This window comes from Scyliorhinus torazame, chromosome 24 (genome assembly GCF_047496885.1).
Source record: "Scyliorhinus torazame isolate Kashiwa2021f chromosome 24, sScyTor2.1, whole genome shotgun sequence".
Lineage (NCBI taxonomy): Eukaryota > Metazoa > Chordata > Chondrichthyes > Carcharhiniformes > Scyliorhinidae > Scyliorhinus > Scyliorhinus torazame.
Window position 1 is genome coordinate 50128139 of NC_092730.1, and position 288358 is coordinate 50416496.

Sequence of the window (288358 nt, forward strand, 5' to 3'; positions counted from 1 at the left end):
CTTGTGGGTTGAGGTGGCCGAGTGGTTAAGGCGATGGACTGCTAATCCATTGTGCTTTCTACGCATGCGTTCGAATTCCAGCTTCGTCGGTTTTTCATCCGCTATTTGCTCGCAAGTGGGACTAATTTTTCCAAGATTGATCTGCAGTAACTGATGTGACAATCCAGTCCAAGTTGTCAGGCCAGATTGCAGCGAGTTGTGTTGGAAAAGCGAGAATTCGAAATTCAGTCTTGTTCTGATTGAGATGAATTGATCGGGTAGTGAGAGAGGAACCACTTTGATTTGATTTATTGTCCCATGAAAAGTATTTTTCTGCTACCAAGGGAACATACACATTACATAGGTAGTAGACAGAAAAAGTATAATCGACAGAGTACATTGACAAATCGTACATGGACAAAGAGTGATTGGTTGCAGTGCGGAACAAGGGGCCAAACAAAGCAAACCCATGAGCAAGAGCAGCATAGGGCGTCGTGAATAGTGTTCTTACAGGGAACAGATCAGTCCGAGGGAGAGTTGTTGAGGAGTCTAGTAGCTGTGGGGAAGAAGCTGTTCCTATGTCTGGATGTGCGGGTCTTCAGACTTCTGTACCTTCTGCCTGATGGAATAATCAGTAAAAAGGTAAAACCTGGGTGGGAGGGTCTCTGATAAGTTGTCTGCTGTCCTGCGGCAGCGGGAGTTGTAGACAGAATCACTGTGCGGGTGGCAAGCTTGTGTGATACGTTGGGCTGATGTCACCACACTGCAGTTTCTTGCGACCTTGGGCCGAGCAGTTGAGATCCCAAGCTTTGATGCAGCCCGATAGGATGCTCTCTGTGGTACATCTGTAGACGTTTGTGAGAGTTGATGCAGACATGACGAATTTCCTCTCCTTCCGTAGGAGGTAGAGACGATGCTGGGCTTTCTAGACTGTTGCATCAACATGAGTGGACCAGGACAGACTGTTGGTGATGGTGACCCCCAGAAATGTAATGCTATCCACCATCTCCACTTCGCAGCCATTGATGCAGATGGGTGTGTGTGTTGTGCAACGCTTCCTGGCGTCGATGATCAGTTCCTTGATCTTTCCGACATTTTGAGACAGGCTGTTTTAGGTCCACTATGCAACCAAGTAATTTATCTACCTTCTGTATCTGATTTGTCATTGCTTGCGATCTGACCCACCACAGTCGTATCATCCACAAACTTATAGATTGAGTTGGAGCTAAATCCTGCCACACAGGATATGCCTCCATATTCAGCGGGTCCGGCCATGACAAGACTGAAGAATGATCACTTGTCTATCCAATCAGTGAGGTTTGCCTCACTGTGAGACACGATTAGCAGAGAGAACACCAGATAAATTAAATTCAGATCACACGGTTATACTAGAACTGAATCATGAAAAGCCCGCCTTCTCACAATTCCCGTTCGAGCCTCCCGGCGCCAGAATGTGGTGACTCGGGCTTTTCACAGTAACTTCATTGAAGCCAACTTGTGACAATAACATATTATTATTATTATTGCTCCTCGCCTGAGGTATGGTGATCCTCAGGCCAATCATCACCACCAGTCAGATCTCACCCTCAAAGGGGAAAGCAGCCTATGGTCATCAGGGACTAGAGCGAATAAATTTACTTTAGAACTGGATCAATGTGTGATATTTCCAGGCTGTGACGTCACTCAGACTGACCAAATGATTGACAGCCGGAAAATGAACGACCATTGAGGAGTTACTGGTACCTGAGGCTTGGTTGGAATGTTGGTTTTAAAGGTTCATCATGAAATCCAAAGATAAAAACCAGGGAAAGTGGACATGAGGGTTCTCATGAAATCATTAAAATGTGAAAGGAGGCCATTGTGCCCATCGACTCGGCACCGACCCTCTGACAGAGACCCTATGTCCCCATCACATCCATGTAACACCGCCCAACCTTCTGAACACCAAGGGGCAATTTAGCATGTACACTCCACCTAACCAGCACACATTTGGACTGTGCGAGGAAATCGCAGCACCCGGAGGAATCCCACACAGGCACGGAGAGAAAGTGCAAACTCCACACAGTCAGCGATCAAAGGCTGGAATTGAACCCGGATCGCTGGAGCTGTGAGGTAGCCACTGTGACAACGTGCCACCGTATGATATTATAACACGCCATATCATATCAGATCAATCATGGTCTCATTGCAATACGGAGCATATTCGATGGGCTGAATGGCCTACTTCTGCTCCTACGTCTTGTACCATGACATTGTGCTATATTCTGCTTTTTGTCTCTAAAACCCTTGTTAAAACAACGTTTAGCGAGTTGGTCACACCACAGGTGAAAGGTACTGAAGGAGATAGAAAATGGGTGACCAAAAGACCAAGCAAGAGTAGGAAGGCAGTGCAGGTGTCCCCTGCGGTCATCTCCCTGCAAAACAGATATACCGCTTTGGATACTGTTGAGGGAGATGGCTCACCAGGGGAAGGCAGCGGCAGCCAGGTTCATGGCACCGTGGCTGTCTCAGCTGCGCAGCCGGGCAGGAAGAAGAATGGCAGGGCTATAGTGATCGGGGACTCAATCGTAAGGGGAATAGACAGGCGGTTCTGCGGACACAATCGAGACTCCAGGATGGTATGTTGCCTCCCTGGTGCAAGGGCAAAGGATGTCTCGGAGTGCCTGCAGGACATCCTGGAGGGGGAGGGGGGGGGGGGGGGGGGGTGAACAGCCAGCAGTCGTGGTGCACATAGGCACCAATGATATAGGTAAAAAACGGAACGAGGTCCTACAAGCTGAATTCAGGGAGTTAGAAAGTAAACTAAAAAGTACGACCTCAAAGGTAGTAATCTCAGGATTGCTACCAGTGCCACGAGCTGGTCAGAGTAGCAATGTGAGGATAGATAGGATGAATGCGTGGCTCGAGAGATGGTGCAAGAGAGAATGTACGGCCACACTTGGAATACTGTGTGCAGTTCTGGTCACCCTATTATAGAAAGGATATTATTAAACTAGAAAGAGTGCAGAAAAGATTTACTCGGATGTTAACGGGACTTGATGGTTCGAGTTATAAGGAAAGGCTGGATAGACTGGGACTTTTTTCCCTGGAGCGTAGGAGGCTTAGGGGTGATCTTATAGAGGTCTATAAAATAATGAGGGGCATAGATAAGGTAGATAGTCAACATCTTTTCTCAAAGGTAGGGGAGTCTAAAACGAGAGGGCAGAGGTTTAAGGTGAAAGGGGAGAGATTCAGAAGGGCCCAGGGGGGCAATTTCTTCACTCAGGGGGTAGTGAGTGTCTGGAATGTGCTGCCAGAGGTAGTAGTAGAGGCGGGTGCAATTGTGTCCTTTAAAAAGCATTTAGATAGTTTCATGGGTAAGATGGGTATAGAGGGTTATGGGCCAAGTGCGGGCAACTGGGACTAGCTTAATGGTAAAAACTGGGCGGTTGAGCCGAAGGGCCTGTTTCCATGCTGTAAACTTCTATGATTCTATTCTATGATTCAAATTCCTGGGGTATGGTGGGGCAGGCAATAAACAAAGAAATAACTGATGCATGTAGAAAAGGTACAGCAGTTATTATGGGGGATTTTAATCTACATGTCGATTGGTTTAACTAGGTCGGTCAAGGCAGCCTTGAGGAGGAGTTTATAGAATGTATCCGCGGCAGTTTCCTAGAACAGTATGTAATGGAACCTACTAGGGAACAAGTGGTCCTAGATCTGGTCCTGTGTAATGAGACAGGATTTATTCAGGAACTTAGTTCGGGATCATCGCGGAAGGAGCGATCACAATATGGTGGAATTTAAAATACAGATGGAGGGTGAGAAAGTAAAATCAAACATCAGTGTTTTGTGCTTATAGAAAGGAGGTTACAATGGGATGAGAGAAGAACTAGCTAAGTTCTTCAAATACTTTATGGTGAAACCGTTGAGGAACAGTGGACAACCCTACAAGCGATTTTTCACAGTGCTCGGCAAAGGTATATACCAACAAAAAGGAAGGACGGCAGAAAGAGGGAAAATCGACCGTGGATATCTAAGGAAATAAGGGAGAGTATCAAATTGAAGGAAAAAGCATACAGAGTAGCAAAGATTAGTGGGAGACTAGAGGACTGGGAAATCTTTAGGGGGCTACTAAAGCTACTAAAGCTACTAAAAAAGCTATAAGGAACAGTAAGATAGATTATGGGAGTAAACTTGCTCAGAATATAAAAACAGACATTAAAAGTTTCTACAAATATATAAAACAAAAAAGAGTGACTAAGGTCCTTTCGAGGATGAGAAGGGAGATTTAATAATGGGAGATGAGGAAATGTCTGAGGAACTGAACAGATTTTTTGGGTCGGTCTTCACAGTGGAAGACCCAAGTAACATGCCAGTGACTGATGGAAATTAGGCTATGACAGGTAAGGACCTTGAGAGGATTGTTATCACCAAGAAGGTAGCGATGGGCAAGCTAATGGGGCTAAGGGTGACAAGTCTCCTGGCCCTGATGGAGTGCTAAAAGTAATGGCTAGGGAAATTGCAAATGCACTAGTGTTAATTTACTAAAATTCACTAGACTCTGGGGTGGTCCCGGCGTATTGGAGATTAGCAAACGTGACACCACTGTTTTAAAAAGGAGGTAGGCAGAAAACGGGTAATTATAGGACAGTGAGCTTAACTTTGGGAGTATGGAAGATGCTGGAATCTATCATCAAGGAAGAAATAGCGAGGCACCTGGATGGAATTGTCCCATTGGGCAGACGCAGCATGGCTTCATAAAGGGCAGGTCGTGCCTAACTAATTGAGTGGAATTTTCTCAGGACATTACCAGTGCGGTAGATAATGGGGAGCCAATGGATGTGGTATATCTGGATTTCTAGAAAGCCTTTGACAAGGTGCCAAACAAAAGGTTGTTGTATAAGATAAAGATGCATGGCATTAAGGGGAAAGTAGTAGCATGGATAGAGGATTGGTTAATTAATAGAAAGCAAAGAGTGGGGATTAATGGGTGTTTCTCTGGTTGGCAATCAGTAGCTAGTGGTGTCCCTCAGGGATCAGTGTTGGGCCCACAATTGTTCACAATTTACATGGATGATTTAGAGTTGGGGACCAAGGGCAATGTGTCCAAGTTTACAGACGACACTAAGACGAGTGGTAAAGCAAAAAGTGCAGAGGGTACTGGAAGTCTGCAGAGGGATTTGGATAGGCTAAGTGAATGGGCAAGGGTCTGGCAGATGGAATACAATGTTGACAAATGTGAGATTATCAATTTTGTTAGGAATAACAGCAAAAGGGATTATTATTTAAATGATAAAATATTAAAACATGCTGCTGTGCAGAGAGACCTGGGTGTGCTAGTGCATGAGTCGCAAAAAGTTGATTTACAGGTGCAACAGGTGATTAAGAAGGCAAATGGAATTTTGTCCTTCATTGCTAGAGGGATGGAATTTTAGACTCGGAGGTTATGCTGCAATTGTATAAGGTGTTAGTGAGGCCACACCTGGAGTATTGTGTTCAGTTTTTGTCTCCTTACTTGAGAAAGGACGTACTGGCACTGGAGGGTATGCAGAGGAGATTCACTAGGTTAGTTCCAGAGCTGAAGGGGTTGGATTACAATGAGAGGTTGAGTAGACTGGGACTGTACTCGTTGGAATTTAGAAGGATGAGGGGGTATCTTATAGTAACATATAAAATTATGAAGGGAATAGATAGGATAGATGCGTGCAGGTTGTTTCCACTGGTGGGTGAAAGCAGAATTAGGGGGCATAGCCTCAAAATAAGGGGAAGTAGATTTTGGACTGAGTTTAGGAGGAACCTCTTCACCCAAAGGATTGTGAACCTATGCAATTCCTTTCCCAGTGAAGCAGTAGAGGCTCCTTCATTAGATGTTTTTAAGATAAAGATAGCATTTTGAAGAATAAAGGGATTAAGGGTTATGGTGTTCGGGTCGGAAAGTGGAGCTAAGTCCACAAAAGATCAGCCATGATCTCATTGAATGGTGGAGCAGGCTCGAGGGGCCAGATGGCCTACTCCTGCTCCTAGTTCTTATGATCTTATCTGGACCGTAGACACCGAGTGCCGACTGCGTCTGGTTATGTGGCGGAGAGAAGGTGATTGTGGAATACATGTCGTACCCATCAAACTCTGCTACTCACCTGACTGAGATTTGTTCTGTATCTGTAAATCACAGGTAGTGTTCGCGAGTGGAGGGAACACTCTGCACCTCAGTCTCTGGAACAGGTTCTGAGAGCAGGATTCCTTCAATATGAGTCAATGTCTGGGACTGTATGTGAGGGTGGGATTCAGTTTCTATCAGACATTGGTATTGAATGTCAGTGTTGAAATCTTTCTGTATTGATCAATCACAATTATTGTTTGGGAAAAGTGAGATTAATACGTAACATCAGCACGGCTGTAACAGACAGAGAAAGACACAAAGAAAAGCAGAAAGAGACCATCAGGACACACACACAGTGACACACAGAAAAGGTGCAGTGCAAACCAGCAAGATACTGAGATGGAAAAACTGGTTATTGAGGAAAATGTGTTTTCTGCTGCACACAGAGAGTCCCTGTTTATAAATGCATATCCTGCTGTGTAATCGTGCTGTCTGCTGTGTAACTGACCTCTCTGCTGTGTAACTGCACACTCTGCTGTGTAACTGTGCTCTCTGCTGTGTAACCGAGCTCTCTGCTGTGTAACTGAGCTCGCTGCTGTGGAACTGTGCTCTCTGCTGTGTAACTCAGCTCTCTGCTGTGCAACTGTGCTCTCTGCTGTGTAACTGTGCTCTCTGTTGTATAACTGTGCTCTCTGCTGTGTAACCGTGCTCTCTGCTGTGTAACTGAGCTCGCTGCTGTGTAACTGTGCTCTCTGCTGTGTAACCGTGCTCGCTGCGGTGTAACCGTGCTCTCTTGTTTTAATAAACAAGTTTAGGGAGTTTAATAAACAAGTTTAGGGAGTTAGGCTGGAAGTTAAAAGCCAGGACAGACAGAGTTGTCATCTCTGGTTTGTTGCCGGTGCCACGTGATAGCGAGGCTAGGAATAGGGAGAGAGTGCAGTTGAACACGTGGCTGCAGGAATGGTGTAGGAGGGAGGGCTTCAGGTATTTGGATAATTGGAGCGCGTTCTGGGGAAGGTGGGACCTGTACAAGCAGGACGGGTTGCATCTGAACCAGAGGGGCACCAATATCCTGGGAGGGAGGTTTTCTAGTACTCTTCGGGAGGGTTTAAACTAATTTGGCAGGGGAATGGGAACCGGATTTGTAGTCCAGCAACTAAGGTAGCCGATATTCAGGACGCGAAAGCGTGTAATGAGGCAGTGGGGAAGGGAACACTGACAAAGGAGAGTACTTGCAGGCACGGAGAGGGGTTGAAGTGTGTATACTTCAACGCAAGAAGCATCAGGAATAAGGTGGGTGAACTTAAGGCATGGATCGGTACTTGGGACTACGATGTGGTGGCCATCACGGAAACTTGGATAGAAGAGGGGCAGAAATGGTTGTTGGAGGTCCCTGGTTATAGATGTTTCAATAAGATTAGGGAGGGTGGTAAAAGAGGTGGGGGGGTGGCATTATTAATTAGAGATAGTATAACAGCTGCAGAAAGGCAGTTCGAGGAGTATCAGCCTACTGAGGTAGTATGGGTTGAAGTCAGAAATAGGAAAGGAGCAGTCACCTTGTTAGGAGTTTTCTATAGGCCCCCCAATAGTAGCAGAGATGTGGAGGAACAGATTGGGAAACAGATTTTGGAAAGGTGCAGAAGTCATAGGGTAGTAGTCATGGGCGACTTTAACTTCCCAAATATTGAGTGGAAACTCTTTAGATCAAATAGTTTGGATGGGGTGGTGTTTGTGCAGTGTGTCCAGGAAGCTTTTCTAACGCAGTATGTAGATTGTCCGACCAGAGGAGGGGCAATATTGGATTTAGTACTGGGTAATGAGCCAGGGCAAGTGATAGATTTGTTAGTGGGGGAGCATTTTGGAGATAGTGACCACAATTCTGTGACTTTCACTTTAGTAATGGAGAGGGATAGGTACGTGCAACAGGGCAAGGTTTACAATTGGGGGAAGGGTAAATACGATGTTGTCAGACAAGAATTGAAGTGCATAAGTTGGGAACATAGGCTGGCAGGGAAGGACACAAATGAAATGTGGAACTTGTTCAAGGAACAGGTGCTACGTGTCCTTGATATGTATGTCCCTGTCAGGCAGGGAAGAGATGGTCGAGTGAGGGAACCATGGTTGACAAGAGAGGTTGAATGTCTTGTTAAGAGGAAAAAGGTGACTTATGTAAGGCTGAGGAAACAAGGTTCAGACAGGGCATTGGAGGGATACAAGATAGCCAGGAGGGAACTGAAGAAAGGGATTAGGAGAGCTAAGAGAGGGCATGAACAATCTTTGGCGGGTAGGATCAAGGAAAACCCCAAGGCCTTTTACACATATGTGAGAAATATGAGAATGACTAGAGCGAGGGTAGGTCCGATCAAGGACAGTAGCGGGAGATTGTGTATTGAGTCTGAAGAGATAGGAGAGGTCTTGAACGAGTACTTTTCTTCTGTATTTACAAATGAGAGGGGCGATATTGTTGGAGAGGACAGTGTGAAACAGATTGGTAAGCTCGAGGAAATACTTGTTAGGAAGGAAGATGTGTTGGGCATTTTGAAAAACTTGAGGATAGACAAGTCCCCCGGGCCTGACGGGATATATCCAAGGATTCTATGGGAAGCAAGAGATGAAATTGCAGAGCCGTTGGCAATGATCTTTTCGTCCTCACTGTCAACAGGGGTGGTACCAGGGGATTGGAGAGTGGCGAATGTCGTGCCCCTGTTCAAAAAAGGGACTAGGGATAACCCTGGGAATTACAGGCCAGTTAGTCTTACTTCGGTGGTAGGCAAAGTAATGGAAAGGGTACTGAAGGATAGGATTTCTGAGCATCTGGAAAGACACTGCTTGATTAGGGATAGTCAGCACGGATTTGTGAGGGGTAGGTCTTGCCTTACAAATCTTATTGAATTCTTTGAGGAGGTGACCAAGCATGTGGATGAAGGTAAAGCAGTGGATGTAGTGTACATGGATTTTAGTAAGGCATTTGATAAAGTTCCCCATGGTAGGCTTATGCAGAAAGTAAGGAGGCATGGGATAGTGGGAAATTTGGCCAGTTGGATAACGAACTGGCTAACCGATAGAAGTCAGAGAGTGGTGGTGGATGGCAAATATTCAGCCTGGATCCCAGTTACCAGTGGCGTACCGCAGGGATCAGTTCTGGGTCCTCTGCTGTTTGGGATTTTCATTAATGACTTGGATGAGGGAGTTGAAGGGTGGGTCAGTAAATTTGCAGATGATACGAAGATTGGTGGAGTTGTGGATAGTAAGGAGGGCTGTTGTCGGCTGCAAAGAGACATAGATAGGATGCAGAGCTGGGCTGAGAAGTGGCAGATGGAGTTTAACCCTGAAAAGTGTGAGGTTGTCCATTTTGGAAGGACAAATATGAATGCGGAATACAGGGTTCACGGTAGAGTTCTTGGCAATGTGGAGGAGCAGAGAGATCTTGGGGTCTATGTTCATACATCTTTGAAAGTTGCCACTCAAGTGGATAGAGCTGTGAAGAAGGCCTATGGTGTGCTCGCGTTCATTAACAGAGGGATTGAATTTAAGAGCCGTGAGGTGATGATGCAGCTGTACAAAACTTTGGTAAGGCCACATTTGGAGTACTGTGTACAGTTCTGGTCGCCTCATTTTAGGAAGGATGTGGAAGCTTTGGAAAAGGTGCAAAGAAGATTTACCAGGATGTTGCCTGGAATGGAGAGTAGGTCTTACGAGGAAAGGTTGAGGGTGCTAGGCCTTTTCTCATTAGAACGGAGAAGGATGAGGGGCGACTTGATAGAGGTTTATAAGATGATCAGGGGAATAGATAGAGTAGACAGTCAGAGACTTTTTCCCCGGGTGGAACAAACCATTACAAGGGGACATAAATTTAAGGTGAAAGGTGGAAGATATAGGAGGGATATCAGAGGTAGGTTCTTTACCCAGAGAGTAGTGGGGGCATGGAATGCACTGCCTGTGGAAGTAGTTGAGTCGGAAACATTAGGGACCTTCAAGCAGCTATTGGATAGGTACATGGATTACGGTTAAATGATATAGTGTAGATTTATTTGTTCTCAAGGGCAGCACGGTAGCATTGTGGATAGCACAATTGCTTCACAGCTCCAGGGTCCCAGGTTCGATTCCGGCTTGGGTCACTGATTGTGCGGAGTCTGCACGTCCTCCCCGTGTCTGCGTGGGTTTCCTCTGGGTGCTCCGGTTTCCTCCCACAATCCAAAGATGTGCAGGTTAGGTGAATTGGCCAATGATAAATTGCCCTTAATGTCCAAATTGCCCTTGGTGTTGGGTGAAGGTGTTGAGTTTGGGTAGGGTGCTCTTTCCAAGAGCCGGTGCAGACTCAAAGGGCCGAATGGCCTCCTTCTGCACTGTAAATTCAATGATAATCTATGTTTAATCTAGGACAAAGGTTCGGCACAACATCGTGGGCCGAAGGGCCTGTTCTGTGCTGTATTTTCTATGTTCTATGTTCTATGTTCTCTGCTGTGTAACTGAGCTCTCTTCTGTGTAACTGAGCTATCTGATGTGTAACCGTGCTCTCTGCTGTGTAACTGTGCTCTCTGCTGTGTAACTGTTCTCTCTGTTGGAACCGTGACTCTGCCGGTGACAGATCTTCACTGTGGCTGTGTCAAATCATTACCTATGGTGCAAATGTGTTTCCGGTTGTGGAAATATGGTCCCTCTGAAGCAGAACCTTTCTGCGCCGTTCCTGAGACGAAATTTCAATTCCAGATTTATTAAGTCTTGCCACCAAGGGGTAGTTCAGACTTCTATATTCCCAGTCCAGCGATATAACCTTGTGTTCCTGTTGTCAAAACAGTTCGTTCAACATCAATATTTTCAGATAATAATACAGACGCGCCCAACGTGGGGATCGAACCCACGACGTGGGATTAAGAATGCAGTGCTGTACCGGCTGAGCTAGCCGGGCTGGTGCGGCAGTATCCATTAAACCTCTTTCTGTAGAGAGTAGCTGCGGTGCTCATTCGGAGGGTCAGTGCTGACACGTTGGGCCGAATGGCCTCCTTCTGAGCTGGTGATTGTACGATTCTATGACACAAGGATGTTGATGCGGTGGAGTCCTTCTGCCATACTGCCCACTCCTGACACCATGTAGAAATGCTGGTCTCTCAGTGACTGGCGACCAAGGAGTTGTAATAAAAAATAACTGATTTAATAATTGAGCAGCTCCTCCTGGCTTGTGCTCTGACCGCGATCCGGGGAGAACTGCCGGAATCCCGACACGTGATCATGTTAGTTGCGTCATCAGGTCATCATATATAGATTACATAGAACATACAGTGCAGAAGGAGGCCATTCGGCCCATCGAGTCTGCACCGACCCACATTAATCCCTCACTTCCACCTTATCCCCGCAACCCAATAACCCCTCCCAACCTTTATGGACACTACGGGTAATTTAGCATGGCCAATCCACCTAACCTGCACGTCTTTGGACTGTGGGAGGAAACCGGAGCACCCGGAGGAAACCCACGCGGACACGGGGAGAACGTGCAAACTCCGCACAGACAGTGACCCAGCGGGGAATCGAACCTGGGACCCTGGCGCTGTGAAGCCACAGTGATAATCACTTGTGCTACCGTGCTGCCCTAACGGTCATGTGACCGTTCGGCCTGCACAGGTCCCCCTCTGTAATTTCTAGCTGTCATTATTTACATTTTCTTCCAGACTGTAAAGTGTGGTCCGGTTCCATTTGAATTTCTAATATATTTCCAATGTAACTGATGTTGTTCCACAATCTATTTAATCGGTGGAATTGTGCGTTTAGGGAGCTGAGGTTTTCGAGTCTCTCAAGGCTTCTCTCCAAATCCAATGGTCATTTTCCACGAAGATTCAACCCCTCCTCACATAAACCCCGGGGCCCTGTTGATCGTTTGAATGCAATAACTTCCTGGAGTGATTCCAGGCTGGTTTTAGAATGTATTCTATCGACCAAATTACTAATGAATGGTACCTTGGACGCAGCTGCGATGGCCGAGTGGTAACGGTGTTGGGCTTGAAGTCTGCTGTGTAACTCAGCTCTCTGCTGTGCAACTGTGCTCTCTGCTGTGCAACTGTGCTCTCTGTTGTATAACTGTGCTCTCTGCTGTGTAACCGTGCTCTCTGCTGTGTAACTGTGCTCTCTGCTGTGTAACCGTGCTCGCTGCGGTGTTACCCCGCGCTGGTTCGAGCCCCGCTCGCAGCGACTGTGGTTCGAAATGTTTGTTCAACTCCTCGCACAAGCGGCTGACTCGGGAATGAATCGGAATTCCGATTGGTTGTAAATAAACGGTTTGAACATTAATCGAGTTCAATCAGAGATTTAACATTTTGGGGGGAAACTGAACGAAATATAAAGATGGAAATGTGGTTTGGTTTCATTCAGCTGAATGTATTTCTGGGGAAAAAGATCGTGGCAGAAATGGAACATATTTTATCTCTCTATCTGTTTCTTTGTTTCTTTCTCTCTCCCTCACTCACTGTTTTTGTGCTTCTCCGGGGACTGATTGGATACACAGTGAAACTCAGCCCCATCTCACCCAACTCTTTTGGACGAATACGTCCTGGTGATGGACGGTCCTGAATCAGTGGATCGAGAGAGAACGAGGTGACTGCAGTCTGACTCTTACTCTGAAAACCAGTTAGTGCGCCCTTGTACAAAGTGGATGTGTCTGAGAACAGGAGGAAAGCAGATCATGGGTCTGTCATTGATTTTATTGAGCCAGACCTAGAAAAGTGAAGCAGACTTTTAACCAGTCAGCGCCTGTCTGTGAGCTTGGAAGGAATTACGGCTGATATTGAGACAGTTCAGAGTGAATTGTTACAGCAAATCGAATCTTCAAGAGGTGTTGGTATATTGTTTTCAGAGAGAATGTCATAGTTTCTTAAATGATCAGTTGCGCTTGCTTTTGTTTTGTTCAGTAATTTGGGGAATCTATTTGGGGCGGGTGCAGTTGGTCAATAGCTGTGCCTCTTGCTTGTGCGATTGGGCCGAAGTCGGGTGGTCTTTCCGTGGGTCGGTATCGACTCGATGGGCCGAATGGCCTCCTTCCGCACTGGACCAATTCTACGATTACTGAAATAGGGTGAAAACGGCAGCATCAGGACACAAGAACAAGTTACGGTCTCAGGCCAGAGTAAGTGTCCAAAGTAATGACACACACAACATTAGAAATTAATGAGATAAATACATTTATTGTGGACTGGTGCCATCTCCTGGCAGAACGGGAGCCGTGCGACACGGACACTCTCATTCAGGAGCATTTTACATTGGAGTGAAATAACTTACGCTCAGTATGAATGTGTTCCAAAACAGTTTATCAAGCTAATCTAAAGTACCAATTGGATTCTGGTTCTGTCATTGAGCGATGGTGGTATAGTGATGAGAATAGTTGCCTTCCAAGCAGTTGACCCGGGTTCGATTCCCGGCCATCGCAATAAAAAGCTGGTTGTATATTTTTGCGCCACTTCGTGAGTTTCAAACCGAGAAAGGGAAACAGTTCCGAACTCAGAATTTAGGCCCTTGGATAATGAGGAGGGAAGAGGTCTCATGCACTTGCAAAGAAAGGTGCTGATAGAAAGAGAAGTGATATTGGCGGCGGAGCAGCGGTCGCGGAGGGGATTGTCCCTTCAGTCTGGTGAATGGGGAGAGCAGGGGAGGGTGTTTTTGAAGATGTCATAAATGGTCCCTGGAATACTGAGACTGACGGGATGCAAGGTGAGAACAAGCGGCACCAAATCAGTTCAGCTCGACTTACACAGGACACAACAATGTCAGTAACGGAAAGATCTTTTGGGATAAGAGCAAGAGTTTTGCAACATTGTTCACTTTTATTTCCATTTCCCACCTTAGCCGCTTTTCCTACAAATGTTGGCAGCGGTTGGATTTCCACCCGCATCCTCGAAGAGACTGAAACCTAAACCCATCTCCTCAGACCGCTCGGCCTCGCTATCCTAAAGGTTCATTGTTTCTGATACTGATGACTGGTGATTGGCATCTTGCTGTTTATCAGCTGAGTCCAGGATTTCACATTGTGAGAGAAGGAAATGATCCAATCACAGAGCTGGAACGCTGCTTCTAGTTTTCTCCCCACAAATACTATTTAATTCTGAGCATTTCCAGCATTTCCTGTGTTTATTATTTATTATTTCCAGCATTTGAAGTAATTTGCTTTGTGATTTGTGAACTTTCTGAGCTGAGTTCAGGGGACTCGGTTTCCAAAATTATCTAAAAGTTATTTGACGGGATGTGGGTGTCGCTGAATCCGTCAACAATTATTGTCCAAAATGTATTACCCTTGAGAATTTGGCGGTGACGTGAATCTTGAGCCGCTGCAAGTCCATGTGGTGTATGTACACACACAGTGCTGTTAGGGAGGGAGTTCCGGGATTGTGAGCCGGCCACAGAAAGGGTGATATATTTCCCAGGATGGTGTGTGTCTCGGAGTGGAACTTGCAGGTGGTCGCTGTTTCTCTGTATCTGCTCCCCTTGTGTTTCCAGGTGAGAGATCCCGCGGGTTTGGATGGAGCCTCACGGAGGAAAAGTCAATGTCAGGGGTGGGATTCGAACCCACGCCTTCAGAAAAGTCTGCGACCTGAACACTCGGCCACACTGGGAAAAACATTGGGTAACAGCAAATTCCTGCCGATGCTGGAATCTGAAACGAAAGAGAAAATGGTGGAAAATCTCAGCAAGTCGAGCAGCATCTGTAGGGAGAGAAAAGAGCTAACGTTTCGAGACCAATGACTCGGCTTTGACAAAGAGTCATTGGACTCGAAACGTTCGGTCTTTTCTCTCCCTACAGATGCTTCCGGACCTACTGAGATTTTCCAGCTTTTTCACTTCCGGCCATCCTGACACACTGATGTGATCAAACGGTTAATTGGGGATTGGGCCAAGGGCCGCAGCCGACTCGATGAGCCTCCTCTTGCACTGGAGGGGCTCTGTGATAACTTAAACATGGTGAAAGCGGCAGCATCCGGACACAAGGACAAGGTAAGGTCTCAGTCCAGAGTAAGTGTCCTATGTGATGACACACAGAACATCAGAATTAAATTGGTGAAATACATTTATGGTGGACTGGTGCCATCTGGTGGCTGAACGGGAGCAGTGCGACACGGATACATTCATTCAGGAGCATTTTAAATTGGAGGGAAATAAGCTACGCAGAGCAGGATTTTTTCACGGAACACTTTATAAACTAATGTGAAGTACCAAAATGACTCAGATTTCTTCCGTGAGCGATGGTGGTATAGTGGTGAGCATAGCTGCCTTCCAAGCAGTTGACCCAGGTTCGATTTCCGGCCATCGCAGTAGTAATTTGGAAGTGAACTTTTGCGCGACTTCGTCAGTTTCAAACAGAGAAAGAGAATCAGTTTCTAACTCAGAATTTAGGCGCAATTAGGGAGTGGAGTGAAATAAGTAACTTTCTCATCATTTTTAATATGGTTTCAATATGGACAGTGTTCCACTAATCACCCACAAGCCGTCAAACAACAGCTAAAAGCCGCAGCTTTTTCACTTCACCCTCATGAAGTGGACCAAACAGAGACACAACAGACACGTTACAGACGAGGATGGGATTTGAAGCCACGTGTACAGAGCACAATGGATTATTGTGCATCACCTTAACCACGTGGTACAGCTGCTTTACTTCATGGCCCTTTAGTATCCCTCAATCTGACTTCTTTGCGTTTCTTTCGCACAGTTGCTGATGTACAGGACACTGTCAAAGTGTAAATAAATAAAAATAATCTCTGAGTTAATTTGCGCTTGCGGCGCAACGGGAGCGCGCCTGACTCCAGATCAGAAGGTTGCGTTGAAATCACGTCAGGCGCACGGAATTTTTCTGCAGCTGGTTCCAGGAATTTTTCTCTGTGTGGGAATGTTCTCGAAATGACTCCATTCAAAAGCACGATGCAAATAATATATTTTATATTTACCCGCTTGAGCAAATTTGTCAAATATCAGGAGATTCAAAGTCGTCCTGTTAATGCAGAATGACAGTGAGTTCAGTAAGAAATGTTTACAAACAACAGCAATTCCTTTCTGCTCACTACACAGTTATAGTGATCTGTATTAAACAGCAGGAGCGGGAACCGCAGTCCGCAGTCTTCACCTTAATGGTGACTCTGAATTTCAGTTTGGGGGTTTCAGAGAGAGCGGATGTTATTGTGGAAACTGAAGTCACTTTTCCTGTGAATGGAGCCGGATAAAGAGCCCTGGCCAGCCTGAGAGTCCCCGAGCCTCCATGAATCTTCACAGCTCACACAGTGAAGGGCTTTTACACTTTGAAAATGACAATGTCCGGCAGCTGGAGCTTTCCCTTATATTTTCTGGGATCTGGGAAAGAGCGGATCATCAAAAAACAGAAATGAAACACAAATAATCGCAGTATTTTTTCACGTGGGCTAAAGATCAGCTCAGGTGTTATAGCCGGTGGCCGCGTGGCCTAATGGATAAGGCGTCTGACTTCGGTGATTCTATTAATGATATCAGGCGATTGCAGGTTCAAGTCCTGCCGCGGTCGTTTTATACAGAAATCCGGTGGAACGTTTGCTGACAATCCAGTTTTCCCTCCTCTCTCATCTTAGTCTTTCGTTTACCGCCGAATGAATCCACAATATCTGATTGATTTGGACAAAGAATTAAATAAAATATTATGTTTCAATCGGTTCAATACAATTCTGTGGAGGGAATTCTAATGTCCTCAGGCAGATGGTTACAGTCATAGATGTTTCAGCATGGAAACAGGCCCTTCGGCCCAGCTTGACCATGCCGCCCAGTTTCTATCACTAAACGAGTCACATTTGCCCGCATTTGGCCCACATCCCTCTATATTCACCCTGGGGGGGGGGGGGGGGCAGGGGGCTTGACAGTATAAATGCTGCGAAACTGGTTCACCATGTGGGAGAGTCTAGGACCAGAAGGAACAATCTCAGAGTAAGTGGTCGCCCATTTCAACCAGAAATGATGAGTAGTTTCTTCTCTCGGAGTATAGAGCATCTGTAGAAATGTTTGTATGAATCGAATAGGGCTGTAGAGGGTGGGTCAGTTAATTTGTTGAAGGCTGCCACAGACAGATTTTTTTTAAATTTAGAGTACGCAAACATTTTTTCCAACGAAGGGCCAATTTTGCAACCAATCCACCGACCCTGCACATCTTTTGGTTGTGGGAGCGAAACGCACCCAAACACAGGGAGAATATGCAAATTCAACGCAGATAGTGACCCAGAGCCGGGATCGAACATGGGCCTTCGGTGCCGTGAGGCAGTTGTATAAACTACTGAACCACCGTGCTGCCCTTGAGACAGATTTTTAATCAGTAAAGGAAAGCAAGGATTATGGGGATAAGACGGGAAACTGGGTTTGAGGATTATATCAGATCAGACATAACCTATCTGAATGGTGGAGCAGACACGATGGGCCGAATGGCCTACTTCTGCTCCTCCGTCTTACAGTGTAATGAGATCCTCTGATGGACTTGTTTTCACGGCTGGGCGGCCGGTTCCGGAAAGACAAAATCTGCCAGCAGTGCCCCAGATGAAGCTGGCGTCTGTTTTGGAGCTTCTGAAACCGCATGTTTTCATGGTGCCAAACTCCTGCCCAAAGCTGGTGTCGTGATTTAAATCGATTATCAGACAGAGGATTAGGAATATCGGTATAGAGAATGGTGCAAGAAGATTCACTCCTCAGTACATTCCAGACCCGAAGCACTCGTTGTGCAAAAGTGCTTCTTTTTAAAACATCACAGCTGCTTCCTTTGCAAATCAACGGAAATCTGTGCCCTCTCATTCTTGCTCTTTTTACTCGGGGGAACTGTTTCTCTCTGTTTACTCCGCCTAGCCCCCTCATGATTTTGAACATCTCCATCATATCTCCTCTCAGAGCGATCGTCTCCAAGGAGAACGTTCCCAACATCTCCAATCTAGCCTCCTAATTGGAATCAATCCTGTAAACCTCTTCTGCACGCTGCCCAATACGTCCACAGCCTTCCAATATTGTGGCTCCCAGAGCTGTGCAAAATATTCCATCTGATGTCTAACTGGTGCCTTGTACAGATTCAGCATAACCTCCTTGCTCTTGTTCTCTTTTCCATTCGTAATAAAGCCCAGAATAAGATTTGCATTATTACCTGCTCTCTCCACCTGTCCACCTTCAATGATCTATCCACATACACACCCAGCTCTGTCTGCTCCTTCATCCCATAAATAGTTGAGGGGCAGCACGGTAGCATAGTGGTTAGCACTATGGCCTCACAGCGCCGCGTCTCAGGTTCGATACCCGCTTGGATCATTGTCTGTGTTCTCCGTGGGTTTCGGCCGGGAGCTCCGGTTTCCTCCCACACTCCAAAGATGTGCAGATTAGGTCGATCAGCCATGCTAAATTGCCCTTAGGTTAGATGGGGTTGCTGGGGTGCGGGGATAGGATGGAGGTGTTGGCTTCATGGGGGTGCTCTTTGAAGAGCCGGTGCAGATTCTATGGTCCGAATGGCCACCTTCCGCACTGTAAATTCTGTGATTCTATACTTCCCTACCAAAATGCATAATCTCACACGTCTCCAGACTGAAAATCATCTTTTGTTGTTTGAAGTTCTAGACTGTCCACGTCTCAGTTTTCAAAATTTCCAAGTTTTTACCATCCCCAAATTTGAAACTGTTCCCTGTACACCATGATCTACAAATTGTTATGCATCAGGGAAGCAAATGTTCCATGTGGAACACTCAAACCTTCGTCCAGTCCGAAAAGTCTCTATTGACCATTATATTCTGTTTCTGATTATTCAACCACATTTATATCCATATTGCTACTGTCCCTTTTATTCCAGGAGCTACACATTTCGCTAATTCTGTGCAGTTTTGGTTTCCTTATTTAGGGAAAGATGTAAATACATTGGAAACGGTTCAGAGAAGGTTTCTTCGATTGGTGCCAGGAATGAGCCTTTCGTCAGTGGTAGGGAAATTACTGGAGAGAATCGTTCGAGACAGAATCTACTCCCATTTGGAAGCAAATGGACGTATTAGTGAGAGGCAGCATGGTTTTGGGTCTCACTAACTTGATAGAGTTTTTCGAAGAGGTCACAGAGATGATTGATGCAGTTAGGGCAGTGGATGTTGTCTACATGGACTTCAGTAAGGCCTTTGACAAGGTCCCTTATGGTAGAGTAGTATAAAAGGTGATGTCACACGGGATCAGAGGTGAGCTGGCAAGGTGGATACATAACTGGCTAGGTCATAGAAGGCAGAGAGTAGCAATGGAAGGGTGTTTTTCTAATTGGAGGGCTGGGACTAGTGTTGTTCCGCAGGGATCAGGGCTGGGACCTTTGCTGTTTGTAGTGTGTATAAATGATTTGGCGGGAAATGTAACTGGTCTGATTAGCAAGTTTGCAGATGACACAAAGGTTGGGGGAATTGCGGATAGCGACGTGGTCTGTCAGAAGATACAGTAGGATTTAGTTTGTTTGGCGACTTGGGCGGAGAGATGGCAGATGGAGTTTAATCTGGACAAATGTGAGGTAATGCATTTTGGAAGGGCTAATGCAGGTAGGGAATACACAGTATTGAAAGTCAGAGAGATCTATGTCTACAGGTCCAGAGGTCACTGAAAGGGGCAACACAGGTGGAGAAGGTAGTCAAGACCGCATACGGCATGCTTGCCTTCATTGACCGGGGCATTGAGTACAAGAATTGGCAAGTCATGTTGCAGCTGTATGGAACGTTAGTTAGGCCACACATGGTGTATCGTGTTCAATTCTGGTCGCCGCACTGCCAGAAGGATGTGGAGGCTTTAGAGAGGGTGCAGAAGAGATTTACCAGGATTTTGCCTGTTATGGAGGGCATTAGCTATGAGGAGCGTTTGAATAAACTCGGTTTGTTCTCACTGGAACGACGGATGTTGAGGGGCGACCTGATAGAGGTCTACAAAACTATGAGGGGCATAGACAGAGTGGATAGTCAGAGGCTTTTCCCCAGGGTAGAGGGGTCAATTACTAGGGAGCATAGGTTTAAGGTGCGAGGGGCAAGGTTTGGAGTAGATGTACGAGGCAAATTTTTAACACAGAGGGTAGTGGGTGCCTGGAACTCGCTAGCGGAGGAGGTGGTGGAAGCAGGAACGATAGTGATATTTAAGGGGCATCTTGACAAATACATGAATAGGATGGGAATCGAGGGATACGGGCCCAGGAAGTGTAGAAGATTTTAATTTAGTCGTGCAGCATGGTCGGCACACGCTTGGAGGGCCGAAGGGCCTCTTCCTGTGCTGTACTTTTCTTTGTTCTTTGTTGGTCTTTGAGCGGGTTTGCTATTGAGGAAAGGTGAGACAGACTGCACTTGTTTCCAGTGGAGATGTGAAGTGTGACAGTTGATCTGATTGAAGTACATCAGATTTTGAATGGTCTTGACAAAGTGGACGTGGAAAGGATGTCACTGCTTGTGGGTGAGAGCAGAACTACTGGGCAGCGAATAACAAGCAATTAACACGGTTTCGATTCCCGGCCATCGCAATAATGGTTTGATCGGAAGCGTTTGCGTCATTTCGTGGGTTTCACACTGAGGAAAGAGAGCTGGAAGAAGAGGCTGGAAGGAGGACTCCGGGTAAAATTCCTCTTCTCTTGTAGTAAATAGTCTGGATGGATTGTTCACATCCGTCCGAGAGTGGAAACTGGGATCTCCGCTCTTATTCTGGTTTATTATTGGATATTGTTTAATATCCTTATTGCCCCTCTGTGGGATATTCCATAAGACCATAAGACATAGGAGTGGAAGTAAGGCCATTCGGCCCATCGAGTCCACTCCACCATTCAATCATGGCTGATTTCAACTCCATTTACCCGCTCTCTCTCCATAGCCCTTAATTCCTCGAGAAATCAAGAATTTATCAACTTCTGTCTTAAAGACACTCAACATCCCGGCCTCCACCGCCGTCTGTGGCAATGAATTCCACATACCCACCACTCTCTGGCTGAAGAAATTTCTCCTCATCTCTGTTCTCTCGTGACTCCCTTTTATTCTAAGGCTGTGCCCCCGGGTCCTAAACTCCCCTGCTAATTGAATCAACTTCCCTTCATCCACCCTATCTAAGCCATTCATTATCTTGTAAGTTTCTATTAGATCTCCCCTCAACCTCCTAAACTCCAATGAATATAATCCCAGGATCCTCAGACGTTCATCGTATGTTAGGCCTACCATTCCTGGGATCATCCGTGTGAATCTCCACTGGAACCGCTCCAGTGTCAATATGTCCTTCCTGAGGTGTGGGGCCCAAAATTGCTCACAGTATTCTAAATGGGGCCTAACTCATGCTTTATAAAGCTCCAGAAGTACATCCCTGCTTTTATATTCCAAGCCTCTTGAGATGAATGACAACATTGCATTTGCTTTCTTAATTACGGACTCAACCTGCAAGTTTACCTTTAGAGAATCCTGGACTAGGACTCCCAAGTCCCTTTGCACTTCAGACTTATGAATTTTGTCACCGTTTAGAAAATAGTCCACGCCTCTATTCTTTTTTCCAAAGTGCAAGACCTCGCACTTGCCCACGTTGAATTTCATCAGCCATTTCTTGGACCACTCTCCTAAACTGTCTAGATCTTTCTGCAGCCTCCCCACCTCCTCCATACTACCTGCCCCTCCACCTATCTTCGTATAATCGGCAAACTTAGCCAGAATGCCCTCAGTCCCGTCATCTAGATCGTTAATATATAAAGAGAACAGCTGTGGTCCCAACACTGAAGTTATATTCCTGGAAGTTATTATATAAACTTTTCCTCTTCTCGCTGTTAAAGGATTTTCAAACATTGAAACACTCCTGGTTCTATCTTTACCAAATGCCATGACTGTGTTAATAAAACATAACCCATTCCAATCAGTGGAGATGTGATGTTGGCACCAATAATACTCACGCACCACAGCAACAGGACTCTGTTTCCCGCCGAGAGAGTCGATTGAAGAGCTTCCAATTTCGTTACTTTGAACTTCACAGTGATGTAATGCTGTCTGCTTCATTCCCGGGACAAATTTCCGGATCACACTGGAAGCAACACTTTGATTCTAATTTACTGAAAAGAAAATGCGGATGTGCTGGGGAATAGCGACTTGGTTGCTTTTGGTGTGAGTGAGAATAAAAATAGCAGAGGATGGTTTCGACCCATCGACCTCTGAGTTATGGGCCCAGCAAGCTTCCGCTGCGCCACTCTGCTCTTTAGTTCCACCGTGTCCACAATTGCTGTTCTGTGCCAGCCAGATAACTATTCACTTCCTCCATTTTTCCCTTCAATCAAGAACCCACGTGTTGTGAAGCTCACTCTGGCAGGACAATAACACGGAACATCAGCACGTCTGTAACAGACTGAGGACAGAGAAAGACACACCAAAAAGCAGGAAGAGACTATCAGGACAAACACACAATGACACACAGAATAGGTGCCGAGCAAACCAGCAAGATATTGAGATAGAACAACTAACTATTTAGTAAAATGTGTTTTCTGTTTTACAATGATAGGCCCCGTTTGTAAATATATATCCTGCTGTGCAATTGTGCTCTCCGTTGTGTAACCGTGCTCTCTGATGTGTAACTGCACACTCTGATGTGTAACAGTGCTCCCGGCTGTGTAACTGTGGTCTCTGCTGTTTAACTGTGCTCTCTGCTGTGTAACTGCACTCTCTGCTGTGTAACTGAGCTCTCTGCTGTGTAACTGTGCTTTCTGCTGTGTAACTGTGGTCTCTGCTGTGTAACTGAGCTCTCTGCTGTGTAACTGTGCTTTCTGCTGTGTAACTGAGCTCTCTGCTGTGTAACTGTGCTTTCTGCTGTGTAACTGAGCTTTCTGCTGTGTAACTGAGCTCTCTGCTGTGTAACTGAGATCTCTGCTTTGTAACTGTGCTTTCTGCTTTGTAACTGTGGTCTCGGCTGTGTAACTGTGCTCTCTGCTGTGTAACTGTGCTCTCTGCTGTGTAACTGAGCTCTCTGCTGTGTAACTGAGCTCTCTGCTGTGTAACTGTGCTTTATGCTGTGTAACTGTGCTCTCTGCTGTGTAACTGAGCTCTCTGCTGTGTAACTGTGCTTTCTGCTGTGTAACTGAGCTCTCTGCTGTGTAACTGTTCTTTCTGCTGTGTAACTGAGCTTTCTGCTGTGTAACTGAGCTCTCTGCTGTGTAACTGAGATCTCTGCTGTGTAACTGTGCTTTCTGCTTTGTAACTGTGGTCTCGGCTCTGTAACTGTGCTCTCTGCTGTGTAACTGTGCTCTCTGCTGTGTAACTGAGCTCTCTGCTGTGTAACTGAGCTCTCTGCTGTGTAACTGTGCTTTATGCTGTGTAACTGTGCTCTCTGCTGTGTAACTGAGCTCTCTGCTGTGTAACTGTGCTCTCTGCTGTGTAACTTTGCTCTCTGCTGTGTAACCGTGCTTTCTGATGTGTAACTGTGCTTTCTGCTGTGTAACTGTGCTCTCTGCTGTGTAACTGTGATCTCTGCTGTGCAATTGAGCTACCTGATGTGTAACTGAACTCTCTGCTGTGTAACTGTGCACCCTGATGTGTAACTGCACACTCTGCTGTGTAACTGTGCTCTCTGCTGAGTAACTGTGCTCTCTGCTGTGTAACTGTGCTCCCTGCTGTGTAACTGTGCCCTCTGATGTGTAACCGTGCTCTCTCCTGTGGTACTGTGCTCCCTGCTGTGTAAGTGCACACTCTGCAAGTGCACACTCTGCTGTGTAACTATGCTCGCTGCTGTGTAACTGTGCTCCCGGCTGTGTAACTGTGCTCTCTGCTGTGTAACCGTGCTCTCTGCTGTGTAACTGCACACTCTGCTGTGTAACTGTGCTCTCTGCTGTGTAACTGTGCTCCCTGCTGTGTAACTGTGCTCTCTGCTGTGTAACTGCACACTCTGCTGTGTAACTGCACACTCTGCTGTGTAACTGTGCTCCCTGCTGTGTAACTGTGCTCCCTGCTGTGTAACTGTGCTCTCTGCTGTGTAACTGTGCACCCTTCCTGTGGAACTGCACACTCAGCTGTGTAACTGTGCTCTCAGCTGTATAACTGTGATCTGTGCTGTGTAACTGTGCACCCTGCTGTGTAACTGCACGCGCTGCTGTGTAACTGTGCTCTCTGCTGTGTAACTGTGCTCTCTGCTGTGTAACTGCACACTCTGCTGTGGAACTGCACACCCTGATGAGTAACTGTGCTCTCTGCTGTGCAATTGAGCTATCTGATGTGTAACTGCACTCGCTGCTGTGTAACTGAGCTCTCTGCTGTGTAACTGTGCTCTCTGCTGTGCAATTGAGCTATCTGATGTGTAACTGCACTCTCTGCTGTGTCACTGTGCACCCTGATGTGTAACTGAACACTCTGCTGTGTAACTGTGCTCTCTGCTGTGTAACTGTGCTCTCTGCTGTGTAACTGCACACTCTGCTGTGTAACTGCACACTCTGCTGTGTAACCGTGCTCTCTGCTGTGTATCTGCACACTCTGCTGTGTAACTTAGCTCTCTGCTGTGTAACTGTGCTTTCTGCTGTGTAACTGTGGTCTCTGCTGTGTAACTGAGCTCTCTGCTGTGTAACTGTGCTTTCTGCTGTGTAACTGAGCTTTCTGCTGTGTAACTGAGCTCTCTGCTGTGTAACTGTGCTTTATGCTGTGTAACTGTGATCTCTGCTGTGCAATTGAGCTACCTGATGTGTAACTGAACTCTCTGCTGTGTAACTGTGCACCCTGATGTGTAACTGCACACTTTGCTGTGTAACTGTGCTCTCTGCTGAGTAACTGTGCTCTCCGCTGTGTAACTGTGCTCTCAGCTGTGTAACTGTGCTCTCTGCTGTGTAACTGCACACTCTGCTGTTTAACTGTGCTCTCTGCTGTGTAACTGTGCTCTCTGCTGTGTAAGTGTGCTTTCTGTTGTGTAACTGTGCTCTCTGCTGTGTAACTGTGCTCTCTGCTGTTTAACCGTGCTCTCTGCTGTGTATCTGCACACTCTGCTGTGTCACTTAGCTCTCTGCTGTGTAACTGTGCTTTCTGCTGTGTAACTGTGGTCTCTGCTGTGTAACTGAGCTCTCTGCTGTGTAACTGTGCTTTCTGCTGTGTAACGGAGCTCTCTGCTGTGTAACTGTGCTTTCTGCTGTGTAACTGAGCTTTCTGCTGTGTAACTGAGCTCTCTGCTGTGTAACTGTGATCTCTGCTGTGCAATTGAGGTACCTGATGTGTAACTGAACTCTCTGCTGTGTAACTGTGCACCCTGATGTGTAACTGCACACTCTGCTGTGTAACTGTGCTCTCTGCTGAGTAACTGTGCTCTCTGCTGTGTAAGTGTGCTTTCTGTTGTGTAACTGTGCTCTCTGCTGTGTAACTGTGCTCTCTGCTGTGTAACCGTGCTCTCTGCTGTGTATCTGCACACTCTGCTGTGTAACTTAGCTCTCTGCTGTGTAACTGAGCTCTCTGCTGTGTAACTGTGCTTTCTGCTGTGTAACTGAGCTCTCTGCTGTGTAACTGTGCTTTCTGCTGTGTAACTGAGCTTTCTGCTGTGTAACTGAGCTCTCTGCTGTGTAACTGTGCTTTATGCTGTGTAACTGTGATCTCTGCTGTGCAATTGAGCTACCTGATGTGTAACTGAACTCCCTTGCTGTGTAACTGTGCACCCTGATGTGTAACTGCACACTCTGCTGTGTAACTGTGCTCTCTGCTGAGTAACTGTGCTCTCTGCTGTGTTACTGTGCTCCCTGCTGTGTAAGTGCACACTCTGCAAGTGCACACTCTGCTGTGTAACTATGCTCGCTGCTGTGTAACTGTGCTCCCGGCTGTGTAACTGTGCTCTCTGCTGTGTAACCATGCTGTCTGCTGTGTAACTGCACACTCTGCTGTGTAACTGTGCTCTCTGCTGTGTAACTGTGCTCCCTGCTGTGTAACTGTGCTCCCTGCTGTGTAACTGTGCTCTCTGCTGTGTAACTGCACACTCTGCTGTGTAACTGTGCTCCCTGCTGTGTAACTGTGCTCCCTGCTGTGTAACTGATCTCTCTGCTGTGTAACTGTGCACCCTGCTGTGGAACTGCACACTCATCTGTGTAACTGTGCTCTCAGCTGTATAACTGTGCTCTCTGCTGTGAAACTGTGCTCCCTGCTGTGTAACTGAGCTCTCTGCTGTGTAACTGTGCACCCTGCTGTGGAACTGCACACTCATCTGTGTAACTGTGCTCTCAGCTGTATAACTGTGCTCTCTGCTGTGAAACTGTGCACCCTGCTGTGTAACTGCACACGCTGCTGTGTAACTGTGCTCTCTGCTGTGTAACTGTGCTCTCTGCTGTGTAACTGCACACTCTGCTGTGGAACTGCACACTCTGCGGTGGAACTGCACACCCTGATGTGTAACTGTGCTCTCTGCTGTGTACTTGAGCTATCTGATGTGTAACTGCACTCGCTGCTGTGTAGCTGTGCTCTCTGCTGTGTAACTGTGCTCTCTGCTGTGCAATTGAGCTATCTGATGTGTAACAGCACTCTCTGCTGTGTAACTGTGCACCCTGATGTGTAACTGCACACTCTGCTGTGTAACTGTGCTCTCTGCTGTGTAACTGTGCTCTCTGCTGTGTAACTGCACACTCTACTGTGTAACTGTGCTCTCTGCTGTGTAACTGCGCTCTCTGCTGTGTAAGTGTGCTTTCTGTTGTGTAACTGTGCTCTCTGCTGTGTAACTGTGCTCTCTGCTGTGTAACCGTGCTCTCTGCTGTGTATCTGCACACTCTGCTGTGTAACTTAGCTCTCTGCTGTGTAACTGTGCTTTCTGCTGTGTAACTGTGGTCTCTGCTGTGTAACTGAGCTCTCTGCTGTGTAACTGTGCTTTCTGCTGTGTAACTGAGCTCTCTGCTGTGTAACTGTGCTTTCTGCTTTGTAACTGTGGTCTCGGCTGTGTAACTGTGCTCTCTGCTGTGTAACTGTGCTCTATGCTGTGTAACTGAGCTCTCTGCTGTGTAACTGAGCTCTCTGCTGTGTAACTGTGCTTTATGCTGTGTAACTGTGCTCTCTGCTGTGTAACTGAGCCCTCTGGTGTGTAACTGTGCTCTCTGCTGTGTAACTTTGCTGTCTGCTGTGCAACCGTGCTTTCTGATGTGTAACTGTGCTTTCTGCTGTGTAACTGTGCTCTCTGCTGTGCAATTGAGCTACCTGATGTGTAACTGAACTCTCTGCTGTGTAACTGTGCACCCTGATGTGTAACTGCACACTCTGCTGTGTAACTGTGCTCTCTGCTGTGTACCTCTGCTCTCTGCTGTGTAACTGTGTTCCCTGCTGTGTAACTGTGCCCTCTGATGTGTAACCGTGCTCTCTCCTGTGTTACTGTGCTCCCTGCTGTGTAAGTGCACACTCTGCAAGTGCACACTCTGCTGTGTAACTATGCTCGCTGCTGTGTAACTGTGCTCCCGGCTGTGTAACTGTGCTCTCTGCTGTGTAACCGTGCTCTCTGCTGTGTAACTGCACACTCTGCTGTGTAACTGTGCTCCCTGCTGTGTAACTGTGCTCTCTGCTGTGTAACTGCACACTCTGCTGTGTAACTGCACACTCTGCTGTGTAACTGTGCTCCCTGCTGTGTAACTGTGCTCCCTGCTGTGTAGCTGTGCTCTCTGCCGTGTAACTGTGCACCCTGCTGTGGAACTGCACACTCTGCTGTGTAACTGTGCTCTCAGCTGTATAACCGTGCTCCTGCTGTGAAACCGTGCTCCCTGCTGTGAAACCGTGCTCTCTGCTGTGTAACTGTGCTTTCTGCTGTGTAACTGTGCTCTCTGCTGTGTAACTGTGCTCTCTGCTGTGTAACTGTGCTCCCGGCTGTTTAACTGAGCTCTCTGCTGTTTAACTGAGCTCTCTGCTGTGTAACTGAGCTCTCTGCTGTGTAACTGTTCTCTCTGTCGTGGAACCGTGACTCTGCCGGTGACAGATCTTCACTGTGTTTGTGTCAAACCATTCCCTGTTGTGTAAATGTGTTCCCAGTTGTGGAAATATGATCCGTCTGAAGCAGAACCTTTCTCCGCCATTACTGAGACTAAATTTCAATTCTAGATTTATTAAATCTTGTCACGAAAGGTGAGTTCAGGCCTCTGGATTCCCAGTCCAGCGACATAACCTTGTGTTCCTGTTATCAAATCAGTTCGTTCAGCTCAACATTCTCAATACTGTGAAGGTGTGGCGCCAAATCTAATGTTTTTTTTTTCCCACGCAGATTCAATCCCGACTCATAGAAAGACTGGGACACCGTTCATCGCATTACTGCAATCCCGCGTGTCTGGTTTTACAATGCTTTCTATAGAACGAATTGGCAGTACAGATCTAAGCTGCGATGGCAGAGTGGTTAAGGCGTTGGACACGAAATCCAATGGGGTTTCCCCGCGTAGGTTCGAACCCTACTCGCAGCGAAATAATGGCAATATTGGAGCCATTTGTTCGAAAAATGCGGTGTCGTTTTCATCATTCAATGTTTTCTGATGAAATGTCATTACAGAAGAATATTCTTGTGCCCTGAAGCTGTGTTTCTCATTCTGCTTTCGCTCTGAATTTTCTGATTTGTCAGGACAAGATCACCACTTCAGTAACGTTCATATTAACTTCATCAGTAACGTTCATATTAACTTCATCAGGAACCAGAATTGTGAAAATTCACAAAGCAATGTGAAATTTATTTTTGTCACATCTTTTGCCAGAATTTATCATATGTCAGAATTTTTAATGTCTCTTATTGTGAAACTGACCAGCCGAACTGAAAGTTCTAAATAAAGCAGCGCAACAAATTGAAGGCTGGTCAACAGCCGGGAAGGGAGCAATGCTCCCCATATACCGTCCCTGCTGACTCACCATGGCCCAACTATTGTTTGTCTTCACTTTGCATTTGCTTGAGAAACTGTTTTTAATCATTCTTACAATGTTTATGTTATTTCACTCCAATTTAAGAATGTTCCGAAAGTGTCCGTGTCGCACGGCTCCCGTTCAGCCAGGAGATGGCACCAGTCCACAATAAATGTATTTATTTCTGATGTTCTGTGTGTAACAACAATCGCTTATTGTCACAAGTCGGCTTCAGTGAAGTTACTGTGAAAAGCCACGTTCCGGCGCCTGTTTCGGCAGGCCGTACGGTACCATTACATAGGACTCTTACTGCAGCCTGAGACCTCAACTCGTCCTTGTGTCCCGATGCTGCCGTTTGTAACCTGCTTAAATCATCACTTTTATTAATTAGTCATCATTTTGTAAGTAACCTAGGTGCTAATTTCACCAGGTACCAGGAGTGTCCATAACACAGTTTGTAAACTGAAATGTACTTGTCTCATTTTTCTGGCCCGGATAACCCAGCTGTTTACTATTGTTTTTGACTGAGAACTCATGTGTTCAAAAAACATTTGTACTGAAAAAGAATGAAGTTCGATTTTAAGAAAGAAGCGCATGAATGAAGATTATTTTGTGTATTGTATTTGACGAGTGTCCAAATTTAAAATGCTCATGAATGAAAGTGTCTTTGCCGAACGCCTCCCGTTCAGCCAGGAGATGGCACCAGTCCACAATAAATGTATTTATGCAGTTTATTTCCAATTTTATGAATCATTACATAGGGCTCTTACTCTGGCCTGAGAGCTTACCTTGTCTCTGTGTCCTGAGGCTGCCATCTTCACCCTGTTTAAGCAATCATAGAATACTTCTTGTGCAGAAAGAGGACATTCGGCCCATCGAGTCTGCACTGATCACCCCAAGGAGCACCCAACCTACGGCCCATACCCACGTAAACGTTTGGACACTAAGGGCCAATTTAACATGGCCAATCCATCTAAACTGGACATCTTCGGACAGTGGAGGAAACTCACGCAGACACGGGAAGAACGTGCAAGACTGTAACCCAAGGCTGGAATTGACCCCGGGTCCCTAAGTGTTAACCACGGTGACACCCAAAAGCCGACTCTGGTGGGATTTGAACCTACCGCCTCATGGCCACGAATTGCATGTTTTTGTATTAGTCGTCATAATGTAAGCCATGATGTGGGGATGCCGGTGTTGGACTTGGGTGGGCTCAGTAAGAAGTCTTACAGCACCAGGTTTAAGTCCAACAGGTTTCTTTCGATTCACCTGAGGCAGGAGCTGCGCTCCGAAAGCTAGTGATTCGAAAGAAACCTGTTGCACTTTAACCTAGTGTTGTAAGACTTCTTATCACAATGCAAATACATCAGTTGCTGATCTCATCAGGCTCCAGGAGTGTCCGTAAACTGAATGTTGCTTGTGTCATTTTACTGACGCGATTAAACCAACTTTTCACTCTTGTCTCTATTTACGATTTGTTATTGTTTACTAATATTACTTACATTTATTATTACTGTTATTATTATTTACATTGTGTATTTATGCATGTCTTATGTTTTACATGTATGAACCGATCTGTCTGGGCTGTATGTAGAACAATACTTTTCACTGTATCTCGGTCCACGTATTATGGGCCAGGGTTTAGAGAACCCCAAAGTATATCACGGAGTTCACCTGACCCACAACTTTAAACACATTTTGGTTATGGGGAGCACAAGGGCCCATTTTACAGGTGTGATGCAACAGAGATCTAAAGTATGTTTAAAACAAAAGTATTTTAATTACATGAATCCAGTTAACATTTTATAAACACACAGTAAACAGTATATCAACTACAAATCCTGACCACTCCCCAAAAGATACAGGACTCTATAGACAACCCTTGATAACTTTCCAAACACCATCTGGCCTTTGCTTGCGAAATCCGACCAACTGTCCTGGCTTGAAACAATTCACACCTCTTTAACCTGGGGTTACCCCTCTCTCTGGCTCTGTAAAGACTTAATTACCTGCAAATGCTCGCATTTAAAGTCTTGCATCTTTGACTTTGTCTATATAAATGTTTCTGGAACCTACCTCTCCATTCAGCTGGGGAAGGAGCAGCGCTCCGAGAGCTAGTGATTTGAAACAAACCTGTTGGACTTTAATTTGGTGTTGTAAGACTTCTTGCTGTATGTGAGAAGGGATAGAATCTCCGTGAAAAAAGACCATTGGATTTGGAGTCCAACCCTTGAACTATTCGAAAATCTCAGCTCCCTAAACGCACTGTTCGACTGATTAAATTGTTGGTGTAACAATATCAGTTACAGATATTCCAGAAATTCATGTTTTTTTTTTAAAACATTGCGGTCAGTTGGGCGCAGTTGGTGAAGAAGTGCAGTATTGACTGCGGTGCATTATCTAACCAATCAGAACAAGTACCAGCTTACACCTGACTAAAGTTAACCAGCTCCGATGCCTTTCAATTCCAGATTTATTAAATCAGTGAATGTAACTGTCACCAGAGGCCGTGTTGGGATTTATTCTCTGTCCCAAAGATTAGTTCGGGCCGCTGGTTTCCCAATCCAGTGTCATAACCTTTCACCCCAGTTAACAAAAACCGTCCATTCAGCTCATTACTAAACATCTTCCTGAGGAGATTAGAATTCCCGCCACAGAATCTTATTGAACCGGTTGACACAAAACATTTTGTTCTGGATGGAGCTTCGATTGTTTATCCAGATCAAACAGAAATTGTGGATTCCTTAGGATCTAAGCAGAGTACCAAGATGAGAGACAACTGAATGAACAAAATAGCAAGAAAATAGATTCTGAGACAAGTCGGGAAACGTTTAGACGGAAACGCGGAACTTTGAGCTGAGGCAGGAAAACCAGCAATGTGATTTCTGTATGAAACGGCCGCGGTAGGACTCGAACCTGCAGTTTTCTGATATTGTCACTAGATTCACCTTATCCGTTAGGCCACGCAGCCACCTGCTGCGCTGCAATAACTGATGTTAACATCATGTGAGAAAATACTGTGACTAGACGTGTTTCATTTCTGTGTTTTGATGATCCGCTGATTCCCAGAGTCCATAAAATACAAGGGAAAACTCCAGCTGCCGGACATGGTCATTTTCGACGTCGAAAACTCCTTTCACCCTGTGAGCCGTGAAGATTCATGGAGCAACATCCACAAACGCGGCTGCTTCCGGACATGTGTCACATCCTCTGCCTGCTCCACAATCACATACAGTCAGTGATCCTCACCAAGTGAACGAACACAAACTCCCCTCAATAAAAACTGCAGAGAAACAAAGGGAGCGTCATTGCACCAATTCACTTTTCCATTTTCCTCACTTCAATATTGTACCTGTCACCCAGCAACTTCCCCACAGGCCTGGAGAAAATCAAAGGAAGGACAGGAAATTGTTCACACTCCAACCATCTTCATTGGAAAGACAAACTCGATCTTCAGTCATTGAGCTCTCGGCTGTAGGTAATGTTTGTGTGGGTGCTGACTCAGAAACGTAGCCCAGGTCACTGCAGTTATGGATTTGATATCATTTGCGCTGGGAGTTTCTGATAGTGCATCGTGTGTCAGGATGGCCGAGCGGGTCTAAGGCCAGTTCGTAGCTCAGGTCGCAGTCTCCTCTGGAGGCGAGGATTGAAATCCCACCCCTGACATTGACTGTTCCTCCGCGAGGGTCATCCAACCCCGCGGGATCTCTCACCTGGAAACACAAGGGGAGCAGATACAGAGAAACAGCGACCACCTGCAAGTTCCACTCCGAGACACACACCATCCTGGGAAATATATCACCCTTTCTATGGCTGGCTCACAATCCCGGAACTCCCTCCCTAACAGCACTGTGTGTGTACATACACCACATGGACTTGCCGCGGCTCAAGAATCACGTCACCGCCAAATTCTTAAGGGTAATTAATTTTGGACAATAGTTGTTGATGGATTCAGCGACACCCACATCCCGTCAAATAACTTTTAAAATAACTTTTAAAATATTTTGGAAACCGAGTCCCCTGAACTCAGCTCAGAAAGTTCACAAATCACAAAGCAAATTACTTCAAATGTTGATCATCATAAATAATAAACACAGGAAATGCTGGAAATGCTCAGAATTAAACAGCATCTGTGGGGAGAAAACTGGAAGCAGCATTCCTGCTCTGTGATTGGATCATTTCCTTCTCTCTCAATGTGAAATCCTGGACTCAGTTGATAAACAGCAAGATGCCAATCACCAGTCATCAGTATCAGAAACAATGAACCTTTAGGATAGCGAGGCCGAGCGGTCTGAGGAGATGGGTTTAGGTTTCAGTCTCTTCGAGGATGCGGGTGGAAGTCCAACCGCTGCCAACATTTGTAGGAAAAGCGGCTAAGGTGGGAAATGGAAATAAAAGTGAACAATGTTGCAAAACTCTTGCTCTTATCCCAAAAGATCTTTCCGTTACTGACATTGTTGTGTCCTGTGTAAGTCGAGCTGAACTGATTTGGTGCCGCTTGTTCTCACCTTGCAGCCCGTCAGTCTCCGTATTCCAGGGACCATTTATGACATCATCAAAAACACCCTCCCCTGCTCTCCCCATTCACCAGACTGAAGGGACAATCCCCTCCGCGACCGCTGCTCCACCGCCAATATCCGCTCACTTTCTATCTGCACCTTTCTTTGCAACTCCTGCCTTTTTACCCCCTCCCTCCTCATTATCCAAGGGCCCAAAACACTCATCCCAAGTGAACCAGTGAGACACTTGTGCTTTTCAGTTTAATCTCCTGTATCATAGATTATCATCGAATTTACAGTGCAGAAGGAGGCCATTCGCCCCCATCGGTATTTGCTGCCACAATTTGGTCTCATCTACTTCAACAGGTCAGATAACAGACTGTGACCGCTTTGATAAATCTCTGTTCAATCCACAATCATGACTTTGAGTTTCCTGCCACTTGTCATTTCAATTCTCCACCTCTCCCACTCTGACCTTTCTGTCGTTGGTCATCCGTGTTCCAATGGAGATTAACGGGAACTCGAGTAAAACCACCTCAACATTTAAGTAGCCACCCACAGAACTCCGTCCTCAACATCGAGCTCAGTAATTTTAGATTATGTTTTGTTTGGTGTGTTTCTTGCCCGTCCCTTTTTTTTTTGCTTCTAATTGCATTCATTCATTTTGCACTTGGACGGCGGAGAGACAGCTGGAGATTTTTCAAGAATGAATTGTAGAGCTCAAGGCTCAGACAGCTGAAGACGCGGCCGCCATTGATGGAACAATGAAAAGTGCAAATGACAAGAGGACAAGGAAAGAGAAAGGTCTGGGAATGGAACCGGAACTCCAGTGAGAAATCTCCCCCTGAACCGCTAATGTTCACACGGCCGCTCATTCCATGTGTCCAGTCGGAAACCTGTCTGAAGGAACATGCAGTCTGACAGAGCGCCTGTGATAATCCTCCACTGTCTGATCTAAAGCTGCAACATGAGCTGTTCATGACAGCTGTGATAAACGTGTTGGTGTTAGCATTCAGTGGTGTCGATTCACATCATCCTTGTTTGGAGCTGCCTGTGAGGAACAAACTGTCCGCTGATATATCTGCCCAGTTTGCAATCTGTCTGAGGAGGGAACAGACTGACTCTGGTCAGCAGCTTTCAAAGATTTTATTTTAGTCCAGAATGGGTTTTCTTCTGTGACGTTGTTCTGATGGGAAAGGGGAGAGTGACTGGAGTCGCCTTTCAGAAGGAAGTTCGGGGCGGCAGTTTCACTCACCTGGGGACATTGATAAAGCTGTTGCTGATTTATTCAAACCTTGCCTAAAAACCGACTCTGGTGGGACTCAAACCCACAACCTTTGAATGTCTCATCACACAGCGACTAGAAGTCCAACGCGCTATCCGTTGCGCCACAGAGCCACACCTGCAACGCTTTCACATCCCCATATGAGGATTTCTGTAGTTGTCCAACAGGCAGTTCAAAAGTTCAGTAATTCGCACAGTGACGACATTTCAAAACTACTTCATTGTCTGGGAATGTTTTGGGCCGCCCTGTGGTTGTGAAAAGCGCTACAGAAATTCTAGGAATGAGGCGATTTATTTTTGTAGGAAGAACAGAAGTAAACAATATAAAATAAAGTGTCTATTTACAAAAAAGAGTGCAGGAACAGCGGGACATGTGTCCAAATCATTGAAGGTGACAGGGCAGGCTGTAAGAGTCGTTTATAAATCAAACAGTGTCATGACTTTATTAATAGCGGCACAGGGTACACGATGACAGAGGGGTCATCTCTCCCTTTTCAGCTCCTGACTGCAGAGGTTTTTCTTGTGAAACCGTTTATTGGAAAACCTCTTTCCCTGGAGGGAGGCGGGAGTGTGGAACTCGCTGCCTGAAAGGTTGGTGGAGCAGAGCCCCTCATAATATCTAAGATGTGTTTAGATTGGCATTTGCGATCCCAGGGTACACGAGGCGATGATCCAAGTGCTGGGAAATGGGATGAGAATGGTTCGGTGGTTGTTTCTGACCGGCACAGATGCGATGGGCTGAAGTGCCATTTCTCTGCTGTCTGATTCGATGACTTTATGAATGAAATGCAACATGTGTTTGCAGCTGTCTCTGTCTATATCCTGTTGTATTCACAGGAACAAACAAACTGGGCTGGTCGTTGAGCACCTCGAGACTGTTCTGCCCTACATTTAGATTGAGTAAGGGCTCCGTGTATTTTAACTCCAGCTCCCTGACTGGATTTCAGAAACCCTCCACAAACGGCAGTCTTATTGAATAATACAGATCCCAGAGATGGATAATCAGCGATAATCACAGCCAGAGAGACCTGCAATAACCCTCAGAGCAGGAAAGACAACTCATTGTCCTTTGGCCCAAAAGCAAAATACTGCGGATGCCGCAAATCTGAAACAAAGACAGAAAATGCTGCAAATATCCAGCTGACCCGGCAGCTTCTGTGGAGAGAGGAACAGGTCGTTCCAATGAAGGGTCAGGATCTGAAATGTTAACTATTTCTCTTGTCATTGATACCACAGATTCGTAAAATATTTCAAGCATTCCGGTTTGTTCAGCTAAACATCCTCACACTCTGTAGCTTAGATCAATCCCAGCAGGGTGTCACTGCGTTTGACCTGATCTGTGTGATTGAACACTTCCTCCATAAAGTCACAGAGTCATAGATGTTTACAGCATGGAAACAGGTCCTTCGGCCCAGCTTGTCCATGTTGCCCAGTTTCTATCACCAAGTTAGTCCCACTTGCCCACATTTGATCCATGTCCCTCTATATTCACCCTGTCCAGGTAAATTTGATTTGATAAAATTAGCATTTGATAAGGTTCCCCATGGTAGGCCTATGCAGAAAGTAAGGAGGCATGGGATAGTGGGAAATTTGACCAGTTGGATAACGAACTGGCTAACTGATAGAAGTCAGAGAGTGCTGGTGCATGGCAAATATTCAGCCTGGATCCCAGTTACCAGTGGCGTACCGCTGGGTCCTCTGCTGTTTGTGATTTTCATTAATGACATGGATGAGGGAGTTGAAGGGTGGGTCAGTAAATTTGCAGAAGATACGAAGATTGGTGGAGTTGTGGATAGTGAGGAGGGCTGTTGTCGGCTGCAAAGAGACATAGATAGAATGCAGAGCTGGGCTGAGAAGTGGCAGGTGGAGTTTAACCCTGAAATGTGTGAGGTTGTCCATTTTGGAAGGACAAATATGAATGCGCAATACAGGGCTAACGGTACAGTTCTTGGCAATGTGGAGGAGCAGAGAGATCTTGGGGTCTATGTTTATACATCTTTGAAAGTTGCCACTCAAGTGGATAGAGCTGTGAAGAAGGCCTATGGTGTGCTCGCGTTCATTAACAGAGGGATTGAATTTAAGAGCCGTGAGGTGATGATGCAGCTGTACAAAACTTTGGTAAGGCCACATTTGGAGTACTGTGTACAGTTCTGGTCGCCTCATTTTAGGAAGGATGTGGAAGCTTTGGAAAAGGTGCAAAGAAGATTTACCAGGATGTTGTCTGGAATGGAGAGTAGGTCTTACGAGGAAAGATTGAGGGTGCTAGGCCTTTTCTCATTAGAACGGGGAAGGATGAGGGGCGACTTGATAGAGGTTTATAAGATGATCAGGGGAACACATAGAGTAGACAGTCAGAGACATTTTCCCCGGGTGGAACAAACCATTACAAGGGGACATAAATTTAAGGTGAAAGGTGCAAGATATAGGAGGGATATCAGAGGTAGGTTCTTTACCCAGAGAGTAGTGGGGGCATGGAATCACTGCCTGTGGAAGTAGTTGAGTCATAAACATTAGGGACCTTCAAGCAGCTATTGGATAGGTACATGGATTACGGTAAAATGATATAGTGTAGATTTATTTGTTCTTAAGGGCAGCACGGTAGCATTGTGGATAGCACAATTGCTTCACAGCTCCAGGGTCCCAGGTTCGATTCCGGCTTGGGTCATTGTCTGTGCGGAGTCTGCACGTCCTCCCCTTGTCTGCGTGGGTTTCCTCCGGGTGCTCCGGTTTCCTCCGGGTGCTCCGGTTTCCTCCCACAGTCCAAAGGTGTGCAGGTTAGGTGAATTGGCCAATGATAAATTGCCCCTAATGTCCAAAATTGCCCTTGGTGTTGGGTGGAGGTGTTGAGTTTGGGTAGGGTGCTCTTTCCAGGAGCCGGTGCAGACTCAAAGGGCCGAATTGCCTCCTTCTGCACTGTAAATTCAATGATAATCTATGATTAATCTAGGACAAAGGTTCGGCACAACATCGTGGGCCGAAGGGCCTGTTCTGTGCTGTATGTTCTATGTTCTATGTAAATATCTCACTGTATTTTAAAGGAAAACATTGTACCGATTCTACACTGCCTCTGGCAGCCCATTTCGGATGCTCACCGCCCTCCGCGTGAAAGCAAATCCTCTCTGGTCTCTTTTGCATCTCTCCCCTCTCACCTTAAACATATAGGAACATATGTTGACTATCTGCCTGATCTATGCTCCTCATTATTTTATAGACCTCTATCAGTTCACCTCGAAGCCTCCGACGCTCCAGGGAAAAAAGTCCAAGGCTGTCCAGTCTCTCCTTATAACCCAGAGGACCAAGTCCTGGTAGCATCCTCGTAAATCTCTTCGGCACTCTTTCTAGTTTACCAATATACTTCCCATGATAGGGTGCCTAGAACTGAACATAGTATTTCATGTGTGCTCTTACCAATGTATTGTACAACTTCAATAAGACGTCCCGACTCCTTTATTCAATATCCTGACCAATAAAACCGAGCATGCTGAATGGCTTCTTCACCACCCTGTCCACCTGCGACTCTACTTACAAGGAGCTCCGAACTTGTACCCCTAGATCTCTTTGTTCTGTAATTCTCCCCAAAGAATACAACAGCGCAAAATCTGTCTTTGTTCCAGAATTGCAGGTTTAACTTGTCCTTCACTTTCCAGTGGATAATTTACAGACATTTTAACACAAGGACTGAATTCAGTCCAATGGTTAATGCTTTCGACTAGAAATCAACTGGATTTTTCCCTTTGACTTCAGTCCTGCTCCCAGAGAATCTGTTCAGTCGTTAAAATAATGTTTTCTTTTGAATCCTTTATTTCCACTGAATGTTGACGCTGAAATTCCTCTCAGTTCTCTCCATTGTTATCTACTCTGCGGGTATTGACTGCACCGTCTATTTGAGACATGCTCACAGGGCTGTGAGAGAGGCTTTCTTTCAGGTTTTAGGCCTCTTTTGGTCATTAAACAAAAAACGGATATCTGCAGAGGAACTCGGAATACCAAACCTCTCTTCCCAGGATGAACTTAGTCAGGGGACAAAATGTTGTTTGAATACAGAATAAAAGGTTTGAGGATTTGGGGTGAGATTCCTGGAGATTTGGGAAGAGAGCGATGTTGTGGAGCATTGTGACAATAGCAGGATACGAGTTTGGGAGATTACCCAGTCTGCGTGGGGGGCTGGGGGAAGGAAATTGTCTTGCCTTCCCACCCAAGTTGAATGTTGGGGTTGAGGTGGTGATCAGATTCCGTGCGGAGGGTGAAATCCTTTCACTGAATTTCACGTTTACAGCTCAGGTCCTCGAGGAATCGCTGCTGTATTCCCAGGAGGTGGTGGTCTCATTCTTAAAGCAAAAAACTTCAATCCAGGACCGGTTTGTCAATAAGAACAAGCTGGAGGATTGCGATGACAGAAACTGTTCAGCACTGATTCACTTTATATTGTTGTGTCCTGGAATAAACAAGTGGATTGTAGCTGTCCATTACAAACGCAAATAGAATTCGGAAGTTTCTGGCCAGTAACTTCACAATGTCCACTATTACATCACTCAGCATCCTCAGCTGCATCACACCTGGTCCACATGACATGTCACCATTACCTACAGCCAGTCTTTCTCATTCCTCTTTGACATAAGTTTTATACAAAAGAAAACAATTACGAATGGTCGATGAGGAAAGTGAGCACTTTTATTGAAGGGAGTTTAAAGAAACCTTTGTGATAAAGAAGTGGGATTAAGGAAATGAAAGTAACAATAAGTGGAATGAAGGCACGGGTTGTTCCTGGACTGACTGTAGAATTTGCTGTTTATTTATTCAATAGAGATTTCAGGCCAATTGTATTTGATGTCATTAAGGAGATTAACATTGAAGGAAGCATGTCGTTGTCTATAATATGTGATTACCTCCTTTTATCAAAATTGCTCTGATAGATGGGGTTCAAAGAATTGGAGTCATATGGCATTCCTGTGGATTGTTAGATCCTTGCGAGGGTTCAAACAAATCCTTTGGAAAACCGCCAAGAGCGAGGAGATTGTGCAGTGGAGATTGACTGGAGTGGTATTAGTGGTGAAGAGTGTGATTCCGGAAGATGTATTTCCAATATTGCAAACCAGGCTGCACATTCAGAACCTTCTTACCAACTTCTCATCGATGAAAAGGATGCACTGGTGAAAATCCTCCATGAATCCTTAAATTCTGGAAAATCGCTGCGTGTTTACTTCAGACAGGCATCATAATGAGCGCAGGCTGGTAGTGCCGGAGAGCCTGTCCCTGTGCTGTACTGTTCTTTATGGAAAACTGCCAACATAACACCCTTATTCGAAAAGGGAGGGAGACAGAAACAGATAACTAAATGCTATTTAGCATAATATCTGTCATGTGGAAACTGTTCGAGTCCATTCTAAAGGAAATAATAGCAGAACATTTAGCAACATATAACATAATGAAACAGATTCAGCATGGCTTCAAGAAGGGCACATAATGCATGACAATCTGTTAGAATTATTTGAAGTGGTAATGATCAGGATAAATAAAGGGGAATCCTGCCTCCAGCTGCCTCCCTACCTCCAGTTCCCTCCATCTGTTCCTCTCACAATATCACCCATTGTGTCACTCACCTCTTTTCCCCCCTCTCACCCTTCCTCGCTTTTCCTAGCCGCCCTCTATCTCTAATCCATTTCCCTTTCTCTGGGATCTGCCTTGTCTCCAGGCTCCCACTGACACATGGGTGGATTGGCCATGCTAAATTGCCCCTTAATTGTGAAAAATGAATTGGGTACTCTAAATTATTTTAAAACAAGGTGAAGACTGCGTGTCCCGCTCCTGCTGTTTAATACAGATCACTATAACTGGCACAGTGAGCAGAAAGAAATTCGTGTTGTTTGTGCAAATTTCACTCCAATTTGAAACGCCCCTGAATGAAAGTGTCCGTGTCACACGGCTCCCGTTCAGCCAGGAGATTGCACCAGTCCACAATAAATGTAGTTATGCAATTTATTTCTGATGTTCTGTGTGTCATTACATAGGACTCTTACTCTGATCTGAGACCTTACCTTGTCCTTGTGTCCTGATGCTGCCCTTATCATCCTGTTTCGGTAATAACTTTTTACTGGTATTAATTATGTAACTTACTTAGTGATTAATTTATTCAGCCACTAGGAGTGTTTTAAGCTCATTCTGTAAACGGAACTTTGCGTGGCTCGTATTTCTGGCCCGTTTAACCCACCTATTTACTATTGTTTCAGACTGAGAACTTAGTTATTAATGTTGAAGATTGTTGTTTATTTAAACTATGTTTCCACTCAAAACAAATTGATGCTGGTTATTAGATAAGAAACCCATGGGTGATGAGAACAATTGGTGAATTTTATTTGAGGAGTGTCCCCTCCTTTTCTGTCCTGACCTGCGATATTTACAAAGAACAAAGAACAAAGAAATGTACAGCACAGGAACAGGCCCTTCGGCCCTCCAACCCCCTGCCGACCATGCTGCCCGAATAAACTACAATCTTCTACACTTCCTGGGTCCGTATCCCTCTATTCCCATCCTATTCATGTATTTGTCAAAATGCCCCTTTAATGTCACTATCGTCCCTGCTTCCACCACCTCCTCAAGGCAGAAGGAGGCCATACGGCCCATCGAGTCTGCACCGACCCTCTTAAGCCCTCGCTTCCACCCTATCCCCGTAACCCAAAAACCCCTCCTAACCTTTATGGTCACTAAGGGCAATTTATCATGGCCAATCCACCTAACCTGCACGTCTTTGGACTGTGGGAGGAAACCGGAGCACCCAGAGGAAACCCACGCTGACACGGGGAGAACGTGCAGACTCCACACAGACAGTGACCCAGTGGGGAATCAAACCTGGGACCCTGACACTGTGAAGCCACAGTGCTAATCACTTGTGCTACCATGCTGCCCTAGAATTAGGCCACTCGACCCATCGAGTCTGCTCCGCCATTCAATCATGGCTGATATGTTTCTCATCCCCATTCTCCTGCCTTCTCCCCATAACCCTGATCCCCTTATTAATCCAGAACCTATCTGTAAGATAGATCCAATTCTCGCTCCTAGCCCCGTAACCCCACCTAATCATTTTGGGGCAATTTCCCCCACAAAGTCACCCAATTCACCTAACCACATCCTTGGACCGTGGGAGGAAACCGGAGCACCCGGAGGAAACCCACGCAGACACGAGGAGAACGTGCAAAGTCCACACAGACAGTCACCCGAGGCCGGAATCGAACCTGGGAACTGGCGCTGTGAGGCAGCAGTGCAGACCACTGTGCCACCGTGCCGCCTCCAAATAAATTCCACCAGTTGCCATGGAGGGATTTTGAACCCGTGTCCCTCGAGAATTAGCCTGGGCCTCTGGATTACTAGCCCAGGAACATCACCATTACACCACAACCACTTATTGAATTAAATAATGCACCACTATGATGGCCAGGAACTGAAGCTGGGTCAAATGCTGGGACAGTCACCACTATACCACCACCTGTCCCCGGGCAATGTCACCCCCTCTGTATTTATAAAACGAATACACAAACAATGAAGAGGGGGAATGTATTAAATCAGAGATTGGATATTCTTGTAACCAATATGGCTGTAATGGGAACCTTTCATTTTCCGATAGATCGGGATGAGCTGGATCGCTCAGACAGAAATCAGATATCTGGGGATTTAAATGTGATTACTACAATGATAATATTTAACCATGTTAATGTTATTTTGCTCCAATTGAAACGTGTCACGAATACATCGTTACCTTGCTGCACAACTTGCTTTCAGCCAGGAGATGGCAGCAGTGCGCAATAGTTTGGATCTCCTGATTGTGTCCACACATCTCTATAGGAATGGAGCTGCTGCTTCCCGGGGAGCTGCCAAGCAAGAGGCACAGATACTGACCAACTGCACCCGCTCCAAATAGATTCCCCAAATTACTGAACAAAGCAAAAACAAGCACAAATCGTATTTTAAGAAACTATGACAGTGACTCTGAAAACAATACACCATCACCTCTGAAAGAATCGATTTGCTGTAACTAATTAAAGATGAACCGTTTGAATATCAGCCGTAATTCCTTACCAGTTCTCAGACAGGCACCGACTGGTTAGAAGCTTGCTTCACTTTTCAAGGTCCGGCTCAATAAAATCAATCACAGGCCCATGATCTGCTTTCCTCCTGTTCTCAGGCACATCCACTTTCTACAAGGGCGCACTAACTGGTTTTCAGAGTAAGAGTCAGACTGCAGTCACCTCGTTCTCTCTCGATCCCTTTATCCCAGAGACATCTCACAACCAGCAATGGAACTTCTCACTTAGCCAAGAATGGAATAGTTTGTCGATTCTTCGACTGATTCAGGACCGTCCATCACCAGGACGTATTCGTCCAAAAGAGTTGGGGTGAGATGGGGCTGAGTTTCACTGTATCCAATCAGTCCCCGGAGAAGCACAAAAACAGTGAGTGAGGGAGAGAGAGAGAAACAAAGAAACAGATAGAGAGACAAAATATGTTCCATTTCTGCCACGATCTTTTTACCCAAAAATACATTCAGCTGAATGAAACCGAACTACGTTTCCATTCGCTGCCGTTGCTGCTTCTCCTTCCGAACGTTGCAGGAAACGTTATTATTTATTGATTGTTGTTTTGAGTGCGACCTTCTTCATATTTCGTTCAGTTTCAAAAACAAATGTTAAATATCTGACTGAACTCGATTCAAAACGTTCATTTACAAACATGCCAAGTCAGCGGCTTGTGCGGGGAGTTGAACAAACATTTCGAATCACAGTCGCTGAGAGCAGGGCTCGAACCTGCGCGGGAAACGCCCATTGCATTTCAAGTCCAACGTCTTAACCACTCGGCCATCGCATTTTATTGGTAATTTGGTCGATGGAATACATTCTAAACCCAGCCTGGAATCACTCCAGGAAGTTACTACATTCAAACGATCAACGGGGCCCCGGGGTTTATGTGAGGAGGGGTTGAATCTTCGTGGGAAATGACCATTGGATTTGGAGAAAAGCCTTGAGAGACTCGAAAATCTCAGCTCCCGAAACGCACAATTCCACCGATTAAATAGTTTGTGGAACACCATCAGTGACATTGGAAATATATTAGAATTTTCAATGGAACAGGACCACACTTCCCAGTCTGGAAGAAAATTTAAATGATGAAATCAAGAAATTCCAGCACAGGAGACCTTTGCAGGCCGAATGGTCACATGGTGACCTGATGACGCAACTAACATGATCACGTGTCTGGATTCCGGCAGTTCCCCGGATCGCGGTCAGAGCACAAGCCAGGAGGACCTGCTCAATTATTAAATCAATTATTTTTTATTACATGTCCTTGGTCGCCAGGCATTGAGAGAGCAGCATTTCTACATGGTGTCAGGAGTGGGCAGTATGGCAGAAGGACTCCACCGCATCAACCTCCTTGGATCATAGAATCGTAGAATCTCCAGCTCAGAAGGAGGCCATTCGGCCCAACGAGCCAGCACTGACCATCCGAATGAGCACCCCAGCTACTCTCTTCGAGAAGAGGTTTAAGAGATAGTGCAGCACCAGCCCGGCTAGCTCAGTCGGTAGAGAATGGGATTCTTAATCCCAGGGTCGTGGGTTCGAGACCCACGTCGGGCGCGTCTATATCATTATCGGAAAATATTGATGCTGAATGAACTGTCTTCGTAACAGGAACACAAGGTGATGTCGCTGGACTGGCAATCCTGAAGCCTGAACTAACCCTTGGTAACAAAATTTAATAACTCTGGAATTGAAATTTCGTCTCAGTAATCTGCTTCAGAGGGACCATATTTCCACAACAGAGAGCACGGTTATACAGCAGAAAGCTCAGTTACACAGCAGAGAGCACGGTTGCACAGCAGGATATACATTTACAAACAGGGCCTCTCTGCAGCAGAAAACACATTTTCCGAAATAACCATTTTCTCCATCTCGGCACCTTTTCTGTGTGTCATTGTGTGTGTGTCCTGATAGTCTCTTCCTGATTTTCTGTGCGTCTCTGTCTGTCACAGCCGTGCTGATGTTACGTATTAATCTCACTTTTCCCAAACAGTAATTGTGATTGATAAATACAGAAAGATTTCCACACTGACATTCAGAACCAATGTCTGAATCCCACCCTCACATACAGTACAAGACATTGACTCATAAGGAAGGAATCCAGCTCTCACAAGCTGTTCCAGAGACTGAGGTGCAGAGTGTTCCCTCCACTCGCGAACACTACCTGTGATTTACAGACACAGAACAAATCTCAGTCAGGTGAGTAGCAGAGTTTGATGGGGACGACATGTATTCCACAATCGCCTTCTCTGCGCCAGATAATCAGATGCAGTCGACACGCGGTGTCTGTGTTGGTTTAACAAGAGTTTTACACAAGACCCGGAACACATTTACACAATATCAGGGCATAAGACGTAGGAGCAGAAGTAGAACATTCAGCCCATCGAATATGCTCCGTATTTCAATGAGATCATGCTTGATCTGATATATGACGTGTTATGACCCCATACTGTGGCACGTTATCACAGTGGCTACCTCACAGCACCAGCGATCCGGGTTCATTTCCAGCCTTTAGTCCCTGACTGTGTGGAGTTTGCACTTCTCTCCGTGTCTGTGTGGGTTTCCTCCGGGTGCTGCGATTTCCTCGCACAGTCCAAATGTGTGCGGGTTAGGTGGACTGTCCATGCTAAATTGCCCCTTAGTGTTCAGAATGTTGGGTGCTGTTACAGGGATGTGGTGGGGACATAAGGGCTCTTTCAGAGGGTCGGTGCAGAGTCGATGGGCCGAATTGCCTCCTTTTACATTTTAATGATTTCATGATAATCCTCATGTCCACTTTCCCGGCTTTTTATCTCTAGATTTCATGATGAACCTTTAAAACCAACATTCCAACCAAGCCTCAGGTACCAGTAACTCCTCAATGGTCGTTAATTTCTCGGCTGTCAATCATTTGGTCAGTCTGAGGAAGTCACATCCTGGATATATCACACATTGATCCAGTTCTAAAGTAAATTAAGTCGCTCTAGTCCCTGATGACCAGAGGCTGCTTTCCCCTTTGAGGGTGAGATCTGTCTGGTGGTGATTTAACCTGAGGTTCACCATTCCTCAGGCGAGGAGCAATAATAATAATAATAATAATAATCGCTTATTGTCACAAGTTGGCTTCAATGAAGTTACTGTGAAAAGCCCCGAGTCGCCACATTCCGGCGCCTGTTCGGGAAGGCTGCACGGGAATTGTGAGAAGGCGGGGTTTTCATAATTCAGTTCTGGTATAACCGTGTGATCTGAATCTAATTCATCTGGTTTTCCTTCTGATAATCTTGTCTCACAGTGGGGCAAACCTCACTGATTGGATAGACGAGTGATCGTTCTTCAGTCTTGTCATGGACGGACCCGCTGAATATGGAGGCATATCCTGTGTGGCAGGATTTAGCTCCAACTCAATCTATAAGTTTGTGGATGATAGCACTGTGGTAATTCATATCGCAAACAATGACGTATCATATACAGAAGGTAGATAAATGACATGGTTGCATAGTGTACTGTCATGAATGAAATGAAATGAAAAGAAATGAAATGAAAATCGCTTATTGTGACGAGTAGGCTTCAATGAAGTTACTGTGAAAAACCCCTAGTCGCCACATTCCGTCGCCTGTTCGGGGAGGCTGGTACGGGCAGGCTGCTGGCCTGCCTTGGTCTGCTTTAAAAGCCAGCGATTTAGCCTAGTGTGCTAAACCAGCCCCTGTCATGTGAGTGTACCTTCAAGACATGGATGTTGAAGCAATGTACATTTAAGAAAACAGTGATGTCAGAGAGTGGGTGGAGCTGGGCTTTAGGTCAGCCATTTTGCAGGTTTTTAGTTGCAGTTTGAAAAGCAGCTTGTGTGTGTCTGTGTGTTTCCAGAGAGCTGCAAGTTTGAAAAGAGCTAGGGAGTGTCTGTGTTTGCAGAGAGCTGGATCTCTGACATAAAAGACCATCTCGGGATCATTTGGGTGATTTGAATTCATAATTGTGAAGCCCTTAACTTGATGTGATTCTGTTTGGAAGTCGCTTGGAAGTTTGAAGGAACATTTTAAGGAATTATTTACTGTTGCAATATTTTCTGAGTTATCTTTGAAGTAAGGGGTGTTAAGAGATCCAATGTTTATTGAAGATGTTAAGTTGAGTTTATGGAATAAACAGTGTTTGGTGTTTAAGAACCCATGTGTCCATAATTGTAATGCCATACCTAGGGAAAAAGCCGTGTGCTAGCAAAAGCAACAAATCAATTAAAGGGAGAGGTTGGTTGAACTCCATGGTACATTTTGGGGTTCTGAAAACGCCTCGCCCATAACAATTGGGGGCTCGTCCGGAATAAAAGTCTGTCGATTGGATTGGCTTTTGTGAACTTAAAGACAGTGAAGGATTGTTGCTTTTCCGGTGTGGTACTTTAGTTTAAGTGGGGAGAGTGTTGTGAACAATGGCTCTTTCAGAGGCTCAGAAGTTTTTGGGGGTGGAGAATGTCACACGTAGTACTTTACGGACAGAAACGAAAAGCAGACTGTTAGATTTGGCAAGAATATTGCAGTTAACATTACCTGACAAAATGCGGAAAAGATGCGGTGGTCAAGCATTTACAGTTGCCTGAGATAGGGTTTGACTCATTGGAAATGGCAAAAATTCAGTTGCAAATTAAACAAATGCAACATGAGAAAAAATTAAAGCGGCTTGCATACGAGAGTGAGAGAGAGGAGCAAGAAAGAGAAAGAGAGAGAGAGAGGAAAAAGAAAGAGAAAGAGAGAGAGGAAAAAGAAAAGGAGAGAGAAGAAAGGAGAAAAGCAAGAGTAGCCCTAGCAGAACAAAAAGAAAAAGAAAGGGAGATACAGATCAGGGAAAAAGATAAAGAGAGGGAGTTTGAACATCAGAAAATGGCCATGAAACATGACAATCAGTTAAAATTGGCAGACGTAAAGTGAAACGGACAGTTGGATGATAGCGATGAAGATAGTGAGTACGAGCGTCATAGTCGAAGGCTTGGTAAGAATCTATTTAATTCTGTCCAAGCATTGCCAAGGCTTGGCGAGAAGGAAGTGGAAGCCATTTTCATTTCATTTGAGAAGGTAGCTAAACAAATGAAATGGCTGCAGGACATCTGGGTGTTACTGATTCAAACAAAGCTGGTAGGCAGAGCGAGTGAAGTGTTTGCATCACTACCGGATGAGGTATCTGGAACGTATGAGGAGGTGAAGAAACCCATCTTGAGTGTATATGAGCTAATGCCTGAAGCTTACAGACAAAGGTTTAGAAATTTCAGGAAAGAATTTGGTCAAACATACATGGAGTTTGAAAGGCTCAAACAGAGTAATTTTGATTGGTGGATAAGGGCTTTGAAAATAGAACAAAGATATGAAGCTCTCAGAGAAATAATACTTTTGGAGGAGTTTAAAAATTCAATTCCTGATCTAGTGAGAACTCATGTGGAAGAACAGGGGGTTAAAACTGCGAGATTAGCAGCGGAAACGGCAGATGATTATGAATTAGTTCAAAATTCAAAGATTGGTTTCTGACATCTGTTTCAGACGGTGAGGGATAGAAACTGGGGACATGAGAAATACTCAAGTGGTAAAGGTAAAGGTGATCTGATGGGAGACAATAAAGAAAGTGTACCTCAAATTTAAAAATAAATCCAGGAAGTTGGAAAAGAAATGAAAAGTTTCAAATGTTTTCACTGTAATACATTTGGCCATGTAAAGTCACGGTGTTGGTGGTTGAAGAAAAGCACTGAGAAGGCTGATGTGGTAAAGCAGGATAAGACGGTGGGGTTTGTTAGAGTGGTAAAGGAAGCCCAAGTGAAGCGAAGGAGGTGCAAACAATTATACAGCCTGTTCAAGAAGTAATTGTTAAGAAGGTGCCAGATGTATTAAAACAATTTACTTGCGTGGGTAAAGTTTACTCATGTGTATCAGGAGGAGCAGGTAACGAAGTCAAAATTTTAAGAGATACAGGGGCTAGTCAATCTTTAATGGTAAGAGATGAGGAATTATGTAGTTTGGGAAGAATGTTGCCAGAAAAGGTGGTGATATGTGGAATTCAGGGTGAGAGGAGTAGCGTTCCATTATATAAGGTAATGTTGGAAAGTCCAATGAAGGTTGGTGAAGTGGTAGTAGGAGTAATAGATAAACTATCTTGTCCAGGAATACAGTGTATCTTGGGTAATGATATAGCTGGATCGCAGGTGGGAGTGATGCCTACTGTGGTTGATAAGCCAATGGAAAATCAGTCAAATGAAGTGTTGACGGACGAATATCCTGGGAGTATTCCGGGTTGTGTAGTAACAAGGTCGCAAAGTCACAGGTTAAGACAAGAGGAGAAATCAAAGAGTGAAGATGAAGTTGAAATGCAATAATCAGAAACGATTTTTGATCAGATGGTTGAAAAAGAACAAGAACAGGTGGAGGATGAGGTGGATATTTTTAGTTCAGGAAAATTGGCGGAGTTACAACAGAAATCTGTAGAAATAAAACGGATATATCAGAAAGCATATACGGAAGAGGAATCTGAGAGTATACCAGAGTGTTATTACCGGAAAAATGATGTCCTGATGAGAAAATAGAGACCTTTACATATGCAGGCGGATGAAAAGTGGGCAGAAGTTCATCAAGTAGTATTGCCGGTAGGGTATACAGAGGAGGTGCTGCGAGTTGCACATGAGGTACCAATGGGAGATCATTTGGGAATAAGGACAACTCAAGTTAAAATCCAGAAAGAAAATTTTGGCCTGGACTATATAAAGATGTAGTTACATTTTCTCAATTATGTCGCACATGTCAAGTGACAGGCAAACCTCAAGCAGTGATGTAACCAGCGCCCAATCGATTGTGTAGGACCGCTTCCTAAAACAAAAAATGGGAATCAATATCTTTTGACTGTAATGGATGTGTCTACTAGGTTTGCAGAGGCCATTCCAGTACGTAATATTACAGCTAAATGGATGAAAGTAAATGAAAATCGCTTATTGCCACAAGTAGGCTTCAATGAAGTTACTGTGAAAAGCCCCTTGTCGCAACATTCCGGCGCCTGTTCGGGTAGCCTGGTACGGGAATTGAACAATGCTGCTGGCCTGCTTTGGTCTGCTTTAAAGGCCAGCTCTTTAGCGCTGTGCTAAACCAGCTCCTGGCTGATTGTGGAGGAGTTACTTCAATTCTTTACTAGATATGGACTACCCACAGAAATTCAATCGGATCAAGGAACGAATTTTACTTCAAAGTTATTCAAAGAAGTTGTGGATACCTTCGGAGTAAAACAATTTAAATCAACTGCGTACCATCCAGAATCGCAGGGAGCGTTAGAAAGGTGGCAGCAGACATTCAAACTGCTAAATCTCCCTGAATCCCATGCCTCCGTATTTTCTGCAGTAGTCTACCGTGCGGAACCTTATCAAACGCTTTATGAAATCCATATACACCACATCAACTGCTTTACCCTCATCCACCTGTTTGGTCACCTTCTCAAATAACTCAATAAGGTTTGTGAGGCACGACCTACCCTTCACAAAACCGTGTTGACTATCTCTAATCAAATTATTCCTTTCCAGATGATTATACACCCTATCTCTTATAAACCTTTCCAATATTTTTCCTACAACAGAAGTAAGGCTCACTGGTCTATAGTTACCGGGGCTATCTCTCCTCCTCTTCTTGAACAAGGGGACAACATATGCTATCCTCCAGTCTTCTGGCACTATTCCTGTAGACAAAGATGACTTAAAGATCAAGGCCAAAGGCTCAGCAATCTCCTCCCTAGCTTCCCAGAGAATCCTTGGATAAATCCCATCCGGCCCACGTGACTTATCTATTTTCACACTTTCCAGAATTGCTAACACCTCCTCCTTATGAATCTCAAGCCCTTCTAGTCTAATATTCTCCTCGACAACATTGTCTTTTTTCTGTGTGAATACTGACGAAAAATATTCATTTAGCAATACCCCACAGAGGGGCAATAAGGATATTTAACAATATCCAGTAATACCCTACAGAGGGGCAATAAGGATATTTAACAATATCCAGTAATACCCCCACAGAGGGACAATGAGGATATTTAATAATATCTAGTAATACCCCACAGACGGGCAATAAGGATATTTAACAATATCCAGTAATACCCCACAGTGGGACAATAAGGATATTTAACAATATCCAGTAATGCCCCACAGAGTGGCAATAAGGATATTAAACAATATCATGTAATACCCCACAGAGGGGCAATACGGATATTTAACAATCTCCAGTAATACACCACAGAGGGACAATAAAGATATTTAACAATATCCAGTAATACCCCACAGAGGGGCAATAAGGATGTGTAACAATATCTAGTAATACCCCACAGAGAGGCAATAAGAATGTTTAACAATATCTAGTAATACCCCACATAGAGGCAATAAGGATATTTCACAATATCCGGTAATACCCCACAGAGGGACAATAAGGATATTTAACAACATCTAGTAATACCCCACAGAGGGACAATAAGGGTATTTCACAATACCCAGTTATAAACCACAATAAAACTCGAGACACCAGTTTCCCCTCTCGGACGGGTGTGAACAATCCAACCAGACTATTTACAACCAGAGAAGAGGAGATTTACCCGGAGTCCTGCCTCCAGCTGCCTTTCTTCCTCCAGCTCTCTCCCTCTGTTCTTTCTTCACTCTCACACATTGTGTCATCCTTCGATTTCCCTCCCTTTCCCCCTCCCTGTCTCTTCCTACGCCACTCCCTCTCTCTAATGTCTTTCTCTTTCTCTGGGCTCTCCCTTGTCTCCGGGCTCCCACTGACCCCGGGCCCGGGGACTCTCATCCCGGCCCCGGCTCTTTAACCGGCTCCATTCACAGGAAAAGTTTCCACAATAACATCCGCTGTCTCTGAAACCCCCAAACTGAAATTCAGACTCACCGTTAAGGTGAAGACTGCGGACTGCGGTTCCCACTCCTGCTGTTTAATACAGATCACTATAACTGTGTACAGTGAGCAGAAATAAATTGCTGTTGTTTGTAAACATTTCTTACTGACATCACTGTCATTCTGCTTTAACAGGACGAGGTTGTGTCTTCTGATATTTGAATCGATATTAAACTGTGCAAAGATATAAAGTGAACGGGTAAATCTGAAATATCCTGAAAAGATTATTTATATTATGCTTCTAAACGGAGTCATTTCATTTCCACACAATGAACTTTGTCCAAATGTAAAATTGTGGAATCAGCTGTAGATAAACTCAGTCAGCCTGACGTGATTTGAACAAGCAACCTCCTGATGTGACAAAGAGACATTAGACTCAAAACATTAGATTTTACTCTCCCTACAGATGCTGCCAGACCTACTGTGATTTTCCATCATTTTCTCTTTCGTATCAAGCAACCTTCTGATCTGGAGTCAGACGCGCTACCGTTGCGCGACACACTCAAGTACTGGTCACTGAACCTTTCTCCTCATAGATTTATTCATTATCAGTCAATGACTGGTACTGCACGTGAGGGTGGAATCCAGTCTCTGTCAGATATTGGTGCCGAATATCAGTGTGGAAATCTTTCTGTATCGACCAATCACAATTACTGTTAGGGAAAAGTGGGATTAATTCAGTATCAGTGGGTATGAGTGTTTTTTGGGCTGTTGGGGGCACTCAACAGCGGATCAATGGTTTCCTGCTTGAACCAAGCATAGAATGCATTGAGTTCATCGGAGAGGGGTGCTCTGCTGCTGGAGACGCTGCTCGGCGTCTCTTTGTAGCCCGTTATGTTGTTTAAACCTTGCCACAACCGACGAGAGTCTGTAACGCTAGGCTGTGACTCTAGCTTGGTCTGATATTCTCTCTTGGCATACCGGGTGGCTTTACCGAGGTTGTACCTGGATTTATTGTATAGGTCAGGGCCGCCTGACTTGAACACCTCAGACCTGTCCTTCTGTAGGGAGTCAATCTCCCGATTAAGCCATGGTTTCTGTCATGATATCCTCATTAACATATCTTGGTGCAATAACACACAAACACTGATGGGCAGGTAGATGGACCAACCAACACACACACAACATCGCAGCCAATCAGCAGTGAGAGCACACGCACTATAAAACAGGGAACACCACAGTTCCCGCTCATTCTACCAGGAGAGAGCACAGAGCTCGCAGCGTGCCACTCAGACATACACCATGTGCTGAGTGTCTCACTAAGATAGTGTTGGGCTGGATCCACAGGTTTGCTGGTGAAGTACGAACCACAGCCAGAAGTTAATAGTTATTATAGTACAGAATAATAAAACAGAGTTGTACCATCTACAACCATGTTGGTTTGTTTGTTTATCGGAACACCGAACACGACATGATACCAGGTCTGGATACTCGCCAGCAACTGTGAGACCTACCTGCACCTCTTCAGAAACCCGCCATCCTGCGCCATTGAAACCATCATCCCGCCACATCGGATCGCTGGAACCTTCATATTCCGGATCGCTGGAAATCTTGGCGTCAACTGGAAGCTGTTTAAACAGAGCTTCCAACTCTTCCTAGAAGCCACAGGCAGGGAGAATGCATCGTACACCAGGAAGATCGCCCTCCTCCTCTCCACGGCAGAGCAACACGCCATCCACATCTACTACTCTCTGGCATTCACGGAAGGCGAGGACAAGACGAAGTACAAGACGGTCCTTCTAAAATTTGAGCAACACTTCAGTGTGGAAGTAAATGAGAGCTTCAAGAAGTAGCTCTTCCAGCAGCGCCTGCAGGGTATGGATGAGCCTTTTCAGTCTTATTTGACATATCTCCATGTCCTCGCGCAGTCCTGCGGCTATGAGGCCACCTCCGACTCCATGATTCGGGATCAGATAGTTTTTGGGGTCACCTCGGACACCCTACGCCAGCGGCTCCTCAACATGAAGCGCCTCACCCTAGCCACCGCCATCGAGACCTGTGTCCTCCACGAAGACGCAACTAGCCGGTACTCCAAATTCCAGGCGGCCGAATCGGCAGGGCTCCTGTCCTACGAGGCCGAGCAGGTCCAGTCGATTGAGTTCCTCCCGGCCCGCGGCCCGGACGAGGGCGGCCATTTTGCGCGCTTTCCGAGGCCTCCCGCGCTTGTACACGCCAAACGAGGGGACATCGACACAGAGAGACGGGATGCGCAGGCATGCTCTATGCAGGACCGCACCATGTATGCACGGTGGCGCGACGAACGCCATGATGTCACGATGTGCGGCAACTGTGGATTCGCACACTTAAAGCGGCAATGTCCAGCCAAAGTGCGACAATGCCTCTGCTGCAGCAGGATGGGCCACTACGCTGCCTGCTGTCGAGCACCTCAACGTGCCAACTCTCTGCAATTCCGCGAGCCTCGCAGGGACGTGCGGGCCATTTAGCCCCCATACACCGAATCATACCCTGACGACGTGCAGACCGGTGATACCGACGACCGGGAACCCTTTTGTGTTGCGGTAATAAACAAGAACTGGATGTCCCCAAGTCGGACCCACCAGCCGATGCCAGCGCACAGCATTAATCCGGGCGATGAATGGTGTGCCATCCTAACGGCCAACCCAAATCCGTCGCCCACCTAATAGACTGGACTTATGAGCCCGTTTGCACATTGGACTCACTGAATTGTTTTGCAATACTGTTAACGTGTTTCTTTCTTGTTGTTCCAGAAGTTCTGTTTCGATATTTGATGATTGCACTTGTTTTGTTTGTGCTACAACCTCGTTGCTCTGTTGCACCTGACACCTTCCGATGTATATAGTTTAGCCTCATGTACATGTTGTAAATATTGCACACACATATTCATATGCACTCAGTACACACCAATATTTATTACCATGTAGGCACATTTCCTTGTGAAAAGGGGGGATGTCATGATATCCACATTAACATATCATAACATATTCTCTGAAGGTAAATTTGCAGGTTGAGTTCGTAATTAAGAAAGCAAATGCAATGTTGTCATTTATCTCAAGAGGCTTGGAGTATAAAAGCAGGGATGTACTTCTGAAGCTTTATAAAGCACTAGTTAGTCCCCATTTAGTCTTCTGTGAGCAATTCTGGGCCCCACACCTCAGGAAGGACATACTGGCAGTGGAGCGGGTCCAGTGGAGATTCACACGGATGATCCCAGGAATGGGAGGCGTAACATACGATGAACATCTGAGGATCCTGGGATTATATTCACTGGAGTTTAGGAGGTTGAGCGGAGATCTAATAGAAACTTACAAGATAATGAATGGCTTAGATAGGGAAGTTGTTTCCATTAGCAGGGGAGACTAGGACCCGGGGGCACAGCCTTAGAATAAAAGGGAGTCACTTTAGAACAGAGATGAGGAGAAATTTATTCAGCCAGAGAGTGGTGGGTCTGTGGCATTCATTGCCACAGAGGGCGGTGAGCCGGGACGTTGAGTGTCTTTAAGACAGAAGTTGATAAATTCTTGATTTCTCGAGGAATTAAGGGCTATGGAGCGAGAGTGGGTAAATTGAGTTGAAATCAGACATGATTGAATGGTGGAGGACTCGATGGGCCGAATGGCCTTACTTCCACTCCTCTGTCTTATGGTGTTATGGTGCAATCACACACACACACTGATGGACAGGTAGTTGGACCAACCAACACACACACAACATCGCAGCGAATCACCAGTGAGGGCACACGCGCTATAAAACAGGGCACACCACAGTTCCCGCTCATTCTACCAGGAGATAGCTCAGAGCACAGAGCTGACATCGTGCCACTCAGACATACACCATGTGCTGAGTGCCTCACTAAGATAGTGCTAGGGCTGGGTCCACAGGTTAGCTGGTGAAGTATGAACCACAGCCAGAAGTTAACAGTTATTATTGCACAGAATAATAAAACAGAGTTGTACCATCTACACCCGTGTTGGTTCATTTGTGTATCGCAACACCCAACATGACAGTTTCTCGTTGGGAAACGTACGTACTGCTTTCTTTGGCACGCAGTCGTCCACACATTTGCTGATGAAGTCTGTGACAGTGGTGACATACTCATTTCAGTTAGTCGCTGAGTTCTTAAATATGGACCAGTCCACTGTCTCCAACAGTCACGTCAGAGCTCTTCTGCTTCCTCGGACCAGCACTGCACGACCTTCTTAGCTGGATTCTCCCACTTAAGTTTCTGCTTGGATGCCGGGAGAAGGAGCACCGTCCTATGGTCTGATATTCCGTGCGGCCACGGGATGGAACGGTAGGTGCTTTTGATTTTTGAGGAGCAGTGGTCAATCGTGTTGTCTCCCCTGGTGGGACAGGAGATGTGCTGGTGGAATTTTGGCAGTACACTCTTGAGGTTGGCCTTGTGGAAGTTTCCGGCCATGATGAATGTGCTTTCAGTATGGACAGTGTTTGACTATTCACCACCCAAGCCCTCAAACAAAAGCTAAAAATCACAGCATTTTCACTTCACCCACATCAAGTTAACCAGAGACACAACAGACACGTTACAGACGAGGATGGGATATGAAGCCACGTGTACAGAGCACAATGGATTATTGTGCATCACCTTAACCACGTGGTACAACTGCTTTACTTCAGGGCCCTTTCGTATCCCTCAATCAGACTTCTTTGAGTTTCTTTCGCACAGGTGCTGATTTACAGTGTACCGTCAAAGTGTAAATAAAAAATAAATCTCTGAGGAGAAAGGTTCAGTTTTTAGAACTTGGGCTTCTGGCGCTCAGGTAGCGCGTCTGACTCCACATCAGAAGGTTGCGTCCAAATCACGTCAGGCTCCCGGAGATTTTCTGCAGCTGGTTCCAGGAATTTCTCTCTGTGTTGGAATGTTTTTGAAATGACTCCGTTCAAAAGCGCAATTCAAATAATCTTTTCCGGATATTTCTGATTTACCTGCTCAGTTTATATTTTTGCAAGGTTTAATATCGGATCAAATATCACGAGACTCAAACTCGTCCTGTTAATGCAGAATGACAGTGAGTTCAGTAAGAAATGTTTACAAACAACTGCAATTTCTTTCTGCTCAATGTACACAGTTATAGTGATCTGAATTAAACAGCAGGGGCGGGAACCGCAGTCCGCAGTCTTCACCTTAACGGTGAGACTGATTTTCAGTTTGGGGGTTTCAGAGAGAGCGGATGTTATTGCGGAAACTGAAGTCACATTTCCTGTGAATGGAGCCGGATAAAGAGCCCTGGCCAGCCTGAGAGTCCCGGAGCCTCCATGAATCTTCACAGCTCACAGAGTGAAGGGCTTTTCCACTTTGAAAATGACCATGTCCGGCAGCTGGAGCTTTCCCTTGTATTTTCTGGGATCTGGGAAACAGCGGATCACCAAACAATAGAAATGAAACACATAGAATCGCAGTATTTATTAACAAGAGATAACCATCAGCTTACGTATCATAACCAGTGGCCGCGTGGCCTAATGGATAAGGCGTCTGACTTCGGTGAGTTTCAGTGATGCAATCAGAAGATTGCAGGTTCGAGTCCTGCCGCGGTCGTTTTATACAGAAATCCGGTGGAACTTGCTGAGTGCCGAGTTTTCCCTCCTCAGCTGAAACTTCCACCTGTCCATCCAAACACTGTTGTGGTTTTTTGGAATGTAATTTCTTGTAACTTTGTTCATTCAATTGTCTCTCATATTTTGTTTAGCCCCTAATGAATCCAGAATATCTGTCTAATTTAGATAAAGTGTAGAATAAATTATTATGTATCAATCGGTTCAAAACAATTCTGTGGAGGAAATTCGAATGTCCTCAGGAAGATGGATGGAGTCATAGATGTTTACAGCATGAAAACAGGCCGTTCGGCCCAGCTTGATCATGCCGCCCAGTCTCTATCACTAAGCTAGTCCAACTTGCCCGTGTTTGGCCCTCTCTTATCCACCCTGCCCATGTAACTGTCCAACTGATTTTTTAAAGATTAAATTGTACACGCCCCTGCCTCTGGCAGCCCGTCCCAGATACTCACCACCCTCAGCGTGAAGAAATTTCCTGCCTGGTCTATTTAGTATCTCTCCCCTCTCACCTTATACAAATGCCCTCTAGTTCGAGACACATCTACCTTTGGGGAAATGTGTCGACTACCTACCTTATCTATGCTCCTCATTATTTTATAGATCGCTGTAAGATCACCCGTAAGCATCTCAAGCTACAGGGGGAAAAGTCCCAGCCTATCCAGCCTCTCCTTATAACGCAGACTATCAAGTCCTGGTAGCATCCTCGTAAATTGCTTCTGAACTCTTTCTAGGTTAACAATATCCTTCCTATAGTAGGGTGACCATAACTGAACACAGCATACCGTGTGTGGTCTTACCAATGTCTTGTACAACTTCAACAAGACGTCCCAACTCCTGTATTCAATATTCTGACCAATGAAACCTAGCATTCTGAATGCATTCTTCACCATTTTGTCCGACTACGACTCTATCTTCAAGGAGCTATGGACCTGTACACTCCTTGATCTTTTTGTTCTATAACTGTACCCAACTCCTTACTATTAATTGAACGAGTCCAGCTCTGATTGGATCAACCAAAATGCATCTCCCCACATTTATCCAAATTAAACACCATTTGCCATTCATAGGCCCACTGGCCCAAGATGTTAACAATGAGCTGAATCAACTGTTTTATGTCCAGAGGGATGAAAGATTATGTCACTGGATTGGGAATCCAGAGGCCTGAACTAAACTTTGGGACACGTAAGAAATCCCACCATTCAAATTCACCGATTTAATAGATTTACAAGGGGATTAACAGGGTGGATGCTGAGAGGTTGTTTCTTCATGTGGGAGAGTCTCGGACCAAAGGGAATGATCTCAGAGTAAGGGGCCGCCCATTCAAACCAGGGATGATGAGTAATTTCTTCTCTCAGACTATAGTGTATCTGTGGAACAATTTTTGTCACCGAATAGGGCTGTCAGGCTGGGTCAGTTAATATGTTCAAGGCTGATACAGACAGATTTTTAATCAGTAAGGAAATCAAGGATTATGGGGATGATGTGGGAAAGTGGGTTTGAGGATTATATCAGATCAGTTAAAACCTATCTGAATGGTGGAGCAGACACGATTGGCCGAATGACCTACTTCTGCTCCCACGTCTTACAGTGCAATGAGATCATCTGATTAACTTGTTTTCACAGCTGGGCTGCCGGTTCCGGAAAGACAAAATCTGCCAGCAGTGCCCCAGATGAAGCTGGCGTCTGTTTTGGAGTTTCTGAAGCCGCAAGTTTTCATGGTGCCAAACTCCTGCCCAAAACTGGTGTCGTGATTTAAATCGATTATCAGACAGAGGATTAGGCATATCGGTATTCAGAATGGTGCAAGAATATTCATTCCTCAGGCATGTTGAACTCCGAATCTAACCTTCATCCTAGTTCCGTGTCGACGAGAATGGATTCAAACCCGCAGATGCAAAGCACAATGGATTAGCAGCGCATCACCTTCACCTCTCGGCCAACTCGCCATGTAACCTGACTTCACCAAACCACCTCATGGACTTTTAACATCCCCAATAACTAACGGAAGAAGGTTGTCTTTGTGCATTGGTCCAGATGTGCAGCCAGATGTGAAGAGTTGGAAATGTTGTTCCTGTCAGCAAATTACATTTCCATCATGTCAGCTCAGGGATTGTTCTGATTGGACTGATGGGAAACACTTCAACACCATGTCCAACATGCTTCTACACATTGTAAATAAAACACCGCGGAATGACTGAAAGATACAAACAATTGATCGCATCATGATGGACATCACTCGGACGCCTCAAACATCCCGTCAATGTCGGAGTTCTGACGATTCTAATTTGTTATCCAGAGAAACCCTGCAGGACATTCGGTCTCTTGAGTCTGCACCGAACTTCGGAAGGCGCACTCGACCTGGACCCCCTCTTCCGCTTCTCCTCATAACCCCGCACTTGCTCATGACGAATCCACCCAACCTACACTGTGGGACGAAACAGGAACACACTGAAAAAACCCATGCAGACACGGGGATAAAGTGTAAACTCCACACAGATAGTCACGCAAGCTGGAATCCAACTATAATGAAATGCGAACTGACAGGATGAATTGCTCTAACTCCACATGTGTTGAGTGAGTGGGAAAATGAATGGCAGATGAATGTATAATATGTATAAATGTGAGGTTATACACATTGGGAGCATAAACAGGAAGGCAGATTGTCATCTGAATGTCCATTAATAGGAGAGGGGAATGTGGAACGAGACCTGGCGGTCCTCGTACACCTGTTGCTGAGGGTGAGGTTGCAGGTGCAGCAGGCGGTAAAGGAGGTCAATAGTATGTTGGCCTTCATCGCGAGAGGATTTCAGTGCAGGAGCAGGAATATTCTTGGTGCAATTATCCAGGGCCCTGGTGAGGCCACGTCTGGAATATCGTGTGCACATTTGGTCTCCTTCTCTGAGAAAGGGTGTTCTTGCTGTAGAGGGAGCGCAGCGGAGGTACAGCAGACTGATTCCTGGGATTAAAGGTCTGACGTATGAGGAGAGACTGGGCGGTTGCGATTGTATTCGCTGGCGTTCAGAAGAATGAGGGGATTTCATAGAAACCTGTCGAATTCCAAAAGGACTGGACAGAGTTGATGCAGGAAGAATGCTCCTGATGGCGGGATGTTCAGAACCAGGGGTCACAGTCTGAGGATATGGGGTAGACCGTGTTGGACGGAGAAGAGTATAAATGTCTTTACGCAGAGTTTGGTCAGATTGGAATTTGCTCCCACAGCAATTTGCTGAGGCAAAACCACTATAATTTCAAGAAACAGTTTGATGAAGCACATGGGGAGAAGGCAATCAACAATACGGGAGGGGAGGCGGGGAAGGAGGGATCAGCCAATTGGGTTGGATGATCAGCCATGATCACAATGAATGGCAGAGAAGGCACGACGGGCCGAAGGGCCTCCTTCTGCTCCAATTGTTTATGTTTCTATGATTGGCGCAGAGCAACGTAAAGGCTGCTAGGCGGGAGGTGCCGCTGATCTTCACAGGAACAGACAGTGAGACAGACATTGATCATAAACAGACAGTGAGAGAATACAACACAATAAACACAGGAAGCAACAATGGGAAATAACAAATCCATTCGATTGGAATGTTCAATACCGTTTGGAATTGACAAAACACCGCCTGAAAAGGAAATTAAATTGGAATTCCCAACATTTTGGCATCTGGGAGAGAAAGGAGAAACGGAGAGAACAATGTAGGAAGGAAGAAAAGAAAGGATGGAACTGCTCCCTTGTACTTGGGGAACTGCTGGCCCACAATTTGCAGCATCTCACCGATTAGAAACAAAAGGACATAAAACTCTATCATTCGTGGATTCAATCAGATTCAGATTCATTTTGAACTCTAAAGGCTAAAGTGTTTCCCACTCACTCAATGTATTGACACATTTCAGAATAAATTGACCCCACAGGGTAATGTTGTGTTTCTGCTCTCTGGTTATTTGTTTTTCCTGTTACTCTTCCATTCGATGTAAATCAACAGGAAGAGGGAAAGGAGCGAGGGAGCGAATATTCTGTTTCCTTACATGATTCTCTTCTGATCGTCACTTTACAGAATATTATCAAGCTGTAAATGAGGAAATCTGTCAGCATTGAAATTTAATCTTCGACAGGAGGTCTTGTGGCGCCCGATAGCGCTTCTGAATGCCGATCCGAATGCTGCGTGTTAAATCACGTCAGGCTCACAGAGCTTTTCTGCTTGTTCCAGGATTTTATATCTGGACAAAGCCCATTGAGTGGGGAAGTTTTGAAAATCACACAAAGATAGGGAGTGAAGTATGTTGTGAAGAGGACAGAAGCAGATTACAGACGGATACAGAGAGATTGAGTGAGTGACAGAAACCTGGCAGCTCCAAAGCAATGTTTAAAAAGCTCAGGGTTTCGCTTTGGCAGGTAGAGTAAAAATAAACATAGCTTTACTTCGATGTCCAACGGCTGCAGAATTACGAGGGATCTCGGTTTGCTGATGCATGAATCACGAAAACTGAGTGAGTCAGTGCAACTAGTAATTAAGAAGTTGAGTAGAATTCTATCCTTATTACGAGAGGAGTTGAACATAAAAGTAAGGGAGTTATTCTTGAGTGACACAGTGAATTGGTGCAACCACATCACAGAATCAGAGAATGGTTACAGCGCAGAAAGATGTCATTTGGATAATCGTGTTTGCACCTTCTCTCCAACCAAGCATTACGACTTCGTGCCATTCCCCGGCCCTGTCCGCGAACTTCTACAATTGTTTTCTATTCAAGTAATCACCTGATGCCCTCTTGAACGCTTCAGTTGAACCTGCCTGCACCACACTCCCAGTCAGTGCATTCCAGACCCGAAGCACGCGTTGTGCAAAAGTGCTTCTTTTTCAAACATCTGCTTCCTTTGCAAATCAACTGAAATCTGTGCCCTCACGTTTTTGCTCTTTTAACTCGGGGGAACTGTTTCTCTCTATTTACTCCGCCTCGTCCGCTCATGATTTTGAACATCTCCATCATATCTACCCTCAGCCTTATCCTGTCGAAGGAGAACATTCCCAACATCTCTAATCTATCCTTATAAATGGAACCAATCCTGTAAACCTCTTCTGCACGCTCCCCAAATCGTCCACAGCCGTCCTATATCGTGGCTCCCAGAGCTGTGCAAAATATTCCATATGGTGTCTAACTGGTGCCTTGTACAGATTCAGCATAACCTCCTTCCTCTTGTTCTCTTTTCCATTCGGAATAAACCCAGAATAAGATCTGCTTTATTGTCTGTTCTCTACACCTGTCCTGCTACCATCGATTATCTATCCACACATACACCCACTTCTCTCTGCTCCTTCATCCCATAAATATTTGAATGGCAGCACCGTAGCATAGTGGTTAGCACTATGGCTTCACAGCGCTGGGTCTCAGGTTCGGATCATGCTTGGATCAGTGTCTGTGTTCTCCCTGTGTCTGCGTGGATTTCCTCCGGGTCCTCCGGTTCCCTCCCACCCTCCAAAGGTGTGCAGGTTAGGTGGATTGGCCATGCTAAATTGCCCTTAGGTTAGATGGGGTTGCTGGGATACGGGGATAGGGTGGAGGTGTGGTTTTCAGTGGGGTGCTCTTTGAAGAGCCGGTGCAGATTCCATCGTCCGAATGGCCACCTTCTGCACAGTAAATTCTATGATTCTATATTCCCTACCAAAATGCATCATCTCACACGTCTCCAGATTGAAAATCTTCTTTTGTTTTTTCAAGTTCTATCTAGATTGTCCACGTCTCAGTTTACAAAATTTCCAAGTTTGTACCATCATCAAACTTTGAAACTGTTCCCTGTGCACCATGATCTAGCACATTGTTATATATCAGGGAAAGCAAATATGCCAGCAGGAACCCAGGTGGAACACTACAAACCTTCTTCCAGTCCGAAAAGTTTCGATTGACCATTGTATTCTGTTTCTGATTATTCAACCACATTTATATCCATATTGCTACTGTCCCTTTTATTCCAGGAGCTACACATTTCGCTAATTCTGTGCAGTTTGGGTTTCCTTATTTGGGGAAAGATGTAAATACGTTGGAGACGGTTCAGAGGAGGTTTCCTCGATTGGTGCCAGGAATGAGCGGGGTTTCTATTGAGGAAAGGTTAGACAGACTGCACTTGTTTCCAGTGGAGATGTGAAGACTGACAGTTAATTTGATTGAAGTACATCAGATTTTGAATGGTCTTGACAAGGTGGACGTGGAAAGGATGTCACTGCTTGTGGGTGAGAGCAGAACTACTGGGCAGTTAAAAACAAGGATTTCGCCCTTTTCGGATGGAGATGTAGAAATTTCTCCCTCTCAGAGACTTTGGAACTCTGCCTCAGAAGGCGACGGAAGCGGGACATTGATTATTTCTAAGGTGGAGATTGAAAGATTCTTGTTCAGCATATAAACCAATGGTTTATCGGGGTTACATACAAACATTGCATTCAGCCAACTACCTGGATGCACAAGCGTTCGTTTGTTTTACTTGATATTTGAGGATAAATTCAGAGTCCGACACCATGGTGAAACAGTCTTTAAATGTCGTGTTCGTGTCTTCACATGTTCAGCACTGATATATTCTCTGGAGCTCAAACCTGCTCCCGATTTCAGTCAATGACACCATATCGATTGTCCTTATTAAAAAAATACAAGACTCGTCTAGGATTTGAACACGTGACCTCTCGCATTTTATCGCAAATGGAAGCTTTCTCAGAGATAATCATACCCCGAGACCAACGAGCTAACCGACGATCACAATTCACTCAAACCAGCTTCTCATTGCCTCCCGAAGCTTGTTGTATCAGCTCAAAGCGCTTCTTTATTCCTGTTCAATTTGGTTTCGTTGTTAAAATAAAATCAAAAGAAACAATTTTTGTCTCTTGCTTTTCGTACTGGGATCATTGGGTAAATTGGGGTATTTTTATAGAATTTACAGTGCAGAAGGAGGCCATTCGGCCCATCGAGTCTGCACCGGCTCTTGGAAAGAGCACCCTACCCAAGGTCAACACCACCACCCTATCCCCATAACCCAGTAAACCCCACCCAACACTAAGGGCAATTTTGGACACTAAGGGCAATTTATCATGGCCAATCCACCTAACCCGCACATCTTTGGATTGTGGGAGGAAACCGGAGCATAGAATGTGATTCTTTCATGTCGCCCCTCACCCTTCTCTGTTCATGTTGGGTTTGTTGGCCTCCACTGCGAACAGAATAAAACAGGACCTGAGGAAGGAGCAGTGCTCCGAAAGCTAGTGTTTGAAACAAACCTGTTGGACTTTAACCTGGTGTTGTCAGACTTCATACTGAACAGAATAAAAGACATACGGGCCCAGTCGTTGCTCTTGCTGAGTATTTCGCAGGCCCAGGCCAGATGGTGGGGGGTGAATGTAATGCGACATGAATCCAAGGTCCCGGTTGAGGCCGTACTCATGTGTGCGGAACTTGGCTACATGTTTCTGTTCGGCGGCTCTGCGATGTCGCGCGTCCTGAAGGCCGCCTTGGAGAACGCTTACCCGGAGATCAGAGGCTGAATGTCCTTGACTGCTGAAGTGTTTTCCGATGTGTTCTCCGGTGTGACATGTGAATATTCGATTCATTCTTTATCTGCAGTCTCTGTTCCTGTGTGTGGCACAGGTCTCCCCAGGCCAACTAGCCAGCCGCTGATTTGATCTCAGTTAAAATAACTTTTAATTGCGTCCCAAAGCCCATCAGTTTCCCCACAATTATAAATCAGAAATGTGAATGAACAATGTGACATTTATCTCTCTGTTCTGGTGATGATTAGAAGCAGTGATGTCAGTTTTCACCACTCGCCAAGTCAGCCTGTGGATGCGTCTCGCCAATCACGTGGGTAATGTAATTCTGCCAGTCAGTGTGTTCAGTTGGCATTTTAGGAGAAATTCGAAGTCATCAGTGGCCTCAGTGTGAGTGATAGAACATTACAGCACAGAACAGGCCCTTTGGCCCACGATGATGTGCCGACCCTTTGTCCTAGATTAATCATAGAATTTACAGTGCAGAAGGAGGCCATTCGGCCAATCGATCTGCACCAGCCCCCGGAAAGAGCACCCCACCCTTGGACTGTGGGAGGAAAACGGAGCATCCGGAGGAAACCCATGCACACACGGGGACGATGTGCAGACTCCGCACAGACAGTGATCCAAGCCGGAATCGAACCTGGGACCCTGGAGCTGTGAAGCAATTGTGCTATCCACAATGCAACCGTGCTGCCCTTAAGAAGAAATTAATCTACACTATATCATTCTACCGTAATCCATGTACCTATCCAATAGCTGCTTGAAAGGCCCTAATGTTTCCAACTCAACTACTTCCACAGGCAGTGCATTCCGTGACCCCACTACACTCTGGGTAAAGAACCTACCTCTGACATCACCCCTATATCTTCCACCATTCACCTTAAATTTATGTCCCCTTGTAATGGTTTGTTCCACCCAGGGGAAACGTCTCTGACTGTCTACTCTATCTATTCCCCTGATCATCTATCAAGTCGCCCCTCACCCTTCTCTGTTCTAATGAGAAAAGGCCGAGCACCCTCAATCTTTCCTCGTAAGACCTACTCTCCATTCCATGCAACATCCTGGCAAATCTCCTTTGCACCTTTTCCAAAGCTTCCACATCCTTCCTAAAATGAGGCAACCAGAACTGTACACAATACTCCAAATGTGGCCTTACCAGGGTTTTGTACAGTTGCATCATCACCTCACGGCTCTTAAATTCAATCCCTCTGCTAATGAATGCTAGCACACCATAGGCCTTCTTCACAGCTCTAACCACTTGAGTGGCAACTTTCAAAGATGTATGAACATAGACCCCAAGATCTCTCTGCTCCTCCACATTGCCAAGAACCCTACCGTTAACTCTGTATTCCGCATTCATATTTGTCCTTCCAAAATGGACAACCTCACACTTTTCAGGTTTAAACTCCATCTGCTACTTCTCAGCCCAGCTCTGCATCCTATTTATGTCTCTTTGCAGCTGACAACAGCCCTCCTTACTGTCCACAACTCCACCAATCTTCGTATCGTCTGCAAATTTACTGACCCACCCTTCAACTCCCTCATCCAAGTCATTAATGAAAATCAAAACAGCAGAGGACCCAGAACTGATCCCTGCGGTACGCCACTGATAACTGGGATCCAGGCTGAATATTTGACATCCACCACCACTCTCTGACTTCTATCGGTTAGCCAGTTCGTTATCCAACTGGCCAAATTTCCCAGTATCCCATGCCTCCTTACTTTCTGCATAAGCCTACCATGAGGAACCTTATCAAATGCCTGACTAAAATCCATGTACAGTACATCCACTGCTTTACCTTCATCGACATGCTTGGTCACCTCCTCAAAGAATTCATTAAGACTTGTAAGGCAACACCTACCCCTCACAAATCCGTGCTGACTATCCCTAATCAAGCAGTGCCTTTCCAGGTGTTCAGAAATCCTATCCCTGAGTACCCTTTCCATTACTTTGCCTACCACCGAAGTAAGACTAACTTGCCTGTAATTCCCATGGTTGTCCCTATTCCCTTTTTTGAACACGGGTACGACATTCGCCACTCTCCAATCCCCTGGTACCACCCCTGTTGACAGTGAGGATGAAAAGATCATTGCCAACGGCTCTGCAATTTCATCTCATGCTTCGTAGAGAATCCTTCGATATATCCCGTCAGGCCCGGGGGATTTGTCTATCCTAAAGTTTTTCAAAATGACCAACACATCTTCCTTCCGAACAAGTATTTCCTCGAGCTTACCAGTCTGTTTCACAGTGTCCTCTCCAACAATATGGCCCCTCTCATTTGTAAATACTGAAGAAAAGTACTCGTTCAAGACCTCTCTTGTCTCTTCAGACTCAATACATAATCTCACGCTACTGTCCTTGATCGGTCCTACTCTCACTCTAGTCTTTCTCATATGTCTCACATGTGTGCAAAGGACCTTGGGGTTTTCCTTGATCCTACCCGCCAAAGATTTTTCATGCCCTCTCTTAGCTCTCCTAATCCCTTCCTTCAGTTCCCTCCTGGCTATCTTGTATCCCTCCAGCGCCCTGTCTGAACCTTGTTTCCTCAGCCTTACATAAGTCTCCTTCTTCCTCTTAACAAGACATTCAACCTCTCTTGTCAGCCATAGTTCCCTCACTCGACCATCTCTTCCCTGCCTGACAGGGACATACATATCAAGGACACGTAGTACCTGTTCCTTGAACAAGTTCCACATTTCACTTGTGTCCTTCCCTGACAGCCAATGTTCCCAACTTATGCACTTGAATTCTTGTCTGATAACATCGTATTTACCCTTCCCCCAATTGTAAACCTTGCCCTATTGCACGCACCTATCCCTCTCCTTTACTAAAGTGAAAGTCACAGAATTGTGGTCACGATCTCCAAAATTCTCCCCCACTAACAAATCTATCACTTGCCCTGGTTCATTGCCAACTCCCAAATCCAATATGGCCTCCCCTCTGGTCGGACAATCTGCATACTGTGTTAGAAAATCTTCCTGGGCACACTGCACAAACACCACCCCATCCAAACTATTTGATCGAAAGAGTTTCCACTCAATGTTTGGGACGTTGAAGTCACCCATGTTTACTATCCTGTGACTTCTGCACCTTTCCAAAATCTGTTCCCTAATCTGTTCCTCCACATCTCTGCTACTATTGGGTGGCCTATAGAAAACTCCCAACAAGATGACTGCTCCTTTCCTACTTCTGACTACAACCGATACTACCTCAGTAAGCAGATACTCCTCGAACTTCTTTTCTGCATCTGTTATACTATCTCTAATTAAAAACGCCCCCCCCCCCTCTTTTACCACCCTCCCTAATCTTATTGAAACATCTACAACCAGGGACCTCCAACAACCATTTCTGCCCTTCTTCTATCCAAGTTTCCGTGATGGCCACCACATCGTAGTCCCAAGTACCGACCCATGCCTTAAGTTCACCCACCTTATTCCTAATGCTTCTTGCGTTGGAGTATATACACCTCAACCCATCTCCGTGTCTGCAAGTACTCTCCTTTCTCAGTGTTCCCTTCCCCACTGCCTCACTGCACGCTTTGGAGTCCTGAATATCGGCTACTTTAGTTGCTGGACTACAAATCCGGTTCCCATTCCCCTGCCAAATTAGTTTAAACCCTCCCGAAGAGTACTATAAAATCTCCCTCCCAGGATATGGGTTCCCCTCTGGTTCAAATGCAACCCATCCAGCTTGTACAGGTCCCACCTTCCCCAGAATGCACTCCAATTATCCAAATACCTGAAGCCCTCTCTCCTGCGCCATTCCTGCAGCCACGTGTTCAACTGCACTCTCTCTCTATTCCTAGCCTCGCTATCATGTGGCACCGGCAACAAACCAGAGATGACAACTCTGTCTGTCCTGGCTCTTAACTTCCAGCCTAACTCCCTAAACTCGTTTATTACCTCCACACCCCTTTTACGACCAATGTCGTTGGTACCAATGTGCACCACGACTTCTGGCTGCTCACTCTCCCCCTTAAGGCTCCTGAAGACACGATCTGAGACAACCCTGTCCCAGGCACCCGGGAGGCAACATACCTTCCGGGAGTCTCGCTCGCGACCACAGAATCTCCTATCTATTCCCCTAACCATTGAATCTCCTATTACTATTGCTTTTCTATCCTCCCCCTTCCCTTCTGAGCCCCAGAGCCAGACTCAGTGCCAGAGACCTGGTCGCTAGAACCTTCCCCCGGTAGTTCATCCCCCCCAACAGCATCCAAAATGGTATACTTGTTTTGAAGGGGAACGGCCACGAGGGATCCCTGCACTGTCTGCCTGTTTGTTTTCTTTCCCCTGACTGTAACCCAGCTACTCTTGTCCTGTACCTTGGGTGTGGTTACCTCCCGTTAACTGTTCTCTATAACCCCTTCTGCCTCCCAGATGATCTGAAGTTCATCCAGCTCCAGCTCCAGTTCCCTAACACGGTCTCCGAGGAGCTGGAGTTGGGTGCACTTCCCGCAGGTAAAGTCTTTGGGGACACCTGTGGTATCCCTCACCACCCACATCCTACAGGAGGAGCATGCAACTGGCCTAGCCTCCAGCCCCTCTTACCTTACAGAATATAGCTGCCCTGTGGACCAACTGGACCTCGCCCTCCGACTCTGCTCCCAGTCAGCTGCACTCTCTGTAAACTCCTGGATCCCTTCTCGCTCTTTGCGGAAATGTAGGAAACGAAATGAAAGGAGCACCTTACTCCCTCCTCACCTAACTCCCTCAGTCACCAAACTCTCACTATAGCACTGAAATGCACCAAATTCAGCACTCCGTGCAAACCATGATGTTTATCATGATGTGGTCAAATGAGCGTCTGTTTCAGTCTTTCTGCGGGGAGTTTTCATGCTGAGGAGAAACATGTTGGACATGGTCTGGGAATGTTTCACTCCGGTCCATTCCCAACATTTTCTGCCCGGGTGGGATGGGCGTTTCCTTCCAAACGTTGCAGGACACTTTATTAATATTGATTAATGATCATTTATTAAGTATTGTTTCATATGTTTCGTGTAGTTTATTTAGAAATATTAATTATCAGACGCGATCAATTTTTACTTTAATTCCCCAAACAGCTAAATTGGGTGAAAACCATGAATGAAAGGCAAAGGGAGCCCCGGTCATTTGTGTGGTCAGTGGTTTGTTTATGGAGCTGAGTAAATATCCCGGAGCAGAGCCGCTGCGAGCGGGGTTCGAACCTCCGCGGGGATACAATAATGTGGGTTTGCCGTTTCTGTCCACACATCTGGATAGGAATGGAGCTGCTGCTGCCCGGGGAGCTGGACAAGCAAGAGGCACAGATATTGACCAACTGCACCCGCCCCAAATAGATTCCCCAAATTACCGAACAAAACAAAAACAAGCGCATACTGATCTTGTAAGAAACTATGACAGTGTCTCTGAAATCAATATACCAACACCTCTTGAAGATTCGATTTGCTGTAACAATTCACTCTGAACTGTCTCAATATCAGCCGTAATTCCTTCCCAGCTCTCAGAAAGGCGCTGACTGGTTCGAAGTTTGCTTCACTTTTCAAGGTCCGGCTCAATAAAATCAATCACAGGCCCATGACCTGCTTTCCTCCTGTTCTCAGACACATCCACTTTGTACAAGGGCGCACTAACTGGTTTTCAGAGTAAGAGTCAGACTGCAGTCACCTCGTTCTCTCTCGATCCCTTTATCTCAGAGCCACCTCACAACCAGGAATGGAACTTCTCACAGAGCCAAGAATGGAATAGTTTGTCGATTCTTCCACTGATTCAGGACCGTCCATCACCAGGACGTATTCGTCCAAAAGAGTTGGGATGAGATGGGGCTGAGTTTCACTGTGTATCCAATCAGCCCCCGGAGAAGCACAAAAACAAGGAGTGAGGAGAGAAAAAGAAACAAAGAAATAGATAGCGAGACAAAGGAAAGAAAACAAGAAAAAAAATTTCAAGTATGTTCCATTTCTGCCTCGATCATGTTACCCAGAAATACATTCAGCTGAATGAAACCAAACCACGTTTCCATTCGCTGCCATTCCTGCTTCTCCTTCCAAACGCTGCAGGAAACGTTATTATTTATTTATTGTTGCTTTGAGTGTGAGTTCCTTATTTATCTTTATATTGAAGAATGAAATGAAAATCGCTTATTGTCACAAGTAGGCTTCAAATGTAGTTACTGTGAAAAGACCCTAGTCGCCACATTCCGGCGCCTGTTCGAGGAGGCTGGTACGGGAATTGAACCGTGCTGCTGGCCTGCCTTGGTCTGCTTTCAATGCCAGCGATTTAGCCCTGTGCTAAACCAGCCCCGTTTAGTTTTAAAAAATAACGTTTTTCGAAAAAACTGAATTCGATAAATGTTCATACCGTTAACAGACAACCAACCGAAATTCCGATTAATTGTCGAGCCCGGGCTTCCCGGGGGAGTTAAACAAACATTTCGAATCACAGCCGCTGCGAGCAGGATTCGAACCAGCGCGGGAAAACATTATTTAATTTGAGGTCTAACCACTCGCCCATCACAGCTGCGTCATTCAACATCAATTTGGTCGATAGAATACATTCTAAAACCAGCCTGGAATCACTCCAGGAAGTTATTGCATTCAAACGACCCCGGGGTTTATGTGAGGAGGGATTGAATTTTCGTTGAAAATGACCATTCGATTTGGAGAGACTCGGAAATCTCAGCTCCCTAAACGCACAATTCCACTGAATAAATATTTTGTGTAACGACATCAGTTACATTGGAAATATATTAGAAATTCATGTTTCTTTTCAAATGCAGCAGCACTACACTTCCCAGTCTGGAAGAAAATTAAAATGATGAAATCTAGAAATTACAGAGGAGACCTGTGCAGACCGAATGGTCACATGATGACCTGATGACGCAATTAAAATGATCACGTGTCGGGATTCCGGCAGTTCCCCGGATCGCGGTCAGAGCACAAGCCAGGAGCAGCTGCTCAATTATTAAATCAGTTATTTTTTATTACAACTCCTTGGTCGCCAGTCATTGAGAGACCAGCATTTCTACATGGTGTCAGGAGTGGGCAGTATGGCAGAAGGACACCACCGCATCAACATCCTTGGATCATAGAATCGTAGAATCTCCAGCGCAGAAGGAGGCCATTCGGCCCAACGAATCAGCACTGACCCTCCGAATGAGCACCGCAGCAACTCTCTTCAAGAAGAGGTTTAATAGATACTGCACCAGCAGCCCGGCTAGCTCAGTCGATAGAGCATGGGACTCTTAATGCCAGGGTCGTGGGTTCGAGCCCCACGTTCGGCGCGTATATGTTATTATCGGAAAATATTGATGCTGAATGAACTGTCTTCATAACAGGAACACAAGGTTCTGTCGCTGGACTGGGAATCCAGGGGTCTGGTGACAAGATTTAATAAATCTGGAATTGAAATTTCGCCTCATGTTCTGCTCCAGACGGATCATATTTCCACAACAGGGATTGATTTGACTGAACCACAATGAAGATGTGTCACCGGCAGACTCACGGTTCCACGATGGAGAGAGAACAGCTGCATATCAGAGAGCACAGTTACACAGCAGGAGAGACATTTACAAACAGGGCCTTCTCCACCTTGGCACCTTTTCTGTGTCATTGTGTGTGTCCTGATAGTCTCTTCCTGCTTTTCTGTGTGTCTTTCTCTGTCTGTCACGGCCGTGCTGATTTTCCGTATTAATCTCACTTTTCCCAAACAATAATTGTGATTGATAGATACAGACAGATTTCCACACTGACATTCAGTACCAATGTCTAATAGAGACTGAAACCCACCCTCACATACAGTACCAGACATTGACTCATAATGAAGGAATTCTGCTCTCACAACCTGTCCCAGAGACTGAGGTGTAGTGTGTTCCCTCCACTCGCGAACACTACCTGTGATTTACAGATACAGAACAAATCTCAGTCAGGTGCGTAGCAGAGTTTGATGGGTACGACATGGATTCCACAATCACCTTCTCTGGGCCAGATAATCAGATGCAGTCGACACGAGGTGCCTGTGTTGTTTTAACAAGAGTTTTACACAAGAACCGGAACACATTTACACAATAACAGGGTATAAGACGTAGGAGCAGAAGTAGGCCATTCAGCCCATCGAATATGCTCCGTATTTTAATGAGATTATGATTGATCTGATGTATGACGCGTTATGACCTCATACAGTGGCACGTTGTCACAGTGGTTACCTCACAGCGCCAGCGACCCGGTTCAATTCCAGGCTTTGGTCACTGACTGTGTGGAGTTTGCACTTTCTCTCCGTGTCTGTGTGGGTTCCAACCGGGTGCTGTGATTACCTCGCACAGTCCAAATGTGTGCGGGTTAGGTGGACTGTCCATGCTAAATTGCCCCTTAGTGTTCAGAAAGTTGGGTGGTGTTACAGGGATGTGGTGCAGAGATAGGGACGCGGTCAAAGGGTCGGTGCAGAGTCGATGGGCAGGATGGCCTCCTTTTACATTTTAATGATTGCATGATAATCCTCATGTCCACTTTCCCGGGTTTTTATCACTAGATTTCATGATGAACCTTTAAAACCAACATTCCAACCAAGCCTCAGGTACCAGTAACTCCTCAATGGTCGTTAATTTCCCGGCTGTCTATCATTTGGTCAGTCTGAGGAAGTCACGTCCTGGAAATGTCATACATTGATCCAGTTCTAAAGTAAATTAAGTCGCTCTAGTCCCTGATGACCATAGGCTGCTTTCCCCGTTAACGGTGAGATCTGACTGGTGGTGATTTAACCTGAGGATCATAAGACCATAAGACATAGGAGCGGAAGTAAGGCCATTCGGCCCATCGAGTCCACTCCACCAATCAATCATGGCTGATTTCAACTCCATTTACCCGCTCTCTCTCCATAGCCCTTAATTCCTCGAGAAATAAAGAATTTATCAACTTCTGTCTTAAAGACACTCAACGTCCCGGCCTCCACCGCCCTCTGTGGCAATGAATTCCACAGACCCACCACTCTCTGGCTGAAGAAATTTCTCCTCATCTCTGTTCTAAAGTGACTCCCTTTTATTCTAAGGCTGTGCCCCCGGGTCCTAGTCTCCCCTGCGAATGGAAACAACTCCCCTACGTCCACCCTATCTAAGCCATTCATTATCACCATACCTCAGGCGAGGGGCAAGGTTGTGAAGGCTGGGTTTTCATGATTCCGTTCTATATTTACCGTGTGATCAGAATCTAATTAACCTGGTGTTGTCTCTGTTAATATTGTCTCATGGTAAGGCAAACATCACCGATTGGATAGACGAGTGATCGTTCTTCAGTCTTGTCATGGACGGACCCGCTGAATATTGAGGCACTTTCTGAAAAGTTTGCCTTTCTACCAGGAATAGTCTCATCCCAACACAATAATTTATCATTAATCTGCTCCAAGTATACTTTCATGACTCGCTGAAAGAATATACTCTATTTCCTGGAGATACCTGTAACTCAATGATCAGACTCTGTCCATCGTGAAGTGTGAGTTCCGATGATCGACGGATTCCTCTGTGAAGCCGGGAGCGTTTGTTTTTGCTGTCAAATGCTGGTTGATTCCAGTCTTTCAGCGGGGGCCTTTCACACTGTGTGGAAACATCTTGGAAATAATATTGAAATGTTTCACATCAGTCCATTCATAAAAGTCCCTGAATGTGATGGGAATTCATTTTACCAACAAAATCTGCATTTCCATCATTGAACACCGGGCTGAAATTAAATGAAATGAAATGAAAATCGCTTATTGTCACAAGGAGGCTTCAAATGAAGTTACTGTGGAAAGCCCCTAGTCGCCACAGTCCGGCGCCTGTTTGGGGAGGCTGGTACGGGAATTGAACAATGCTGCTGGCCTGCCTTGGTCTGCTTTTCAAGCCAGTGATTTAGCCCTGTGCTAAACCAGCCTCTGAAGACAAAGTGGCGCATATTTTCCATCAATTCATGGATGCAACACGAATTAAGACTTTTTGGCGCATGCATTTGTGGGTTGAGGTGGCCGAGTGGTTAAGGCGTTGGACTGCTAATCTATTGTGCTCTCTGTGCGACCGAATCCCATCCTCGTCGATTTTTCATCCGCTAGTTGCTCGGAAGTGGGACTCATTTTTCCAAGATGGGTCTGCAGTAACTGATGTGACAATCCAGTCCAAGTTGTCAGGCCAGATTGCAGCGAGTTGTGTTGGAAAAGCGAGAATTCAAAATTCAGTCTTGTTCTGATTGAGATGAATTGATCGGGTAGTGAGAGAGGAACCACTTTGATTTGATTTATTGTCCCATGAAAAGTATTTCTCTGCTCCCAATGGAACATACACATTACATAGATAATAGACAGAAAAAGAATAATCGACACAGTGCATTGCCAAATGGTACATGGACAAACAGTGATTGGTTACAGTGCGGAACAAGTGGACAAACAAAGCAAACCCATGAGCAAGAGCAGCATAGGGCGTCGTGAATAGTGTTCTTACAGGGAACAGATCAGTCCGAGGGAGAGTTGTTGAGGAGTCTAGTAGCTGTGGGGAAGAAGCTGTTCCTATGTCTGGATGTGCGGGTCTTCAGACTTCTGTACCTTCTGCCTGATGGAATAATCAGTAAAAAGGTAAAACCTGGGTGGGAGGGTCTCTGATAATGTTGTCTGCTGTCCTGCGGCAGCGGGGGTTGGAGACAGAATCACTGTGAGGGTGGCAAGCTTGTGTGATACGTTGGGCTGATGTCACCACACTGCAGTTTCTTGCGACCTTGGGCCGAGCAGTTGCGATCCCAAGCTGTGATGCAGCCCGATAGGATGCTCTCTGTGGTACATCTGTAGACGTTTGTGAGAGTCGATGCAGACATGACGAATTTCCTCTCCTTCCGTAGGAGGTAGAGACGATGTTGGGTTTCTAGACTGTTGCATCAACATGAGTGGACCAGGACAGACTGTTGGTGAGGGTGACACCCAGAAATGTAATGCTATCCACCATCTCCACTTCGCAGCCATTGATGCAGACGGGTGTGTGTGTTGTGCAACGCTTCCTGGCGTCGATGATCAGTTCCTTGATCTTTCCGACATTTAGAGACAGGCTGATTTAGGTACACTATGCAACCAAGTGATTTATCTACCTCCTGTATCTGATTCGTCATTGTTTGCGATACGACCTACCACAGTGGTATCATCCACAAACATATAGATTGAGTTGGAGCTAAATCCTGCCACACAGGATGTGCCTCCATATTCAGCGGGTCCGGCCATGACAAGACTGAAGAACGATCACTCGTCTATCCAATCAGTGAGGTTTGCCTCACTGTGAGACAAGATTGTCTAAGAGAACACCAGATAAATTAGATTCAGATCACACGGTTATACTAGAACTGAATCATGAAAATCCCACTTTCTCATAATTCCCGTTCCAGCCTCCCCGAACAGGCGCCGGAATGTGGTGACTCGGGCTTTTCACAGTAACTTCATTGAAGCCAACTTGTGACAATAAGCGATTATTATTATTATTATTGCTCGTCGCCTGAGGTATGGTGATCCTCAGGTTAAATCACCACCAGTCAGATCTCACCCTCAAAGGGGAAAGCAGCCTATGGTCATCAGTGACTAGAGCGACTTAATTTACTTTAGAACTGGATCAATGTATGACATTTCCAGGATGTGACTTCCTCAGACTGACCAAATGATTGACAGCCGGGAAATTAACGACCATTGCGGAGTTACTGCTACCTGGGGCTTGGTTGGAATGTTGGTTTTAAAGTTTCATCATGAAATGTAGAGATGAAAACCCGGGAAAGTGGACATGAGGGTTATCATGAAATCATTCAAATGTAAAAGGAGGCCATTCTGCCCATCGACTCGGCACCGATTCTCTGAAAGAGCCTCTGTGTCCCCACCACATCCCTGTAACACCACCCAACTTTCTGAACACCAAGGAGCAACTTAGCATGGACACTCCACCTAACCCGCACACATTTGGACTGTGCGAGGAAATCGCAGCATCCGGAGGAAACCCACACAGACACGGAGAGAAAGTGCAAACTCCACACAGTCAGTGACCAAAGGCTGGAATTGAGCCGGATCGCTGGCGCTGTGAGGTAACCACTGTGACAATGTGCCACCGTATGAGTTCATAACACGTCATATATCAGGTCAAGCATGATCTCATTGCAATACGGAGCATATTCGATGGGCTGAATGGTTTACTTATGCTTCTATATCTTATACCCTGACATTGTGCAATATTCTGCTATTTGTCTCTAAAACCTTGTTAAAACAATGTTTAGCGAGTTGGTCACATCGCAGGTGAAAGGTACTGAAGGAGATAGAAAATGGGTGACCAAAAGACAGAGCAAGAGTCGGAAAGCAGTGCAGGTGTCCCCTGCGGTCATCTCCCTGCAAAACAGATACACCGCTTTGGATACCGTTGAGGGAGATGGCTCACCAGGGGAAGGCAACAGCAGCCAGGTTCATGGCACCGTGGCTGACTCAGCTGCGCAGCCGGGCAGGAAGAAGATTGGCAGGGCTATAGTGATAGGTGACTCAATCGTAAGGGGAATAGACAGGCGGTTCTGCGGACACAATCGAGACTCCAGGATGGTATGTTGCCTCCCTGGTGCAAGGGCAAAGGATGTCTCGGAATGCCTGCAGGACATTCTGGTGGGGGGGGGGGTGAACAGCCAGCTGTCGTGGTGCACATAAGCACTGATGATATAGGTTAAAAAAACGGGGTGAGGTCCTACAAGCTGAATTCAGGGAGTTAGGAGTTAAACTTAAAAGTAGGGCCTCAAAGGTAGTAATCTCAGGATTGCTACCAGTGCCACGAGCTAGTCAGAGTAGGAATGTGAGGATAGATAGGATGAATGCGTGGCTCGAGAGATGGTGCAAGAGGGAGGGATTCAAATTCCTGGGGCATTGGAACCGGTTCTGGGGGTGGTGGGACCAGTACAAACCGGACGGTCTGCACCTGGGCAGGGCTGGAATTGATGTCCTAGGGAGAGTGTTCGCTAGAGCTGTTGGGGAGAGTTTAAACTAATGTGGCAGGGGGATGGGAACCGACGCAGGAATTTGGAAGGTAGTAAAACAGGGACAGAAACAAAAGGCAGTAAGGGGGAAAGTGTAAGGCAGAGAAGCCATAGTCAAAAATCAAAAAGGGCGACAGTACAAGATACAGTGACTGAGGGGAGCTCCGTGAATAGGACCAGGAATACTAAAAGGAATAAAACGGGAAGTAAAAACATGAATGGTAAGCGACGCGGCAGGTTGTTACATGACTTTATGGGTTCAACCACAAGGAAAATCAGGAGAAAGGTTAAGAGGAAATATAACTTAGGAGAGGTTACTGATCGAGGTGGTAAGATTCAGAACAGAGGTAAAAAAGCCAACATAAGTGTACTTTACCTGAATGCTCGTAATAATCAGAATAAGGTAAATGAGATGGTGGTGCAAATCATCGTGAATGACTATGATTTAGTGGCCATTACTGAAACATGGTTAAAGGATGGTGTCGACTGGGAGTTAAATATCCGAGTAAATCAAACTATACGGAAGGGCAGAGTGGTTGGTAAGTGAGGTGGTGTAGCTCTGTTATTTAAGGATGACATCTGGGCAATAGTAAAGGATGACATCGGTGCTATGGAGGATAAGGTTGAATCCATTTGGGTGGAAATCAGGAATAGTAAGGCAAAAAAGTAACTGATAGGAGTCATCTATAGGCCAACAAATAGTAACATTATGGTGGGGCAGGCAATAAACAAAGAAATAACTGATGCATGTCGAAATTGTACAGCAGTTAACATGGGGGATTTTAATCTACATGTCGATTGGTTTAACCAGGTCGGTCAAGGCAGCCTTGACGAGGAGTTCATAGAATGTATCCAAGACAGTTTCCTAGAACAGTATGTAATGGAACCTACGAGTGAACAAGCGGTCGTAGATCTGGTCCAGTGTAATGAGACAGGATTGATTCAGGATCTCATAGTTAGGGATCCTCTCGGAAGGAGCGATCACAATACGGTGGAATTTAAAATACAGATGGAGACTGAGAAAGTAAAATCAAACACGAGTGTTTTGTGCTGATAGAAAGGAGTTTACAGTGGGATGAGAGAAGAACTAGCTAAGGTAGACTGTGAGCAAAGACTTTATGGTGAAACAGTTGAGGAACAGTGGACAACCCTACAAGCGATTTTTCACAGTGCTCAGCAAAGGTATATACCAACAAAAAGGAAGGACGGTAGAAAGAGGGAAAATCGACCGTGGATATCTAAGGAAATAAGGGAGAGTATCAAATTGAAGGAAAAAGCATACAAAGTAGCAAAGATTAGTGGGAGACTAGAGGACTGGGAAATCTTTAGCGGGCAACAGAAAGCTACTAAAAAAGCTATAAAGAAGAGTAAAATAGATTATGAGAGTAAACTTGCTCAGAATATAAAAACAGATAGTAAAATTTTCTACAAATATATTTTAAAATAAATAGTGACTAAGGTAAACATTGGTCCTTTAGAGGATGAGAAGGGAGATTTAATAATGTGAGATGAGGAAATGGCTGAGTAACTGAACAGGTTTTTTGGGTCGGTCTTCACAGTGGAAGACACAAATAACATGCCAGTGACTGATATAAATGAGGCTATGACAGGTGAGGACCTTGAGAGGATTGTTATCAATAAGGTAGTAGTGATGGGCAAGCTAATGGGGCTAAAGGTAGACAAGTCTCCTGGACCTGATGGAATGCATCCCAGAGTGCTAAAAGAGATGGCTAGGGAAATTGCAAATGCACTAGTGATAATTTACCAAAATTCACTAGACTCTGGGGTGGTCCCGGCGGATTGGAAATTAGCAAACGTGACACCACTGTTTAAAAAAGGAGGGAGGCAGAAAGCGGGTAATTATAGGCCAGTGAGCTTAACTTCGGTAGTAGGGAAGATGCTGGAATCTATCGTCAAGGAAGAAATAGCGAGGCATCTGGATGAAAATTGTCCCATTGGGCAGACGCAGCATGGGTTCATAAAGGGCAGGTCGTGTCTAACTAATTTAGTGGAATTTTTTGAGGACATTACCAGTGCGGTAGATAACGGGGAGCCAATGGATGTGGTATATCTGGGTTTCCAGAAAGCCTTTGACAAGGTGCCACACAAATGGTTGCTGCATAAGATAAACATGCATGGCATTAAGGGGAAAGTATTAGCATGGATAGAGGATTGGTTAGTTAATAGAAAGCAAAGAGTGGGGATTAATGGATGTTTCTCTGGTTGGCAATCAGTAGCTAGTGGTGTCCCTCAGGGATAAGTGTTGGGCCCACAATTGTTCACAATTTACAGAGGTGATTTGGAGTTGGGGACCAAGGGCAATGTGTCCAAGTGTACAGACGACATTAAGATGAGTGGAAAAGCAAAAAGTGCAGAGGATACTGTAAGTCTGCAGAGCGATTTGGATAGGCTAAGTGAATGGGCTAGGGTCTGGCAGATGGAATACAATATTGACAAATGTGAGGTTATCCATTTTGGTAGGAATAACAGCAAAAGGCATTATTATTTAAATGATAAAATATTAAAACATGCTGCTGTGCAGAGAGAACTGGGTGTGCTAGTGCATGAGTCACAAAAAGTTGGTTTACAGGTGCAACAGGTGATTAAGAAGGCAAATGGAATTTTGTCCTTCATTGCTAGAGGGATGGAATTTAAGACTAGGGAGGTTATGCTGCAATTGTATAAGGTGTTAGTGAGGCCACACATGGAGTAGTGTGTTCAGTTTTGGTCTCCTTACTTGAGAAAGGACATACTGGCAAGGTGGATACAGAACTGGCTAGGCCATAGAAGGCAGAGAGTAGCAATGGAGGGATGCTTTTCTAATTGGAGGGCTGTGACCAGTGGTGTTCCACAGGGATCAGTGCTGGGACCTTTGCTCTTTGTAGTATATATAAATGATTTGGAGGAAAATGTAACTGGTCTGATTAGTAAGTTTGCAGACGACACAAAGGTTGGTGGAATTGCGGATAGCGATGAGGACTGTCTGAGGATACAGCAGGATTTAGATTGTCTGGAGACTTGGGCGGAGAGATGGCAGATGGAGTTTAACCTGGACAAATGTGAGGTAATGCATTTTGGAAGGGCTAATGCAGGTAGGGAATATACAGTGAATGGTAGAACCCTCAAGAGTATTGAAAGTCAAAGAGATCGAGGAGTACAGGTCCACAGATCACTGAAAGGGGCTACACAGGTGGAGAAGGTAGTCAAGAAGGCATACGGCATGCTTGCCTTCATTGGCCGGGGCATTGAGTATAAGAATTGGCAAGTCATGTTGCAGCTGTATAGAACCTTAGTTAGGCCACACTTGGAGTATAGTGTTCAATTCTGGTCGCCACACTACCAGAAGGATGTGGAGGCTTTAGAGAGGGTGCAGAAGAGATTTACCAGAATGTTGCCTGGTATGGAGGGCATAAGCTATGAGGAGCGATTGAATAAACTCGGTTTGTTCTCACTGGAACGAAGTAGGTTGAGGGGCGACCTGATAGAGGTATACAAAATTATGAGGGGCATAGACAGAGTGGATAGTCAGAGGCTTTTCCCCAGGGTAGAGGGGTCAATTACTAGGGGGCATAGGTTTAAGGTGAGAGGGGCAAAGTTTAGAGTAGATGTACGAGGCAAGTTTTTTACGCAGAGGGTAGTGGGTGCCTGGAACTCACTACCGGAGGAGGTAGTGGAGGCAGGGACGATAGGGACATTTAAGGGGCATCTTGACAAATATATGAATAGGATGGGAATAGAAGGATACGGACCCAGGAAGTGTAGAAGATTGTAGTTTAGTCGGGCAGTATGGTCGGCACGGGCTTGGAGGGCCGAAGGGCCTGTTCCTGTGCTGTACATTTCTTTGTTCTTTGTTTGTTGTTCTTTGGCACTGGAGGGTGTGCAGAGGAGATTCACTAGGTTAATCCCAGAGCTGAAGGGGTTGGATTACGAGGAGAGGTTGAGTAGACTGGGGCTGTACTCGTTGGAATTTAGAAGGATGAGGGAGGATCTTATTGAAACATATAAAGATTATGAAGGGAATAGATAGGATAGATGCGGGCAGGTTGTTTCCACTGGCAGGCGAAAGCAGAACTAGGGGGCATAGCCTCAAAATAAGGGGAAGTAGATTTAGGACTGAGTTTAGGAGGAACTTCTTCACCCAAAGGGTTGTGTATCTATGGAATTCCTTGCCCAGTGAAGCAGTAGAGGCCCCTTCATTAAATGTTTTTAAGATAAAGATAGATAGTTTTTTGAAGAATAAAGGGATTAAGGGTTATGGTGTTAGGGCCGGAAAGTGGAGCTGAGTCCACAAAAGATCAGCCATGATCTCATTGAATGGTGGAGCAGGCTCGAGGGGCCAGATGGCCTACTCCTGCTCCTAGTTCTTATGTTCTTATCTGGACCACAGACTCCGAGTGCCGACTGCGTCTGGTTATGTGGCGGAGAGAAGGTGATTGTGGAATCCATGTCGTACCCATCAAACTCTGCTACTCACCTGACTGAGATTTGTTCTGGATCTGGAAATCACAGGTAGTGTTCGCGAGTGGAGGGAACACTCTGCAACTCAGTCTGTGGAACAGTTTGTGAGAGCAGGGTTCCTTCAATATGAGTCAATATCTAGTACTGTATGTGAGGGTGGGATTCAGTTTCTATCAAACATTGGTACTGAATGTCAGTGTGGAAATCTTTCTGTATCTATCAATCACAATGTCTGTTTGGGAAAAGTGAGATTAATACGTAACATCAGCACGGCTGTGACAGACAGAGAAAGACACACAGTAAAGCAGGAAGAGACTATCAGGACACACACACAATGACACACAGAAAAGGTGCCGAGCAAACCAGCAAGATACTGAGATGGAAAAACTGGTTATTTACGAAAATGTGTTTCCTGCTGCACACATATAGGCCCTGTTTGTAAATGTATATCCTGCTGTGTAACCGTGTTCTCTGCTGTGTAAATGAGCTCTCTGCTGTGTAACCGTGCTCTCTGCTGTGTAACTGAGCTCTCTGCTGTGTAACTGAGCTCTCTGCTGTGTAACTGTGCACCCTGCTGTGTAACTGAGCTCTCTGCTGTGTAACTGCTCTCTCTGTCGTGGAACCGTGACTCTGCCTGTGACAGATCTTCACTGTGGTTGTGTCAAATCATTCCCTGTTGTGGAAATATGGCCTCTCTGAAGCAGAACCTTTCTGCGCCATTACTGAGACGAAATTTCAATTCCAGATTTATTAAGTCTTGCCACCAAGGGTTAGTTCAGACCTCTGGATTCCCAGTCCAGCGACATAACCTTGAGTTCCTGTTGTCAAAACAGTTCGTTCAGCATCAATATTTTCAGATAATAATATAGACCGCCCAACGTGGGGCTCGAACCCACGACCCTGGGATTAAGAGTCCGATGCTCTACCGACTGAGCTAGCCGGGCTGATGCTGCACTAACTATTAAACTTCTTCCTGTCGAGAGTCGCTGCGGTGCTCATTCGGAGGGTTAGTCTTGACTCGTTGGGCCGAATGGCCTCCTTCTGAGCTGGATATTCTACGAATTTATGATCCAAGGATGTTGATGCGGTGGAGTCCTTCTGCCATACTGCCCACTCCTGACACCATGTAGAAATGCTGGTCTCTCAATGACTGGCGACCAAGGAGTTGGAATAAAAATAACTGACTTAATAGTTGTGCAGCTGCTCCTGGCTTGTGCTCTGACCGCGATCCGGGGAACTGCCGGAATCCCGACACGTGATCATGTTAGTTGCGTCATCAGATCATCATGTATTCTATCGACCAAATTACTAATGAATGACACATTGGACGCACCTGCGATGGCCGAGTGGTTAAGGCGTTGTGCTTAAACTCCAGTGTGGTTTTACCGCGCAGGTTCGAGCCCTGCTCGCAGCGACTTTGATTCGGAATGTTTGTTCAACTCCTCGCACAAGCCGCCGACTCCGGACTGAATCGGAATTCCGATTGGCTGTAAATAAACGGTTGGAACGTTCTTCGAGTTCAGTCCGATATGTAAGATTTTTTTGGGAAACTGAACAAAATATAAAGATGGAAACGTGATTTGCTTTCATTCAGCTGAATGTATTTCTGGGTAAAAAGATCGTGTTAGAAATGGAACATATTTTATCTCTCTATCTGTTTCTTTGTTTCTTTCTCTCTCCCTCACTCACTGTTTTTGTGCTTCTCCGGGGACTGATTGGATACAGTGAAACTCAGCCCCATCTCACCCCAACTCTTTTGGACGAATACGTCCTGGTGATGGACGGTCCTGAATCAGTGGAAGAATCGACAAACTATTCCATTCTTGGCTCTGTGAGAAGTTCCATTCCTGGTTGTGAGGTGGCTCTGAGATAAAGGGATCGAGAGAGAACGAGGTGACTGCAGTCTGACTCTTACTCTGAAAACCAGTTAGTGCGCCCTTGTACAAAATGGATGTGCCTGAGAACAGGAGGAAAGCAGATCATGGGCCTGTGATTGATTTTATTGAGCCGGACATTGAAAAGTGAAGCAAACTTTTAACCAGTCAGCGCCTGTCTGAGAGCTCGGAAGGAATTACGGCTGACATTGAGACAGTACAGAGTGAATTGTAACAGCAAATCGAATCTTCAAGAGGTGTTGGTATATTGATTTCAGAGAGAATGTCATAATACCATAAAAGATCAGTTGCGCTTGTTTTTGTTTTGTTCGGTAATTTGGGGAATCTGTTTGGAGCGGGTGCAGTTGGTCAATATCTGTGCCTCTTGCTTGTCCAGCTGCCCGTGCAGCAGCAGCTCCATTCCTATCCAGATGTGTGGACACAAACGGCAAACCCACATTATTGTATTCCCGAGGAGGTTCTAAACCCGCTCGCAGCGGCTCTGCTCCGGAATATTTACTCAGCTCCATAAACAAACCACTGACCACACAAAAGACCGGGGCTCCCATTGCCTCTCATTGATGGTTTTCACCCAATTTGGCTGTTTAAGGAATGAAAGCAAAAATTTATCGCGTCTGGTAATCAGCATTTTTAAATAAACTACACTAAACGTATAAAACAATACTTTATAAATGATAATTAACCAATATTAATCAATATTAATAATGTTTCCTGCAACGATTGGAAGGAAAAGCCCATCCCATCAGATCAGGATATGTTGGGAATGGACCGGAGTGAAACATTCCCAGACCATGTCCAACATGTTTCTCCTCAGCATGAAAACTCCCTGCGGAAAGACTGAAACAGACACTCATTTGATCACATCATGATTAACATCACTCACACCTTAACCATGAGACCACTGGGGAAGTCATGATGGCTTCGAATTTCTCCTAAAATGCCAACTGAACCCACTGACTGGCAGAATGACATAAACACGATATTGCCGACGCGCAACCACAGGCCGACTTGTCGAGTGGTGAAATCTGACATCACTGCTTCTGATCATCACCAGAACAGAGAGATAAATGTCACATTGTTCATTCACATTTCTGATTTATAATTGTGGGGAAACTGATCGGCTTTGGGACGCAATTAAAAGTTATTTTAACTGAGATCAAATCAGCGGCTGGCTCGTTGGTCTGGGGAGACCTGAGCCACACACAGCAGCAGAGACTGCAGATAGAGAATGACTCGAATATTCACATGTCACACCAGAGAACACATCGGAGAACACTTCAGCAGTCAAGGGCATTCAGCCTCTGATCTCCGGGTAAGCGTGACAACAGAATCGCCGAGCAGAAACTTGTAGCCAAGTTCCGCACACATGAGTACGGCCTCAACCGGGACCTTGGATTCATGTCGCATTACATTCGCCCCGCACAATCTGGCCTGGGATTGCGGAATCCTACCAACTGTCCCGGCTTGAGACAATTCCCACCTCTTTAACCAGGGGTTACCCCTATCTCTGGATCTGGAAAGATTTAATTACCTGCAAATGCTCGTATTCAAAACATTTTCTTCCATCTTTGACTTTGTCTATATACATGTTTCCGGAACATACCTCTTCATACACCTGAGGAAGGAGCAGTGCTCCGAAAGCTAGTGTTTGAAACACACCTGTTGGACTTTAACCTGGTGTTGTCAGACTTCTTACTGTGCACATCAGAGACTGAGAGGTAAAGATTCATTCACCACCCAAATGCCTAAATGTCCCCCCCCCCCAACGGACACACAAGCGCAATGCCACTGAAAGTGTTGTCATGATTCTGATATGCAGACGTTTTAACGGAAACTGGCAAACAACAGAATGATTTTATCCACTCTATAACAATATCAGAGATTGATCATTACAGATTTAGTTCCACCTTCACACAGAATTTCAGAGAATGAAATATACTGAATGAATGACAGACTCTCAGACAGTCCCAGAGACTCTCTCAAAGCGATTTAACTGAATCCCAAAGACAGATTGTTACAGTAGATGTGCAACAATCCTAGGAATTACCGGAATATTATAAATATGGAATGAATCTGACTCTGTCATACAGTGTCAGAGACTGAAATATACATGAATTATATTTCAAAATTGATCGCATTTAGCAGGGTGGTAGTATCAAATAACCCAATGGAGCGAATCCTCAATGTGAAGATGGGGCCTTGTCTCCACAAGGACTGTGCAATGGTCACTCTGAACATATAGAGTATGGGACACGGAGTTCCACAGACTGAATCCTACTTTCCACACAACACCACTGACTGGATTGGATTGGATTTGTTTATTGTCACGTGTACCGAGGTACAGTGAAAAGTATTTTTCTGCGAGCAGCTCAACAGATCATTAAGTACATGAGAAGAAAAGGGAATAAAAGAAAATACATAATAGGGCAACACAACATATACAATGTAACTACAAAAGCACTGGCATCGGATGAAGCATACAGGGTGTAGTGTTAATGAGGTCAGTCCATAAGAGGGTCATTTAGGAGTCTGGTGACAGTGGGGAAGAAGCTGTTTTTGAGTCTATTCATGCGTGTTCTCAGACTTCTGTATCTCCTACCCGATGGAAGAAGTTGGAAGAGTGAGAAAGCTGGTCGGAGGGATCTTTGATTATGCTGCCTGCTTTCCCCAGGCAACGGGAGGTGTAGATGGAGTCAATGGATAGGAGGCATGTTTGTGTGATGGACTGGGCGGTGCTCACGACTCTCTGAAGTTTCTTGCGGTCCTGGGTCGAGCAGCTGCCATACCAGGTTGCGATGCAGCCAGCTAGGATGCTTTCTTTGGTGCATCTGTAAAAGTTGGTAAGGGTTAATGTGGACATGCCGAATTTCCTTAGTTTCCTGAGCAAGTATAGACGCTGTTGAGCGTTCTTGGTAGTAGCATCGAAGTTGGTGGACCAGGACAGATTTTTGGAGATGTGCACCCCTCGGAATTTGAAACTGCTAACCATCTCCACCTCGGCCCTGTTGATGCTGACAGGGGTGTGTACAGTACTTTCCTTCCTGAAGTCAATGACCAGCTCTTTCGTTTTGCTGGCATTGAGGGAGAAATTGTTGTTGCCACACCACTCCACTCAGTTCTCTATCTCCCGCCTGCATTCTGACTCGTCGTTATTCGAGGTCCGGCCCACTATGGTCGTATCGTCAGCAAACTTGTAGATGGAGTTGGAACCAAGTTTTGCCACACAGTCGTGTGTGTACAGGGTGTAGAGTAGGGGCCTAAGTATGCAGCTTTGCGGAGGCCCGGTGTTGAGGACTATTGTGGAGGAGGTGTTGTTGTTCATTCTTACTGATTGTGGTCTGTTGGTCAGAAAATCGAGAATCCAGTTGCAGAGTGGGGAGCCAAGTCCTAGGTTTTGGAGCTTTGATATGAGCATGGCTGGGATTATGGTGTTGAAGGCGGAGCTGTAGTCAATAAATAGGAGTCTGATGTAGGAGTCCTTGTTTTCGAGATGCTCCAGCACAATTGAGCTGATACAATAAGCTTCGGGAGGCAATGATAAGCTGGTTTGAGTGAGTCGCAAATGTGATTTGGCTCGTTGGTCTAGGGGTATGATTCTCGCTTAGGGGCTACCATTTGTGATAAAATGCGAGAGGTCCCGGGTTCAAATCCCGGACGAGCCCTGTTGTTGCTTTTTTTAAAATCACGACGATCATTGAATGAAGTCGGGAGCAGGTTTGCGCCCCAGAGAATATATCAGTGCTGAACACGTGAAGAAACGAACACATCATTTAAAGACCGTTTCACCATGGTGTAGGACTCTGAATGTATCCCCAAACATGTAAAACAAACGAACGCTTGTGCATCCAGGTAGTTGGCTGAATGCAATGGTTGTATGTAACCCCGATAAATCTTTGATTTATTTGCTGAACAAGAATCTTTCAATCTCTGCCTTAAAAATAATCAATGTCCCGCTTCCGCCGCCTTCTGAGGTAGAGTTCCAAAGTCGCACAACTCTCTACGAGGGAGAAATTTCCCCATCTACGTCCGAAAAGGGTGACATCCGTTTTTTTCACTCCCACAAGCAGTGACATCCTTTCCACGTCCACCTTGTCAAGACAATTCAAAATCTGATGTACTTCAATCAAATCAACTGTCAGTCTTCACATCTCCACTGGAAACAAGTGCAGTCTCTCTAACCTTTCCTCAATAGCAAACCCGCTCAAAGAACAACAAAGAACAGAGACAAGTACAGCACTGGAACAGGCCCTTCGGCCCGTCAAGCCCGTGCCGACCATGCTGCCTGACCAATGACGAATCTAAAATATTTTACACTTCCTGGGTCCGTATCCCTCGATTCCCATCCTATTCATGTATTTGTCAAGATGCCGCTTAAATGTCACTATCGTCGTTGCTTCCATCACGTTCTCCAGCAGCGAGTTCCAGGCACCCACTACCCTCTCTGTAAAAAAACTTGCCTTGTACATCTCCTCTAAACCTTGCCCCTCGCACCTTAAACCTATGTAATTGACTAGTAATTGACCCCTCTACCCTGGGGAAAAGCCTCTGTCTATCCACTCTGTCTATGCCCCTCATAATTTTGTAGACCTCTATCAAGTCGCCCCTCAACGTCCGTCATTCCAGTGAGAACAAACCGAGTTTATTCAACCGATCCTCATAGCTAATGCCCTCCATAACAGGCAGCATCCTGGTAAATCTCTTCTGCACCCTCTCTAAAGCATCCACATCCTTCTGGTAGTGTGGCGACCAGAATTGAACACGATACTCCAAGTGTGGCCTAACTAAGGTTCTAGACAGCTGCAACATGACTTGCCAATCTTGTACTCAATTCCCTGGCCAATGAAGGCAAGCATGCCGTAGCCGTCTTGGCTACCTTCTCCACCTGTGTTGCCCCTTTCAGTGACCTGTGGACCTGTAGACATAGATCTCTCTGACTTTCGATACTCTTGAGGCTTCTACCATTTACTGTATATTCCCTACCTGCATTAGACCTCCCAAAATGCATTACCTCACATTTGTCCGGATTAAACTCCATCTGCCATCTCTCCGCCCAAATCTGCAAAAGATCTAAATCCTGCTGTATCCTCTGACAAACCTCATCGCTATCCGCAATTCCACCAACCTGTGTGTCATCTGCAAACTTACTAATCAGACCAGTTACATTTTCCTCCAAATCATTTATACACACTACGAACTGCAAAGCTCCCAGCACTGATCACTGTGGAACACCACTAGTCCCAGCCCTCCAATTAGACAAGCACCCTTCCATTGCTACTCTCTGCCTTCTATGATCTAGCCAGTTCTGTATCCATCTTGCAAGCTCACCCCTGATCCCGTGTGACTTCACCTTTTATACTAGTCTACCATGAGGGACCTTGTCAAAGGCCTGACTGAGGTCCATATAGACAGCATCCACTGCCCTACCTGCATCAATCATCTTTGTGGCCTCTTCGAAAAACTCTATCAAGTTAGTGAGACACAAAACCATGCTGCCTCTCACTAATATGTCCATTTGCTTCCAAATGGGAGTAGATTCTGTCTCGAAGGATTCTCTCCAGTAATTTCCCTACCACTGACGAAAGGCTCATTCCTGGCACCAATCGAGGAAACCTTCTCTGAACCGTCTCCAACATATTTACATCGTTCCCTAAATAAGGAAACTAAAACTGCGCAGAATTAGCGAAATGTGTAGCTCCTGGAATAAAAGGGACAGTAGCAATATGGATATAAATGTGGTTCAATAATCAGAAACAGAGTATAATGGTCAATAGAGACTTTTCGGACTGGAAGAAGGTTTGTAGTGTTTCACATGGCTCCCTACTGGAACATTTGCTTTCCCTGATATAGAACAATGTGCTAGATCATGGTGTACAAAGAACAGTTTCAAAGTTTGGGGATGGTACAAACTTGGAAATTTTGGAAACTGTGCCATGGACAGTCTAGAACTTCAAACGACAAAAGATGATTTTCAGTCTGGAGACGTGTGAGATTATGCATTTTGGTAGGGAAGTATAGAATCATAGAATTTACAGTGCAGAAGGTGGCCATTCGGACCATGGAATCTGCACTGACTCTTCAAAGAGCACCCCCCTGAAGCCAACACCTCCACCCTATCCCCGCACCCCAGCAACCCCATCTAACCTAAGGGCAATTTAGCCTGGCCAATCCACCTAAACTGCACATCTTTGGAGTGTGGGAGGAAACCGGAGCACCCGGACGAAACCCACGGAGAACACAGACAGTGATCCAAGTGGGAATCGACCCTGAGACCCGGCGCTGTGAAGCCATAGTGCTAACCACTATGTTACCGTGCTGCCCCTCAACTATTTATGGGATGTAGGAGCAGACAGAGCTGGGTGTATATGTGGATAGATCATTGAAGGTGGACAGGTGGAGAGAGCAGGTAATAAAGCAAATCTTATTCTGGGCTTTATAACGAGTGGAAAACAGAACAAGAGGAAGGAGGTTATGCTGAATCTGTACAAGGCGCCAGTTAGACATCAGATGGAATATTTTGCACAGCTCTGGGAGCCACAATATTGGAAGGCTGTGGACGTATTGGGCAGCGTGCAGAAGAGGTTTACAGGATTGATTCCATTTAGGAGGCTAGATTGGAGATGTTGGGAACGTTCTCCTTGGAGAGGATAAGGCAGAGAGGAGATATGATGGAGATGTTCAAAATCATAATATCAACATATTAACTGACCCACCCTTTACAGCCCTATTCGGTTCATGCAAACATTTCTACAGATACACTATACTCCGAGAGAAGAAACTACTCATCATTTCTGTTTGAAATGGGCGGCCACTTATTCTGAGATTATTCCTTCTGGTCCAAGACTCTCCCACATGGTGAACCAGCTTCTCAGCATCTATCCTGTCAAGCCCCGCCCCCCGCCCCTGAAAATCTATTAAATCAGTGAATTTGAATGGTGGGATTTATTCCGTGTCCCAAAGATTCGTTCGGGCCTCTGGATTCCCAGTCCAGTAACACAATCTTACATCCCTCTGAACAAAAAAACAGTTGATCCAGCTCATTATTAAACATCTTGGGCCAGTGGGCCGATGAATGGCAAATAGAGTTTAATTTGGATAAGTGTGATGTGATGCATTTGGGTCGATCAAATCAGGGCAGGACCTACTCAGTTAATGGGAGGGAGTTGGGGAGAGTTACAGAACAAAGAGATTTAGGAGTACAGGTTCACAGCTCCTTGAAGCTGGAGTCGCAAGTGGACAGGATGGTGAAGAAGCCATTCAGTATGCTAGTTTTTATTGGACAGAATATTGAATACAGGAGTTGGGACGTCTTGCTGGAGTTCATAGATCATAGAATTTACAGTGCAGAAGGAGGCCATTCGGCCCACCGAGTCTGCACCGGCTCTTGGAAAGAGCACCCTACCCAAGGTCAACACCTCCACCCTATCCCCATAACCCCACCCAACACTAAGGGCAATTTTAGACACTAAGGGCAATTGTATCACGGCCAATGCACCTAACCTGCACATCTTTGGACTGTGGGAGGAAACCGGAGAAAACCCACGCACACACGGGGTGGATGTGCAGACTCCGCACAGACAGTGACCCAAGCTGGAATCGAACCTGGGACCCGTGAAGCAATTGTGCTATCCACAATGCTACCGAGTTGTACAATACATTGGCAAGACCACACACGTTATGCTGTGTTCAGTTATGCTCACCCTATTATAGGAAGCATATTGTTAAACTAGAAAGAGTGCAGAAGAGATATACGAGGGTGTTCCCAGGACTTGATGGTGATTTATAAGGAGAGGCTAGTTAGGCTGGGACTTTCCCCCCTGGACTGTATGAGTCTTGGGGTGAACTTACAGAAGTCGAGACAATAATGAAGAGCATAGCTAAGGTAGTCGGCATCTTTTCCAAAAGGTAGAGAAGTCTAGAATGAGAGGGCATAGGTTTAAGGTGAGAATGGAGAGATACAAAAGAGAGCAGAAGGGAAATTTCCTCACACAGAGGGTGGTGGGCATCTGGAACGGGCTTCGTGAGGCAGTGGCAGTGGTGAGGAAGCGGGCACGATTTTATCTTTTGAAAAGCAGTTGGACAGTTTCATGGGCAGGGTGGGTAGAAAGGGATATGGGCGAAATGCGGGCAAGTGGTACTAGCTTAGTGATAGAAACTGGGCGGCATGGTCAAGCTGGGCCGAAGGGCCTGTTTCCATGCTGTCAACACCTATGACTCTATGACTCTAACCATCTTCCTGAGGACATTAGAATTCCCTCCACAGAATTGTATTGAACCGCTTGATACACAATCATTTCTTTATCCAAATCAAACAGATCTTGTGGATTAATTAGGGGGTAAACGAAATACTAAGATGAGAGAGAATTGAATAAACTGAGCTGAGGAAGGAAAACTGGATTGTCAGCAAGTTATACCGGATTTCTGTATAAAACGACCGCGGCAGGCCTCGAACCTGCAATCTTCTGATATCATCACTCGATTTCCCCAAAGTCAGACTCCTTATCCATTAGGCCATGCGCACTGATGTTTAGCCCATTTAAATAAATACTGCAATTATATGTGTTTCATTTCTGTTTTTTGATGATCCGCTGTTTCCCAGATCCCAGAAAATACAAGGGAAAGCTCCAGCTGCCGGACATGGTCATTTTCAAAGTGGAAAAGCCCTTCACTCTGTGAGCTGTGAAGATTCATGGAGGCTCCGGGACTCTCAGGCCGGCCAGGGCTCTTTAACCGGCTCCATTCACAGGAAAAGTGACTTCAGTTTCCACAATAACATCCGCTCTCTCTGAAACCCCCAAACTGAAATTCAGACTCACCGTGAAGGTGAAGACTGCGGACTGCGGTTCCCGCTCCTGCTGTTTAATACAGATCACTATAACTGTGTACATTGAGCAGAAAGAAATTGCTGTTGTTTGTAAACATTTCTTACTGAACTCACTGTCATTCTGCTTCAACAGGACTAGATGAATTTCCTGCTATTTGACAAATTTGCTCAACCGGGTAAATATGAAATATATTATTTGCATCGTGGAATGGAGTCATTTCGAGAACATTCCCACACAGAGAGAAATTCCTGGAACCAGCTGCAGAAAAGCTCCGTGCGCCTGACATGATTCCAACGCAACCTTCTGATCTGGAGTCAGGCGCGCTCCCGTTGCGCCACAAGCGCAAATTAACTCAGAGATTATTTTTATTCATTTACACTTTGACTGTGTTCTGTACATCAGCAACTGTGCGAAAGAAACGCAGAGAAGTCAGATTGAAGGATACTAAAGGGCCCTGAAGTAAAGCAGCTGTACCACGTGGTTAAGGTGATGCACAATAATCCATTGTGCTCTGTACACGTGGCTTCAAATCCCATCCTCGTCTGTAACGTGTCTGTTGTGTCTCTGTTTGGTCCACTTCATGAGGGTGAAGTGAAAAAGCTGCGGCTTTTAGCTGTTGTTTGACGGCTTGTGGGTGAATAGTGGAACACTGTCCATATTGAAACCACATTAAAAAATGATGAGAAAGTTACTTAGTTCACTCCCCAATTGCGCCCAAATTCTGAGTTCGGAACTGTTTCTCTTTCTCGGTTTGAAACTCACGAAGTGGCGCAAAAATATACAACCAGCTTTTTATTGCGATGGCCGGGAATCGAACCCGGGTGAACTGCTTGAAAGGCAGCTATGCTCACGACTAAACCACCATCGCTCATTGAAAGAATCAGATTCCAATTGGTACTTTAGATTAGCTTGATAAACTGTTTTGGAACACATTCATACTGAGCGGAAGTTATTTCACTCCAATGTAAAATGCTCCTGAATGAGAGTGTCCGTGTCGCACGGCTCCCGTTCTGCCAGGAGATGGCACCAGTCCACAATAAATGTATTTATCTCATTGATTTCTAATGTTGTGTGTGTCATTACTTTGGACACTTACTCTGGCCTGAGACCGTAACTTGTCCTTGTGTCCTGATGCTGCAGTTTTCACCCTATTTCAGTAATCGTAGAATGGCTCCAGTGCGGAAGGAGGCCATTCGGCCCATCGAGTCAGCACTGACCCACGGAAAGACCACCCGACTTCGGCCCAATCGCACCTAACCTTTCGAATACGTCAGGATGGCCGAATTCAGGTCGCAGTCTCCTCTGGAGGTCAGGGCTCGAATCCCACAACTTTACTCCGCGAGGCACCATCCAAACCTGGAACCCCTCCCTAACAGCACTGTGTGTGTACATACACCATATGGACTTGCAGCGGTTCCAGAATGAGGTGTGAGCCAGGGGTTGATGTTAATCTGAGGCTCCGAGTATGAAGCGAGACATACAGTAACCCACTTACAGAAACATCTACACATTAAAAGAGCGGAATCACTTGCGGATAGATTACAAGTTAGACTTCCTTCTTTGAGCAATCTTATTGAAACTAAGATCAATTCAGTTCACAGACTTTTATCCCCAATAAACACCGTCAATTCACATGTATCATAAATACTGAACATGTAAATAATCTGCACAGAATGCGCTGCGGATTGATGTCATAAAGCGTGAAACATTTGCACATTAAGTAGCAGAGCAGAATCTGAGGGACAGACAATAGTTGGCCCTTTTTCAGATAAAGTGAGTGGCTCTGAAACGAGCCTTTGGGTTATTAGATTAAAGAATGGTCGCTTCACTTCTTGCCGGCGCCAGCGCGGATTTTCTTGGGCAGCAGCACGGCCTGGATATTAGGCAGCACCCCACCCTGAGCGATGGTCACCCTTCCCATCAACTTGTTGAGCTCCTCGTCGTTGCGGACGGCCAGCTGCAGGTGTCTGGGGATGATGCGGGTCTTCTTGTTGTCCCGGGCCGCGTTGCCGGCCAGCTCGAGGATTTCAGCGGTCAGATACTCGAGCACCGCAGCCAGATAGACCGGGGCTCCGGCCCCCACACGCTGGGCATAGTTGCCCTTTCTCAGGAGCCTGTGAACACGGCCCACCGGGAACTGCAGTCCAGCCCGGGAGGAGCGAGACTTGGCCTTGGCCCGAGCTTTACCGCCGGTCTTTCTTCTTCCAGACATTGTCACAATCTCACAAACACTTTCACAGAATGAACAATTTCTCCAGCATTTACTCTTTTATAAACTGACGGCTCCTCTGATTGGTCGCTGCTCAGTTCACCTCATTTGCCTATATTCTGCACCAATCAGCTCACTGGAAACAGAAGACGGCGGGATTTACCCACAACAACTGGCAGAAGCTGAGAATTTGTCCATTTCAAAAAGCCGCCAATTTCATTGTGGGAAAGGAGCGAATTCAAATAAAGTCGTCCTTAGTCAGAGATTTCAAATCCCTTCTATTTATTTGATTTAATTCAGCGCTTCCCGTCACCAATCACAGGCGCGGGTTTAACATTTAGTTTAAATGTGATTCATTCTCCTCTCGCTTTCTAACTGTCCCGGGCGGGAATCAATCCCTGTTCACAGCATTCCCGGAAGGAAAACGCTCCGTTTAGTCTTCAGTCAGGACCGAGTGTCCTTCACTGAAAACAGGGAGTGGGATTGAGTCCTCAGACTCTCCTTATTCCGCTCTGGAATCATCCCACTCCGGACTGTTACCCTGCGGAGAATTACTGGGAATAAAATGATGGATCAATGAACATTTCAGGAATTGGGAGAAGGCTCCGTTCCCGCTAAAAACAGCTGCTAATGAGGTGATTTGGGGGCTGTGAAAAGAACAGAATAATAACAGCTTTCAGCACAAAGCCAAGGCGGCGGAGTGAATTCTGCCTGAACCAGCTGGAGAGCTGGAGAGAAGGAGCTACAGGTTTTGATTGGCTGACATTTTCAAATCCCAAAATCCCGCCAATTTCAGTGCAGGAAAATCCCAAATAACGGACCGGCTCAATGTTCAGGAAACTATTTGCATCTCACACTTTGTTATCTGTTTATTGATTTTTTTCCATGCCAGAATCCGGGCGCTATTTTCGTAACAGTTTGAATTTGTCAATCTTTTCTCTGTAACCGGCGGTAATAAGACCCCGTTCAGCAATTTAAAACGGAGCAAATCTCAGCTCACTGCAAAAGCAGAAACATCGAGATTACCAACCAACTCCTTCACACAGGCTTCACAGGGACAGAGAGAAAGGGCTGATTTCTGAGCCTCTCTCCTGAAAGCGGGGGAATGTTACACTGGGAAGTGTGGAGAGAATCCCCGACTCTATCCAGCCGGTGGAACAGGCAGCTTTGTGTCCGGAGAATAGGGAGGGCCGGGGAGAGGCAGATCTTAAAGCGCTGCAATGGACTCAGGTCCTGTGTGTGCTCAAATCTCGCTGATTCCGTCCCCTGGGAAAACTGCGGAATAAACAGATCAACACGAAAATAACCTCTTCATTCCCGCCTTTGTTCCGGGAGCGGGTAATACAACACCCGAGAGAAAAAATAATAATTTCCTTATGAATTTAACTCACCAGTTGTTAAACTCTGAATATAGTTATCATTAAATTTAAATAGTTCCCTCCTGAAATTGTGTTTCTCCTCATTGTCCGTCACAAATGCCAGACTGGGTTTAAAATCCGCTCTCAATTCAGATTGTCTCTTCTGTGTGAAAGTGTCTGTGACGGGCGGGTATGAAGCCACATTCACAACATTCTGGACCGGGACAAATCTCTATCCTCCACAAAGAGATTTCTCATCAAGTCAATGCGGGAAAAGATGGTGCAGCTTTTTCACAGAGATTGTGGGTGGCTCTTAAAAGAGCCGTTGTGTTTGAGGTGGTTTTCAGTCCATTGTGGAGTTTTACTTGCAGCTGGTGTACTTGGTCACCGCCTTTGTCCCTTCCGACACGGCGTGCTTGGCCAGTTCCCCGGGCAGCAGCAGGCGCACGGCGGTCTGGATCTCCCGGAAGCTGATGGTGCTGCGCTTGTTGTAATGGGCCAGGGAAGCCTCACCCGCGATGCGCTCGTGTGGGATTCACTCACTCTCTGATACAGTGTGTGTGTGGGGGGGGGATTTACTCACTCTCTCATACAGTGTGAGATTTACCCACTCTCTCATACAGTGTGTGAGTGTGGGATTTACTCACTCTCTGACACAGTTTCTGAGTGTGGGATTTGCTCACTCTCTGATACAGTGTGTGTGGGGGGAGGATTTACTCACTCTCTCATACAGTGTGGGATTTACCCACTCTCTCATACAGTGTGTGAGTGTGGGATTTACTCACTCTCTGACACAGTTTCTGAGTGTGGGATTTGCTCACTCTCTGATACAGTGTGTGAGTGTGGGATTTACTCACTCTCTGATACAGTGTGTGAGTGTGGGATTTACTCACTCTCTGATACAGTGTGTGAGTGTGGGATTTATTCACTCTCTGATACAGTGTGTGAGTGTGGGATTTACTCACTCTCTGATACAGTGTGTGAGTATGGGATTTACTCACTCTCTGATACAGTGTGTGAGTGTGGGATTTACTCACTCCCTGATACAGTGTGTGAGTGTGGGATTTACTCACTCTCTGATACAGTGTGTGTGTGTGGGATTTACCCACTCTCTGATACAGTGTGTGAGTGTGGGATTTACTCACTCTCTGACACAGTGTGTGATTGTGGGATTTACTCACTCTCTGATACAGTGTGTGAGTGTGGGATTTACTCACTCTCTGATACAGTGTGAGAGTGTGGGATTTACTCACTCTCTGATACAGTGTGTGAGTGTGGGATTTACTCACTCTCCGATACAGTATGTCTGTGATTGTATTACTCTAGCTGAGGCCTAACCAACTTTTTTATAGTTGCAGCAGAACCTGCCTGTTCTTAATCTCTGTGCATCAGCTATTAGAGACAAGGGTACCATAGGCCTGGCATTTTTAAGCTCACGGTCGTGACCTGTGGGTCGATCTCGGGAACGTTTCAGGAGGGTGGCGGTAATCCAGATTGCGGGAGGAATGGCCAATGGTCACGATCAGCTTTTAAAAGTGCTGGCTGTGATGGCTGTTTGAGATTAACGGCCATCCCGCGCATGCCGGCCTTATCAAGTAGTGCGCAAGGTGGACCGACTCTTCCTGATGTCAGTGCACAGTCCCAGGCCAGTTATTTTCAGCAAATTCTGGAGTCCTCCCACTGGAGGCGGTGCCAGCGAGCAGGTCACATGCCCCGTACGCTGACATCACGTGTTCTGGGCCCGAGAGAGATTCCTCCATTTTGCAGCTGCCAGCAGTGCTGGAGTGAACTCCAGGGTCTCTGGTGAACAACCCATGAAGAAGCTGAAAACAGGAACAAAGCACCACAATGATGAGTATTTGAGGGGTGGGTTTATAAATTGTGCCACTGCAATCAGGAGTCAAATTTCATGGGTGTTACATGCAGGGAATTACTGGCAAATGAATGTTTAAACCTCAAATTGTCAAAGACGTTTGAAGAATAAACATGGCGAGTTCAAGGACAAACCTCTGTAATTTTTTTCAACGGATGCAGTGAGATCTTCAATCATCAGCTGAAGTCATTATCAGAAATGTAACATTGAATAACAAAGCAAGTGAGATCGTGGGGACCGAGCAGGCCCACCTGTCACATTAAAGTCAAGTGAAAATGGTGGGTCGCGAAGATCAGCTGGCGATGGTCGCAAAGGCCGCCCAGCGAGGGTCCCGAAGGATGGCAGGTTGGTAAAAATGGGACCCCAGTTAAAAAGTTTGATCCACACTGCCATAGGCTTCCTTAACCATTGTATCCAGCTGCTCTGCTACCTTAAGGTACTGGTGTACATGCACACCAAGATCCCTCCGGTCCTTCGTGCCTCCCAGCGTCCTGCCATTTATCATGTATTCTCTTGTCTTGTTTGTCCTGCCCAAGTGCATCTCTTCCAGATTGAATTCCGTTTGCCACTGATCAGTCCATCTGTGTCGTCCTGTATTCGGAGGCTATCCTCCTCAATATTTACCACCCCACCAAATTTCATATTAGCAGCAAACTTACTGATCAACCCTCATATATTCATATCTAAAGCATTTGTATCAACCACAAACAGCAAGGGCCTCAACACTTATCCCTGTGGGAAACCACTGGACATGATCTTCCAATCAGAGGCTAGGGGCTGGTTTAGCACCGTGGACTAAACAGCGGAACAATGCCAGCAGCGCGGGTTCAAATCCCGTACCGGCCTCCCCGAACTGGTGCCGGAATGTGGCGACTTGGTGCTTTTCACAGTAACTTCATTGAAGCCTACTTGTGACAATAAGCAATTATTATTATTATTATTAGAAAGACACTCCTCCACCAACAGCCTCTGCTTCCTGCCACTCAGCAATTTTGGATCCAATTTGCCAAATTTCCTTCAGTCCCTTGGGCATTGTCTTCACATCAGTCTCCCATGTGGGACCCGATGAAAAGCCTTGCTGAAGTCCAAGTAGATTACGTCAAATGCATTTCACTCATCTACACACCTGTTCACCTCTTCGAAAAATTCAATCAAGTTGGTCAGACATGTCCTCCCCTAAACCAAACCACGCTGACCTTTTAATCTCTGCCTCTACAAATGCAGATTAATTCTGTGTCTCAGATTTGCTTCCAATAGTTTCCCCACCACACAGGTTAGACTGACTGGCCTGTAGTTTCCTGGTTAATCCTTTCCTCTCTTCTTCAATAATGGTACCACATTGGCGATCCTCCAGTCTGCCAGCCCCTCTCCTGTGGCCAGAGAGGAATTGAAAATTATTGCCAGTGTCCCTGCTATTTCCTCGCTTGCCTCACTCATCAGCCTGGGATACATTTCATCTGGCCCTGGAGTTTTGTCTACTTTGAAGCCTCCCAGTCAGAACCTCCTCTCTGTCTATATTAATCTCTTTAATATTATTACAATCCTTCTCCCTGGTTTCTATACCCACACTGTCCTTCTCACGGGTGAACACTGACACAAAGTACCCATTTCGAACCCCACCTACATCCCCCGGCTCCACACACAAGTTACCACTATGATCCATCATGGGCCTTACTCTGCCCCAAGTTATCATTTTACCCTTAATGTACTTGTAGAATAGCTTAACAACTTTATTTTACCTGCCAGTATCCTTTCAGTATCTGGTGCGACCGCATTTGGAGTATTGCGTGCAATTTTGGTCGCCGCATTATCGGAAGGATGTGGAAGCATTGGAAAGGGTGCAGAGGAGATTCACCAGCATGTTGCCTGGTATGGAGGGAAGATCTTATGAGGAAAAGCTATGGGACTGAGGCTGTTTTCGTTAGAGACAAGAAGGTTAAGAGGTGACTTAATTGAGGCATACAATAGGGCAGTACAGTGTCGCAGTGGGTTAGCCCTGCTGCCTCACAGCGCTGAGGTCCCAGGTTCGATCCTGGCTCTGGGTCACTGTCCATGTGGAGTTTGCACATTCTCCCCATGTTTGCATGGGTTTCGCGCCCACAACCGAAAGATGTGCAGGGTAGGTGGATTGGCCCCACCAAATTGCCCCTTAATTGGAAAAAATGAATAGGGTACATTAAAAAAAATTTTTTTTAATTTTTTTTATAAATTGAGGCATACAAGATGATCAGAGGGTTGGATAGGGTGGACAGTGAGAGCCTTTTTCCTTGGATGGTGCTGTCCAGCACGAGGGGACTTAGATTTGAATTGAGGGGAGATAGATATAGGACAGATGCCAGAGGTAGGTTCTTTACTCAGAGAGTAGTAAGGGCGTGGAGTTCCCTGCCTGCAACAGTAGTGGACTCGCCAACACTAAGGGCATTCAAATGGTCATTGGATAGACTTATGGACGATAAGGGAATAGTATAGATGGGCTTTAGAGTGGTTTCACAGGTCGGCACAACATCGAGGGCCAAAGGGCATGTACTGCGCTGTAATATTCTATGTTCATGTCTCTTTTTGCTCTCCTCATTCCCGTTTTAAGTCCCCTCTTGCACATTCTGTACACCTCTAGCACTTCTGCTGTTTTGAGCCCTTGATATCTGCCACAAGCCTCCCCTTTTAGACCATAAGACCAGAAGACATAGGAGTGGAAGTAAGGCCATTCGGCCCATTGAGTCCACTCCACCATTCAATCATGGCTGATTTCAACTCTATTTACCCGCTCTCTCTCCATAGCCCTTAATTCCTTGAGAAATCAAGAATTATCACCTTCTGTCTTAAAGACACTCAACGTCCCGGCCTCCACCGCCCTCTGTGGCAATGAATTCCACAGACCCACCACTCTCTGGCTGAAGAAATTTCTCCTCATCTCTGTTCTAAAGTGACTCCCTTTTGTTCTAAGGCTGTGCCCCCGGGTCCTAGTCTCCCCTGCTAATGGAAACAACTTCCCTACATCCACCCTATCTAAGCCATTCATTATCTTGTAAGTTTCTATTAGATCTCCCCTCAACCTCCTAAACTCCAATGAATATAATCCCAGGATCCTCAGACGTTCATCGTATGTTAGGCCTACCATTCCTGGGATCATCCGTGTGAATCTCCGCTGGACCCGCTCCAGTGCCAGTATGTCCTTCCTGAGGTGTGGGGCCCAAAATTGCTCACAGTATTCTAAATGGGGCCTAACTAATGCTTTATAAAGCTTCAGAAGTACATCCCTGCTTTTATATTCCACGCCTCTTGAGATGAATGACAACAACCTGCAACCTTTCTACTTATCCAACGCTGTATATCCCTCAATATACATGGTTGACTGGATTTCATAGATCATCATAGATCATAGAATTTACAGTGCAGAAGGAGGCCATTCGGCCCATCGAGTCTGCACCGGCTCTTGGAAAGAGCACCCGACCCAAGGTCAACACCGCCACCCTATCCCCATAACCCAGTAACCCCACCCAACACTAAGGGCAATTTTGGACACTAAGGGCAATTTATTATGGCCAATCCACCTAACCTGCACATCTTTGGACTGTGGGAGGAAACCGGAGCACCCGGAGGAAACCCACGCACACACGGGGAGGATGTGCAGACTCCGCACAGACAGTGACCCAATCCGGAATCGAACCTGGGACCCTGGAGCTGTGAAGCAATTGTGCTATCCACAAGGCTACCGTGCCTTGTTGGTCCCACCCGTTTCTTGATTGGAACATGTTGGCCGTGTACTCTCCCTATTTCCTTGTTGAATGTGTCCCACTGTTCTGTCACAGATTTACCAAATGGTGTCTGCTCCCTATCAACTCTGGCTAAATCATATCTGATCTTATTAAAATCAGCCTTCCTCCATCTGTGAACTTTGATCTCAGGTCCATCCATCTCCTTTTCCAGAACTATCTTGAATCTAATGAAGTTATGATCACTGTCTGCAAAATGCTCCCCCAGCGATACTTCAACCACTTGTCCAGCTTCGTTACTGAAAATGAAGTCCAAGACCGCCCCTCTCTTGTCTGTCCCTCTACGTACTGGCTTAAAACGTTCTCATGGGTGCATTTTAAGAATTCCGCTCCCTCTGAACTGTTCACACTATGACTATCCCAGTTCATATTGAGGAAGTTGCGATCCCGCACTGTTCCCACTATCACGCCCCTATTACTTTTCCACTTCTCTGAAATTTGCCTCCATATTCACTCTTCTATTTCTCTCGGATGGTTAGGGGGCCTATGGAACACTCCAGCAATGTGATTGCTCCTTTTTGGTTTTTAAGTTCTACTCATTTGGCTTCAGTATAGTTCTAATATCTGGGCCCCGCAAGGTTGCCTACTTAGCTCCTTACTATCCTCCCTGTACACACACGACTGCCTGGCAAAATTTGTTTCCAACCCCATCCACAGGTTTGCTGACGATACGATCATAGTGGGCTGGATCGCGAAAAATGACGTGTCAGAATACAGGAGGGAGATCGAGAACCTAGTGGAGTGGTGTAGCGACAACAACCACTCCCTCAATGCCAGCAAATCTAAAGAGCCGGTCATTGACTTCAGAAAGCTAAGAACTGGACACACCACTGTCAGCATCGATGAGGCCGAGGTGGAGATTGTTAGCAGTTTCAAATTCCTCATGGTTCACATCTCCAAAAATCTGTCCTGGTCCACCCACGTCGACGCTACCACCAAGAAATCTCAACAGGGCCTTTACTTCCTCAGCAAACTAAGGAAATTCGGCATGTCCACATTAACTCGTCCCAACTTTTACAGATGCACCATAGAAAGCATCCTAGCTGCTGCATCACGGCCTGGTATGGCAACCGCTCGGCCCAAAACCGCAAGATACTTCAGAGAGTCGTGAACACAGCCCAGTCCATCACACGAACCTGCCTCCCATCCATTCACTCCATCTACACCTCCCACTGCCTGGGGAAAGCGACAAGCACAATCAAAGACCCCTCCCACCCGGCTTACTCACTCTTCCAACTTCTTCCATCGGGCAGCAGATACAAAAGTCTGGGAACACGCACAAACAAACTAAAAAACAGCTTCTTCCCCACTGTTACCAGACTCCTAAACGACCCTCTTATGGACTGAACTCATTAATACTACACCCCTGTATGCTTCACCCGATGCCAGTGTCTAAGTAGTTACATTGTGTACCTTTTGTTGCCCTATTATGTATTTTCTTTTATTTCCTTTTCTTTTCATGTACTTGATGATCTGTTGAGCTGCTCGCAGAAAAATATTTTTCACTGTACCTCGGTACACGTGACAATGAACAAAATCCAATCCAGTTGAAGAGCTTTCTAAGATGCCATCTCTCCTTACTGCTGTAATTCATTCTCTGATCAAAATTGTGACACTCCCTCCTCTTTTACCTCCTGCCCTATCTCTCCTGGAGATCCTGTATCCTGGAATATTGAGATCCCAATCCTTCCCCTCTCCCAACCGTGATTCAGTGACAGCAAATACATCATAACCCCATGTTCTCACTTCATCTGCCTTGTTCTTCAAGACTCGCAATCTCGCTGTGATACATAACGCATACTTACTGTTTACTGCTAAGTTAGTGGTGTGTGTGAGTTTTATCCTCAATGTCCCAGTGATATATAATGCATATTTTACTGCTTCCTGCTCAGTTACTGGTGTGTCAGAGTGAGAGAATGTGAGTGTGTGTGCGCGTGTTTTATTTTCAATATCACTCTATGATATATAACACGTATTTTACTGCTTACTGATCAGTTATTGATGAGTGAGTGTGTGTTTGTGTGTGTGAGAGAGTGTGACTGATCGCATTATTGTGTGTGAAAGTGTGTATTGCCCTCACTGTCTCTCGTTGATACAGAACACATATTTTACTGCTTACTGCGCAGGTACCGGTGTGAGTGTGCGTGAGAGAATGCGTGTGAGAGAGCGAGCCCGTGTGAGAGAGCGAGCCCGTGTGAGGGAGCGAGCCCGTGTGAGGGAGCGAGCCCGTGTGAGGGAGCGAGCCCGTGTGAGGGAGCGAGCCCGTGTGAGGGAGCGAGCCCGTGTGAGGGAGCGAGCCCGTGTGAGGGAGCGAGCGCGTGTGAGGGAGCGAGCGCGTGTGAGGGAGCGAGCGCGTGTGAGGGAGCGAGCGCGTGTGAGGGAGCGAGCGCGTGTGAGGGAGCGAGCGCGTGTGAGGGAGCGAGCGCGTGTGAGGGAGCGAGCGCGTGTGAGGGAGCGAGCGCGTGTGAGGGAGCGAGCGCGTGTGAGGGAGCGAGCGCGTGTGAGGGAGCGAGCGCGTGTGAGGGAGCGAGCGCGTGTGAGGGAGCGAGCGCGTGTGAGGGAGCGAGCGCGTGTGTGAGAGCGAGCGCGTGTGTGAGAGCGAGCCCGTGTGAGAGAGCGAGCCCGTGTGAGAGAGCGAGCCCGTGTGAGAGAGCGAGCCCGTGTGAGAGCGCGAGCCCATGTGAGAGCGCGAGCCCATGTGAGAGAGCGAGCCCGTGTGAGAGAGCGAGCCCGTGTGAGAGAGCGAGCCCGTGTGAGAGAGCGAGCCCGTGTGAGAGAGCGAGCCCGTGTGAGAGAGCGAGCCCGTGTGAGAGAGCGAGCCCGTGTGAGAGAGCGAGCCCGTGTGAGAGAGCGAGCCCGTGTGAGAGTGCGAGCGCGTGTGAGAGAGCGAGCGCGTGTGAGAGAGCGAGCGCGTGTGAGGGAGCGAGCGCGTGTGAGGGAGCGAGCGCGTGTGAGGGAGCGAGCGCGTGTGAGGGAGCGAGCGCGTGTGAGGGAGCGAGCGCGTGTGAGGGAGCGAGCGCGTGTGAGGGAGCGAGCGCGTGTGAGGGAGCGAGCGCGTGTGAGGGAGCGAGCGCGTGTGAGGGAGCGAGCGCGTGTGAGGGAGCGAGCGCGTGTGAGGGAGCGAGCGCGTGTGAGGGAGCGAGCGCGTGTGAGGGAGCGAGCGCGTGTGAGGGAGCGAGCGCGTGTGAGGGAGCGAGCGCGTGTGTGAGAGCGAGCGCGTGTGTGAGAGCGAGCGCGTGTGAGAGAGCGAGCGCGTGTGTGAGAGCGAGCGCGTGTGTGAGAGCGAGCGCGTGTGTGAGAGCGAGCGCGTGTGTGAGAGCGTGCGCGTGTGTGAGAGCGAGCGCGTGTGTGAGAGCGAGCGCGTGTGTGAGAGCGAGCGCGTGTGTGAGAGCGAGCGCGTTTTTGAGAGCGCGCGCGCGTGAGAGCGAGCGCGCGTGTGAGAGCGAGCTCGCGTGTGAGAGCGAGCTCGTGTGTGAGAGCGAGCTCGTGTGTGAGAGCGCACGCGCGTGTGAGAGTGAGCTCGCGTGTGAGAGCGAGCGCGTGTGTGAGAGCGAGCGCGTGTGTGAGAGCGAGCGCGTGTGTGAGAGCGAGCGCGTGTGTGAGAGCAAGCGCGTGTGTGAGAGTGAGCGCGTGTGTGAGAGCGAGCGCGTGTGTGAGAGCGAGCGCGTGTGTGAGAGCGAGCGCGTGTGTGAGAGCGAGCGCGTGTGAGAGCGAGCGCGTGTGTGAGAGCGAGTGCGCGTGTGAGAGCGAGTGCGCGTGTGAGAGTATGTGTGTGTGTGAGCATGTGTGTGTGTGAGCATGTGTGTGTGTGAGCATGTGTGTGTGTGAGCATGTGTGTGTGTGAGCATGTGTGTGTGTGAGCATGTTTGCATTTTACCCTCTATCTCTCTTTGATATATTACACATATTTTACTGTTCCTGCCCAGTTACTGGTGTGTGTGAGAGAGTGTGAGCGTGTGTTTTACCATCATTGTCTCTCTATGATAGATGATGCATATTTTACTGCTTATTACTCAGTAACTGTTGTGTCAGAGAGTGTGAGTATCAGAAAGTGTGTGAATATGAAAGAGTGTGTGTGTGAGGGAGCGTGTGCAAGTGAGTGTGTCAGTCTGTGTGAGGGAGTGTGCGAGTGTGAGAAATACTCTGCAGGAGTGTGAGTGTGTGGGGGGAAGAGAGTGTGTGTTTTACCTTCATTGTCTCTCTGTGATATATAACATATTTTACTGCTCAGTAACAGGTGTGTGAGTGTTTTATCCTCACTGTCTGTATATCAGAAATAACATATTTCACTGCTTACTGCTCAGTAACTGGTGTGTGTGTGAGAGAGATTGTCGGGAGAGCGCGTGTGAGCGTGTTTTGTACCCTCACTGTCCCTCTGTGAAATCAGCAAGAAGTCTTGCTGGAGAGGGATAGGGCCATACGGCAGGGCAAGGTTTATAATTGGGGGAGGGGGAACTTCCGGTTGCGGCTATGCGGAGCTAAGTCGCACATTTGGCGGCTCCCGCTAAAACTGACTTTTGGGCTCTTTTCAGGGCCCCCAACGGCACTTTTTCGACGTTTCCCGGTGTGGGAAGGAGTCTACAACAGCTCCCCGTCAGTATATGGCTTCAACTAGGAGCGGGGTGGAAAAAAAAGGTGGTGGTGGACCCGAAGAAGGTTCGAGGGAAGAAGGACAAAATGGCGGCGGGCGGAGACCAGGCAGCGTGGAAGAGCAGCAGGAGGGTATCCAGCGCTGCTTCAGAGAGAATAAAACGGACCTGCTAGAGGCGATAAAGGCTTCTATTGATAAGCTGCTGGAGACACAGACGGCCCAGGGAGTGGCGATCCACGAGGCTCGACACAAGATCTCTGACAATGAGGACGAGATCTTAGGCCTGGCAGGAAAGGTGGAGGCGCACGAGGCGCTCCACAAGAAATGGCAGGAGCGGTTCGAGGAGATGGAGAATCGGTCGAGGTGGAAGAATCTGCGGATTCTGGGCCTCCCGGAGGGGCCGGAAGTGGGGGCCTATGTGGTCACCATGTTGAACTCGCTGATGGGAGCAGGGTCCTTCCAGGAGCCCCTGGAGCTGGAAGGGGCCCATCGAGTGCTGGCGAGGAGGCCCAAGGCTAACGAGCCTCCGCGGGCGGTGCTGGTGAGGTTCCATCGGTTCGTCGATCGGGAGTGTGTGTTCAGGTGGGCCAAGAAGGAGAGGAGCAGCAGGTGGGAGAACGCGGAGGTTCAGATATATCAGGACTGGAGTGCGGAGGTGGCGAAGAGGAGGGCCGGGTACAATCGAGCGAAGGCGGTGCTGCACAGGAAGGGGGTGAAGTTTGGCATGTTGCAGCCGGCGCGACTGTGGGTTACCTACAAGGACCGGCACCACTATTTTGAGTCTCCGGAGGAGGTGTGGGCCTTTGTTCAGGCCGAGAAGTTGGACACAGATTGAGGGTCGGGACGGGCGATTGGGGACTATGGTTGATATGCTATGTTTATTTTTGTTTCGAGGGGGGGGCTTTTGTATTGCTCCGGGATTCTTTTTCTTTGTGTTTTTTCTCTTTTGGGTCGGTGCAGGTGGCTGGGGCGGGTTGGGCACTGTTTTGGTTGGGTTGGTCGGGGGGGGGGCTCTTGAAGGTGAGATGGGGCTCCGCGGGGGAGGGGGAGGCCCGAGTCAGGGGTGAGGGGAGAGGGCCTGTAAAAGGAGCTGCGTCAGAGGTGGCGGGGCTTGGTAGGTGGAAAGCGCGGGCTTTTTCCCACGCTGAAGACTGGAGGGGGCGGGGCCGTGGCAGAGAAGCGAGGGTTGTTTCCTGCGCTTAGAACAGAAGGGGGAGGGGGAGAGCCTATGGATGGGGACGGGAGAGGAGGGTATGCCACACAATGGCAGGAGTCGAAGGAGAGTCGGGAGTGGCCGGGGTCAGCAGGAGTCAGCTGACTTGCGGAAGGGCAATGGGGGGAGTAAATCAGCTAGGATGGGTCCTAGCTGGGGGAGGGGGGGTGGTGGGGGGTATCGAGTTGCCGCTGCTATGGTCAAGGAGGAGCTGGAGCGAGTGAGGGGGGGTTCGAGACGGGGGTATGCCGCTGTGGGGAACGTTCCGGGTGTGGGGTGCGGGCACGTGGCTGGCCGAGGAGGGGTCATGGCTAGTCGGCGGGAGAGGGGGGCGGGTAGCCCCCTGATCCGGCTGATAACCTGGAATGTAAGGGGACTGAATGGGCCGGTTAAGCGGGCCTGCGTGTTCGCACACCTGAAGGGGCTCAAGGCGGATGTGGTTATGCTTCAGGAGACACACCTGAAGGTGACAGACCAAGTCAGATTGAGGAAAGTGTGGGAAGGTCAGGTGTTTCACTCGGGGCTGGATGCCAAAAATCGAGCGGTGGCGTTCTTGGTGGGAAAGAAGGTGTTGTTTGAGGCGTCGAGCATTGTGGCAGATAATGGCGGCAGGTACATGATGGTAAGTGGTAAGTTGCAGGGAGAGAGGGTGGTACTGGTCAATGTGTATGCCCCAAACTGGGACGATGCGGGTTTTATGCGGCGTATGTTGGGTCGGATCCCAGACTTGGAAGTGGGGGGCCTGATAATGGGGGGAGACTTTAACACGGTGCTGGACCCGGCACTGGATCGCTCCAGGTCTAGGACGGGTAGGTAGCCGGCGGCGGCTAGAGTGCTGAGGGGGGTTTATGGACCAGATGGGAGGGGTGGACCCTTGGGGATTTGCAAGGCCGGGGGCTAGGGAATTTTCATTCTTCTCACATGTCCTGGGTTATTCCCGAATCAACTTTTTCACCTTGAGTAGGGCGTTGATAGCGAGAGTAGAGGATACTCAGTATTCGGCAATAGCCATTTCGGACCACGCCCCGCATTGGGTGGAATTGGAGATGGGGGTGGAGAGGGACCAGCGCCCGCTGTGGCGCTTGGAGGTGGGGCTGTTGGCGGACGAGGAGGTGAGCGAGTGGGTCCGAGGAAGTATAGAGAGGTACGTGGAGACCAACGCCAACGGGGAGGTCTGAGTGGGGATGGTATGGGAGGCACTGAAGGTGGTGGTGAGGGGAGAGCTGATCTCCATTAGGGCCCACAAGGAGCGGAGGGAGTGGGGGGGGGAGAGGCTGGTGGGGGAGATGGTGAGGGTAGACAGGAGGTATGCGGAGGAGCCCGAGGAAGGATTGTTGAGGAAGAGACGTAGCCTCCAGGCCGAATTCGACCTGGTGACCACCAGGAAGGCGGAGGTGCAGTAGAGGAATGCCCAGGGGGCGATTTAAGAGTATGGGGAAAAGGCAAGCCGGATGCTGGCGCATCAGCTTCAGAAGCGGGACGCAGCTAAGTTAAGGACAGGGGGGGGGGGGGCGGAGTGGAGCTGGCTTCAATGGGGTCTTCAGGGACTTCGACGAGGAATTGTACTGATCCGAGCCCCCACGGGAGGAGGGAGGGATGGGCCGCTTCCTGGACCAATTGAGGTTTCCAAAGGTGGAAGAGGGACTGGTGGCGGGATTGGGGGCCCCGATTGGGCTGGAGGAGCTGATCAAAGGGATAGGAAGCATGCAGGCGGGGTAGGCACCGGTGCCGGACGGTTTCCCGGTCAAATTCTATAAAAGGTATATGGACCTGTTGGGCCCGCTGTTAGTTAGGACCTTCAATGAGGCAAGGGAGGGGGGGGGTTGCCCCCGACGATGTCCCGGGCACTGATCTCCTTGATCCTGAAGCGGGACAAGGATCCCCTGCAGTGTGGGTCTTACAGACCGATTTCCTTGCTAAATGTAGATGCCAAGGTGCTGGCGAAGGTCTTAGCCTTGAGGATTGTGTGCCGCAGATCATCCATGAAGACCAGACGGGGTTTGTGATGGGGAGGCAGTTGAACGCGAATGTGCGGAGGCTTTTGAACGTTATCATGATGCCGGCGAGGGAGTGGGAGGCGGAGATAGTGGTAGCGATGGACGCTGAGAAAGCCTTCGATAGGGTAGAGTGGGGGTATCTGTGGGAGGTGCTGAAGAGGTTCGGGTTTGGGGAGGGGTTTGTCAGGTGGGTTAGGCTGTTGTATGAGGTCCCGATGGCGAGTGTGGCCACAAACAGGAAGAGGTCCGAGTACTTTCGGTTGCACCGAGGGACGAGACCGGGGTGTCCCCTATCCCCCCTGCTCTTCGCACTGGCGATTGAACACCTGGCTTTGGCACTGAGGGAGTCAAGGAACTGGAGGGGGTTGGTGCGTCGTGGGGAGGAGCATAGGGTGTCACTTTATGCGGACGACCTGCTGCTGTCTGTGGTGGACCCGGTGGGAGGAATGCCGGAGGTAATGAGAATTCTTAGGGAATTCAGGGACTTTTCGGGGTACAACCTCAACATGGGGAAGAGCAAGCTGTTCGTAGTTCACCCATGGGACCAGGAGATGGGGATTGGCGAGCTCCCACTAAAAAAAGCAGAGAGGAGCTTCAGGTATCTGGGAGTCCAGGTGGCCAGGAGCTGGGGGGCCCTGCATAGGCTTAACTTTACAAGGCTGGTGGAGCAAATAGGGGAGGAGTTCAAGAGGTAGGACGCGTTGCCGCTATCCTTGGCGGGTCGGGTGCAGTCAATCAAAATGACGGTGCTCCCAAGGTTTTTGTTCCTGTTCCAGTGCCTCCCCGTGTTTATCCCGAAGGCTTTTTTCAGGCGGGTTAACAGGAGTATAATGGGGTTTGTGTGGGCGCGACGGACTCCGAGGGTGAGAAGGGTGTTCCTGGAGCGGAGTACAGATAGGGGGGCACTGGCGCTGCCCAACCTCTGTGGATACTTTTGGGCCGCCAATGCGACGATGGTGTGCAAGTGGGTGATGGAGGGGGAGGGGACCGCATGGAAGAGGCTGGAGACGGCATCTTGTGTGGGTACGAGTCTGGGGGCGATGGCAACAGCGCCGCTGCCGCTCCCTCCAAGGAGGTATACCACGAGCCTGGTGGTGCTGGCTGCCCTCAAAATTTGGGAGCAGTGGAGGTGGCACAGGGGGGAAGTGGCGGCCTCGGCGGGGACCCCATTACGGGGGAACCACCGGTTCGCCCCAAGAAGAACAGGTGGAGGGTTTGCGGGGTGGCACAGGGCAGGGATATGAAAGTTGGGGGACCTGTTTGTGGACGGGAAGTTTGCGAGCCTGGGTGAGCAGGAGGAGAAGTACGGGCTCTCCCCAGGGAACACCTTCAGGTACTTACAGGTATGGGTGTTTACCAGACGGCAGGTGACGGAATTCCCACGGCTACGGCCACACACAGTACAGGACAGGGTGCTCTCGGGGGGGTGGGTGGGGGTGGGGAAGATCTCGGAAACTTAACAGGTGATGCAGGAGGAGGAGAAGACCTTGGTGGTGGAGGTAAAGGGTAAGTGGGAAGGGGATTTGGGAGAGGAAATTGAGGAAGGGACGTGGGCAGACGCCCTGGGGAGGGTGAACCGTTCCTCATCGTGCGCGAGGCTCAGCCTCATACAGTTTAAGATGCTGCACAAGGCACACACACCGGGACAAGGATGAGTCGGTTTTTTGGGGGTGAGGACAGGTGTGTTAGGTGCTCAGGGAGCCCAGCAAACCACACCCATATGTTCTGGGCATGCCCAGTGCTGGAGGAATTTTGGAAGGGCGTTGCGAGGACGGTGTCGAGGGTGGTAGGATCCAGGGTCAAGCCGGGCTGGGGGCTCGCAATATTTGGGGCGGCAGAGGATCCGGGAATGCAGGAGGAGAAAGAGGCCGGAATTCTGGCCTTTGCGTCCCTGGTAGCCCGGCGAAGGATTCTTCTTCAGTGGAAGGATGTGAGGCCGCCAAGCGTGGAATCCTGGATCAACAATACGGCGGGGTTTATTAAGTTGGAGAGGGTGAAATTCGCCTTGAGAGGGTCGGTACAAGGGTTCTTTAGGCGGTGGTAACCGTTCTTAGACTTCCTGGCAGAGCGGGAGACATTGGTCAATAGCAGCAGCAACTCGGGGGGGAGGGGGTCACTTTATTTTTTTGTTTTTGTTATTTACACTGGAGGGTCTCAGGGGTTGTATATACTTGTTGTATTAAGTCAGGGCATTAATCTTAATTTATTATTCATGTACAGGGTGGGGGGGGGGGGGAGGGGATATGGAGGGTTGTTTTTCTGGACTGTGTTTTGTACTTAACCCTGGTGGGTTTCTTTTTCATTTTGTTATTGATATTTTATGAAAACCTTTAATAAAAATGTTTTAAAATAAAAAAAATAATTGTGGGAGGGTTAATGATGATGTGATTAGGCAAGAATTAGGAAGCATAAGATGGGAACAGAAACTGTCAGGGAAAAGCACAAATGAAAAGTGGAGCTTGGTCAAGGAACAAATACTGCGTGTCCTTGATAGGTATGTCCCTGTCTGGCAGGGAGCAAATGGCCGTGTGAGGGGACCATGGTTCACAAAAGAGGTTGAATGTCTTGTCAAGAGGAAAAAGGAAGCGTATGTAAGGATGAGAAAACAAGGTTCAGTTGGGTCGCTTGAGGGTTAGAAGGTGGCCAGGAATGAGCTTAAAAAAGGGCTTAGGAGAGCTAGGAGGGGGCAGGAGAAGTACTTGGCGGGTCGGATCAAGGAAAACCCCAAGGCATTTTCCTCTTATGTGAGAAATAAAAGAATGACCAGGGTGAGGTTAGGGCCGGTCAAGGACAGTAGTGGAAACTTCTATGTGGCATCGGGATAGGAGAGGCGTTGAATGAATACTTTTCTTCAGTATTCACCGAAGAGAGGGGCTATGCTATTTGTGATTTTAATAAATGACTTGGAGGAGGGGACTGAAGGGTGGGTCAGTAAATTTGCTGCTGACACCAAGATTGGTGGAGTAGTGGATGAGGTGGAGTGCTGTTGTAGGTTGCAAAGAGACATTGATTTGATGCAGAGCTGGGCCGAAAAATGGCAGATGGAGTTTAACCCCTGATAAGTGCGAGGTGATTCATTTTGGTCGGACAAATTTGAATGCGGATTACAGGGTCAACGGCAGGGTTCTGAGGAATGTGAAGGAACAGAGAGATCTTGGGGTTCATGTCCACAGATCTCTGAAGGTTGCCACTCAAGTGGACAGAGCCGTGAAGAAGACCTATAGTGTGTTAGTGTTTATTAACAGGGGCTTGAGTTTAAGAGCCCTGCGGTTATGCTGCAACTGTACAGGACCCTGATGAGACCACATTTGGAGTATTGTATGCAGTTCTGGTCACCTCATTATAGGAAGGATGTGGAAGCATTGGAAAGGGTGAAGAGGAGATTTACCAGGATACTGCCTGGATTGGAGGGTTGGTCTTATGAGGAAACGTTGATGGATCTAGAGCTTTTCTCATAGGAGCGAAGGAGGATGAGAGGCGACTTAATCGAGGTTGAAAGATGATGAGGGGGATAGATAGAGCGGACGTTCAGAGACTATTTCCTCGGGTGGATGTAGCTGTTACAAGGGGGCATAACTATAAGGTTTGGGGTGGGAGATATAGGAGGGATGTCCGAGGTAGGTTCTTTACTCAGAGAGTGGTTAGAGTGTGGAATGGACTGCCTGCTGTGATAGTGGAGTCGGACATTTAGGAACTTTCAAGCGGTTATTGGATAGGCACATGGAGCACACCAGAATGACAGGCAGTGGGATAGCTTGATCTTGGTTTCGGACAAAGCCCGGCACAACATCGAGGGCCGAAGGGCCTGTTCTGTGCTGTGCTGTTCTATGTTCTAACAACACCAGGTTCAAGTCCCACAGGTGGTGCTTCGAAACAAACCTTTTGGACTTTAACCTGGTGTTGTGAGACTTCTTACTGTGCTCACCCTAGTCCAACGGTGGCATCTCCACATCATTTCTGTGATATATAACACATTTTACTGCTCAGTAACAGGTGTTGGAGAGTGTGCGAGTGTGTGTTTTACCCTCACTGTCTGTCTATCATACACAACATATTTTGCTGCTCCCTGCTCAGTTGCTGGAGTGTGTGAGTATGTGAGTGTGGCGAGAGTGTGTTTTACCCTCACTGTCCCCCTGAGACATACAATGCATATTTAACTGCTTACTGCTCAGTGACTGGTGTGTGTGAGAGAGCTTGAGTGTGTGTGAGAGATAGTGTCTGTATGAGAGTGTGAAGTTGTGATTTGCCCTCATTGTTTCTCCGTGATATATGATGCTTACTGGTGTGTGTGAGAGTGTGTGTGAGTGAGAGAGTGTGTGAGATCTCTCAGTGATGTCTAACACATTGTAATATTCTGTTACCGGTGTGTGTGTGAGCGAGAGTGTGTGAGCAGCAGTGTGTGTGTGGGTATCAGTTTTCTCCTCACTGTCTCTGTGATATATAATGCATATATTAGTGTCTGCTGCTCAGTCACTGATATGTTTCAGACTGGGTGTGCGTGAGAGAGAGCTGGTGTGCATGAGAGAGAGAGCGGGTGTGCATGAGGAGAGCGGGTGTGCGTGAGAGAGAGCGGGTGTGCGTGAGAGAGAGCGGGTGTGCGTGAGAGAGAGCGGGTGTGCGTGAGAGAGAGCGGGTGTGCGTGAGAGAGAGCGGGTGTGCGTGAGAGAGAGCGGGTGTGCGTGAGAGAGAGCGGGTGTGCGTGAGAGAGAGCGGGTGTGTGTGAGAGAGAGCGGGTGTGCGTGAGAGAGAGCGGGTGTGCGTGAGAGAGAGCGGGTGTGCGTGAGAGAGAGCGGGTGTGCGTGAGAGAGTGGGTGTGCGTGAGAGTGGGTGTGCGAGCGAGTGAGTCTATGTGTATTTAACCCTCTGTCTCTCTTTGATATATAACACATTTTGCTGTTGCTGCTCAGTTACTGGGGTGTGTGGTGAGTGTGAGAGAGAGAGAGTGAGAATGTGTTTGACCATCACTGACTCTGTGATATATGATGCATATTTTACTGCTCATTGCTCAGTTACTGTTGTGAGAGTGTGTGAATATGAGAGTATGTGAATATGAGAGTGTGTGTGAGAGAATGTGTCACTGTGTGTTTGGGAGTGTCTGAGTGGGAGAAATAGTCTGTGTGAGTGTGTGTGTTTTACCTTCATTGTCTCGGTGATATTAAACACATATTTTACTGCTCAGTTACTGGTGTGCGAGTGTGTGTTTTACCCCCACTGACCCTCTGCGATATAAAATGCATATTTAACTGCTTACTGCTCAGTGACTGGTGTGTGTGTGAGAGAGAGTCTGTGAAAGAAGCAGCAAGAGTGAGAGAGAGAGACAGCGTGAGTGTGTGGGAGAGTTAGTGTTTGCAAGAGAAATAGAGTGTGAGTGTGTGTTTTACCCGCACTGTCTCTCCGCGATATATAATGCATATTTTTCCGCTCAGTTACTGGTGTGAGTGTGTGAATGAGATAGCGTATGAGTGTGTGAGAGACAGAATGTGTGAGAGAGAAGTAAATATGAGTTATATAGCATAAAGAGTCAGTGAGGGTAAAGACACACTCTCACTCTCAACACTCACTATCTCTCACACACACAGACCTGTAACTAAGCAGGAAGCACAAGAATATTCATTATATGTCACAGAGAGACAGTGAGGTAAAAACACACACTCATGGATAGATAGTCCCAAAAGACGTGCTGTTAGGTAATTTGGACATTCTGAATTCTCCCTCCGTGTACCCAAACAGGTGCCAGAATGTGGCGCCTAGGGAATTTTCACAGGAACTTCATTGCCGTGTTAATGGAAGCCTACTTGTGACAATAAAGATTAGAAGATAGAGTCATATTAACCTCAATGTCTCTCTGCGATATATAATGAATATTTTACTGCTTACTGCTCAGTTAATGGTGTGTGTGGGAGAGCATGAGTGAGATAGTGTGTGTGAGATGGAGGGAGTGTGGGTGAGATTTTTATCCTCACTGTCTCTCTATGATATAGACACATATTTTACAGCGTACTGCTCAGATAATGGTGTGTGTGAGTGCCAGTGTGTGTGTGGGAGACATTGAGTGGAAGTTTTATCCTCACTGTCTGTGATGTATTACACATATTTTACTGCTTATGGCTCAATTCCTGGTGTGAGAGAGTGTGTGTGAGAGAGTGAGTCTGTGAGTATGTGTGAGGGATGGTGAATGTGTGTGAGAGCAACAGGGTGAAAAGTTGATGTGCTGCTGATGGGCAGCAGGGTGGCACAGTGGTTAGCACTGCTGCCTCACAGCACCAGAGGCTGGGTTTGATTCTGACCTCAGCCTGTCTGTGCGGAGTTTGGGTTTCCTCCGGGTGCTCCAGTTTCCTCCCACAGTCCAAAGAAGTGTAGGTTAGGTGGATTCAATATGCTAAACTGTCCCTTGGTAGGGTTACAAGGAGATGGTGGGAGATTGGTCTTCGGGTAGCATGCTCATTCAAAAGGTCAATCCAGACACGATGGGTTGAATGGCCTCCTTCTGCACTGTAGGGTTTCTATGAGAGAGAGTGTTTTACCCCCTCCCTCCCCACCCCCCCCACCCACCCCATCTCCTTTGATACACTTCGTCCTGAGTGCTAAATCTATCTGTTTCTTAAAAAGGGCAGCACGGTAGCATTGTGGATAGCACAATTGCTTCACGGGTCCCAGGTTCGATTCCGGCTTGGGTCACTGTCTGTGCGGAGCCTGCACATCCTCCCCGTATGTGCGTGGGTTTTCTCCGGGTGCTCCGGTTTCCTCCCAAAATCCAAAGATGTGCAGGTTAGGTGGATTGGCCATGATAAATTGCCCTTAGTGTCCAAAATTTCCCTTAGTGTTGGGGGGGTTACTGGGTTATGGGGATAGGGTGGAGGTGTGGGATTAAGTAGGATGCTCTTTCCAAGAGCCGGTACAGACTCGATGGGCTGAATGGCCTCCTTCTGCACTGTAAATTCAATGATAAAAAAAAGACCCTCACTGATTCTCTCTGATTTACAACAAATATTTTACTGCTTACAGCACACACACACTCTTTCCCTCTCACACACACACACTCCAGTCACTGAGCAGTAATCAATTAGATATGCAATATATACCACAGAGATACAGCGAGGGTAAAACATGCACTCACTCTCTCACTCACACTCACTCAGTCACACAGCAGTAACTGAGCAGTAAGCTGTAAAATATGTGTTATACATCATAGCGAGACAGTGAGGGTAAAGCACACACACACATATTTTACAGCTTACTGCTCAGTTACTGCTGTGTGACTGAGTGAGTGTGAGTGAGAGAGTGAGTGCATGTTTTACCCTCACTGTATCTCTGTGGTATATATTGCATATTTAATTGATTACTGCTCAGTGACTGGTGTGTGTGTGTGAGAGAGGGAGAATGTGTGTGGGAGAGAGAGAATGTGAGTGAGTGTGTATTAACCTCACAGTCTCTGTGATATACAATTAATATATTCTTGATTACTGCTCAGTTATTGATTTGTGAGTGTGTCGGAGAGACAGTGCGTGGGTGTGTGTGAGAGAGAGTGTGTGAGAGACAGAGTGTGAGTGAGTGTGTATAAACCTCTCTGTTTCTGTGTGCGATATATGACATATTTTACTGCTTAATGCTCAGTTATTGGTGTGTGTGTGTGTGTGTTTCACCCTCAGACTTTCTGTGATATTCACTGCATATATAGTGCTTCCTGCTGAGTTACTTGTGAGTGAGCATGTGCATGAGAAAACGTGAGTGTGTGTTTTACCCCCACTGTCTATTTATGATATATGGCATATTTTACTGCTTACTGCTCAGTTGTTGGTGTGCGAGTGTGAGTGTGTGTTTTCCACGGTAGCTGTCTGTCTCAGTTATGGGTCAAGTGTTAGGGGGAAACTTAATTTGACTCACTAACACTCTGTCTCTGTGCTTGCATTTGTAGCTGTCTGTCTCTGTTATGGGATTCTGGGTTTAATCTCCGTCTGTAATATTATTTACATTTACACGAGAAGACAGGTAATCTCAGTCTGTCCACCTCTCTGATGTGCAAGATTTTATTGTGTTTTCTGTACTTGTCAATACCTGTTTTGTGAGTTAAGAGTGAACATTCTATTCAGTATTCATCCTCCATTATTACTTTTAGTGATAACATTGATATGTTAAATGATCTATTTCCATGTCTGTTTCATGAGAATGACACTGTACCATTATATCTGAGATTGTGAGAGATATTTGGATGGGAATTTTATATTTTGTTTTGGGAGGTGTCTCGGTAGAAGTTTATGATTAATTCGGCACTTTTCAATAAGCTGTACTATCCGACCTTTTACTTGTACCAAAGGTTCACAACTTGTGAGATGAAAGGATGGCCTGACAATTTGATAAGTGTCCCTTTGGAGAACAATTTAAATGTATCATTTTTCTGTTAATGCCTTATTCAAGTGCTTTGCTTCTGAAATATTTTAAACTAAGAAAGTTACAAAAAAGTGCCAATGGATACTTGCACATTGATTGCTGAATCTATAGCCTAATTAATACTATACTGATTACTTTACAGATGAAACGCTGTTGTCAAAAGTTGATCCAACATTCCATGAGAGAGTAGGGGTGAATTGTGGAAAATTATCCCACCTGCCCTCTCGTGTATCTGTAAATAATATTTACATTTTCTCCAGAAGTCCAGATTTACTTGAATTTCTTCAATTGGATAAAGAGGACTGTTGGATTGGACATGTTCATCTGGGACTTGAGGTCTCTGCGAATCTGACTGCTTCTGCTCAGTGACGGTGGAGCTGATGTTGTGTTTGTGTCTGTGCAATGTTGCATTAATATTGTACTTACAGTCAGTTAGAAGGAGACGGCTGCACATTCACGTTGCTGAGGAATCATCATCATCATCTTGGAACTCATCTTTTCGTCTGTTGAACGAGGAAGAAGAAAACAAATTTCTTGTAAGTTAGGGTCAGATGAGGTCAATGATAGATCAATCCATTCTTTCAACTGATAATCAGTAAAATAAAGAAAATACTCTCCAAATCCTAACCCAGAATCAGACAAATAAGCCAGGCCCAGAAAGAGCTCTCCCTTCCCCCCGCTCACTCCAAGTCCCGGAACAAGATCGTGCTCCGCTGCGCCTCTTGCAAACAGCCCCCGATTCTCCCTGAACTCCCCCCGAGTCAGGAATGATCTCTGAGCCGCTTTGCTCACACTCCCAAATGGAGGTGCTGCTGCAATGAGAACGCTGTTTCCTCGCTGACCTGGACCCTGACATTGACATTTCCCTCAGCTTCAACAAAGCGATTCCACTCACTGACCAAATGGAGTGTGCGGGAGAGGGGCTGCGCATGCGCTCTAAATCTCAGAATGACGACAGGCAAGCGGTTACGCCGGGCATGCGCAGATCCCCAAGCAATTCCGCGTTGAGAATCAATGGGAGTATTCCCCATTTCACCGTCATCGCATAGAGAGCAAAACCTCCTACAGAGCCCGTGTTGGGGGGACTGTGTGTGTGGCTGCAAGTGGCCCTGCGCCCTCGGGCTCAACCAATCACCTTTGTAGCTGTGTGTTTGTCCCAACAAGATATTCAATTTGCAGTCATTGCCTGCAGCTTGTTTGTTATTACACTGTCACTCAGCCCCTCAAACTCACACTTTCTGCAAACTACCATTTCACTGGCTGACTTCATTTTTCATAGAAGCACACAAGTTATTTTCAAAAATATACTTCATTTATAAAATCCCTTGAAATAAACATGGTCAAACATTTCAAATTGTCATCACAATAACATCGTTTCGTACAATAATATTTACATTTTCTCCAGAGCTCCAGATTTACTTGAATTTCTTCAGTTGGATAATGAGGACATTACACACATTTCAATATTTACATTACAATTCTTCTCAAAATATTTACATCAGTCATGTTCCACCCTGTAAAGCTTCAATAATTTTAAACATTTAGTGTTAATCACACATACGAGGTGGATTTTACACAGTTACCAGCCCCTCTTTAGTGTTACTCACACAGACCCGGGGTTTTACCCGGTTACCAGCCTCTTGGTGTACATTTGCTGCAAGAACTTACACAGTGGCCTTTCCCCATTGAGCCTTGGTGCCGGGTACCCCAAGCTTGAGTGCGTCCCTCAGCACATAGTCCTGGACTTTGGAATGTGCCAGTCTGCAACACTCAGTCGAGGACAATTCTTTACCCTGGAAGATCAACAGGTTACAGGCAGACCAAAGAGAGTCTTTCACCGAGTTTATGATCCTCAAGCAGCAGTTGATGTTTGTCTCAGTGTCCCCCCCTGGGAATAGCCCGTAGAGCACAGATTCCTGTGTCACAGAGCTGCTCGGGCTGAACCTGGACAAATCCCACTGCATCTCTCAAACAAAGAACAATACAGCACAGGAGCAGGACCTTCGGCCGTCCAAACCTGTACCGGTCATGATACCAAACTTTGCCAAAACCCTCAGCACTTCCTTGTGCCGTATCCCTCTCTACCCATCCGATCCATGTGTTTGTCAAGATGATTTTTGACCACCGTAATGTATCTGCTTCCACAACCTCCCCTGGCAACGCGGTCCATGCTCTCCCCACTGTCTGTGTAAAAAAACCTGCCTCGCACATCCTCTGTAAACTTTACCCTGTACACCTTAAATCTATGCCCCCTGGTGACTGGCCCCTCCACCCTGGGAAAGATTGCCTGCCCATTCACTCTATCCATGCCGCTCATAATTTGGTCGGCCTTTATCAGATCACATCTCCGTCTTTCTAATGAAAACAGTCCGAGTCTATTCAGCCTCTCCATAAAGCTCACTTTCCAGACCAGGCAACAGCCTGATAAACCTCCTCTGCATCCTCTCCAAAGTCTGCACAGCCTTCTGGTAAGGTGGCGACCAGAATTGTGCACAATATTCCAAGTGCGTCCTTACCAAGGTTTTGTACAGCTGTAGCATAACTTGCCAGTTTTTATATTTAATGCCCCGTCCAATGAAAGCTGGCATTCCGTCTGCTTTGTTGACAACCTTGTCCACTTCCATTGCCACCTTCAAAGATCTGTGGACCTGCGTGTCCAGATCTCTCCGACTTTCTATATTCCTAAGAGTTTTGCCATTTACGGTATATTTCCCCTCTATGTTAAACCTACCAAAATGCATTACCTCCCATTTGTCCAGATTAAACTCCATTTGCCATTTCTCTGCGCAAGTCTCCATCCTATGTATGTCCTGCTGTATCCTCTGACAATCCTCAACACTCTCTGCCACTCCCACCAACCTTGGTGTCATCCATGAACTTTCACTCTCCAGACCTTATTTGGAAAGGCACATTCCACATGGAGGTGAGTGACCATTTCGCGCCTCCCCCCCCCCCCCCCCCAGCCACTTCGAGGGCAGCGTGTGACGGCGTTGAGACTTCGGGAGTGCATGAAGGATCTGCCGGGAGAGCCCTGCTCACCACCAGCCAAGCTGGGGCTTGGTGCGTGTTTGAAAGTTCTGGTGATGAGATGATCTGCCAGATGCCTCTGAGAGTCTGCTCAGGGGAACCATCTGACATGATCCACCGTCTCTTTTTCCATAAGGGCCTCGAGGACATTACGTGCAGACCACTGCTTGATCACCTTGTGGTCAAAGGTGTTTTCCTGAACAAATGTTACCATGAGGGACAGGTGTTACGACATGGTCCAACTACCAGAGCATCCTGCGGCAATGAGGCCAGACACATCGTTCGTAACACCGGGGACAGGTAGAACCTCAGTACCTAGTGACACTTGGTGTTTGTGTACTGGGGGTACACGCACAGCTTGATGTAGTCACACACAAAGGTGAACATCGGGGAGGCTGGCCTTGTGTATGTTTCTCCCTCCATTATCCAGAGATTTGTACATGCTGTCCCTTCTGTTTGTATATGGGTCCCTGTGATCTCCAGATGAACTTGATGGTGGCTCGGGTGACTGCTGCGCGCAGGACTGGGGAATGGGCCAGACCTGCGCCACGTCCAGCAACACCGAGATCCTTCCCATATAATTACTACAGTGCAGGAGGCCATTCAGTCCATCGAGTCCACAGCGACTCTCTGAAAGAGCAAACCTACCCAGGCCCACTCCCTCGCAACTCCACCTAACACACACCCCGAGACACAAAGGGTTAATTTAGCATGGCCAATCCACCGAATCTGCGTATCTTTGTGGGAGGAAACCCACACAGACACACAATGTCAGGGTCAGAGTGAACCCGGGTCCCTGGCGCTGTGAGGCAGCAGTGCTGACCACTGTGCAGCCCATCATGTTGCAGTTGTACGTGTTGTTCAGCGCGCTCTTTTCACTTCTGTTTGGAATATAAAATGTGGGTTGGAGCAGGCAGGAGGAGGAGCTGGCTGATCAAAGACATTTCACTGCTCTGTCTGTCACTCAGTCTGTTCCCCGCCTCTCTCTCTCAGTCAGGTCGGGGCGGGCTGTATAATAAAGGAAAGAGCAGCAGCTCGTCTCTCATTCGGCAGCGATTTGACTGAACAAGCATCATGTCTGGCAGAGGGAAAGGAGGCAAAGGACTGGGCAAAGGTGGAGCAAAGCGGCACCGCAAAGTGCTTCGTGATAACATCCAGGGCATCACCAAACCAGCAATCCGCCGCTTGGCTCGCCGTGGCGGCGTCAAGCGCATCTCGGGTTTGATCTATGAGGAGACTCGCGGGGTGCTGAAGGTTTTCCTGGAGAATGTGATCAGGGACGCGGTCACCTATACTGAACACGCCAAGCGCAAGACCGTCACCGCCATGGATGTGGTTTACGCTCTCAAACGCCAGGGCCGCACTCTCTATGGATTCGGCGGCTGAGGAAATCCATTTGACAATTTAACAAAACCCAAATGCTCTTTTAAGAGCCGCCCAAATCCTCACATTGAGAGCACTGACCTGAGAATGGCAGCAGCATAATGTACCCAGCAGGTTTACGAGTAAGGAGGCAGTGTAGCGTTAAAATAGACCAATATTTCCCATCATTGATCTCTCTTTTCACATTCCAAGGCGACATGAATCTGCTGTAGAGTCTGAATCACAAAAGCTTTCTCCCAAGTCAGACCTGAACCGCACATAGTGAACATTGTAATGAGAGCGGGAATGAAATCTGAAACCCCGCTCACCCATTGCACATAAATGGTCAGTTTAGGAAAGCCTGCCCGCTAAAAATTGCCGTCCCCCGGTAAATACCAACAATCCAGGGGAAGCTCATTCCAGCCGGAAGTCTCAGGGAAATTCTCACAAACACGGCACTAAGCGGATCGGGAACAGGTCACCCTTTTTCAGATAAAGTGAGTGGCTCTGAAAAGAGCCTTTGGGTTATTAGATGAAAGAATGGTCGCTTCACTTCTTGCCGGCGCCAGCGCTGCTTTTCTTGGGCAGCAGCACGGCCTGGATATTCGGCAGCACCCCGCCCTGAGCGATGGTCACCCCTCCCAGCAGCTTGTTGAGCTCCTCGTCGTTGCGGACGGCCAGCTGCAGGTGCCTGGGGATGATGCGGGTCTTCTTGTTGTCCCGGGCCGCGTTGCCGGCCAGCTCGATGATTTCAGCGGTCAGATACTCGAGCACAGCAGCCAGATAGACCGGGGCTCCGGCCCCCACACGCTGGGCATAGTTGCCCTTTCTCAGGTGCCTGTGAACACGGCCCACCGGGAACTGCAGTCCAGCCCGGGAGGAGCGAGACTTGGCCTTGGCCCGAGCTTTACCGCTGGTCTTTCCTCTTCCAGACATTTCCCAATCTCACAATCACTTTCACACAGAATGAGGAAACCCGCCCACATTCACTTCTCTTATAGCTTCAGGAGGATTGGCGGTGCACACATTGCTGATTGGTTATCTGAACAACATTGTGGAGCCTGCCACAAACTGGCCAATCAGATGTCTGTTTGAAGCACCAATCAGGAGACTCCACGGTGCTGAGGGCGGAAGGTTTGGGCGCCAAATGTTCAGATTCCAACCGAATATTTATTTCAAAGCTTAAAAGAGCGCGAAAAGATAAGAGATAAAATTGAATGGACCGTAAAACATGTGAATAAATCATTTGAGTTTTGAGTATAAGATTGTTGGATTTTCTCTCTTTCCCGAGTCCAGTTTCCCTTTATCGGTCAGTTTCTGATTTCAGGTTTTCTCTCTAACAGAACAAACCCAAAATAAATTAAAGCAAAATAATGCGGATGCTGCAAATGTGAATTAATGAGAAAATGCTGGAAAAACTCAGCATATCTGGGAGAATCTGTGGAGAGAAACGTTTAAGATCTGTAGAAGGGACATTTAGATCCGAAACGTTAACGGACTCCACAGGTTTAATCCGGCTGCTGTTTAAAACGCTCTCAGCCGTCGGCAGTGTCTAATTTAGAGCCATCTGCAAACAATATCATTTGTTCCCATTGTAGACTGCTCCCGCTTCCTCAGTGTTAAAAGTGGAGGGAGCAGTTTGGAGCTCGTGTCAGTATTGAAATGGAGTTTTCCCACCACCGGGGTGCTCCAAATAAACTGATCGATTATTGAGAGTAAACCCGAACATAAATGCAAAAGGAGGATTTGGAGTTCTATTCTCTCCAAATCCAGCTACAGCGCCGAGTATGAACGAGTCAGAGGCCAAAGAGTCACCGAGCAGTAACTAAATGATGGGACTTTATAGACAAGACACAAAGATCGACAGGACAATAACTCGGCATTACACAGGATGTTGTTCTAGTGAAACGCTATTAAAACAGGTTTGGCTATTCATAATAGAAATAAACCAGTAATTTAAAAAATTATGGTTTGGCTGGTTTCCAGAAGTTGTGAGTGGCTCTTAAAAGAGCCGTTGGGTTTGATGAGTTTGAGAACAGTTTTACTTGGAGCTGGTGTACTTGGTCACCGCCTTTGTCCCTTCCGACACGGCATGCTTGGCCAGTTCCCCGGGCAGCAGCAGGCGCACGGCGGTCTGGATCTCCCGGGAGCTGATGGTGTGGCGCTTGTTGTAATGGGCCAGGCGGGAAGCCTCACCCGCGATGCGCTCGAAAATATCGTTGACGAAGGAGTTCATGATGCTCATGGCCTTGGAGGAGATGCCGGTGTCGGGATGAACCTGCTTCATCACTTTGTAGATGTAGATGGAGTAACTCTCCTTCCTCGACCTTCGCCGCTTCTTGCCGCCCTTTACTGCCGGTTTCTTAATGACTTTCTTGGCTCCCTTCTTGGAAGCTGGTTTCGATGTTGGTTTCTTCTCGTCAGCCATCGTCAATATCACCCAGAAATAAAGCAAACCCCTTCCGAGCGCTGATTAAATAGACAGAGCCTCACATCTATGCTAATGAGGAATGGGGAAAGGAATGATTGTGATTGGACATTGTGAGAATGAGGACAACCAGTTATGTTCCGTTCATTTGACTGGATATAAAAACAGACGAATCAGAATTAGGATTTTGCACCAATCATAAACCTCAGATTACAATCATATTACAGGACGAAGTCTTACAACACCAGGTTAAAGTCCATCAGGTTTGTTTCGATGACACTAGCTTTCGGAGCGCTGCTCCTTCCTCAGGTGTACTCACTCTCTGATACAGTGTGTGTGTGTGGAATACACTTATGCTCTGATACAGTCTGAGAGGATTTAGTCACCTGAGGAAGGAGCAGCGCTCCGAAAGCTAGTGACATCGAAACAAACCTGTTGGACTTTAACCTGGTGTTGTAAGACTTCGTACTGTGCTCACCCCAGTCCAACGCCGGCATCTCCACATCATGGCAATCATATTGCAAACAAGGAATACATTTCAGAAAGAATGGCTCCAGTCCCAGTTTGTCAATGTGTAAAGATCCACCGGGAAAAGTCACCTGGCTGTCGGTGAGAGGGACCCTTCAGCACAGAGAGACTGTGCGGGAGTGTGGGATTCATTCAGGAACTGTGAGTGTCTTGTAATATGTGAGAGTGTGGGATTTACTCACTCTCTGATACAGTTTGTGTGTGTGGGATTTACTCACTCTCTGATACAGTGTGTGAGTGTGGGATTTACTCACTCTGTGATACAGTGTGTGAGTGTGGGATTTATTCACTCTCTGATACAGTGTGTGAGTGTGGGATTTACTCACTCTCTGATACAGAGTGTGAGTGTGGGATTTACTCACTCTGTGATACAGTGTGTGAGTTTGGGATTTACTCACTCTCTGATACAGTGTGTGAGTGTGGGATTTACTCACTCTCTGATACAGTGTGTGAGTGTGGGATTTACTCACTCTCTGATACAGTGTGTGTGTGGGATTTACTCTCTCTGATACAGTGTGTGAGTGTGGGATTTACTCACTCTGATACAGTGTGTGAGTGTGGGATTTACTCACTCTCTGATACAGTGTGTAAGTGTGGGATTTACTCACTCTCTGATACAGTGTGTGTGTGAGTATTACTCTAGCTAAGGCCTAACCAATGTTTTATACAGTTCCTGCATAACCTGCCTTTTCTTAAACTCTGTGCCTCGGCGAATAGAGACAAGGATACGATAGGACTGGGGTTTTCAAGCTCAGGGACCTGACCTGTGGGTCGATCTCATGAAGGTTTCAGGAGGGTGGTAGTTATCCAGATCGCGGAAGGAATGGCCAATGGTCACGACTAGTGTTTACAAATGCCAACCATGATGGACGTTTGAGATTGTCGGCCATTCCGCGCATGTGTCTCTTATCAAGTAGTGCGCAGGTCCGGAGCCCAGCAAGTAGGACTGGCTCCTCCTGATGTCAGTGCGTTGTCCCGGGCCTGTTTTGTTCAGCAAATTCTGGAGTCCTCCCGCCGGAGGCGGCGCCAGCGAGCAGGTCACACGCCCCGTACGCTGACATCACGTGTTCTGGGCCCGAGAGAGATTCCTCCATTTTGCAGCTGCCAGCAGTGCTGGAGTGAACTCCAGGGCCTCTGGTGAACAACCCATGAAGAAGCTGAAAACAGGAACAAAGCAGCACAACGATGATTATTTGAGGGGTGGGTTTATAAATTGTGCCACTGCAATCAGGAGTCAAATTTCCTGGGTGTTACATACAGGGAATTACTGGCAAATGAATGTTTAAAACCCTCAAAATGTCAAAGACGTTTGAAGAGTAAGCAGGGCGAGTTCCAGGACAAACCTCTGTAATTTTTTTCAACGGATGCAGTGAGATCTTAAATCATCAGCTGGAGTCATTATCAGAAATGTAACATTGAATAACAAAGCAAGTGAGATCGTGGGGACCAAGCAGGCTCACCTGTCACATTAAAGGCAAGTGAAAATGGTGGGTGTGTGTGAGAGAGAGTGGGTGTGTGTGAGAGAGAGTGGGTGTGTGTGAGAGAGAGTGGGTGGGTGTGAGAGAGTGGGTGTGTGTGAGAGAGAGTGGGGGTGTGTGTGAGAGAGTGGGGGTGTGTGTGAGAGAGTGGGGGTGTGTGAGAGAGAATGGGTGTATGTGAGAGAGAGTGGGTGTGTGTGAGAGAGAGTGGGTGGGTGTGAGAGAGTGGGTGTGTGTGAGAGAGAGTGGGTGTGTGTGAGAGAGTGTGGGTGTGTGTGAGAGAGAGTGGGTGGGTGTGAGAGAGTGGGTGTGTGTGAGAGAGAGTGGGTGTGTGTGAGAGAGAGTGGGTGGGTGTGAGAGAGAGTGGGTGTGTGTGTGAGAGAGAGTGGGTGTGTGTTTGTGAGAGAGTGGGTGTGTGTGAGAGAGAGTGGGTGTGTGTGAGAGAGAGTGGGTGTGTGTGAGAGAGTGGGTGTGTGTGAGAGAGAGTGGGTGCGTGTGAGAGATAGTGGGTGGGTGTGAGAGAGAGTGTGTGTGTGTGTGAGAGAGAGTGTGTGTGTGTGTGAGAGAGAGTGGGTGTGTGTGAGAGAGTGGGTGTGTGTGAGAGAGAGTGGGTGTGTGTGGAGAGTGGGTGTGTGTGAGAGAGAGTGGGTGCGTGTGAGAGAGAGTGTGTGTGTGTGTGAGAGAGAGTGTGTGTGTGTGTGAGAGAGAGTGGGTGTGTGTGAGAGAGTGGGTGTGTGTGAGAGAGAGTGGGTGGGTGTGAGAGAGAGTGTGTGTGTGTGTGAGAGAGAGTGTGTGTGTGTGTGAGAGAGAGTGGGTGTGTGTGAGAGAGTGGGTGTGTGTGAGAGAGAGTGGGTGGGTGTGAGAGAGTGGGTGGGTGTGAGAGAGTGGGTGGGTGTGAGAGAGAGTGTGTGTGTGTGGAGAGTGGGTGTGTGTGAGAGAGAGTGGGTGGGTGTGAGAGAGAGTGGGTGTGTGTTTGTGAGAGAGTGGGTGTGTGTGAGAGAGTGGGTGTGTGTGAGAGAGAGTGGGTGTGTGTGAGAGAGTGGGTGTGTGTGAGAGAGAGTGGGTGTGTGTGTGAGAGAGTGGGTGTGTGTGAGAGAGAGTGGGTGTGTGTGAGAGAGAGTGGGTGTGTGTGCGAGAAAGAGTGGGTGTGTGTGAGAGAGTGGTTGTGTGTGAGATAGAGTGGGTGGGTGTGAGAGAGAGTGGGTGGGTGTGAGAGAGAGTGGGTGGGTGTGAGAGAGTGGGTGTGGGTGTGAGAGAGTGGGTGTGTGTGAGAGAGAGTGTGTGTGTGTGGAGAGTGGGTGTGTGTGAGAGAGAGTGGGTGGGTGTGAGAGAGAGTGTGTGTGTGAGAGAGAGTGGGTGTGTGTGCGAGAGAGAGTGGGTGTGTGTGCGAGAGAGAGTGGGTGTGTGTGCGAGAGAGAGTGGGTGTGTGTGAGAGAGAGTGGGTGTGTGTGAGAGAGTGGGTGTGTGTGAGAGAGAGTGGGTGTGTGTGGAGAGTGGGTGTGTGTGAGAGAGAGTGGGTGGGTGTGAGAGAGAGTGGGTGGGTGTGAGAGAGTGGGTGTGTGTAAGAGAGAGTGGGTGTGTGAGAGAGTGTGTGTGCGTGTGTGAGAGATAGTGGGTGTGTGTTTGTGAGAGAGTGGGTATGTGTGAGAGAGAGAGGGGATGTGTGTGTGTGAGAGAGAGTGCCTGTGTGTGAGAGAGAGTGGGTGTGTGTGAGAGAGAGTGGGTGTGTGTGAGAGGAAGTGGGTGTGTGAGAGAGAGTGGGTGTGTGTGAGAGAGAGTGGGTGTGTGTAGAGAGAGTGGGTGTGTGTGAGAGAGTGGATGTGTGTGAGAGTGTGTTTGTGAGAGAGTGGGTGTGTGAGAGAGTGGGTGTGTGTGTGAGAGAGTGGGTGTGTGAGAGAGTGGGTGTGTGTGAGAGAGACTGGGTGCGTGAGAGAGAGACTGGGTGCATGTGAGAGAGACTGGGTGCATGTGAGAGAGAGTGGGTGTGTGTGAGAGAGAGTGGCTGTGTGAGAGAGAGAGTGGGTGTGTGAGAGAGAGTGGGTGGATGTGTGTGTGAGTGGGTGTGCGCGAGAGGGTTGGTGTGTGAGAGAGAGTGGATGTGTGTGTGAGTGTGTTTGTGAGAGAGTGGGTGTGTGTGAGAGAGTGCGTGTGTGAGCGAGTGAGCCTCTTTATTTTACATTGTCACTCTTTGATATGTAACAAATATTTTACTCTTGCTGCTCTGTTACTGGGGTGTGTGTGTCTGTGAGAGAGAGAGTGTGTTTTACCATCACGGTCTCTGTGATATATGATGCATATTTTACTGCTTACTGCTCAGTTACTGTTGTGTCAAAGAGTGTGTGAATATCAAAGTTTGTGAATATGTGAGTGTGTGTGAGGAAGTGTGTGCGAGGGAATGTGTCACTATGTCTGCAAGAGTGTATGAGTGTGAGAAATAGTCTGCGTGAGTGTGTGTGTGTTTTACCTTCATTGTCTCTGTGATATTTCACACATATTTTACTGCTCAGTTACTGGTGTGCGAGTGTGTTTATCCTCACTATCTGGCTATCATATATAATATATTTTACTGCTTACTGCTCAGTTACTTCAGTGTGAGAGTGGCGAGAGTGTGTTTTACCCTCACTGTCCCTCTGCGATATATAACACATATTTAACTGCTTACTGCTCAGTGACTGGTGTGTCCATGTGTGAGGCAGTCTGAGAGAGAGGGACTAGGAGTGTGAGAGAATGAGTGTGTGTGAGAGTTAGTGTTTGCCAGAGAAATAGTGAGTGTGTGTCACACTGTCTCTCATTGTCCCTCTGTGATATATAAAGCATATTTTATCACTCAGTTACTGGTGTGTGTGTGTGTGTGAAGAGAGAGTGTATGAGTGTGTGTGAGAGAGAATGTGTGAGAGAGAGTGAAATACGAGTTATATAGCACAGAGACAGTGAGGGTTAACACAAACTTACACTCTCTCTCTCACACGATCTCTCATACACACGCACTCTCTCTCTCTCTCTCACACACCAGTTACTGAGCAATAAGCTGTAGAATATTCAATATATATCGCAGAGAGACAGTGGTTACTATCACAGAGGTTACTACACACACTCATAGGGCGATTGTCCCGAAAGACGAGCTGTTAGGTAATTTGGACATTCTGAATTCTCCCTCCCTGTACCCAAACAGGCGCCAGAATGTGGCGACTTGGGGCTTTTCACAGAAACTTCATTGCAGTGTTAATGTAAGCCTACTTGTGACAATAAAGATTATTATAAGACAGAGTCATAGTCTATCTATGACTCTATCTGTGTGTATGTGTTAACTTCACTGTCTCTCTGTGATATATAATGATTATTTTACTGCTTACTGCTGTGTGGGTGTGTGAGTGAGACAGTGTGTTTGGGAGTGAGACAGTGTGTTTGTGAGTGTGTGTGTGAGTGAGACAGTGTGTTTGGGAGTGTGTGTGTGAGTGAGACAGTGTGTTTGGGAGTATGTGTGTGAGTGAGACAGTGTGTTTGGGAGTGTGTGCGAGTGAGACAGTGTGTTTGGGAGTGTGTGCGTGAGTGAGTCAGTGTGTTTGGGAGGGTGTGTGTGAGTGAGACAGTGTGTTTGGGGTAGTGTGTGTGAGTGAGACAGTGTGTTTGGCAGTGTGTGTGTGAGTGAGACAGTGTGTTTGGGAGTGAGACAGTGTGTTTGGGAGTGTGTGTGTGAGTGAGACAGTGTGTTTGGGAATGTGTTTGTGAGTGAGACAGTGTGTTTGGGAGTGTGTGCGTGAGTGAGTCAGTGTGTTTGGGAGTGTGTGTCTGAGTGAGACAGTGTGTTTGGGATAGTGTGTGTGAGTGAGACAGTGTGTTTGGCAGTGTGTGTGTGAGTGAGACAGTGTGTTTGGGAGTGAGACAGTGTGTTTGGGAGTGTGTGTGTGAGTGAGACAGTGTGTTTGGGAATGTGTTTGTGAGTGAGACAGTGTGTTTGGGAGTGTGTTTGGGTGTGAGACAGTGTGTTTGGGAGTGTGTGTGTGAGTGAGACTGTGTGTTTGGGAGTGTGTTTGGGAGTGAGACAGTGTCTTTGGGAGAGTGTGTGTGAGTGAGACAGTGTGTTTGGGAGTGTGTATGTGAGTGAGACAGTGTGTTTGGGAGTGTGTGTGCGAGTGAGACAGTGTGTTTGGGAGTGTGTGCGTGAGTGAGTCAGTATGTTTGGGAGTGTGTGTGTGAGTGAGACAGTGATTTGGGAGTGTGTTTGGGAGTGAGACAGTGTGTTTGGGAGTGTGTGTGTGAGTGAGACAGTGTGTTTGGCAGTGTGTGTGCGAGTGAGACAGTGTGTTTGGGAGTGTGTGTGCGAGTGAGACAGTGTGTTTGGGAGTGTGTGTGTGAGTGAGTCAGTGTGTTTGGGAGTGTGTGTGCGAGTGAGACAGTGTGTTTGGGAGTGTGTGCGTGAGTCAGTGTGTTTGGGAGTGTGTGTGTGAGTGAGACAGTGTGTTTGGGAGTATGTTTGGGAGTGAGACAGTGTGTTTGGGAGTGTGTTTGGGAGTGAAACAGTGTGTTTGGGAGTGTGTGTGTGAGTGAGACAGTGTGTTTGGGAGTGTGTGTGTGAGTGAGACTGTGTGTTTGGGAGTGAGTGTGTGAGTGAGACAGTGTGTTTGGGAGTGTGTTTGGGAGTGAGTCAGTGTGTTTGGGAGTGTGTGCGTGAGTGAGACAGTGTGTTTTGGAGTGTGTGAGTGAGACAGTGTGTTTGGGAGTGTGTGTGTGAGTGAGACAGTGTTTGGGAGTGAGACAGTGTGTTTGGGAGTGTGTTTGGGAGTGAGACTGTGTTTGGGAGTGTGTGTAAGTGAGACAGTGTGTTTGGGAGTGTGTTTGTGAGTGAGACAGTGTGTTTGGGAGTGTGTTTGTGAGAGAGATAATGTCTTTGGGAGAGTGTGTGTGAGTGAGACAGTGTGTTTGGGAGTGTGTGTGTGAGTGAGACAGTGTGTGTGTGAGTGAGACAGTGTGTTTGGGAGTGTGTGTGTGAGTGAGACAGTGTGTTTGGGAGTGTGTGTGTGAGTGAGACAGTGTGTTTGGGAGTGTGTTAGTTAGTGAGACAGTGTGTTTGGGAGTGTGTGTGTGAGTGAGACAGTGTGTTTGTGAGTGAGACAGTGTGTTTGTGAGTGAGACAGTGTGTTTGGGAGTGTGTGTGTGAGTGAGACTGTGTGTTTGGGAGTGTGTTTGTGAGTGAGACAGTGTGTTTGGCAGTGTGTGTGTGAGTGAGACAGTGTGTTTGGGAGTGTGAGTGAGACAGTGTTTTTCGGAGTGTCTGTGTGAGTGAGACAGTGTGTTTGGGAGTGTGTGTGTGAGTGAGGCAGTGTGTTTGGGAATGTGTGTGTGTGTGAGACAGTGTGTTTGGGAGTGTGTGTGTGAGTGAGATAGTGTTTGGGAGTGTGTGTGTGAGTGAGACAGTATGTTTGGGAGTGTGTGTGTGAGTGAGGCAGTGTGTTTGGGAGTGTGTGTGTGAGTGAGACAGTGTGTTTGGGAGTGTGTGTGTGAGTGATACAGTGTGATTGGGAGTGAGACAGTGTGTTTGGGAGTGTGTGTGTGAGTGAGACAGTGTGTTTGTGAGTGAGACAGTGTGTTTGGGAGTGTGTTTGTGAGTGAGACAGTGTGTTTGGGAGTGAGTGTGTGAATGAGACAGTGTGTTTGGGAGTGTGTGTGTGAGTGAGACAGTGTGTTTGGGAGTGTGTGTGAGTGAGACAGTGTGTTTTGGGAGTGTGTGTGTGAGTGAGACAGTGTGTTTGGGAGTGTGTGTGTGAGTGAGACAGTGTGTTTGGAAGTGTGTGCGTGAGTGAGACAGTGTTTTTGGGAGTGTGTTTGTGAGTGAGACAGTGTGTTTGGGAGTGTGTGTGAGTGAGACAGTGTTTGGGAGTGAGACAGTGTGTTTGGGAATGTGTGTGTGAGTGAGACAGTGTGTTTGGGAATGTGTTTGTGAGTGAGACAGTGTGTTTGGGAGTGTGTTTGTGAGTGAGACAGTGTGTTTGGGAGTGTGTGTGTGAGTGAGACAGTGTGTTTGGGAGTGTGTTTGTGAGTGAGACAGTGTGTTTGGCAGTGTGTGTGTGAGTGAGACAGTGTGTTTGGCAGTGTGTGTGTGAGTGAGACAGTGTGTTTGGGAGTGTGTGTGTGAGTGAGACAGTGTTTTTGGGAGTGTCTGTGTGAGTGAGACAGTGTGTTTGGGAGTGTGTGTGTGAGTGAGACAGTGTGTTTGGGAAAGTGTGTGTGTGTGAGACAGTGTGTTTGGGAGTGTGTGTGTGAGTGAGATAGTGTTTGGGAGTGTGTGTGTGAGTGAGACAGTATGTTTGGGAGTGTGTGTGTGAGTGAGACAGTGTGTTTGGGAGTGTGTGTGTGAGTGAGACAGTGTGTTTGGGAGTGTGTGTGTGAGTGATACAGTGTGTTTGGGAGTGAAACCGTGTGTTTGGGAGTGTGTTTGTGAGTGAGACAGTGTGTTTGGCAGTGTGTGTGTGAGTGAGACAGTGTGTTTGGGAGTGTGTGTGTGAGTGAGACAGTGTGTTTGTGAGTGAGACAGTGTGTTTGGGAGTGTGTGTGTGAGTGAGACAGTGTGTTTGTGAGTGAGACAGTGTGTTTGGGAGTGTGTTTGTGAGTGAGACAGTGTGTTTGGGAGTGAGTGTGTGAATGAGACAGTGTGTTTGGGAGTGTGTGTGTGAGTGAGACAGTGTGTTTGGGAGTGTGTGTGAGTGAGACAGTGTGTTTTGGGAGTGTGTGTGTGAGTGAGACAGTGTGTTTGGGAGTGTGTGTGTGAGTGAGACAGTGTGTTTGGGAGTGTGTGCGTGAGTGAGACAGTGTTTATGGGAGTGTGTTTGTGAGTGAGACAGTGTGTTTGGGAGTGTGTGTGAGTGAGACAGTGTTTGGGAGTGAGACAGTGTGTTTGGGAATGTGTGTGTGAGTGAGACAGTGTGTTTGGGAATGTGTTTGTGAGTGAGACAGTGTGTTTGGGAGTGTGTTTGGGTGTGAGACAGTGTGTTTGGGAGTGTGTGTGTGAGTGAGACTGTGTGTTTGGGAGTGTGTTTGGGAGGGAGACAGTGTCTTTGGGAGAGTGTGTGTGAGTGAGACAGTGTGTATGTGAGTGAGGCAGTGTGTTTGGGAGTGTGTGTGCGAGTGAGACAGTGTGTTTGGGAGTGTGTGCGTGAGTGAGTCAGTATGTTTGGGAGTGTGTGTGTGAGTGAGACAGTGTGTTTGGGAGTGTGTTTGGGTGTGAGACAGTGTGTTTGGGAGTGTGTGTGTGAGTGAGACAGTGTTTTTGGGAGTGTCTGTGTGAGTGAGACAGTGTGTTTGGGAGTGTGTGTGTGAGTGAGACAGTGTGTTTGGGAGTGTGTTTGGGAGTGAGACAGTGTATTTGGGAGTGTGTGTGTGAGTGAGACAGTGTGTTTGGCAGTGTGTGTGCGAGTAAGACAGTGTGTTTGGGAGTGTGTGTGCGAGTGAGACAGTGTGTTTGGGAGTGTGTGTGTGAGTGAGTCAGTGTGTTTGGGAGTCTGTGTGCGAGTGAGACAGTGTGTTTGGGAGTGTGTGCGTGAGTCAGTGTGTTTGGGAGTGTGTGTGTGAGTGAGACAGTGTGTTTGGGAGTATGTTTGGGAGTGAGACAGTGTTTGGGAGTGTGTTTGGAAGTGAAACAGTGTGTTTGGGAGTGTGTGTGTGAGTGAGACAGTGTGTTTGGGAGTGTGTGTGTGAGTGAGACTGTGTGTTTGGGAGTGAGTGTGTGAGTGAGACAGTGTGTTTGGGAGTGAGTCAGTGTGTTTGGGAGTGTGTGCGTGAGTGAGACAGTGTGTTTTGGACTGTGTGAGTGAGACAGTGTGTTTGGGAGTGTGTGTGTGAGTGAGACAGTGTTTGGGAGTGAGACAGTGTGTTTGGGAGTGTGTTTGGGCGTGAGACTGTGTTTGGGAGTGTGTGTAAGTGAGACAGTGTGTTTGGGAGTGTGTTTGTGAGTGAGACAGTGTGTATGGGAGTGTGTTTGTGAGAGAGATAATGTCTTTGGGAGAGTGTGTGTGAGTGAGACAGTGTGTTTGGGAGTGTGTGTGTGAGTGAGACAGTGTGTTTGTGAGTGAGACAGTGTGTTTGGGAGTGTGTGTGTGAGTGAGACAGTGTGTTTGGGAGTGTGTGTGTGAGTGAGACAGTGTGTTTGGGAGTGTGTGTGTGAGTGAGACAGTGTGTTTGGGAGTGTGTTAGTTAGTGAGACAGTGTGTTTGGGAGTGTGTGTGTGAGTGAGACAGTGTGTTTGTGAGTGAGACAGTGTGTTTGGGAGTGTGTTTGTGAGTGAGACAGTGTGTTTGGGAGTGTGTGTGTGAGTGAGACAGTGTGTTTGGGAGTGTGTTTGTGAGTGAGACAGTGTGTTTGGCAGTGTGTGTGTGAGTGAGACAGTGTGTTTGGGAGTGTCTGTGTGAGTGAGACATTGTGTTTGGGAGTGTGTGTGTGAGTGAGACAGTGTGTTTGGGAATGTGTGTGTGTGTGAGACAGTGTGTTTGGGAGTGTGTGTGTGAGTGAGATAGTGTTTGGGAGTGTGTGTGTGTGAGTGAGACAGTATGTTTGGGAGTGTGTGTGTGAGTGAGACAGTGTTTGGGAGTGTGTGTGTGAGTGAGACAGTGTGTTTGGGAGTGTGTGTGTGAGTGATACAGTGTGTTTGGGAGTGATACTGTGTGTTTGGGAGTGTGTTTGTGAGTGAGACAGTGTGTTTGGCAGTGTGTGTGTGAGTGAGACAGTGTGTTTGTGAGTGAGACAGTGTGTTTGGGAGTGTGTTTGTGAGTGCGACAGTGTGTTTGGTAGTGAGTGTGTGAATGAGACAGTGTGTTTGGGAGTGTGTGTGTGAGTGAGACAGTGTGTTTGGGAGTGTGTGTGAGTGAGACACTGTGTTTTGGGAGTGTGTGTGTGAGTGAGACAGTGTGTTTGGGAGTGTGTGTGTGAGTGAGACAGTGTGTTTGGGAGTGTGTGCGTGAGTGAGACAGTGTTTTTGGGAGTGTGTTTGTGAGTGAGACAGTGTGTTTGGGAGTGTGTGTGAGTGAGACAGTGTTTGGGAGTGAGACAGTGTGTTTGGGAATGTGTGTGTGAGTGAGACAGTGTGTTTGGGAGTGTGTGTGTGAGTGAGACAGCGTGTTTGGGAGTGTGTTTGTGAGTGAGACAGTGTGTTTGGGAGTGTGTGTGAGTGAGACAGTGTTTGGGAGTGAGACAGTGTGTTTGGGAATGTGTGTGTGAGTGAGACAGTGTGTTTGGGAGTGTGTGTGTGAGTGAGACAGTGTGTTTGGGAGTGTGTATGTGAGTGAGACAGTGTGTTTGGGAGTGTGTGTGCGAGTGAGACAGTGTGTTTGGGAGTGTGTGCGTGAGTGAGTCAGTATGTTTGGTAGTGTGTGTGTGAGTGAGACAGTGTGTTTGGGAGTGTGTTTGGGAGTGAGACAGTGTGTTTGGGAGTGTGTGTGAGTGAGACAGTGTGTTTGGCAGTGTGTGTGCGAGTGAGACAGTGTGTTTGGGAGTGTGTGTGCGAGTGAGACAGTGTGTTTGGGAGTGTGGGTGTGAGTGAGTCAGTATGTTTGGGAGTGTGTGTGTGAGTGAGACAGTGTGTTTGGGAGTGTGTGCGTGAGTCAGTGTGTTTGGGAGTGTGTGTGTGAGTGAGACAGTGTGTTTTGGAGTGTGTTTGGGAGTGAGACAGTGTGTTTGGGAGTGTGTTTGGGAGTGAAACAGTGTGTTTGGGAGTGTGTGTGTGAGTGAGACAGTGTGTTTGGGAGTGTGTGTGTGAGTGAGACTGTGTGTTTGGGAGTGTGTTTGTGAGTGAGTCAGTGTGTTTGGGAGTGTGTTTGTGAGTGAGTCAGTGTGTCTGGGAGTGTGTGCGTGAGTGAGACAGTGTGTTTTGGAGTGTGTGAGTGAGACAGTGTGTTTGGGAGTGTGTGTGTGAGTGAGACAGTGTTTGGGAGTGAGACAGTGTGTTTGGGAGTGTGTGTGTGAGTGAGACAGTTTGTTTGGGAGTGTGTGTGTGAGTGAGATAGTGTGTTTGGGAGTGTGTTTGTGAGTGAGATAATGTCTTTGGGAGAGTGTGTGTGAGTGAGACAGTGTGTTTGGGAGTGTGTGTCTGAGTGAGACAGTGTGTTTGTGAGTGAGACAGTGTGTTTGGGAGTGTGTGTGTGAGTGAGACAGTGTGTTTGGGAGTGTGTGTGTGAGTGAGACAGTCTGTTTGGGAGTGTGTGTGTGAGTGAGACAGTGTGTTTGGGAGTGTGTGTGAGTGAGACAGTGTGTTTTGGGAGTGTGTGTGTGAGTGAGACAGTGTGTTTGGGAGTGTGTGTGTGAGTGAGACAGTGTGTTTGGGAGTGTGTGCGTGAGTGAGACAGTGTTTATGGGAGTGTGTTTGTGAGTGAGACAGTGTGTTTGGGAGTGTGTGTGAGTGAGACAGTGTTTGGGAGTGAGACAGTGTGTTTGGGAGTGTGTGTGTGAGTGAGTCAGTGTGTTTGGGAGTGTGTGTGTGAGTGAGACAGTGTTTTTGGGAGTGTCTGTGTGAGTGAGACAGTGTGTTTGGGAGTGTGTGTGTGAGTGAGACAGTGTGTTTGGGAGTGTGTTTGGGAGTGAGACAGTGTATTTGGGAGTGTGTGTGTGAGTGAGACAGTGTGTTTGGCAGTGTGTGTGCGAGTAAGACAGTGTGTTTGGGAGTGTGTGTGCGAGTGAGACAGTGTGTTTGGGAGTGTGTGTGTGAGTGAGTCAGTGTGTTTGGGAGTGTGTGTGCGAGTGAGACAGTGTGTTTGGGAGTGTGTGCGTGAGTCAGTGTGTTTGGGAGTGTGTGTGTGAGTGAGACAGTGTGTTTGGGAGTATGTTTGGGAGTGAGACAGTGTTTGGGAGTGTGTTTGGAAGTGAAACAGTGTGTTTGGGAGTGTGTGTGTGAGTGAGACAGTGTGTTTGGGAGTGTGTGTGTGAGTGAGACTGTGTGTTTGGGAGTGAGTGTGTGAGTGAGACAGTGTGTTTGGGAGTGAGTCAGTGTGTTTGGGAGTGTGTGCGTGAGTGAGACAGTGTGTTTTGGACTGTGTGAGTGAGACAGTGTGTTTGGGAGTGTGTGTGTGAGTGAGACAGTGTTTGGGAGTGAGACAGTGTGTTTGGGAGTGTGTTTGGGCGTGAGACTGTGTTTGGGAGTGTGTGTAAGTGAGACAGTGTGTTTGGGAGTGTGTTTGTGAGTGAGACAGTGTGTATGGGAGTGTGTTTGTGAGAGAGATAATGTCTTTGGGAGAGTGTGTGTGAGTGAGACAGTGTGTTTGGGAGTGTGTGTGTGAGTGAGACAGTGTGTTTGTGAGTGAGACAGTGTGTTTGGGAGTGTGTGTGTGAGTGAGACAGTGTGTTTGGGAGTGTGTGTGTGAGTGAGACAGTGTGTTTGGGAGTGTGTGTGTGAGTGAGACAGTGTGTTTGGGAGTGTGTTAGTTAGTGAGACAGTGTGTTTGGGAGTGTGTGTGTGAGTGAGACAGTGTGTTTGTGAGTGAGACAGTGTGTTTGGGAGTGTGTTTGTGAGTGAGACAGTGTGTTTGGGAGTGTGTGTGTGAGTGAGACAGTGTGTTTGGGAGTGTGTTTGTGAGTGAGACAGTGTGTTTGGCAGTGTGTGTGTGAGTGAGACAGTGTGTTTGGGAGTGTCTGTGTGAGTGAGACATTGTGTTTGGGAGTGTGTGTGTGAGTGAGACAGTGTGTTTGGGAATGTGTGTGTGTGTGAGACAGTGTGTTTGGGAGTGTGTGTGTGAGTGAGATAGTGTTTGGGAGTGTGTGTGTGTGAGTGAGACAGTATGTTTGGGAGTGTGTGTGTGAGTGAGACAGTGTGTTTGGGAGTGTGTGTGTGAGTGAGACAGTGTGTTTGGGAGTGTGTGTGTGAGTGATACAGTGTGTTTGGGAGTGATACCGTGTGTTTGGGAGTGTGTTTGTGAGTGAGACAGTGTGTTTGGCAGTGTGTGTGTGAGTGAGACAGTGTGTTTGTGAGTGAGACAGTGTGTTTGGGAGTGTGTTTGTGAGTGCGACAGTGTGTTTGGTAGTGAGTGTGTGAATGAGACAGTGTGTTTGGGAGTGTGTGTGTGAGTGAGACAGTGTGTTTGGGAGTGTGTGTGAGTGAGACACTGTGTTTTGGGAGTGTGTGTGTGAGTGAGACAGTGTGTTTGGGAGTGTGTGTGTGAGTGAGACAGTGTGTTTGGGAGTGTGTGCGTGAGTGAGACAGTGTTTTTGGGAGTGTGTTTGTGAGTGAGACAGTGTGTTTGGGAGTGTGTGTGAGTGAGACAGTGTTTGGGAGTGAGACAGTGTGTTTGGGAATGTGTGTGTGAGTGAGACAGTGTGTTTGGGAGTGTGTGTGTGAGTGAGACAGCGTGTTTGGGAGTGTGTTTGTGAGTGAGACAGTGTGTTTGGGAGTGTGTGTGAGTGAGACAGTGTTTGGGAGTGAGACAGTGTGTTTGGGAATGTGTGTGTGAGTGAGACAGTGTGTTTGGGAGTGTGTGTGTGAGTGAGACAGTGTGTTTGGGAGTGTGTATGTGAGTGAGACAGTGTGTTTGGGAGTGTGTGTGCGAGTGAGACAGTGTGTTTGGGAGTGTGTGCGTGAGTGAGTCAGTATGTTTGGTAGTGTGTGTGTGAGTGAGACAGTGTGTTTGGGAGTGTGTTTGGGAGTGAGACAGTGTGTTTGGGAGTGTGTGTGAGTGAGACAGTGTGTTTGGCAGTGTGTGTGCGAGTGAGACAGTGTGTTTGGGAGTGTGTGTGCGAGTGAGACAGTGTGTTTGGGAGTGTGTGTGTGAGTGAGTCAGTGTGTTTGGGAGTGTGTGTGTGAGTGAGACAGTGTGTTTGGGAGTGTGTGCGTGAGTCAGTGTGTTTGGGAGTGTGTGTGTGAGTGAGACAGTGTGTTTTGGAGTGTGTTTGGGAGTGAGACAGTGTGTTTGGGAGTGTGTTTGGGAGTGAAACAGTGTGTTTGGGAGTGTGTGTGTGAGTGAGACAGTGTGTTTGGGAGTGTGTGTGTGAGTGAGACTGTGTGTTTGGGAGTGTGTTTGTGAGTGAGTCAGTGTGTTTGGGAGTGTGTTTGTGAGTGAGTCAGTGTGTTTGGGAGTGTGTGCGTGAGTGAGACAGTGTGTTTTGGAGTGTGTGAGTGAGACAGTGTGTTTGGGAGTGTGTGTGTGAGTGAGACAGTGTTTGGGAGTGAGACAGTGTGTTTGGGAGTGTGTGTGTGAGTGAGACAGTTTGTTTGGGAGTGTGTGTGTGAGTGAGATAGTGTGTTTGGGAGTGTGTTTGTGAGTGAGATAATGTCTTTGGGAGAGTGTGTGTGAGTGAGACAGTGTGTTTGGGAGTGTGTGTCTGAGTGAGACAGTGTGTTTGTGAGTGAGACAGTGTGTTTGGGAGTGTGTGTGTGAGTGAGACAGTGTGTTTGGGAGTGTGTGTGTGAGTGAGACAGTCTGTTTGGGAGTGTGTGTGTGAGTGAGACAGTGTGTTTGGGAGTGTGTGTGAGTGAGACAGTGTGTTTTGGGAGTGTGTGTGTGAGTGAGACAGTGTGTTTGGGAGTGTGTGTGTGAGTGAGACAGTGTGTTTGGGAGTGTGTGCGTGAGTGAGACAGTGTTTATGGGAGTGTGTTTGTGAGTGAGACAGTGTGTTTGGGAGTGTGTGTGAGTGAGACAGTGTTTGGGAGTGAGACAGTGTGTTTGGGAATGTGTGTGTGAGTGAGACAGTGTGTTTGGGAATGTGTTTGTGAGTGAGACAGTGTGTTTGGGAGTGTGTTTGGGTGTGAGACAGTGTGTTTGGGAGTGTGTGTGTGAGTGAGACTGTGTGTTTGGGAGTGTGTTTGGGAGTGAGACAGTGTCTTTGGGAGAGTGTGTGTGAGTGAGACAGTGTGTATGTGAGTGAGGCAGTGTGTTTGGGAGTGTGTGTGCGAGTGAGACAGTGTGTTTGGGAGTGTGTGCGTGAGTGAGTCAGTATGTTTGGGAGTGTGTGTGTGAGTGAGACAGTGTGTTTGGGAGTGTGTTTGGGTGTGAGACAGTGTATTTGGGAGTGTGTGTGTGAGTGAGACAGTGTGTTTGGCAGTCTGTGTGCGAGTGAGACAGTGTGTTTGGGAGTGTGTGTGCGAGTGAGACAGTGTGTTTGGGAGTGTGTGTGTGAGTGAGTCAGTGTGTTTGGGAGTGTGTGTGTGAGTGAGACAGTGTTTTTGGGAGTGTCTGTGTGAGTGAGACAGTGTGTTTGGGAGTGTGTGTGTGAGTGAGACAGTGTGTTTGGGAGTGTGTTTGGGAGTGAGACAGTGTATTTGGGAGTGTGTGTGTGAGTGAGACAGTGTGTTTGGCAGTGTGTGTGCGAGTAAGACAGTGTGTTTGGGAGTGTGTGTGCGAGTGAGACAGTGTGTTTGGGAGTGTGTGTGTGAGTGAGTCAGTGTGTTTGGGAGTGTGTGTGCGAGTGAGACAGTGTGTTTGGGAGTGTGTGCGTGAGTCAGTGTGTTTGGGAGTGTGTGTGTGAGTGAGACAGTGTGTTTGGGAGTATGTTTGGGAGTGAGACAGTGTTTGGGAGTGTGTTTGGAAGTGAAACAGTGTGTTTGGGAGTGTGTGTGTGAGTGAGACAGTGTGTTTGGGAGTGTGTGTGTGAGTGAGACTGTGTGTTTGGGAGTGAGTGTGTGAGTGAGACAGTGTGTTTGGGAGTGAGTCAGTGTGTTTGGGAGTGTGTGCGTGAGTGAGACAGTGTGTTTTGGACTGTGTGAGTGAGACAGTGTGTTTGGGAGTGTGTGTGTGAGTGAGACAGTGTTTGGGAGTGAGACAGTGTGTTTGGGAGTGTGTTTGGGCGTGAGACTGTGTTTGGGAGTGTGTGTAAGTGAGACAGTGTGTTTGGGAGTGTGTTTGTGAGTGAGACAGTGTGTATGGGAGTGTGTTTGTGAGAGAGATAATGTCTTTGGGAGAGTGTGTGTGAGTGAGACAGTGTGTTTGGGAGTGTGTGTGTGAGTGAGACAGTGTGTTTGTGAGTGAGACAGTGTGTTTGGGAGTGTGTGTGTGAGTGAGACAGTGTGTTTGGGAGTGTGTGTGTGAGTGAGACAGTGTGTTTGGGAGTGTGTGTGTGAGTGAGACAGTGTGTTTGGGAGTGTGTTAGTTAGTGAGACAGTGTGTTTGGGAGTGTGTGTGTGAGTGAGACAGTGTGTTTGTGAGTGAGACAGTGTGTTTGGGAGTGTGTTTGTGAGTGAGACAGTGTGTTTGGGAGTGTGTGTGTGAGTGAGACAGTGTGTTTGGGAGTGTGTTTGTGAGTGAGACAGTGTGTTTGGCAGTGTGTGTGTGAGTGAGACAGTGTGTTTGGGAGTGTCTGTGTGAGTGAGACATTGTGTTTGGGAGTGTGTGTGTGAGTGAGACAGTGTGTTTGGGAATGTGTGTGTGTGTGAGACAGTGTGTTTGGGAGTGTGTGTGTGTGTGAGATAGTGTTTGGGAGTGTGTGTGTGTGAGTGAGACAGTATGTTTGGGAGTGTGTGTGTGAGTGAGACAGTGTGTTTGGGAGTGTGTGTGTGAGTGAGACAGTGTGTTTGGGAGTGTGTGTGTGAGTGATACAGTGTGTTTGGGAGTGATACCGTGTGTTTGGGAGTGTGTTTGTGAGTGAGACAGTGTGTTTGGCAGTGTGTGTGTGAGTGAGACAGTGTGTTTGTGAGTGAGACAGTGTGTTTGGGAGTGTGTTTGTGAGTGCGACAGTGTGTTTGGTAGTGAGTGTGTGAATGAGACAGTGTGTTTGGGAGTGTGTGTGTGAGTGAGACAGTGTGTTTGGGAGTGTGTGTGAGTGAGACACTGTGTTTTGGGAGTGTGTGTGTGAGTGAGACAGTGTGTTTGGGAGTGTGTGTGTGAGTGAGACAGTGTGTTTGGGAGTGTGTGCGTGAGTGAGACAGTGTTTTTGGGAGTGTGTTTGTGAGTGAGACAGTGTGTTTGGGAGTGTGTGTGAGTGAGACAGTGTTTGGGAGTGAGACAGTGTGTTTGGGAATGTGTGTGTGAGTGAGACAGTGTGTTTGGGAGTGTGTGTGTGAGTGAGACAGCGTGTTTGGGAGTGTGTTTGTGAGTGAGACAGTGTGTTTGGGAGTGTGTGTGAGTGAGACAGTGTTTGGGAGTGAGACAGTGTGTTTGGGAATGTGTGTGTGAGTGAGACAGTGTGTTTGGGAGTGTGTGTGTGAGTGAGACAGTGTGTTTGGGAGTGTGTATGTGAGTGAGACAGTGTGTTTGGGAGTGTGTGTGCGAGTGAGACAGTGTGTTTGGGAGTGTGTGCGTGAGTGAGTCAGTATGTTTGGTAGTGTGTGTGTGAGTGAGACAGTGTGTTTGGGAGTGTGTTTGGGAGTGAGACAGTGTGTTTGGGAGTGTGTGTGAGTGAGACAGTGTGTTTGGCAGTGTGTGTGCGAGTGAGACAGTGTGTTTGGGAGTGTGTGTGCGAGTGAGACAGTGTGTTTGGGAGTGTGTGTGTGAGTGAGTCAGTGTGTTTGGGAGTGTGTGTGTGAGTGAGACAGTGTGTTTGGGAGTGTGTGCGTGAGTCAGTGTGTTTGGGAGTGTGTGTGTGAGTGAGACAGTGTGTTTTGGAGTGTGTTTGGGAGTGAGACAGTGTGTTTGGGAGTGTGTTTGGGAGTGAAACAGTGTGTTTGGGAGTGTGTGTGTGAGTGAGACAGTGTGTTTGGGAGTGTGTGTGTGAGTGAGACTGTGTGTTTGGGAGTGTGTTTGTGAGTGAGTCAGTGTGTTTGGGAGTGTGTTTGTGAGTGAGTCAGTGTGTTTGGGAGTGTGTGCGTGAGACAGTGTGTTTGGGAGTGTGTGTGTGAGTGAGACAGTGTTTGGGAGTGAGACAGTGTGTTTGGGAGTGTGTGTGTGAGTGAGACAGTTTGTTTGGGAGTGTGTGTGTGAGTGAGATAGTGTGTTTGGGAGTGTGTTTGTGAGTGAGATAATGTCTTTGGGAGAGTGTGTGTGAGTGAGACAGTGTGTTTGGGAGTGTGTGTCTGAGTGAGACAGTGTGTTTGTGAGTGAGACAGTGTGTTTGGGAGTGTGTGTGTGAGTGAGACAGTGTGTTTGGGAGTGTGTGTGTGAGTGAGACAGTCTGTTTGGGAGTGTGTGTGTGAGTGAGACAGTGTGTTTGGGAGTGTGTTAGTTAGTGACACAATGTGTTTGGGAGTGTGTGTGAGAGTGAGACAGTGTTTGGGAGTGAGACAGTGTGTTTGGCAGTGTGTTTAGGAGTGAGACAGTGTGTTTGGGAGTGTGTATAAGTGAGACAGTGTGTTTGGGAGTGTGTTTGTGAGTGAGACAGTGTGTTTGGGAGTGGGTTTGTGAGTGAGACAGTGTCTTTGGGAGAGTGTGTGTGAGTGAGACAGTGTGTTTGGGAGTGTGTGTGTGAGTGAGACAGTGTGTTTGTGAGTGAGACAGTGTGTTTGGGAGTGTGTTTGTGAGTGAGACAGTGTGTTTGGGAGTGTGTGTGTGAGTGAGACAGTGTGTTTGGGAGTGTGTTTGTGAGTGAGACAGTGTGTTTGGCAGTGTGTGTGTGAGTGAGACAGTGTGTTTGGGAGTGTGTGTGTGAGTGAGACAGTGTGTTTGGGAGTGTGTGTGTGAGTGAGACAGTGTGTTTGGGAGTGTGTGTGTGAGTGAGACAGTGTGTTTGGGAGTGTGTGTGTGAGTGAGACAGTGTGTTTGGGAATGTGTGTGTGTGTGAGACAGTGTGTTTGGGAATGTGTGTGTGAGTGAGATAGTGTTTGGGAGTGTGTGTGTGTGAGTGAGACAGTATGTTTGGGAGTGTGTGTGTGAGTGAGACAGTGTGTTTGGGAGTGTGTGTGTGAGTGAGACAGTGTTTGGCAGTGTGTGTGTGAGTGATACAGTGTGTTTGGGAGTGATACCGTGTGTTTGATAGTGTGTTTGTGAGTGAGACAGTGTGTTTGGCAGTGTGTGTGTGAGTGAGACAGTGTGTTTGTGAGTGAGACAGTGTGTTTGGGAGTGTGTTTGTGAGTGAGACAGTGTGTTTGGGAGTGAGTGTGTGAATGAGACAGTGTGTTTGGGAGTGTGTGTGTGAGTGAGACAGTGTGTTTGGGAGTGTGTGTGAGTGAGACAGTGTGTTTTGGGAGTGTGTGTGTGAGTGAGACAGTGTGTTTGGGTGTGTGTGTGTGAGTGAGACAGTGTGTTTGGGAGTGTGTTAGTTAGTGAGATAGTGTGTTTGGGAGTGTGTGTGAGAGTGAGACGGTGTTTGGGAGTGAGACAGTGTGTTTGGCAGTGTGTTTGGGAGTGAGACAGTGTGTTTGGGAGTGATACCGTGTGTTTGGGAGTGTGTTTGTGAGTGAGACAGTGTGTTTGGCAGTGTGTGTGAGTGAGACAGTGTGTTTGTGAGTGAGACAGTGTGTTTGGGAGTGTGTTTGTGAGTGTGACAGTGTGTTTGGTAGTGAGTGTGTGAATGAGACAGTGTGTTTGGGAGTGTGTGTGTGAGTGAGACAGTGTGTTTGGGAGTGTGTGTGAGTGAGACACTGTGTTTTGGGAGTGTGTGTGTGTGAGTGAGACAGTGTGTTTGGGAGTGTGTGTGTGAGTGAGACAGTGTGTTTGGGAGTGTGTGCGTGAGTGAGACAGTGTTTTTGGGAGTGTGTTTGTGAGTGAGACAGTGTGTTTGGGAGTGTGTGTGAGTGAGACAGTGTTTGGGAGTGAGACAGTGTGTTTGGGAATGTGTGTGTGAGTGAGACAGTGTGTTTGGGAGTGTGTGTGTGAGTGAGACAGCGTGTTTGGGAGTGTGTTTGTGAGTGAGACAGTGTGTTTGGGAGTGTGTGTGAGTGAGACAGTGTTTGGGAGTGAGACAGTGTGTTTGGGAGTGTGTGTGTGAGTGAGACAGTGTGTTTGGGAGTGTGTATGTGAGTGAGACAGTGTGTTTGGGAGTGTGTGTGCGAGTGAGACAGTGTGTTTGGGAGTGTGTGCGTGAGTGAGTCAGTATGTTTGGTAGTGTGTGTGTGAGTGAGACAGTGTGTTTGGGAGTGTGTTTGGGAGTGAGACAGTGTGTTTGGCAGTGTGTGTGCGAGTGAGACAGTGTGTTTGGGAGTGTGTGTGCGAGTGAGACAGTGTGTTTGGGAGTGTGTGTGTGAGTGAGTCAGTGTGTTTGGGAGTGTGTGTGTGAGTGAGACAGTGTGTTTGGGAGTGTGTGCGTGAGTCAGTGTGTTTGGGAGTGTGTGTGTGAGTGAGACAGTGTGTTTTGGAGTGTGTTTGGGAGTGAGACAGTGTGTTTGGGAGTGTGTTTGGGAGTGAAACAGTGTGTTTGGGAGTGTGTGTGTGAGTGAGACAGTGTGTTTGGGAGTGTGTGTGTGAGTGAGACTGTGTGTTTGGGAGTGTGTTTGTGAGTGAGTCAGTGTGTTTGGGAGTGTGTTTGTGAGTGAGTCAGTGTGTTTGGGAGTGTGTGCGTGAGTGAGACAGTGTGTTTTGGAGTGTGTGAGTGAGACAGTGTGTTTGGGAGTGTGTGTGTGAGTGAGACAGTGTTTGGGAGTGAGACAGTGTGTTTGGGAGTAGTGTGTGAGTGAGACAGTTTGTTTGGGAGTGTGTGTGTGAGTGAGATAGTGTGTTTGGGAGTGTGTTTGTGAGTGAGATAATGTCTTTGGGAGAGTGTGTGTGAGTGAGACAGTGTGTTTGGGAGTGTGTGTCTGAGTGAGACAGTGTGTTTGTGAGTGAGACAGTGTGTTTGGGAGTGTGTGTGTGAGTGAGACAGTGTGTTTGGGAGTGTGTGTGTGAGTGAGACAGTCTGTTTGGGAGTGTGTGTGTGAGTGAGACAGTGTGTTTGGGAGTGTGTTAGTTAGTGACACAATGTGTTTGGGAGTGTGTGTGAGAGTGAGACAGTGTTTGGGAGTGAGACAGTGTGTTTGGCAGTGTGTTTGGGAGTGAGACAGTGTGTTTGGGAGTGTGTATAAGTGAGACAGTGTGTTTGGGAGTGTGTTTGTGAGTGAGACAGTGTGTTTGGGAGTGGGTTTGTGAGTGAGACAGTGTCTTTGGGAGAGTGTGTGTGAGTGAGACAGTGTGTTTGGGAGTGTGTGTGTGAGTGAGACAGTGTGTTTGTGAGTGAGACAGTGTGTTTGGGAGTGTGTTTGTGAGTGAGACAGTGTGTTTGGGAGTGTGTGTGTGAGTGAGACAGTGTGTTTGGGAGTGTGTTTGTGAGTGAGACAGTGTGTTTGGCAGTGTGTGTGTGAGTGAGACAGTGTGTTTGGGAGTGTGTGTGTGAGTGAGACAGTGTGTTTGGGAGTGTGTGTGTGAGTGAGACAGTGTGTTTGGGAGTGTGTGTGTGAGTGAGACAGTGTGTTTGGGAGTGTGTGTGTGAGTGAGACAGTGTGTTTGGGAATGTGTGTGTGTGTGAGACAGTGTGTTTGGGAATGTGTGTGTGAGTGAGATAGTGTTTGGGAGTGTGTGTGTGTGAGTGAGACAGTATGTTTGGGAGTGTGTGTGTGAGTGAGACAGTGTGTTTGGGAGTGTGTGTGTGAGTGAGACAGTGTTTGGCAGTGTGTGTGTGAGTGATACAGTGTGTTTGGGAGTGATACCGTGTGTTTGATAGTGTGTTTGTGAGTGAGACAGTGTGTTTGGCAGTGTGTGTGTGAGTGAGACAGTGTGTTTGTGAGTGAGACAGTGTGTTTGGGAGTGTGTTTGTGAGTGAGACAGTGTGTTTGGGAGTGAGTGTGTGAATGAGACAGTGTGTTTGGGAGTGTGTGTGTGAGTGAGACAGTGTGTTTGGGAGTGTGTGTGAGTGAGACAGTGTGTTTTGGGAGTGTGTGTGTGAGTGAGACAGTGTGTTTGGGAGTGTGTGTGTGAGTGAGACAGTGTGTTTGGGAGTGTGTTAGTTAGTGAGATAGTGTGTTTGGGAGTGTGTGTGAGAGTGAGACGGTGTTTGGGAGTGAGACAGTGTGTTTGGCAGTGTGTTTGGGAGTGAGACAGTGTGTTTGGGAGTGTGTATAAGTGAGACAGTGTGTTTGGGAGTGTATCTGTGATATATAGCACATATTTTACTCTTACAGGTGTGTGTGTGTTTTACCCTCACTATGTATCTGTGATATATAACACATATTTTACTCTTACAGGTGTGTGTGTGTGTTTTACCCTCACTATGTATCTGTGATATATAACACATATTTTACTCTTACAGGTGTGTGTGTGTGTTTAATGCTCACTATGTATCTGTGATATATAACACATATTTTACTCTTACAGGTGTGTGTGTGTTTTACCCTCACTATGTATCTGTGATTATATAACACATAATTTACTCTTACAGGTGTGTGTGTGTGTTTTACCCTCACTATGTATCTGTGATATATAAAACTTATTTAACTGCTTACTGCTCAGTGACTGGTATGTGTGTGAGTGAGAGTGACTGAGTGTGTGTGAGAGAGGAAACATCTGTGTGTGAGAGAGAGTGTAAGTGTGTGTGACAGTCGTGCGAGTGTGTGTATTGCCCTCATTGTTTCTCTGTGATATATAACAAATATTATACAGCGTACTGCTCAGTTAATAGTGTGTGTGAGTTAGATAGTGTGTGTGAGTTAGGTAGTGTGTGTGAGTGAGATAGTGTGTGTGAGTGAGTGAGTGTGTGAGAGGGAGTGAGATAGTGTGAGAGAGAGGCAGGGAGTGATTGTGTGTGTGTGAGAGGGAGTGAGTGTGAGTTAGATAGTGTGTGTAAGTGAGAGTGTGTGAGTGACTGTCTGTGATATATACCACACATTTTGCTGTCTACTGCTCAGTTATTGGTGTGTGAGTCAGTGTGAGAGTTTGTGTGAGAGTGTGCATGTGTGTGTGTGAAAGAGAGTGTGTAAGTTTGTGTTTTACCCTCACTGTCTTTCTCTGATGTATTACACATATTTTACTGCTTATGGCCTAGTTCCTGGTGTGAGAGTGTGTGTGTGTGTGAGAGAGAGTGAGTGAGTGAGTGTGTGAGGGAGAGTCTGTGTGAGGGCTAATGAGTGTATGTGTGTGTGAGAGCAATAGAGTGAAAAGTGGATGTGCTGCTGATAGGCAGCAGGGTGGCACGGTGGTTAGCACTGCTGCCTCACAGCATCAGAGACCTGGGTTTGATTCCGACCTCGGCGACTGTGCGGAGTTTGTACATTCTTCCCGTGTCTGTTTGGGTTTCCTCTGGGTGCTCCGGTTCCCTCCCACAGTCCAAAGATATGCAGGTTACGGGGGTTTGGATATGCTGAACTGTCCCTAGGTGGGGTGACAAGGAGGGGGTGTGAGATTGGTCTTAGCGTGGCGTGCTCATTCAGAGGGTCAATGCAGACACAATGGGTTGAATGGCCTCCTTCTGCACTGTAGGGTTTCTGTGAGAGAGTGTTTGTGAGTGTGTGAAAGAGACAGTGTGTGTGTGTTTTATCCTCACTGTTTTTCTCTGATATATAACAAATATTTCACTGCTTACTGCTCAGTTACTGCTGTGTGTCTGTCTGAGTGAGCAAGTGAGTGAGAGAGTGAGTGCATGTTTTACCCTCACTGTATCTCTGTGACATATGTCACATATTTAATTGCTTACTGCTCAGTGACTGGTGTGTGTGTGAGAGAGAGTGTGTATGTGGGAGAGAGAGAGTGCGAGTGAGTGTGTGTGTATTAACCTCTGTGATATACAATTTATATTTTCACAGAATTTACAGTGCAGAAGGAGGCCATTCGGCCCATCGAGTCTGCACCGGCTCTTGGAAAGAGCACCCTACCCAAGATCCACACCTTCACCCTATCCCCATAACCCAGTAACCCCACCCAACACTAAGGGCAATTTTATTGATTACTGCTGTGTTCTGGATTTGTGAGTGAGTGTGGGAGAGACAGTGCATGGATGTGTGAGAGAGAGAGAGAAAGTGTATGAGAGACAGAGTGTGAGTGAGTGTGTACAAACCTCACTGTTACTCTGTGCTCTACATAACATATATTTTACTGCTTCAGTGATTGGTGTGTGTGTGTGTGTGTTTCCCCCTCAGACTCTCAGCGATATATAATGCATATGTAATGCTTACTGCTAAGTTACCTGTGAGTGATCATGTGCATGAGAAAATGTGAGTGTATATGATATATGGCATATTTTACTGCTTACTGCTCAGTTGTTGGTGTGCGAGTGTGAGAATGTGTTTTCCACTGCAGCTGTCTGTCTCTGTTATGGGTCAAGTGTTAGGGAAAAATCTATTTGATTCTGTAACTCTGTCTCTGTTCTGTGTGCTTGCATTTGTAGCTGTCTGTCTCTGTTATGGGATTCTGGGTTTAATCTCTACCTGTCCACCTCTCTGATGTGCGTGATTTTATTGTGTTTTCTGTACTTGTCAATATCTGTTCTGTGAATTAATGGTGAACTTTCTGTTCAATATTGATCTTCCATTATTACTTTTAGTGACAACATTGATATAACAAATGATTTGTATCCACGTCCGTTTCCTACTTGTGACAATAAGCGATTATTATTATTATGTATTTTGACCTAAGAAAGTTGTAAAAAAGTGCAAATGGATTGCATCCACATTGATTGCTGAATCTGCAGCCACATTAATACTGTGCTGATTACTTTACAGATGAAACGCTGTTAACACAAGTTGTCCAACGATCCATGATATGGAGGGGGGGGGTGAATTGTGGAAAATTACCCCACCTGCCCTCTCGTGTATCACTGTTGGATTGGACATATTTATCTGGGACTTGAGGTCAATGTGAGTCTTTCAAAAAGCATTTAGATGGTTACATGGGTAAGATGGGTATAGAGGGTTATGGGCCAAGTGCGGGCAACTGGGACTAGCTTAATGGTAAAAACTGGGCGGCATGGACTGGTTGGGCCGAAGGGCCTGTTTCCATGCTGTAAACTTCTATGATTCTATGATTCTATGAGTCTGACTGCTTCTTTTCTCTGTGACGGTGGAGATGATGTTGTGTCTGTGTCTCTGCAATGTTGGATTAATATTGTACTTACTGTCAGTTAGAAGGAGATGGCAGCACATAAATTTTGCTGAGGAATCATCATCTTGTTCTTGGAACTCATCTCTTCATCTGTTGAACTAGGGGGAAGAAAGCATATCTCTTGTAAATCAGGGTCAAATGAGGCCAATGATAAATCAATCTATTCTTTCAACTGATAATCACAGAATTTACAGTGCAGAAGGAGGCCATTCGGTCCATCGAGCCCATCTTTGTAAAGAGCATCTCACGCCTCCACCCTAACCCAGTAATCCATGCCTCCACCCTAACCCAGTAACCCATGCCTCCACCCTAACCCAGTAACCCATGCCTCCACCCTAACCCAGTAACCCCACCTAACCTTTTTGGACACTAAGTGCAATTTATTAGGGCCAATCCACCTAACCTGCACATCTTAGGACTGTGGGAGGAAACCGGAGCACCCGGAGGAAACCCACACAGATACGGGGAGAGCGTGCAGATTCCGCAGATAGCAACAAAAGCCTGGAAATTGAACCTGGTACCATAGAGCTGCGAAGCAGCCGTGCTAACCACTATGCTACCTTGCTGCCCCTAATCAGTAAAAGAAAGAAAATACTCTCCAAATCCTAACCCAGAATCAGACAAATAAGCCAGGCCCAGAAAGAGCTCTCCCTTCCCCCCGGCTCACTCCAAGTCCCGGAACAAGATCGTGCTCCGCTGCGCCTCTTGCAAACAGCCCCCTGATTCTCCCTGAACTCCCCCCCCCCCCCGAGTCAGCAATGATCTCTGAGCCTCTTTGCTCACACTCCCAAATGGAGGTGCTGCTGCAATGAGAACGCTGTTTCCTCGCTGACCTGGGCCCTGACATTGACATTTCACTCAGTTTCAACAAAGCGATTCCACTCACTGACCAAATGGAGTGTGTGGGGGAGGGGCTGCGCATGCGCCCCCAATCTCAGAATGATGTGGAGATGCCGGCGTTGGACTGGGGTGAGTACAGTAAGAAGTCTGACAACACCAGGTTAAAGTCCAACAGGTTTGTTTCGATGTCACTAGCTTTCAGAGCACTGCTCCTTCTTCAGGTGAATGAAGAGGTATGTTCCAGAAATATAAATAGAGACAGATTCAAAGATGCCAGACAATGCTTGGAATGTGACCATTAGCAGGTGATTAAATCTTTACAGATCCAGAGATGGGGTAACCCCAGGTTAAGGAGGTGTGAATTGTCTCAAACCAGGACAGCTGGTAGGATTTTGCGGGCCAGATGGTGGGGGATGAATGTAATGTGACATGAATCCCAGGTATTACATTCACCCCCCACCATCTGGCCTGCACAATCCTACCAACAGTCCTGGCTTGACATAATTCACACCTCCTTAACCTGGGGTTACCCCATCTCTGGATCTGTAAAGATTTAATCACCTGCTAATGCTCGCATTCCAAGCATTGTCTGGCATCTTTGAATCTGTCTATATATATGTTTCTGGAACATACCTCTTCATTCACCTGAGGAAGGAGCAGCGCTCCGAAAGCTCGTGACATCGAAACAAACCTGCTGGTCTTTAACCTGGTGTTGTAAGACTTCTTACTGTGCTCACCCCAGTCCAACGCCGGCATCTCCACATCACGACTAGCAGGGGCGGGGTTACAGCGGGCATGCGCACATCCCCGCAGCAATTCCGCATTGAGAATCAATGGGAACATTCCCCATTTCATAGTCACCACATGTGGAGCAAAACCTCCTATAGAGCCCGTGTTGGGGGGACCGTGTGTGTGGCTGCAAGTGGCCCTGCGCCCTAGGGCTCAACCAATCACCTTTGTAGCTGTGTGTTTGTCCCAATGAGAGATTCAATTTGCAGTCATTGCCTGCAGCTTGTTTGTTATTACTCTGTCACTCAGCCCCTCAAACTCACACTTTCTGCAAACTACCTTTCCACTGATTTACTTCATTTTCCTGAGAACCATAGAATTACCACATTGCAGAAGGAGGCAATCTGGCCCATCGAGTCTGCACTGACACTCAGAAAGAGCAGCCCACCTAGGACCACTCCCCACCCGACCACCATAAATCTGCATCCCTACGTAATCTACACACCCTTTGATACAAAGTGGTAATTCAGCATCGCCAATCCATCTAACCTGCACATCTTTGGCTTGTGGGAGAAAAACAGAGCACCCGGAGGAAATCTACACAGACACAGGCAGAATATGCAAACTCCACACAGACAGTCACCCAACGCTGGAATTGAACCAGGATCCCTGGCACAGTGAGGCAGCAGTGAAACCAATGTTCCCCTTCCAAATGTATTCACTCCCCTGGTTCACTCGCTCTCCAGGTTTACTCGCTATCCAGGTTCACTCACTCCCCTGGTTCACTCACTCCCCTGGTTCACTCACTCCCCTGGTTCACTCACTCCCCTGGTTCACTCACTCCCCTGATTCACTCACTCTCCTGGTTTACTCACACCCCTGGTTCACTCGCTCCCCTGGTTCACTCACTCTCCTGGTTCACTCGCTCCCCTGGTTCACTCGCTCTCCTGGTTCACTCGCTCTCCTGGTTCACTCACTCCCCTGGTTCACTCACTCCCCTGGTTCACTCACTCCCCTGATTCACTCACTCTCCTGGTTTACTCACACCCCTGGTTCACTCGCTCCCCTGGTTCACTCACTCTCCTGGTTCACTCACTTCCCTGGTTCACTCACTCTCCTGGTTCACTCATTCCCCTGGTTCACTCACTCTCCTGGTTCACTCTCTCCCCAGATTCACTCACTTTCCTGGTTCACTCACTCCCCTGGTTCACTCTCTCCCTGGTTCACTCACTCCCCTGGTTCACTCCAAGATCGATACCGGCAGCCATCAGCAGAACAAAACACCATCCATCTGCATATTAATGAGCAATCCCCGGGAACAATGAGCAACATTTAGACACATGAAGCCAAACCAGACTCTTTGGCGCCAGCAGAAGCCTACACAATGGGAGGTGAACGACTACCTCAGGACTGCCCATCGATCAGGGAACCGCTCCAGCATTGGAGAAAATCGAACCAAGTGATTGGGACAAAGTCCAATCACTTGGAACAAGGTACAGGGTCCACCCCGAAAGGCGGGAAGCCCCTGGGGACTATAAGAATCAAGCTCAAGTTCAAATCGCCCCTCTGCTTGACCGGGTCACTCAGCAACACGAACCAACCCTCGACAGTTACCGGTCCAGCCACCGCTGATATCTAGTAAGTCTTACTTCAACGCTCGCTACGAGATAGGCGCTCCGAGCTACCAATCTGTACCAACTTCGAATCCCCAGGCTCAGAACACGAACCAAAGGCCATTTGTTTCCCTGACCTGGTGGGCCAGTTCCAAGTTAAGTATTGGCCTGTTAGTCGTAGAAGTAGCTCACACGGAGAATTTATACATGAGTAGTGATTACTGTGTATAATAAATGTGCTTTGATTTAAATCTTACTAAGCGGTGTATTGGATTATTGATCATTACTCGGACTTGAACCACATGGCGGTATCAGAAAGATACCTGGCGACTCAAGAGCAAAGGTGATAAAAAAGAGCAATTAAACTAAGGCAAAAGTTAGCAACAGCCCTCACTGTGAACACTGGACACAGTGATAACACTGGCCCTCACTGTGAACACTGGACACAGTGATAACACGTGTAACACTGGCCCTCACTGTGAACACTGGACACAGTGATAACACGTGTAACACTGGCTCTCGCTGTGAACACAGCTGCCGTGTTGTGGGTGAAACGGTCACTGTCCCTCCTCCACACAGAAAGTCCAGGTCTATCAGATCATCTTTATTTTTAAAATTTGCTGTTTGGATCAGAATGGTCAGAATCTGTGTCACTGTGAAAAGCTCCACTCTCAGAGGGGGTGGGATTATTCTTTAACTGGGGGTCCCTGCTTGTTGAGTTTGCGGTTCAGTGTTACCGGGCAGTGCAGGAGGATCACATCAAGCAGGAAAATCTCCACTGAGAGAGAGGAGATCAATTGTATTTTCACCTTCAAGGGAGGTGTGTCATCAATGAATTTAGATTTTAAAATATGACTGGCTGCTGCCGGGTATTTAGGTAAACAGAAAATAGGGAGCAGAAAACTCAGAGAGTTGAACAGTAATTAAGACACGGATTGGGAACAAGTGTTGAGAAGAGGGAGAATTCTGCCCTGGGAAATGTCATTTCCAAACCTTGTGTGTGGATGTGAATATTGTGGAAGAGAGAGTGTGTGAAAGGGGCGGACCAAACAGGAGAAACCAACTGTGTTTGTGTGTCCGCTCTGACCAGGAGATCTCCCAATCCCTCTGGGACTAAATGGAAATATTTTTCATTCCAACAATCCCCCTGTTCCCCTCCTACTTTTCCAAGTTGGATTTCAGGGCAGTTTCGATGCTGCTTTCCAGATTTCTGTGGAAAGGTTGGGAAAATGAGAGCGATCGGGTGAGAGAGCGCGAACAGTGCATCAGTAAAACGGGGTTAAATGCAAAATGGAGCCTTCAAATCGCGTTAAACCTTTTCTACAGCAAACATGAGAGTGTGAGAGACAGGAAGGAATTATCCTGGGACACTGTGGAGCTGGAATTTGAGTGGAATTGGAGAGTTTGGGACGAGAGAAAAACACAGAGAGGCAGCAGCAGCCTGGAGCTGAGAGCAGGTTGTCTCCGCCCCGTCCGCTCGCTGCCTTTAAGTTGCTCAGTGCCGCCACCAGAGGCTTCATTTCTCACCCACATTGACGGAGAGATTTTGTGCAGAGTCTCGGACATGAGCGATAGTGCAGCCGCCGAAACGGCTCCTCCAGCCGCCGCCCCAGTCAAGGCTGTCAAGAAGCAGAAGGCGGTTCCCCGGAAGAAACAAGAAGGTCCCGGGCTGGGCGAGCTGATCCTCCAGATTGTGGCGGAAAGCGGCGATCGCAAGGGGGCTTCCTTACAGGCCATAAAGAAGGCGCTGCGGAGCAAAGGGGTCGATGTGGATAAACGGGGGGCCCAGATCAAGCAAAGTGTCAGGAGGAGTGTGGACAACGGCAGCTTGGCTCAGGTCAAGGGCACGGGCGCCTCCGGCTCCTTCAAGATCGTTAAGAAGACAACCGGGGGGAAAGTGAGAAAGACCGGAGCAGGCCAGAAACCTTCAGTGAAGAAAACAGCAGCCAAGAAATCTCCCAAAAAAACAGCAGCCAAGAAATCTCCCAAGAAATCTCCCAAGAAACCAGCAGCCAAGAAATCTCCCAAGAAACCAGCAACCAAGAAATCTCCCAAGAAACCAGCAGCCAAGAAGGCGGCAACTCCCAAAAAGAGCGCGAAGAAAGCAGCCCCGAAGAAAAAGTCACTTGTGAAAAAGACCACGGGCAGAATAAATCCGACCCAATTGAAGGCCAAGCCCAAAGTGAAATCAGCAACGGCTAAGAAACCAGCAAAGAAGTGAAAGAAGGCGAGCAAATTGTAAACCTCTGAACCCAAAGGCTCTTCTCAGAGCCACCCACATCTCTCAGGAAAGAGCTGATCCCCCGACCAATGAATCGCTGTCCCGGTGCTGGGAGCAGATTTCAGACAGAAATGTCAATCCAGTATTGCCGCTCACTCGCTGACATGCTCTGCACCGGGCCTCTCCCCCCACTCTGCACTAAAACACAGGGATGTTGCTGCCTCTTCCTAAACGGGGATGTGTCCGGGGGAACAGTCACAGTTTGTGTTAGTTTCATTATTCACAGATTCAGGGGAGAGTCTGTAAAAGAGTTAACATGGCGGAGAAATCCCGCCTCACAACTTAAACACTATATCAGCTGGAAGGGGTGTTAGTAAAATTCCCAACCGTCTGGGAGAGGAGTTGTGGAGATGGAATCGGAGCTGGGGTTGAAATGGGAGCAGATAGTTGGGCTGGTTCTTGAAAGGAGTGAACTGAGGCGGGAATATTACTGACAAGTCTGGATTTAATAGATCCGCGTTTCTAACTAGCTGCTGTCTGATGTTGCAGTTTGTACGTGTTGTTCAGCGCCCTCTTTTCACTTCTGTTTGGAATATAAAATGTGGGTTGGAGCAGGCAGGAGGAGGAGCTGGATGATCAAAGACATTTCACTGCTCTGTCTGTCACTCAGTCCGCTCCCCGCCTCTCCCTGACTCAGTCAGGTCGGGGCGGACTGGATAATAAATGAATGGAAGGACTTGGTTTCACGCGTCATAAATGAGATACCACGATTTTGTTAAAGTTTGTACTGTTATAACAGGAACTCCTTTCCTATCACTGATTTCTCTTTTCACATTATAAGGCGACATTGATGTGCTGCTGTACAGTCTGAAACAAAACCTTTCTCCAAAGTCAAACCTGTAACCGCACATAGTGAACACTGACATTGTAACGAGAGCGGGAATGAATACCTGCACAGTTTTATGCATCGAATGTGACAAAAAAGGGACCAGGAATCATCGAGAAGTTTTTGATGTTTCCAATTTGGGACTGATTTTCTCAAATATCCGTTACTTGTCCCTGTGAAATTGTACCTGCTGGATTTTATTAGTCTACTTTCGGACATGAATGTTCAGCGTCAGAATTTGATCAGAAGCTCGGTTTACATAACTGATCTGTAAACACCGCCTCCTCCATCCATCTCCCACAGAACAGTCGCTGAACGAATCAGCCAATTTTCCCTTTAATATCTATCGCTCTTTGCATTGAAAGAACCGATATCGCTGATCAGATAAAAATGAGACAGAATTCCGCCCCTCAATACGAGCTTTATCCCAGTCTGTTGTAGAACAATCAGGGAGTGAATCTGAATTTAATCCGGGTGCTCAGGCAGTGGGTCGAATCTGAGACAAAAATGGGACCAGGAATCATTGAGAAGTTTTTGATATTTACAACTTGAGGTTGAGTTTGTCAGTTTTCTCAAATATCCGTTCCTTGTCCCTGTGAAATTGGCGGGCTTTTTGAAATTGATGGGGTGTCAGTTGCAGGTCCACCAATCAGGGCCCTGATATCCTTCCCAATCATCGCTCTTTTCAAACTTGTCCACGGGATCGGGCTGCATCCAATGAGGAGAAGTGGGCGGTCACTATAATGTCTTAAATAGGCAGCGAGAGAGCGGCGCCAGCATTCTCAGCGTGTGCGTTTCCCCCAGTTTCACATCATGGCCAGGACCAAGCAGACAGCGCGCAAATCGACCGGAGGCAAAGCTCCTCGCAAACAGCTGGCTACCAAAGCGGCCCGCAAGAGCGCTCCAGCCACGGGCGGAGTGAAGAAGCCCCATCGCTACAGACCCGGCACTGTGGCTCTGAGGGAGATCCGCCGCTACCAGAAATCCACCGAGCTGCTGATCCGCAAACTGCCCTTCCAGCGCCTGGTGCGAGAGATCGCTCAGGACTTCAAGACAGACCTGCGCTTCCAGAGCTCCGCCGTCATGGCCCTGCAGGAGGCCAGCGAGGCTTACCTGGTGGGGCTCTTTGAGGACACCAACCTGTGCGCCATCCACGCCAAGCGAGTCACCATCATGCCCAAAGACATCCAGCTGGCCCGCCGCATCCGCGGGGAACGCGCCTAAAGCCCGGATTCAGCACCAACAGCAACAAAGGCTCTTTTAAGAGCCACCAAGTCTGTCAGGAAAAGAGCTTCAACACCCAATCCCCCAGTTGAGATGCGGTGATTTAGAATATTATCATCGGCAGTATCTCTGTATTCGGAAGCTTTAGTGACAGAATTAAGCGAATGGACAACAGGTCACCCTTGTCCGGAGGGAGTGGGTGGCTCTGAAAGAGCCTTTGGGTTATTGGATTCTTCCCGGTCCCAGCGCTGGTTCAGAGCCGCTCAATCGACAAATAAAAGCTGCGACCTCCTGTTACAGATTCCAATGCCTCCAAGTTACAATTAACGCTTCATTGTAATGGAGTTTCTCTCGTCTCATGGCTCCGAGTAAGAAACGAGTCACATACATTAACCCAGATAGTTATTGCAGAAACATCTACACATTAAGTAGCAGAGCAGAATCTGAGTGACACAAAACAATTCGCTCTTTTTCCGATAAAGTGAGTGGCTCTGAAAAGAGCCTTTGGGTTATTAGATTAAAGAATGGTCGCTTCACTTCTTGCCGGCGCCAGCGCTGCTTTTCTTGGGCAGCAGCACGGCCTGGATATTAGGCAGCACCCCCACATTCACTTCGCTTCAGGAGGAGTGGCGGTGCACACATTGCTGATTGGTTATCTGAACAACATTGTGCAGCCTGGCACAAACTGACCAATCAGATGTCTGTTTGAAGCACCAATCAGGAGACTCCACGGTGCTGAGGGCGGAAAGTTTGGGCGCCAAATGTTCAGATTCCAACCGAATATTTATTTCAAAGCTTAAAAGAGCGCGAAAAGTTAAAACAGAAAATTGAACAGGGACCGTAAAAACGAGACTAAATCACTGAGTATAAGATTGTTGGATTCTCTGTCCGTAATCTACAGTTTCCCTTTATCTGTCAGTTTCTCATTTCGGGTTTTCTCTCTAACAGAACAAACCCAAAATGAATTAAAGCAAAATAATGTGGATGCTGCAAATACGAATTGAAGAGAAATGCTGGATAAACTCAGCATGTCTGGGAGAATCTGTGGAAATGTTTCGGATTTATAAAAGGGGCATTTAGATCCGAAACTGTCTCCACAGATTTTTACAACCTGGAGTCCAATCGAGTTTAATCTGGCTGCTGTTTAAAACGCTCTCAGCCGCAGACAGAATGTCTAATTCACAGCCAACTACAAACCTTATTTTAAAAATTCCATATTGTAGACTACTTCAGTGTTAAAAGTGGAGTGAGCAATTTGGAGCTCGTGTCAGTATTGAAATGGAGTTTTCCCACAACACTGGTGTGCTCTCAATAAACTGATCGATTATTGAGGAAGCCTGAAAGAGAAAGGGAGGTTTTTGGAAACCTGAACACAAATTGAAAGGGAGGTTTTGGAGTTCTATTGTCTCTCCAAATCTAGCGACAGGGACTGAATATGACCAAGTCAGAAACCAAAGACACACAGGGACACCGAGCAGTCACTAAATGATGAGACTTATTTTCAAGGCACGAAGATCGACCGGGCGATAACTGGACATCACCCAGGATGTTATGTTCCAGTGAAACCCTATTTGAACCGATTTGGCTATTCATAATCCAATAATGATTTAAAAACGATGGTTTGGCTGCTTTCCAGAAGTTGTGAGTGGTTCTTAAAAGAGCCGTTGGGTTTTGATGAGTTTGAGAACAGTTTCACTTGGAGCTGGTGTACTTGGTCACCGCCTTTGTCGCTTCCGACATGGCGTGCTTGGCCAGTTCCCCGGGCAGCAGCAGGCGCACGGCGGTCTGGATCTCCCGGGAGCTGATGGTGCTGCGCTTGTTGTAATGGGCCAGGTGGGAAGCCTCACCCGCAATGCGCTCGAAAATATCGTTGACGAACGAGTTCATGATGCTCATGGCCTTGGAGGAGATGCCGGTGTCGGGGTGAACCTGCTTCATCACTTTGTAGATGTAGATGGAGTAACTCTCCTTCCTGGCTCGTCTCCTCTTCTTGTTGCCTTTTACTGGTACCTTCTTCTGGGTTTTCTTAGCGCCCTTCTTGGCAGCTGGAGCTTTCTTGTCCTCAGCCATGGTCGGAGCAAACTGCAGACACACAATAACTGAGAACTGCCACACCTGCCCTTTTCCAGAATAATCCGCATTAGCTATGAGGAGCGGTTGAGGAAACTCGGTTTGTTCTCACTGGAACGACAGGTTGGGGGCGACCTGATAGAAGTCTACAAAATTATGAGGGGCATAGACAGAGTGGATACTCAGAGGCTATTCCCCAGGGTAGAGGGGTCAATTACGAGGGGGCATAGGTTTAAGGTGTGATGGGCAAGGGTTAGAGGAGATGTACGAGGCAAGCTTTTTTACACAGAGGGTAGTGGGTGCCTGGAACGCGCTGCCAGAGGAGGTGGTGGAAGTAGGGTGGAAGCTGGCCAGTCAGATTCCCCCTAATTGACACATTGCTTTGACTCTGGGCCTCCCTCTGCAGCAGCACATTCTCTCTGCTGGTAATAACACGTCACTCTCCAGGGTCTGTCCTGGGTGCCGGCTATACCGCGCATGCGTGCCCACTCAGCCCGATCAGGCAGTGCGCAGGCGAGGTACACAGCGGGCCGGACCACCTCCTCCTGACGTGGATGATTGCTTATGGCGGTGAAGAATTTGATGCTTTCCAAAAGTAATTGAACGTTAGGAAACTGCGCGTAGAAAGCCAAACCTACTACATGTTCCCCACACTGCAATGACATATTCAAGAAAATGGTTAGTAAGGGAACTGCTAACTGGCTGCGCTGAACAACAGTTTTATCGCTATTTTCCAGAGGAGAAGTTTCAGATTTTGAGGGAGAATTGATTGGTGAAAACTGCTTCGAGACCCCAGACTCAAATACTAACTTAAAACTGACTCCAAATGTACAAACTGAGCTTCTCTTACCTGTGACAGCACATTAAAAATACGGCACAACTCCATGAGGTTTTCAGAGTTCCAGCGTAGCGTGTCCGAGGAGTGCCCAGTACGGAGTAAAACAAGCATTCTTTTGCTATTACACATCACAAGGATCCACATGTTCAAGGTTGGATTTTTCATCCTCAAAAGGATGAAGACAGCACAAAGGAACCAGCTGAACTCTGCACCTGATACATGCACTGCCCTCTCCTCTAAACCTGATTGGAAAGAGATCATAAGGACCAAGCAAGTTCACCTACTGGATTAAAGGTAAGAGAACATAGTGGGTCACGGAGGTCAGCTGGTGTGGGACCAAAAGGCTGGCCAGCATGGGTCCCAAAGGATGGCCGGTTGGTTAAAATGGGTCGCAGGTAAAATACAGTTTAAAAGTACTGCTCTGTAAAATACTGCTGATTCAGTTCATCCATTTTCCCTTCATTTACCAGGACTAACTGATGTTTATTAATCCCGCCCTTCATCCGGAAGTAGAATCCAGAATGTTTGATTTCAAACTGGGGCTCATGTGAACATTGCTGCGAATGTTTTGGATAAAATGTGAGAAGAGCAGTGACAACAACATTGTGAAAAACCTGACTGAAATAAAACCCTGCTGTGGGTTTATGGGCCACCTGTCTGTTTACAATCCAGATGTATGGATTCATCTGTAATACACATTTTTTTGTTTATTACACTATTCCATAATGCTCAGATTCTGGCAGAGAATGATTTATTTTAACTCCAGCATTTTGCCCGTGTATTCTGCGTGGCTTTAAAATGAATATGATAGTTGCACAAATCTGGCAGCTCCTAATCGATGTGTGTAAGTTTACTATGAAAACTTCTTGGAATACATGAACTGGAGTCGCAGATATTAAAGATATTCTCAATGTATTACGGCTGGAATGTATTTTTCAATTATACAAAAAATGTCAGCAAAATCCAGCTCCATCACTGTGCCATAGACAGTATCGGTCATTGATGTAGTACATACTAATGTCATTGATGTAGTACATACGTTACAGATAAGAACATTCATACCTTAAGCAGAATGGAAAAGGCAGTTTCAGACACCAGGACGAGACCAGGTCTCATGCTACAAGAGCCCTGAGCAATGACATATTATTACTGGTAAACATGCAGTCACGGAAAAAGAAACTGAAGAAGAATTTTAAAATCCAGGTTTGGCAGTATGTCATGGTGCACCTGACAGAGAAAGTGCTGCAAGCTGCTCAGAACTGGATGTCAACTATTCAAGTGGGGACTGGAGAAGCTTTCAACTGGAGCAGAGTTCATAGATTTCATAGCATTTACAGTGCAGAATGTGGCCATTCGGCCCATCAAGTCTGGAATGGCCCTTGGAAAGAGCAAACTAATAATAATAATCGCTTATTGTCACAAGTCGGCTTCAATTAAGTTACTGAAAAACCCCTCGTCGCCACATTTCAGCGCCTGTTCGGGGAGGCCGGTACGGGAATTGAACCCACGCTGCTGGCCTTGTTCTGCATTACAAGCCAGCTGTTTAGCTCACTGTGCTAAACCAGCCCCACAACTACCTAAGCCCACACCTCAAAACTCTCCCCGGAAACCTTCCCTAACCTTTTTTGGACACGAAGGACAATTTAGCATAGCCAATCCACATAACCTGCGCATCTTTGGACTGGGAGGAAACCGGAGCACCCAAAGGAAACATGGGGAGAACGTGTGACTCAGTTGACTGTGTAAACCAGGGGAGTGTTCAAATCATATTCAATTACAAATTGGAAACCAGGGGAGTGACTACATCAGTGGTGTGGGTAAACCAGGGAGTGTGGAAATCAGGGGAGTGTTTAAAACCAGGGGACTGTCCAAGACCAGCCAATTGTCCAAAGCCACTGAAATGTATCAGCCAGCGCACTGTGTGAGCCAGGATAGTGTATAAACTAAATTCAATTTCAAATTGGAAAGGGGTGAAAATGAAGTCAATCAATGAAATGTTTTGCTGCTGGAGGAGAGAGTGGGACCACCTGGGGCCGGTAGCTGCCCCCTCCCGGGGTGAAGACCCTGCCTCCAGCCTTTTGTCTTTCCACCGCCGTGCCTGAGGTGGGAGTGGGTCCACCTGGGGACTGTTGCTGTGCCCCCTCCCTGGGTGAAGGCCCTGACCTCTGTCCTCCCACCCCTCTGCCTGAGGTAGGACCACCTGGGGCCTGGTGCTGTTCCCCCTCCCAGGGTGAAGACCCTGCCTTTTGTCCTCCCGCCCCTCTGCCTGAGGTGGGAGTGGGACCGCTTGAGGCTGCTGTGAAGACAAAGGACTTTGTCTTGGGCCCCCACAGGGCTGAAGAGCGCCGTCCGCCCACTTCTTTCACCCCCTGTGGCGGGTGTGGCAGTTGCCACTCTGCTTCAGGCCCCTCCGGGTCTGAAGAGCGCTGCCCGTTTACAGTGACTATCTGCTGTTGCCCTGCAGCACCTTCCCCTGTGGCACCTGCTGTTGTGCCACGTCCTTCCCCCAGTACTCGGATTTCAGTTACATGGCTGTGCTGTACCAAGTGTGGGCATGGTCAGTACCCCAGGGGCATCCTCCACTCTGCCGGGGGCAGGGCGGCCAAGAATCTATGCGGGGGCAACAGCCTCTCGACCCTCGGCGGCCCCCTCGCCCTTCCGCCTACTAACGCGGCAACTTGGGGTCAAATGTTATGCCCACCCCACCATGGCCATCGAGGCGTGCACTCGTGCGATGGCCGAGGTCATCGGCCTCTTGGCCATCGTAGCCGCCTCTAGGATGTACGGCAAAGCCGTGTTTTTCCTGCGGGCCGAGCAGGCGGTCTACCGTGTCCTGGAAAGGGGGCTCACAGTGGGTGGGACACACATGGCCGTGGACCCGCTGGAGGCCATCGCCGAACGTGTCTCCTCCTCCCCATCTCAACCTCCTGGGGGAGGTCAGGTCCGGGGTGGCGCCGCTGACACTCGGCCTCGGGACCCTTCCCTCCATCATGTATACTCGGAGCGTCAGGCTTTTGCCCGCCTGACCCGGGAGGAGGTCACGCTGGGAGGTTTTGTGGTTCCCCACCAAGGGAAGGATCATAAAGTGATCTGGTCTGCGGTGCCATGCCTGAAGAGGGCTGGGGCATATTCGCCGGAACTGCCCCACCCTAACGGCCGCTGCCAACACCATCTCCAGGTCGGCCGTGGCTGGCACTGCCCCCCTCTCCTCTACCACCTCTTCGTCTGCCCAGCAGCCGGCCCCTGACAACACCGCGGCTGCTGGCGGGGGAGAGGGAGACTCCAATAGACCAGAGGCAGCCTAAAAAGGCCAAACGGAAGACGGCGTGACGGTCAGACCGAATCCATCCACACCTTGGCCCCATCACTAGTACTGACCCCGTGCCCGTCCAGGGGCCTGCAGCAGCCACCAGAGCCCCTATATCTTCGGGTCGTGGGCGGGCGACGGCGAGGAAGGCTCCCCGCTCACAAGGCCCAAGCAGACGATGCCCGGAGCCCAGGATCCATCCCGGAGCTGTTCCCGGGGGTCTTTCCGGGTCTCTCCGAGGGCCCGGCATCGGCGGCGGGGTCAGTGTTGCCACGGACTCTGAATCGAGGGGGGGAGCCTGCGAGGAACCCGCCTGAGGGTGATCCTGGGGGTGGGATCGACTCGGACCAGGGGGAGCAGCGACAGGCTGTTCTGTTCCTCGGGGGGCTCCTGAGGGAGTGGAGGGGGCAACAACCCTCTTCTCCCTCTGAGCAGAGTTATGGGTGATTGGTGAAGGACACACGCTACAACTGACTTGGAGGTAACCATAGCCAGACTCAACATCCACGGCAGCATCACCGTTTCCAGTGCTTCTCTGTCCTCCGGGACGCAAAGTACGGGGTGTGCTTCCTGCAAGAAACCCACGCCATTCCGGGGGACAAAGCTAAGTGGACCCTGGAGTGGCAAGGGGGAGTCTTCATGAGTCACTTTGCCCCACGTTCGGGCGGGGTGGCTATCTTGCTGGCTCCACATTTTCAGCCAGAGAGCTGGAGGGTCAAGGAGCCAGTGCCAGGCCGTCTGTTGCATTTAACGGTCCTCGACGGGGACGTGGTGCATCACTTTGTGAATGTATATGCTCCCTGGCCGGGCCGCAGCAAACAACTTTCTTTGACAAAGTGTCCACTCTTCTTGGCACCATTCCTGTGGGCGAGTGCATCATCCTTGGAGGGGATTTCAATTGCACCCTCCAGGACAAGGACCGTGGTAGAGTCCAGTGCAGCACGCAGGCGGTGATGAAGTTAAGGGACCTGGTCAGGTCCTTCGACTTGGTGGGTGCCTGGAGAACTCTCCATCCTGAATCGCAGGTGGACACATTTGTGGGCCCTCAATTGGGAGCGTCCAGAATCGACCGTCTTTACATTTCCTGGACGTACTTGCCCAGCGTTCCGACGGCCTCTGTGGAGCAGGTGCCGTACTCAAATGACCACCTGGTGTGGGCGGGGCTCGGCCAGCTCCGCGCTCAGGCACGGTCCGCGTACTGGCACTTTAACAACCTGCTGCTGGAGGACAAGAGGTTCCTGGAATCGCTTCGCCATTTCTGGGCCGGCTGGAGAAAGAAGCAGGGTGGCTTCCCCTCCTTGAGGCTATGGTGGGACGTGGGCAAGACCCATGCCCGCGCCTTCTGTCAGAGGTACACAAAGTGGTCGATGCCAGGGCTGAAGAAGTCTTCCATCTGGAGTCACGTCTTGCTCACCCCGATGAGGACCCGGCCCTGGGGCTGCTGTACAGGGAGAAGACGGGCGTGCTGCGGGACCTGCAACTTGTCGGGTCCCACGACGCGTATGTGAGGTCGCGGATCAGTTTGTGACAGACATGGACCGTGTCTCCCCCTTCTACTCGCTGGAAAGAGGATGCAGGGCCCGTCAGCCGATGACGGTCCCTCGTCTCGGATCCGGAGGGGGTCAGGACCCTAATCAGGGACTTTTATTCTGACCTCTATACTCCGGATCCATGCAGCGAGGACGCTTGCAGAGTTCTGTGGGAGGACCTGCCGCAGGTCGGCCCGGAGGGAGTCGGGAGGCTCGATCAAACCGTCAATCATCAAGACCGACGCCCTCGACAGCTTGTCAAGGGGCAAGACCACAGGGCTGGACGGGCTGACCATGGAGATCTTCAGTGCGTGCTGGGACGTCCTGGGGAGCGACTACGCGGGGGTCCTGGGGAATGTATCGTGACCGGTGAGATGCCCCTTTCGTGGCGCAGGGCCGTTATTGACCTGCTGCCCAAGAAGGGGGATCTCCGCCGACTCAAAAACAGGCGAGCGGTCTCCCTCCTCAGCACGGACTACAAAATATTTGCCAAGGTCATGTCTTTGCGCCGTGGCCCTGTGCTGGACCACATGATCCACCCTGACAGTCCCACACCGTCCCGGACCGCACCATTTACCATGATCCACCCTGACAGTCCCACACCGTCCTGGACCGCACCATTTACCATGATCCACCCCGACAGTCCCACACCGTCCCGGACCGCACCATTTACCATGATCCACCCTGACAGTCCCACATCATCCCGGACCGCAGCATTTACCATGATCCACCCTGACAGTCCCACATCATCCCGGACCGCACCATTTACCATGATCCACCCTGACAGTCCCACACCGCACCATTTACCATGATCCACCCTGACAGTCCCACACCGTCCCAAACCGCACCATTGACCATGATCCACCCTGACAGTCCCACATCATCCCGCACCGCAGCATTTACCATAATATCCATCTGGTCCGGGACATCCATCATTCTCAGACGACAGGGATGTTGAGCGCCTTCCGGTCTCTTGACCAGGAGAGGGCGTTCGACAAGGTGGGGCACGAGTATTTGCTCGGGCCTCTGCGAGCCTTCTGGTTCAGGACGCACTTTGTCGCCCGGATCCGATTACTGTACGCTACCTCGGAGTGTCTGATTAAGGTTAACCTGTCCCTGACGGCGCCCCTTCGCTTTGGGAGAGGAGTGCGTCAGGGCTGCCCAACTTTATTCTCTCTGCGTGGAGCCTTTCCTGCGCCTCCTGCGGAGGAGGTTGTCGGGGCTGGTTCTGTGCGAGCCGGGCATGGCGGTTGTAGCCATCTGGGATGGCCACTTCCAGAATACAAAATGGACTCTCGCAAAGAATATAGGGAAGTGTGGACAATGCTAGAAAACAAGCAGGCACAGAGCCTGAATGGATATTTGGGAAACAGCTCCCAGACCGAATTGAAACTATGGGTCGATTAGCATATTGATGGCCCATCTCTGGGAAACAAAGGAATGACACTCAGGTCACCGATACTATTGCAGACATCCCGGCGCCAGTTCCCCAACCGAAAAGCACAAACAAAGCAAGGCCAACGGCCACCTGAGACACGCCCAGCCATCAGGGCACCCACCCCTTTATTGGTCAAGATCGATAACAGTGATCGAGAAGCGGCCCAATTAATTGGGACCAAGTTTAAGGCCCACCTAAAAGCGCGCGGAGCCCCTCCAAGGATAAGAAGGAACCCCCAGGAGAGATTCACTCTCTTGGACTTGGCTCTCAAAGCACAGAGACCCATCCACCAGCATCACCAGAAGCAAGTAAGTTCAAGGTCAACGCTCGCGACCAGACGGACGACCTTCGCTGTTCTCCTGTGTATCTTCAAACCCAACAGCCTCAGATCCAAACAACGGCCATTGTTCCTCTGACAAAGTGGGCACCCGAAGTTAAGTACAGGCGTTAGCGTTAGAGATAGTTTAGTTTGTAGTACTGTTGTGCATGAGTAGATCTTACCGTGTGTGTAAATATATAGTATTGACTTTGAACTAACTAACTGGTGTATTGGCTCTTTGATCAGTATTCGGGATTGAACCTTGTGGTGGTATCGAGAGATACCTGGCGACTCTAAAGTAAACATAAATAGGATTAAGGAAGGCGACCATATTGACCGCCATATTTATAACCAGATAAACAGAGCAACACGGTGGTCCTTTCGGCTTACGCTGATGATGTGCTGCTCATGTTCATTGACCCCGGTGACCTGCGGAGGATGCGAGAGTGCCAGGCTGTGTACTCCGCCGCATCTTCTGCTGGGATCAACCGGGCTAATTGTTCCGGACTCCTGGTCGGTCCGTGGCAGATGGACCCCCTCCCAGAGGAGCTCAGGCCCTTCAGCTGAAGCCGGACCAAGATCCTCTACTTGGACCAACATCCTCGACTTGGGAGTCTATCTTTGCCCGGCAGAGGAAGCCGGGCCGGCGAACTGGCAGGAGTTGGCAACCAAGGTCACCGCTCGCCTGGGTCGCTGGACAGGACTGCTCCGAGTGATGTCCTACAGGGGTCGAGTTCTCATCATAAACCAGCTGATAGCCTCCATGTTGTGGTACCGGCTGGTCACTTTGACCCCTCCCCCTGTCTTTGTCACAGGCATCCAGAGAACTCTGATTCAGTTCTTCTGGGACAATGGATTGCACTGGGTCGCTGAGGAGGTCTTGAGTCTCCCGCTTGCGGAGGGCGGTCAGACGCTGGTGTGCCTTTGCATCCAGATCACGACTTTACACCTTCAGACTCTGCAGCGATACCTGGACGTTGAGCCTCCTCCACGATGGTGTGCCCGGGCGAAGTATTTCTTCCCCCAGGTGCACGGCCTGAACTACGATGTGCAGCTCCTGTTCGTTGACCAGCAAGGTCTTCAGAATTCTTTGTTGACGCTGCCAGTCTTGTACCAGGACCGTCTCAAAGTCAGGAACAGGGTCCCCACGTGCCACAGCTCTTCGCTGTCAGGAGTAGTGGCTCTCGTAAGGGAGCCGCTGCTCAGGAATCCGCACCTCCGTCAATATCCATTCCGGTGGCTGGTGGAGCGGAGGGCTGTGGATGCCGGGGTGACCAGGATCGGGGACATGCAGGGTGGCAGAGGAGTGGACTGGATGACGCCCTACGAGCTCTCCGAGCACGGTGCTGTGTCCATCCAGCACGCGGCCAAGCCCATCCGAGGCCTCAAAACGGTCGTGCTCGGCCCCTTGGACTCGAGACGGCGCAGTTGTGCGGTGGCATCCCGTCTGAGCGGACCCCTGCTGAGACGGAATTCCATGTTGGTCTCAGGCCCCGGAACCCCCTCTGGCCGCCGGTACCCCACAAACCCAGCCGCCACACGGAAACACCCCCCGTGACTTTTCATACCGCGCAGATGGGTTTCCTGTACGGTCTGCTCCCAACTGGGACAACGTAAAATTCATGAAAAAGACCATGGCAGAAATATCCTACATAGCGACGCACCGACTGATCATGGTGGGGGGTGGGGGGACTTTAACTGTGTCCAGGACCCAAGAACAGACAGGTCAAACCCCAGAGCAGGGAAGACCTTGAACATGGAGAAGGAACCCAGTCGCTTCATGGGGCAGAAGAGGGTGGTGGACACATGGAGGATCACCCACCCAGGGGAGAAGGAGTTCTCCTTCTTCTCCTCAGTCCACAACGTATACTCGAGGATTGACTTCTTTGTGGTTGGAAAATCGGTGCTCCCAGGGCTGGTCAAGGCAGAGTACTCCGCAATCGTAATCTCCGATCACGCTCCACAGTACATGGAAGTGAGGTTGGGGACGGGCACTACCCAATGCCCCACAAGGAGGTTGGACACTGCCCGATTGGCCGACAAGGACTTGAGTGAGAGGTTATCACAGGCCATAGCGGAGTATACGACAAACAAGATTGGGAGAGGTCTCATCCTCCATGTTCTGGGAGACGCTGAAGGCCGTGATTAGAGGGGAAATTGGGCAGAACGGTGGCGCAGTGGGTTAGCACTGCGGCCTCACTGCGCCGAGGTCCCAGGTTTGATCTCGGCTCTCGGTCACTATGTGTGGAGTTTGCACATTCTACCCGTGTTTGTGTGGGCTTCGCCCCCACAACTCAAAGATGTGCAAGTTAGGTGGATTGGCCACGCTAAATTGCCCCTTAATTGGAAAAAAAAAAATGAATTGGGTACTCTAAATTTTTTTATTTTTTTTTAATTGGGGAAATTATTGCCTTTAAAGCGCAAAGGGAGAGAGAGGAGAGAGCGGCAAGGCCTCAACAGCAGAGCTCTTGGCGGAAAGGAAAAAGCTACAAATGGACTTTGACCTGCTCTCCACGAGGAAAGCAGTGCACCAACTCCGCCAGGCACGGGGACCGCTATAAAAAAACAGGGACAAAGCCAGCCGCCTGTTGGCACACCAGCTGAGAAAGCAGGCAGCCACCAGAGTGATCGCGCAAATTAGGGACAACAGAGGCACACTAGAAACAGACCCAAACAAGGTTAACAAGACCTTCGAGGACTTTGACTGGCGACTGTACACCTCAGAGCCCCCAACAGGGGGCTCAGGGATGAAACAGTTCCTTGATAGACTAGTCATGCCAGTCGTGGGGGAGGACAGAAAATGGGGCCTGGGAGCACCGCTAGAACTGGGAGAGATCATGGAGAGTATAAGCTCCATGCAGGCAGGTTCCGGGCGGACTTCTACGAAACATTTGTGACAGCACTGGCCCCACACCTGAGGAAGATGTTCACAGACTCGCTGGCAAAGGGCACACTGCCACCTATACTAGCACAAGCCTCAATCTCGCTAATACCTAAGAAAGACCCGACTGAATACGTTTCATACAGACCCATTTTGCTACGAAAAGTAGACACCAAAATATTGGCCAAGATCCTAGCCAAAAGAGTGGAAGACTGCGTACCAGAGGTGGTCGCAGAGGATCAAACGGGCTTTGTCAGAGGTAGACAGCTAACATCGAACATCAGGCACCTGCTGAACGTGATCATGATCCCATCTGGGGTCAGAGCACCTGAGGTGATCGTTTCCCTGGATGCAGAAAAGGCCTTCGACAGAGTCGAGTGGAAGTACCTTATAGGGGTGCTGGAGCAGTTCGGGCTTGGATCAGGGTTCACCTCCTGGGTGGAGCTCCTGTACAACGCTCCAATGGCGTGCGTATGGCGAAGCAACACCAGCTCCCAGTACTTCCAGCTCCACAAGGGCACCAGGCAGGGATGCCCGCTGTTACAGCTGCTGTTCGTTCCAGCGATCGAATAATTAGCGATCGCTCACAGAACAGCAAAGAACTGGAGAGGGATCCGAAGAGGAGGCAGAGAGCATAGTCTCACTCTTTGCAGATGGCCTGCTCCTCTACATCTTGGTCCCACAAAGCAGCATGAAAGGAATCATTGTGCTCCTGAAAGAGATTGGTGCCGTCTCGGCCGATTAAACACAATATGAGCAAAAGTGAGATTTTCCTGGTGAACCCGCAAGGGGGAGGGGCAGCACTGCTGGAAATGCTGTTTAAACAATCCCAACACAAATTCCACTACCTGGGGATCCTAATCGCTCATCGCTGGATGGGGATCAACAAATAGAACCTGACCAGTCTGGCAGAGGAAGTCAAAAAGGACCTGCAGAGATGGAACACACTCCCACTCTCCCTGTTGGGGAGAGTACAGACAATCAAAATGAACGTACTGCCCAGAAACCTCTTCCTATTCAGATTGATCCCAATCTATATCCCCAAGGCCATTTTAACTCACTGGACAAGTTAATCATGGCGTTTGTATAGGGGGAAAAGAATGCTAGGATCACAAAGAAGGTCCTACAGAAACCAAAATCCAGGGGAGTGCTTGCCCTCCCAAACCTTCAATTCTAACACTGGGCAGCGACAGCGGCATCTTTTACCAAGATGGCGCCGCAGCGAGGCAACTCTCTGCGAGCTCTCCCAAACAGATCCACTTTTTACTTAACTTATACTCGTTCTAATCTTTTAAAAATTAATTCTAAAACTAACATTATTACTATCCTCTCTCTTTTATCTTCTCTTGCAGGCTTGAACATCCTCCGAAGCCCTTGGAGACCTTTTGACCCGACCCGACCTGACCTCCGCGACCTGGAAGAAGATCGGGCCCAAACCGGAAGTGAAGCCCCGACCTCGATTTGGAGCCGACCCGGACCTCGGAGCTCCAAACACGGCCTAACTACCGACGCCAGCCCCCGGATCGCCTTGCCCAGTCCCCGGAGCTCCCGACCCGACCCCCGACGGCAAGACCCGGCCCAACGCGACCCCCAGAGACCCGCCCAGCGACCCGACCCGGAGAGGCCCGCCCAACAACCCGACCTACCTGGTGATGGAAGAAAGAAAAATCCACGTGGAGTCCCGACCGGGGTCACTTCAAGATCCGACCGCAGGAGCGCCCAGGGAGGGAACAGACCATGGGACCCAGCCGAACCTGCCTCAGGAAACCCCTGCCCACGACCCAGGACTCCCGAAACGGCGGAGACCCCGTGCGAGGATCCAAAAGCGCTGCAAGGTATTCCCGTGCCCGCAGAAGGCCGGGACCCATCCGGATCGCAAACATGCCCCCCCCTTGCAACCCCTCTAACTCAACCAGCGCCCTGGACCCCGCCAGACACGACCACCTACTTTCCACAAGAACTGACATCTGCCATCGGATCCCAGGATCATCCAGCAGCAGCCGCCGACCGAGGAAGCGAGGGAAACGCGGCGGTCTGCAGGTTAGACTGAAGCAACGCGGTTTCAAGACCCCTCTCCCCAGCATACTCCTGGCAAACGTCCAAGCGATCGAAAACAAGCTGGATGAACTTAACACCAGACTTACCTCTCAGAGGGAAGTAAGAGACTGCTGTGTGCTCTGTTTCACAGAGACATGGCTCACCCCTGCCTCACCGGACTGTGCCATACAACCTGAAGGCTTCTCAATTCACCTTCTCAATTCACCGGGTGGACCGCACGGCATCATCAGGCAAAGCAAAGGGTGGAGGGGTTTGCCTCCTCATCAATTCCTCCTGGTGCTTGGATGTGACGACTCTGGCGACATACTGCTCCCAGACCTGGAATACCTGACCGCGAAGTGCCGCCCATATTATCTTCCACGTGAGTTCACTTCAGCCATTATCACAGCGGTCTGCATCCCACCCCAGGCAGTAGTGAGGAAGGCGCTGGACGAACTATACACAGTAATAAACAACTACGAAACAGAACACCCGGAGGCCTTGTTCATCGTGGCCGGAGACTTCAACAAGGCCAACCTCAAGAGTGTACTGCCAAAATTTCACCAGCACATCTCCTGTCCCACCAGAGGTAACAACACTCTTGACCACTGCTACTGAAAAATCAAGGGTGCCTACGGTTCCATCCCCCGACCGCACTTTGGGAAATCAGACCATAAGACGGTGTTCCTTCTCCCGGCATACAAGCAGAAACTCAAGCGGGAGAATCCAGCTAAGAAGGTTGTGCAGTGCTGGTCCGAGGAGACAGAAGAGCTCTTACGTGACGGCTTAGAGACAGTGGACTGGTCCATATTTAAGAACTCAGCGCCCAACTTAAATGAGTATGCCACCACCGTCACAGACTTCATCAGCAAATGTGTGGACGACTGCATGCCAAAGAAAGCAGTACGTGCGTTCCCCAGCCGGAAACCATGGCTCAATCGCGAGATTGACTCCCTACTGAAGGACAGATCTGAGGCGTTCAAGGCAGACAACCCTGACCTATACAAAAAATCCAGGTACGACCTCCGCAAAGCCATCCGGAATGCCAAGAGAGAAGATCAAACCAAGATAGAGTCAGACAGACTCTCGGCGGCTGTGGCAAGGACTAAACAACATAATGGGCTACAAAGCGAAGCCGAACAGTATCTCTGGCAGCAGCGCACCCCTCCCCGATGAACTCAATGCATTCTATGCTCGGTTCGAGCAGGTAACCAACAATCTGCTGGCGAGTGCCCCAGCAGCCCATAATTCACCCATATCCACCATCACAGCTTCCGAAGTCAGATTGGCCTTCCTGAAAGTGAACCCTCGGAAGGCGACGGGCCCAGACGGGATCCCTGGTCGTGCACTCAGAGCCTGCGCGGAGCAGCTGGCAGAGGTATTCACGGACATCTTTAACCTGTCCCTACTCCACTCCGAGGTCCCCACCTGCTTCAAGAAGACCACTATCACACCGGTACCAAAGAAGAACCAGGCAACGTGCCTCAATGACTACCGACCAGTGGCCCTGACTTCAGTCATAATGAAGTGCTTCGAGAGGTTGATCATGAAGCGCATCACCTCCATACTCCCAGAACGCCTTGATCCACTGCAATTCGCTTACCGCTGCAACCGGTCCACATCAGACACCATTTCCCTGGCCATACACTCATCCCTAGAGCATCTCGAAAACAAGGACTCCGACATTAGACTCCTATTTATTGACTACAGCTCCGCCTTCAACACCATAATCCCAGCCAAGCTCATATCAAAGCTCCAAAACCTAGGACTTGGCTCCCCACTCTGCAACTGGATCCTCGATTTTCTTACCAACAGACCACAATCAGTAAGAATGAACAACAACACCTCCTCCACAATAGTCCTCAACAACGGCGCCCCACAAGGCTGCGTACTTAGCACCCTACTCTACTCCTTGTACACACACGACTGCATGGCAAAACTTGGTTCCAGCTCCATCTACAAGTTTGCTGACGATACGACCATAGTGGGCCGGATCTCGAATAACAACAAGTCCGAATACAGGAGGGAGATAGACAACCTAGTGGAGTGGTGTCGCGACAACAATCTCTCCCTCAATGCCAGCAAAACTAAAGAGCTGGTAATTGACTTCAGGAAGCCAAGTACTGTACACACCCCTGTCAGCATCAACGGGGCCGAGGTGGAGATGGTTAGCAGTTTGGAATTCCTAGGGGTGCACATCTCCAAAAATCTGTCGTGGTCCACCCACGTCGACACCACCACCAAGAAAGCACAACAGCGCCTATACTTCCTCAGGAAACTAAGGAAATTCGGCATGTCCACATTAGCCCTTACCAACTTTTACAGATGCACCATAGAAAGCATCCTATCAGGCTGCATCACAGCCTGGTATGGCAATTGCTCGGCCCAGGACCGCAAGAAACTTCAGAGAGTCGTGAACACCGCCCAGTCCATCACACAAACCTGCCTCCCATCCATTGACTCCATCTACACCTCCCGCTGCCTGGGGAAAGCGGGCAGTATAATCAAAGATCCCTCCCACCCGGCTTACTCACTCTTCCAACTTCTTCCATCGGGCAGGAGATACAGAAGTCTGAGAACACGCACAAACAGACTCAAAAACAGCTTCTTCCCCACTGTCACCAGACTCCTAAATGACCCTCTTATGGACTGACATCATTAACACTACACCCTGTATGCTTCATAAGATGCCAGTGCTTATGTAGTTACATTGTGTGTTGCCCTATTATGTATTTTCTTTTATTCCCTTTTCTTCTCATATACTTTGCACTGTACCTCGGTACACGTGACGATAAACAAATCCAATCCAATCCAAGAGAGATGGGATGGACAAAGGAGGCAGAAGCCGAGTGGATGCACGCAGAGGAGACCCCCTCAAGGGGACCTCCCCCCGGGCCCTCGCCAAGGCAGCTCTCCCAAGAAACACTCCAGCAGCCCAGTGGTGATAGCCACCTCCAGACGTGGAACCAACTACGGCAGCAATTCGGACTGACCAAAATATCCGACAAAGCCCCCATCTGCAATAACCACAGGTTCACACCAGCACTCACCGACGCCACCTTCAAAAGGTGGAGACAGGATGTGGGGGACATTGACAGTCAGGGACCTATACACTGACGGTAGGGTCACAACACTGGAAGAACTGACGCAGCGATTCCAACCAGCTAAAGGCAACAAACTCAGATACCTGCAGTGACAAAACTTCCTAAAGGAAGGAGACAAGGACTTAACCACGACCACCATGACAGACACTATTGGAAGAGCTACTGGGCGCAGACATCCTAGGCAGAGGGAACTGTAGTGACATGTACGAACAACTGCTAGAGAGGACCGACACCGAACTGGACACGACAAGGAGGAAATGGGAAGACGACTTGGGGTTCGAAATAGGGTGGGGATTCTGGAGCGACACACTGCACAGGGTAAACTCTCCCTCCGAGGCTCAACCTAACGCAGCTAAAAGTGGTACACAGAGCCCACTTGACCAGAACCCGAATGATCAGGTTCTTCCCAGAGGTGGAGGATAGATGTGAACCCTGCCAAGGAGGCCTGGCCAACCACGCCCACATGTTCTGGTCTTGCCCCAGACTTGGTGGGTACTGGACAGCCTTCTTCGAGGCAATGTCCAAAGTGTTAGGGATGAGAGTGAAGACATGCCCGAAAGTGGCAGTCTCTGGGGTATCAGACCAGCCAGATCTCTTCATGGGGAGGAGGGCGGATGCCTTTACCTCCCTGATCGGCCGCCGTAGAATTTTGCTCGGCTGGCGATCAGCAGCACCACCTAAAACTGCAGACTGGCTTCCCGGCCGATCGGAATTTCTCCAAATGGAGAATATCAAATTCACCGTCCTTGGTCGGAAGAGCGCTTCCACAAAACATGGGAGCCATTCACCCGACTGCTCCGAGACCGGTTTGTGGCCAACACATGAATAAATAGCGAGTAGCCTGGGAGAAATAGCCAGGACGAGACAGAAAGAGGAAACCGAGGGAGGACCGGGGTGGAGGGGAAGGTGATGTAACAAAAGGCAGCCAGCAAGAAAGAATGGGGGCAGCAGTGAAGAAGGGAGATAGGAGTGAGGGGGGAGAACAAAAAAGGGGAGCAAGAAGGGGAAACGGATAAGGAAACAATAACGGGGGGAGGGGGAGGGCACAGGGGAAGACGACAGTAGGAGCAACCACAGCACGGTGAGGGAACACGACGAAAAACGGGAAGGGGAGACGAGCAATAGCCCAGTTAGATAAATCGGCGAAAAGGAAAGAAGAGAGGGGAGGAAAGACCCCTCCCATCCGGGTATATTTCCCAAAACCTGTGTTTTGCTTTGTCAGGTATATATATACCTGTATCCACAACGTGGACAAAACTGTATTTTAAATCAATTATTTTAAAAAAGGAGACAATCGGGGCGGGGGGGGGGGGGTCAGGTGGAGGGGAGCTGGGCGGGGGGGGTTAGGGAGAGGGGAGCTGGTGGGCGGGGGGTGGTTGGTCAGGGAGAGGGGAGCTGGGCGGGGGGGGGGATCAGGGAGAGGGGAGCTGGGCGGGGGGGGGGTCAGGGAGAGGGGAGCTGGGCGGGGGGGGTCAGGGAGAGGGGAGCTGGGTGGGGGGGGGTCAGGGAGAGGGGAGCTGGGTGGGGGGGGTCAGCGAGAGAGGAGCTGGGCAGGGGGGGGGGGTGCAGGGGGGGTCAGGGAGAGGGGAGCTGGGCGGTGGGGGGGGGTCAGGGAGAGGGAAGCTGGGTGGGAGGGTGGGGGGGTCAGGGAGAGGGGAGCTGGGTGGGGGGGGTCATGGAGAGGGGAGCTGGGCGGGGGGGGTCAGGGAGAGGGGAGCTGGGCGGGGGGGGGGTCAGGGAGAGGGGAGCTGGGTGGGGGGGGGTCAGGGAGAGGGGAGCTGGGCGGGGGGGGTCAGGGAGAGGGGAGCTGGGTGGGGGGGTCAGGGAGAGGGGAGCTGGGTGGGGGGGGGTCAGGGAGAGGGGAGCTGGGCGGGGGGGGTCAGGGAGAGGGGAGCTGGGTGGGGGGGTCAGGGAGAGGGGAGCTGGGCGGGGGGGGGTCAGGGAAAGGGGAGCTGTGCGGGGGGTCAGGGAGAGGGGTGCTGGGTGGGGGGGGGGGGGGTCAGTGGGAGGCGAGCTGGGTGGGGGGGGGGAATAGGGAGGATTGTTTGCTGAGCCAGATGGCGACAGACTGTTATTAGAGAAAGCGAAGAAGAAGCCTTTGTTTCTGGACAATAAATGAAATCGAACGACAATTTTTTTTGTTTTTTGAAAGTGTGAAAACAGAGGGATGTGCGCAACAAGAAAGTGTGGAAACCAGTGGAGCTTCTAAACGATTGGAAGTGGTTCAAGCAGGGGAGTGCACAAAGCAGGGGGATGTATGAAGCAGGGGGATGTATGAAGCAGGGGGGTGTATAAAGCAGGGGAGTGCATAAAGTAGGGGGTCGTATAAAGCAGGGGAGTGTATAAAGCAGGGGGGTGTAGTAAGCAGGGGAGTGTACAAAGCAGGGGGGTGCATAAAGCCGGGGGGGTGCATAAAGCAGGGGGGTGTTTAAAGCAGGGGGGTGTTTAAAGCAGGGGGGTGTATTAGGCACGGGGGTGTATTAAGCAGAGGAGTGTACGAAGCAGGTGGGTGTACGAAGCAGGGGGGTGTACGAAGCAGGGGGGTGTACGAAGCAGGGGGGTGTACGAAGCAGGGGGGTGTACGAAGCAGGGGGGTGTACGAAGCAGGGGGGTGTACGAAGCAGGGGGGTGTACGAAGCAGGGGGGTGTACGAAGCAGGGGGGTGTACGAAGCAGGGGGGTGTACGAAGCAGGGGGGTGTACGAAGCAGGGGGGTGTACGAAGCAGGGGGGGTGTACGAAGCAGGGGGGTGTACGAAGCAGGGGGGTGTACGAAGCAGGGGGGTGTACGAAGCAGGGGAGTGTATGAATCAGGGAGGTGTATAAAGCAGGGGGGTGTATAAAGCAGGGGGATATATAAAGCATATTGTAAGGGGATGTATAAAGTAGGGGGGATGTATAAAGCAGGGGGGTGTATAAAGCAGGGGGGTGTATAAAGCAGGGGGGTGGATTAAGCAGGGGGGTGTATTAAGCAAGGGGGTGTATTAAGCAGGGGAGTGTACAAAGCAGAGGAGTGTTTCAAGCAGGGGGGGTGTATAAAGCAGGGGAGAGTATAAAGCAGGAGAGTGTATAAAGCAGGGGATGTACAAAGCAGGGGAGTGTATAAAGCAAGGGAGTGTATAAAGCAGGGGGGTGTATAAAGCAGGGGGGTGTATAAAGCAGGGGAGTGTATAAAGCAGGGGAGTGTACAAAGCAGGGGATGTACAAAGCAGGGGAGTGTATAAAGCAGGGGGGTGTATAAAGCAGGGGAGTGTATAAAGCAGGGGGGCGCATAAAGCAGGGGGGCGTATAAAGCAGGGAAGTGAATAAAACAGGGGGATGCATAAAACAGGGGGATGCATGAAGCAGGGGGATGCATGAAACATGGGGGTGTATCAAGCAGGGGAGTGCATCAAGCAGGGGGGTGTATCAAGCAGGGGGGTGTATCAAGCAGGGGAGTGCATCAAGCAGGGGAGTGCATCAAGCAGGGGAGTGCATCAAGCAGGGGGGTGTATCAAGCAGGGGAGTGTATCAAGCAGGGGAGTGTATCAAGCAGGGGAGTGTATCAAGCAGGGGAGTGTATCAAGCAGTGGGGTGTATCAAGCAGTGGGGTGTATCAAGCAGTGGGTTGTATCAAGCAGGGGGGTGTATCAAGCAGGGGGGTGTATCAAGCAGGGGGGTGTATCAAGCAGGGGGGTGTATCAAGCAGGGGTTGTATCAAGCAGGGGGGTGTATCAAGCAGGGGGGTGTATCAAGCAGGGGTGTGTATCAAGCAGGGGTGTGTATCAAGCAGGGGGGTGTATCAAGCAGGGGCGTGTATAAAGCAGGGGAGTGTATAAAGCAGAGGGATGTATAAAGCAGAGGGATGTATAAAGCAGGGGATGTATAAAGCAGGGGAGTGTATCAAGCAGGGGGATGTATCAAGCAGGGGGATGTATCAAGCAGGGAAGTGTATAAAGCAGGGCGGTTTATAAAGCAGGGGAGTGCATAAAGCACTGGAGTGCCTAAAGCAGAGGGATGTATAAAGCAGAGGAGTGCAAAGCAGGGGGATGTAGAAAGCAGGGTGGTGTATAAAGCAGTGGAGTGTATAACGCAGGGGGGTGCATAAAGCAGGGGGATGTACAAAGCAGGGCAGTGTATAAAGCAGGGGGGTGTATAAAGCAGGTGGATGTATAAAGCAGGGGGGTGTATAAAGCAGGGGGGTGTATAAAGCAGGGGGGTGTATAAAGCAGGGGGGTGTATAAAGCAGGGGGTGTATAAAGCAGGGGGGTGTATAAAGCAGGGGGGTGTATAAAGCAGGGGGTGTATAAAGCAGGGGGTGTATAAAGCAGGGGGTGTATAAAGCAGGGGGTGTACGAAGCAGGGGGTGTACGAAGCAGGGGGGGTGTACGAAGCAGGGGGGGGTGTACGAAGCAGGGGGGGTGTACGAAGCAGGGGGGTTGTACGAAGCAGGGGGGGGTGTATGAAGCAGGGGGGGTGTATGAAGCAGGGGGGGTGTATGAAGCAGGGGGGGTGTATGAAGCAGAGGAGTGTGTAAAGCAGGGGGATGTATAAAGCAGGGAATGCATAAACCAGGGGAGTACATAAAGCAGGGGGAAGTATAAAGCTGATGAGTGTGTAAAGCAGGAGGATGTACAAAGCAGGGGGATGTACAAAGCAGGGGAGTGTGTCAAGCAGGGGAGTGTGTCAAGCAGGGGAGTGTGTCAAGCAGGGGAGTGTGTCAAGCAGGGGAGTGTGTCAAGCAGGGGAGTGTGTCAAGCAGGGGAGTGTGTCAAGCAGGGGAGTGTGTCAAGCAGGGGAGTGTGTCAAGCAGGGGAGTGTGTCAAGCAGGGGAGTGTGTCAAGCAGGGGAGTGTGTCAAGCAGGGGAGTGTGTCAAGCAGGGGAGTGTGTCAAGCAGGGGAGTGTGTCAAGCAGGGGAGTGCATAAGGCAGGGGAGTGCATAATGCAGGGTGATGTGCAAAGCAGGGGAGTGTACAAAGCAGCGGAGTGTACAAAGCAGTGGAGTGTACAAAGCAGGGGGGTGTATAAAGCAGGGGAGCGTATAAAGCAGGGGAGCGTATAAAGCAGGGGGGCAAAAAAGCAGGGGGTGTATAAAGCAGGGGAGTGTATAAAGCAGGGGGATGTATCAAGCAGGGAAGTGTATAAAGCAGGGTGAAGTATAAAGCAGGGGGAAGTATAAAGCAGGGGAGTGTGTAAAGCAGGGGAGTGTGGAAAGCAGGGGAGTGTGTAAAGCAGGGGAGTGTGTAAAGCAGGGGAGTGTGTAAAGCAGGGGAGTGTGTAAAGCAGGGGAGTGTATAAGGCAGGGGAGTGCATAAAGCAGGGGAGTGCATAATGCAGGGGGATGTGTAAAGCAAGGGGAGTGTATAAAGCAGTGGAGTGTACAAAGCAGGGGATGTACAAAGCAGGGGAGTGTACAAAGCAGGTGAGTGTACAAAGCAGGGGAGCGTACAAAGCAGGGGAGCGTACAAAGCAGGGGAGCGTACAAAGCAGGGGAGCGTACAAAGCAGGGGAGCGTACAAAGCAGGGGAGCGTACAAAGCAGGGGAGCGTACAAAGCAGGGGAGCGTACAAAGCAGGGGAGCGTACAAAGCAGGGGAGCGTACAAAGCAGGGGAGCGTACAAAGCAGGGGAGCGTATAAAGCAGGGGGGCGTACAAAGCAGGGGGATGTACAAAGCAGGGCAGAGTATAAAGCAGGAGGGGGTATAAAGCAGGGGAGTGTGTAAAGTACGGGAGTGTATAAAGCAGGGGAGTGTATAAAGCAGGGGAGTGTACAAAAGCAGGGGATGTACAAAGCAGGGGATGTACAAAGCAGGGGAGTGTACAATGCAGGGGGATGTACAAAGCAGGGCAGAATATCAAGCAGGGGGGGGGTATAAAGCAGGGGAGTGTATAAAGCAGGGGAGTGCATAAAGCAGGGAAGTGCATGAAGCAGGGGGATGTATGAAGCAGGGGGATGTATGAAACAGGGGGGGTAAAAACCGGAGGAGTGTGTAAAGCAGGGGGATGTATAAAGCAGGTGGATGTATAAAGCAGGGGGGGGGGTAAAAACCGGAGGAGTGTGTAAAGCAGGGGGATGTATAAAGCAGGGGAATGCATAAACCAGGGGAGTACATAAAGCAGGGGGAAGTATAAAGCAGAGGAGTGTGTAAAGCAGGAGGATGTATAAAGCAGGGGGATGTACAAAGCAGGGGGATTTACAAAGCAGGGCAGAGTATAAAGCAGGGGAGTGTGTAAAGCAGGGGAGTGTGTAAAGCAGGGGAGTGTGTAAAGCAGGGGAGTGCATAATGCAGAGGGATGTATAAAGCAAGGGGAGTGTATAAAGCAGAGGAGTGTACAAAGCAGGGGATGTACAAAGCAGGGGATGTACAAAGCAGGGGATGTACAAAGCAGGGGAGTGTACGAAGCAGGGGGATGTACGAAGCAGGGGGATGTACGAAGCAGGGGAATGTACGAAGCAGGGGGATGTACAAAGCAGGGGATGTACAAAGCAGGGGAGTGTACGAAGCAGGGGGATGTACAAAGCAGGGGAGTGTACGAAGCAGGGGGATGTACAAAGCAGGGGATGTACAAAGCAGGGGAGTGTACGAAGCAGGGGGATGTACGAAGCAGGGGGATGTACAAAGCAGGGGGATGTACAAAGCAGGGGATGTACAAAGCAGGGGATGTACAAAGCAGGGGGGATGTACGAAGCAGGGGGGTGTATAAAGCAGGGGGATGTATAAAGCAGGGGGGGGTAAAGCAGGGGGTTGTATAAAGCAGGGGGGTGTATAAAGCAGGGGAGTGAATAAAGCAGGGGAGAGTATAAAGCAGGTGGGTGTAGATAGCAGGGGAGTGTATAAAGCAGGGGAGTGTATTAAGCAGGGGGGTGTATAAAGCAGGGGGGTGTATAATGCAGGGGGGTGTATAAAGCAGGGGTGTGTATAAAGCAGGGGGGCGTATAAAGCAGGGGGGGCGTATAAAGCAGGGGGCGTATAAAGCAGGGGGGCGTATAAAGCAGGGGAGTGAACAGAGCAGGGGAGTGAACAGAGCAGGGGAGTGAATAAAGCAGGGGGGTGTATAAAGCAGGGGGGTGTATAAAGCAGGGGGGTGTATAAAGCAGGGGGGTGTATAAAGCAGGGGGGTGTATAAAGCAGGGGGGTGTATAAATCAGGGGGATGTACAAAGCAGGGGGATGTACAAAGCAGGGGAGTGTACAAAGCAGGGGAGTGTATAAAGCAGGGGAGTGTTTAAGCAGGGGAGTGTATAAAGCAGGGGAGCGTATAAAGCAGGGGGGCGAAAAAGCATGGGATGTATCAAGCAGGGAAGTGTATAAAGCAGGGCGAAGTATAAAGCAGGGGGAAGTATAAAGCAGGGGAGCGTATAAAGCAGGGGCGCGTATAAAGCAGGGGAGCGTATAAAGCATGGGATGTATCAAGCAGGGAAGTGTATAAAGCAGGGCGAAGTATAAAGCAGGGGGAAGTATAAAGCAGGGGAGCGTATAAAGCAGGGGAGCGTATAAAGCAGGGGCGCGTATAAAGCAAGGGGGCGAAAAAGCAGGGGGTGTATAAAGCAGGGGAGTGTATAAAGCAGGGGGATGTATCAAGCAGGGAAGTGTATAAAGCAGGGTGAAGTATAAAGCAGGGGGAAGTATAAAGCAGGGGGAAGTATAAAGCACGGGAGTACATAAAGCAGGTGGAAGTATTAAGCAAGGGAGTGTATAAAGCAGAGGAGTGTGTAAAGCAGGAGGATGTATAAAGCAGTGGGATGTACAAAGCAGGGGGATGTACAAAGCAGGGCAGAGTGTAAAGCAGGGGAGTGTGTAAAGCAGGGGAGTGTGTAAAGCAGGGGAGTGTGTAAAGCAGGGGAGTGTGTAAAGCAGGGGAGTGTGTAAAGCAGGGGAGTGTGTAAAGCAGGGGAGTGTGTAAAGCAGGGGAGTGTGTAAAGCAGGGGAGTGTGTAAAGCAGGGGAGTGTGTAAAGCAGGGGAGTGTGTAAAGCAGGGGAGTGTGTAAAGCAGGGGAGTGTATAAGGCAGGGGAGTGCATAAAGCAGGGGAGTGCATAATTGAGGGAGATGTATAAAGCAAGGGGAGTGTATAAAGCAGTGGAGTGTACAAAGCAGGGGAGCGTACAAAGCAGGGGAGCGTACAAAGCAGGGGAGCGTACAAAGCAGGGGAGCGTACAAAGCAGGGGAGCGTACAAAGCAGGGGAGCGTACAAAGCAGGGGAGCGTACAAAGCAGGGGAGCGTACAAAGCAGGGGAGCGTACAAAGCAGGGGAGCGTACAAAGCAGGGGAGCGTACAAAGCAGGGGAGCGTACAAAGCAGGGGAGCGTACAAAGCAGGGGAGCGTACAAAGCAGGGGAGCGTACAAAGCAGGGGAGCGTACAAAGCAGGGGAGCGCACAATGTAGGGGAGCGTATAAAGCAGGGGGGCGTACAAAGCAGGGGGATGTACAAAGCAGGGCAGAGTATAAAGCAGGGGGGGGTATAAAGCAGGGGAGTGTGTAAATCTGGGGAGTGTGTAAAGCAGGGGAGTGTGTAAAGCAGGGGAGTGTGTAAAGCAGGGGAGTGTGTAAAGCAGGGGAGTGTGTAAAGCAGGGGAGTGTGTAAAGCAGGGGAGTGTGTAAAGCAGGGGAGTGTGTAAAGCAGGGGAGTGTGTAAAGCAGGGGAGTGTGTAAAGCAGGGGAGTGTGTAAAGCAGGGGAGTGTGTAAAGCAGGGGAGTGTATAAGGCAGGGGAGTGCATAAAGCAGGGGAGTGCATAATTGAGGGAGATGTATAAAGCAAGGGGAGTGTATAAAGCAGTGGAGTGTACAAAGCAGGGGATATACAAAGCAGGGGAGCGTACAAAGCAGGGGAGCGTACAAAGCAGGGGAGCGTACAAAGCAGGGGAGCGTACAAAGCACGGGAGCGTACAAAGCAGGGGAGCGTACAAAGCAGGGGAGCGTACAAAGCAGGGGAGCGTACAAAGCAGGGGAGCGTACAAAGCAGGGGAGCGTACAAAGCAGGGGAGCGTACAAAGCAGGGGAGCGTACAAAGCAGGGGAGCGTACAAAGCAGGGGAGCGTACAAAGCAGGGGAGCGTACAAAGCAGGGGAGCGTACAAAGCAGGGGAGCGTACAAAGCAGGGGAGCGCACAAAGCAGGGGAGCGTATAAAGCAGGGGGGCGTACAAAGCAGGGGGGTGTACAAAGCAGGGCAGAGTATAAAGCAGGGGGGGGGTATAAAGCAGGGGAGTGTGTAAAGTAGGGGAGTGTGTAAAGTAGGAGAGTGTATAAAGCAGGGGAGTGTATAAAACAGGGGAGTGTACAAAAGCAGGGGATGTACAAAGCAGGGGATGTACAAAGCAGGGGATGTACAAAGCAGGGGATGTACAATGCAGGGGAGTGTACAATGCAGGGGGATGTACAAAGCAGGGCAGAATATCAAGCAGGGGGGGGGTGTAAAGCAGGGGGATGTACGAGGCAGGGGGATGTACGAAGCAGGGGGATGTACGAAGCAGGGGGGATGTACGAAGCAGGGGGGTGTATAAAGCAGGGGGATGTATAAAGCAGGGGGGGGGGGGTAAAGCAGGGGGTTGTATAAATCAGGGGGGTGTATAAAGCAGGGGAGTGTATAAAGCAGGGGAGAGTATAAAGCAGGGGGGTGTATATAGCAGGGGAGTGTATAAAGCAGGGGAGTGTATTAAGCAGGGCGAAGTATAAAGCAGGGGGAAGTATAAAGCAGGGGAGAACATAAAGCAGGTGCAAGTATTAAGCAGGGGAGTGTATAAAGCAGAGGAGTGTGTAAAGCAGGAGGATGTATAAAGCAGTGGGATGTACAAAGCAGGGGGATGTACAAAGCAGGGCAGAGTGTAAAGCAGGGGAGTGTGTAAAGCAGGGGAGTGTGTAATGCAGGGGAGTGTGTAAAGCAGGGGAGTGTGTCAAGCAGGGGAGTGTGTAAAGCAGGGGAGTGTGTCAAGCAGGGGAGTGTGTAAAGCAGGGGAGTGTGTAAAGCAGGGGAGTGTGTAAAGCAGGGGAGTGTGTAAAGCAGGGGCATGTATAAGGCAGGGGAGTGCATAAAGCAGGGGAGTGCATAATGCAGGGAGATGTATAAAGCAAGGGGAGTGTATAAAGCAGTGGAGTGTACAAAGCAGGGGATGTACAAAGCAGGGGAGCGTACAAAGCAGGGGAGCGTACAAAGCAGGGGAGCGTACAAAGCAGGGGAGCGTACAAAGCAGGGGAGCGTACAAAGCAGGGGAGCGTACAAAGCAGGGGAGCGTACAAAGCAGGGGAGCGTACAAAGCAGGGGAGCCTACAAAGCAGGGGAGCCTACAAAGCAGGGGAGCCTACAAAGCAGGGGAGCGTACAAAGCAGGGGAGCGTATAAAGCAGGGGGGCGTACAAAGCAGGGGGATGTAAAAAGCAGGGCAGAGTATAAAGCAGGGGGGGGGTATAAAGCAGGGGAGTGTGTAAAGCAGGGGAGTGTGTAAAGCAGGGGAGTGTGTAAAGCAGGGGAGTGTGTAAAGCAGGGGAGTGTGTAAAGCAGGGGAGTGTGTAAAGCAGGGGAGTGTGTAAAGCAGGGGAGTGTGTAAAGCAGGGGAGTGTATAAGGCAGGGGAGTGCATAACGCAGGGGAGTGCATAATTGAGGGAGATGTATAAAGCAAGGGGAGTGTATAAAGCAGTGGAGTGTACAAAGCAGGGGATGTACAAAGCAGGGGAGCGTACAAAGCAGGGGAGCGTACAAAGCAGGGGAGCGTACAAAGCAGGGGAGCGTACAAAGCAGGGGAGCGTACAAAGCAGGGGAGCGTACAAAGCAGGGGAGCGTACAAAGCAGGGGAGCGTACAAAGCAGGGGAGCGTACAAAGCAGGGGAGCGTACAAAGCAGGGGAGCGCACAAAGCAGGGGAGCGTATAAAGCAGGGGGGGCGTACAAAGCAGGGGGATGTACAAAGCAGGGCAGAGTATAAAGCAGGGGGGGGTATAAAGCAGGGGAGTGTGTAAAGTAGGGGAGTGTGTAAAGTAGGAGAGTGTATAAAACAGGGGAGTGTATAAAACAGGGGAGTGTACAAAAGCAGGGGATGTACAAAGCAGGGGATGTACAAAGCAGGGGATGTACAAAGCAGGGGATGTACAATGCAGGGGAGTGTACAATGCAGGGGGATGTACAAAGCAGGGCAGAATATCAAGCAGGGGGGGGGTGTAAAGCAGGGGGATGTACGAGGCAGGGGGATGTACGAAGCAGGGGAATGTACCAAGCAGGGGGGATGTACGAAGCAGGGGGGTGTATAAAGCAGGGGGATGTATAAAGCAGGGGGGGGGGGTAAAGCAGGGGTTTGTATAAATCAGGGGGGTGTATAAAGCAGGGGAGTGTATAAAGCGGGGGAGAGTATAAAGCAGGGGGGTGTATATAGCAGGGGAGTGTATAAAGCAGGGGAGTGTATTAAGCGGGGGGTGTATAAAGCAGGGCGAAGTATAAAGCAGGGGGAAGTATAAAGCAGGGGAGAACATAAAGCAGGTGCAAGTATTAAGCAGGGGAGTGTATAAAGCAGAGGAGTGTGTAAAGCAGGAGGATGTATAAAGCAGTGGGATGTACAAAGCAGGGGGATGTACAAAGCAGGGCAGAGTGTAAAGCAGGGGAGTGTGTAAAGCAGGGGAGTGTGTAAAGCAGTGGGATGTACAAAGCAGGGGGATGTACAAAGCAGGGGAGTGTGTAAAGCAGGGGAGTGTGTAAAGCAGGGGAGTGTGTAAAGCAGGGGAGTGTGTAAAGCAGGGGAGTGTGTAAAGCAGGGGAGTGTGTAAAGCAGGGGAGTGTGTAAAGCAGGGGAGTGTGTAAAGCAGGGGAGTGTGTAAAGCAGGGGCATGTATAAGGCAGGGGAGTGCATAAAGCAGGGGAGTGCATAATGCAGGGAGATGTATAAAGCAAGGGGAGTGTATAAAGCAGTGGAGTGTACAAAGCAGGGGATGTACAAAGCAGGGGAGCGTACAAAGCAGGGGAGCGTACAAAGCAGGGGAGCGTACAAAGCAGGGGAGCGTACAAAGCAGGGGAGCGTACAAAGCAGGGGAGCGTACAAAGCAGGGGAGCGTACAAAGCAGGGGAGCGTACAAAGCAGGGGAGCGTACAAAGCAGGGGAGCGTACAAAGCAGGGGAGCGTACAAAGCAGGGGAGCGTACAAAGCAGGGGAGCGCACAATGTAGGGGAGCGTATAAAGCAGGGGGGCGTACAAAGCAGGGGGATGTACAAAGCAGGGCAGAGTATAAAGCAGGGGGGGGTATAAAGCAGGGGAGTGTGTAAATCTGGGGAGTGTGTAAAGCAGGGGAGTGTGTAAAGCAGGGGAGTGTGTAAAGCAGGGGAGTGTGTAAAGCAGGGGAGTGTGTAAAGCAGGGGAGTGTGTAAAGCAGGGGAGTGTGTAAAGCAGGGGAGTGTGTAAAGCAGGGGAGTGTGTAAAGCAGGGGAGTGTGTAAAGCAGGGGAGTGTGTAAAGCAGGGGAGTGTGTAAAGCAGGGGAGTGTATAAGGCAGGGGAGTGCATAAAGCAGGGGAGTGCATAATTGAGGGAGATGTATAAAGCAAGGGGAGTGTATAAAGCAGTGGAGTGTACAAAGCAGGGGATATACAAAGCAGGGGAGCGTACAAAGCAGGGGAGCGTACAAAGCAGGGGAGCGTACAAAGCAGGGGAGCGTACAAAGCACGGGAGCGTACAAAGCAGGGGAGCGTACAAAGCAGGGGAGCGTACAAAGCAGGGGAGCGTACAAAGCAGGGGAGCGTACAAAGCAGGGGAGCGTACAAAGCAGGGGAGCGTACAAAGCAGGGGAGCGTACAAAGCAGGGGAGCGTACAAAGCAGGGGAGCGTACAAAGCAGGGGAGCGTACAAAGCAGGGGAGCGTACAAAGCAGGGGAGCGCACAAAGCAGGGGAGCGTATAAAGCAGGGGGGCGTACAAAGCAGGGGGGTGTACAAAGCAGGGCAGAGTATAAAGCAGGGGGGGGGTATAAAGCAGGGGAGTGTGTAAAGTAGGGGAGTGTGTAAAGTAGGAGAGTGTATAAAGCAGGGGAGTGTATAAAACAGGGGAGTGTACAAAAGCAGGGGATGTACAAAGCAGGGGATGTACAAAGCAGGGGATGTACAAAGCAGGGGATGTACAATGCAGGGGAGTGTACAATGCAGGGGGATGTACAAAGCAGGGCAGAATATCAAGCAGGGGGGGGGTGTAAAGCAGGGGGATGTACGAGGCAGGGGGATGTACGAAGCAGGGGGATGTACGAAGCAGGGGGGATGTACGAAGCAGGGGGGTGTATAAAGCAGGGGGATGTATAAAGCAGGGGGGGGGGGGTAAAGCAGGGGGTTGTATAAATCAGGGGGGTGTATAAAGCAGGGGAGTGTATAAAGCAGGGGAGAGTATAAAGCAGGGGGGTGTATATAGCAGGGGAGTGTATAAAGCAGGGGAGTGTATTAAGCAGGGCGAAGTATAAAGCAGGGGGAAGTATAAAGCAGGGGAGAACATAAAGCAGGTGCAAGTATTAAGCAGGGGAGTGTATAAAGCAGAGGAGTGTGTAAAGCAGGAGGATGTATAAAGCAGTGGGATGTACAAAGCAGGGGGATGTACAAAGAAGGGCAGAGTGTAAAGCAGGGGAGTGTGTAAAGCAGGGGAGTGTGTAATGCAGGGGAGTGTGTAAAGCAGGGGAGTGTGTCAAGCAGGGGAGTGTGTAAAGCAGGGGAGTGTGTCAAGCAGGGGAGTGTGTCAAGCAGGGGAGTGTGTAAAGCAGGGGAGTGTGTAAAGCAGGGGAGTGTGTAAAGCAGGGGAGTGTGTAAAGCAGGGGCATGTATAAGGCAGGGGAGTGCATAAAGCAGGGGAGTGCATAATGCAGGGAGATGTATAAAGCAAGGGGAGTGTATAAAGCAGTGGAGTGTACAAAGCAGGGGATGTACAAAGCAGGGGAGCGTACAAAGCAGGGGAGCGTACAAAGCAGGGGAGCGTACAAAGCAGGGGAGCGTACAAAGCAGGGGAGCGTACAAAGCAGGGGAGCGTACAAAGCAGGGGAGCGTACAAAGCAGGGGAGCCTACAAAGCAGGGGAGCCTACAAAGCAGGGGAGCCTACAAAGCAGGGGAGCGTACAAAGCAGGGGAGCGTATAAAGCAGGGGGGCGTACAAAGCAGGGGGATGTAAAAAGCAGGGCAGAGTATAAAGCAGGGGGGGGGGTATAAAGCAGGGGAGTGTGTAAAGCAGGGGAGTGTGTAAAGCAGGGGAGTGTGTAAAGCAGGGGAGTGTGTAAAGCAGGGGAGTGTGTAAAGCAGGGGAGTGTGTAAAGCAGGGGAGTGTGTAAAGCAGGGGAGTGTGTAAAGCAGGGGAGTGTATAAGGCAGGGGAGTGCATAACGCAGGGGAGTGCATAATTGAGGGAGATGTATAAAGCAAGGGGAGTGTATAAAGCAGTGGAGTGTACAAAGCAGGGGATGTACAAAGCAGGGGAGCGTACAAAGCAGGGGAGCGTACAAAGCAGGGGAGCGTACAAAGCAGGGGAGCGTACAAAGCAGGGGAGCGTACAAAGCAGGGGAGCGTACAAAGCAGGGGAGCGTACAAAGCAGGGGAGCGTACAAAGCAGGGGAGCGTACAAAGCAGGGGAGCGTACAAAGCAGGGGAGCGCACAAAGCAGGGGAGCGTATAAAGCAGGGGGGGCGTACAAAGCAGGGGGATGTACAAAGCAGGGCAGAGTATAAAGCAGGGGGGGGTATAAAGCAGGGGAGTGTGTAAAGTAGGGGAGTGTGTAAAGTAGGAGAGTGTATAAAACAGGGGAGTGTATAAAACAGGGGAGTGTACAAAAGCAGGGGATGTACAAAGCAGGGGATGTACAAAGCAGGGGATGTACAAAGCAGGGGATGTACAATGCAGGGGAGTGTACAATGCAGGGGGATGTACAAAGCAGGGCAGAATATCAAGCAGGGGGGGGGTGTAAAGCAGGGGGATGTACGAGGCAGGGGGATGTACGAAGCAGGGGAATGTACCAAGCAGGGGGGATGTACGAAGCAGGGGGGTGTATAAAGCAGGGGGATGTATAAAGCAGGGGGGGGGGGTAAAGCAGGGGTTTGTATAAATCAGGGGGGTGTATAAAGCAGGGGAGTGTATAAAGCAGGGGAGAGTATAAAGCAGGGGGGTGTATATAGCAGGGGAGTGTATAAAGCAGGGGAGTGTATTAAGCGGGGGGTGTATAAAGCAGGGCGAAGTATAAAGCAGGGGGAAGTATAAAGCAGGGGAGAACATAAAGCAGGTGCAAGTATTAAGCAGGGGAGTGTATAAAGCAGAGGAGTGTGTAAAGCAGGAGGATGTATAAAGCAGTGGGATGTACAAAGCAGGGGGATGTACAAAGCAGGGCAGAGTGTAAAGCAGGGGAGTGTGTAAAGCAGGGGAGTGTGTAAAGCAGTGGGATGTACAAAGCAGGGGGATGTACAAAGCAGGGGAGTGTGTAAAGCAGGGGAGTGTGTAAAGCAGGGGAGTGTGTAAAGCAGGGGAGTGTGTAAAGCAGGGGAGTGTGTAAAGCAGGGGAGTGTGTAAAGCAGGGGAGTGTGTAAAGCAGGGGAGTGTGTAAAGCAGGGGAGTGTGTAAAGCAGGGGCATGTATAAGGCAGGGGAGTGCATAAAGCAGGGGAGTGCATAATGCAGGGAGATGTATAAAGCAAGGGGAGTGTATAAAGCAGTGGAGTGTACAAAGCAGGGGATGTACAAAGCAGGGGAGCGTACAAAGCAGGGGAGCATACAAAGCAGGGGAGCGTACAAAGCAGGGGAGCGTACAAAGCAGGGGAGCGTACAAAGCAGGGGAGCGTACAAAGCAGGGGAGCGTACAAAGCAGGGGAGCGTACAAAGCAGGGGAGCGTACAAAGCAGGGGAGCGTACAAAGCAGGGGAGCCTACAAAGCAGGGGAGCCTACAAAGCAGGGGAGCGTACAAAGCAGGGGAGCGTACAAAGCAGGGGAGCGTACAAAGCAGGGGAGCGTACAAAGCAGGGGAGCGTACAAAGCAGGGGAGCGTACAAACCAGGGGAGCGTACAAAGCAGGGGAGCGTACAAAGCAGGGGAGCGTACAAAGCAGGGGAGCGTACAAAGCAGGGGAGCGTACAAAGCAGGGGAGCGTTCAAAGCAGGGGAGCGTACAAAGCAGGGGAGCGTACAAAGCAGGGGAGCGTACAAAGCAGGGGAGCGTACAAAGCAGGGGAGCAGGGGAGCGTACAAAGCAGGGGAGCGTACAAAGCAGGGGAGCGTATAAAGCAGGGGTGTGTATAAAGCAGGGGGCTGTACAAAGCAGGGAAGTGTGTAAAGCAGGGAAGTGTGTAAAGCAGGGGAGTGTATAAGGCAGGGGAGTGCATAAAGCAGTGGAGTGCATAAAGCAGAGGGGTGTCTAAAACAGAGGAGTATATAAAGCAGGGGGGTATAAAGCAGGGAAGTGCATAAAGCAGGGGAGTGCATAATGCAGGGGGATGCATAAAGCAGGGGGATGCATAAAGCAGGGGGGTGTATAAAGCAGGGGGGTGTATAAAGCAGGGGGGTGTATAAAGCAGGGGGGTGTATAAAGCAGGGGGGTGTATAAAGCAGGGGGGTGTATAAAGCAGGGGGGTGTATAAAGCAGGGGGGTGTATAAAGCAGGGGGTTGTATAAAACAGGGGAGTGTATAAAGCAGGGGGGTGTATAAAGCAGGGGGGTGTATAAAGCAGGGGGGTGTATAAAGCAGGGGGGTGTATAAAGCAGGGGGGTGTATAAAGCAGGGGGGTGTATAAAGCAGGGGGGTGTAGAAAGCAGGGGAGTGTATAAAGCAGGGGGTGTATATAGCAGGGGAGTGTATAAAGCAGGGGAGTGTATAAAGCAGGGGGGTGTATAAAGCAGGGGGGTGTATAAAGCAGGGGGGTGTATAAAGCAGGGCGAAGTATAAAGCAGGGGGAAGTATGAAGCAGGGGAGTGTATAAAGCAGGGGAGCGTATAAAGCAGGGGAGCGTATAAAGCAGGGGGGCGAAAAAGCAGGGGAGTGTATAAAGCAGGGGAGTGTATAAAGCAGGGGGATGTATCAAGCAGAGAAGTGTATAAAGCAGGGCGAAGTATAAAGCAGGGGGAAGGATAAAGCAGGGGAGTACATAAAGCAGGTGGAAGTATTAAGCAGGGGAGTGTATAAAGCAGAGGAGTGTGTAAAGCAGGAGGATGCATAAAGCAGTGGGATGTACAAAGCAGGGGAGCGTACAAAGCAGGGGAGCGTACAAAGCAGGGGAGCGTACAAAGCAGGGGAGCGTACAAAGCAGGGGAGCGTACAAAGCAGGGGAGCGTACAAAGCAGGGGAGCGTACAAAGCAGGGGAGCGTACAAAGCAGGGGAGCGTACAAAGCAGGGGAGCGTACAAAGCAGGGGAGCGTACAAAGCAGGGGAGCGTACAAAGCAGGGGAGCGTACAAAGCAGGGGAGCGTACAAAGCAGGGGAGCGTACAAAGCAGGGGAGCGTACAAAGCAGGGGAGACTGCAAAGAAAGCAGGGGAGCGTACAAAGCAGGGGAGCGTACAAAGCAGGGGGGCGTATAAAGCAGGGGGGCGTACAAAGCAGGGGGATGTACAAAGCAGGGCAGAGTATAAAGCAGGGGGGGTATAAAGCAGGGGAGTGTGTAAAGTAGGGGAGTGTATAAAGCAGGGGAGTGTATAAAGCAGGGGAGTGGACAAAAGCAGGGGATGTACAAAGCAGGGGATGTACAAAGCAGGGGATGTACAAAGCAGGTGATGTACAAAGCAGGGGATGTACAAAGCAGGGGATGTACAAAGCAGGGGATGTACAAAGCAGGGCAGAATATCAAGCAGGGGGGGGGTATAAAGCAGGGGAGTGTATAAAGCAGGGGGGTGTATAAAGCAGGGAAGTGCATGAAGCAGGGGGATGCATGAAGCAGGGGGATGTACGAAGCAGGGGGGATGTACGAAGCAGGGGGGATGTACGAAGCAGGGGGGATGTACGAAGCAGGGGGGATGTACGAAGCAGGGGGGATGTACGAAGCAGGGGGGATGTACGAAGCAGGGGGGTGTATAAAGCAGGGGGATGTATAAAGCAGGGGGGGTAAAGCAGGGGGTTGTATAAAGCAGGGGAGTGTATAAAGCAGGGGGGTGTATATAGCAGGGGAGTGTATCAAGCAGGTGGACGTATAAAGCAGGGGGGTGTATAAAGCAGGGGGGTGTATAAAGCAGGGGGGTGTATAAAGCAGGGGAGTGTATAAAGCGGCGGGTGTATAAAGCGGCGGGTGTATAAAGTGGGGGAGTGTATAAAGCACGGGAGTGTATAAAGCAGGGGGATGTATCATGCAGGGAAGTGTATAAAAGCAGGGCGGTTTATAAAGCAGGGGAGTGCATGAAGCAGTGGAGTGCATAAAGCAGAGGGATGTCTAAAACAGAGGAGTGTATAAAGCAGGGGGGTATAAAGCAGGGGAGTGCATAAAGCAGGGGGATGTACAAAGCAGGGCAGAGTATACATCAGGGGGGTATAAAGCAGGGGAGTGTGTAAAGCAGGGGAGTGTATAAGGCAGTGGAGTGCATAAAGCAGGGGAGTGCATGAAGCAGGGGGGTGTATAAATCAGGGGGGTGTATAAAGCAGGGAGGTGTATAAAGCAGGGGGGTGTATAAAGCAGGGGGGTGTATAAAGCAGGGGGGTGTATAAAGCAGGGGGGTGTATAAAGCAGGGGGGTGTATAAAGCAGGGGGGTGTATAAAGCAGGGGGGTGTATAAAGCAGGGGGGTGTATAAAGCAGGGGATGTATAAAGCAGGGGGGTGTATAAAGCAGGGCAGAGTATCAAGCAGGGGGATGTATCAAGCAGGGAAGTGTATAAAGCAGGGGGATGTATAAAGCAGGGGATTGTATAAATCAGGGGATTGTTTCAGCAGGGGATTGTATAAAGCAGGGGGGGTATAAAGCAGGGGGGGTATAAAGCAGGGGGGGGTATAAAGAAGGTGGGTGTATAAAGTAGGGGGGTGTATAAAGAAGGTGGGTGTATAAAGCAGGGGGATGTATGAAGCAGGGGCATGTATGAAGCAGGGGGATGTATGAAGCAGGGGCATGTATGAAGCAGGGGGATGTATGAAGCAGGGGGATGTATGAAGCAGGCGGATGTATGAAGCAGGCGGATGTATGAAGCAGGCGGATGTATGAAGCAGGCGGATGTATGAAGCAGGCGGATGTATGAAGCTGGGGGATGTATAAAGCTGGGGGATGTATAACGCAGGGGAGTGTATAAAGCAGGGGGATGTATATAGCAGGGGGGTGTATAAAGCAGGGGAGTGTATAAAGCAAGGGAGTGTATAAAGCAGGGGAGTGGTTAAAGAAGGGGGGTGTATAAAGCAGGGGGGTGTATAAAGCAGGGGGGTGTATAAAGCAGGGGGGTGTATAAAGCAGGGGTGTGTATAAAGCAGAGGAGTGTATAAAGCAGGGGATGTACAAAGCAGGGGATGTACAAAGCAGGGGAGTGCTCAAAGCAGGGGGGTGTACAAAGCAGGGGGGTGTACAAAGCAGGGGGGTGTACAAAGCAGGGGGGTGTACAAAGCAGGGGGGTGTACAAAGCAGGGGGGTGTACAAAGCAGGGGAGTGTACAAAGCAGGGGGGTGTACAAAGCAGGGGGGTGTACAAAGCAGGGGGGTGTACAAAGCAGGGGCGTGTACAAAGCAGGGGGGCGTACAATGCAGGGGAGCGTACGAAGCAGGGGAGCGTACAAAGCAGGGGAGAGTACAAAGCAGGGGAGCATATATAGCAGGAGAGCGTATAAAGCAGGGGGACGTATAAAGCAGGGGGACGTATAAAGCAGGGGGGGGATAAAGCAGGGGGGGATAAAGCAGGGGGGGATAAAGCAGGGGGTTGTATCAAGCAGGGGGATGTATCAAGCAGGGGGATGTATCAAGCAGGGGGATGTATCAAGCAGGGGGATGTATCAAGCAGGGGGATGTATCAAGCAGGGGGATGTATCAAGCAGGGGGGTGTATGAAGCAGGGGGGTGTATGAAGCAGGGGAGTGTATGAAGCAGGGGAGTGTATGAAGCAGGGGAGTGTATGAAGCAGGGGAGTGTATAAAGCAGGGGAGTGTATAAAGCAGGGGAGTGTATAAAGCAGGGGAGTGTATAAAGCAGGGGAGTGTATAAAGCAGGGGAGTGTATAAAGCAGGGGAGTGTATAAAGCAGGGGAGTGTATAAAGCAGGGGAGTGTATAAAGCAGGGGAGTGTATAAAGCAGGGGAGTGTATAAAGCAGGGGAGTGTATAAAGCAGGGGAGTGTATAAAGCAGGGGAGTGTATAAAGCAGGGGAGTGTATAAAGCAGGGGAGTGTATAAAGCAGGGGAGTGTATAAAGCAGGGGAGTGTATAAAGCAGGGGAGTGTATAAAGCAGGGGAGTGTATAAAGCAGGGGAGTGTATAAAGCAGGGGAGTGTATAAAGCAGGGGAGTGTATAAAGCGGCGGGTGTATAAAGCGGGGGTGTATAAAGCAGGGGAGTGTATAAAGCACGGGAGTGTATAAAGCAGGGGATGTAACATGCAGGGAAGTGTATAAAGCAGGGCGGTTTATAAAGCAGGGGAGTGCATAAAGCAGTGGAGTGCATAAAGCAGAGGGATGTCTAAAACAAAGGAGTGTATAAAGCAGGGGGGTGTATAAAGCAGGGGAGTGCATAAAGCATGGGGATGTACAAAGCAGGGCAGAGTATAAAGCAGGGGGGGTATAAAGCAGGGCAGTGTGTAAAGCAGGGGAGTGTATAAGGCAGTGGAGTGCATAAAGCAGGGGAGTGCATAAAGCAGGGGGATGCATAAAGCTGGGGGATGCATAAAGCAGGGGGGTGCATAAAGCAGGGGGGTGCATAAAGCAGGGGGTGCATAAAGCAGGGGGGTGCATAAAGCAGGGGGGTGCATAAAGCAGGGGGGTGCATAAAGCAGGGGGGTGCATAAAGCAGGGGGGTGCATAAAGCAGGGGGGTGCATAAAGCAGGGGGGTGCATAAAGCAGGGGGGTGCATAAAGCAGGGGGGTGCATAAAGCAGGGGGGTGTATAAAGCAGGGGGGTGTATAAAGCAGGGGGGGGTATAAAGCAGGGGGGGGTATAAAGCAGGGCAGAGTATCAAGCAGGGGGATGTATCAAGCAGGGAAGTGTATAAAGCAGGGGGATGTATAAAGCAGGGGGATGTATAAAGCAGGGGGGTGTATAAAGCAGGGGGTTGTATGAAGCAGGGGGGTGTATAAAGCAGGGGGGTGTATAAAGCAGGGGGGTGTATAAAGCAGGGGAGTGTATAAAGCAGGGGGATGTATCAAGCAGGGGAGTGTATAAAGCAGAGGAGTGTATAAAGCAGGGGATGTACAAAGCAGGGGATGTACAAAGCAGGGGATGTACAAAGCAGGGGATGTACAAAGCAGGGGAGTGGTTAAAGCAGGGGGGTGTATCAAGCAGGGGGATGTATCAAGCAGAGGAGTGTATAAAGCAGGGGATGTACAAAGCAGGGGGGTGTACAAAGCAGGGGGGTGTACAAAGCAGGGGGGTGTACAAAGCAGGGGGGTGTACAAAGCAGGGGGGTGTACAAAGCAGGGGGGTGTACAAAGCAGGGGGGTGTACAAAGCAGGGGGGTGTACAAAGCAGGGGGGTGTACAAAGCAGGGGGGTGTACAAAGCAGGGGGGTGTACAAAGCAGGGGGGTGTACAAAGCAGGGGGGTGTACAAAGCAGGGGGGTGTACAAAGCAGGGGGGTGTACAAAGCAGGGGGGTGTACAAAGCAGGGGGGTGTACAAAGCAGGGGGGTGTACAAAGCAGGGGGGTGTACAAAGCAGGGGGGTGTACAAAGCAGGGGGGTGTACAAAGCAGGGGGGTGTACAAAGCAGGGGGGTGTACAAAGCAGGGGAGAGTACAAAGCAGGGGGGTGTACAAAGCAGGGGGGTGTACAAAGCAGGGGAGAGTACAAAGCAGGGGAGAGTACAAAGCAGGGGAGCGTATATAGCAGGAGGGCGTATAAAGCAGGGGGGCGTATAAAGCAGGGGGACGTATAAAGAAGGGGGACGTATAAAGCAGGGGGGGGATAAAGCAGGGGGATGTATCAAGCAGGGGGGTGTATGAAGCAGGTGGGTGTATGAAGCAGGTGGGTGTATGAAGCAAGGGAGTGTATGAAGCAGGGGAGTGTATAAAGCAGGGGAGTGTATAAAGCAGGGGAGTGTATAAAGCAGGGGAGTGTATAAAGCAGGGGAGTGTATAAAGCAGGGGAGTGTATAAAGCAGGGGAGTGTATAAAGCAGGGGGGTGTATAAAGCAGGGGGGTGTATAAAGCAGGGGGGTGTATAAAGCAGGGGGGTGTATAAAGCAGGGGGGTGTATAAAGCAGGGGGATGTACAAAGCAGGGAAGTGTGTAAAGCAGGGGAGTGTATAAGGCAGGGGAGTGCATAAAGCAGAGGGATGTCTAAAACAGAGGAGTGTATAAAGCAGGGGGGTGTATAAAGCAGGGGAGTGCATAAAGCAGGGGGATGTACAAAGCAGGGCAGAGTATAAAGCAGGGGGGTATAAAGCAGGGGAGTGCATCAAGCAGGGGAGTGCATAAAGCAGGGGAGTGCATAAAGCAGGGGAGTGCATAATGCAGGGGGATGTATAAAGCAGGGGGTGTATAAAGCAGGGGGGTGTATAAAGCAGGGGGGTGTATAAAGCAGGGGGGTGTATAAAGAAGGTGGGTGTATAAAGTACAGGGATGTATGAAGCAGGGGGATGTATGAAGCAGGGGGATGTATGAAGCAGGGGGATGTATGAAGCAGGGGGATGTATGAAGCAGGGGGATGTATGAAGGAGGCGGATGTATGAAGCAGGCGGATGTATGAAGCAGGCGGATGTATAAAGCTGGGGGATGTATAACGCAGGAGAGTGTATAAAGCAGGGGGGTGTATAAAGCAGGGGGGTGTATAAAGCAGGGGGGTGTATAAAGCAGGGGGGTGTATAAAGCAGGGGGATGTATAAAGCAGGGGAGTGTATCAAGCAGGGAAGTGTATCAAGCAGGGGGATGTATAAAGCAGGGTGGTGTATAAAGCAGTGGAGTGTATAAAGCAGGGGAGCATATAAAGCAGTGGGGTGTATAAAGCAGGGGAGTGCAGAAAGCAGGGGGATGTACAAAGCAGGGCAGAGTATAAAGCAGGGGAGTGTGTAAAGCAGGGGAGTGTGTAAAGCAGGGGAGTGTGTAAAGCAGGGGAGTGCATAAAGCAGGGGAGTGCATAAAGCAGGGGAGTGCATAATGCAGGGGGATGTATAAAGCAGGGGAGTGTGTAAAGCAGGGGAGTGTGTAAAGCAGGGAACTGTGTAAAGCAGGGGAGTGTATAAGGCAGTGGAGTGCATAAAGCAGGGGAGTGCATAATACAGGGGGATGTATAAAGCAGGGGAGTGTTCGTCGGAGGAGGAGCAGTCTCTGTCAGGGAGAGAACCTGAGAACGTCTAAGACACTCAGAAGGTAAGTGATTTTTACTTTTATACCTTTTTCAAATTGTGTGTGTCGGGGGGAAACTGCAGTGACATCACAGAAAAGCTGTGGCCTGAGTGGCTGGTTGGGAATCTACACTAAATTAAAAAAATTAAGCATTGGTAACTAATTAAACATAATTACTGAAGTACAATTTAGTGGGATATCTAAGCCAGAGATCGGAGAGTACTATATTTAGCTTTCGCATTTCTATTAGAAATCTAGTGCTAGGAAACAGTAACTTTGAAATTTTAAAAAATATATTAAAAAATAAATAAAAATTTTAATTTTAATTTTAATTAATTGACGCAATGTCAGTTAGAGGGGTGCAGTGCTCTGACTGTGAGATGTGGCAGGTCCGGGAGGCTTCCAGCGTCCCGGATGGCTTCATCTGCAGAAAGTGCACCCAACTGGAGCTCCTCACAGACCGCATGGTTCGGTTGGAGCAGCAATTGGATGCACTTAGGAGCATGCAGGTGGCGGAAAGCGTCATAGATCGCAGTTATGTAAATGTGGTCACACCCAAGGTGCAGGCAGAGAAATGGGTGACCACCAGAAAGGGCAGGCAGTCAGTGCAGGAATCCCCTGTGGTTGTCCCCCTCTCGAACAGGTATACCCCTTTGGATACTGTCGGGGGGGGGATAGCCTATCAGGGGAAAACAGCAGCAGCCAGAGCAGTGGCACCACGGCTGGCTCTGATGTTCAGAAGGGAGGGTCAAAGCGCAGAAGAGTAATAGTAATAGGGGACTCTATAGTCAGGGGCACAGATAGGCGCTTCTGTGGACGTGAAAGAGACTCCAGGATGGTATGTTGCCTCCCTGGTGCCAGGGTCCAGGATGTCTCCGAATGGGTAGAGGGCACCCTGAAGGGGGAGGGCAAACAGGCAGAGGTCATTGTACATATTGTTACTAACGACATAGGCAGGAAGGGGCATGAGGTCCTGCAGCAGGAGTTCAGGGAGCTAGGCAGAAAGTTAAAAGACAGGACCTCGAGGGTTGTAATCTCGGGATTACTCCCTGTGCCACGTGCCAGTGAGGCTAGAAATAGGAAGATAGAGCAGCTAAACACGTGGCTAAACAGCTGGTGTAGGAGGGAGGGTTTCCGTTATCTCGAGCACTGGGAGCTCTTCCGGGGCAGGTGTGACCTGTATAAGAAGGACGGGCTGCATCTAAACCGGAGAGGCATAAATATCCTGGCCGCGAGGATTGCTAGTGTCACACGGGAGGGTTTAAACTAGTATGGCAGGGGGGTGGGCACGGGAGCAATAGGTCAGAAGGTGAGAGCATTGAGGGAGAACTAGGGAATAGGGACAGTGTGGCTCTGAGGCAGAGCAGACAGGGAGAATTTCCTGAACACAGCGGGTCTGGTGGCCTGACGTGCATATGTTTTAATGCAAGAAGTATTACGGGTAAGGCAGATGAACTTAGAGCTTGGATTAGTACTTGGAACTATGATGTTGTTGCCATTACAGAGACCTGGTTGAGGGAAGGGCAAGATTGGCAGCTAAACGTTCCAGGATTTAGATGTTTCAGGCGGGATAGAGGGGGATGTAAAAGGGGAGGCGGAGTTGCGCTACTGGTTCAGGAGAATATCACAGCTGTACTGCAGGAGGACACCTCAGAGGGCAGTGAGGCTATATGGGTAGAGATCAGGAATAAGAAGGGTGCAGTCACAATGTTGGGGGTTTACTACAGGCCTCCCAACAGCCAGCGGGAGATAAAGGAGCAGATAGGTAGACAGATTTTGGAAAAGAGTAAAAACAACAGGGTTGTGGTGATGGGAGACTTCAACTTCCCCGATATTGACTGGGACTCACTTAGTGCCAGGGGCTTAGACGGGGCGGAGTTTGTAAGGAGCATCCAGGAGGGCTTCTTCAAACAATATGTAGACAGTCCAACTAGGGAAGGGGCGGTACTGGACCTGGTATTGGGGAATGAGCCCGGCCAGGTGGTAGATGTTTCAGTAGGGGAGCATTTCGGTAACAGTGACCACAATTCAGTAAGTTTTAAAGTACTGGTGGACAAGGATAAGAGTGGTCCTAGGATGAATGTGCTAAATTGGGGGAAGGCTAATTATAACAATATTAGGCGGGAACTGTTTGCACTGAGTGCTGAGGTTTGCACTGAGTGCTGAATTTGGTGCTTTTTGAGTGCTATAGTAAGAGTTTGGTGACCGAGTGAGTGCTGAATTTGGTGCTTTTTGAGTGCTATAGTAAGAGTTTGGTGACCGAGGGAGTGCTGAATTTGGTTCTTTTTGAGTGCTATAGTAAGAGTTTGTTGACCGAGGGAGTTAGGTGAGGAGGGAGTAAGGTGCTCCTTTCATTTTGTTTCCGACATTTTCGCAAAGATTGCGAAGAGAGCCAGGAGTTTACAGAAAGTGTAGCTGACTGGGAGCAGAGTCGGAGGGCGGAGATCTAGTTAGTCCACAGGGCAGCTATATTCTGTCAGGTAAGAAGGGATGGAGGCTAGGCCAGTTGCATGCTCCTCCTGTAGGATGTGGGTGGTGAGGGATACCACCGGTGTCCCCGCTGACTATACCTGCGGGAAGTGCACCCAACTTCAGCTCCTCAAAGACCGTGTTAGGGAACTGGAGCTGAAGCATAAGTCCCCAGGGCCTGATGGGATATACCCCAGAATACTGAAGGAGGCTGGAGAGGAAATTGCTGAGGCCTTGACAGAAATCTTTGGATCCTCGCTGTCTTCAGGGGATGTCCCGGAGGACTGGAGAATAGCCAATGTTGTTCCTCTGTTTAAGAAGGGTAGCAAGGATAATCCCGGGAACTACAGGCCGGTGAGACTTACTTCAGTGGTAGGGAAATTACTGGAGAGAATTCTTCGAGACAGGATCTACTCCCATTTGGAAGCAAATGGACGTATTCGTGAGAGGCAGCACGGTTTTGTGAAGGGAAGGTCGTGTCTCACTAACTTGATAGAGTTTTTCGAGGAGGTCACTAAGATGATTGATGCAGGTAGGGTAGTGGATGTTGTCTATATGGACTTCAGTAAGGCCTTTGACAAGGTCCCTCATGGTAGACTAGTACAAAAGGCGAAGTCACACGGGATCAGGGGTGAGCTGGCAAGGTGGATACAGAACTGGCTCGGCCATAGAAGGCAGAGAGTAGCAATGGAAGGATGCATTTCTAATTGGAGGGCTGTGACCAGTGGTGTTCCACAGGGATCAGTGCTGGGACCTTTGCTCTTTGTAGTATATATAAATGATTTGGAGGAAAATGTAACTGGTCTGTTTAGTAAGTTTGCAGACGACACAAAGGTTGGTGGAATTGCAGATAGCGATGAGGACTGTCGGAGGATACAGCAGGATTTAGATTGTTTGGAGACTTGGGCGGAGAGATGGCAGATGGAGTTTAATCCGGACAAATGTGAGGTAATGCATTTTGGAAGGTCTAATGCAGTAGGGAATATACAGTGAATGGTAGAACCCTCAAGAGTATTGAAAGTCAAAGAGATCTAGGAGTACAGGTCCACAGGTCATTGAAAGGGGCAACACAGGTGGAGAAGGTAGTCAAGAAGGCATACGGCATGCTTGCCTTCATTGGCCGGGGCATTGAGTATAAGAATTGGCAAGTCATGTTGCAGCTGTATAGAACCTTAGTTAGGCCACACTTGGAGTATAGTGTTCAATTCTGGTCGCCACACTACCAGAAGGATGTGGAGGCTTTAGAGAGGGTGCAGAAGAGATTTACCAGAATGTTGCCTGGTATGGAGGCATTAGCTATGAGGAGCGGTTGAATAAACTCGGTTTGTTCTCACTGAAACAAAGGAGGTTGAGGGGAGACCTGATAGAGGTATACAAAATTATGAGGGGCATAGACAGAGTGGATAGTCAGAGGCTTTTCCCCAGGTTAGAGGGGTCAATTACTAGGGGGCATAGGTATAAGGTGAGAGGGGCAAGGTTTAGAGTAGATGTACGAGGCAAGTTTTTTACGCAGAGGGTAGTGGGTGCCTGGAACTCGCTACCGGAGGAGGTGGTGGAAGCAGGGACGATAGTGACATTTAAGGGGCATCTTGACAAATACATGAATAGGATGGGAATAGAGGGATACGGACCCAGGAAGTGTAGAAGATTGTAGTTTAGTCGGGCAGCATGGTTGGCACGGGCTTGGAGGAGCGAAGGGCCTGTTCCTGTGCTGTACATTTCTTTGTTCTTTGTTTGTTTGTATCAAGCAGGGGGGTGTATCAAGCAGGGGGGGGGTGTCAAGCGGGGGGGGGGGGGGGGGGTGTCAAGCAGGGGGGGGGGGGTCAAGCAGGGGGGGGGTGTCAAGCAGGGGGGGGGTGTCAAGCGGGGGGGGGTGTCAAGCAGTGGGTTGGTGTCAAGCAGGGGGGGTGTCAAGCGGGGGGGGTGTCAAGCAGGGGGGGGGGGTGTCAAGCGGGGGGGGTGTCAAACAGGGGGGTGCGTCAAGCAGGGGGGTGCGTCAAGCAGGGGGGTGCGTCAAGCAGGGGGGTGCGTCAAGCAGGGGGGTGCGTCAAGCAGGGGGGTGCGTCAAGCAGGGGGGTGCGTCAAGCAGGGGGGTGCGTCAAGCAGGGGGGTGCGTCAAGCAGGGGGGTGCGTCAAGCAGGGGGGTGCGTCAAGCAGGGGGGTGCGTCAAGCAGGGGGGTGCGTCAAGCAGGGGGGTGCGTCAAGCAGGGGGTGCGTCAAGCAGGGGGGTGCGTCAAGCAGGGGGGTGCGTCAAGCAGGGGGGTGCGTCAAGCAGGGGGGTGCGTCAAGCAGGGGGGTGCGTCAAGCAGGGGGGTGCGTCAAGCAGGGGGGGTGCGTCAAGCAGGGGGGGTGCGTCAAGCAGGGGTGTGCGTCAAGCAGGGGGGGTGCGTAAAGCAGGGGGGGTGCGTAAAGCAGGGGGGGTGCGTAAAGCAGGGGGGGTGCGTAAAGCCGGGGAGTGCGTAAAGCCGGGGAGTGTGTATCCCAATGGAGTGTATAAACCAGGGGAGTGTATGGAACCAGGGGAGGATGCACAACAAGAGTGTGTGTAAAATGAGGAGAGTGTACAGCAGTTGAGTGCTCAAACCAGATGAGTGTGAAACCAGGACAGCATGTAAACCAGAGGAGTGTGTGAAACTAGCGTGGTGTAAACCAGGGGATTGTGTAAATCAGGGGATTGCTTCACAGTGCCAGGTTCCAAGGTTTGATTCCCGCTTGGGTCGCTGCCTGTGCAGAGTCTGCACGTTTTCCCTGTGTCTGTGTGGGTTTCCTCCGGATGCTACGGTTTCCTCCCACAAGTCCCGAAAGACATGCTTGTTATGTGAATTGGACATTCCCCCAATATTTTGTTTTCTGACTTGTCTCAGTAGAAACTTACGAATAATTCTGTATTTTTATATCAGCTGTACGATCTGACTTTTTACTTGCACCAAAGGTTCACAACTTGTGAGATTAAAGTGCTTCTGATACATTTTAATCCAACAAAGTTACAAAAAAATGCAAATGGATACTTACACATTGCTGAATCTGTACCTAATTAATTCTACACTGATTACTTTACGAAAAGCTATTATCACAACAAGTTGATCCAACGTTCCATGATATGGCGGGGGGGCGAATTGTGGAAAATTATCCCGCCTGCCCTCTCGTGTATCACTGTTGGATTGGACATGTTTATCTGGGACTTGAGGTCAATGTGAGTCTGACTGCTTCTGTTCTCTGTGACGGTGGAGTTGATGTTGTGTTTGTGTCTCTGCAATGTTGGATTAATATTGTACTTACTGTCAGTTAGAAGGAGACGTGTACATTCACGTTGCTGCGGAATCATCATCTTGGAACTCATCTCTTCATCTGTTGAACTGGGTGGAAGATAACATATCTCTTGTAAATCAGGGCCAGATGAGGCCAATGATAGATCAATCTATTCTTTCAATTGATAATCAGTAAAATAAAGAAAATACTCTCCAAATCCTAACCCAGAATCAGACAATAAGCCAGGCCCAGAAAGAGCTCTCCCCTCCCCCCGCTCACTCCAAGTCCCGGAACAAGATCGTGCTCCGCTGCGCCTCTTGCAAACAGCCCCCGATTCTCCCTGAACTCCCCCCAAGTCAGTAATGATCTCTGAGCCTCTTTGCTCACACTCCCAGATGGATGTGCTGCTGCAATGAGAACGCTGTTCCTGGGCTGGAGGGGCTGCACATGCGCTCTCACCCTCAGTGACGACAGGCAGGGGGCGGGGTTACGCCGGGCGTGCGCACATCCCCGCAGCAATTCCGCATTGTGAACCAATGGGAATATTCCCCATTTCACTGTCATCACATATAGAGCAAAACCTCCTATAGAGCCCGTGTTGGGGGCAGTGTGTGTGGTTTTTTTTTTTCGGGTTTAACAACTGTCATAATATTTTTGTGGTTTGTTTTTTTTCCCTTGTGTTTTTTTTCCTCGTGAGTGATGACCTGCTGCATTTATCTCCACGCAGCAGGATTAAAACCCTGCATCCACCGACTATTCTGGAGTGATGCACGGCGTGACAACGAAAGTAAAAATACAAAAATTAACTGAGGGACAAAAGCAAACCGGGGGGTGCTCCAAAAAGAAAGCAACTGGAGCAGAGCCCAAAAAGGAATCAGAAAGGAAACGGAAACGTAACAAAACCCGTTAAATTAAAGTGTGAAAATCAGGGTTGATGAGGCAGTCCAACCCCTACGGTGGCCACCGAGCACGGAAGGCCTCAAGTGTGCTCGTGGTCACCACAAGCTCCCACTCCAGGGACACCCGGCCGCGAACGAGGCTGCGGAGGAGGGGCAGACAGTCAGGCCGGACGACCCCCTCGGTCACCCGCTGCCTGGACCTATTAATGGCAAGTGTGGCCAGGAACAGGAGCAGGTTCACAAGGGGGTCCTCTGCCTTCCCCGCTTCCCCACCTTCCCACACCAGATGTCCATCGATCAGGAGCGTGGGGCTTAAGTACAAAGAAAACCTCAACAACAATATCGTCAAAAAACTAAAAAAGGAGTGCAGCCTAAGACAGACAACAAACACATGCTCCACAGACTCCACCAGGCCGCAAAAGTGGCAGGTCTCTGGGGAGGCCGTGTGGCGATTTAACCGATGGTTGCACGACACGGCCTTGTGCAGCACCCTCCACCCCAGGTCCCCAAGTCTTATAGGGAAGAAGCCTCCGTAGAGGGAACTCCAGTTGGGACCTCCGCTGCCGGACAGCAGCAAGGCACGCCAAGTCGTGTCCGGATGGCGGGCGAGGGCAAGGAGGTGGAAGGTGTGCAGCAGCAGGCCGTACAGGAAACCCATCTGCGCGGTACGAAAAGGCAGGGGGGGTGTCGACATGAAGCGACTGGGGTTGTGGGGTACCGGCGCCTGAAAGGGGTTCCGGGGCCTGGGACCAGCGTGGCATTCCGTCCGAGCAGACGTCCGCTCAGACGAGATGCCACCGCACAACTGCGCCGTCTCGAGACCAAGGGGCCGAGCACGACCGTTTTGAGGCCTCGGATGGGCTTGGCCGCGTGCTGGATGGACACAGCACCGCGCTCGGCGAGCTCGTAGGGCGTCATCCAGTCCACTCCTCTGCCACCCTGCACGTCCCCGATCCTGGTCACCCAGACATCCACAGCCCTCCGCTCCGCCAGCCACCGGAATGGATATTGGCTGAGGTGCGGATTCCTGAGCAGCGGCTCCCTTATGAGAGCCACTACTCCTGACAGCGGAGAGCTGTGGCACGTGGGGACCCTGTTCCTGACTTTGAGACGGTCCTGGTACAAGACGGGCAGCGCCAACAAAGAATTCTGAAGACCTTGCTGGTCAACGTCGTAGTTCAGGCCGTGCACCTGGCAGAAGAAATATGTCGCCCGGGCACACCATCGTGGAGGAGGCTCAATGTACAGGTATCGCTGCAGAGTCTGAAGGCGTAAAGTCGTGATCTGGATGCGAAGGCACACCAGCGCCTGACCGCCCTCCGTAAGCGGGAGACTCCAGACCTCCGCAGCGACCCAGTGCAATACATTTTCCCAGAAGAACCGAATCAGAGTTCTCTGGATGCCTGTGACAAAGTCAGGGGGAGGGGTCAAAGTGACCAGCCAGTACCACAACATGGAGGCTATCAGCTGGTTTATGATGAGAACTCGACCCCTGTAGGACATCACTCGGAGCAGTCCTGTCCAGCGACCCAGGCGAGCGGTGACCTTGGTCTCCAACTCCTGCCAGTTCGCCGGCCAGGCTTCCTTTGCTGGGCAAAGATAGACTCTCAAGTCGAGGATGTTGGTCTAAGTAGAGGATGTTGGTCCGGCTCCAACTGAAGGGCCTGAGCTCCTCTGGGAGGGGGTCCATCTGCCATGGACCGACCAGGAGTCCGGAACATTTAGCCCGGTTGATCCCAGCTGAAGATGCGGCGGAGTACACAGCCTGGCACTCTCGCATCCTTCGCAGGTCACCGGGGTCAATGAACATGAGCAGCACATCATCAGCGTAAGCCAAAACGACCACCGCCATGCCCAGCTCACGCAGAACCAGCCCCGACAACCTCTTCCGCAGGAGGCGCAGGAAAGGCTCCACGCAGAGAGAATAAAGTTGGCCGGGCAAGGGGCAGCCCTGACGCACACCTCTCCCAAAGCGAAGGGGCGCTGTCAGGGACAGGTTAACCTTAATCAGACACTCCAAGGCAGCGTACAGTAATCGGATCCGGGCGACAAAGTGCGTCCTGAACCAGAAGGCTCGCAGAGGCCCGAGCAAATAATCGTGCCCCACCCTGTCGAACGCCCTCTCCTGGTCAAGAGACAGGTAGGCGCTCAACATCCCAGTCATCTGGGAATGATGGATGTCCCGGACCAGATGGATATTATGGTAAATGGTGCGGTCCGGGACGGTGTGGGACTGTCAGGGTGGATCATGGTAAATGGTGCGGTCCGTGACGGTGTGGGACTGTCAGGGTGGATCATGGTAAATGGTGCGGTCCGGGACGGTGTGGGACTGTCAGGGTGCATCATGGTAAATGGTGCGATCCGGGACGGTGTGGGACTGTCAGGGTGGATCATGTGGTCCAGCACAGGGCCACGGCGCAAAGACATGACTGTGGCAATTATTTTGTAGTCCGTGCTGAGGAGGGAGACCGCTCGCCTGTTTTTGGGTCGGCGGAAATCCCCTTTCTTGGGCAGCAGGGCAACAACGGCCCTGCGCCACGAAAGGGGCACCTCCCCGGTCACGATACATTCCCCAGGACCCCCGCGTAGTCGCTCCCCAGGACGTCCCAGCATGCACTGAAGAACTCCGCGGTCAGCCCGTCCAGCCCTGGGGTCTTGCCCCTTGACAAGCTGTCGAGGGTGCCGGTCTTGATGATTGACGGTTTGGTCGAGACCCCGACGCCCTCCGGGCCGACCTGCGGCAGGTCCTCCCGCAGAACTCTGCAAGCGTCCTCGCTGCACGGATCCGGAGTATAGAGGTCAGGATAAAAGTCCCTGATTAGGGTCCTGACCCCCTCCGGATCCGAGACGAGGGACCGTCGTCGGCCGACTGGCCCTGCATCCTCTTTCCAGCGAGTAGAAGGGGGAGCCACGGTCCATGTCTGTCAGGAGACGGATCCGTGACCTCACATACGCGCCGTGGGACCCGACAAGTTGCAGGTCCCGCAGCACGCCCGTCTTCTCCCTGTACAGCAGCCCCAGGGCCGGGTCCTCATCCGGCTGAGGGAGACGTGACTCCAGATGGAAGACTTCTTCAGCCAATTTGGCGATCATGTATTTCCGCCCCGGCATCGACCGCTTTGTGTACCCCTGACAGAAGGCGCGGACATGAGTCTTGCCCAAGTCCCACCATAGCCTCAAGGAGGGGAAGCCACCCTGCTTCTTTCTCCAGCCGGCCCAGAAACGGCAAAGCGATTCCAGGAACCTCTTGTCCTCCAGCAGCAGGTTGTTAAAGTGCCAGTACGCGGACCGTGCCTGAGCGCGGAGCTGGCCGAGCCCCGCCCACACCAGGAGTCCCCCGAGGAACAGAACAGCCTGTCGCTGCTCCCCCTGGTCCGAGTCGATCCCACCCCCAGGATCACCCTCAGGCGGGTTCCTCGCAGGCCCCCCCCCCCTCGATTCAGAGTCCGTGGCGACACCGACCCCGCCATCGATGCCGGGCCCTCGGAGAGACCCCCTGGAACAGCTCCGGGATGGATCCTGGGCTCCTTCGCATCGTCTGCTTGGGCCTTGTGAGCGGGAGCCTTCCTCGCCGTCGCCCGCCCACGACCCGAAGATATAGGGGCTCTGATGGCTGCCGCAGGCCCCCAGCGATGAACAAAAGGTATTCGGGGAGTAAAACTGCACCGGGCAGAACAAGCATTTGGGGGGTCACGTCTCCGCCCGCCCCCAGGCCTCCCTGCTCGGGGGACGACGGCAGCTCGGTCACATCAGCGGCTGCTTTGGCCTTCTTTTTAACGGGGCTGGGCATCAGGGTGATGGAAATAAACACAGGAGATACCCAACCCCGCTCGCCTGGGGAGGGGGTAGCAAGATCCACCACCATCTCCAACCCAAGCCGCTGGCGCTTGCGGTGGGCAAGCTGGTGTTGCTGCGGGGCCACTACTGCTGGAAGGCCCTCGGCAGCAACCCCCCCCACCCTCTGCAATGCCCCCCCCCCTCCGCATCGCCGAGCCCCTGGGACTGTGGTGGGGCCGGAACAGCATCCAGCTCGCGACTGTACACAGGGTCCCCACCGCCCGTGTGTTGGTCTCTCCAGACCCCTCATGTTGTTGTGAGGTGGCGGCGGCATCGCGAGGTGAGGCTGCGGCCTCTGTGTTGGTTGGGACGGGCACGGGGTCAGTACTCGTGATGGGGCCAAGGTGTGGGTGGGCCCGGTCCGACCATCGCGCCGTCTTCCGTTTGGCCTTTTTAGGCCGCCAACAGCCGAGGTGTTGTCAGGGGCCGGCTGCTGGGCAGACAGAGGTGGTAGAGGAGAGGGGGGCAGTGCCTGCCGTGGCCGCCCTGGAGATGTTGTTGGCAGTGGCCGTTAGGGTGGGGCAGTTCCGGCGAATATGCCCCAGCCCACTTCAGGCATGGCACCGCATGCCATCCGCAGACCAGATCACTTTATGGTCCTTCCCTTGGTGGGGAGCCACAAATCCTCCCTCCATGACCTCCTCCCGGGTCAGGCAGACAAAACCCTGATGCCGGAAGGAGTATTAATGACTGAGGGAAGTGTCCCGCAGGCCGAGTGTCAGCGGCGCCACCCCGGACCTGACCTCCCCCAGGAAGTTGAGATGGGGGAGGAGGAGCTCGGTGGGGAGGTAGAGCGGGACGTTTGAAGGAGTGACACATTCGGCGGTGGCCTCCAGTGGGTCCACCACCACGTGTGCCCCACCCACTGTGAGCCCCCTTTCCAGGACACGGTAGACCACCTGCTCGGCCCGCAGGAAAAACACGGCCTGACCGGAAGATTTCCGGGGAGGGTGGAGGTGTGGGGCTAGGGTTCAGGTGTGAGCTTAGGTAGTTGGGGAGGGCTGGTTTAGCACAGTGGGCTAAGCAGCTGGCTTGTAATGCAGAACACGTCCAGCAGCGTGGGTTCAATTCCCATGCCGGACTCCCCGAACAGGCGCCGGAATGTGGCGACTGGGGCTTTTCACAGTAACTTCATTGAAGCCTACTTGTGACAATCTATTATTATTAATATGCTCTTTCCAAGGGCCGTTGCAGACTTGATGGGCCGAATGGCCACTGTAGACTCGATGAAATCTATGAACTCAGCTCCAGCTCCAGTTGAAAGCTTCTCCAGTCTCCACTTGAATTGTTGACAAACAGTTCGGAGCAGTTTGCAGCACTTTCTCTGTAATGAGCACCATGACATACTGACAAAGCTGGATTTTAAAATTCTTCTTCAGTAACTGCATGTTTACCAATAATAATTCTTATAATGTTTCATTGCTCAGGTCTCTTCTTGTAGTATGAGACCTGGTCTTGTCCTAATGTCTGAAACTGCCTTTTCCATTCTGCTTCAGTTATAAATGTTCTTATCTGTAACATATGTACTGCATCAATGACATTAGATCAGTTACTCCTGGTAAATGAAGGAAAAGTGGATGAACTGAATCAGCGGAATTTTACAGAGCAGTACTTTTAAACCGTTTTTACCTGCGACCCATTTTAACCAACCGGCTAGCCCTTGGGACCCATGCTGGCCAGCTTTTGGGACCCACACCAGCTGACCTCCGTGACCCACTATGTTCTCTTACCTTTAATCCAGTAGGTGAACTTGCTTGGTCCTTATGATCTCACTCCAATCAGGTTTAGAGGAGAGGGCAGTGCATGTATCAGGTGCAGAGCTCAGCTGGTTCCTGTGTGCTGTCTTCATCCTTTTGAGGATGAAAAATCCAACCTTGAACATGTAGATCCTTGTGATGTGTAATAGCAAAAGAATGCTTATTTTACTCCGTACTGGATACTCCTCCTAGACGCTATGCCAGAATTCTGAAAACCTCATGGAGTTGTGCCTTATTTTTAATGTGCTGTCACAGGTAAGGTGCAGAAGCTCAGTTTGTACATTTGGAGTCAGCTATAAATCAGTAAATTGAGTCTGGGGTCTCGAACTCAAAGGGAGTTTTCACCAACTAATTCTCTCTCAAAATCTGAAACTTCTCCTCTGGAAAATAGCGATAAAAACTGTTGTTCAGTGCAGCCAGTGTATCGACAGTTCCCATCCTAACCGTTTTCTTCGAGATGTCATTGCAGTGTGGGGAACATGTAGTAGGTTTGGCTTTCTACGTGCAGTTGCCTAACGTTCAATTACTTTTGGAAAGCATCAAATTCTTCACAGCGCCAAAAGCAATCATCCTCCTTCCCTGACAATTTGCGGTTCAGTGTGTTTAGAATTGAAAAGATGTCTGCAAGGTAAGACATAGAGAGCTTCCACGTTTCATCAGCAAACAAATCAGCCAGAGGAGATCCTGATTTGCATTGGCACAATTTATAAAGACATACCTTCAAATATCACCTTTATTCTGCTGTGTTCCTGTTTCCAGCTTCTTCTTAATGGGTTGTTGAGCAGAGGCCGTGGAGCTCACCCCAGCTCTGCTTTGTGTTGCTGTGGACTCTCCTCAGCGACTCTCCCATAGATTTAGATGTGTGATCCGGGCCTGCTTGTGTCTCTGACCCTCTCTTCCTTATTACAAAACCGTCCATTTTCAATTCTTCACAGCTGCCAGCTACAAAATGGAGGATCTGCTCTCTGGCGCCGCTTCAACCTGCTGTTGCTTCAAAGAAGCTGCCCTTGGACAGCCCGGTGACGTCAGGAGGAGGCGGTCCGGCCCGCTGTGTACCGCGCCTGCGCACTGCCAGATCGGGCTGAGTGGGCACGCATGCGCGGGATAGCCGGCACCCTGGAGAGTGACGTTTTATTACCAGCAGAGAGAATGTGCTGCTGCCGGCAGAGGGAGGCCCAGAGTCAGAGCAATGTGTCAATTAGGGGAATCTGACTGGCCACAGAAGTTTGTGGATGGGCGGGGTAGTTGCTCTAATTGGGTACCTGAAACAACCAATCAGATGCTCATAGATGTCTCAGCATTCTAACTTCACCAATGGCGACTTGGTCTCTCACCCATCCTTCATTAACATAGTTCACTGAGTTAGTCGAGAAAAGAACAGTTGTGTGGCAGTTCTCAGTTATTGTGTGTCTGCAGTTTGCTCTGACCATGGCTGAGGACAAGAAAGCTCCAGCTCCCAAGAAGGGCGCTCAGAAAACCCAGAAGAAGGTACCAGTGAAGGGCAACAAGAAGAGGAGACGAGCCAGGAAGGAGAGTTACTCCATCTACATCTACAAAGTGATGAAGCAGGTTCACCCCGACACCGGCATCTCCTCCAAGGCCATGAGCATCATGAACTCCTTCGTCAACGATATTTTCGAGCGCATCGCGGGTGAGGCTTCCCGCCTGGCCCATTACAACAAGCGCAGCACCATCAGCTCCCGGGAGATCCAGACCGCCGTGCGCCTGCTGCTGCCCGGGGAACTGGCCAAGCACGCCGTGTCGGAAGGGACAAAGGCGGTGACCAAGTACACCAGCTCCAAGTAAAACTGTTCTCAAACTCATCAAAACCCAACGGCTCTTTTAAGAGCCACTCGCAACTTCTGGAAAGCAGCCAAACCATCATATTTTCAATTATCAGTTTAAGAATAGCCAAATCCGTTCAAATAGCGTTTCACTGGAACATAACATCCTTCGTGCCTTGATAATGAAGTCCCATCATTTCGTGACTGCTCGGTGTCCCTGTGTCTTTGGTTTCTGACTTGGTCATATTCAGTCCTTGTCGCTAGATTTGGAGAGAATAGAACTCCAAAACCTCCCTTTCAATTTGTGTTCAGGTTCCGAAAAACCTCCCTTTCCATTTATGTTCAGGTTTACTCAATAATCGATCAGTTTATTTGGAGCACACCATTGGTGTGGGAAAACTCCATTTCAATACTGACACGAGCTCCAAATTGCTCGCTCCACTTTTAACACTGTGGAAGCAGTATACAATATGGAAACAAATTATAAAATTTTCACTTGGCCGTATATTTGACATTCTGTCGGCGACTGAGAGCGTTTTAAACAGCAGCCAGATTAAACCCGACTGGACTGTAAATTGTAAAAATATTTGAAGACAGTTTCGGATCTAAATCCACGTTCTGCAGATTCAAAACGTTTACAAAGATGCCCCCGGACATGCTGAGTTTATCCAGCACGTTCTCCTAAATTCACATTTGCCGCAACGCATTATTTTGCTTTAATTTATTTTGGGTTTGTCAGTTACAGAGAAAGCACGAAATCAGAAACTGACAGATTAAGAGAAACTGTGGTCTAGGGATAGAGAGAGAATCCAACATTTTTACACTCAAAATTCATCGATGTATTCACATTTTTCTCTTTTTTAAATCTTTTCGCGCTCTTTTAAGCTTTGAAATCAATCTTCGGTTGGAATCTGGACATTTGGCGCCCACACTTTCCGACCTCAGTACCCTGGATTGGTGCTTCAAACAGATATCTGATTGGTCAGTTTGTGCCAGGCTGCACAATGTTGTTCAGATAACCAATCAGCAATGTGTGCACCGCCATTCCTCCTGAAGCTATAAGAGAAGTGAATGTGGGCGGGTTTCCTCATTCTGTGTGAAAGTGTTTGTGAGATTGGGACAATGTCTGGAAGAGGAAAGACCAGCGGTAAAGCTCGGGCCAAGGCCAAGTCTCGCTCCTCCCGGGCTGGACTGCAATTCCCGGTGGGCCGTGTTCACAGGCACCTGAGAAAGGGCAACTATGCCCAGCGTGTGGGGGCCGGAGCCCCGGTCTATCTGGCTGCTGTGCTCGAGTATCTGACCGCTGAAATCCTCGAGCTGGCCGGCAACGCGGCCCGGGACAACAAGAAGACCCGCATCATCCCCAGGCACCTGCAGCTGGCCGTCCGCAACGACGAGGAGCTCAACAAGCTGCTGGGAGGGGTGACCATCGCTCAGGGCGGGGTGCTGCCTAATATCCAGGCCGTGCTGCTGCCCAAGAAAACCAGCGCTGGCGCCGGCAAGAAGTGAAGCGACCATTCTTTAATCTAATAACACAAAGGCTCTTTTCAGAGCCACTCACTTTATCTGAAAAAGAGCGAATTATTTTTTCACACGAGATTCTGCTCTGCTACTTAATATGAAAATATTTAACGCTTTATGGTATCAACCCGTAGCGCGTTCCAATAATATTGAAATAAGGAAGCCTGCGATCTGATCTATCCTGTAGAGTTTCTGCAATGGCTATCTAAGTGGGTTACTATGTGACTCGTTTCTTACTCAGGACCGGGAATAATCTAATCCGGGCTGGTTTAACACAGGGCTAAAGAGCTGGTTTTTAAAGCAGGACGGTTCAATTCCCTACCAGCGTCCCCGCACATGCGGCGGAATGTGGTCGTGTCACAGTAACTTTATTTGAAGCCTACTACCGATGCTTATATTCGAAATCACGTCAAATTAGTATTGGGTGTTGAAGCTCTTTTCCTGACAGACTTGGTGGCTCTTAAAAGAGCCTTTGTTGCTGTTGGTGATGAAGCCGGGCTTTAGGCGCGTTCCCCGCGGATGCGGCGGGCCAGCTGGATGTCTTTGGGCATGATGGTGACTCGCTTGGCGTGGATGGCGCACAGGTTGGTGTCCTCAAAGAGCCCCACCAGGTAAGCCTCGCTGGCCTCCTGCAGGGCCATGACGGCGGAGCTCTGGAAGCGCAGGTCTGTCTTGAAGTCCTGAGCGATCTCTCGCACCAGGCGCTGGAAGGGCAGTTTGCGGATCAGCAGCTCGGTGGATTTCTGGTAGCGGCGGATCTCCCTCAGAGCCACAGTGCCGGGTCTGTAGCGATGGGGCTTCTTCACTCCGCCCGTGGCTGGAGCGCTCTTGCGGGCCGCTTTGGTAGCCAGCTGTTTGCGAGGAGCTTTGCCTCCGGTCGATTTGCGCGCTGTCTGCTTGGTCCTGGCCATGATGTGAAACTGGGGGAAACGCACACGCTGAGAATGCTGGCGCCGCTCTCTCGCTGCCTATTTAAGACATTATAGTGACCGCCCACTTCTCCTCATTGGATGCAGCCCGATCCCGTGGACAAGTTTGAAAAGAGCGATGATTGGGAAGGATATCAGGGCCCTGATTGGTGGACCTGCAACTGACACCCCATCAATTTCAAAAAGCCCGCCAATTTCACAGGGACAAGGAACGGATATTTGAGAAAACTGACAAACTCAACCTCAAGTTGTAAATATCAAAAACTTCTCAATGATTCCTGGTCCCATTTTTGTCTCAGATTCGACCCACTGCCTGAGCACCCGGATTAAATTCAGATTCACTCCCTGATTGTTCTACAACAGACTGGGATAAAGCTCCTATTGAGGGGCGGAATTCTGTCTCATTTTTATCTGATCAGCGATATCGGTTCTTTCAATGCAAAGAGCGATAGGTATTAAAGGGAAAATTGGCTGATTCGTTCAGCGACTGTTCTGGGGGAGATGGAAGGAGGAGGCGGTGTTTACAGATCAGTTATGTAAATAGTGTCTCTGATCAATGTCAGTGTTCATTGTGCGCGGTTACAGGTTTGACCTCGGAGAATGGTTTCGTATTTCAGACTGTACAACTATGTCGCCGAATTATAGAATTTATACTGCAGGAGACCATTCGGCCCATCGAATCTGCACCGGCTCTTCAAGAGTGAAAACAGAAATCAATGCTCGGAAAGGATTTCCTGGTCTAACGCCACCCGTTTTAACAGGAAATCGATGTTTCCAAGCTATGAGTCGCTAAACCAGCTCGATGAGTTATGCTGCTGCCATTCTATGGTCAGTGGTCTCATTGTGAGGATTTGGGCGGCTCTTAAAAGAGCCTTTGGATTTTGTTATATCGTCAAATTGACTTTCTCAGCCGCCGAATCCATAGAGAGTGCGGCCCTGGCGTTTAAGAGCGTAAACCACATCCATGGCGGTGACGGTCTTGCGCTTGGCGTGTTCAGTGTAGGTGACTGCATCCCTGATCACATTCTCCAGGAAAACCTTCAGCACCCCGCGAGTCTCCTCATAGATCAAACCCGAGATGCGCTTAACCCCGCCACGGCGAGCCAGGCGGCGGATTGCTGGTTTGGTGATGCCCTGGATATTATCGCGAAGCACTTTGCGGTGCCGCTTTGCTCCGCCTTTACCCAGTCCTTTGCCTCCTTTCCCTCTGCCAGACATAATGCTTGTTCAGTCAAATCGCTGCTGAATGAGACGAGCTGCTGCTCTTTCCTTTATTATACAGCCCGCCCCGACCTGACTGAGAGAGAGAGGCGGGGAGCAGACTGACTGACAGACAGAGCAGTGAAATGTCTTTGATCATCCAGCTCCGCCTCCTGCCTGCTCCAACCCACATTTTATATTCCAAACAGAAGTGAAAAGAGCGCGCTGAACAACACGTACAAACTGCAACATCAGATAGCAGCTAGTTAGAAACGCAGATCTATTAAATCCAGACTTGTCAGTAATATTCCCGCCTCAGTTCACTCCTTTCAAGAACCAGCCCAACTATCTGCTCCTATTTCAACCCCAGCTCCGATTCCATCCCCACACAACTCCTCTCCCAGACGGGTTGGGGATTTTACTAACATCCCTTCCAGCAGATATAAAGTGTTTAAGTTATGAGGTGGAATTTCTTCGCCATGTAACTCTTTTACAGACTCTCCCCTGAATCTGTGAATAATGAAACTAACACAAACTGTGACTGTTGCCCCGGACACATCCCCGGTTAGAAGAGGCAGCAACATCCCTGTGTTTTAGTGCAGAGTGGGGGGAGAGGCCCGGTGCAGAGCATGTCAGCGAGTGAGCGGCAATACTGGATTGACATTTCTGTCTGAAATCTGCTCCCAGCACCGGGACAGCGATTCATTGGTCGGGGGGTCAGCTCTTTCCGGAGAGATGTGGGTGGCTCTGATAAGAGCCTTTGGGTTCAGGTTTACAATTTGCTCGCCTTCTTTCACTTCTTTGCTGGTTTCTTAGCCTTTACTGATTTGACTTTGGGCTTGGCCCTCGATTGGGTCGGATTTTTTACGCCCGTGGTCTTTTTCACACGAGACCTTTTCTTCGGGGCTGCTTTCTTCGCGCTCTTTTTGGGAGTTGCCGCCTTCTTGGCTGCTGGTTTCTTGGGAGATTTCTTGGCTGCTGGTTTTTTGGGAGATTTCTTGGCTGCTGGTTTCTTGGGAGATTTCTTGGCTGCTGGTTTCTTAACTGAAGTTTTCGTGGCTGCTGTTTTCTTGGGAGATTTCTTGGCTGCTGGTTTCTTCACTGAAGGTTTCTTGCCTGCTCCGGTCTGTCTCACTTTCCCCCCTGTTGTCTTCTTAACGATCTTGAAAGAGCCGGAGGCGCCCGTGCCCTTGACCTGAGCCAAGGCGCCTTTAGCCAATTCCCTCCTGACACTTTGCTTGATCTGGGCCCCCCGTTTATCCACATCGACCCCTTTGCTCCGCAGCGCCTTCTTTATGGCCTGTAAGGAAATCCCCTTGCGATCTCCGCTTTCCGCCACAATCTGGAGGATCAGCTCGCCCAGCCCGGGACCTTCTTGTTTCTTCCGGGGAACCGCCTTCTGCTTCTTGACAGCCTTGACTGGGGCGGCGGCTGAAGGAGCCGTTTCGGCGGCTGCACTATCGCTCATGTCCGAGACTCTGCACAAAATCTCTCCGTCAATATGGGTGAGAAATGAAGCCTCTGGTGGCGGCACTGAGCAACTTAAAGGCAGCGAGCGGACGGGGCGGAGACAACCTGCTCTCAGCTCCAGGCTGCTGCTGCCTCTCTGTGTTTTTCTCTCGTCCCAAACTCTCCAATTCCACTCAAATTCCAGCTCTACAGTGTCCAGGAACAATTCCTTCCTGTCTCTCACACTCTCATGTTTGCTGTAGAAAAGGTTTCACGCGATTTGAAGGCTCCATTTTGTATTTAAACCCGTTTTACTGATGCACTGTTCGCGCTCTCTCACCCGATCGCTCTCATTTTCCCAACCTTTCCACAGAAATCTGGAAAGCAGCATCGAAACTGCCCTGAAATCCAACTTGGAAAAGTAGGAGGGGAACAGGGGGATTGTTGGAATGAAAAATATTTCTATTTAGTCCCAGAGGGATTGGGAGATCTCCTGGTCAGAGCGGACACACAAACACAGTTGGTTTCTCCTGTTTGGCCCGCCCCTTTCACACACTCTCTCTTCCACAATATTCACATCCACACACAAGGTTTGGAAATGACATTTCCCAGGGCAGAATTCTCCCTCTTCTCAACACTTGTTCCCAATCCGTGTCTAAATTATAGATTTTCATCTCACTGATCAATTCTCTGAGTTTTCTGTTTACCTAAATACCCGGCAGCAGCCAGTCATATTTTTAAATCTAAATTCATTGATGACCCACCTTTCGTGAAGGTGAAAATACAATTGATCTCCTCTCTATCAGTGGAGATTTTCCTGCTTGATGTGATCCTCCTGCACTGCCCGGTAACACTGAACCCCAAACTCAACAAACAGGGACACCCAGTTAAAGAATAATCCCACCCCCTCTGAGAGTGGAGATTTTCACAGTGACACACAGATTCTGACCATTCTGATCCCAATCGCAAATTTAAAAAATAAAGATGGACTCACAGAGCCGGACTTTATGTGTGGAGGAGGGGCAGTGACCGTCTCACCCACAACACGGCAGCTGTGTTCACAGTGAGGGCCAGTGTTACACGTGTTATCACTGTGTCCAGTGTTCACAGTGAGTGCCAGTGTTACACGTGTTATCACTGTGTCCAGTGTTCACAGTGAGTGCCAGTGTTACACGTGTTATCACTGTGTCCAGTGTTCACAGTGAGGGCCAGTGTTACACGTGTTATCACTGTGTCCAGTGTTCACAGTGAGGACCAGTGTTCGACGTGCTATCACTGTGTCCAGTGTTCACAGTGAGGGCCAGTGTTACACATGTTATCACTGTGTCCACAACACTCCTGATGACATATTGAAAATGAGAGAGAAAGACAAGAAAAATAGAGAGTGTGACAGAGAAACAAGGATAAGGATGAACTCATAGAGCTGGACTTTCTGTGTGGAGGGGAGGCACTTCCACAATCCGGGCACCTGGAAATCAGAGGAATGTTTACAACCAGGGGAGTTTCCATCCAGGAGAGTGTTTAAAATTAGTGAGTGTAAACCAGGAGAGTGTGCAAAACCATGAGAATGTGCACACTAAAAATTATGTAAACCTGAGAGTTTGTAAACCAGAGAGTGTGTAAACCAGGGCAGTGTGTACAACAGGGGAATGTATAAAGCAGGGAGTGTATTCACCAGAAGATTGTGTGAATCATGAGAATGGTGATACCAGAGAAGTGTGTAAATCTAAAGGAGAACAAAGAAAAGTACAGCACAGGAACAGGCCCTTCGGCCCTCCAAGCCCGTGCCAACCATGCTGCCCGACTAAACTACAACCTTCTACACTTCCTGGGTCCGTATACCTCTATTCCCATCCTATTCATGTATTTGTCAAAATGCCCCTTAAATGTCACTATCGTCCCTGCTTCCACCACGTCCTCCGACAGCGAGTTCCAGGCACCCACTGTGCTGTGTAAAAAAACTTGCCTCGTACATCTACTCTAAACTTTGCCCCTCGCACCTTAAACCTATGCCCTCTAGTAATGGACCCCTCTACCCTGGGGAAAAGCCTCTGACTATGCCCCTCATAATTTTATAGACCTCTAACAGGTCGCCCCTCAACCTCCGTCGTTCCAGTGAGAACAAACCGAGTTTATTCAACCGCTCCTCATTGCAAATGTCCTCCATACCAGGCACCATCCTCGTAAATCTCTACTGCACCCTCTCTAAAGCCTCCACATACTTCTGGTAGTGTGGCGACCAGAATTGAACACTGAACTCCAAGTGTGGCCTAAGGTTCTATACAGTTGCAACATGACTTACCAATTCTTGTACTCAATGCCCCGGCCAATGAAGGCAAGCATGCCGTATGCCTTCTTGACAACTCTCCACCTGTGTTGCCCCTTTCAATGACCTGTGGACCTGTACTGCTGGATCTCTTTGACTTTCAATACTCTTGAGGGTTCTACCATTCACTGTATATTCCCTACCTGCATTAGACCTTCCAAAATGCATTACCTCACATTTGTCTGGATTAAACTCCAACTGTCATCTCTCCGCCCAAGTCTCAAAAACGATCTAACTCCTTCTGTATCCTCTGACAGTCCTCATCACTATCTGCAATTCCACCAACCATTGTGTCATCTGCAAACTTACTAATCAGACCAGTTACATTTTCCTCCAAACCATTTATATATACGATGAACAGCAAAGGTTCCAGCACAGATCCCTGTGGAAGACCACTAGTCACAGTCCTCCAATTAGAAAAGCACCCTTCCATTGCTACTCTCTCCCTTCTATGACCTTGCCAGTTCTGTATCCACCTTGCCAGCTCACCCCTGATCCCGTGTGACTTCAACTTTTGTGTCAGTCTTCCAGGAGAGACCTTGTCAAAGGCCTTACTGAAGTCCATTTAGACAACATTCACTGCTCTACCTGCATCAATCATCTTTGTGAACTCTTCGAAAAACTCTATCAAGTTAATGAGACATGACCTCCCCTTCACAAAACCATGATGCCTCTCACTAATATGTCCATTTCGATATTGAGTAAACCAGGGGGGTGAGTAAATCACGAGAGTGAGTAAATCACGAGAGTGAGTAAACCAGGAGAGTGAGTAAACCAGGAGATTGAGTAAATCACGAGAGTGAGTAAACCAGGAGAGAGAATGAACCAGAGGAGTGAGTGAACCAGGAGAGTGAGTAAACCAGGGGAGTGAGTGAACCAGGGGAGTGAGTAAACCAGGGGAGTGAGTAAACCAGGGGAGTGAGTAAACCAGGGGAGTGAGTGAAGCAGGAGAGTGAGTGAACCAGGAGAGTGAGTAAACCAGGGGAGTGAGTAAACCAGGAGAGTGAGTAAACCAGGAGAGTGACTAAACCAGGGCAGTGGTTGAACCAGGGGAGTGAGTAAACCAGGAGAGTGAGTAAACCAGGAGAGTGAGTGAACCAGAGGAGCGAGTAAACCAGGGGAGTGAGTGAATCAGGGGAGTGAGTAAACCAGGAGAGTGAGTAAACCAGGGCAGTGGTTGAACCAGGGGAGTGAGTAAACAAGGGCAGCGAGTAAACCAGGAGAGTGAGTAAATCAGGAGAGTGAGTAAACCAGGAGAGTGAGTGAACCAGGGGAGTGAGTAAACCAGGAGAATGAGTAAACCAGGAGAGTGAGTGAACCAGGAGAGTGAGTGAACCAGGGGAGTGAGTAAACCAGGAGAGTGAGTAAACCAGGCGAGTGAGTGAGTGAACCAGGGGAGTGAGTGAACCTGGAGAGTGAGTGAACCAGGGGAGTGAGTAAACCAGGATGCGAGTAATCCAGGGGAGTGAGTGAACCAGGAGAGTGAGTGAACCAGAGGAGTGAGTGCACCAGGGGAGTGAGTGAAGCAGGGGAGTGAGTGAACCAGGGGAGTGAGTGAACCAGGGGAGTGAGTGAACCAGGGGAGTGAGTGAACCAGGGGAGTGAGTGAACCAGGGGAGTGAGTGAACCAGGGGCGTGAGTGAACCAGGAGAGTGAGTGAACCAGGAGAGTGAGTGAACCAGGAGAGTGAGTGAACCAGGAGAGTGAGTGAGTGAACCAGGAGAGTGAGTGAACCAGGAGAGTGAGTGAACCAGGGGAGTGAGTGAGTGAACCAGCGGAGTGAGCAAACCAGGAGAGTGAGTAAACCAGGAGAGTGAGTGAACCAGGAGAGCGAGTGAACCAGGAGAGCGAGTGAACCAGGAGAGTGAGTGAACCTGGAGAGTGAGTGAACCAGGAGAGTGAGTGAACCAGGAGAGTGAGTGAACCAGGAGAGTGAGTGAGTGAACCAGCGGAGTGAGCAAACCAGGAGAGTGAGTGAACCAGGAGAGTGAGTGAACCAGGGGAGTGAGCAAACCAGGAGAGTGAGTGAACCAGGAGAGTGATTGAACCAGGACAGTGAGTGAACCAGGAGAGTGAGTGAACCAGGAGAGTGAGTGAACCAGGAGAGTGAGTGAGTGAACCAGGAGTGTGAGTGAACCACGGGAGTGAGCAAACCAGGAGAGTGAGTGAATCAGGAGAGTGAGTGAACCAGCGGAGTAAGCAAACCAGGGGAGCGAATAAACCTGGGGAGTGAGTGAACCAGGAGAGTGAGTGAACCAGGAGAGTGAGTGAACCAGGAGAGTGAGTGAACCAGGGGAGCGAGTGAACCAGGAGGGTGAGTAAACCAGGAGAGTGAGTGAACCAGGAGAGTGAGTGAACCAGGGGAGTGAGTGAACCAGGAGAGTGAGTGAACCAGGGGCGCGAGTGAGTAAACCAGGAGAGTGAGTAAACCAGGGGAGTGAGTAAACCAGGGGAGTGAGTAAACCACGAGAGCGAGTTAACCAGGGGAGTGAGTGAACCAGGAGAGTGAGTGAACCAGGAGAGTGAGTGAACCAGGGGAGTGAGTGAACCAGGGGAGTGAGTGAACCAGGGGAGTGAGTGAACCAGGGGAGTGAGTGAACCAGGGGAGTGAGTGAACCAGGGGAGTGAGTGAACCAGGGGAGTGAGTAAACCAGGGGAGTGAGTGAACCAGGGGAGTGAGTAAACCACGAGAGCGAGTTAACCAGGGGAGTGAGTGAACCAGGAGAGTGAGTGAACCAGGGGAGTGAGTGAACCAGGGGAGTGAGTGAACCAGGGGAGTGAGTGAACCAGGGGAGTGAGTGAACCAGGGGAGTGAGTGAACCAGGGGAGTGAGTGAAGCAGGGGAGTGAGTGAACCTGGGGAGTGAGTGAACCAGGAGAGTGAGTGAATCAGGGGAGTGAGTGAACCAGAGGAGTGAGTGAACCAGGGGAGAGAGTGAACCAGGAGAGTGAGTGAACCAGGAGAGTGAGTGAGTGAACCAGGTGAGTGAGTGAACCAGGAGAGTGAGTGAACCAGGAGAGTGAGTGAACTAGGAGAGTGAGTGAACCAGGAGAGTGAATGAACCAGGGGAGTGAGTAAGTGAACCAGCGGAGTGAGTAAACCACGAGAGCGAGTGAACCAGGAGAGTGAGTGAACCAGAAGAGTGAGTGAACCAGGAGAGTGAGTGAACCAGGAGAGTGAGTAAGTGAACCAGCGGAGTGAGTAAACCACGAGAGCGAGTGAACCAGGGGAGTGAGTGAACCAGGGGAGTGAGTGAACCAGGGGAGTGAGTAAACCAGGGGAGTGAGTAAACCAGGGGAGTGAGTAAACCAGGGGAGTGAGTAAACCAGGGGAGTGAGTGAAGCAGGGGAGTGAGTGAAGCAGGAGAGTGAGTGAACCAGGAGAGTGAGTAAACCAGGGGAGTGAGTAAACCAGGAGAGTGAGTAAACCAGGAGAGTGACTAAACCAGGGCAGTGGTTGAACCAGGGGAGTGAGTAAACCAGGAGAGTGAGTAAACCAAGAGAGGGAGTGAACCAGAGGAGCGAGTAAACCAGGGGAGTGAGTGAATCAGGGGAGTGAGTAAACCAGGAGAGTGAGTAAACCAGGGCAGTGGTTGAACCAGGGGAGTGAGTAAACAAGGGCAGCGAGTAAACCAGGAGAGTGAGTAAATCAGGAGAGTGAGTAAACCAGGAGAGTGAGTGAACCAGGGGAGTGAGTAAACCAGGAGAATGAGTAAACCAGGAGAGTGAGTGAACCAGGAGAGTGAGTGAACCAGGGGAGTGAGTAAACCAGGAGAGTGAGTAAAACAGGCGAGTGAGTGAGTGAACCAGGGGAGTGAGTGAACCTGGAGAGTGAGTGAACCAGGGGAGTGAGTAAACCAGGATGCGAGTAATCCAGGGGAGTGAGTGAACCAGGAGAGTGAGTGCACCAGGGGAGTGAGTGCACCAGGGGAGTGAGTGAAGCAGGGGAGTGAGTGAAGCAGGGGAGTGAGTGAACCAGGGGAGTGAGTGAACCAGGGGAGTGAGTGAACCAGGGGAGTGAGTGAACCAGGGGAGTGAGTGAACCAGGGGCGTGAGTAAACCAGGAGAGTGAGTGAACCAGGAGAGTGAGTGAACCAGGAGAGTGAGTGAGTGAACCAGGAGAGTGAGTGAACCAGGAGAGTGAGTGAACCAGGGGAGTGAGTGAGTGAACCAGCGGAGTGAGCAAACCAGGAGAGTGAGTAAACCAGGAGAGTGAGTAAACCAGGAGAGTGAGTGAACCAGGAGAGCGAGTGAACCAGGAGAGCGAGTGAACCAGGAGAGCGAGTGAACCAGGAGCGTGAGTGAACCAGGAGCGTGAGTGAACCAGGAGAGTGAGTGAGTGAACCAGCGGAGTGAGTGAACCAGGAGAGTGAGTGAACCAGGGGAGTGAGCAAACCAGGAGAGTGAGTGAACCAGGAGAGTGAGTGAACCAGGAGAGTGAGTGAACCAGGAGAGTGAGTGAACCAGGAGAGTGAGTGAACCAGGAGAGTGAGTGAGTGAACCAGGAGTGTGAGTGAACCAGGAGTGTGAGTGAACCAAGAGAGTGAGTGAATCAGGAGAGTGAGTGAACCAGCGGAGTAAGCAAACCAGGGGAGCGAATAAACCTTGGGAGTGAGTGAACCAGGAGAGTGAGTGAACCAGGAGAGTGAGTGAACCAGGAGAGTGAGTGAACCAGGGGAGCGAGTGAACCAGGAGGGTGAGTAAACCAGGAGAGTGAGTGAACCAGGGGAGTGAGTAAATCAGGAGAGTGAGTGAACCAGGAGAAGGAGAGTACCAGGAGAGTGAGTAAACCAGGGGAGTGAGTAAACCAGGGGAGTGAGTAAACCAGGGGAGTGAGTAAATCAGGAGAGTGAGTGAACCAGGAGAGTGAGTGAACCAGGAGAGTGAGTAAACCAGGGGAGTGAGTAAACCAGGGGAGTGAGTAAACCAGGGGAGTGAGTAAATCAGGAGAGTGAGAGTACCAGGAGAGTGAGTGAACCAGGAGAGTGAGTAAACCAGGGGAGTGAGTAAACCAGGGGAGTGAGTAAACCAGGGGAGTGAGTAAACCAGGGGAGTGAGTAAATCAGGAGAGTGAGTGAACCAGGAGAGTGAGTAAACCAGGGGAGTGAGTAAACCAGGGGAGTGAGTTAATCAGGAGAGTGAGTGAACCAGGAGAGTGAGAGTACCAGGAGAGTGAGTAAACCAGGGGAGTGAGCAAACCAGGGGAGTGAGCAAACCAGGGGAGTGAGCAAACCAGGGGAGTGAGCAAACCAGGGGAGTGAGCGAACCAGGAGAGTGAGTGAACCAGGAGAGTGAGTGAACCAGGAGAGTGAGTGAACCAGCAGAGTGAGTGAACCAGTGAACCAGGAGAGTGAGTGAACAAGGGGAGCGAGTGAACCAGAGGAGTGATTGAACCAGAAGAGTGAATGAACCAGGGGAGTGAATGAACCAGGGGAGTGAATGAACCAGGGGAGTGAGTGAACCAGGGGAGTCAGTGAAACAGGAGAGTGAGTGATCCAGGAGAGTGAGTGAACCCGGGGAGTGAGTAAACCAGGGGAGTGAGTAAACCAGGGGAGTGAGTAAATCAGGAGAGTGAGTGAACCAGGAGAGTGAGTGAACCAGGAGAGTGAGTGAACCAGGGGAGTGAGTGAGTGAACCAGCGGAGTGAGCAAACCAGGAGAGTGAGTGAACCAGGAGAGCGAGTGAACCAGGAGAGCGAGTGAACCAGGAGAGCGAGTGAACCAGGAGAGCGAGTGAACCAGGAGAGCGAGTGAACCAGGAGAGCGAGTGAACCAGGAGAGCGAGTGAACCAGGAGAGCGAGTGAGTGAACCAGCGGAGTGAGCAAACCAGGAGCGTCAGTAAACCAGGAGAGTGAGTGAACCAGGGGAGTGAGTGAACCAGGGGAGTGAGTGAACCAGGGGAGTGAGTAAACCAGGGGAGTGAGTAAACCAGGGGAGTGAGTAAACCAGGGGAGTGAGTAAACCAGGGGAGTGAGTGAAGCAGGAGAGTGAGTGAACCAGGGGAGTGAGCAAACCAGGAGAGTGAGTGAACCAGGAGTGAGAGTGAACCAGGAGTGAGAGTGAACCAGGAGAGTGAGAGAGTGAACCAGGGGAGTGAGTGAACCAGGAGAGTGAGTGAACCAGGAGAGGTGAGTGAACCTGGAGAGTGAGTGAACCAGGAGAGTGAGTGAACCAGGAGAGGTGAGTGAACCAGGAGAGCGAGTGAACCAGGAGAGTAAGTGAACCAGGAGAGTGAGTGAACCAGGAGAGGTGAGTGAACCAGGAGAGGTGAGTGAACCAGTGGAGTGAGTGAACCAGGGGAGTGAGTGAACCAGGAGAGTGAGTGAACCAGGAGAGTGAGTGAACCAGGAGAGTGAGTGAACCAGGAGAGTGAGTGAACCAGGAGAGTGAGTGAACCAGGAGAGTGAGTGAACCAGGGGAGTGAGTGAGTGAACCAGCGGAGTGAGCAAACCAGGAGAGTGAGTCAACCAGGAGAGCGAGTGAACCAGGAGAGCGAGTGAACCAGGAGAGCGAGTGAACCAGGAGAGCGAGTGAACCAGGAGAGCGAGTGAACCAGGAGAGCGAGTGAGTGAACCAGCGGAGTGAGCAAACCAGGGGAGCGAATAAACCTGGGGAGTGAGTGAACCAGGAGAGTGAGTGAACCAGGAGAGTGAGTGAACCAGGAGAGTGAGTGAACCAGGGGAGCGAGTGAACCAGGGGAGTGAGTAAATCAGGAGAGTGAGTGAACCAGGAGAAGGAGAGTACCAGGAGAGTGAGTAAACCAGGGGAGTGAGTAAACCAGGGGAGTGAGTAAATCAGGAGAGTGAGTGAACCAGGAGAGTGAGTGAACCAGGAGAGTGAGTGAACCAGGAGAGTGAGTAAACCAGGGGAGTGAGTGAACCAGGAGAGTGAGTAAACCAGGGGAGTGAGTAAACCAGGGGAGTGAGTAAACCAGGGGAGTGAGTAAATCAGGAGAGTGAGAGTACCAGGAGAGTGAGTGAACAAACCAGGGGAGTGAGTAAACCTGGGGAGTGAGTAAACCAGGGGAGTGAGTAAATCAGGAGAGTGAGTGAACCAGGAGAGTGAGTAAACCAGGGGAGTGAGTAAACCAGGGGAGTGAGTAAATCAGGAGAGTGAGTGAACCAGGAGAGTGAGAGTACCAGGAGAGTGAGTAAACCAGGGGAGTGAGCAAACCAGGGGAGTGAGCAAACCAGGGGAGTGAGCAAACCAGGGGAGTGAGCGAACCAGGAGAGTGAGTGAACCAGGAGAGTGAGTGAACCAGGAGAGTGAGTGAACCAGAGGAGTGATTGAACCAGTGAACCAGGAGAGTGAGTGAACAAGGGGAGCGAGTGAACCAGAGGAGTGATTGAACCAGAAGAGTGAATGAACCAGGGGAGTGAATGAACCAGGGGAGTGAATGAACCAGGGGAGTGAGTGAACCAGGGGAGTCAGTGAAACAGGAGAGTGAGTGATCCAGGAGAGTGAGTAAACCAGGGTAGTGAGTAAACCAGGGGAGTGAGTAAACCAGGGGAGTGAGTAAATCAGGAGAGTGAGTGAACCAGGAGAGTGAGTGAACCAGGAGAGTGAGTGAACCAGGGGAGTGAGTGAGTGAACCAGCGGAGTGAGCAAACCAGGAGAGTGAGTGAACCAGGAGAGCGAGTGAACCAGGAGAGCGAGTGAACCAGGAGAGCGAGTGAACCAGGAGAGCGAGTGAACCAGGAGAGCGAGTGAACCAGGAGAGCGAGTGAACCAGGAGAGCGAGTGAGTGAACCAGCGGAGTGAGCAAACCAGGAGCGTCAGTAAACCAGGAGAGTGAGTGAACCAGGGGAGTGAGTGAACCAGGGGAGTGAGTAAACCAGGGGAGTGAGTAAACCAGGGGAGTGAGTAAACCAGGGGAGTGAGTGAAGCAGGGGAGTGAGTGAAGCAGGAGAGTGAGTGAACCAGGGGAGTGAGCAAACCAGGAGAGTGAGTGAACCAGGAGTGAGAGTGAACCAGGAGTGAGAGTGAACCAGGAGAGTGAGAGAGTGAACCAGGGGAGTGAGTGAACCAGGAGAGTGAGTGAACCAGGAGAGTGAGTGAACCAGGAGAGGTGAGTGAACCAGGAGAGGTGAGTGAACCAGTGGAGTGAGTGAACCAGGGGAGTGAGTGAACCAGGAGAGTGAGTGAACCAGGAGAGTGAGTGAACCAGGAGAGTGAGTGAACCAGGAGAGTGAGTGAACCAGGAGAGTGAGTGAACCAGGAGAGTGAGTGAACCAGGAGAGTGAGTGAACCAGGGGAGTGAGTGAGTGAACCAGCGGAGTGAGCAAACCAGGAGAGTGAGTCAACCAGGAGAGCGAGTGAACCAGGAGAGCGAGTGAACCAGGAGAGCGAGTGAACCAGGAGAGCGAGTGAGTGAACCAGCGGAGTGAGCAAACCAGGAGCGTCAGTAAACCAGGAGAGTGAGTGAACCAGGGGAGTGAGTGAACCAGGGGAGTGAGTAAACCAGGGGAGTGAGTAAACCAGGGGAGTGAGTAAACCAGGGGAGTGAGTGAAGCAGGGGAGTGAGTGAAGCAGGAGAGTGAGTGAACCAGGAGAGTGAGTAAACCAGGGGAGTGAGTAAACCAGGAGAGTGAGTAAACCAGGAGAGTGACTAAACCAGGGCAGTGGTTGAACCAGGGGAGTGAGTAAACCAGGAGAGTGAGTAAACCAGGAGAGTGAGTGAACCAGAGGAGCGAGTAAACCAGGGGAGTGAGTGAATCAGGGGAGTGAGTAAACCAGGAGAGTGAGTAAACCAGGGCAGTGGTTGAACCAGGGGAGTGAGTAAACAAGGGCAGCGAGTAAACCAGGAGAGTGAGTAAATCAGGAGAGTGAGTAAACCAGGAGAGTGAGTGAACCAGGGGAGTGAGTAAACCAGGAGAATGAGTAAACCAGGAGGGTGAGTGAACCAGGAGAGTGAGTGAACCAGGGGAGTGAGTAAACCAGGAGAGTGAGTAAACCAGGCGAGTGAGTGAGTGAACCAGGGGAGTGAGTGAACCTGGAGAGTGAGTGAACCAGGGGAGTGAGTAAACCAGGATGCGAGTAATCCAGGGGAGTGAGTGAACCAGGAGAGTGAGTGAACCAGAGGAGTGAGTGCACCAGGGGAGTGAGTGAAGCAGGGGAGTGAGTGAACCAGGGGAGTGAGTGAACCAGGGGAGTGAGTGAACCAGGGGACTGAGTGAACCAGGGGAGTGAGTGAACCAGGGGAGTGAGTGAACCAGGAGAGTGAGTGAACCAGGAGAGTGAGTGAACCAGGAGAGTGAGTGAACCAGGAGAGTGAGTGAACCAGGGGAGTGAGTGAGTGAACCAGCGGAGTGAGCAAACCAGGAGAGTGAGTAAACCAGGAGAGTGAGTGAACCAGGAGAGCGAGTGAACCAGGAGAGCGAGTGAACCAGGAGAGTGAGTGAACCTGGAGAGTGAGTGAACCAGGAGAGTGAGTGAGTGAACCAGCGGAGTGAGCAAACCAGGAGAGTGAGTGAACCAGGGGAGTGAGCAAACCAGGAGAGTGAGTGAACCAGGAGAGTGATTGAACCAGGACAGTGAGTGAACCAGGAGAGTGAGTGAACCAGGAGAGTGAGTGAACCAGGAGAGTGAGTGAACCAGGAGAGTGAGTGAGTGAACCAGGAGTGTGAGTGAACCAGGGGAGTGAGCAAACCAGGAGAGTGAGTGAATCAGGAGAGTGAGTGAACCAGGAGAGTGAGTGAACCAGGAGAGTGAGTGAACCAGGAGAGTGAGTGAGTGAACCAGCGGAGTGAGCAAACCAGGAGAGTGAGTGAACCAGGAGAGTGAGTGAACCAGGGGAGTGAGCAAACCAGGAGAGTGAGTGAACCAGGAGAGTGATTGAACCAGGACAGTGAGTGAACCAGGAGAGTGAGTGAACCAGGAGAGTGAGTGAACCAGGAGAGTGAGTGAACCAGGAGAGTGAGTGAGTGAACCAGGAGTGTGAGTGAACCAGGGGAGTGAGCAAACCAGGAGAGTGAGTGAATCAGGAGAGTGAGTGAACCAGCGGAGTAAGCAAACCAGGGGAGCGAATAAACCTGGGGAGTGAGTGAACCAGGAGAGTGAGTGAACCAGGAGAGTGAGTGAACCAGGAGAGTGAGTGAACCAGGGGAGCGAGTGAACCAGGAGGGTGAGTAAACCAGGAGAGTGAGTGAACCAGGGGAGTGAGTGAACCAGGAGAGTGAGTGAACCAGGGGCGCGAGTAAACCAGGAGAGTGAGTGAACCAGCAGAGCGAGTGAGTAAACCAGGAGAGTGAGTAAACCAGGGGAGTGAGTAAACCAGGAGAGTGAGTGAACCAGGGGAGTGAGTAAACCACGAGAGCGAGTTAACCAGGGGAGTGAGTGAACCAGGAGAGTGAGTGAACCAGGGGAGTGAGTGAACCAGGGGAGTGAGTGAACCAGGGGAGTGAGTGAACCAGGGGAGTGAGTGAACCAGGGGAGTGAGTGAACCAGGGGAGTGAGTGAAGCAGGGGAGTGAGTGAACCTGGGGAGTGAGTGAACCAGGAGAGTGAGTGAATCAGGGGAGTGAGTGAACCAGAGGAGTGAGTGAACCAGGGGAGAGAGTGAACCAGGAGAGTGAGTGAACCAGGAGAGTGAGTGAGTGAACCAGGTGAGTGAGTGAACCAGGAGAGTGAGTGAACCAGGAGAGTGAGTGAACCAGGAGAGTGAGTGAACCAGGAGAGTGAATGAACCAGGAGAGTGAGTGAACCAGGAGAGTGAGTGAACCAGGAGAGTGAGTGAACCAGGAGAGTGAGTGAGTGAACCAGCGGAGTGAGTAAACCACGAGAGCGAGTGAACCAGGGGAGTGAGTGAACCAAGAGAGTGAGTGAACCAGGGGAGTGAGTGAACCAGGGGAGTGAGTGAACCAGGGGAGTGAGTGAACCAGGAGAGTGAGTGAACCAGGAGAGTGAGTGAACCAGGAGAGTGAGTGAACCAGGAGAGTGAGTGAACCAGGAGAGTGAGTGAACCAGGAGAGTGGGTAAATCAGGGGAGTGAGTGAACCAGGGGACTGAGTGAACCAGGGGAGTGAGTAAACCAGGGGAGTGAGTAAATCAGGAGAGTGAGTGAACCAGGAGAAGGAGAGTACCAGGAGAGTGAGTAAACCAGGGGAGTGAGTAAACCAGGGGAGTGAGTAAACCAGGGGAGTGAGTAAATCAGGAGAGTGAGTGAACCAGGAGAGTGAGTGAACCAGGAGAGTGAGTGAACCAGGAGAGTGAGTGAACCAGGAGAGTGAGTAAACCAGGGGAGTGAGTAAACCGGGGGAGTGAGTAAATCAGGAGAGTGAGAGTACCATGAGAGTGAGTGAACCAGGACAGTGAGTAAACCAGGGGAGTGAGTAAACCAGGGGAGTGAGTAAACCAGGGGAGTGAGTAAACCAGGGGAGTGAGTAAATCAGGAGAGTGAGTGAACCAGGAGAGTGAGTAAACCAGGGGAGTGAGTAAACCAGGGGAGTGAGTAAATCAGGAGAGTGAGTGAACCAGGAGAGTGAGAGTACCAGGAGAGTGAGTAAACCAGGGGAGTGAGCAAACCAGGGGAGTGAGCAAACCAGGGGAGTGAGTAAACCAGGGGAGTGAGTGAACCAGGAGAGTGAGTGAACCAGGAGAGTGAGTGAACCAGGAGAGTGAGTGAACCAGGAGAGTGAGTGAACCAGGGGAGTGAGTGAACCAGGAGAGTGAGTGAACCATTGGAATGAGTGAACCAGGGGAGTGAGTGAACCAGGAGAGTGAGTGAACCAGGAGAGTGAGTGAACAAGGGGAGCGAGTGAACCAGAGGAGTGATTGAACCAGGAGAGTGAATGAACCAGGGGAGTGAATGAACCAGGGGAGTGAATGAACCAGGGGAGTGAGTGAACCAGGGGAGTCAGTGAAACAGGAGAGTGAGTGATCCAGGAGAGTGAGTGAACCCGGGGAGTGAGTAAACCAGGGGAGTGAGTGAACCAGGGGAGTGAGTGAACCAGGAGAGTGAGTGAACCATTGGAATGAGTGAACCAGGGGAGTGAGTGAACCAGGAGAGTGAGTGAACCAGGAGAGTGAGTGAGTGAACCAGCGGAGTGAGCAAACCAGGAGAGTGAGGAAACCAGGAGAGTGAGTGAACCAGGAGAGCGAGTGAACCAGGAGAGTGAGTGAGTGAACCAGCGGAGTGAGTGAACCAGGAGAGCGAGTGAACAAGGGGAGTGAGCGAACCAGGAGAGTGAGTGAACCAGGAGAGTGAGCGAACCAGGAGAGTGAGCGAACCAGGAGAGTGAGTGAACCAGGAGAGTGAGTGAACCAGGAGTGTGAGTGAACCAGGAGGGTGAGTGAACCAGGAGAGTGAGTGAGTGAACCAGTGGAGTGAGCAAACCAGGAGAGTGAGTGAACCAGGAGAGTGAGTGAACCAGGAGAGTGAGTGAGTGAACCAGCGGTGTGAGCAAACCAGGAGAGTGAGTGAACCAGGAGAGTGAGTGAGTGAACCAGTGGAGTGAGCAAACCAGGAGAGTGAGTGAACCAGGAGAGTGAGTGAACCAGGAGAGTGAGTGAACCAGGAGAGTGAGTGAACCAGGGGAGTGAGTGAGTGAACCAGCGGAGTGAGCAAACCAGGAGAGTGAGTAAACCAGGAGAGTGAGTGAACCAGGAGTGAGAGTGAACCAGGAGTGAGAGTGAACCAGGAGTGAGAGTGAACCAGGAGAGTGAGAGAGTGAACCAGGGGAGTGAGTGAACCAGGAGAGTGAGTGAACCAGGAGTGAGAGTGAACCAGGAGTGAGAGTGAACCAGGAGTGAGAGTGAACCAGGAGAGTGAGAGAGTGAACCAGGGGAGTGAGTGAACCAGGAGAGTGAGTGAACCAGGAGAGGTGAGTGAACCAGGAGAGGTGAGTGAACCAGGAGAGGTGAGTGAACCAGTGGAGTGAGTGAACCAGGGGAGTGAGTGAACCAGGAGAGTGAGTGAACCAGGAGAGTGAGTGAACCAGGAGAGTGAGTGAACCAGGAGAGTGAGTGAACCAGGAGAGTGAGTGAACCAGGAGAGGTGAGTGAACCAGGAGAGGTGAGTGAACCAGGAGAGGTGAGTGAACCAGGGGAGTGAGTGAACCAGGAGAGTGAGTGAACCAGGAGAGTGAGTGAACCAGGAGAGTGAGTGAACCAGGAGAGCGAGTGAACCAGGAGAGCGAGTGAACCAGGAGAGCGAGTGAACCAGGAGAGCGAGTGAACCAGGAGAGCGAGTGAACCAGGAGAGCGAGTGAACCAGGAGAGTGAGTGAACCAGGAGAGCGAGTGAGTGAACCAGCGGAGTGAGCAAACCATGAGCGTCAGTAAACCAGGAGAGTGAGTGAACCAGGGGAGTGAGCGAACCAGGAGAGTGAGTGAACCAGGAGAGTGAGTGAACCAGGAGAGTGAGTGAACCAGGAGAGTGAGTGAACCAGGAGAGTGAGTGAACCAGGAGAGTGAGTGAACCAGGAGAGTGAGTGAGTGAACCAGGAGAGTGAGTGAGCGAACCAGGGGAGTGAGCAAACCAGGAGAGTGAGTGAACCAGGAGAGAGAGTGAACCAGGGGCGCGAGTAAACCAGGAGAGTGAGTGAACCAGCAGAGCGAGTGAGTAAACCAGGAAAGTGAGTAAACCAGGAGAGTGAGTGAACCAGGAGAGTGAGTGAACCAGGAGAGTGAGTGAACCAGGAGAGTGAGTGAGTGAACCAGGGGAGTGAGTGAACCAGGGGAGTGAGTGAACCAGGAGAGTGAGTGAACCAGGAGAGTGAGTGAACCAGGGGAGTGAGTGAACCAGGGGAGTGAGTGAACCAGGGGAGTGAGTGAACCAGGGGAGTGAGTGAACCAGGGGAGTGAGTGAACCAGGGGAGTGAGTGAACCAGGAGAGTGAGTGAACCAGGAGAGTGAGTGAACCAGGAGAGTGAGTGAACCAGGAGAGTGAGTAAACCAGGGGAGCGAGTAAACCAGGGGAGCGAGTGAACCAGGGTCGTGAGTGAACCTGGGGAGTGTGTAAACCAGGAGAGTGAGTGAACCAGGAGAGTGAGTGAACCAGGAGAGTGAGTGAACCAGGGGAGTGAGTGAACCAGGGGAGTGAGTGAACCAGGAGAGTGAGTGAACCAGGGGAGTGAGTGAACCAGGAGAGTGAGTGAACCATTGGAATGAGTGAACCAGGGGAGTGAGTGAACCAGGAGAGTGATTTAAACCAGGAGAGTGAGTAGGACTGGTTGGGCCGAAGGGCCTGTTTCCATGCTGTAAACTTCCATGATTCTATTCTATGAAACCAGGGGAGTGAGTATATCAGGGGAGAGAGTGAACCGGGAGAGTGAGTAAATCAGGGGAGTGAGTGAAGCGGGAGAGTGAGTGAAGCGGGAGAGTGAGTGAAGCGGGAGAGTGAGTGAACCAGGGGAGTGAGTAAACCAGGAGAGTGAATGAACCAGGGGAGTGAGTGAAACAGGAGATTGAGTGAACAAGGGGAGTGAGTGAACCAGGGGAGTGAGTGAACCAGGAGAATGAGTGAACCAGGGGAGTGAGTGAACCTGGAGAGTGAGTGAACCAGGGGAGTGAGTGAACCAGGGGAGTGAGTGAACCAGGGGAGTGAGTGAACCAGGGGAGTGAGTGAACCAGGGGAGTGAGTGAACCGGGAGAGTGAGTGAACCGGGAGAGTGAGTGAACCGGGAGAGTGAGTGAACCGGGAGAGTGAGTGAACAGGGAGAGTGAGTAAACCAGGAGAGTGAGTAAACCAGGGGAGTGAGTAAACCAGGAGAATGAGTGAATCAGGAGAGTGAGTGAACCAGGAGAGTGAGTAAATTAGGGGAGTGAGTGAACCGCGAGAGGGAGTGAACCGCGAGAGGGAGTGAACCGGGGGAGGGAGTGAAGTGGGGGTGTGAGTGAAGTGGGGGTGTGAGTGAAGTGGGGGTGTGAGTGAACCGGGGGAGTGCGTGAACCGGGGGAGTGCGTGAACCGGGGGAGTGCGTGAACCGGGGGAGTGCGTGAACCCGGGGGAGTGAGTGAACCCGGGGGAGTGAGGGGACCCGGGGGAGCGAGGGGACCGGGGGGAGCGAGGGGACCGGGGGGAGCGAGGGGACCGGGGGGAGCGAGGGGACCGGGGGAGCGAGGGGACCGGGGGAGCGAGTGAACCGAGGGAGCGAGTGAACCGGAGTAAACCAGGGGAGTGAGTGAACTGGGAGAGTGAGTGAACCGGGGGAGTGAGTGAACCGGGAGAGTGAGTGAACCGGGAGAGTGAGTGAACCGGGAGAGTGAGTGAACCGGGAGAGTGAGTGAACCGGGAGAGTGAGTGAACCGGGAGAGTGAGTGAACCGGGGGAGTGAGTGAACCGGGGGAGAGAGTGAACCGGGGGAGTGAGTGAACCCGGGGGAGTGAGTGAACCCGGGGGAGCGAGGGGACCGGGGGAGCGAGGGGACCGGGGGACCGAGGGGACCGGGGGAGCGGGGGAGCGAGGGGACCGGGGGAGCGGGGGAGCGAGGGGACCGGGGGAGCGAGTGAACCGAGGGAGCGAGTGAACCGGAGTAAACCAGGGGAGTGAGTGAACTGGGAGAGTGAGTGATGCGGGGGAGTGAGTGAACCGGGAGAGTGAGTGAACCGGGGGAGTGAGTGAACCGGGGGAGTGAGTGAACCGGGGGAGTGAGTGAACCGGGAGAGTGAGTGAATCGGGGGAGTGAGTGAACCTGGGAAGTGAATAAACCAGGTGAGTGTGTAAACCACAACAGTGAGTAAACCAGGTGAGTGTTTAAACCAGGGGAGTGAGTAAGCCCGGAGGTGGAACAGTGATTTCCACTGCTGCCTCACTGTGGCAGGGACCCGCGTTGAGTGACTGCCTGTCTCGCGTTTGCATGTTCTCCCCGTGTGTGTAGGTGGGTTACCTCCGGGTGCTCCGATTTCCTCCCAAAGGCCATAGATGTGCAGGTTATGTGGGTCGGCAATGCTGAATTCCCGCTGTGTCGGTTCAGTGGGGTTTCGGGTTTATGGGGATAAGGCGGCGAGTGGGCGGAGCTGGGGTGCTCTTTCAGAGGGTCGCTGCAGACTCGATGGGCCGAATTGCCTCCTTCACACTGTAGTAATTCTGTGGTTCAGTGGAAAGGTAGTTTGCAGAAAGTGAGAGTTTGAGGGGCTGAGTGACAGAGTAATAACAAACAAGCTGCAGGCAATGACTGCAAATTGAACCTCTCATTGGGACAAACACACAGCTACAAAGGTGATTGGTTGAGCCCGAGGGCACAGGGCCACTTGCAGCCACACACACAGTCCCCCCAACACGGGCTCTGTTGGAGGTTTTGCTCTCTATGCGATGACAGTGAAATGGGGAATACTCCCATTGATTCTCAACGCGGAATTGCTTGGGGATCTGCGCATGCCCGGCGTAACCGCTTGCCTGTCGTCATTCTGAGATTTAGAGCGCATGCGCAGCCCCTCTCCCGCACACTCCATTTGGTCAGTGAGTGGAATCGCTTTGTTGAAACTGAGGGAAATGTCAATGTCAGGGCCCAGGTCAGCGAGGAAACAGCGTTCTCATTGCAGCAGCACCTCCATCTGGGAGTGTGAGCAAAGAGGCTCAGAGATCACTACTGACTCGGGGGGAGTTCAGGGAGAATCGGGGGCTGTTTGCAAGAGGCGCAGCGGAGCACGATCTTGTTCCGGGACTTGGAGTGAGCAGGGGGAAGGGAGAGCTCTTTCTGGGCCTGGCTTATTTGTCTGATTCTGGGTTAGGATTCGTGGAGTATTTTCTTTCTTTTACTGAAAGAATGGATTGATCTATCATTGGTCTCATCTGACCCTAACTTACATGAAATTTGTTTTCTTCTTCCTAGTTCAACAGATGAAAAGATGAGTTCCAATTTGATTATGATGATTCCTCAGCAACGTGAATGTGCAGCCGTCTCCTTCTAACTGACTGTAAGTACAATATTAATGCAACATTGCAGAGACACAGACACAACATCAGCTCCACCGTCACAGAGCAGAAGCAGTCAGATTCGCAGAGACCTCAAGTCCCAGATGAACATGTCCAATCCAACAGTCCTCATTATCCAATTGAAGAAATTCAAGTAAATCTGGACTTCTGGAGAAAATGTAAATATTATTTACAGATACACGAGAGGACAGGTGGCATAATTTTTCACAATTCACCCCTACTCTCTCATGGAATGTTGGATCAACTTTTGACAACAGCGTTTCATCTGTAAAGTAATCAGTATAGTATTAATTAGGCTATAGATTCAGCAATCAATGTGCAAGTATCCATTGGCACTTTTTTGTAACTTTCTTAGTTTAAAATATATCAGAAGCAAAACACTTGAATGAGGCATTAACAGAAAAATGATACATTGAAATAGTTCTCCAAAGGGACACTTATCAAATTGTAAGGCCATCCTTCATTCTCACAAGTTGTGAACCTTTGATACAAGTGGAAGGTCGGATAGTACAGCTTATTGAAAAGGGCCGAATTAATCATAAACTTCTACCGAGACACCTCCCAAAACAAAATATTAAATTCCAATCCAAATATCTCACACAATCTCAGATATAATGGTACAGTGTCATTCTCATGAAACAGACATGGAAATAGATCATTTAACATATCAATGTTATCACTAAAAGTAATAATGGAGGATCAATACTGAACAGAATGTTCACCCTTAACTCACAAAACAGATATTGACAAGTACAGAAAACACAGTAACATCTTGCACATCAGAGAGGTGGACAGACTGAGATTACCTGTCCTCTCGTGTATCTGTAAATAATATTACAGACGGAGATTAAACCCAGAATCCCATAACAGAGACAGACAGCTACAAATGCAAGCACAGAGACAGGAGTTAGAGAATCAAATTAATTTTTCCCCTCACACTTATAACAGAGACAGACAGCTACCGTGGAAAACACACTCTCACACATTCAGACACCAACAACTGAGCAAGAAGCAGTAAAATATGCCATATATCATAAATAGACAGTGAGGGTAAAAAACACACTCGCGTTTTCTTATGCACATGCTCACTGACAAGTAATTCAGCAGGAAGCACGAAATATGCAGTGTATATCACAGGGACTCTCACACCATTAACTGAGCATTAAGCAGTAAAATATGTCATATCGCACACATAAACAGAGAGGTTTATACACACTCACTCACACTCTGTCTCTCACACACTCTCACACACCCACGCACTGTCTCTCCCACACACTCACAAATCAATAACTGAGCAGTAATCAAGAATATATTAATTGTATATCACAGAGACTGTGAGGTTAATACACACTCACTCACACACTCTCTCTCACACACACACACACACTCTCCCTCTGATACACACACCAGTCACTGAGCAGTAATCAATTAAATATGTGATATATACCACAGAGATACAGTGAGGGTAAAACATGCACTCACTCTCTCACTCACACTCTCTCACTCAGTCACACAGCAGTAACTGAGCAGTAAGCTGTAAAATATGTGTTATGCATCATGGACAGTGAGGGTAAAGCGCACACACTCACATATTTTAACTCTCACACACACTCACACTCTCTCTCTCACACTCTTGTTCCTTCTCTCACAGACTCTCTCTCACACACACACACATACACACCAGTCATTGAGCAGTAAGCAGTTAAATATGCGTTTTATATCGCAGAGGGACAGTGGGGGTAAAACACACATTCGCACACCAGTAACTGAGCAGTAAAATATGTGTTTTTTATCACCGAGACAATGAAGGTAAAACACACACACTCACGCAGACTATTTCTCACACTCAGACACTCCCAAACACACAGTGGCACATTCTCTCACACACACACTCTCATATTCACATACTCTCATATTCACACACTCTCACAACAGTAACTGAGCAGTGAGCAGTAAAATATGCATCATATATCACAGAGACAGTGATGGTCAAATAGATTCTCACTCTCATTCACACACACTCACCACACACCCCAGTAACTGAGCAGCAACAGCAAAATATGTGTTATATATCAAAGAGAGACAATGAGGGTTAAATACACATAGGCTCACTCGCTCGCACACCCACTCTCTCTCACGCTCGCCCACTCTCTCTCACGCTCGCCCACTCTCTCTCACGCACACCCACACTCTCTCACGCACACCCACACTCTCTCACGCACACCCACACTCTCATGCGTGCCCACTCTCTCTCACGCGCGCGCCCGCCCTCTCTCGCGCCCGCCCGCCCTCTCTCGCGCCCGCCCGCCCTCTCTCGCGCCCGCCCGCCCTCTCTCGCGCCCGCCCGCCCTCTCTCGCGCCCGCCCGCCCTCTCTCGCGCCCGCCCGCCCTCTCTCGCGCCCGCCCGCCCTCTCTCGCGCCCGCCCGCCCTCTCTCGCGCCCGCCCGCCCTCTCTCGCGCCCGCCCGCCCTCTCTCGCGCCCGCCCGCCCTCTCTCGCGCCCGCCCGCCCTCTCTCGCGCCCGCCCGCCCTCTCTCGCGCCCGCCCGCCCTCTCTCGCGCCCGCCCGCCCTCTCTCGCGCCCGCCCGCCCTCTCTCGCGCCCGCCCGCCCTCTCTCGCGCCCGCCCGCCCTCTCTCGCGCCCGCCCGCCCTCTCTCGCGCCCGCCCGCCCTCTCTCGCGCCCGCCCGCCCTCTCTCGCGCCCGCCCGCCCTCTCTCGCGCCCGCCCGCCCTCGCTCGCGCCCGCCCGCCCTCGCCCGCGCCCGCCCTCCCTCGCCCGCGCTCGCCCTCCCTCGCCCGCGCCCGCCCTCCCTCGCCCGCGCCCGCCCTCCCTCGCGCGCGCCCGCCCTCCCTCGCGCGCGCCCGCCCCCTCTCGCGCGCGCCCGCCCCCTCTCGCGCGCGCCCGCCCCCTCTCGCGCGCGCCCGCCCTCTCTCGCGCGCGCCCCGCCCTCTCTCGCGCGCGCCCGCCCTCTCTCGCGCGCGCCCGCCCTCTCTCGCGCGCGCCCGCCCTCTCTCGCGCGCGCCCGCCCTCTCTCGCGCGCGCCCGCCCTCTCTCGCGCGCGCCCGCCCTCTCTCGCGCGCGCCCGCCCTCTCTCGCGCGCGCCCGCCCTCTCTCGCGCGCGCCCGCCCTCTCTCGCGCGCGCCCGCCCTCTCTCGCGCGCGCCCGCCCTCTCTCGCGCGCGCCCGCCCTCTCTCGCGCGCGCCCGCCCTCTCTCGCGCACGCCCACTCTCTCTCACACACGCACGCCCACTCTCTCTCACACACGCACGCCCACTCTCTCTCACACACGCACGCCCACTCTCTCTCACACACGCACGCCCACTCCCCTCTTGCACACACACCAACTCTCTCTCGCGCACACCCACTCTCAAACATATCAGTAACTGAGCAGCATAAACTAATATATGCCTTATGTATCACAGAGACAATGAGGAGAAAAATTCTTGGAAGTGCAGGGTCGGATTAGGACAAGTCAGCATGGATTTAGTAAGGGGAGGTCGTGCCTCGCAAACCTGTTAGAGTTCTTTGAAGAGATAACAAATAAGTTAGACCAAGGAGAGCCAATGGATGTTATCTATCTTGACTTCCAAAAGGCCTTAGATAAGGTGCCTCACGGGAGACTGCTGAGTAAAATAAATGCCCATGGTATTCGAGGCAAGGTACTAACATGGATTGACGATTGGCTGTCAGGCAGAAGGCAGAGAGTTGAGATAAAAGGTTCTTTTTCGGAATGGCAACCAGTGACGAGTGGTGTCCCGCAGGGTTCAGTGTTGGGGCCACAGCTGTTTTCTTTATATATTAACGATCTAGATGACGGGACTGGGGGCATTCTGGCTAAGTTTGCCGATAATACAAAGATAGGTGGAGGGGAGGTAGTATGGAGGAGGTGGGGAGGCTGCAGAAAGATTTAGACAGTTTAGGAGAGTGGTCCAAGAAATGGCTGATGAAATTCAATGTGGGCAAGTGCGAGGTCTTGCACTTTGGAAAAAAGAATAGAGGCATGGACTATTTTCTAAACGGTGACAAAATTCATAATGCTGAAGTGCAAAGGGACTTGGGAGTCCTGGTCCAGGATTCGCTAAAGGTAAACTTGCAGGTTGAGTCCGTAATTAAGAAAGCAAATGCAATGTTGTCATTCATGCAAATGCAATGTCGTCTTTTAAAATCTTTCCTACTTCAAGACTGTGACAAAAACAACTTTACACCTTGGTTTCGATAAAACTAACTTTGTCTTTATTGACCAAAGTCTGCATGCAGATGGCTACAGGTTAGAGAGAGAGAGAGCTGTTAAGGTAAACCTGCTCATTCTTTCTCAAGCTCGCAAAGACATGGAGAAAACGTTCAATATTTATACAAAAGCTGTATCATTTTACAAAAACAGACCTTGTTCAAAAATGTCAATACAGTCATAACTTCTGATCAAACATGTTGTCATGGAAAGACCCTGACTCGGCTTATTTGCAGTATTTTGTCTTTAGAGGGTTTAAGACGTGGTCCTATTTTGTTTTTACCTCTGCCCTCATGATGCCTTGACGCAGATGAACCTAGGACATGAGGAGGTTGTGTTATTAGGACATTCCTAGATCGTGGCTTTGTTACCAGGTTTTAATAAGGTCAGGCACTATTTTCCCTCTTCTGGCCTTGTATGATACAATTATGTGGATTCTTAGCTTTGTCTAGTTTGTCAGGGTCTGATCTTGGCACTTAGCTGACACAGCTGTCCTACACTTGGTTACATAAATTGGCTATTTTTCCCATCATGCTATTGCTGAGTTCGTACACTTTCACATCAAGAGGCTTGGAATATAAAAGCAGGGATGTACTTCTGAAGCTTTATAAAGCATTAGTTAGGCCCCATTTAGAATACTGTGAGCAATTTTGGGCCCCACACCTCAGGAAGGACATACTGGCACTGGAGCGGGTCCAGCGGAGATTCACACGGATGATCCCAGGAATGGTAGGCCTAACATACGATGAACGTCTGAGGATCCTGGGATTATATTCATTGGAGTTTAGGAGGTTGAGGGGAGATCTAATAGAAACTTACAAGATAATGAATGGCTTAGATAGGGTGGATGTAGGGAAGTTGTTTCCATTAGCAGGGGAGACTAGGACCCGGGGGCACAGCCTTAGAATAAAAGGGAGTCACTTTAGAACAGAGGTGAGGAGAAATGTCTTCAGTCAGAGAGTGGTGGGTCTGTGGAATTCATTGCCACAGAGGGCGGTGGAGGCCGGGACGTTGAGTGTCTTTAAGACAGAAGTTGATCAATTCTTGATTTCTCGAGGAATTAAGGGCTAAGGAGAGAGAGCGGGTAAATGGAGTTGAAATCAGCCATGATTGAATGGTGGAGTGGACTCGATGGGCCGAATGGCCTTACTTCCGCTCCTATGTCTTATGGTCTTAAAACTGACACCCACACACACTCTTCTGCTCACACTCTCTCTCTCTCACACACACACACCGTTAACTGAATATTACAAGGTTTTAGACATCACTGAGAATCTCACACACTCTCTCACTCACGCACACACTCATAAACCATTAACTGAGCAGTAAGCAGTAAAATATATGTTATGTACCATAGAGTGACAGTGAGGATAAAGCACCCACTCATACACACATACTCTCTCACACACACCAGTGAGCATCATATATCACGGAGAAACAATGAGGGCAAATCACACCTTCACACTCTCCATACAGGCACTATCTCTCACACACACTCATGCTCTCTCACACACCAGTCACTGAGCAGTAAGCAGTTAAATATGCATTGTATGTCTCAGGGGGACAGTGAGGGTAAAACACACTCTCGCCACTCTCACATACTCACACACTCCAGCAACTGAGCAGTGAGCAGCAAAATATGTTGTATATGATAGACAGACAGTCAGGGTAAAACACACACTCGCACACTCTCCAACACCTGTTACTAAGCAGTAAAATATGTTATATATCACAGAGATGATGTGGAGATGCTGCCGTTGGACTACGGTGAGCACAGTAAGAAGTCTTACAACACCAGGTTAAAGTCCAAAAGGTTTGTTTCGAAGCACCACCTGTGGGACTTGAACCTGGTGTTGTTAGAACATAGAACAGTACAGCACAGAACAGGCCCTTCGGCCCTCGATGTTGTGCCGGGCTTTGTCCGAAACCAAGATCAAACTATCCCACTCCCTGTCATTCTGGTGTGCTCCATGTGCCTATCCAATAACCGCTTGAAAGTTCCTAAATGTCCGACTCCACTATCACAGCAGGCAGTCCATTCCACACTCTAACCACTCTCTGAGTAAAGAAACTACCTCGGACATCCCTCCTATATCTCCCACCCCAAACCTTATAGTTATGCCCCCTTGTAACAGCTACATCCTCCCGAGGAAATAGTCTCAGAACGTCCGCTCTATCTATCCCCCTCATCATCTTATAAACCTCTATTAAGTCGCCTCTCATCCTCCTTCACTCCTATGAGAAAAGCTCTAGATCCATCAACCTTTCCTCATAAGACCTACCCTCCAATCCAGGCAGTATCCTGGTAAATCTCCTCTGCACCCTTTCCAATACTTCCACATCCTTCCAATAATAAGGTGACCAGAACTGCATACAATACTCCAAATGTGGTCTCATCAGGGTCGTGTAAATTGCAGCATAACCCCACGGCTCTTAAACACAAGCCCCTGTTAATAAACACTAACACGCTATAGATCTTCTTCACGGCTCTGTCCACTTGAGTGGCAACCTTCAGAGATCTGTGGACATGAACCCCAAGATCTCTCTGTTCCTCCACATTCCTCTGAACCCTGCCGTTGACCCTGTAATCCGCATTCAAATTTGTCCGACCAAAATGAATCACCTCGCACTTAGCAGGGGTTAAACTCCATCTGCCATTTTGCGGCCCAGCTCTGCATCTTATCAATGTCTCTTTGCAGCCTACAACAGCCCTCCACCTCATCCACTACTCCATCAATCTTGGTGTCATCAGCAAATTTACTGACCCACCCTTCAGCCCCCTCCTCCAAGTCATTGATAAAAATCACAAATAGCAGAGGACCCAGCACTGCTCCCTGTGGTACACCGCTGGTAACTGGTCTCCAGTCTGAAAATTTTCCATCCACCACCACCCTCTGTCTTCTATGTGATAGCCAGTTACTTATCGAATTGGCCAAATTTCCCTCGATCCCATACCTCCTTACTTTCTTCATGAGCTGACCATGGGGAACCTCATCAAAAACCTTACTGAAATCCATGTATAGTACATCAACTGCTCTACTTTCATCTGCACACTTCGCTCCTCAAAGAATTCAATCAAATTTGTGAGGCAAGACCCTTCACGAATCCTTGTTGACAATCCCGGAATAAGCTGCATCTTTCCACATGGTCATTAAACCTATCCCTCAGGACCCTTTCTACTAACCTACCGACCACCGAAGTAAGACTAACCGGCCTATAATTACTAGGGTCATTCCTATTGCCTTTTTTGAACAGAGGAACAACATTCGCCACTCTCCGGTCCTCTGGCACTATCCCCGTGGACAGTGAGGACCCAAAGATCAAAGCCAAAGGCTCTGCAATCTCATCCCATGCCTCCTAAAGAAACCGAGGATATTTCCCATCTGGCTCAGGGGACATGTTGCCTCTCAGATTTTTCAAAATTCCTCATAAATCTTCCCTCAGAACATCTACCTCCTCCAGCCTACCCGCCTGTCTCACACACTCATCCTCAAAAACATAGCCCCTCTCTTTGGTGAACACTGAAGAAAAGTATTCATTCAACGCCTCCTGTCTCTTCTGATGCCACACAGAAGTTTCCACTACTGTCCTTGACCGGCCCTAACCTGACCCTGGTCATTCTTTTATTTCTCACATAAGAGGAAAAAGCCTTGGGGTTTTCATTGATCCGACCCGCCAAGGACTTCTCATGCCCCCTCCTCGCTCTCCTAAGCCCTTTTTTAAGCTCATTCCTTGCTACTTTCTAACCCTCAAGCGACCCTACTGAACCTGGTTTTCTCATCCTTACATACGCTTCCTTTTTCCTCTTGACATGACATTCAACCTCTTTTGTGAACCATGGTCCCCTCTCACAGCCATTTGCTCCCTGCCAGACAGGGACATGCCTATCAAGGACACGCAGTATTTGTTCCTTGACCAAGCTCCACTTTTCATTTGTGCTTTTCCCTGACAGTTTCTGTTCCCATCTAATGCTTCCGAATTCTTGCCTAATCGCATCATCATTACCCCTCCCACAATTATTATTATTTTTTAAAAAATAATTTTTAATAAAGGTTTTCATAAAATATCAATAACAAAATGAAAAAGAAACCCAACAGGGTTAAGTACAAAACACAGTCCAGAAAAACAACCCTCCATATCCCCCTCCCGCCCTGTACATAAATAATAAATTAACATTGACACCCTGACTTAATACAACAAGTATATCCAACCCCTCAGACCCTCCAGTGTAAATAACAAAACCAAAAAAATAAAGTGAACCCCCCCCCCCCCGCCCGAGTTGCTGCTGCCATTAACCAATGTCTACCGCTCTGCCAGGAAGTCTAAGAACGATTGCCACTGCCTAAAGAACCCTTGTGCCGACCCTCTCAAGGCGAATTTCACCCTCTCCAACTTAATAAACCCCGCTATATCGTTGATCCAGGATTCCACGCTTGGCCGCCTCGCATCCTTCCACTGAAGAAGAATCCTTCGCCGGGCTATCAGGGATGCAAAGGCCAGAATTCCGGCCTCTTTCGCCTCCTCTGCCCCCAAATTTTGAGGGCAGCCACCACCACCGGGCTCGTGGTATACCTCCTTGGAGGGAGCGGCAGCGGTGCCGTTGCCAGCGCCCCCAGTCTCGTACCCACACAAGATGCCGTCTCCAGCCTCTTCCATGCGGCCCCCTCCCCCTCCATCACCGACTTGCGCACCATCGTCGCATTGGCGGCCCAGTAGTATCCACAGAGGTTGGGCATCACCAGTGCCCCCCTATCTCTCCTCCGCTCCAGGAACACCCTTCTCACCCTCGGGGTCCGTCGCGCCCACACAAACCCCATTATACTCCTGTTAACCCGCCTGAAAAAGCCTTCGGGATAAACACGGGGAGGCACTGGAACAGGAATAAAAACCTTGGGAGCACCGTCATTTTGATTGACTGCACCCTACCCGCCAAGGACAGCGGCAACGCGTCCCACCTCTTGAACTCCTCCTCCATTTGCTCCACCAGCCTTGTAAGGTTAAGCCTATGCAGGGCCCCCCAGCTCCTGGCCACCTGGACTCCCAGATACATGAAGCTCCTCTCCGCCTTTTTTAGTGGGAGCTCGCCAATCCCCCTCTCCTGGTCCCCTGGATGAACTACGAACAGCTCGCTCTTCCCCATGTTGAGGATGTACCCCGAAAAGTCCCTGAATTCCCTAAGAATCCTCATTACTTCTGGCATTCCTCCCACCGGGTCCATCACATACAGCAGCAGGTCGTCCGCATAAAGTGACACCCTATGCTCCTCCCCACCACGCACCAACCCCCTCCAGTTCCTTGACTCCCTCAGTGCCACAGCCAGGGCTTCAATCGCCAGTGCGAAGAGCAGGGGGGATAGGGGACACCCCTGTCTCATCCCTCGGTGCAACGGAAAGTACCCTGACCTCTTCCTGTTTGTGGTCACACTCGCCATCGGGACCTCATACAACAGCCTAACCCACCTGACAAACCCCTCCCCAAACCCAAACCTCTTCAGCACCTCCCACAGATACCCCCACTCTACCCTATCGAAGGCTTTCTCAGCGTCCATCGCTACCACTATTTCCGCCTCCCACTCCCTCGCCGGCATCATGGTAACGTTCAAAAGCCTCCGCACATTCGCGTTCAACTGCCTCCCCTTCACAAACCCCGTCTGGTCTTCATGGATGATCTGCGGCACACAATCCTCAAGGCTAAGACCTACGCCAGCACCTTGGCATCTACATTTCGCAAGGAAATCGGTCTGTAAGACCCACACTGCAGGGGATCCTTGCCCGCTTCAGGATCAAGGAGATCAGTGCCCGGGACATTGTCGGGGGCAAAGCCCCCTCCTCCCTTGCCTCATTGAAGGTCCTAACTAACAGCGGGCCCAACAGGTCCAGATATGTTTTCAAGAATTGGACCGGGAAACCGTCCGGCCCCGGTTCCTACCTTGCCTGCATGCTTCCTATCCCTTTGATCAGCTCCTCCAGCCCAATTGGGGCCCCAAATCCCGCCACCAGTCCCTCTTCCACCTTTGGAAACCTCAATTGGTCCAGGAAGCGGCCCATCCCTCCCCCTCCCGTGGGCTCGGATCGGTACAATTCCTCGTAGAAGTCCCTGAAGACCCCATTGATGCCCGCTCCACTCCGCGCCCCCCCCCCCCCCCCCCCCCCCCACTGTCCTTAACTTAGCTGCGTCCTGCTTCTGAAGCTGATGTGCCAGCATCCGGCTTGCCTTTTCCCCATACTCGTAAATCGCCCCCTGGGCCTTCCTCCACTGCACCTCCGCCTTCCTGGTGGTCACCAGGTTGAATTTGGCCTGGAGGCTGCGCCTTTTCCTCAACAATCCTTCCTCGGGCTCCTCCGCATACCTCCTGTCTACCCTCACCATCTCCCCCACCAGCCTCTGTCCCCACTCCCTCCGCTCCTTGTGGGCCCTAATGGAGTTCAGCTCTCCCCTCACCACCGCCTTCAGTGCCTCCCATAGCATCCCCACTCGGACCTCCCCGTTGGCGGGAGGTACCTCTCTATACTTCCTCGGACCCACTCGCTCACCTCCTCGTCCGCCAACAGCCCCACCTCCGAGCGCCACAGCGGGCGCTGGTACCTCTCCTCCCCCATCTCCAAGTCCATCTCCAAGTCCACCCAATTCGGGGCGTGGTCCTAAATGGCTATTGCCGAATACTGAGTATCCTCTACTCTCGCTATCAACGCCCAACTCAAGATGAAAAAGTCGATTCGGGAATAACCCTTATGGACATGTGAGAAGAATGAAAATTCCCTCGCCCCCGGCCTTGCAAATCCCCAAGGGTCCACCCCTCCCATCTGGTCCATAAACCCCCCTCAGCACTCTAGCCGCCGCCGGCTTCCTACCCGTCCTAGACCTGGAGCGATCCAGTGTCGGGTCCAGCACCGTGTTAAAGTCTCCCCACATTATCAGGCCCCCCACTTCCAAGTCTGGGATCCGACCCAACATACGCCGCATAAAACCCGCATCGTCCCAGTTTGGGGCATACACATTGACCAGTACCACCCTCTCTCCCTGCAACTTACCACTTACCATCATGTACCTGCCGCCATTATCTGCCACAATGCTTGACGCCTCAAACGACACCTTCCTTCCCTCCAAGATCGCCACCCCTCGATTTTTGGCATGCAGCCCCGAGTGAAACACCTGACCTACCCACCCTTTCCTCAATCTTACTTGGTCTGCCACCTTCAGGTGTGTCTCCTGAAGCATAACCACATCCGCCTTGAGCCCCTTCAGGTGAGCGAACACGGGGGCCCGCTTAATCGGCCCATTCAGTCCCCTTACATTCCAGGTTATCAGCCGGATCAGGGGGCTACCCGCCCCCCTCTCCCGCCGACTAGCTATGGCCCCTCCTTGGCCAGCCACGTGCCCACACCCCACACCCGGCCCGTTCCCCACAGCGGCATACCCCCGTCTAGTCCCCCCCCCACCCCCACTCTCTCCAGCTCCTCCTTGACCATAGCAGCAGCTCGATTTCCCCCCCCACTCAACCCCCCTCCCCCGGTTAGGACCCATCCTAGCTGATTTACTCCCCCCATTGCACTTCTGCAAGTCAGCTGTCTCCTGCTGACCCCGGCCACTCCCGCCTCTCCTTCGACTCCTCCCATTGTGTGGCACACCCTCCTCTCCCATCCCCATCCATAGGCTCTCCCCCTCCCCCTTCTGTTCTAAGCGCGGGAAACAACCCTCGCTTCCCCGCCCCGGCCCCGCCCCCTCCAGTCTTCAGCGTGGGAAAAAGCCCGCGCTTTCCACCTACCAGGCCCCGCCACCTCTGACGCAGCTCCTTTTACAGGCCCTGTCCCCTCACCCCTGACTCGGGCCTCCCCCTCCCCCGCAAGGCCCCATCTCATCTTCAAGAGCCCCCCCTGACCAACCCAACCAAAACAGTGCCCAACCCGCCCCAGCCACCTTCTCCGACCCAAAAGAGAAAAAACACAAAGAAAAAGAAACCCGGAGCAATACAAAAGCGCCCCCCTCTAAACAAAAAGAAACATAGCATATCAACCATAGTCCCCAATCGCCCGTCCCGACCCTCAATCTGTGTCCAACTTCTCGGCCTGAACAAAGGCCCACACCTCCTCCGGAGACTCAAAATAGTGGTGCCGGTCCTTGTAGGTAACCCACAGTCGCTCCGGCTGTAACATGCCAAACTTCACCCCCTTCCTGTGCAGCACCGCCTTCGCTCGATTGTACCCGGCCCTCCTCTTCGCCACCTCCGCTCTCCAGTCCTGATATATCCGAACCTCCACGTTCTCCCACCTGCTGCTCCTCTCCTTCTTGGCCCACCTGAACACACACTCCCGATCGACGAACCGATGGAACCTCACCAGCACCGCCCGCGGAGGCTCGTTAGCCTTGGGCCTCCTCGCCTGCACTCGATGGGCCCCTTCCAGCTCCAGGGGCTCCTGGAAGGACCCCGCTCCCATCAGCGAGTTCAACATGGTGACCACATAGGCCCCCACGTCCGGCCCCTCCGGGAGGCCCAGAATCCGCAGATTCTTCCACCTCGACCGATTCTCCATCTCCTCGAACCGCTCCTGCCATTTCTTGTGGAGCGCCTCGTGCGCCTCCACCTTTCCTGCCAGGCCTAAGATCTCGTCCTCATTGTCAGAGATCTTTTGTCGAGCCTCGCGGATCGCCACTCCCTGGGCCGTCTGTGTCTCCAGCAGCTTATCAATAGAAGCCTTCATCGTCTCTAGCAGGTCCATTTTATTCTCTCTGAAGCAGCGCTGGATACCCTCCTGCTGCTCTTCCGCCCACTGCATCCACGCTGCCTGGTCTCCGCCCGCCGCCATTTTGTCCTTCTTCCCTCGCACCTTCTTCGGGTCCACCACCACCTTTTTTTTCACCCCGCTCCTAGTTGAAGCCATATACTGACGGGGAGCTGTTGTAGACTCCTTCCCACACCGGGAAACGTCGAAAAAGTGCCATTGGGGGCATTGAAAAGAGCCCAAAAGTCCGTTTTAGCGGGAGCCGCTGAATGTGCAACTTAGCTCCGCATAGCCGCAACCGGAAGTTCCCCCCTCCCCCAATTATAAACCTTGCCCTGTCGTATGGCCCTATCCCTCTCCAGCAAGACTTCTTGCTGTTTTCACAGAGGGACAGTGAGGGTACAACACATGCTCACACGCGCTCTCCCCACACACACACTCTCTCTCACACACACGCCAGTTACTGAGCAGTGAAATATGTTATTTTTGATAGACAGACAGTGAGGATAAAACACTCACACACCTGTGACTGAGCAGTAAAATATGTTATATATCACAGAGAGACAATGAAGGTAAAACACACACTCTCTCCCCCCACACACTCACACTCCTGCAGACTATTTCTCACACTCACACACTCCCTCACACAGACTGACACACTCACTTGCACATGCTCCCTCACACACACACTCTTTCATATTCACACTTTCTGATACTCACACTCTCTGACACAACAGTTACTGAGTAAAAAGCAGTAAAATATGCATCATCTATCACAGAGAGACAATGATGGTAAAACACACGCTCACTCTCTCATACACACACCAGTAACTGGGCAGGAACAGGAAAATATGTGCAATATATCAAAGAGAGATAGAGGGTAAAATGCACACATGCTCACACACACACATGCTCACACACACACATGCTCACACACACACATGCTCACACTCACACACATGCTCACACTCACACACATGCTCACACTCACACACATGCTCACACTCACACACATGCTCACACACACACACATGCTCTCGCACGCGCTCGCTCTCACGCACGCGCTCGCTCTCACGCGCGCGCTCGCTCTCACGCGCGCGTTCACTCTCACACGCGCGCGCGCTCTCACACGCGCGCGCGCTCTCACACGCGCGCTCGCTCTCACACGCGCGCGCGCTCTCACACGCATTAATGCAATCACTCACACTCTCTCACACACATAAACACACACTCACTCATCAATAACTGATCAGGAAGCAGTAAAATACGTGTTATATATCATAGAGTGATATTGAAAATAAAACACACGCACACACACTCACATTCTCTCACTCTGACACACCAGTAACTGAGCAGGAAGGAGTAAAATATGCATTATATATCACAGAGACATTGAGGATAAAACTCACACACACTAACTTAGCAGTAAACAGTAAGTATGCGTTCTATATCACAGCGAGATTGCGAGTTAGACGAACAAGGCAGATGAAGTGAGAACATGGGGTTATGATGTATTTGCTGTCACTGTATCACGGTTGGGAGAGGGGAAGGATTGGAAGCTCAATATTCCAGGATACAGGATCTCCAGGAGAGATAGGGCAGGAGGTAAAAGAGGAGGGAGTGTCACAATTTTGATCAGAGAATGAATTACAGCAGTAAGGAGAGATGGCATCTTAGAAAGCTCTTCAACTGGATTGGATTTTGTTCATTGTAACGTGTACCGAGGTACAGTGAAAAATATTTTTCTGCGAGCAGCTCAACAGATCATCAAGTACATGAAAAGAAAAGGAAATAAAAGAAAATACATAATAGGGCAACACAAGGTACACAATGTAACTACATAGACACCGGCATCGGGTGAAGCATACAGGGGTGTAGTATTAATGAGTTCAGTCCATAAGAGGGTCGTTTAGGAGTCTGGTAACAGCGGGGAAGAAGCTGTTTGAGTTTGTTTGTGCGTGTTCCCAGACTTTTGTATCTCCTGCCCGATGGAAGAAGTTGGAAGAGTGAGTAAGCCGGGTGGGAGGGGTCTTTGATTGTGCTTGCCGCTTTCTCCAGGCAGCGGGAGGTGTAGATGGAGTCAATGGATGGGAGGCAGGTTCGTGTGATGGACTGGGCTGTGTTCACGACTCTCTGAAGTGTCTTGCGGGTTTGGGCCGAGCGGTTGCCATACCAGGCCGTGATGCAGCAGCTAGGATGCTTTCTATGGTGCATCTGTAAAAGTTGGGACGAGTTAATGTGGACATGCCGAATTTCCTTAGTTTGCTGAGGAAGTAAAGGCCCTGTTGAGATTTCTTGGTGGTAACGTCGATGTGGGTGGACCAGGACAGATTTTTGGAGATGTGAACCACTAGGAATTTGAAACTGCGAACAATCTCCACCTCGGCCTCATCGATGCTGACAGTGGTGTGTCCAGTTCTTAGCTTTCTGAAGTCAATGACCGGCTCTTTAGATTTGCTGGCATTGAGGGAGAGGTTGTTGTCGCTACACCACTCCACTAGGTTCTCGATCTCCATCCTGTATTCTGACTCGTCATTATTTGCGATTCGGCCCACTATGATCGTATCATCAGCAAACTTGTGGATGGGGTTGGAAACAAATTTTGCCACGCAATCATGTGTGTACAAGGAGGATAGTGAGGGGCTAAGTAGGCAGCCTTGCGCGGCCCAGATATTAGAACTATACTGAAGCCAAATGGGAAGAACTTAAAAACCAAAAAGGAGCAATCACATTGCTGGAGTGTTCCATTGGCCCCCTAACCATCCGAGAGAAATAGAAGAGTGAATATGGAGGCAAATTTCAGAGAAGTGGAAAAGTAATAGGGTTGTGATAGTGGGAACAGTGGGGGATCGCAACTTCCTCAATATGAACTGGGGTAGTCATAGTGTGAACGGTTTAGAGGGAGCGTAATTCTTAAAATGCATCCATGAGAACTTTTTAAGCCAGTACGTAGAAGGACAGACAAGAGAGGAGCGGTCTTGGACTTCATTTTCAGTAACGAAGCTGGACAAGTGGTTGAAGTATCGTTGGGGGAGCATTTTGCAGACAGTGATCATAACTTCATTAGATTCAAGATAGTTCTGGAAAAGGAGATGGATGGACCTGAGATCAAAGTTCACAAATGGAGGAAGGCTGATTTTAATAAGATCAGATATGATTTGGCCAGAGTTGATAGGGAACAGACACCATTAGGTAAATCTGTGACAGAACAGTGGGACACATTCAACAAGGAAATAGGGAGAGTACACGGCCAACATGTTCCAATCAAGAAAAGGGTGGGACCAACAAATCCAGTCAACCATGTATATTGAGGGATATACAGCGTTGGATAAGTAGAAAAGGGGAGGCTTGTGGCAGATATCAAGGGCTCAAAACAGCAGAAGTGCTAGAGGTGTATCGAATGTGCAAGAGGGGACTTAAAACGGAAATGAGGAGAGCAAAAAGGAGACATGAAGATAGAACATTACGGCGCAGTACAGGCCCTTTGGCCCTCGATGTTGTGCCGACCTGTGAAACCACTCTAAAGTCCATCTACACTATTCCCTTATTGTCCATATGTCTATCCAATGACCATTTGAATGCCCTTAGTGTTGGCGAATCCACTACTGTTGCAGGCAGGGCATTCCATGCCCTTACTACTCTCTTAGCAAAGAACCTACCTCTGTCCTATATCTATCTCCCCTCAATTTAAATCTAAGTCCCCTCGTGCTAGACATCACCATCCAAGGAAAAAGGCTCTCACTGTCCACCCTATCCAATCCTTTGATCATCCTGTATGCCTCAATTTAAAAAAAAAAAAAAAAATTTTTGTGTACCCTATTCATTTTTTCCAATTAAGGGGTAATTTGGTGTGGCCAATCCACCTACCCTGCACATCTTTGGGTTGTGGGCGCGAAACCCACGCAAACATGGGGAGAATGTGCAAACTCCACATGGACAGTGACCCAGTGCCAGGATCGAACCTGGGACCTCAGCGCCGTGAGGCAGCAGGGCTAACCCACTGCGCCACTGTGCTGCCCTATTGTATGCCTCAATTAAGTCACCTCTGAACCTTCTTGTCTCTAACGAAAACAGCCTCAGTCCCTCAGCCTTTCCTCATAAGATCTTCCCTCCATACCAGGCAACATGCTGGTGAATCTCCTCTGCACCCTTTCCAATGCTTCCACATCCTTCCGATAATGCGGCGACTAAAATTGCACTCAATACTCCAAATGCGGTCGCACCAGATACTGAAAGGATACTGGCAGGTAAAATAAAGTTGTTAAGTTGTTCTAAAAGTACATTAAAGGTAAAATGATAACTTGGGGCTGAGTAAGGCCCATGATGGATCACAGTGGTAACATGTGTGTGGAGCCGGGGGATGTAGGTGGGGTTCGAAATGGGTACTTTGTGTCAGTGTTACCCCGTGAGAAGGACAGTGTGGGTATAGAAAGCAGGGAGAAGGAATGTAATAAAACTAAAGAGATTAATATAGACAGAGAGGAGGCTCTGAGTGGGAGGCTTCAAAGTGGACAAAGCTCCAGGGCCAGATGAAATGTATCCCAGGCTGATGAGTGAGGCAAGCGAGGAAATAGCAGGGACACTGGCAATAATTTTCAATTCCTCTCTGGCCACAGGAGAGGCGCTGGCAGACTGGAGGATCGCCAATGTGGTACCATTATTGAAGAAGGGAGGAAAGGATAAACCAGGAAACTACAGGCCAGTCAGTCTAACCTGTGTGGTGGGGAAACTATTGGAAGCAAATCTGAGACACAGAATTAATCTGCATTTGTAGAGGCAGATATTAAAAGGTCAGCATGGTTTGGTTAAGGGGAGGAGATGTCTGACCAACTTGATTGAATTTTTCGAAGCGATGAACAGGTGTGTCAATGAGTGAAATGCATTTGACGTAATCTACTTGGACTTCAGCAAGGCTTTTCATCCGGTCCCACATGGGTGACTGATGTGAAGACACATGCCCAAGGGACTGAAGGACATTTGGCAAATTGGATCCAAAATTGCTGAGTGGCAGGAAGCAGAGGCTGTTGGTGGAGGAGTGTCTTTCCAATAATAATAATAATTGCTTATTGTCACAAGTAGGCTTCAATGAAGTTACTGTGAAAAGCACCAAGTCGCCACATTCCGGCACCAGTTCGGGGAGGCCGGTACGGGAATTGAACCCGCGCTGCTGGCATTGTTCTGCTGTTTAGTCCACTGTGCTAAACCAGCCCCTAGCCTCTGATTGGAAGATCATGTCCAGTGGTTTCCCACAGGGATCAGTGTTGAGGCCCTTGCTGTTTGTGGTTGATACAAATGCTTTAGATATGAATATAGGAGGGTTGATCAGTAAGTTTGCTGCAAATATGAAATTTGGTGGGGTGGTAAATATTGAGGAGGATAGCCTCCGAATACAGGACGACACAGATGGACTGATCAGTGGCAAACGGAATTCAATCTGGAAGAGATGCACTTGGGCAGGACAAACAAGACAAGAGAATACATGATAAATGGCAGGACGCTGGGAGGCACGAAGGACCGGAGGGATCTTGGTGTGCATGTACACCAGTACCTTAAGGTAGCAGAGCAGCTGGATACAATGGTTAAGGAAGCCTATGGCAGTGTGGATCAAACTTTTTAACTCGGGTCCCATTTTTACCAACCGGCCATCCTTCGGGACCCTCGCTGGGCGGCCTTTGCGACCATCGCCGGCTGATCTTCGCGACCCACCATTTTCACTTGACTTTAATGTGACAGGTGGGCCTGCTTGGTCCCCACGATCTCACTTGCTTTGTTATTCAATGTTACATTTCTGATAATGACTTCAGCTGATGATTGAAGATCTCACTGCATCCATTGAAAAAATTACAGACGTTTGTCCTCGAACTCGCCAGAATGTCTTTGACAATTTGAGGTTTAAACTTTCATTTGCCAGTAATTCCCTGCATGTAACACCCATGAAATTTGACTCCTGATTGCAGTGGCACAATTAATAAACCCACCCCTCAAATACTCATCATTGTGCTGCTTTGTTCCTGTTTTCAGCTTCTTCATGGGTTGTTCACCAGAGGCCCTGGAGTTCACTCCAGCACTGCTGGCAGCTGCAAAATGGAGGAATCTCTCTCGGGCCCAGAACACGTGATGTCAGCGTACGGGGCGTGTGACCTGCTCTCTGGCGCCGCCTCTGGTGGGAGGACTCCAGAATTTGCTGAAAATAACTGGCCTGGGATTGTGCACTGACATCAGGAGGAGCCGGTCCACCTTGCGCACTACTTGATAAGGTGGGCATGCGCGGGATGGCCGTTAATCTTAAAACGGCCTCACGGCCGGCACTTTTAAAAGCTGGTCGTGACCATCGGCCATTCCTCCTGCAATCTGGATTATCGCCACCCTCCTGTAACCTTCCCGAGATCCACCCATAGGTCACGACCGTGAGCTTTAAAATGCCAGGCCTATGGTACCCTTGTCTCTAATAGCCGACAGTTTGCCGATGCACAGAGTTTAAGAACAGGCAGGTTCTGCTGGAACTATAAAAACGTTAGTTAGGCCTCAGCTGGAGTAATACAACCACACTCACACACTGTATCAGAGAGTGAGTAAATCCCACACTCACACACTGTATCAGAGAGTGAGTAAATCCCACACTCACAATGTATCAGAGAGTGAGTAAATCCCACACTCACACACTGTATCAGAGAGTGAGTAAATCCCACAATCACACACTGTATCAGAGAGTGAGTAAATCCCACACAAACACAGTATCAGAGAGTGAGTAAATCCCACACTCACACACTGTATCAGAGAGTGAGTAAATCCCACACACACACACTGTATCAGAGAGTGAGTAAATCCCACAATCACACACTGTATCAGAGAGTGAGTAAATCCCACACTCTCACACTGTAAAAGGGAGTGAGTAAATCCCACACTCACACACTGTATCAGAGAGTGAGTAAATCCCACACTCACACACTGTATCAGAGAGTGAGTAAATCCCTCACTCACACACTGTATCAGAGAGTGAGTAAATCCCACACTCACACACTGTATCAGAGAGTGAGTAAATCCCACACTCTCACACTGTAAAAGGGAGTGAGTAAATCCCACACTCACACACTGTATCAGAGAGTGAGTAAATCCCTCACTCACACACTGTATCAGGGAGTGAGTAAATCCCACACACACACACTGTATCAGAGAGTGAGTAAATCCCACACTCACACTGTAAAAGGGAGTGAGTAAATCCCACACTCACACACTGTATCAGAGAGTGAGTAAATCCCTCACTCACACACTGTATCAGGGAGTGAGTAAATCCCACACACACACACTGTATCAGGGAGTGAGTAAATCTCACACTCGGGCACTGTATCAGAGAGTGAGTAAATCCCACACTCACACTACATCAGAGAGTGAAGAAATCCCACACTCTCACACTGTATCAGAGAGTGAGTAAACCTCACACACACACACACTGTATCAGAGAGTGAATAAATCCCTCACTCACACACTGTATCAGAGTGAGTAAATCCCACACTTACACACTGTTTCAGAGAGTGAGTAAATCCCACACACACACAGTATCAGAGAGTGAGTAAATCCCACATTCACACACTGTATCAGAGAGTGAGTAAATCCCACACACACACACTGTATCAGAGAGTGAGTAAATCCCAATCTCACACACTGTATCAGGGAGTGAGTAAGTCCCACACTCACACACTGTATCAGAGAGTGAGTAAATCCCACACTCTCACACACTATCAGAGAGTGAGTAAATCCCACACTCTCACACAGTATCAGAGAGTGAGTAAATCCCACACTCTCACACTGTATCAGAGAGAGTAAATCCCACACTCACACACTGTATCAGGGAGTGAGTAAATCCCACACTCACACACTGTATCAGAGAGTGAGTAAATCCCACACTCACACACTGTATCAGAGAGTGAGTAAATCCCTCACTCACACACTGTATCAGAGAGTGAGTAAATCTCACACTCACACATTGTATCAGAGAGTGAGTAAATCCCACACTCACACACTGTATCAGAGAGTGAGTAAATCCCCCACACACTGTATCAGAGAGTGAGGAAATCCCACACTCACACACTGTATCAGAGAGTGAGTAAATCCCACACTCACACACTGTATCAGAGAGTGAATTAATCCCTCACTCACACACTATCAGCGAGTGAGTAAATCCCACACTCACACACTGTATCAGAGAGTGAGTAAATCCCACACTCTCACACTGTAAAAGGGAGTGAGTAAATCCCACACTCACACACTGTATCAGAGAGTGAGTAAATCCCTCACTCACACACTGTATCAGGGAGTGAGTAAATCCCACACACACACTGTATCAGGGAGTGAGTAAATCTCACACTCGGGCACTGTTTCAGAGAGTGAGTAAATCCCACACTCACACTACATCAGAGAGTGAAGAAATCCCACACTCTCACACTGTATCAGAGAGTGAGTAAATCCCACACTCACACTGTATCAGACAGTGAGTAAATCCCACACACACTGTATCAGAGAGTGAGTAAACCGCACACTCACACACTGTATCAGAGTGAGTAAATCCCACACTTACACACTGTTTCAGAGAGTGAGTAAATCCCACACTGTATCAGAGAGAGTAAATCCCACACACACACACTGTATCAGAGAGAGAGTAAATCCCACACTCACACACTGTATCAGAGAGTGAGTAAATCCCCCACACACACTGTATCAGAGAGTGAGTAAATCCCACACTCACACACTGTATCAGGGAGTGAGTAAATCCCACACTGTATCAGAGAGAGTAAATCCCACACACACACACTGTATCAGAGAGAGAGTAAATCCCACACTCACACACTGTATCAGGGAGTAAGTAAATCCCACACACACACACTGTATCAGAGAGAGAGTAAATCCCACACTCACACACTGTATCAGGGAGTGAGTAAATCCCACACTCACACACTGTATCAGAGAGTGAGTAAATCCCAATCTCACACACTGTATCAGGGAGTGAGTAAGTCCCACACTCACACACTGTATCAGAGAGTGAGTAAATCCCACACTCACACACTGTATCAAAGAGTGAGTAAATCCCACACTCACACACTGTATCAGAGAGTGAGTAAGCCCCACACTCACACACTGTATCAGAGAGTGAGTAAATCCCACACTCACACACTGTATCAGAGAGTGAGTAAATCCCCCACACACACTGTATCAGAGAGTGTGTAAATCCCACACTCACACACTGTATCAGAGAGTGTGTAAATCCCACACTCACACACTGTATCAGAGAGTGAGTAAATCCCACACTCACACAATGTATCAGAGAGTGAGTAAATCCCACACTCACACTGTATCAGAGAGTGAGTAAATCCCACACTCACACACTGTATCAGAGAGTGAGTAAATCCCACACTCACACGCTGTATCAGAGAGTGAGTAAATCCCACACTCACACACTGTATCAGAGAGTGAGTAAATCCCACACTCACACACTGTATCAGAGAGTGAGTAAATCCCCCACACACACTGTATCAGAGAGTGAGTAAATCCCACACTCACACAGTATCAGAGAGTGAGTAAATCCCACACTCTCACACTGTATCAGAGTGAGTAAATCCCACACTCTCACACTGTATCAGAGAGTGAGTAAATCCCACACTCACACACTGTATCAGAGAGTGAGTAAATCCCCCACACACACTGTATCAGAGAGTGAGTAAATCCCACACTCACACACTGTATCAGAGAGTGAGTAATTCCCACACTCAAACACTGTATCAGAGTGAGTAAATCCCACAGTCACACACTGTATCAGAGAGTGAGTAAATCCCACACTCTCACTGTATCAGAGAGTGAGTAAATCCCACACTCACACACTGTATCAGAGTGAGTAAATCCCACACTCACACACTGTATCAGAGTGAGTAAATCCCACACTCACACACTGTATCAGAGAGTGAGTAAATCCCACACTCACACACTGTATCGGAGAGTAAGTGTATTCCACACTCACACTGTATCAGAGTGTGAGTAAATCCCACACTCACACTGTATCAGAGAGTGAGTAAATCCCACACTCACACACTGTATCAGAGAGTGAGTAAATCCCACAATCACACACTGTATCAGAGAGTGAGTAAATCCCACACAAACACAGTATCAGAGAGTGAGTAAATCCCACACTCACACACTGTATCAGAGAGTGAGTAAATCCCACACACACACACTGTATCAGAGAGTGAGTAAATCCCACAATCACACACTGTATCAGAGAGTGAGTAAATCCCACACTCTCACACTGTAAAAGGGAGTGAGTAAATCCCACACTCACACACTGTATCAGAGAGTGAGTAAATCCCACACTCACACACTGTATCAGAGAGTGAGTAAATCCCTCACTCACACACTGTATCAGAGAGTGAGTAAATCCCACACTCACACACTGTATCAGAGAGTGAGTAAATCCCACACTCTCACACTGTAAAAGGGAGTGAGTAAATCCCACACTCACACACTGTATCAGAGAGTGAGTAAATCCCTCACTCACACACTGTATCAGGGAGTGAGTAAATCCCACACACACACACTGTATCAGAGAGTGAGTAAATCCCACACTCACACTGTAAAAGGGAGTGAGTAAATCCCACACTCACACACTGTATCAGAGAGTGAGTAAATCCCTCACTCACACACTGTATCAGGGAGTGAGTAAATCCCACACACACACACTGTATCAGGGAGTGAGTAAATCTCACACTCGGGCACTGTATCAGAGAGTGAGTAAATCCCACACTCACACTACATCAGAGAGTGAAGAAATCCCACACTCTCACACTGTATCAGAGAGTGAGTAAACCTCACACACACACACACTGTATCAGAGAGTGAATAAATCCCTCACTCACACACTGTATCAGAGTGAGTAAATCCCACACTTACACACTGTTTCAGAGAGTGAGTAAATCCCACACACACACAGTATCAGAGAGTGAGTAAATCCCACATTCACACACTGTATCAGAGAGTGAGTAAATCCCACACACACACACTGTATCAGAGAGTGAGTAAATCCCAATCTCACACACTGTATCAGGGAGTGAGTAAGTCCCACACTCACACACTGTATCAGAGAGTGAGTAAATCCCACACTCTCACACACTATCAGAGAGTGAGTAAATCCCACACTCTCACACAGTATCAGAGAGTGAGTAAATCCCACACTCTCACACTGTATCAGAGAGAGTAAATCCCACACTCACACACTGTATCAGGGAGTGAGTAAATCCCACACTCACACACTGTATCAGAGAGTGAGTAAATCCCACACTCACACACTGTATCAGAGAGTGAGTAAATCCCTCACTCACACACTGTATCAGAGAGTGAGTAAATCTCACACTCACACATTGTATCAGAGAGTGAGTAAATCCCACACTCACACACTGTATCAGAGAGTGAGTAAATCCCCCACACACTGTATCAGAGAGTGAGGAAATCCCACACTCACACACTGTATCAGAGAGTGAGTAAATCCCACACTCACACACTGTATCAGAGAGTGAATTAATCCCTCACTCACACACTATCAGCGAGTGAGTAAATCCCACACTCACACACTGTATCAGAGAGTGAGTAAATCCCACACTCTCACACTGTAAAAGGGAGTGAGTAAATCCCACACTCACACACTGTATCAGAGAGTGAGTAAATCCCTCACTCACACACTGTATCAGGGAGTGAGTAAATCCCACACACACACTGTATCAGGGAGTGAGTAAATCTCACACTCGGGCACTGTTTCAGAGAGTGAGTAAATCCCACACTCACACTACATCAGAGAGTGAAGAAATCCCACACTCTCACACTGTATCAGAGAGTGAGTAAATCCCACACTCACACTGTATCAGACAGTGAGTAAATCCCACACACACTGTATCAGAGAGTGAGTAAACCGCACACTCACACACTGTATCAGAGTGAGTAAATCCCACACTTACACACTGTTTCAGAGAGTGAGTAAATCCCACACTGTATCAGAGAGAGTAAATCCCACACACACACACTGTATCAGAGAGAGAGTAAATCCCACACTCACACACTGTATCAGAGAGTGAGTAAATCCCCCACACACACTGTATCAGAGAGTGAGTAAATCCCACACTCACACACTGTATCAGGGAGTGAGTAAATCCCACACTGTATCAGAGAGAGTAAATCCCACACACACACACTGTATCAGAGAGAGAGTAAATCCCACACTCACACACTGTATCAGGGAGTAAGTAAATCCCACACACACACACTGTATCAGAGAGAGAGTAAATCCCACACTCACACACTGTATCAGGGAGTGAGTAAATCCCACACTCACACACTGTATCAGAGAGTGAGTAAATCCCAATCTCACACACTGTATCAGGGAGTGAGTAAGTCCCACACTCACACACTGTATCAGAGAGTGAGTAAATCCCACACTCACACACTGTATCAAAGAGTGAGTAAATCCCACACTCACACACTGTATCAGAGAGTGAGTAAGCCCCACACTCACACACTGTATCAGAGAGTGAGTAAATCCCACACTCACACACTGTATCAGAGAGTGAGTAAATCCCCCACACACACTGTATCAGAGAGTGTGTAAATCCCACACTCACACACTGTATCAGAGAGTGTGTAAATCCCACACTCACACACTGTATCAGAGAGTGAGTAAATCCCACACTCACACAATGTATCAGAGAGTGAGTAAATCCCACACTCACACTGTATCAGAGAGTGAGTAAATCCCACACTCACACACTGTATCAGAGAGTGAGTAAATCCCACACTCACACGCTGTATCAGAGAGTGAGTAAATCCCACACTCACACACTGTATCAGAGAGTGAGTAAATCCCACACTCACACACTGTATCAGAGAGTGAGTAAATCCCCCACACACACTGTATCAGAGAGTGAGTAAATCCCACACTCACACAGTATCAGAGAGTGAGTAAATCCCACACTCTCACACTGTATCAGAGTGAGTAAATCCCACACTCTCACACTGTATCAGAGAGTGAGTAAATCCCACACTCACACACTGTATCAGAGAGTGAGTAAATCCCCCACACACACTGTATCAGAGAGTGAGTAAATCCCACACTCACACACTGTATCAGAGAGTGAGTAATTCCCACACTCAAACACTGTATCAGAGTGAGTAAATCCCACAGTCACACACTGTATCAGAGATTGAGTAAATCCCACACTCTCACTGTATCAGAGAGTGAGTAAATCCCACACTCACACACTGTATCAGAGTGAGTAAATCCCACACTCACACACTGTATCAGAGTGAGTAAATCCCACACTCACACACTGTATCAGAGAGTGAGTAAATCCCACACTCACACACTGTATCGGAGAGTAAGTGTATTCCACACTCACACTGTATCAGAGTGTGAGTAAATCCCACACTCACACTGTATCAGAGAGTGAGTAAATCCCACACTCACACACTGTATCAGAGAGTGAGTAAATCCCACACTCACACTGTATCAGAGTGTGAGTAAATCCCACACTCACACTGTATCAGAGAGTGAGTAAATCCCAAACTCACACACTGTATCAGAGAGTGAGTAAATCACACACTCTCACACTGTATCAGTGAGTGAGTAAATCCCACACACACACACAGTATCAGAGAGAGAGTAAATCCCACACTCACACACTGTATCAGGGAGTGAGTAAATCCCACACTGTATCAGAGAGAGTAAATCCCACACACACACACTGTATCAGAGAGTGAGTAAATCCCACACTCTGACAAAGTATCAGAGAGTGAGTAAATCCCACACTGTATCAGAGAGAGTAAATCCCACACACACACACTGTATCAGAGAGTGAGTAAATCCCACTCACACACTGTATCAGAGTGAGTAAATCCCACACACACACTGTATCAGAGAGTGAGTAAATCCCACACTCTCACACAGTATCAGAGAGTGAGTAAATCCCACACTCTCACACTGTATCAGAGAGAGTAAATCCCACAGTCACACAATGTATCAGAGAGTGAGTAAATCCCACACACACACACTGTATCAGAGAGTGATTAAATCCCCCACACACACTGTATCAAAGAGTGAGTAAATCCCACACTCACACACTGTATCAGAGAGTGAGTAAATCCCACACTCACACACTGTACCAGAGAGTGAGTAAATCCCCCACACACACTGTATCAGAGAGTGAGTAAATTCCACACTCACACACTGTATCAGAGAGTGAGTAAATCACACACTCTCACACTGTATCAGAGTGAGTAAATCCCACAGTCACACACTGTATCAGACAGTGAGTAAATCCCACACACACTGTATCGGAGAGTGAGTAAATCCCACACTCACACACTGTACCAGAGAGTGAGTAAATCCCCCACACACACTGTATCAGAGAGTGAGTAAATTCCACACTCACACACTGTATCAGAGAGTGAGTAAATCACACACTCTCACACTGTATCAGAGTGAGTAAATCCCACAGTCACACACTGTATCAGACAGTGAGTAAATCCCACACACACTGTATCGGAGAGTGAGTAAATCCCACACTCACACACTGTACCAGAGAGTGAGTAAATCCCCCACACACACTGTATCAGAGAGTGAGTAAATCCCACACTCACACACTGTATCAGAGAGTGAGTAAATCCCACACTCACACACTGTATCAGAGAGTGAGTAAATCCCACACTCACAATCTGTATCAGAGTGAGTAAATCCCACACTCACACACTGTATCAGAGTGAGTAAATCCCACACACACACTGTATCAGAGAGTGAGTAAATCCCACACTCACACACTGTATTGGAGAGTAAGTGTATTCCACACTCAAACTACATCAGAGAGTGAAGAAATCCCACACTCACACACTGTATCAGAGAGTGAGTAATTCCCACACTCAAACACTGTATCAGAGTGAGTAAATCCCACAGTCACACACTGTATCAGAGAGTGAGTAAATCCCACACTCTCACTGTATCAGAGAGTGAGTAAATCCCACACTCACACGCTGTATCAGAGAGTGAGCAAATCCCACACTCACACACTGTATCAGAGAGTGAGTAAATCCCACACTCACACACTGTATCAGAGAGTGAGTAAATCCCACACTCACACACTGTATCAGAGAGTGAGTAAATCCCACACTCACAATCTGTATCAGAGTGAGTAAATCCCACACTCACACACTGTATCAGAGTGAGTAAATCCCACACACACACTGTATCAGAGAGTGAGTAAATCCCACACTCACACACTGTATTGGAGAGTAAGTGTATTCCACACTCAAACTACATCAGAGAGTGAAGAAATCCCACACTCACACACTGTATCAGAGAGTGAGTAATTCCCACACTCAAACACTGTATCAGAGTGAGTAAATCCCACAGTCACACACTGTATCAGAGAGTGAGTAAATCCCACACTCTCACTGTATCAGAGAGTGAGTAAATCCCACACTCACACACTGTATCAGAGTGAGTAAATCCCACACTCACACACTGTATCAGAGTGAGTAAATCCCACACTCACACACTGTATCAGAGTGAGTAAATCCCACACTCACACACTGTATCAGAGAGTGAGTAAATCCCACACTCACACACTGTATCGGAGAGTAAGTGTATTCCACACTCAAACTACAACAGAGAGTGAAGAAATCCCACACTCACACTGTATCAGAGAGTGAGTAAATCCCACACTCTCACACTGTATCAGAGAGTGAGTAAATCCCACACTCACACTGTATCACAGAGAGAAAATCCCACACTCACACTGTATCAGAGAGTGAGTAAATCCCACACTCACACACTGTATCAGAGAGTGAGTAAATCCCACACTCTCACACTGTATCAGAGAGAGTAAATCCCACAGCCACACAATGTATCAGAGAGTGAGTAAATCCCACACAACCACACTGTATCAGAGAGTGAGTAAATCACACACTCTCACACTGTATCAGTGAGTGAGTAAATCCCACACACACACACAGTATCAGAGAGAGAGTAAATCCCACACTCACACACTGTATCAGAGAGTGAGTAAGCCCCACACTCACACACTGTATCAGAGAGTGAGTAAATCCCACACTCACACAATGTATCAGAGAGTGAGTAAATCCGACACTCACACTGTATCAGAGAGTGAGTAAATCCGACACTCACACGCTGTATCAGAGAGTGAGTAAATCCCACACTCACACACTGTATCAGAGAGTGAGTAAATCCCACACTCACACACTGTATCAGACAGTGAGTAAATCCCACACACACTGTATCAGAGAGTGAGTAAATTCCACACTCACACACTGTATCAGAGAGTGAGTAATTCCCACACTCAAATACTGTATCAGAGTGAGTAAATCCCACAGTCACACACTGTATCAGAGAGTGAGTAAATGCCACACACTCTCACTGTATCAAAGAGTGAATAAATCCCACACTCACACGCTGTATCAGAGAGTGAGCAAATCCCACACTCACACACTGTATCAGAGAGTGAGTAAATTCCACACTCACACACTGTATCAGAGAGTGAGTAATTCCCACACTCAAATACTGTATCAGAGTGAGTAAATCCCACAGTCACACACTGTATCAGAGAGTGAGTAAATGCCACACACACACACTGTATCAGAGAGTGAGTAAATCCCACACTCAAACACTGTATCAGAGAGTGAGTAAATCCCACACACACTGTATCAGAGAGTGAGTAAATCCCACACTCACACACTGTATCAGAGAGTGAGTAAATCCCACACTCACACACTGTATCAGAGAGTGAGTAAATCCCACACTCACACACTGTATCAGAGAGTGAGTAAATCCCACACTCAAATACTGTATCAGAGTGAGTAAATCCCACAGTCACACACTGTATCAGAGAGTGAGTAAATGCCACACACACACACTGTATCAGAGAGTGAGTAAATCCCACACTCAAACACTGTATCAGAGAGTGAGTAAATCCCACACACACTGTATCAGAGAGTGAGTAAATCCCACACTCACACACTGTATCAGAGAGTGAGTAAATCCCACACTCACACACTGTATCAGAGAGTGAGTAAATCCCACACTCACACACTGTATCAGAGAGTGAGTAAATCCCACACACACAATGTATCAGAGAGTGAGTAAATCCCACACTCACACACTGTATCAGAGTGAGTAAATCCCACACACACACTGTATCAGAGAGTGAGTAAATCCCACACTCACACACTGTATTGGAGAGTAAGTGTATTCCACACTCAAACTACATCAGAGAGTGAAGAAATCCCACACTCACACAGTATCAGAGAGTGAGTAAATCCCACACTCAAACACTGTATGAGAGAGTCAGTAAATCCCACACACTCACACACTGTATCAAAGAGTGAGTAAATCTCACACTCACACTGTATCACAGAGAGAGAAAATCCCACACTCACACTGTATCAGAGAGTGAGTAAATCCCACACTCTCACACTGTATCAGAGAGTGAGTAAATCCCACACTCACACTGTATCACAGAGAGAGAAAATCCCACACTCACACTGTATCAGAGAGTGAGTAAATCCCACACTCACACACTGTATCAGAGAGTGAGTAAATCCCACACTCTCACACTGTATCAGAGAGAGTAAATTCCACAGTCACACAATGTATCAGAGAGTGAGTCAATCCCACACACACACACTGTATCAGAGAGTGAGTAAATCACACACTCTCACACTGTATCAGAAAGTGAGTAAATCCCCCACACACACACTGTATCAGAGTGAGTAAATCCCACACTCTCACACTGTATCAGAGAGTGAGTAAATCCCACACTCACACACTGTATCAGACAGTGAGTAAATACCACACACACACTGTATCAGAGAGTGAGTAAATCCCACACTCACACACTATCAGAGAGTGAGTAAATCCCACACTCACACACTGTATCAGAGAGTGAGTAAATCCCACAGTCACACAATGTCAGTGAGTGAGTAAATCCCACACTGTATCAGAGAGAGTAAATCCCCCCCACACACACACACACTGTTTCAGAGAGTGAGTAAATTCCACACTGTATCAGAGAGAGTAAATCCCACACACACACACTGTATCAGAGAGAGAGTAAATCCCACACTCACACACTGTATCAGAGAGTGAGTAAATCCCCCACACACACTGTATCAGAGAGTGAGTAAATCCCACATTCACACACTGTATCAGAGAGTGAGTAAATCCCACACTCACACACTGTATCAGAGAGTGAGGAAATCCCACACTCACACACTGTATCAGGGAGTGAGTAAATCCCACACTGTATCAGAGAGGGTAAATCCCACACACACACACTGTATCAGAGAGAGAGTAAATCCCACACTCACACACTGTATCAGGGAGTGAGTAAATCCCACACACACACACTGTATCAGCGAGTGAGTAAATGCCACACTCACACACTGTATCAAAGAGTGAGTAAATCCCACACTCACACTCTGTATCAGAGAGTGAGTAAATCCCACACTCACACTGTATCAGGCAGTGAGTAAATCCCACACTCACACACTGTATCAGGGAGTGAGTAAATCCCACACTCACACACTGTATCAAAGAGTGAGTAAATCCCACACTCACACACTGTATCAGAGAGTGAGTAAGCCCCATACTCACACACTGTATCAGAGAGTGAGTAAATCCCACACTCACACACTGTATCAGAGAGTGAGTAAATCCCCCACACACACTGTATCAGAGTGTGTGTAAATCCCACACTCACACACTGTATCAGAGAGTGAGTAAATCCCACACTCACACAATGTATCAGAGAGTGAGTAAATCCCCCACACACGCTGTATCAGAGAGTGATTAAATCCCACACTCACACACTGTATCAGAGAGTGAGTAAATCCCACACTCACACACTGTATCAGAGAATGAGTAATCCCCACACTCACTGTATCAGAGAGTGAGTAAATCTCACACTCTCACACTGTATCAGAGAGTGAGTAAATCCCACACTCACACTGTATCAGAGAGTGAGTAAATCCCACACTCACACACTGTATCAGAGAGTGAGTAAATCCCCCACACACGCTGTATCAGAGAGTGAGTAAATCCCACACTCACACGCTGTATCAGAGAGTGAGTAAATCCCACACTCACACACTGTATCAGAGAGTGAGTAAATCCCACACTCACACACTGTATCAGAGAGTGAGTAAATCCCCCACACACACTGTATCAGAGAGTGAGTAAATCCCACACTCACACACTGTATCAGAGAGTGAGTAAATCCCCCACACACACTGTATCAGAGAGTGAGTAAATCCCACACTCACACACTGTATCAGACAGTGAGTAATTCCCACACTCAAACACTGTATCAGAGTGAGTAAATCCCACAGTCACACACTGTATCAGAGAGTGAGTAAATCCCACACTCTCACTGTATCAGAGAGTGAGTAAATCCCACACTCACACACTGTATCAGAGAGTGAGTAAATCCCACACTCACTCTGTATCAGAGAGTGAGTAAATCCGACACTCACACGCTGTATCAGAGAGTGAGTAAATCCCACACTCACACACTGTATCAGAGAGTGAGTAAATCCCACACTCACACACTGTATCAGAGAGTGAGTAAATCACACACTCTCACACTGTATCAGAGTGAGTAAATCCCACACTCACACACTGTATCAGACAGTGAGTAAATCCCACACACACTGTATCAGAGAGTGAGTAAATCCCACACTCACACACTGTATCAGAGAGTGAGTAAATCCCCCACACACACTGTATCAGAGAGTGAGTAAATTCCACACTCACACACTGTATCAGAGAGTGAGTAAATCCCACACTCACACACTGTATCAGAGAGTGAGTAAATCCCCCACACACTCTATATCATAGAGTGAGTAAATGCCACACACTCCCACTGTATCAAAGAGTGAATAAATCCCACACTCACACGCTGTATCAGAGAGTGAGCAAATCCCACACACACACTGTATCAGAGAGTGAGTAAATCCCACACTCACACACTGTATCAGAGAGTGAGTAAATCCCACACACACACTGTATCAGAGAGTGAGTAAATCCCACACTCTCACACTGTATCAGAGAGTGAGTAAATCCCACACTCACACACTGTATCAGAGAGTGAGTAAATCCCACACTCACACACTGTATCAGAGAGTGAGTAAATCCCACACTCACACACTGTATCAGAGAGTGAGTAAATCCCACACTCACACACTGTATCAGGGAGTGAGTAAATCCCACACTCAAACACTGTATCAGAGAGTGAGTAAATCCCACACTCACACACTGTCTCAGAGAGTGAGTAAATCCCACACTCACACACTGTATTGGAGAGTATGTGTATTCCACACTCAAACTACATCAGAGAGTGAAGAAATCCCACACTCACACAGTATCAGAGAGTGAGTAATTCCCACACTCAAACACTGTATCAGAGTGAGTAAATCCCACAGTCACACACTGTATCAGAGAGTGAGTAAATCCCACACTCACACGCTGTATCAGAGAGTGAGTAAATCCCACACTCTCACACTGTATCAGAGAGTGAGTAAATCCCACACTCACACACTGTATCAGAGAGTGAGTAAATCCCCCACACACACTGTATCAGAGAGTGAGTAAATCCCACACTCACACACTGTATCAGAGAGTGAGTAAATCCCCCACACACACTGTATCAGAGAGTGAGTAAATCCCACACTCACACACTGTATCAGACAGTGAGTAATTCCCACACTCAAACACTGTATCAGAGTGAGTAAATCCCACAGTCACACACTGTATCAGGGAGTGAGTAAATCCCACACTCACACACTGTATCAGAGAGTGAGTAAATCCCACACTCTCACTGTATCAGAGAGTGAGTAAATCCCACACTCACACACTGTATCAGAGAGTGAGTTAATCCCACACTCACACACTGTATCAGAGAGTGAGTAAATCCCACACTCTCACTGTATCAGAGAGTGAGTAAATCCCACACTCACACACTGTATCAGAGAGTGAGTAAATCCCACACTCACTCTGTATCAGAGAGTGAGTAAATCCAACACTCACACGCTGTATCAGAGAGTGAGTAAATCCCACACTCACACACTGTATCAGAGAGTGAGTAAATCCCACACTCACACACTGTATCAGAGAGTGAGTAAATCACACACTCTCACACTGTATCAGAGTGAGTAAATCCCACACTCACACACTGTCTCAGAGAGTGAGTAAATCCCACACTCACACACTGTATTGGAGAGTAAGTGTATTCCACACTCAAACTACATCAGAGAGTGAAGAAATCCCACACTCACACAGTATCAGAGAGTGAGTAATTCCCACACTCAAACACTGTATCAGAGTGAGTAAATCCCACAGTCACACACTGTATCAGAGAGTCAGTAAATCCCACACACTCACACACTGTATCAAAGAGTGAGTAAATCTCACACTCACACTGTATCAGAGAGTGAGTAAATCCCACACTCACACTGTATCAGAGAGAGAGAAAATCCCACACTCACACTGTATCAGAGAGTGAGTAAATCCCACACTCTCACACTGTATCAGAGAGTGAGTAAATCCCACACTCACACTGTATCACAGAGAGAGAAAATCCCACACTCACACTGTATCAGAGAGTGAGTAAATCCCACACTCACACACTGTATCAGAGAGTGAGTAAATCCCACACTCTCACACTGTATCAGAGAGAGTAAATCCCACAGTCACACAATGTATCAGAGAGTGAGTAAATCCCACACACACACACTGTATCATAGAGTGAGTAAATCCCTCACTCACACACTGTATCAGAGAGTGAGTAAATCCCCCACACACTGTATCAGAGAGTGAGGAAATCCCACACTCACACACTGTATCAGAGAGTGAGTAAATCCCACACTCTCACACTGTATCAGGGAGTGAGTAAATACCCCACACACACACTGTATCAGGGAGTGAGTAAATCCCACACACACACTGTATCAGGGAGTGAGTAAATCTCACACTCGGGCACTGTATCAGAGAGTGAGTAAATCCCACACTCACACTACATCAGAGAGTGAAGAAATCCCACACTCTCACACTGTATCAGAGAGTGAGTAAACCTCACACACACACTATCAGAGAGTGAGTAAATCCCACACTCGCACAGTATCAGTGAGTGAGTAAATCACACTCTCACACACTGTATCAGACAGTGAGTAAATCCCACACACACACACTGTATCAGAGAGTGAGTAAACCCCACACTCACACACTGTATCAGAGTGAGTAAATCCCACACTGACACACTGTTTCAGAGAGTGAGTAAATCCCACACTGTATCAGAGAGAGTAAATCCCACACACACACACTGTATCAGAGAGAGAGTAAATCCCACACTCACACACTGTATCAGAGAGTGAGTAAATCCCACACACACACTATCAGAGAGTGAGTAAATCCCACATTCACACACTGTATCAGAGAGTGAGTAAATCCCACACTCACACACTGTATCAGAGAGTGAGTAAATCCCACACTCACACACTGTATCAGGGAGTGAGTAAATCGCACACTGTATCAGAGAGGGTAAATCCCACACACACACACTGTATCAGGGAGTGAGTAAATCCCACACACACACACTGTATCAGAGAGAGAGTAAATCCCACACTCACACACTGTATCAGGGAGTGAGTAAATCGCACACTGTATCAGAGAGAGTAAATCCCACACTCACACACTGTATCAGGGAGTGAGTAAATCCCACACACACACACTGTATCAGAGAGAGAGTAAATCCCACACTCACACACTGTATCAGGGAGTGAGTAAATCCCACACTCACACACTGTATCAGAGAGTGAGTAAATCCCAATCTCACACACTGTATCAGGGAGTGAGTAAATCCCACACTCACACACTGTATCAGAGAGTGAGTAAATCCCACACTCACACACTGTATCAGAGAGTGAGTAAATCCCACACTCTCACACTGTATCAGAGAGAGTAAATCCCACACTCACACACTATCAGAGAGTGAGTAAATCCCAATCTCACACACTGTATCAGGGAGTGAGTAAATCCCACACTCACACACTGTATCAGAGAGTGAGTAAATCCCACACTCACACACAGTATCAGAGAGTGAGTAAATCCCACACTCTCACACTGTATCAGAGAGAGTAAATCCCACAGTCACACAATGTATCAGAGAGTGAGTAAATCCCACACACACACCCTGTATCAGAGAGTGAGTAAATCCCACACTCACACACTGTATCAGGGAGTGAGTAAATCCCACACTCACACACTGTATCAAAGAGTGAGTAAATCCCACACTCACACTCTGTATCAGAGAGTGAGTAAATCCCACACTCACACTGTATCAGGCAGTGAGTAAATCCCACACTCACACACTGTATCAGGGAGTGAGTAAATCCCACACTCACACACTGTATCAAAGAGTGAGTAAATCCCACACTCACACTCTGTATCAGAGAGTGAGTAAATCCCACACTCACACTGTATCAGGCAGTGAGTAAATCCCACACTCACACACTGTATCAGGGAGTGAGTAAATCCCACACTCAGACACTGTATCAAAGAGTGAGTAAATCCCACACTCACACACTGTATCAGAGAGTGAGTAAATCCCACACTCACACACTGTATCAGAGAGTGAGTAAATCCCCCACACACACTGTATCAGATAGTGAGTAAATCCCACACTCACACACTGTATCAGAGAGTGTGTAAATCCCACACTCACACACTGTATCAGAGAGTGAGTAAATCCCACACTCACACAATGTATCAGAGAGTGAGTAAATCCCACACTCACACAGTATCAGAGAGTGAGTAAATCCCACACTCACACACTGTATCAGGGAGTGAGTAAATCCCACACTCACACACTGTCTCAAAGAGTGAGTAAATCCCACACTCACACACTGTATCAGAGAGTGAGTAAGCCCCACACTCACTGTATCAGAGAGTGAGTAAATCTCACACTCACACACTGTATCAGAGAGTGAGTAAATCCCACACTCACACTGTATCAGAGAGTGAGTAAATCCCACACTCACACACTGTATCAGAGAGTGAGTAGATCCCCCACACACGCTGTATCAGAGAGTGAGTAAATCCCACACTCACACACTGTATCAGAGAGTGAGTAAATCCCACACTCACACACTGTATCAGAGAATGAGTAAGCCCCACACTCACTGTATCAGAGAGTGAGTAAATCTCACACTCTCACACTGTATCAGAGAGTGAGTAAATCCCACACTCACACTGTATCAGAGAGTGAGTAAATCCCACACTCACACACTGTATCAGAGAGTGAGTAAATCCCCCACACACGCTGTATCAGAGAGTGAGTAAATCCCACACTCACACACTGTATCAGACAGTGTGTAAATCCCACACTCACACACTGTATCAGAGAGTGAGTAAATCCCACACTCACACACTGTATCAGAGAGTGAGTAAATCCCCCACACACACTGTATCAGAGAGTGAGTAAATCCCACACTCACACACTGTATCAGAGAGTGAGTAAATCCCCCACACACACTGTATCAGAGAGTGAGTAAATCCCACACTGACACACTGTATCAGAGAGTGAGTAATTCCCACACTCAAACACTGTATCAGAGTGAGTAAATCCCACAGTCACACACTGTATCAGAGAGTGAGTAAATCCCACACTCTCACTGTATCAGAGAGTGAGTAAATCCCACACTCACACACTGTATCAGAGAGTGAGTAAATCCCACACTCACACACTGTATTGGAGAGTAAGTGTATTCCACACTCAAACTACATCAGAGAGTGAAGAAATCCCACACTCACACTGTATCAGAGAGTGAGTAAATCCCACACTCTCACACTGTATCAGAGAGTGAGTAAATCCCACACTCACACTGTATCACAGAGAGAAAATCCCACACTCACACTGTATCAGAGAGTGAGTAAATCCCACACTCACACACTGTATCAGAGAGTGAGTAAATCCCACACTCTCACACTGTATCAGAGAGAGTAAATCCCACAGTCACACAATTATCAGAGAGTGAGTAAATCCCACACACACACACTGTATCAGAGAGTGAGTAAATCACACACTCTCACACTGTATCAGTGAGTGAGCAAATCCCACAAACACACACAGTATCAGAGAGAGAGTAAATCCCACACTCACACACTGTATCAGGGAGTGAGTAAATCCCACACTGTATCAGAGAGAGTAAATCCCACACACACACACTGTATCAGAGAGTGAGTAAATCCCACACTCTCACAAAGTATCAGAGAGTGAGTAAATCCCACACTGTATCAGAGAGAGTAAATCCCACACACACACACTGTATCAGAGAGTGAGTAAATCCCACTCACACACTGTATCAGAGTGAGTACATCCCACACACACACACTGTATCAGAGTGTGAGTAAATCCCAAACTCACACACTGTATCAGGGAGTGAGTAAATCCCACACTCACACACTGTATCAGAGAGTGAGTAAATCCCAAACTCACACACTGTATCAGAGAGTGAGTAAATCCCACACTCTCACACTGTATCAGAGAGTGAGCAAATCCCACACTCTCACACAGTATCAGAGAGTGAGTAAATCCCACACTCTCACACTGTATCAGAGAGAGTAAATCCCACAGTCACACAATGTATCAGAGAGTGAGTAAATCCCACACACACACACTGTATCAGAGAGTGAGTAAATCCCACACTCACACACTGTATCAAAGAGTGAGTAAATCCCACACTCACACACTGTATCAGAGAGTGAGTAAGCCCCACACTCACACACTGTATCAGAGAGTGTGTAAATCCCACACTCACACACTGTATCAGAGAGTGAGTAAATCCCACACTCACACAATGTATCAGAGAGTGAGTAAATCCCACACTAACACTGTATCAGAGAGTGAGTAAATCCGACACTCACACGCTGTATCAGAGAGTGAGTAAATCCCACACTCACACACTGTATCAGAGAGTGAGTAAATCCCACACTCACACACTGTATCAGAGAGTGAGTAAATCCCCCACACACACTGTATCAGAGAGTGAGTAAATCCCAAACTCACACACTGTATCAGGGAGTGAGTAAATCCCACACTCACACACTGTATCAGAGAGTGAGTAAATCACACACTCTCACACTGTATCAGAGAGTGAGTAAATCCCACACACACACACTGTATCAGAGAGTGAGTAATCCCCACACTCACACACACTATCAGAGAGTGAGTAAATCCCACACACACTGTATCAGAGAGTAAGTAAATCCCACACACACTGTATCAGAGAGTAAGTAAATCCCACACTCACACACTGTATCAGAGAGTGAGTAAATCCCCCACACACACTGTATCAGAGAGTGAGTAAATTCCCACACTCAGACACTGTATCAGAGAGTGAGTAATTCCCACACTCAAATACTGTATCAGAGTGAGTAAATCCCACACTCACACACTGTATCAGAGAGTGAGTAAATCCCACAGTCACACACTGTATCAGAGAGTGAGTAAATGCCACACTCTCACTGTATCACAGAGTGAATAAATCCCACACTCACACGCTGTATCAGAGAGAGAGTAAATCCCACACTCACACAGTATCAGAGAGTGAGTAATTCCCACACTCAAACACTGTATCAGAGTGAGTAAATCCCACAGTCACACACTGTTTCAGAGAGTCAGTAAATCCCACACACTCACACTGTATCAAATAGTGAGTAAATCCCACACTCACACTGTATCACAGAGAGAGAAAATCCCACACTCACACTGTATCAGAGAGTGAGTAAATCCCACACTCACACTGTATCACAGAGAGAGAAAATCCCACACTCACACTGTATCAGAGAGTGAGTAAATCCCACACTCACACACTGTATCAGAGAGTGAGTAAATCCCACACTCTCACACTGTATCAGAGAGAGTAAATCCCACAGTCACACAATGTATCAGAGAGTGAGTAAATCCCACACACACACACTGTATCAGAGAGTGAGTAAATCACACACTCTCACACTGTATCAGAGAGTGAGTAAATCCCCCACACACACACAGTATCAGAGTGAGTAAATCCCACACTCTCACACTGTATCAGAGAGTGAGTAAATCCCACACTCACACACTGTATCAGACAGTGAGTAAATCCCACACACACACTGTATCAGAGAGTGAGTAAATCCCCCACACACACTGTATCAGAGAGTGAGTAAATCCCACACTCACACACTGTATCAGAGAGTGAGTAAATCCCCCACACACACTGTATCAGAGAGTGAGTAAATCCCACACTGACACACTGTATCAGAGAGTGAGTAATTCCCACACTCAAACACTGTATCAGAGTGAGTAAATCCCACAGTCACACACTGTATCAGAGAGTGAGTAAATCCCACACTCTCACTGTATCAGAGAGTGAGTAAATCCCACACTCACACACTGTATCAGAGAGTGAGTAAATCCCACACTCACACACTGTATTGGAGAGTAAGTGTATTCCACACTCAAACTACATCAGAGAGTGAAGAAATCCCACACTCACACTGTATCAGAGAGTGAGTAAATCCCACACTCTCACACTGTATCAGAGAGTGAGTAAATCCCACACTCACACTGTATCACAGAGAGAAAATCCCACACTCACACTGTATCAGAGAGTGAGTAAATCCCACACTCACACACTGTATCAGAGAGTGAGTAAATCCCACACTCTCACACTGTATCAGAGAGAGTAAATCCCACAGTCACACAATGTATCAGAGAGTGAGTAAATCCCACACACACACACTGTATCAGAGAGTGAGTAAATCACACACTCTCACACTGTATCAGTGAGTGAGCAAATCCCACAAACACACACAGTATCAGAGAGAGAGTAAATCCCACACTCACACACTGTATCAGGGAGTGAGTAAATCCCACACTGTATCAGAGAGAGTAAATCCCACACACACACACTGTATCAGAGAGTGAGTAAATCCCACACTCTCACAAAGTATCAGAGAGTGAGTAAATCCCACACTGTATCAGAGAGAGTAAATCCCACACACACACACTGTATCAGAGAGTGAGTAAATCCCACTCACACACTGTATCAGAGTGAGTACATCCCACACACACACACTGTATCAGAGTGTGAGTAAATCCCAAACTCACACACTGTATCAGGGAGTGAGTAAATCCCACACTCACACACTGTATCAGAGAGTGAGTAAATCCCAAACTCACACACTGTATCAGAGAGTGAGTAAATCCCACACTCTCACACTGTATCAGAGAGTGAGCAAATCCCACACTCTCACACAGTATCAGAGAGTGAGTAAATCCCACACTCTCACACTGTATCAGAGAGAGTAAATCCCACAGTCACACAATGTATCAGAGAGTGAGTAAATCCCACACACACACACTGTATCAGAGAGTGAGTAAATCCCACACTCACACACTGTATCAAAGAGTGAGTAAATCCCACACTCACACACTGTATCAGAGAGTGAGTAAGCCCCACACTCACACACTGTATCAGAGAGTGTGTAAATCCCACACTCACACACTGTATCAGAGAGTGAGTAAATCCCACACTCACACAATGTATCAGAGAGTGAGTAAATCCCACACTAACACTGTATCAGAGAGTGAGTAAATCCGACACTCACACGCTGTATCAGAGAGTGAGTAAATCCCACACTCACACACTGTATCAGAGAGTGAGTAAATCCCACACTCACACACTGTATCAGAGAGTGAGTAAATCCCCCACACACACTGTATCAGAGAGTGAGTAAATCCCAAACTCACACACTGTATCAGGGAGTGAGTAAATCCCACACTCACACACTGTATCAGAGAGTGAGTAAATCACACACTCTCACACTGTATCAGAGAGTGAGTAAATCCCACACACACACACTGTATCAGAGAGTGAGTAAATCCCACACTCACACACTGTATCAGAGAGTGAGTAAATCACACACTCTCACACTGTATCAGAGAGTGAGTAATCCCCACACTCACACACACTATCAGAGAGTGAGTAAATCCCACACTCACACACAGTATCAGAGAGTGAGTAAATCCCACACTCACACACTGTATCAGAGAGTGAGTAAATCCCACACTCACACACTGTATCAGAGAGTGAGTAAATCCCACACTCACACACTGTATCAGAGAGTGAGTAAATCCCACACACACACACTGTATCAGAGAGTGAGTAATCCCCACACTCACACACACTATCAGAGAGTGAGTAAATCCCACACTCACACACAGTATCAGAGATTGAGTAAATCCCACACTCACACACTGTATCAGAGAGTGAGTAAATCCCACACTCACACACTGTATCAGAGAGTGAGTAAATCCCACACTCACACACAGTATCAGAGAGTGAGTAAATCCCACACTCACACACTGTATCAGAGAGTGAGTAAATCCCACACTCACACACAGTATCAGAGAGTGAATAAATCCCACACTCACACACTGTATCAGAGAGTGAGTAAATCCCACACTCACACACAGTATCAGAGAGTGAATAAATCCCACACTCACACACAGTATCAGAGAGTGAGTAAATCCCACACACACACACTGTATCAGAGAGTGAGTAATCCCCACACTCACACACACTATCAGAGAGTGAGTAAATCCCACACTCACACACAGTATCAGAGAGTGAGTAAATCCCACACTCACACACTGTATCAGAGAGTGAGTAAATCCCACACTCACACACTGTATCAGAGAGTGAGTAAATCCCACACTCACACACTGTATCACAGAGTGAGTAAATCCCACACTCACGCACTGTATCAGAGAGTGAGTAAATCCCACACTCTCACACTGTATCAGAGAGTGAGTAAATCCCCCACACACACTGTATCAGAGAGTGAGTAAATTCCCACACTCAGACACTATCAGAGAGTGAGTAAATCCCACACACACACACTGTATCAGAGAGTGAGTAAATCCCACACACACTGTATCAGAGAGTAAGTAAATCCCACACTCACACACTGTATCAGAGAGTGAGTAAATCCCCCACACACACTGTATCAGAGAGTGAGTAAATTCCCACACTCAAATACTGTATCAGAGTGAGTAAATCCCACACTCTCACACTGTATCAGAGAGTGAGTAATTCCCACACTCAAATACTGTATCAGAGTGAGTAAATCCCACACTCTCACACTGTATCAGAGAGTGAGTAAATCCCACACACACTGTATCAGAGAGTAAGTAAATCCCACACTCACACACTGTATCAGAGAGTGAGTAAATCCCCCACACACACTGTATCAGAGAGTGAGTAAATCCCACACTCAGACACTGTATCAGAGAGTGAGTAATTCCCACACTCAAATACTGTATCAGAGTGAGTAAATCCCACACTCACACGCTGTATCAGAGAGAGAGTAAATCCCACACTCACACAGTATCAGAGAGTGAGTAATTCCCACACTCAAACACTGTATCAGAGTGAGTAAATCCCACAGTCACACACTGTTTCAGAGAGTCAGTAAATCCCACACACTCACACTGTATCAAATAGTGAGTAAATCCCACACTCACACTGTATCACAGAGAGAGAAAATCCCACACTCACACTGTATCAGAGAGTGAGTAAATCCCACACTCACACTGTATCACAGAGAGAGAAAATCCCACACTCACACTGTATCAGAGAGTGAGTAAATCCCACACTCACACACTGTATCAGAGAGTGAGTAAATCCCACACTCTCACACTGTATCAGAGAGAGTAAATCCCACAGTCACACAATGTATCAGAGAGTGAGTAAATCCCACACACACACACTGTATCAGAGAGTGAGTAAATCACACACTCTCACACTGTATCAGAGAGTGAGTAAATCCCCCACACACACACAGTATCAGAGTGAGTAAATCCCACACTCTCACACTGTATCAGAGAGTGAGTAAATCCCACACTCACACACTGTATCAGACAGTGAGTAAATCCCACACACACACTGTATCAGAGAGTGAGTAAATCCCCCACACACACTGTATCAGAGAGTGAGTAATTCCCAGTCACACAATGTATCAGAGAGAGAGTAAATCCCACACTCACACAATGTCAGTGAGTGAGTAAATCCCACACTGTATCAGAGAGAATAAATCCCCCCCACACACACACACACTGTATCAGAGAGTGTGAGTAAATCCCACACTCACACACTGTATCAGAGAGTGAGTAAATCCCACACTCACACACTGTATCAGAGAGTGAGTAAATCCCACACTCACACACTGTATCGGAGAGTAAGTGTATTCCACACTCAAACTACATCAGAGAGTGAAGAAATCCCACACTCACACAGTATCAGAGAGTGTGTAATCCCCACACTCAAACACTGTATCAGAGAGAGGAAATCCCACACTCACACACTATCAGAGAGTGAGTAAATCCCACACTCACACACTGTATCAGAGAGTGAGTAAACTCCCACACTCACACACTGTATCAGAGTGAGTAAATCCCACACACACACTGTATCAGAGTGAGTAAATCCCACAGTCACACACTGTATCAGCGAGTGAGTAAATCACACACTCACACACTGTATCAGAGAGTGAGTAAATCCCACACACACACTGTATCAGAGTGAGTAAATCCCACACACACACACTGTATCAGAGAGTGAGTAAATCCCACACTCACACACTGTATCAGAGAGTGAGTAAATCCCACACTCACACACTGTATCAGAGAGTGAGTAAATCCCACACTCACACACTGTATCAGAGAGTGAGTAAATCACACACACACACTGTATCAGAGAGTGAGTAAATCCCACACTCACACACTGTATCAGAGAGTGAGTAAATCCCACACACACACTGTATCAGAGAGTGAGTAAATCCCACACTCACACACTGTATCAGAGAGTGAGTAAATCCCACATTCACACACTGTATCAGAGAGTGAGTAAATCCCACACTCACACTGTATCAGAGAGTGAGTAAATCCCACACTCACACACTGTATCAGAGAGTGAGTAAATCCCACAGTCACACACTGTTTCAGAGAGTGAGTAAATCCCACACTCAAACACTGTATCAGAGAGTGAGTAAATCCCACACACTCACACTGTATCAGAGAGTGAGTAAATCCCACACTCACACACTGTATCAGAGAGTGAGTAAATCCCACAGTCACACACTGTTTCAGAGAGTGAGTAATTCCCACACTCAAACACTCTATCAGAGAGTGAGTAAATCCCACACACTCACACTGTATCAAAGAGTGAGTAAATCCCACACTCTCACACTGTATCAAAGCGTGAGCAAATCCCACAGTCACACTATGTATCAGAGAGAGAGTAAATCCCACACTCACACACTATGTCAGTGAGTGAGTAAATCCCACACTGTATCAGAGAGAGTAAATCCCACACACACACACTGTATCAGAGAGTGAGTAAGTCCCACACTCTCACACAATATCAGAGAGTGAGTAAATCCCACAGTCACACACTGTATCAGAGAGAGTAAATCCCACACTCACACACTGTATCAGAGTGAGTAAATCCCACACTCACACACTGTATCAGAGAGTGAGTAAATCCCACACACACACTGTATCAGAGAGTGAGTAAATCCCACACTCACAGACTGTATCAGAGAGTGAGTAAATCCCACACTCACACACTGTATCCGAGAGTGAGTAAATCCCACACACACTGTATCAGAGAGTGAGTAAATCCCACACACACACTATCAGAGAGTGAGTAAATCTCTCACTCACACACTGTATCAGAGAGTGAGTAAATCCCACACTCACACACTGTATCAGAGAGTGAGTAAATCCCACAGTCACACACTGTATCAGAGAGTGAGTAAATCCCACACTCACACACTGTATCAGAGAGTGAGTAAATGCCACACACTCTCACTGTATCAAAGAGTGAATAAATCCCACACTCACACGCTGTATCAGAGAGTGAGCAAATCCCACACTCACACACTGTATCAGAGAGTGAGTAAATCCCACACTCACACACTGTATCAGAGTGAGTAAATCCCACACTCACACACTGTATCAGAGTGAGTAAATCCCACACTCACACACTGTATCAAAGAGTGAGTAAATCCCACACTCACACACTGTATCAAAGAGTGAGTAAATCCCACACTCACACACTGTATCACAGAGAGAGATAATCCCACACATACACTGTATCAGAGAGTGAGTAAATCCCACAGTCACACAATGTATCAGAGAGAGAGTAAATCCCACACTCACACACTGTACCAGAGTGAGGAAATCCCACACTCACACACTGTATCAGAGAGTGAGTAAATCCCACACTGTATCAGAGAGCGTAAATCCCACACACACACACTGTATCAGAGAGTGAGTAAATCCCACACTCTCACACTGTATCAGAGAGAGTAAATCCCACAGTCACACAATGTATCAGAGAGTGAGTAAATCCCACACACACACCCTGTATCAGAGAGTGAGTAAATCACACACTCTCACACTGTATCAGAGAGTGAGTAAATACCCCACACACACACTGTACCAGAGTGAGTAAATCCCACACTCACACACTGTATCAGAGAGTGAGTAAATCCCACACTCACACACTGTATCAGGGAGTGAGTAAATCCCACACTGTATCAGAGAGAGTAAATCCCACACACACACACTGTATCAGAGAGAGAGTAAATCCCACACTCACACACTGTATCAGGGAGTAAGTAAATCCCACACACACACACTGTATCAGAGAGAGAGTAAATCCCACACTCACACACTGTATCAGGGAGTGAGTAAATCCCACACTCACACACTGTATCAGAGAGTGAGTAAATCCCAATCTCACACACTGTATCAGGGAGTGAGTAAGTCCCACACTCACACACTGTATCAGAGAGTGAGTAAATCCCACACTCACACAGTATCAGAGAGTGAGTAAATCCCACACTCTCACACAGTATCAGAGAGTGAGTAAATCCCACACTCTCACACTGTATCAGAGAGAGTAAATCCCACAGTCACACAATGTATCAGAGAGTGAGTAAATCCCACACACACACCCTTTATCAGAGAGTGAGTAAATCCCACACTCACACACTGTATCAGGGAGTGAGTAAATCCCACACTCACACACTGTATCAAAGAGTGAGTAAATCCCACACTCACACTCTGTATCAGAGAGTGAGTAAATCCCACACTCACACAGTATCAGAGAGTGAGTAAATCCCACACTCTCACACTGTATCAGAGTGAGTAAATCCCACAGTCACACACTGTATCAGAGAGTGAGTAAATCCCACACTCTCACTGTATCAGAGAGTGAGTAAATCCCACACTCACACACTGTATCAGAGTGAGTAAATCCCACACTCACACACTGTATCAGAGTGAGTAAATCCCACACTCACACACTGTATCAGAGAGTGAGTAAATCCCACACTCACACACTGTATCGGAGAGTAAGTGTATTCCACACTCACACTGTATCAGAGTGTGAGTAAATCCCACACTCACACTGTATCAGAGAGTGAGTAAATCCCACACTCACACACTGTATCAGAGAGTGAGTAAATCCCACACTCACACTGTATCAGAGTGTGAGTAAATCCCACACTCACACTGTATCAGAGAGTGAGTAAATCCCACACTCGCACACTGTATCAGAGAGTGAGTAAATCACACACTCTCACACTGTATCAGTGAGTGAGTAAATCCCACACACACACACAGTATCAGAGAGAGAGTAAATCCCACACTCACACACTGTATCAGGGAGTGAGTAAATCCCACACTGTATCAGAGAGAGTAAATCCCACACACACACACTGTATCAGAGAGTGAGTAAATCCCACACTCTCACAAAGTATCAGAGAGTGAGTAAATCCCACACTGTATCAGAGAGAGTAAATCCCACACACACACACTGTATCAGAGAGTGAGTAAATCCCACTCACACACTGTATCAGAGTGAGTAAATCCCACACACACACTGTATCAGAGAGTGAGTAAATCCCACACTCTCACACAGTATCAGAGAGTGAGTAAATCCCACACTCTCACACTGTATCAGAGAGAGTAAATCCCACAGTCACACAATGTATCAGAGAGTGAGTAAATCCCACACACACACACTGTATCAGAGAGTGATTAAATCCCCCACACACACTGTATCAAAGAGTGAGTAAATCCCACACTCACACACTGTATCAGAGAGTGAGCAAATCCCACACTCACACACTGTATCAGAGAGTGAGTAAATCCCACACTCACACACTGTATCAGAGAGTGAGTAAATCCCACACTCACACACTGTATCAGAGAGTGAGTAAATCCCACACTCACACACTGTATCAGAGTGAGTAAATCCCACACTCACACACTGTATCAGAGAGTGAGTAAATCCCACACTCACAATCTGTATCAGAGTGAGTAAATCCCACACTCACACACTGTATCAGAGTGAGTAAATCCCACACACACACTGTATCAGAGAGTGAGTAAATCCCACACTCACACACTGTATTGGAGAGTAAGTGTATTCCACACTCAAACTACATCAGAGAGTGAGTAAATCCCACACTCACACACTGTATTGGAGAGTAAGTGTATTCCACACTCAAACTACATCAGAGAGTGAAGAAATCCCACACTCACACTGTATCAGAGAGTGAGTAAATCCCACACTCTCACACTGTATCAGAGAGTGAGTAAATCCCACACTCACACTGTATCACAGAGAGAAAATCCCACACTCACACTGTATCAGAGAGTGAGTAAATCCCACACTCACACACTGTATCAGAGAGTGAGTAAATCCCACACTCTCACACTGTATCAGAGAGAGTAAATCCCACAGTCACACAATGTATCAGAGAGTGAGTAAATCCCACACACACACACTGTATCAGAGAGTGAGTAAATCACACACTCTCACACTGTATCAGTGAGTGAGCAAATCCCACAAACACACACAGTATCAGAGAGAGAGTAAATCCCACACTCACACACTGTATCAGGGAGTGAGTAAATCCCACACTGTATCAGAGAGAGTAAATCCCACACACACACACTGTATCAGAGAGTGAGTAAATCCCACACTCTCACAAAGTATCAGAGAGTGAGTAAATCCCACACTGTATCAGAGAGAGTAAATCCCACACACACACACTGTATCAGAGAGTGAGTAAATCCCACTCACACACTGTATCAGAGTGAGTACATCCCACACACACACACTGTATCAGAGAGTGAGTAAATCCCAAACTCACACACTGTATCAGGGAGTGAGTAAATCCCACACTCACACACTGTATCAGAGAGTGAGTAAATCCCAAACTCACACACTGTATCAGGGAGTGAGTAAATCCCACACTCACACACTGTATCAGAGAGTGAGTAAATCCCACACTCTCACACTGTATCAGAGAGTGAGTAAATCCCACACTCTCACACAGTATCAGAGAGTGAGTAAATCCCACACTCTCACACTGTATCAGAGAGAGTAAATCCCACAGTCACACAATGTATCAGAGAGTGAGTAAATCCCACACACACACACTGTATCAGAGAGTGAGTAAATCCCACACTCACACACTGTATCAAAGAGTGAGTAAATCCCTCACTCACACACTGTATCAGAGAGTGAGTAAGCCCCACACTCACACACTGTATCAGAGAGTGTGTAAATCCCACACTCACACACTGTATCAGAGAGTGAGTAAATCCCACACTCACACAATGTATCAGAGAGTGAGTAAATCCCACACTCACACTGTATCAGAGAGTGAGTAAATCCGACACTCACACGCTGTATCAGAGAGTGAGTAAATCCCACACTCACACACTGTATCAGAGAGTGAGTAAATCCCACACTCACACACTGTATCAGAGAGTGAGTAAATCCCCCACACACACTGTATCAGAGAGTGAGTAAATCCGACACTCACACGCTGTTTCAGAGAGTGAGTAAATCCCACACTCACACACTGTATCAGAGAGTGAGTAAATCCCACACTCACACACTGTATCAGAGAGTGAGTAAATCCCCCACACACACTGTATCAGAGAGTGAGTAAATCCCAAACTCACACACTGTATCAGGGAGTGAGTAAATCCCACACTCACACACTGTATCAGAGAGTGAGTAAATCACACACTCTCACACTGTATCAGAGTGAGTAAATCCCACACTCACACACTGTATCAGACAGTGAGTAAATCCCACACACACTGTATCAGAGAGTAAGTAAATCCCACACTCACACACTGTATCAGAGAGTGAGTAAATCCCCCACACACACTGTATCAGAGAGTGAGTAATTCCCACACTCAAATACTGTATCAGAGTGAGTAAATCCCACACTCACACACTGTATCAGAGAGTGAGTAAATGCCACACTCTCACTGTATCAAAGAGTGAATAAATCCCACACTCACACGCTGTATCAGAGAGTGAGCAAATCCCACACTCACACAGTATCAGAGAGTGCGTAATTCCCACACTCAAACACTGTATCAGAGTGAGTAAATCCCACAGTCACACACTGTATCAGAGAGTCAGTAAATCCCACACACTCACACTGTATCAAAGAGTGAGTAAATCCCACACTCACACTGTATCACAGAGAGAGAAAATCCCACACTCACACTGTATCAGAGAGTGAGTAAATCCCACACTCTCACACTGTATCAGAGAGTGAGTAAATCCCACACTCACACTGTATCACAGAGAGAGAAAATCCCACACTCACACTGTATCAGAGAGTGAGTAAATCCCACACTCACACACTGTATCAGA

At 48.6% G+C, this 288358-nt stretch overlaps 1 protein-coding gene, 1 long non-coding RNA gene and 11 other non-coding genes across 17 annotated transcripts in view; 9 read left to right on the forward strand and 4 right to left on the reverse strand.

Moving 5' to 3' along the window:
• Positions 1–13406: 13406 nt before the first annotated feature.
• Positions 13407–13478, forward strand: trnag-ucc (transfer RNA glycine (anticodon UCC)). The gene has a single exon. It is a non-coding gene; the product is annotated as a tRNA-Gly (tRNA).
• A 1804-nt stretch (positions 13479–15282) lies between these two features.
• trnag-ucc (transfer RNA glycine (anticodon UCC)) lies at positions 15283–15354 on the forward strand. Its single transcript has one exon. It is a non-coding gene; the product is annotated as a tRNA-Gly (tRNA).
• Positions 15355–16482: 1128 nt separating this feature from the next.
• trnar-ucg (transfer RNA arginine (anticodon UCG)) lies at positions 16483–16571 on the forward strand. The gene is given in 2 exon segments: positions 16483–16519; positions 16536–16571. It is a non-coding gene; the product is annotated as a tRNA-Arg (tRNA).
• An 11762-nt stretch (positions 16572–28333) lies between these two features.
• On the forward strand, positions 28334–28415 carry trnas-cga (transfer RNA serine (anticodon CGA)). Its single transcript has one exon. It is a non-coding gene; the product is annotated as a tRNA-Ser (tRNA).
• Positions 28416–34648: 6233 nt separating this feature from the next.
• trnar-ucu (transfer RNA arginine (anticodon UCU)) lies at positions 34649–34739 on the reverse strand. Its single transcript is given in 2 exon segments — positions 34649–34684; positions 34703–34739. It is a non-coding gene; the product is annotated as a tRNA-Arg (tRNA).
• Positions 34740–43399: 8660 nt separating this feature from the next.
• trnas-uga (transfer RNA serine (anticodon UGA)) lies at positions 43400–43478 on the reverse strand. Its single transcript has one exon. It is a non-coding gene; the product is annotated as a tRNA-Ser (tRNA).
• Positions 43479–44175: 697 nt separating this feature from the next.
• On the forward strand, positions 44176–44248 carry trnak-cuu (transfer RNA lysine (anticodon CUU)). The gene has a single exon. It is a non-coding gene; the product is annotated as a tRNA-Lys (tRNA).
• Positions 44249–56805: 12557 nt separating this feature from the next.
• LOC140400054 (uncharacterized) lies at positions 56806–211831 on the reverse strand. The gene is made up of 5 exons (XR_011938012.1): positions 211410–211831; positions 204974–205050; positions 150868–150952; positions 118621–118697; positions 56806–59548 (listed from the first exon to the last, which is right to left on the reverse strand). It is a non-coding gene; the product is annotated as an uncharacterized lncRNA (long non-coding RNA).
• On the forward strand, positions 57017–57106 carry trnar-ucg (transfer RNA arginine (anticodon UCG)). Its single transcript is given in 2 exon segments — positions 57017–57053; positions 57071–57106. It is a non-coding gene; the product is annotated as a tRNA-Arg (tRNA).
• Positions 71835–71907, forward strand: trnak-cuu (transfer RNA lysine (anticodon CUU)). Its single transcript has one exon. It is a non-coding gene; the product is annotated as a tRNA-Lys (tRNA).
• trnak-cuu (transfer RNA lysine (anticodon CUU)) lies at positions 82947–83019 on the reverse strand. The gene has a single exon. It is a non-coding gene; the product is annotated as a tRNA-Lys (tRNA).
• trnap-agg (transfer RNA proline (anticodon AGG)) lies at positions 87542–87632 on the forward strand. The gene is given in 2 exon segments: positions 87542–87577; positions 87597–87632. It is a non-coding gene; the product is annotated as a tRNA-Pro (tRNA).
• Positions 211832–237415: 25584 nt separating the features above from the next.
• LOC140400055 (histone H2B-like) overlaps positions 237416–288358 on the forward strand; it is a 169144-nt gene continuing 118201 nt past the window's right edge. For 4 of the 5 annotated variants that reach the window (XR_011938013.1, XR_011938014.1, XR_011938017.1 and 1 more), the window contains exon 1: positions 237416–237499. The gene's annotated coding sequence lies outside the window, so the exon portion shown is untranslated. Of the gene's footprint in view, positions 237500–256486; positions 256602–288358 lie in introns of those variants that run through there. The other variant, XR_011938016.1, reaches the window with a different exon arrangement.